This window comes from Cupressus sempervirens, chromosome 2, assembly GCF_028749045.1.
Source record: "Cupressus sempervirens isolate cs-2001-9-10 chromosome 2, ASM2874904v1, whole genome shotgun sequence".
NCBI classification, from domain to species: domain Eukaryota; kingdom Viridiplantae; phylum Streptophyta; class Pinopsida; order Cupressales; family Cupressaceae; genus Cupressus; species Cupressus sempervirens.
Window position 1 is genome coordinate 2,240,781 of NC_143119.1, and position 264,220 is coordinate 2,505,000.

Below are 264,220 nucleotides of genomic sequence, written 5' to 3' on the forward strand. Positions count from 1 at the left end.
ATGAAGAGTATCAAAAGAACTAATATTCATTTGGTGTCTACTTTCCCTATGGCAGCCATAGAATTTGATTTCATTCTCGGATGCACGCAATATTTTACTCCAAAGACAAAGACTATCAAGGACATTGATAACAAGGTTATCATTAGCCTTTATCTTGAGGTCATTGAGAAAATCTTCAAAGTTCCACATAAAGCATAATGTGAAGATTTAACCAAGGAGTCATCTTTGGCATGCTGGAATGGGAAGAAAGGTGATTATGAAAAGTATGGACAATAAAAGAAATAACTTCTCCAGATGGCCAAAGATTGTTCATCAATCTAATTTCAAACAAGAATATAAGGATCTCATCATCCTTCTCAATAGAATCTATGGCCTTAAAGATTCTATTGATTTCAAGCCATGGATGTATAAGTTCATGTTTCAAATCAAAGAGAATAAAGAACACATCTTTTGGGGAGAGCTCATTAGCACTGTGCTTTTCCAGTAGATACTCAATGTGGGAACTTTGATACCCTTCTACGTGAACTCTTACCTTGCTTACATTGTTGCTGCTATGGGATCTTTCTCTAGTCTTTCAACCAAGGGAGATTGTCTTCAAGTTTCTATTTGGGATTGCTATGACCAAATCACTTTGGCAAATAGTAAATTCCATTACAGAAGACTCCAAGATGCCTTCTTTGGACATTTTTGATGCTTGTTCACTAAATAGTTATCTATCAAAAGAGTATTTGATGCAGCATGGGAGAAGATGAGCCAATATAATCATATTTTCATTTTTTTTCTAACTTTCACATACTTGAGAGTTGGATATTTCAAAAGCAAGCCATATACCTTACCTAGATATGTTATATATTGAATCATCTTGATGGAGTTAGCTAGATAACCTTTGGATGTGCAAAGTGATCAGCATGCTATGCATAAGCCTGGTTTTAGTATTACCTTAGCTAAACCCTTATCTATTGGTAACTATTCAATAATTTCTATACCTAAAGCAAAGAACATGGAAGGAGAGTTGTAGTTGATCACCTTGAAGAACTTCAAAGCCAAATTTGACTTTGATTACCAAGAGATAAATTCTCAAATGAAAATAGCTTACACTCATGGTCATTGCATCAAAGACATCTAGATTGATATGTGGACAGAGCTTGACATCATGAATATGGACTACTATAGATTAACCCTATAGAAGATAATCAATCTTAACATATTGGAGATCCCTTCAGATTTCTAAGTTGAAGATGATGGCAACATCCTTGATCCAAAGTTTCATCAAGCCAGCTTGGATAAGAAGTGCCCTTTTCCTATCCAGTGGCAACAAAAAGAAGGTATGTCTATCATGGATAGATTTCAATCCATCTTGGTAAACACTAACAAATGGTTGAAAAATAAAGGCCTTAAAATAGTAAATCCTAAGATGGGCTTGGATTGTGGAAGTTTTGGTCCTCCTAGCAGAAAGTCACAATTGAAAATCATAGGGAAAGATGGTGCCTCATCTTCTAATGCTAGGGGTTCTTTTAAATTCAAATTTAAGGGCAGAAAGGGAGCTAAATCATCTCAAATCTCTAAACTAATTCAAGAATCAGAGGAAGAATCAGAAGAAGAATTGGAAACAAAATCTAATAAAGAAGATTCAAATGAAGAAGGTAAAACCATGATCATATCTCCCCCAAAGCCTACACAAGCTTGGGCACCTTCTATGCATAAAGAGCCTCTTCTACATGAAGTAGATGATGATGTGGATTCATTCTCCATTTTTTTACTCCTTCCATTCTAGTCTCGGAAGTCAACATAATGGCTCTTCCTTTCTTCTTTTTTTCTCCTTGGATCCCTACAAATGAAAATTTTGAACATTTATCAAATGTGTTTGAGGATTTTCCAAGTCTTACAAGTGGTCACTTCCCAACTTAATACATCTTTGACAAGGTTTCAGCTTTTCATGACAGAGTCTTCTCAGCATGTTCCTATGTCTTTAGCTGTGCAAACTGAATCTTGTTCTATTACAACAGAAATACAATCTGGATCAATTTCAATGGTCTCTACTATATCTACTTCTATGGATGAAGGTTTCATCCTATCTACATGGTTAAGAAAAATAACAATGAAGAGGAGAAAAGTGGTTGTTACTCTGGACAATCTCCCTATTAAGAAGACCAAATCCAAATCCTTGAAAGACAAGATTGTTTCAAGGATTTTGGTTGATTCGGGTAAAACCAAATTTGTTGAAGTTGTTGAGCCCCTAGTGGACAAACCTATTAAGGAACTTACTCATTCTAATTTCAAGTTTACTAAGGTTGAAATTGGAAAGCAATCACATTTGATTTATTTGCAAGATGCTCAAGATGCGTTGGCTAATGTATCAAAGAGAAATCATGAGCTATGAGAAAATAAAAATCAATTGAAATAGGAGGTCTCTTGTCTAAAAAAATTCATTTAGAAATAATCTTCTCAGTGTTGTTTTTATGTCTCAAACATTTAAGGAGAGAAAGTTGATTGAAGCCACAAAGTCTTGGATGAAGGAGTTCGAGCCATCACGGAGACATTTGCAGTTCTTAGGTGTGTCAAAGAGATGAATGAAATGGAGCAAAATTCAATTTCTTCTTTGACTTATGAAGTAGATGATTTGAAATAAATCCTTGATGACTAGGATGAAAATCAATTGAAACAGGAGGTCTCTTGTCTGAACGAGGTCACTTAGAAAAAATCTTCTCAGAGTGTTGTTGTTATGTCTCAAACATCTAAGGAGAGAAAGTTGATTGAAGCCACCAAGTCTTGGATGAAGGAGTTCAAGCCATCATGGAGACATTTTTAATTCTTAGGTGTGTCAAAGACATGAATGAAATGGAAAAAAATTCAATTTCTTCTTTGACTTATGAAGCGGATGATTTGAAATAAATCCTTGATGACTAGGATGAAAATCAATTGAAATAGGTTTCTTGTCTAAATGAAGTTATTTAGAAATAATCTTCTCATAGTGTTGTTGATATGTCTCAAACATCTAAGGAGAGAAAGTTGATTGAAGCCACAAAGTCTTGGATGAAGGAGTTCAATCCATCACAGAGACATTTGCAGTTCTTAGGTGTGTCAAAGAGATGAATGAAATGGAGAAAAATTCAATTTCTTCTTTGAATTATGAAGCAGATGATTTGAAATAAATCCTTGATGACTGGGATGAAATAGTAAGATTTGATCAGGATTTCTTAGTTTCATGTGAGATTCTTCCATCATGTGAAATGTTCTTTAGATATCAAGGTCTCATTGGTTACAAAGAGGAAACATTGAGGAAGTTTATCACAAAGTTGCAGGCAGCCTTTGGAGATTTTCAAACAGTTGAAGAAAGTGTTACTTGTGATTTGAAATAGATGAAATTCCATGTTCTTGATGAATCTAGTAATCTCATTGCAGTAGAAAGAGTAAATTTAGAATATACAATTAGGATCAATGTTGATGTAGATTCCAAAGATTTTGGTTCACACATAATGAACAAGTTTGTCTTGTACAAATCCTCGATGAAACACTTGTTGGATACTATGCCAACAAATTACAAAGTTGTACAATCAGTATATGCAAATGCAATGAGAGTGGAAGCCATATCAAAGATCATGGAAATTTCTAATCTTCCCACAATGTATGACATCAATGTCAAATTCAAGGCACTAAGAAAAAATATTTGAGATTGTTGTTTTTGTTTTTATTTCATGTTAGTAGTTTTAAAATGATGAATTACATGAAAAAGTTTAATTAAATGTAATGTGAGTTACATGTATGTAAAAGGATGTAATGTGAGTTACATGTGCAGTTGCATGTAACCCTTTATTTTCTCTCATAGTTAAACTAGGTCAAAGTTTGTTGAGGACCTCCCACTTTTTCCTCCACCTTTTTCTCAACTCCTATGCCTATATAAAGGAGTTCCCCCTCATTGTAAAACCATCATTATCTTTATACAAGAGATCTCTAGAGAAATTATGCCAGCAAAACTTTGCTTGTGTAGCATTATTTTGAGACAAAGTGAATACAAAGGAGCATTTGAGACTTAACTTTGTTTAAGTAAGATTGTTGCTTGTATGAGTTGTAAGATTTGTCTATAATTTATTCAAGTTATCTTTGATTCATTTCATCTTGGCTTTTGGGTAATTTTATCTAATGAATTAAATAGAAAAGAGTTAAGAAGAAATTAGAGCTAGAGCTTTGACCAGGAGCAATTGTGGAAGTGTATACCTAGAAGCTTTGTCTATAGCTTATATTTCTTTCTTAATTCACAAAATAGTTTAGTTATTCTTACTTTTGGGAGTCTTTGTGCCCTAATTGTAAAGTTTTTCCATATAGAAGTACAATTGGACTTAGAGCCAAATCAGTACATTTTTAGCTAGCCTTTGAGCTAGTAGAGGTTTATTGGTATCACTATTTCTAGCCCTTGATAGAAGTATAGTTAGAGATTCACACTACCCATTCTAGCCCTTGATAGAAGTATAGTTAGAGATTCACACTACCCATTACTCACTCCACAAGTAAGTGGATTCTTTCTTGAAAGATAAGAAGAAAGGATATTGGTAACACCCATTTTATAAAATATCTTGACTTCTTGCTTACCTTCAGTTGATCCAAGGAACAGTGAGAAAGGGGAGCCTTCCTTTAAAGGTAGGAGAGACTCTATCTCACACGTTGTGGTTGGTCATCCTATTTTTTGACTGGATTTTTACCCAAATCTGTCAGTTGCAAAATATCCATCCAACTATGTTTACAGTATTAAGAGGAACACCCTTTTGGTATCTCTAACTATTGTTGTTTATTAGTATCAAACACTTATTCATATACACTACGACTGAGCTACTCTATATAGGTTGAGTCATGTGATAGAGTTATATATAAACATGTATATACCTAGCTTTATAGGAGCTGAGAAAGTATATGGACATCGAGTATTTTTAGTGTAAGTTGAGTCTAATATTGACCAAGAAGTTTGAGTACATTGAAATGGAGTTACAAAAAAGGTGTCAAGCATAATAGAGACTGAGTGTTAGCAATATATACAGTGAGTGTTGAGTATTAGAAATCGTAAGTGCTATGAAATGCAGAATTAACATTCAAGTCAAGAATCATACAAACTTTGAGGTAAACCATTCTAGGCCAACATGGGCACAATATTTAATACTTGTAGAGTTTTTAACAGATTGTTTTACACATTTTATGACATGGATCATAGATACCTATGTTTTTTTATGAATGAATAAGATGGAGAGGAAGAATATGGAAGCATCTAGAAAACTCTTCATGAAATCTTTAAATAGGGAAGAACTTGACCTAGTTTTATATGGTGAAGTGTATGGCGATATGAAGGAGCAAACAAGTTATTCATACGATTCAAGTATGAGTGTGCTAACATAGCAAAAAAGGAAAAGAGTTATGTTATTTCATAACAGAGCAAGCAATATAGTCAAGCAGTGAAGGAAAAAAAAACTATATTAGATCAAAGATCATATCTGATTGGAAAGAGGAGATTCAACATCATCTTATTAGAGTAAACTGAGGATCACGTACTAAATCAATTTTAATAGATTGAGACAAGGTAAATCTCTTAACAAAGTGGTCTTAACATATCTTTTTAAATATCCTAACAAATTATTTACTTTGTTGTAAGTGTAAAATCCTCTAACAAGGTGAGATCTAACAGCTTCAAAAGATTTTAATAGGGCAGACCCCTCACAACATAGATCATTAGATTTGGTCAAACATTATAACCCTAATAGGTTAACTTTATTACTTTAGTAGTGAAGACTTATGGGTGTCATCCCCACCCTAGTTTTCCTTCATCTTTGAATTATTTCTAGGTAACCAAAATCTTTGTGTCATGTGATTACCTTCCATGTATGTGAATGATAGCTTAGATCTATAGGTTATTACAGCTTGATTTTATAAGTTATGCATGCATAAGTAATTGGATATGAGATGGTAAATATGGTGAATGCATTATACAATTGTTAAAAGGCTAAATTATTATAGATCCTAATTCACCCCCCACCCTCTCAGTATCTTGGTTTCCAATTAAGAATTTCAACACACCCTTCATCACAAACAATGAGAAAAAGATTATTAGTACTACTCGTGATGGATCATAAGTGTTATAAGCATATAAGTACATAAGAAAGTTGTTAATCTCAAATTTATTTTGACATATGAGTGAAAATATACTTAATTCATTTACTTAGTTTATGTTGAACAAGTAATACATACAGAGCACAAGTTGTTAGATAGTATATGTTTAGTAACAAATATTTAACTATCCAAGTAACTAGTAAGTGTTGAGTTACTCAAGTGCCAAGCAAATAGTATGTACCAAGCTATTCATATGTCTTGAGTGATCAATGGATTTCAATTCATTCAAGGGCTGAGTTACAACATTGAAGTTGCAGTTGATATTGAGCATCAACGACTTCAAGTGTCAAGTTACACAGTATTGACATAGTTATTTGTAATGGTACAAACTTCTTTGTAAATAGTTTTTGGGCTGACTTAAGGATTGTTTTACAATCTTTTGATGATAAGAATGAATCTTAGTTGTGAATCCCTATGCATTACATGCATCCAATCAAAAAAAGGGAAGGACTAAACGGCAATATGGGTGAATCATAATCATTGATTCATACCTAACCTTAAGTCACCTAGGTCTTCTTAAAGAGGACAAACCTAAACTTGCAATGAATGCTTAAAGAGAATTGAAGGGAGTTTGCATGCACAAACAAGAGCATTCATTGTCATTAAGGTTTTAGAAGACATCAAAGATACAGTTGATCAGGAAGGATCAAGTACACATCAATATAGAGGTGATCTGACATCAAGCAATAGAGTGCTAACTAAAGGATCATTGCTAAGACATTTTAAAATGTGAATTAGTTAAATCTCTTAACATATTAGTCTTGACAGGTTGTTGTAAATCCTTTAATAGGATTCTTACTTTATTGTAAGTTAAAGTTCTTTTACTAGGCACACTTTTAATAGGGTAAGATCTAACAATCTTGTAAGCCTTTAACAAGGTAGACCTTTCACAGGGTAGATCATGTCTCATGATCAAAACATTGTAACCTTCATTAGATACACTTTATTACTGTAGTAGTGAAGATTTTTGGGTATCATACCCACCCCATTTTTACCTTCTCCTTGGAAGGTTTCTAGGTAATCAAATATCTTGTGTCATACATGTGTTGAATATATTACTTTCATGCTATGGGTGTATATGCTTAATTTGGCATTTCAGTTTATATGCATAGATTGTGAGATGGATGTGTGGTGAATGATTTTAAGGTTGAAATTTTTAAGTTTTGAGTCACCTTCCCCCCCCCCCCCCCCCTACCCTCTTAGATTTTACTTCCCTATTGTATTTCCAACAAAATCAACATCAGCACAATCAAATTCTTCCTTTAAACATGTGAAAAAGCTCAAGAATAAACTATGTGATACCTTCTAAAACTATCATGTGAGTTTTTTCTCGATAATGTATCATACATTACTTTTTACTATACATGTGTGATACTATCCTATAGTGCAATAATTTCTATAGTGTCATGCAATAATTGGGTACTCCTGATATGACACTTTCTTCTATAACAGGGCGATACAATCTCATTAATAGCAGTGTTGTGCAATAATTTCTCATATTTTCATGCAATACTTTCAAAGTATTGCACAATACTTTGCACAAAAAAATTAAAAATTCCAAAAAGTGCCAAAATGAGCAATAAATGACCAAAAAAGTTCAAAATTTTGTTGACTTACCACGGTGCCATATTGTGGAGGCTAGTTGTGCAATTGAATTCGCTCAAATTAGTAATAGTGGGTTAGAATACCATCCTAAGTCATTGATATCTCTCTCAAATATTTCAAAGATCTCAAATTTACAAAAGAAAAAATGAGTTGAAGATGACCTAGGCCCTTTTCCCTTTGACCCAATTTTCAAACTCCTCATATTTGCATGCAAAATTGCACCCTTGGCTGATTTCATTGTCCTAGACCCATTTTTTGGATCAAAATTGAAATCTGAGTTCACCTTGATAGTCAAAATTGTAGTTTAAAATTTTTCCTTCATTTATGAAATGAGCTAATTGTTTCAAGTCTAATCTTTGAATCTTTGCTGGGGCATCCCTATTGGTTCACATTTTCATCACTCCCACCCTCTTTGATCACTTCATTTAATTGTGTTTCATCTTTCTTCTTGCCTTGACCTAATTCTAATGATCTATCTTTCTTGGTCAAGATTAGTCAAACTGGGGCATTTCTTACCAGTCTCAATCTCTTATCTAACATCATCAACTATGATTTCTCTCAATTTGATCACATCTTGCTCTGCACTCCCTCTATCTCATTTTGATTTTGATCCCAAGGGGACGGGAACATTATATCATTGCTTGCTATTGTTATCTAATCATTTTATCTAAATCTATCTATCTAATTGGCATATTAGTCCTCCTCTTGAGTTTTGATATTGTTCAAAACTATTGCTACTAGGCTGATCATTTGGGACTTACTATCTCTCTCTACACTTTGTTCTTTGAAGTCAAATTTTCGTAGTTGTTTATTTTTTCTTAGCTTATTCATTCTTTGACATAATGTGTTCCTAGATCTATCACACGTTAGTCAAAGAAGGGGAAATGTAATCACCTAAAAATGGTCACTTAGACTATTAGCCCCTTTCTCATCATTTTTCTAAAATTATTAAATCATTTGTCTAGATCAAATCATTATAAATCTATTTATTTACAAATAACCTATGGTTTGACTATAATATCCTAAGTCTATATTTTATTAAAATAACATGTCCCGTTTTAATTACATAACAAACCCCTTTATTCTTACCCATTCCCACATGTCTAAGTTGCACACATAAAGTCATTTTCTTATTTTCCAATTTTAAAGAAAAGACTTTGTCTCACGTGAAAAGTCAACTCATTTCTATTGGATGAGTACATGCATGGATCATACCAAAAGTCAACCCCCATCCTTGATCATTCATCTCTTGATCTTGCTCTCAACCATCCATCCATCTTTAAAATAGAGAGCTCTCTCTTCATCTAAGGATCCCATTTTTGAGCTAATGTTATGTTGCAAGTTTTCTCATAGGAATTCTTGGAGCATTTTCTAGAGAAATTATATCTTCTCTCATCTCATTCTCTCATGATCCATGCTATTTTAGTTTCATTTTGCATTTATCTTAGTTTCATTTTGCAATAACATAGTTCACTTAGTTTAACTAGGATAGTTTGTAACACTTTCATTTCTTAGTTTATGTAATGTCCCCATTTTTCGATTAGGTTTGAAAGCTATAACATTCAACCTTTTTTCAGTACAATATTAAATATTGTATTTAAAACATATTATCCATATTAGCTTTAAGTAAATACTAATCTAAATACTACCCAGGCTACTCTTTCTAATCTTTCAAAAGAGATCCTTTCTCCAATCACCTAACCCTCTGATGAGAATTTTATCTTGATTAGGTAATTTTCATAGAAATAACTTCTCCTATAGGCCTCTTTGGGATCTTTGGTAACACTACTTGTTAGAGATCCCACCTCTACCAAGTCTCTTATCTCTGACATATGCATATGTTTGATCACTATAATATATTGTCTCTAATGGATTCTCTATAAATCCCTCTCTAGATTCCAATTTGGAATTCTGACATTCAATCAAGAGTGTTGTCTAATCTCTAAGTTCTCTTGTGAGAAACTCAACATCCATTATGGAAATCCTCTACCAAGAATCTAATTGGTCTCCATGAGAACTATAAGTTCCCCTCATTATACATAATTATCATATATCTATATAATTCATGTTTAGTTCTAACTTATAGATATCAAAGTTACATACCTCTGGTAGCCACTCCAATCTGCAGTTATATGCTCCTTTAGTTAGTTTATTCTTTGTCTAATATTTTATTTTTCTATTATAAAATATAATTCTACAATCTAGTTATCTTTAACTCTATGTCAACCTTTGTTATGTATTTTATCATTCAACTGACTGCATCTCACTAATTCTTATTTTGGTCCTCTTATCTCTTATTTATTGTCTACTCTTGATTCTTATCATTTTCTTCATAGCTTGATGGCTTAGTGCATGTTTCTATGTTTCTATTGAATAATATCCTTATTCAAATGTCATTCTTGTATTTTATCACTTCATGGATTTCTTGTGTTCACTGCTTAGTATTTAAGGTGTTGTGGAATTCTTGTCTAAGGCTTGTATGTTAAATGTTGGTTGTATAAGTAGGTCAACTATTGACTATAGAACATGACTGTCTCCTATTTATTCTGACCTATGTCTAATCATCTGGTATTAACCACAAATGAAATCATGTATAAGACTATTGTGGTAGTAATTTAACTCAATATATGAGAAGTGTTGATGTTCCCTATACTCTCATATAATATTGATCCTTAGTTCTATATTCTCAATTAACTTTATCGTATTCCTTATCATTGTCAACCCTTGGTTACAATTAGTAAAAGACCTCTTTAACACCAATGTTTGCATGTTGATTACTATGTTCCTTCATATCTTCTCACATGGTCAATTAAACCCCAAAATTAAACTCACTCCTCCATATATCAATGTATCGTACATGATGTCTTATAGTTTTATGCTCGATTATCCTTCTTGAATTGATAGCCATGGAAGTATCGTGTGACAAGTACTATGGTGGCTTATCTTCCACTATTTCTTAGACTAACTTATCTAGCTCACGTTGACTCTGTGCTCCTTCATTTGATGAATACTAGATGTCTCTTAGAAGACTATTACCTCTCCCCATGAATCTCCATGCTATCATTCTTTATTTACAGTCAATGACTAATTCATATGGTGTTCTTGGGTGTTAGAACCTAGACAGTTTGCTAACATTGGCAGTATATCCTCTGCTCATTCCACTACTAAACATGTGCTCCCTAATTCATGCATGTCGATGGCTTCCAATGTTCTTACCTCCTTGTATCATCTCCCTATAGAGTCTAGACATGCATGCTTTCCTTTTTTTCCATGTATCAGTGATAGTGATTCTAACTGCAGATGGCTTCCTTATGTATTTTCTTGATGATACTAGTAGTAATGAAGTTCTGATGACTTGGAAATGTTATTTGTGATGATTTCTTCCCTATGACCATCCCTTTCTATGTTAGATATCTTGATGGCTATATATTGCAGTGATGTTTATTGTTTCCATTTCTGCCATTTTTTTCCCAAATCTCCCTATGCCTCCATAGTTATATAGACTCTTGCTCATAGGTCGCATTGCCTCATAACTAATAGCTATTGTTAGGTTAGTATATTAAATGGTTGGAAAATGATTTTATTGATCAATATATAATCAAATTTTGTGTTTGATGTGAATACTAATTAGAATTGTTATATTGATATAGCTAAGTCATATTATATGCTTCCTAATTTCATGCTTAGAATCACTTGATATTATATTAATATCAATTATTTCTTTTATTATTATTTATATATTATTGATTATTAACGTAATACTGATATTTAATCATATTACAAATACAAATTTTATGTTATTGTATCCATTAGATTATTATATTATATTAATAAATTTTTATTTCCTTTGGTCATTTAATGATATAATTTATTTAGCAAAAAACTATTTTATAATTTATTTATATTTATTGTTATTATATTAAATTTCAAAGAGGGTGTATTACAACTTAGTTGCATTTGTGCATCTCATTATAGCTTAGATTGCATTTGCATTGCATGCTAGAGATGTCTTTGACACTAGCATTCTTTCTCTTGTCTAAAGAATCTCCCATTTCATGGCTTACTAGCAAGGGTTGCATCTCTAAGGCTCAAAATGAGAGTTACTTTCATGCTTTTGCACTCTATGACTAGGGATCTCTAAGATACAACCTAAGACTTCAAATCAATGGAAGATCTTGCATAGAAGGGTTTTAGAGGAGTGCACTTTTTTAGTGTACAATATGAAGCTCAAATATTAGGTCTATAGTCACCTCCTTCTCTGCCTAAGAAAATAGGTAGTATATTAGTACGAGTAGTTAAACAAAGGGAAGTTAAGGTTATTACAAAATAGAGGGTTGACAAAAGGAAGAAAATGGATCCAATCACGATTGGTTCACCTAAGTAGCCAGATTCATCATATCGCACCTCCATTTCGTTATCTAACTTTACACCCATTTGGTTATCCAAGGCCATTCAGCCAAGCAAGAGTACCTATACCATGATGGAGGATGTGGATATACTATATATAGGGGAAAGTGCCAGTACATTTGTAGAGGCTCGAAGAATGTCATTCATGAAAAGTGATCAACTTGGTAACTAGAGAGATAAAATTGTGGTTCCTCCCACATAAGGCAACACATCAAATATTTCCCTAGAAGATTATAGGATTGAATAAGTTTATCTTGGGTAGCCTACCAAGGAAGGTGGAAATGCACTAATAACACTTGTTCTAAGGAATTTATTCAACAAACTAAACAAAGATGAGGCTAGAATTCATACTATAAGGAAGTTGAAGGAGAATTTAAAGGAGCTTGTGAATAAGGTAGAGGGTCCCATTGACCTTGGTAATATAGATATTTCTCTAAAGGTTGCATATAAAAAGTAAGGCCTTACAACCATTCTTTCTAATTCTTTTATAGAGGCATATTGTAGATGGAGACACGGTTTTACAAAGTTAGGGGAAGAGTGTATAGAAGAAATAATGTGGCTTCTAAATTCTATTTTTTATAATGCAATGAGATCAGAAGACTTGACAAAAAGCCAAAACAACATACTAGATTAGATGCATGACTAGGAGGTTTTAAGGTCATGGCTAAGAAAAATAAGAAAGCAAAGCTATAAGAAGTTGTCATCCCTTTTTAATGGAGTAGAGCTTGATAAATTAGATGAATGGATTAAGAAAATTACCATATGAAGAAAAATGATGATGGATATATTATACCAAATATGTGATGTTCAAGAGAAGTAGCTAATAAGATTGCAAAAGTAGATTGCCTATTCAGTAGGGCAAGTCTAGATCTGTAAGGATGAGTCTAGGAATGAAAATTTTCTAGTTCAAATAGTGTTACAATAGTTTTGTGCCTCATACAAATTTATTTCCATTGAATAAAGATCTTTCAAAAGTGAAGATGCCTTGAAGAAACTTGATCAAAGGACTGAGAGTTTTGAGGTAACAAAGAAAGTCTATGAGTTCCACCATAAAGTAGAAGGAGAACTCAAAGGATTGGATATGTTGAATTCCTTCAATCTAAAGGTAGTTTTGGAGATGTTCAAGTCTAAATATCTAGGGGTTATTCCAAAATGACAAGGAAGAAACCCCAAATCATCCTTTTCTAATTTTGGACTTAGCTAGTTTTGGCACATTTTTGGTTCAAGAAAGTTCTAATCTTCACACCTCACAATTTTTGAGCTCACTTTGCAACTCCACAATTTTGAAGTTCACTCTACAGCTCCACATCTCCACCTCTTTCCAAGTCCACAACTCCACAAATATTTTGGTACTTACTTTGAAAGCCCAAAAACTCCTTTGACAATTTTGGACCCAACATGTTTACATTTTTTTACTACCTATTCTAAAATTAGAGGGTATTCATGTGTGATTTGGGAGTGGATGAGGTATTTAATAGTTAACCGCAAGTTGTAGATGGATGAATAAGTATTTTTATATTTTAAGAGGTCATATTTTAAGAGGAGTGTAGACGATAGTTTAAAGATCTACTTCAGCTAGAGAATGAACTTCTTCTTCTTCTCTTCTTTTGTTGTGGTTTTCATGCCATGTAAATGCCCATGCATGAAAATAAATAAATATAAAAGAGTGAAGTCCTAGTTTTTGATAAGGTAAACAGGTTTTAAGGGGTCCTGAAACCCATAAGTTTAACAACAAGAAAGGCTGAAAATAAGCGAAAAAATGCCCAACCAAAACATAAGCCTTACGGCTGAAAATAAGCCCAAAGGCCCAGCCCGAAACAACTGCCCACTAAAAAGGCCAGAGAACCAACCAGAAAAATAGAGACCAGACAAAAAGCCAAAGCCAGGAGAAACAAAAACCAAAGGATAGAGACCCAACCTAGCAGACTACTTCTCCATCTCGAGCATGGTCTGGGCAGCTTCGGCGCACTCTTGTTGCTCTTCTGCCTTATGATCCTGGGTGTTGGTCAAATCCTGCTCCATAGTGTTGTCCTTGGCTTTATCCACATCCAACCTATCTTTGTCTCTGTTCTGTTTATCATCTTCCTCCATCTGGTTCCTGTCTTTGAGGTTTTCCAAGAGAGAGAGGATGTTGTCGTTGATCGAAGCGAGGAGGGAGATCATTTGACTTGCCAGGTTGTGATTGTAGTTCTCAATATTTTTTACTCTCGTCTCCATCAGAGTCTCCTAGCTGTTCCGGTCGCCTTGGCTTTCTGCACCTGTCTTGCTCTTGATTTTTTCCATTTGGGAAACCCTATCTCTGACATCCTCAAGCTCATGGAAAAGCCATTTAATTGATCTGAAGTTGTCGATCATGCTATTGCGGGCATTGTTCAACAGATTCATGCCCGTTTCTCTTGCATTATCAGAAATAGCCACCATAGCCGAGTCAATTAGCTCATTGAGTCTAGGCTTCTCGAGGTCGTCCACCAGGAGTTGGGGGTTCATCGCCTCTCTGTAGATTCCCATAGTGGCCCTTCTCACATTGAAGTTCTTCCAAGCCTTCCTTCTGTTATTAACTTGCACTTCCCCCTCAATCTGTCCAGAGTTGTCATTTTCCTCCAAAGGAGGCTGAGGATGTATAGGGGAGAGGGGAATGGGCAGAGAATCCTTTCCCTGACTACTGGATCGCTCCATGCTCTCTCCCTCCCTCTTTTGTCTTTTTCTCAGTTTCTCCTCATCCAGCTCCTCCTTCGAAACCTTGTCAGAATCATCAGTATCCATTTCCTCCTCCACCTCAGCAGAGCCAGTTTTAGCTGGGGTATGACCTCTAGGGCTCTTTCTGCTGGGTAATTTGATAGAGGGGTAATCCTTCTTATGGCTTTTAGTCTTCTTACCTGAATGCTCAAAAACCTCATTAGAGCTGATGCTCTCGACATCGTCGAAATCTGAGGAAAAATTGGAGCTGCTCTTGTCAACATCCGCCCCCTGGATAGTGTTTTTGCTAATGGTTTGAGCGTGGAAATGCTCATGAATCAGAAGCAGAAGACCCTCATGCAGTGTCGGGTTGATGGTAGCTTTCTTTTTAAAACTAGAAATGGCCTTGTTCATCGAGTTAAAAAGATAATACGGGAAGGAGATCTTACTACCATGGCGAAAATGATTCAGAATCACAAAATGGTGAATCCTAACCCTATCAAACCTGGGGTCTAGGGTTATATATTCAATGACAGCGTAGAGAACATACCTCCAGAGCTTCTTTATAGTATCTGTTACAAAAAAATGTCTCTTTCTTGCCCAGCTTGTTCAGCTCTTCAATGTTTTTCACAAAATCCTTGATTGCATTAGAAGACATCTTCTTGTCTCTGAAGAATTTATGCCCCTCCATCGGAATCCCCGTGACTTCAGCAACCACATCCTCAGTAATTTGAAAGTAGACCCCGTTCACCTTAACCTTACCATTATTCCACGAATTCACCATGCTGTTAGTGATCTCAGGATCTGAGCCATGAAGTTTCTCAAAGAAATTAGTAACCCCACCCTTTTCCAGCTCTCTCCAAACTTTGGCCTTGTTCTTCCACTTCTGAACTTCCCCCACCGGCTCCTTTCTGCTCCTCTCACCCGTCATGTTTACCTGATCAACTTCCACAATTCTCATGAACTCTGAACTGTGCAAGTTATTTGCATTCGAAAAAATGGTGATGTTTCTTTTATGATACCTGTGAATATACCCCTTTCTGAAAATAATGGTATCGTCCTTTCAAACGTGTCGAAAAGTTAGAGGAAACCCCTTTTGCTGGTAAAAATCACGATGCCAATAATGGAACTTACCATTTATTAAGCAATCTTGATTATCCATAATTGCATTGGATTTGAGCCGTCCTTCCCAAGATTTTATCTTGGTCGATAAGCAACTTTGCCTCTGCCGGAAAATCTTTTCCGGCCTGCCAGGTCAGATTATTGGTGGCATTAACCCCTTTATTAGCAAACCAATCAGCGACTGGGTTTGCCTCTCTGTAAACATGAGTGACGTGGACCTTATCGAACTTTGTGAGAGTGGCGCAAGTCTCAGCAATTATGTTCGCAATCGTCCATGAGGGAGGGGAAATACCATTAATGGTATTAATAATGTTTTTGGAGTCCCCCTCAAGCCAGAGTTTAGTAATCCCAGCTTCAAAAGCCAACTTGACCACCTTACTCGCAGCTCTTGCTTCAGCCAGATGAATAGTCTGGATTCCCAGCGGGGAAGCAAAGGCAGCTATTCCCTCCCCATAGCTATTTCTTATGATTCCACCGCAACCTGAAGGGCCTGGGTTACTCTTAGAAGCCCCATCAAAGTTGGCTTTTGACCAACCATCTGGGGGGAGAAGCCAGCTAGCATCCTTCCTTTTGAGGTTCTTGTCTTTTTCTTTAGCTATCTTTCTGTCCCCTTCTTCTTCTTCTTCCTCCTTCAGCACTTGGAGATTTTCCTTTATATTCTTCGAGACCTTCCTGCCAAGGATTATAGCCGGCTCCTCTCTGTCTCTAAATATTCTATTATTCCTTTCCTTCCAAATTCCCCAGCAAAAATGGGATAAAATCCAGTCCGAGTGATCCTGCCGACCAGCAATCTTACAAAGACCTTTCCACTGATGGAAAAAATCCATGAGATTATCCGGTTTGCACCAGAGGGTTTCATTATCATGTGTGATGACATTCCACACCTCCCTGGCATAGTCACATAAGATGAAAATGTGATTTCCGGTCTCAGTCTGATTCTTACACAAGGGACATCTACTGGGCATAACATGTCCTCGCTTCATGAGATTGTCATGAGTAAGGATTTTGTTCTGAAGAGCCAGCCAGTAAAAAATGTTGATCTTTGGAGTGAGACCCGGAATCCAAGCCTCCGCCCAAGGGGCCTTCTCTTTTAAGCTCCAAAGGGAATTATAGCCTGAGGCAACAGAGTATCTTCCATTGGGATTATCCCTCCAGACCAGCTCATCCCCCAAATTGATAGGAATCATGGAATTGAGCATAAGCATTATAGGAGTCAAGTCCTCAGAGATGAGGGATAGGTCACTCCATTCCTAGCCATTCCAATAATCACACACTTTGGACCCAATTTGATCAGTACAAGCTTGCATCCATCTCTCAAAAATAGGGTTATTGATAAGTGGATCTTGGGAAAGCCATCTATCCGACCAGAACTGGATGTCCTTCCCATTTCCCAATTTCCATGATATCCTGGCCTTAGCCAGGTCCCTGGCTTTCATGATCCCATTCCAAATGTTCGATCCTTTTGGGATATCTTCATTAAAAAGGTTGAAAAGAAGAGTGGGTCTTCTAAGGTACTTGTTTACCAGGGTGTCCCTCCATTCACCGGTGCTACTGAAGATCCGCCATATTTGTTTAGCTAGGAGAGCCTTATTGAGGTGGGTGATCTTAGTTAGCTTCATGATAGGGATTATTTTTGCATATAATTAGTATAAAATGCATTTTTTTCCACTTTTTATGTGTGATAGAAACCCTACCTCCAAAAATCATAACTTTGAGGAGGGTTGTTGATATAAACAACATTGTACATTTATTATATCAACAATTGGAATTTAATCAATAAAGTTATACAACTAGCACTCCTATTATTTGTGTGGTATAACCTTCATGAAATTGTGTCTTCATGAATTTTTTTTATGAATGATGACAGAGATGATTGTTTATTGTATTTGAATGTTTGTCAATCTTAGCATTATTGGAGTTTGTCAAGAATAGCCGCAAGAAATACCTATGTCATGATGAATTTGTTGGAATTACTTTAGAATAACTGAGAGGGGGGGGTGAATCAGTTATTCAAGGTCTAGATGTATAAAATAAAACTTTCTTTCACAATTCAATTAACCCATAAAATATTCATACCCATGCATGCATTCATTGTGCATTTACTAAAACTTGTATGTTATTGTCAAATCAACTTGCTAAAATGTAAAGCATGAAACACAACACATTCATTAGCAGACTTGACAATTATTTATGTGGAAACCCAATTTGGGAAAAACCACTAGTAGCATGCTACTCCTTTTCACTCTTTTGAAGTGATGCCCTATGAAAGGCCAACCCTGTTAAAGGTTACAATACACACTATTAAATGTGACTCGGTTAAGGGATTTCAATCACCCTGTCAAAAGTGAGGCTTCTTAGGGGACTTTAGGCCATTCACTTGGAATGCCACCCTGTTAAAGGATTTTCCAATGACTGTTAGGTCAACCTTAATCCAAAGGATTTACCCTAGACTAAGACAATTGTTAGAGAGTAACGGTATAGCTTTGATTTGATACAACTTACAACTTTACTTGTAGATTACAGATCTCTATTCAGTCCTCAATTCTACTTGGCTTTCATACTTTGTAGCTCTAACAGCTTGTTCATCCTTCAAGCATTCATCTCCTTAAGCCTTCTTGCTTGGTATGCCATTGCAGACTCTTCTCTTGGGTCACTTGATGAAACAAAACCCTTAATTCCTTCTCCTCCTTAGGTTCTCACACATGACACCAACCTCTCTAACCTCTTTGCTTCATAACCAAACATTCCTATATAAAAGAAATTAGAATATTTTCCCCCTCATTGTCCATCATTCAAATTAGGGTTTTGGATGGATTAGGTAGGATACAATGTATCTACCCCATATCTTGTCTTTTCTAGAAACTTCTCCTAGAATGCATTTGAATTCACCTAAAAATGGTTTACATCAAATTTTGTGCCACCATCTCATCAACCTTATCTTCCTCCTGGTTCATAAGTTCCAAGTAAAAAAACTTGTTGACTTAGCTTTGGTGAATCCTTGATCTTTATCATAATGTAGCAACTCGGCATTATCAATCTTATGATGATCGGCACATACTGTGTTACTCAACATCAACTGTAAAATCACTTGACATCAACTAGATTTTACTGGTGCTTGGCATCAATTAAAATTTGCTCAGCATCAATGGTCTTACTTGACATCGACTAGAATTTTCTTTCACTTGGCTCCAATTGACTTTATGCTAAGCTTGCACTAACTTTTTTTAACACCTACTATCCACTCGAACAAGCTTGGTAGACAAACTTTATTTAACTTATTCTTCTAAACTTTCTAAGTGTAGCTAGTCATTTTATAACCTTAAGTAGATCATCAATAGATCATGTCATTACTATCTTAACTCATCCTTGTACTTCATTACATAATCATAACTCAACCTTTCCTCTAGGTTCTTTTGTTACATCCCATTGATCAAATCCTCTTCATCAATCAACTAAGTGATAGTACTTGAATTTTATAAGCAATTGTCTTACCAAAAAATAGCAGGTTTGACATTAGTGACAAAATAATAATTAAAAAACATAATCTTCTTCAACAATCTCCTTCTTAACAATCTCTTTTCCAATGATATTTTCAATCATATTTCAACAATCTCCCTCTTTGGCATTGATGGCAAACCAAATTGATCAACCAAGTAAATCAAATAATGAACATCTTGTTCAAACAATTTGACTAGGTTAAGATAGAAAGGCAATACCAAATAAAGAACTTGTATTCATCTATCTATCAACAACTTTTGATTAGGATACAAAACTTTTTCTTAAAACTCGCTTTGAGTTCCTTCTTGTATCTCCCTATTACTACATAGATTAAGATTTCTCCCTCTTTTCTTTTTGGCTCTCTGAACAATGTCTCCCTCTCTATTCTGACTTGATTCTTGATATTTTTCTCCCTCTCTAATCAATAGATCAGTTTAGGAATTTCTCCCACTTATCTCTTGCATTTGATTAGTAAAACTCTTTTTCTGATGATGATTAGTTTAATGTACTTTTTCCCTCTTTGACAACAATGCCAAAGACCTATACCAAAAATGTGTCATCCTTAAGATATGAAAATATAAGCTTTGTAGATTCCTCATTTTCTCCCTCTATCACCTTGTTTGTGAGTGATTTTAAGTTTTAGCTTTGTGATAACTTTAGGCAGTTCTTAAAGTAAGATCCACTGCATCAATTTGTATTATATGAACATCAGCTTGTTTGATGCAGGGCACTCCCTCCATTTCTTACATAGCCTTTGATAGGGTTATCACCCCTATTTTACCTCTTAGATACTCATAAGAATCCTTAGATAATGGTTTTGTGAAGATATCAGCAATTTTCTCCTTTGAGTTAACATATTCCATCTTCACCTCTTTGTATTGAACTAAATCTCTTACATAATGATACTTGATTGCAATGTATTTTTTCTTTATGTGTATCACTTGATTCTTTGATATATTGATAGCACTTGTATTATCACAATAAAGTATCACTGGTTCTATGATTTCTTCCTTCATTCCTTTGAGTAGTTGTTTGATCCATACAATGTTTGTGCAATTTACAGCAGTTGCAACATATTCTACTTCAGCAGTAGATTGGTAGGTGCAACTCTATTTCTTGCTTGTCCATGTAACCAGTCTCTTGCCTAAGAAAAATGCTCTTCCACTGGTGCTTTTTCTATCATCAATGTTTCCAACCAAGTCAGCATCAGTGTAGGCTCTCAAGTCAAACCTTTCATTCTTCTTGTAATATAGACCAAACTCTTATGTTCCTTTCAAATATCTCATTATCCTTTTCATAGCCATTAAGTGATTCTCCTTGGGATTAGTAGAGAATCTTGCAACTATCCCTACAGCTAATACAATATTAGGTCTACTATGTACTACATATTGTAATTTTCCAATCATAGACCTATACAGTGTTTGATTCACCTTAGCTAAATCATCACTCTTTGACAACTTGTGTCCTGTCACCATAGGTGTACTTACTAGTTTGTAATCCTCTAGTCCAAATGTCTTTAATATCTCTTTAACATACTTTGACTGAGTGGTGGATATACCATACTTCATCTGATATACTTGCATTCCCACAAAAAAAATGATTTCTCCAAACATAGACATTTCAAATTCTTGCTTCATCTAATTTGCAAAATCTTTGCATTAAGCATCTTGTCCTCCAAATATTTTATCATCAAAAAATATTTAAGATAGCAAAATACATTTTTCTTTTTCTACCTTTATGTATAGATTTTTGTTGTCATTAGTCACTTCAAATCCAATCTTCACAAGATAAGTATAAAGTCTCGCATGCCATGCTCTTGAGGCTTACTTCAATCCATATAGGGCTTTGTGAAGTCTACATACCATTTTCTTGTTTTTACCATCAACAAATCCTTCTGGTTGTTCTATGTAGACTTCCTCTTCTAGTATGCCATTGAGAAATGCAGATTTAACATCCATCTAATAAACTTTGAAACCTTTGTAAGTAGCATAAGCAAGTAGAGTTCTTACTCCCTCCATTCTTGCAATAGGGACAAATGTCTCTCCATAGTCAATTCCTTCTTCTTGTTCATATCCCCTACAAACTAATCTTGCTTTGTTTCTTGTCACTTCACCATTCTCATCTAGCTTTTTTTCTGAATACCCACTTTGTGCCAATCACATTCTTTTCTTCTGGTCTAGGAACTAGACTCCATGTTTTGTTCTTCTCTATCTACTAAATCTCTTCTTCCATGGCCTCGTAGCAGTCATCGTCTTCTAATGCATCATTTACTATTTTGGGCTCCTTCATGCTTAACAAACATGATTCACTTCTCAATCTATTTCTTGTCATTGGCCTAGCATCTTTGTTTTCAATAATTTGGTTAGCAAGATGATGCCTTTTGACATATTTAGACAATCTTGGCTTAGCTCTTGTTTCTACATTTTTTATTTTAGCTTCAGAGTCACTGTGTACATCTCTGTCAGGTATCTCAACATCTCTTTCATAAGTACTAATCTTAAAATTAGAATGTGAATTTTCTTCATTCTGCAACTTGGCATATGAATGTAGCTTGGTTCTTGAATGCAACTCGGCATTCATAGGATGTGACTTAGCAGTTACTGAAACTTTTTGTTGATTTGTAACTTTATTTTTAGCATCTTCTTCAGCAGGCATTCCTTCATAAAAGTATACAAATGATTTATATTCTTTTGGTTCTTTCATAGGCTCAGCCTCATGTACTTATGTAAATTCATCAAAATTCACATTTGCACTTTCTACAATTTTTTTAGTGTTAGTATTTAAACACTTATAGGCTTTGCTTCTTGTGGAGTATCCAAAGAATATACCTTCTTCACTTTTTGCATCAAACTTCCATTCCTAACATCTTTAAGAATATAACACTTACTTCCAAATACCTTAAAGTAATTTACATTAGGTGGATATCCATACCATAGTTCAAAAGGTGTTGAATGAGTAACTTTCTTGACTTGCACATAGTTCAAGGTATATGCAACAGTACTTATAGCTTCTCTCCAGTATTTTAGAGCAAAATTCTTCTCCATCATAAGTGATCTGGCATAGTCCATTATAGGCATATTTCTTCTTTCAGCAATTCCATTTTGTGGAGGGGTCCTAGGTTCAGATGCCTGTCTTTTGATCCCTCTACCATTACAAAACATCTCAAACTCATTTGAAGTGAATTCTCCTCCTCTGTCTAATCTCAAGCATTTCAAACTCTTACCTATTTCTTTTTCAACTCTTGCCAAGTACCACTTAAACATTTGAAAAGCATCAAATTTATATTTTAGAAACATGATTGTCACCATCCTAGAGTAATCATCAACAAATATCATTATGTACTTATCTCCTTTGTAGCTTTGTACTTCAATTGGTCCACATAAGTCAGTATGAACAATCTCTAGTATTTCTTTAGAGGTATAATCTTTACTCTTCAAGCTTGACTTTGACATTTTTCCTAGCTGAAAATGTTTGCACACTATATTATCAAGTTTCTTCAACTTAGGAAATCCTCTAGCTCTTTTCATGTTACTAATACTAACCAAATTATCAAAATTAACATGACATAATCTCTTGTGCCAAATCCATACATCATCAAGTTTTGCAATAAGACAAGTAGCATCCTCTAGATCCAAATAGAACAAATTACTTCTAGTTTGATCACTTTTTTCAATTAGTTTCTCATTAGTGGCATATATCTTGGTAGTTTTGTTTTCAAATTCAACCTTGCATCCCAAATTATTCAATTGTGACACACTTAACAAGTTATAATTTAATCCTTCTACATAGTAAGCATTGTCACAAAAAATATTGTCTGCGAATTTGGTAGAACCTTTTCCTTTTATCAAACATGGTGCATCATTACCAAATCTTACACTATTTCCATCATAACAAGCTAAGGTAATGAGCTTACTTTTGTCTCCAATCATGTGATGTGAGCATCCACTATCAATGATCAATCTATCATTCTTGTTCACACAAGTCACAAGTGCAATTGTCCCATTTTCATCAGATTCGTCCTTCATTGCAACATATACCACTTCATCATCATGTTTATCAGCAATGTAGCATGACTTCTTGGCTTTTTCTTTGTAATCTTTGTTGTCATCTTGTTTTCTATTTTTGTATTTGTTACCTTCTTTGTAGTTCTTCTTCTATGTACATTTTGCAGCAATATGACCAACTTCATTGCAATTGAAACAAATGATGGGTAACTTGCCTTTACCTCTATGAAATCTCCTTGCCAGTAGTGCTTCCAATTTTTCAATGTCTTCCTTATCTTTATTATTTTCACTAGATGCATATTTCATCTTTCTCTTCTTCTTCTTCTTCTTCTTCTTCTTCTTCTTCTGCTTTACCTCCTCAAGATCCTTCAATAACAACTTAACTTTGAAAGCAAATTCAAGACTCTCTGGTTTGTAATTATCAAAGTTAGATAGCTCAAAAGTAGTGAGTCTTCCTACCAGACCTTCAAGGGTTAGATCATTTCCTGGAATACATCTCAACTCTTGGATTTTAGAAAATCTAATAGCATAGTTGGGTAGTAATGTTCTCAAGACTTTACTTAGCACAGTATCATCATCTATATGACCAGTAGATCCTTTTATTGCACTAACAACTTCTTTTATCCTAGCAACATATTGAGCAATATTTTCACATTCTTCCATTCTCATATCATCAAACTTACCTCTGAGGCTCTCAAATTTGGCTCTTTGAACAATTTTTTTCTCCTCCATGGATGGTGGTCAGGGCATCCCACATTTTCTTTATAGTTTCATAGCCTTTGATATCATCAAATTTAGCATACCTTAGAGCAAAGGCAATCTCCAATATCACCTAATTTTGTTCATTTTTCTTCCTCGTATCTTCAATAGTTAGGTCTCATGTTGGATCAACATGTTCCACTGTAATGGTAGATTGTGCATGATCTCCAAGCCCTCCAAGGTGTAGCTTCATCAAAAAATTTCATGCAGGAAAGTTATCTCTATTGAGCTTGGGTACTTCTCTTTTAGACATCTTGATCTTTGTGCTTCTAATACCTTAAAACTAGTCCTCTTAAGCATATTGCTCTGATACCAATTGTTGGAATTACTTTAGAATAACTAAGAGAGGGGTTGAATCAGTTATTCAAGGTTTAGATGTATAAAATAAAACTTTTTTTCACAATTTAGTGAACCCATAAAATATTTATACTCGTGCATGCATTCATTGTGTATTTACTAAAACTTGTATGTCACTATCAAATCAACTTGCAGAAATGGAAAGCATGAAACACAACACATTCATCAATACACTTGACATAATGATTTATGTGGAAACCCAATTTGGGAAAAACTACCAGTAACATGCTACTCATTTTCACTCTTTTGAAGTTATACCTTGTGAAAGACCAACCCTATTAAAGGTTACAATACACACTGTTAAATGTGACCTAGTTAAGGGATTTCAATCACCCTGTTAAGAGTGAGCCTTGTTAGAGGACTTTAGGCCATTCACTTGAAATGCCACCCTATTAAAGGTTTTTCCAATGACTGTTAGGTCAACCTTAATCCAAAGGATTTACCCTAGACTGATACAATTGTTAGAGAGTAATAGTGGAGCTTTGATCTGATACAACTTACAACTTTACTTACAGATTATAGATCTCTATTTTGGTCCTCAATTCTACTTGGCTTTCATACTTTGCAGCTTTAACAACTTTTTCACCCTTCAAGTATTCATCTCCTTAAGTCTTCTTGCTTGGTATGTCATTGAAGACTCTTCTCTTGGGTCACTTGATGAAAAAAACCCTTAATTCCTTCTCCTCCTTAGGTTCTCGCACATGACACCAACATCTCTAACCTCTTTGCTTCATGACCAGACATTCCTACATAAATGAAATTATAATATTTTTCTCCTCATTATCCATTGTTAAAATTAGGGTTTTGGAGGGATTAGATAGGATATAATGTATCTACCCCATATCTTGTCTTTTGTAGAAACTTCTCTGAGAATCCATTTGAATTCACCTAAAAATGGTTTACATCAAACTCTGTGCCACCAGCTCATCAACCTTATCTTCCTCCTAGTTCACGAGATCCAAGAAAACAAACTTGTCAGCTTAGATTTGGTGAATCCTTGATCTCTATCATAATGTAGCAGCTTGGCATTATCAATCTTCTGATGCTCGGCACATACTGTGTTACTTAGCATCAACTAGATTTTACTGGTGCTCAACATCAACTAAAATTTACTTGACATCAACTATCTTGCTTGAAATCCACTAGAATGTTCTTTCACTCAGCTCCAACTGACTTTCTACTCAACTTGCACTAACTTTCCTCGGCACCTACTATCCACTTGGTCAAGCTTGGTAGACAAACTCTATTTAACTTATTCTTCTAACTTTCTAACTGTAGCCAAACATTTTGTAATCTTAAGTAGATCATCAATACATCATGTCATCACTATCTTAATTGATCCTTGTACTTAATTACATAATCATAACTCAACCTTTCCTCTTGGTACTTTTGTTACATCTCATTGATCAAATCCTCTTCATCAATCAACTAAGTGATAGTACTTGAATCTTATAAGTAATTGTCTTACCAACAAATAGCAGGTTTGACATCAGTGATAAAATAATGATTGAAACACATAATATTCTTCAACAATCTCCTTCTTAACAATCTCTTTTCCAATGATCTTTTCAATCAGATTTCAACATAATTAAATAGGGAAATTTCTATAGAACATTAGAAATTTATCTCATGTGTGCGTATGTCAAAATTACTTGCACAATTTGATGATTTCTGAAATATCAATTGGCCTTTAAAAGGATCAACTATGATGCAGGAGCATCCAGAGGTATAAGGGCAATCTTGTGTCACCCAAAAAAACATACTTAGACTTAGTTTCTATTTCATGTGTTTTCATTTTTGGATACCCATTTGGGTCAAATAAAAGTTCCAACTCTCACAGTTCCACTATCAGTGTTCATGTAAATCTTGAAAAAATAGGAGTATGTAATTGAGCCATCATTTTGGTGAACTAGGAGGTGTAAATTGGCTAGATGAATGTAATTATAATTTAGAGCATTCCAGAAAAAGAATCAGGTCAAAAGGCCCCACGGTTTGAGAGTTATTACAGTTTTTCAGGTTGTGGAGATCTCCTAAGAATGCTTCAAAGTCAAGTTAGGGGCATTAAATGACCTCAAAAAAGGCTGAAAAATGAGCGATGAGAAAAGCTGGTCCATAGGGCTATAAATCACTTCGAGAGCTTTCTAAAAATGTAAACGGTTTGTCAATCAGAGCTACGGTTCAAAAGTTATGCCTCCCAGAAGTTCAATTACCATTTTTGGATTCTTCTAGATTTGCGTCAACTTCTAATGCAGCTTTTGGAACCTTCTATTTGGTCAGTGGATGCCTACTAGCACTTTCTAGAATTTACTCCTAGTCCTTAACCCTCCGAGGTCTATTTAAGAAGATTTCTGGCATTGTAAAAGGCAGTTCAGAGTGGAGCTTGAGAGGAGGTACTGACAGGAGAAATTATCTCTAGAGTTATGCTATTGTAAGCCCTTAGGGTATGTTTTGAAGTTTATTTTCTCTGTACTATTTGTACTAGCTTATTTTCTTAGTTAATATAACTTCCCCTTTTCTATTGTGTCCATTCTATTCTTGGGTTGTGTCCCCATCAAGTGGTGTCAGAGCTGGTTTTTCTTGAGTGTGTAGACAGAGCGTCGACTATTAGGCAGTTTGCACTAGGACTGTGTGGTTATGGGTTTGAGTTAAGAAGATGCTTCCATGAAGAGAGCATGGCAGAAGGGCCAAAGATATTAATCTTGAGGAGTTTAGAGCCCTCCAAAGCTAGGTACAAGCATTGCAGGAGGAGCTTCGTAGAGGAGCAACTGTGGCCACAGGTGACAATAGTGAGGATGACAATGAAGAAGAACAAATGGGACCAGAAGGGGAATTTGACAGGGAAGTTCTGAATCATGCAGAGGAAAGGCTTTTTAGGGCCATTACTAAGTTTGGAAAAAGACCTACAATTGAAGTGGGTGTATTTTCAGGAAATCTGAAACCAGATGAGTTGATCGATTGGATCAATGAACTGGAAGAATACTTTAAGTATGAGAATATCAGGGCCCCATATAGGGTTAAGTTTGCAAAGGCCAAACTGAAAGGCCATGCCAAAATCTAGTGGCAAGAGGTCCAATTGGAAAGAAATAGAAGAGGAAAGGAGAAGATCACAAGATGGGATCGCATGGTGGAAAAATTGAAGAAGTAGTTCATTCTTGTGGACTACGAGCTTGATTTGTTTAAGAAGATGCATGGCTTAAAGCAAGCAGGAAGATCAGTCCAAGAATATAGAGAGGAATTTTATTGACTCTTGATTACAGTGGGGCATGCAGAAGCAAATAAAAAGAAGGTTTCTCGTTATATCAGTGGGTTGTGACCTAGCATCCAAGAGGAATTAAGTCTGGTAATAATGACCAGCGTTTAAGAGGCATACCAGTTTTCCCTACGAGTTGAAGAGAAGCTGAATAAAATGTTTGAAGGAAGACAAAGAGGGTGCAGTCAAGGAGGAAGGGGATGTGGTAGATCATCTGGAGGCCGCAATGAGACCCAAAAGAAAAATGAAGATGTGGGTACTAGCAGGAACCAAAGGAATGAGGGTTTCAACTGCTCCCATGATCAAGACTTTGGAAATCAGAGAGGAAGAGGTAGAGCATGTGGACAAGGAAGACGAGGCTTTTGTGGTACCTATTTCCATTGCAATGAAGAAGGTCATCATGCTTTTGAATGCCCTCAATGACAAGGAAGGATAGATAGAAGAGCTGAGGGCCAAGCTAGGGTTGCTCACGTGGATGAGGATGCACAATCATCACATTTAAAGGATACAGAAAGAGGAGAGACCTTGGTAAATGAAAGAGTCCTACTAAGTGGTGAGATTGAACTAGGACAATGGAGGAGTTTGTTCCATACCAAATGCAAGTGTGAGGATAAATGTTGTGACGTGATCATTGATGGTGGTAGCACTGATAACCTGGTATCAGAAGAGATGGTCTCTAAGCTAAAGCTCAAGAGGGAGAAACATCTCCAACCCTATCGGATTGCTTGGGTAAAAGATGATCATAAGGTCCTGGTAAGTGAACAATGTTTAGTGAAATTCAAAATTGGGAGTTACCATGATGAAGTTCTCTGTGATGTTATTCTGATGGATGTTTTCCATCTATTGTTGGGTAGACCATGGCAGTTTGATAGACATGCAGTACATGATGGGCATGCAAACACATACTCTCTGACAAAGGATGGAGTTTGCCACAAATTGAAGCCCATGAAAAAGGAAGGTGAAAAGGTATATAGCAGTGCTAGGATTTATCTTGTTGATAGAAGGATGTTTTTAGATGGCATGAAACATCAGCAAATGTGCTATGCTTTGATTCCTATGCAAGATAAAGAAGGTAGTAGTGAAATACCACTTGAAGTTTTAGATTTGCTAGGTGAGTTTGGAGATATTATCTCTGATAATGTTCTAGATGGATTGGAACCAGTAAGGAAAATCAATCATCAGATAGATCTGATTCCAGGAGCTAGTTTGCCTAACAAAGCTGCTCACAGGATGACTCCTACTGAAACAGAGGAGCTAAATAGACAGGTTCAGGAGATGTTGAGGAAGGGCTTGATTCGAGAGAGCTTGAGTCCATGTACAGTACCTGTAGTACTTGCACCAAAGAAGGATGGAGAGTGGAGGATGTGTACAGATTCTCAAGCTATAAATAGGATAACCATCAAGTACCAGTTTCCTTTGCCAAGGATGGATGATCTTATGGACTGCTTGAGTGGAGCTCAGTACTTCACAAAGATAGATCTGAAGAGTGGTTATCACCAGATACAGATTTGAGAAGGAGATGAGTGGAAAACAACCTTCAAGACCAAGGAGGGTCTTTATGAGTGGTTAGTCATGCCCTTTGGATTGACGAACGCCCCAAGAACCTTCATGCGGCTCATGAATGAGGTACTTAAGAAGTTCTTGGGAAAATTTGTTATTGTTTATTTGGATGATATTTTAATTTTCAGCAAGGCTTTGGAAGAACATTTATTGCATATTCGTAGTGTCCTTGAAAGGCTAAGGGAAGAGAAACTGTTAATTAATCTGAAGAAGTGTATCTTTGCAAAAAGGGAGTTAGTCTATTTGGGGTTTGTTATATCACCCGAAGGTCTCAAAATGGATCCAGAGAAGGTAAAAGCCATCTTGGAATGGCCTACTCCAAGGTCTACTACTGAGGTAAGATCATTTCATGGTCTGGTTAGTTTTTACAAGAAGTTTATTAAGAATTTTAGTGGCATATGTGCACCCCTAACTGATACAATAAGAGGAGATAGAAAAGAGTTCAAATGGACTGCAGCAGTTGCGAAAAGTTTCAAATTGTTAAAGAAGAAGGTGACAGAACAGCCTGTGTTGGCACTTCCAGATTTTAGAAAGGTTTTCTAGGTGGATTGTGATGCCAATGGCAGTGCTACTTGGGCATTATTAAGCCAAGAAGGTAAACCTATTGCATATTTTAGTGAAAAATTGAATGATGCAAAGAAGAAGTATTTTGTTTATGATCAAGAGTTCTATGCAATAGTTCAGGCCTTAAAGAAATGGAGGCATTATTTATTGCCAAAGGAATTTTTTTTGTATACTAATCATCAGGCATTAGAGTACCTAAATAGCCAAGGTAAATTGAATCAGAGGCATATGAAGTGGGTAGAGTTCTTGCAGAGCTATACATTTGTGTATAAGCATAGAAGTGGAAAATCTAACAGGGTTGTAGATGTACTAAGTAGGAGACAGTTGTTGCTTACAGTAATGCAGGTTGAAGTAGTTGGGTTTGATGAACTCAAGAAATTGTACCTCGAGGATCCTAATTTTGTTGAAGCATGGAAAGCTTGTAAAGAACCTGTTGATGTGGATAGAACCAAGTGGTTAGACTATTTGATTCAGGATGGCATGTTGTTCAAGGGTAGTCAATTGTGCATTCCAAGGAGTTCCATGAGGGAAAATCTGATTAAGGAGAAACACAGTGGAGGGATGGTAGGACATTTTGGTCGAGATAAGACCATTTCCATTCTTAGAGAACATTATTTTTTGCCTCAAATTTCACAAGATGTGAAGAAGTTTGTACAGAGTTGCCAGGTTTGTCAAGTTGCAAAGGGGTTTAGTCACAATACTAGCCTATATTAGCCATTGCCTATTCCATCAAGGCCATGGGAGGACATAAGTATGGATTTCATTCTTTGATTGCCAAGGACACAAAGGGGTAATGACTCAGTATTCATGGTGGTTGATAGGTTCTCCAAAATGTCACATTTCATTCCATGCCACAGAACTCATGATGCTGTCCATATTGCAGACTTATTTTTCAAAGAGGTGGTAAGACTACATGGTCTTCCAAGGAGTATAGTTTCTGACAGAGATACTAAATTTGTGGGGTATTTCTGGAGGACATTGTGGAAGAAGTTGAGAACAGACCTAAAATTTAGTTCCATGCATCACCCGCAGACTGACGGCCAAACAGAAGTGATAAATAGAAGTTTGGGCAATTTGATGAGATGTTTAGTTAGGGATAAGCCCAAGGAATGGGATTTAATTCTACCACAACCAAAGTTTGCTTACAATAACTCTATAAATAGGAGTATTGGAAAATCACCATTCCAAATTGTATATGGGAATAGCCTCAGGACTACACCAGAATTGAGGAAGATAGAGCAAGGGTTGATCAAAGGAGAAGACATAAGGAATTCCAAGTAGGGGATCTAGTCATGGTGCACTTACAAAAAGAAATATTTCCAGCCGGTACTTACAACAAGCTGAAAATGAAGAAATTTAGCCCCTGCAAAATTTTGAAGAAACATGACTCAGGAAATGCATATGAAGTGGAGCTGCCAGATGGTATTCACATTTCTCCCATTTTCAACATTGCAGATTTAACAGAGTATCATGATGATGGTGCAGATGAGAAGCTGGTGTTAGAGCCATGTCCAATTCCTACTTCTAAGGAGGAGATAGAAGACATTCTAGATCATCGTGTGGGTAGGAGTACTAGAAATAGGCAGTATGAAGAGTAATTGTTCAAATGGAAAGGACGACCGATCGAGGACTCAACTTGGATTTCAGCAACTGAGGTTTCCCATTTGGGATTTCCTCTACCATTCATAAAGTGACAGGGTCACTTTTCAATCTACCCTGGGTTTCTGATGCAGGAGCATCTAGAGGTATAAGGGAAATCTTATGTCACCCAAAAAAATATACTTAGACTTAGTTTATGTTTCATGTGTTTTCATTTTTGGATACCCATTTGGGTCAAATAAAGATTCCAACTCTAACAGTTCCACTATCAGTGTTTGTGTAAATCTTGAAAAAATAGGAGTATGTAATTGAGCCATCATTTTGGTGAAGTAGGAGGTATAAATTAGCTAGATGAATGTAATTGTAATTTAGAGCATTCCAGAAAAAGAATCAGGTCAAAAGGCCCCACGGTTTGAGAGTTATTGCAGTTTTTCGAGTTGTGGAGACCTCCTAAGAATGCTTCAAAGTTAGGTTAGGGGCATAAAATGACCTCGAAAAGGGCCAAAAAATGGGGGACAAGAAAATTTGGTCCATAAGGCTATAGAGTTCTTTGAGAGCTTTCTGAAAATCTAAACAGTTCGTCAATCGGAGCTACGGTTCAAAAGTTATGCCTCCCAGAAGTTCGGTTACCATTTTTGGATTCTTCTAGATTTGCGTCAACTTCTAATGTAGCTTCTGGAACCTTCTATTTGGTCGGTGGATGCCTACTAGCACTTTCTAGAATGTACTCCTAGTCCTTAACCCTTTGGGGTCTATTTAAGGAGATTTCTGGCACTATAAAAGGCGGTTCGGAGTGGAGCTTGAGAGGAGGTACTGACAAGAGAAATTCTCTCCAGAGTTATGCTATTGTAAGCCCTTAGGGCATGTTTTGAAGTTTATTTTCTCTGTACTATTTGTACTAGCTTATTTTCTTAGTTAATATAATTTCCTCTTTTCTATTGTGTCCATTCTATTCTTGGGTTGTGTCCCCATCAAGTGGTGTCAAAGTTGGTTTTTTCTGAGTGTGTAGACAGAGCGTCGACTGTGAGGCAGTTTGCACCAAGACTGTGTGGTTGTGGGTTTGAGTTAAGAAGATGCCTCCATGAAGAGAGCGTGGAAGGGCCAGAGCTATTAATCCTGAGGAGGTTAGAGCCCTCCAAAGGCAGGTACAAGCATTGTAGCAGGAGTTTTGTAGAGGAGCAACTATGGCCGCAGGTGACGATAGTGAGGATGAAAATGAAGAAGAAGAAATGGGACTAGAAGGGGAATTTGATGGGGAAGTTCTGAATCATGCTGAGGAAAGGCTTTTTAGGGTCATTACTAAGTTTGGGAAAAGACCTACAATTGAAGTGGGTGTATTTTCAGGAAATTCGAAACCAGATGAGTTGATCGATTGGATCAATGAACTGGAAGAATACTTTGAGTATGAGGATATCAAGGACCTGGATAGGGTTAAGTTTGCAAATGCCAAACTGAAAGGCCATGCAAAAATCTGGTGGGAAGAGGTCCAATTAGAAAGAAACAAAAGATGAAAGGAGAAGATCACAAGATGGGATCGCATGGTGGACAAATTGAAGAAGCATTTCATTCCTGTGGACTACGAGCTTGATTTGTTTAAGAAGATGCATGGGTTAAAGCAAGCAGGAAGATTTGTCCAAGAATATACAGAGAAATTTACCGACTCTTGATTACAGTGGGGCATGTAGAAGCAAATAAGGAGAAGGTTTCTCGTTATATCAGTGGGTTGCGACCTAGCATCCAGGAGGAATTAAGTCTAGTAAGAATGACCAGCATTTAAGAGGCATACCAGTTTTCCCTACGAGTTGAAGAGAAGCTGAATAAAATGTTTGAAGGAAGACAAAGAGGGTGCGGTCAAGGAGGAAGGGGACGTGGTAGATCATCTGGAGGCCGCAATAAGACCCAAAAGAAAAATGAAGATGTGGGTACTAGCAGGAACCAGAGGAATGAGGGTTTCAACTGCTCCCATGATCAAGACTTTGGAAATCAGAGAGGAAGGGTAGAGGATGTGGACAAGGAAGAGTAGGCTTCCGTGGTACCTATTTCCATTGCAATGAAGAAGGTCATCGTGCTTTTGAATGCCCTCAATGACAAGGAAGGATAGATAGGAGAGCTGAGGGCCAAGCTAGGGTTGCTCATGTGGATGAGGATGCACAATCATCACATTCAGAGTATACAAAAAGAGGAGAGACCTTGGTAAATGAAAGAGTCCTACTAAGTGGTGAGATTGAACCAGGACAACGGAGGAGTTTGTTCTATACCAGATGCAAGTGTTAGGATAAATGTTGTGATGTGATCATTGATGGTGGTAGCACTGATAACCTGGTATCAGAAGAGATGGTCTCTAAGCTGAAGCTCAAGAGGGAGACACATCTCCAACCCTATCGGATTGCTTGGGTAAAAGATGATCATAAGGTCCTGGTAAGTGAAAAATGTTTAGTGAAATTCAAAATTGAGAGTTACCATGCAAAAAGAGGGGTAAAAATTTATTAAGACAGAAAGGAATACAACAAGGAGAGCTCAACAAGGAGCTCGATCCTAAGCAACAAGATCATCAAATTGTTGCACCATCTCAAAGGATAGTTGCCCCCTATCCCTAATATTCCAACCCGGATCATGACTAGAAGCCCATTTGGCTAAACAATCAGTAGGTCTATTCCATTCTCGCAGAATATACTTGAACCTAATGAACTGAAAAGAGGAAGAGAAGAAAAGAATCTGCTTAACAATAGTGGCCATCTGCCAACTAACATCCTCAAGCTCTTGCGAAGAAAGCATGTTCACCACCACCTAGGAATCAGACGCACAAATCATCTTACTCCATCCCCACAAGAAACACTGTTCCACAGCATATAAAATAGCCTGAGCTTCCATGAGATTGTTAGTATAATCACCCTTATGAATTGAGAAGAAAAATTTAACATTCCCAGAACTACAACGAGCCACTCTGCCAAAACCAGCTAGACCAGGATTCCCACGAGAAGAACCATCAGTGTTAATTTTCAAAACTCCATACGGAGGAGGAGTCAAGTGCCCATCCCAGTTAACCTGACCCTTCCTCTGATGGTGAAGCTGCTTGGACATAGAAGGAAACCTATGAGCTGCAACCCCATCCTGCAGATGAAAATTGAGGCGATTACAGATAGAAAGATCAACCGGATCCATACCTCCATCAAGCTCACACTTCACAAGAATAGTTTCCTGGAGAGAATGTGATATTTTCCACCAAAGATGCAAAACACCAAGCCAAACATCTTGGAATATGCGACGATTCCTCTCCAACCAGATATGCCAAAGCATGAAAGATGGGCCAGCAATCCAAGCAGCATGGAGAGAAGAAGACTTGGAGGGAGCACTACCCAAGCGAGCCCAGAACTCAGGCAAAGAGGAAGCATACCGACAAGAGCAACCCCAAGCGCTCCACCAAAGGTTCCATATCTGAGTAGAATAGGAGCAATGGAAGAACAGATGGGAGACAGACTCCTCTCCATTACCACACAAAACACAATAAGAGGGGCCCTGAAATCCACGTTTACAAAGATTATCCCAGGTAAGACAACAGTTGTGAGCCACTAGCCACATGAAAAAATTGCACTTGGACCAAGAAACTTTATTCCAGACTTGCTTCCACCAAGGGACCTCAGCATCCCCAAATAATTGTCTAGTTATCTCCTGATACCCAGTAGAGACATGATATTTACCAGACAAGGTACCACCCCAAGCCAATACATCTGGACCAAGCAAAGAGGAACACTCTCTAGAGGCCAGAATTTGAGAAAGCTCTTGACGATCCATGTCTGTACCTCCAGGAGGCCAATCAGAGGAATGCTTCCATCTATAACCAACAACAGGTCCCAATTGATAAGGAGTCTTGTAATGAGCCACTTTATCCCATCCAGCAGCAAGAAAAGAGTCACAAAGAGGCTGAAGATGAGGGTATATGGATAAAATGGAAGGGAATCCATCCCAAGCATCAGACCAAAACAAAGCTTGAGAACCTCCTTTACATATCCAGAACAGACCCCTCTTCACCAACACCGCACCTGTCTTCAAAGTATGCCAAACCATTGAGCCACGACCTTCAAGAGGAAGTGCAAAAACAGAGCAAGGATCAGCACCATGAAAATATTTATGAGTGATAATACGAGCCCAAAGTTGATGCTGTCCAGAGCACCATCGCCAATAAAGTTTAGCAGCCAAAGCTTGTCTACTCAATAGAGCAGAACGAAGACCAAGACCACCCTCCTTTTTAGGCCTACAAACAGTTGCCCAATTAACCAAGCTCCATTTAGTACTACGCAAATTACCACTCCAAAGGAATTGTCGAGAAAGAGCATCAAACTCCTTGAGAAAGTAAATAGGTGCAGCATGAACCATGCTTCTATAAGTAGGAAGAGCTTGGATAACAGCTTGAAGAAGAGTAACCCAGGCAGTAGTAGAAAGCCATCTATGAGTCCAATGATTTACCTTATCCTGAAGCTTGGTAATCAAATTTTGCCAGAAGAGACATGGTTGGCTAGAAACAGCAATAGGAATGCCAAGATAAGTCAAAGGAAGTGAACCTATCTGAAACCGTAGGATACCAACAATCCTGTGCTAAATAGAATTAGGAGTGTTAAAAAAGTAAATGAAAGATTTGTGCTCATTAACTTTCTGGCCTGAAGCTGCCAAATAAACATCCAAAGCATGTCGAAAGGCTTCAGCTTCCTTGATCCTAGCAAGATCGGCAAGAGCAGAATCATCAACAAATTGAAGATGGGAAAGAGAAGGTAAGCCATTACCCCACCGCTAGCCTTGAATAGAATTCTGGGACACCTGATGCTTAATGAATCTGCCCAAGCCTTCAGCCATGATGATGAATAGATATGGGGAGAGAGGGTCACCCTGGCAGAGGCCTCTAGAAGCACCAAATAGTTGTGAAGGTTGACCATTAATAAGAATAGAAAAAAAGGCAGAAGTAACGCAACTCATAATCCAACTCACCCAGTTAGAGCTAAATCCAAAAGAAAGAAGAATACTCCTTAGGAAGCTCCATTTAACTCTATCGTAGGCCTTAGCCATATCCAGCTTAACAAACATGGCTCTCTCCCTTGAAGTAGCCATAGAGTGAATAGCCTCAGTAGCAATAACCACCCCATCCAAAATTTGTCTTCCAGCAACAAAACCACCTTGTTCTTCTGAGATAATAATGGGAAGCCACCTTTTCAGTCTCTCAGCAATCAACTTAGTAATAACTTTGTAGACCACATTACATAAGGCAATTGGTCTAAAAAACTCCAATTGATTAGCACCCTCTCTCTTAGGAATAAGAGTCAAGAATGTAGAGTTCAAAGCTCGAAGCATCTGCTTGCTAGCATAGGATTCTTTAACCACCTCCAAAAAATCATGATTAATGATGTCCCAAAATTCCTGAAAGAATTCAACTAGAAAACCATCAAGACCAGGAGCCTTCCCCTTACGCATGCCAAAGACCACCGCCTCCAGCTCTTCCAAAGAGATAGGACACATAAGATAATCATTCATTTCCTGAGTGATAAGGGAAGGAATACAGGACAAAATAATATTTTCTTCATTATCAGCAGGAGGAGAGTCCTCAGAGAAGAGGGTAGAGAAGTACGAAATAGCCTCCTGGAACAAAGCTGGCAAGGAATTCAGTTGGATACCTTGAGAATTAACCAAAGAAGAGATAGTGCTCTGATTCCGACGAGATTGCACATTTTTATGGAAAAAGGTAGTGTTTCGATCACCTTCCTAGAGCCAATAAACTCGAGCCTTTTGCTTCCAAAAAATTTCCTATCGAAGTTCCCATTCTTCTAGAGCTCTAGAAGCAAGGGATTCAGCCTGGCCAAGATCCTCCGAGAAACCTCGATCTCTAATCTCCCTTGTGATGACATCAATATTTTCTTGAGCAAGCCTCTTCATAAAGTGAAGATTCCCAAAGCATTCCCTATTCCATATCTTGAGCTGCCTTTTAACATATTGAAGCCTTTTAGAAAATGAGAACATTGCAGTACCATATGCAGGGGCACCATCTTTTCACCAAAAAAAAACAAAATCATGAAGAGAGGAGTCACGAAGCCACATCAACTGGAACTTAAAAGGAGGATGCTTCGGAACATAAGCCCCTATAGCAGAAAATTTGATTGGCCAATGATCTAAACCCCTCCAATCAAGGATTTCTGAAGAGATAGTAAGGGTGCCACTAAGCCAGAAGCAAGAAACAAGAAATCTATCCAGGCGTTCTGAGATAGCAGCAACACCAGTCCTGCGATTATTCCAGGTATAGAGGCCATTAGAAGGCTTAACATCAGAGAGATGCAAAAGAGATATGTGTTGCCGAAGAAGAGCAGAAGAAGGCCCCAATCTAGCCAAACCACCATGCTTCTCTTCCAGACTTAAAACTGAATTGAAGTCCCCTGCTAACACCTAAGGATGATAAGGATGACAATTTCTAACATATTGAATATGTTCCCAAAGTTCCTCTTTTCCCACAAGATCAACAGGTGCATACACATTAGTAACCATGATTACCTCTCCTGAGTCTAGAGAAGAAGCTACCATAGAGAGAGCTGAGCAAGAAGACATCCAGCCAAGAGGAGAAATTTTTTGAGGATCCCAAAATATAGCTAAACCACCAGCACTTCTTGTTACCCCAACACACTGGCATTGGCCATGAGACCAAATACTAGAGGCATGTTGGACCATAGACTCCAAAGAGAGCTTAGTCTCTTGGATACAAAAAAATTAGGACTATGATCAACCACCAAGTTATGAATAGCCTTTTGTCTAGGAATGCTATTCAACCCCCTTACATTCCATGAGAGAATAATCATCATTGGGTAGATTTGGGAAAATGAGAATCCAAAGGTTTCACTGAACCAGACTCAATCAATATATCTCCTGTGAGTTTAATCTTCTCTTGGTCTATTTTGCACCCACTCCTTAGAGGGGGAGAAGAAGAAGCCCGCTTAAAGGTTCGAGGTAGCAACCCCAAGGGGAGAGGAGATCCCTTGCCCTTACCTGATGGTAGCACATCCTTAACCAAGTCAGCCAAAACAACATCATCATCTTCCAACACTGCAAGAGTCACCAGAGCCGCTGTCACATGAGCTACAGGAACCTCACAATTCTGATATACTACAACTTGAGATGCCCTACAAGCATCATTAGGAACAGATCTCTCATCTGGGCAAGCTAGATCAGAAGAGATAGGAGGAGGAATACCCTCCTCTAGAACCATACTATCCAGCACCTCAAAACGGTTAAAACCTGAATCAGATAATCTTTCTTTCAAAGGCCTCTTTTGACCATGTCCCTTAGCTCGAGGACGAACAGGGGTAAATCCATCCTTATCCTGCATTGGAGCCTTACCCTTACCTGTAGCATCTTGTGGATTCATCCCCTTGGTAGTATTAACCATTTGAGATTGTCCTTTCCCTGTAGTATCTGCCAAACCACCAGCATTTCCAGCTGTAGACCGATCCACTCCTTTGAAACTCGAGTTACGGGGGCACTGCCGCAGCAAATGACCATACTCATGACAAATTTGGCAACGGAAAGGGAGGGATTCATAATCTAACTACTGCACCCAAGAAGAATCCCCCAAACAAATTTCCAAAGAATCTGGTAATGGGTTATTCAAATTAATTTCAACACAAATTCTAGCAAAAGAAATAATCTTTTTATCGAGGGTTTGATGTGCGATCGCAGCTGGCTTGCCCAAAAAAGGAGCAATTTGTCGAAGGATGTCTTCACGCCAAAATTCCAAGGGAAGACAAGGCAAGCGAACCCAAACTGGCACTGTTGAAGGGAGATCCTCAGCAGAATTAAAACCTGAATGCCAAGGTTTGACAAATAACCCCACATTGTTGTAGAAATAAGGGCCTCCTTCAAAAACACGATCATGATCAGACATGCAAGAGAATACAACAAAAAAATAACTATTCCCTACCAACATAATCTCCATATCGCCTTCCACCTTCCAAGAGCGGCGGATCCATGCCTCAAGAGCGGATAGGGAAATTCGGATTCCAAGAAATTTGCATATCAAAGCATGCTTGGTCCAATAATCAATGTCCTCCATTACAGCCATTGGAGGAATAACCAGAACAGGGCGATCATGGCTACGCGGAAGACAACCATTAACTTTTTTCAGCTTGGAGCTCTCCCCTGAATAAAATGATTCAGATCGCATTGCATGCATAGTTGGAGAAGAACCATCTGTTCTCACCAACGAAGAAGAAATCCCAGGCCCTGCCATGCAAACAATAAAACCCCCAATCCAAAATTGATTGCAGAAGATCTCCAAAAACACCGACGCAAATTATGTCCAGTAGCTAACAATCCAAACAAAACAAAAAAATAGTAAAGATCAAACACCAAGAATAGGCTAGGGGAAAAACCCTAGCCCAGCCGGTAGCCAACGCTTCTCAGAGACTCCATCTAGTACCCGAACCTCTCAAAAGGGTTTGTGGTAAACCTAGTGTGAGTCAAACCAGAGTTGATGTGTAGCACCAGGATCATTAGCCTAACACTACGCCTCACGACTCACCTTCACACCAACTCGGCTACTCACTCACCCTTTGGGAGTTACCATGATGAAGTTCTCTGTGACGTTATTCTGATGGATGTTTGCCATCTATTGTTGGGTAGACCATGGCAGTTTGATAGACATGCAGTACATGATGGGCATGCACACACATACTCTCTGACAAAGGATGGAGTTCGCCACAAATTGAAGCCCATGAAAAAGGAAGGTGAAAAGGTATGTAGCAGTGCTAGGATTTGTCTTGTTGATAGAAGGATGTTTTTAGATGGCATGAAACATCAGCAAATGTGTTATGCTTTGATTCTTAGGAAAGATAAAGAAGGTAGTAGTGAAATACCACTTGAAGTTTTAGATTTTCTAGGTGAGTTTGGAGATATTATCTCTAATAATGTTCCAGATGGATTGGCACCAGTAAGGCAAATCAGTCATCAGATAGATCTGATTCCAGGAGCTAGTTTTCCTAACAAGGCTGCTCACAGGATGACTCCTACTAAAACAAAGGAGATAAATAGATAGATTCAAGAGCTATTGAGGAAGGGCTTGATTCGAGAGAGCCTGAGTCCATGTACAGTACCTGTAGTACTTGCACCAAAGAAGGATGGAGACTGGAGGATGTGTACAGATTCTCAAGCTATAAATAGGATAACCATCAAGTACCAATTTCCTTTGCCAAGGATGGATGATCTTATGGACTACTTGAGTGGAGCTCAGTACTTCACAAGGATAGATCTAAAGAGTGGTTATCACTAGATACAGATTCAAGAAGGAGATGAGTGGAAAACAACCTTCAAGACCAAGGAGGTTCTTTATGAGTGGTTAGTCATGCCCTTTGGATTGACGAACGCCCCAAGCACCTTCATGCGGCTCATGAATGAGGTACTTAAGAAGTTCTTGGTAAAATTTGTTATTGTTTATTTGGATGATATTTTAATTTTCAGCAAGGCTTTGGAAGAACATTTATTGCATATTCGTAGTGTCCTTGAAAGGCTAAGTGAAGAGAAACTATTAATTAATCTGAAGAAGTGTATCTTTGCAAAAAGGGAGTTAGTCTATTTGGGGTTTGTTATATCACCCGAAGGTCTCAAAATGGATCCAAAGAAGGTAAAAGCCATCTTGGAATGGCCTACTCCAAGGTCTGCTACTAAGGTAAGATCATTTCATGGTCTGCTTAGTTTTTACAGGAAGTTTATTAAGAATTTTAGTGGCATATGTGCACCCCTAACTGATACAATAAGAGGGGATAGAAAAGAGTTTAAATGGACTGCAGCAGTTGCCAGAACTTTTGAATTGCTAAAGAAGAAGGTGACAGAACAGCTTGTGTTGATACTTCCAGATTTTAGAAAGGTTTTCCAGGTGGATTGTGATGCCAGTGGTAGCACTATTGGAGCTGTATTAAGCCAAGAAGGTAAACCTATTGCATATTTTAGTGAAAAATCAAATGATGCAAAGAAGAAGTATTCTATTTATGATCAAGAGTTCTATGCAATAGTTCGGGCCTTAAAGAAATGGAGGCATTATTTATTGCCAAAGGAATTTTTTTTGTATACTAATCATCAGGCATTAGAGTACCTAAATAGCCAAGGTAAATTGAATCAGAGGCATATGAAGTGGGTAGAGTTCTTGCAGAGCTATACATTTGTGTTGAAGCATAGAAGTGGAAAATCTAATAGGGTTGCAGATGCACTAAGTAGGAGACAGTTGTTGCTTACAGTAATGCAGGTTGAAGTAGTTGGGTTTGATGAACTCAAGAAATTGTACCCCGAGGATCCTAATTTGGCTGAAGCATGGAAAGCTTGTAAAGAACCTGTTGATGTGGATAGAACCAAGTGGTTAGACTATTTGATTCAGGATGGCATGTTGTTCAAGGGTAGTCAATTGTGCATTCCAAGGAGTTCCATGAGGGAAAATCTGATTAAGGAGAAACACAGTGGAGGGATGGCAGGACATTTTGGTCGAGATAAGACCATTTCCATTCTTAGAGAACATTATTTTTTGCCTCAAATTTCACAGGATGTGAAGAAGTTTGTATAGAGTTGCCAGGTTTGTCAAGTTGCAAAGGGGTTTAGTCACAATACTGGCCTATATCAGCCATTGCCTATTCCATCAAGGCCATGGGAGGACATAAGTATGGATTTTTTTCTTGGATCGCCAAGGACACAAACGGGTAATGACTCAGTATTCGTGGTGGTTGATAGGTTCTCCAAAATGGCACATTTCATTCCATGCCATAGAACTCATGATGTTGTCCATATTGCAGACTTGTTTTTCAAAGAGGTGGTAAGACTACATGGTCTTCCAAGGAGTATAGTTTTTGACAGAGATACTAAATTTGTGGGGTATTTCTGGAGGACATTGTGGAAGAAGTTGAGAACAGACCTAAAATTCAGTTCCACGCATCACCCGCAGACTAACGGCCAAACAGAAGTGGTAAATAGAAGTCTGGGCAATTTGCTGAGATGTTTAGTTGGGGATAAGCCCAAGGGATGGGATTTGATTCTACCACAAGCAGAGTTTTCTTACAATAACTCTATAAATAGGAGTACTAGAAAATCACCATTCCAAATTGTATATGGGAATAGCCCAAGGACTGCACCAGAATTGAGGAAGATAGAACAAGGGGAGAGAACAAGTGCTAAAGCTGAGGAATTTGCTGAACATATCAAGCATCTACATGAGGAGGTTCAAGCACACATTACCAAGATGAATCAAGAGTATAAAGCTAGGGCTGATCAAAGGAGAAGACATAAAGAATTCCAAGTAGGGGATCTAGTCATGGTGCACTTACGAAAAGAAAGATTTCCAGCCGGTACTTACAACAAGCTAAAAATGAAGATATTTGGCCCCCTGCAAAATTTTGAAGAAACATGACTCAGGAAATGCATATGAAGTGGAGCTTCCATATGGTATTCACATTTCTCCCATTTTCAACATTGTAGATTTAACAGAGTATCATGATGATGATGCAGATGAGGAGTTGGTGTTAGAGCCATGTCCAATTCCTGCTTCTAAGAAGGAGGAGATAGAAGACATTCTAGATCATCGTGTGGGTAGGAGTACCAGAAACAGGCAGTATGAAGAGTATTTAGTCAAATGGAAAGGACGACTGATCGAGGACTCAACTTGAATTTTAGCAACTGAGGTTTCCCATTTGGGATTTCCTCTACCATTCATAAAGTGACAGGGTCACTTTTTAATCTACCCTGGGTGTCTAATGCAGGAGCATCCAGAGGTATAAGGGCAATCTTGTGTCACCCAAAAAAATATACTTAGACTTAGTTTTTGTTTCATGTGTTTTCATTTTTGGATACCCATTTGGGTCAAATAAAGGTTCCAACTCTCACAGTTCCACTATCAGTGTTCGTGTAAATCTCAAAAAAATAGGAGTATTTAATTGAGCCATCATTTTGGTGAACTAGGAGGTGTAAATTGGCTAGATGAATTTAATTGTAATTTAGAGCATTCCAGAAAAAAAATCAGGTCAAAAGGCCCCACGGTTTGAGATTTATTGCAATTTTTCGGGTTGTGGAGACCTCCTAAGAATGCTTCAAAGTCAAGTTAGGGGCATTAAATGACCTCAAAAAGGGTTGAAAAATGGGGTACAAGCGAAGTTGGTCCATATGGCTATAGAGCGCTTCGAGAGCTTTTCAAAAATGTAAACGGTTCGTCAATCGGAGCTACGGTTCAAAAGTTATGCCTCCCAGAAGTTCGATTACCGTTTCTAGATTCTTCTAGATTTGCGTCGACTTCTAACGTAGCTTTTGGAACCTTCTATTTGGTTGGTGGATGTCTACTAGCACTTTCTAGAATGTACTCCTAGTCCTTAACCCTCTGGGGTCTATTTAAGGAGATTTTTGGCATTGTAAAAGGCGGTTCAGAGTGGAGCTTGAGAGGAGGTACTGACAAGATAAATTATCTCCAGAGCTATGCTATTGTAAGCCCTTAGGGCATGTTTTGAAGTTTATTTTCTCTGTACTGTTTGTACTAGATTAGTTTCTCAGTTAATATAATTTCCCCTTTTCTGTCGTGTCCATTCTATTCTTGGGTTGTGTCCCCATCAAACTAACAATTGCATCTATAATATTATGGTTGTGTTTCTCCCAATATCATGTTTTTCCTACCATTTCCCTAAAAGACTTTATTTGCAGACGCTTTGCCACTATGGCTTATGTCTATTAGGTTATTTTGAATTAGCATATTTTTCTTAAAATTCTCATTACCTTATTCTTATTTTTTATTTATTTCTTGAAATCTAGTAAATTAAGAAATCATATTTAGTTGCACAATTAAAATTGCATTGATTAGAAACCAAAAATTTTACTTTTCATTTTATTTTCATAGTTTTGTGGGATTACAAATTACATCATATACAAATTGCCAAAAGCCTCCTTGTGAACAATCACATTAGTCTTTAATTTGAGCTATCTAGGTGATTGAAAAATAATCTTTTGAAACCTATGAATTGATACAATCAACTTTTCAAGAGAGAGATTGTTCAAAATTATTTCATTGTCAACACCTAAAATGATGTTGAATAGAATTGATGCTAGAAGTGTTGTACTTGAATGTTTGTCAATGTTAGTATTATTAAATTTTGTCACAAATAGCCACAAAATACCTTTGTGGTGATGAAATAAGTAAGGAAATGTATGTAGCATGTTCATAGAAATTTGTATCATGTGTATGTACATCTGAAGTATCTCCATGATTTGATGAGATGTGAAATATCATTCATCCTTCAAGAAAATCCATTGACAACTACATATGTGAGTTATGGTTGTAGTGCTTCTAATTTGAGGGTTTCCTACCATTTCCCTAGAAAATTTAATTAGCAAATGCATTGTCCTTTGGCTTGTAATTGTTAGGTTATTTTGAATTCATGCAATTTTCTTAAAATTATCATTACCCTATTCTTATTTCTCATTTATTCCTTGAAATATAGCTAAATTAAGAAGACATATTTAAATTCATAATTAAAATTGCATTCATTAAAAATTAGAAAATACAAAACGATATTGCTTTGCCTGTTATTTCCACAATTTTGCAAGATTAAAAATTACATCAAATATAACTCGGCAAAGGCCTCCTCATGAACAATCACATCAATCTTAAATTGAGCTATCCAAATGGTTGAAAAATATCTTTCCAAAACCTTGTAGTTAATATCAATTGATTTTTACGCAAGAGCCTACAACACAATGGTAAATTGTGAGCCTCTTATCAAAGAGGTCTTGGGTTTGAATCTACCCAAGCTTAATAAAATAACAATTAATAATAATAAATAATAATTAATCTTGGCTTTGGCCTCTTACCAATCAATATATATGTATGTATGTATGTATGTATTAATTGAATTTTCAAGAGAGAGATTCATTCAAATTTATATTGTTGTCATCATACAAAAATGATGCTTAACAAATATTGGATCGACACACATCCTCCTTTTGGTTGTGCTAATCAAGTTTTAGTAAATGTTTTTTTCTAGATTTAATTATCTATAAGATTTTACATCAATGTTTCGAATCACACTTTGTGGTCCATCATCAAGATGAGAAGAGCTAAAGACATAATGTCATCTGAAACATTGATATAAAACTTGCAAATAATTGAATCTAGATATAACATTAACTATAATTGATGGATTGTGGAAATCTCTTAATGTTGACTAATAAGATTCATTTTGTGGAATGTTTTGTATTCCAATGTATATGATAGGGATTGGTGAGTGATTTACATTTTAGTATTTCTCTCCATTTCTTATTATAAAAAGAGTGTTTTATTTGATAGAAAAACATGTATCTATCTATACCCAACAATCCAACTAATGAAAAAACATTGTTGAAAATAATAGAAATCTGCTTCATTGTTCTTGATAAAGACATTATTTTTGTACATATCACACTATCTTAAATATCTTAGTTTTGGTTGTAAAGTAGCATACATTTTATGTCATGTAACCTAACTAGCATAGTATTACTAGCTATGTATCTAAAAGACCTGTAAATGTGATTTGTACATTAATACATTAAAACCAAGAAGTATACTATGATAAATAACACAAGAAGTCGATATAATAAAGATTTCACCTTTCAATCAACTGGTTGATTGATTACATTAAATCGAGACCTCTACTTATAGCATTATGAAGAAATTAAATTTTGCAAACTTCCTGCCAAAAGTTTCTTAAAATTATATGATAATGCGTAGGCATGCCTTTTAAAAGAAGTTCAACCTTTTTTAATAAATAATTATACTGCAATAACATTTTTAATTTGACATAAGGACAAGTTAAATTATAATTATTTAATAAATTAATAAGTCATGCAATTTGTAGAAAACACAAAAATGAAATCAATATGAATCTTTTTCCATTTTTATTTTTTTTAAGACTTAAAAGATGGTTAATTGACTTTGCATCTATCGAAAGAGAGCATGTTGATCCCATCACATTCTCAAAGCATCATAAATCTTGCTCAAAGACCATTTAAACTAATTGTCATAAACATAACAATTACTTCATCAATCCTATGCTCTTGAAGAATGTTGGAGTTTTTCCTTGTCCAAATAGCCACATGAAAACACAAAACATAAAGTACAATCTCTCAAACAAATTATGTTTAATAATGATACCTGAGAGAGAGAGAAAGAGAGAGAGAGAGGAGAGAGAGAGAGAGAGAGAGAGAGAGTTATTCCATTCAATATAAGATTGTATGATTTATATAGACTCTAAGAGGCATAAAAAAATCAAAATCCTAATGTAAATCAACCACCTAACTATTTAATTAAAATCATGCTGCCTCCAAGAAAAACCTAATAGCACATGCATTCTTCATTTATATGTGTAACTTTATAGTGGTATCAATCTTACTTATCCATGTATGAAAAAATAAAACCAAACAACAAGTCTTCCATTTTTTATTTTTTTTTTGAAGATTTGGAAGTATTTAAACTAAAAAGTGTAGTGCAAAAGAATTATTTTTAAAATTATTTAATAAACATTTTTACTATTTTGCTAATTGTTTAGAAGTTGGATTTCCTATTTTACTTTGTTAGGCTTTTCTTGTGTTGTGATCTTTATCTTTTTTTTATAAAGAAATAGAGAAAATGGTTGCACTAGATAAAGATTACTCAAATATAGTTTGCCTAGTTGTTCAAACCCTCTTTAAGGTGTGAACTTTGTTAGCATAGACAATCTTTGGTTCTTTGGCAATCTTGCTTCAGCCAAAAATACTTCAAGTTTATTGTCTTGTCTATTGCTCATGGAATGGCCCTTGTTCTTCATGTTAAGTTTTTTGTGTAATTTTTTTTTTTGACTTGGACCTATTGTGGATCACTCTGATATGTTCATGGAACTTCATTTGATCTCACTAAAGAGATATACTTTCTCTTTTCTCATATCATGTTCAGTTCCTAACACGTCAAGTTACATGTGGTGTTTTTCTTATGTGATATTTTTGTGATATCAAGGCTTTCTACAACCTTGGGGATCTCTTCTTGGATCACGTGTGGACCTATTTTTGATCCTGCATATTTTATTTTGCTTAATTGTGTGGTCACTAATTTTCCCTTTGGAGTAGAACCTATATTTTGTAATAATTGTATTTGTTAGGCTGACTTCCAATTTTGATAGCTTTATATTTGAGATCTAGGATTAGAGTAGGTAACATCAAGATAGTAGAGAAAAATATTAAATAGAGTAGGTAACATGAAGATAGTAGAGAAAAATATTAAATATTGTGGCTATGTAATCTTGAGATTCTAAGCTCACTGATAATAATTGAGTTATAATTGGTTGCAACTAGGTAGGCCTTATGCCTAGTGCATTGTAAGGAAGATTGTCTTAGCACACCTCATTGGATTCAATATAAATTGGTGTTTCTTTCATATTTGTGTTGGCTTCTATGTGTTATTCTAGAAGAGTGGTCAGTGAATTCATTCCTTGGGTCTATTATCCCATGAACCCTTGAGTCAGGTGGTTATCAAAGAGAATATTTCTTTCCTCGTGGAGTCTTGGGATAATGGAGAACCCTATTTGAATTGGTTGTAGGGTGGTAGATCTAGTATTCTAATCTATAACTTGCAAAAGGTTATGATTCTTGTAGGAAATATTGTCAAAATGGTTTGAATTAGAGAAAATGTAGATACTACCACTATGGACATGTTGGGACAAATTAAAACTAGACTTGAAGTTGTTTAGATAGCCCAAAAAAGAGTGCAACTTGATGATGTTAATGATGAAGAAGAAGTAGTTGTGCCTGATTCCAAAAATGAAGTCAAAAAGATGAAGAAAGACTCCTGGGAGCCTAGAGTAGAGTGAACTTAAGACCTTATTTTAAACTTTCAAGTTTTTTTGGGAAGCTTCATATAAATGCCTTCTCATATTGGATCTTTGAGATAGATAAGTATTTTGATTATGAAATTATCCCTGAAGATAGGAAAGCAAGGGTAAAAGCTACTAAATTGAGAGGACATGCTTCTCTTTGGTGGGAACACTTGAAAATAGATAGACAAAGAAGAGGAAAGTAAAATATCAAGACTTAGGTGAAAATGGTTAGTAAGTCAAGTTAATTTGTTAAGAAGAATACAAAATTTGAGACAAAATGATATGACTATGAAAGATTACACTAAATAATTATGCAAGTTGGACATCATACATGGACATGTTGATGATGAGGTTGAAAAGGTTTCTAGGTACCTAAATAGTTTGAGAACTTCAACACAAATTAAGATCAGTTTTGTAAAGATGGAAAGTGTGGAAGAAGCATATTTGTGTACCTTGAGAGTTAAAGAAATATTGAGAAACAAACAAGAACATAGATAGTGGACAAGAGGTGGAAGATTTCAATAAATTAGAGGTAGATCTTATGGAAAAAGTAATAGATTTGGTAATACATCTCATGAAAAAGGAAAATAAACATGGAAAGAGGATAATGTTGGCAGAGGAAGATGTAACTACACTAGAGGTGACTCTTCTGCTTACCCTAGGAGTAAATGTATTGGAAAAAGGGAAGATAAATCTTGGTTCAAGGATGTTTTAAATGTGGAGAAGGACATAGAGCCTTTGAATATACCTTTTCTGGAAAGAAAACAACAATTAGTAGTAGAAATGCTTTGATTCAAGAAGAATCTATTGATCCTCCTAATGAACCTAAAAATGGAGAGAACCTAATGATCAAAATAACTCTTTGGAATGAATATTCGGTTGGAGAACCTATTTTAAGGAAGATACTTTTCCAAACTAGATGTAAGATTGAAGGAAAATGTCACAGAGTGATCATTGACAATGGTAGTTCAGATAATTTGGCATCTGAGGAGTTAGTATCTAAGTTGTAATTGAAAATATTGAAACATCCTATTCCATATCACATTGATTGGATCAAGAATGAGCATCAGTTACTAGTAAGTGAAAAATGCATGTGAAATTCAAGATAAGGTATTATTGTGATTATTGTCATATTCTTTTTGGGAAGACCTTGGCAGAATGATAGACAAGTTTTGCATGATGGTAGATTGAATCAGTATATTATTTGGGCTAATGGAAATAAATAATTAGTGTTGTCTTTGATAAATAAACCTAAAGAGAATCATTGTACCATAGTTAGAGTTTGTTTGGTTTAAGGAAAGTAGTTTGTTAAGAATATGAAGAAATAAAATGTATGTTTTGCTTTAATCCCTAGAAAGATTGAGAAACAATATGAAATTGAGTATGCATTTGAGGTTAGATCTTTGTTGAGAGAATTTCAATAAATTATTTGAGATAATGTACCTGATGGTTTACCTCCTATAAGAAGTATTAGTGACTTAATGAATTTAATACCTGGAGCTAGTTTTCCTAATAAAGCACCACATAGATTAGCACCTGTAGAGAATGAAGAATTGAATAGACAAGTGTGAGAGCTTTGAAAGAAAGGTTTGATCCAAAAAAAATTGATTCCTTTCACAATACTTGTTGTATTGGAACCTAAGAAGAATGGATAATTTTCAATGATTCCAGAGCTATAAATAGAATAACAGTTAAGCATAGGCTCCCTTTTCCTAGAATGAGTGATATTATTAATCATTTAAGTGTAGAAAATGGTTTTACTAAATTTATTTGAAGAGTGGTTATCATCATATTAGAATCAAAGAAGAAGATGAATGGAAGACTACTTTTAAGACTAATAAGGATTTGTATGGGTGGTTGGTTATGCCTTTTGGTTTAACTAATGCACCTAGTACTTTTAGGAGATTGATGAATGGAGTTTTGAAGAAATTATTGGATAAATTTATGATTGTATATTTTGATCACATGCTAATCTAAAATAAGAATAAATTAAAACACCTAATGAATATCAAACAAGCATCACAGAGGTTGAAGGAGAAAAAGTTGTTGATATACCTAAAGAAATATATTTTTATGAAGGATATTATGTACCTTAGTTTTGTGATCTTTTTTGATGGGCTTAAGATGGATCCTAAGAAATTAAAAGCTATTCTTGAGTGACCTACATCTAGAAGTGTTGGAGAAGTTAGGTCATTTCATGGACTAGAAAGGTTCTATAGAAAATTTATCAAAAATTTGAGTTCAATATGTAATGATATGACAAAGACAATAAAAGGTGATGAAAAATAATTCAAATGGACACATGGAGCAAAAAAAAATTGATAATTTGAAACAAAAGATAGAATAATTACATGTTCTTTCTTTACCCGATTTTACTAAAGTTTTTCAAGTTGATTGTGATGTTAGTGGGAACAATATTGGGGTTGTTCTAAGTAAAGAAGCTAGGCCTATAGCTTTCTATAGAGATAAATTTAATGATGTTAAGAAGAAATATTCAGTCCATGATCAAATCTTTGAAGAAATGGAGACATTACCTGATGCCTAAGAAATTTTTGTGGTACATTGAACAAAAAAAATTATAGTATTTGGGAAGTCAAATAATTTGAATCAAAGACATATAATGTAGGTTGAATATATGCAAAACTTCTCTTTTATGTTAAAGAAGAGGAGTGGATAGTCAAATAAGGTAGTAGATATATTGAGTAGAAGAAGAATCTTATTGAAAGAGATGAGAGTTGAAATGCTTGGGTTTGATGATTTAAAGAATACGTATGAAATTGATCATAATTTTCCATAACCTTGGAAAGCTTATAAGAATCACATAATAGATGAGCAAAATAAATGGGTTTACTATTTCATTCAGGAAGATATTTTTTTAAGGAGTTCATTTGTGTATACCAAGAGGATCTATGAGATAAAATATCATTAAGGAGAAACATAGTAGTGGACTTGGAGGACATTTTCAGATTGATACGACAATGGAGTTAATTTTTGAGATATGCATTTGGCCATAGTTCTATAAGGATATACAGAAGACGATGAAGAGTTCCAAAATTTGTCAAGTAGCTAAATGAACTAGTCACCATGTCATATTGTATACACCTTTACATGTTCCTTGTAAACCTTGGGAATGTATCAATTTGGAATTTTTTTCTGGGATTACCTAGAACTCAAAGAGATAATGATTTTATCTTTCTAGTAGCTGAAATGTTTTTTAAAGATGGCACATTTCATACCTTGTAAGAGGACATATGATGCAGTATATATAGAAGATCTATCTTTTAGAGAATGTAGTTTAAGTTTAGTTCTACATTACATTCATAGATAGATAGTAAATTTGAAGTTGTGAATAGAAGTTTGGGTAACTTGTTGAGATGCTTGATTAGGGACAAACCTACCTATTGGGACTTGATCTTGGCACAAGAAGAGTGTTCATATAACAATCCAGTGAATAGAATTACTAAGAAGACTTATTTTGATATTGTGAATAGCATGCATCCTAGAGGTACTACAAAATTAAGGAAATTGGATATTGAGTTGAAGCCTATTTCTAAAGTCGAGAAATTTTTGGACTTTTTGAAGAATTTGCATGAAGAAGTAAAAGAGTAATCTAAGTAACAATAATTAGGAATATAAATAGAGAGAAGAAAAGATTTCTAGTAGGGACATACACTAAGTTGACGATGAATAATTTTGATCCTTGTAATATCTTGAGGAATTGTGACAATGGAAATGCTTTTGAAGTTGAATTTCTTGAAGACATATATATTTAACCTAATATCAACATTTCAGACATCTACAAATATTTTTAATCTAATGAAGAAGTAGCTAATAATCTCGATTTTCCTAAGGAGAATACAGGGAGAATTGAAAGAACTTTGGAATCCAGAGTAAGAAAAAGCACGAAAGAAAAAGACAAGGAATATCTAGTTCAATAGTAGAATAAAATAGTTGAAGATAGCTCTTGGATATCTCAATTTGAGTTGAATCTTTGTGATTCTTCTCAAAACATGTTTCCTAATGTGGACATTTGTCTTTATTTACCCCAGGTATCTAATGCAAGAGCATCTTGGGTTCTTTGGAAACCTTGCATAAACCAAGAATATTTCTTTTTTATTGTTGTGTTTGTTGTTCATGGAATGGCCCTTTTTGTTTGTGTTATTCATTTCGCACAATTGGTTACTTGATGTGGACCTATCATGGATCACACTCATGTGTTCGCAAAACTTTATTTTCTCTCATTGAAGAGTTGTCCTTACTCTTTTCTTGTAGTATGTTCATTCCTAGCACATTGAGTAATGTGTGGTTATTTTCTTCTATGAGGTTTTTGTGATATCAAGGATTTCTACAGCCTTGGAGATCTCTTCTTAGATTGTGTGTGGACCTATTTTTTATCTTGCAGATGTTATTTTTCTTAACTGTGTGGTCATTGACTTTTCCTTTGGGGCTAGATCTATATTTTATAATAATTGTATCTATCAGGTCGACTTGTGTTCTTGATAGCTATATATTTGAGATCTAAGATTAGAGTAGATAGCAATAAAATAGTAGAGAAAAATATTACATAAGTTTAGCTATGTAAGCCTGAGCTTCTAAGTTCACTAATGTTAATTGAGTTGTAATTGATTGCAAACATGTATGCCTTATGTTCGACACACTATAAGGAAGACTATCTTGGCACATATGCATTAGATTCAATATAAATTGGTGTTTCTTTCATATTTGTGTTGGCTTTTGTGTGTTACTCTAACATGGTGGCTTGTGAATGCTTCCCTTGGGTCTATTTTCTCCCCATCCCTTATGTCAAGATATTAATCATAGTAAACTTCTCATAAGAAATTATCATTTTCTAAGCACATTTATGAGGAGATAATAGTGAGACTAACACAACTTTAATCATAAAAATGTATTAATAATGAGAGACACTATAAACTTAAAAATTCTAAATACTTCCAAATTTGGTATAGAGGTGGATGAAGAAGAATAAGAAATTATCTTACTTCCCATAGGTTTAAAGATAACCAATGGGACTAATCATCACACAAAATCATTTTTTGTGTTTCATCATTTTTTACTTCTGTAACTTGATGTTGAGTGCCCCCAACTGCTCAACTCTACCCCCACTAAATAAATCAAAATAATAGTTAGATGTGAAGACATTTGCAAAACTCTCAAAGTTGATCGTAAAGAAAACTCGCTCTAAAATGAATTTTTTTTTTATTTCCACTTTACTAGAAGTGCAAAAAATACTCTTTCTTCCCAAGCTCCTCCTAGTCCTTACCAATGCTCAATCTTACAACAATATTGATGAGAGTTAGTTCTTAACTAAGCAATAAGAATTTTGGCTCTCTCAGAGATATTGGTCATTGTATTCTTTTTTATGATGAGTATGTGGGATTGGACTCTTCAATATAATATTTTTTTATTTCTTCTCGACCCTTTGTCCCAAGAATACATGTGGAACTTATCTATAAAAAAAGTCAATCTCTTTACTACATGTGGACAAGTGTTCAAGAAAACATCTCACTTAGTAACTCATTTGTTGTTTTGTCACATCCAAGTCTTCTTTCATTTGCACTACATCTCTGGACAATCTTCCTTCTTCCATTTTCTCATTTTTTAAAATATGTTATTTCTCACCACAATGATTGCTTCAATAGTAGCACACCCAGCTATTGTTGTGTGGAGCCTAATTGGACTCAAAGGGTAGTTTTTCCCACTTCTTACAATGCATTTTCCACCCAAATTTTTCTATGGGGTTTAAGGGCAATGCCCCACAACATCAAAATTTAATTTATTTTTATAAAAAGTATTGGGAATTATTTTTCTATAGGATGACATATTCTAGCCCTAATTTTCTAAGCGACATAAGTTGTGTATAAAATGGCTTACAGTTAGGGATTTTATGATGTATGATAATTTAGTAGCTTCTTGCAGCAGTATTGATTTGCAAGGGATTGCATATTGTAATCAAGTTGAAATCACTAGATAATATAATTGTACTCACTGTCTAGTGGACATAGCCCAAGAATTAGGTGAACCACATTACAAAAAATTATTTTTTATTCTCTTATGTGTGTTTTATTCCTTTATGATATTAGTTATATTTGCATGTAATTGTTATCTTTGTCTATGTAATTCTATCAAATGGTGTTAAAGCAAGGTTTTTTAAGTTATCCTCAATAGAAAAGTCTCATGATTGAGTGGGAGTAATGAAAGGTTAGGGTAAGCTAAAGGTAAAAGAGTTTAATGAAGGAAACTTTTAGTTATAGAAAATGCAAATGGCAGACTACCTTTATCTTTAGGATTTACAATGGTCATTGGAAGAAAAATTTATAAAAGAAGCAAATATAGCAAATGAGGATTGGGATATTTTGGATAGAAAAGCACTCAGGAGTATTTATATATTCTTGACACAATTGGTGGCATTTAATATTACAAAAGTGAAAGAAACTAAAGAGTTGATGGAAACCCTATAAACGTTGTATGGAAAAACTTTTGCTTCAAACAAGCTATTTTTCATGGAGCGTTTATTTAATATGGAGATGGTAGAAGGTGGATTTGTTGTTGATCATTTAAATGAGTTTAAACTATTTACTAGTCATTTCTCTTCTGTAAATGTCAATTTTGATGAAAAATCCAGGGCTCTCTTGATTCATGTATTCTTTTCCTAAAAGTTGGAATGGTTGTAACCCTATTTCTAGTTCTATTACCCTAAAATTTGATGATGTTATTGGTGTTATTTTGAATGATGAAACTCATAGGAAAAGCTCAAGTGGATCTACATCGAGAAATGACTTGAACACACAAAGCAGAGGCAAAACAAATGAAAGAGAAAAAAATCCTAGAAATTCTAAGAAATCCAGAAGAAAATCAAAGGAAAGGAGTCTTAATCTAGAGGATCAAGAGATTGCTAGTACTGTGAGAAACCAAGTCAAAAAAATAAAGATTGTTGGTCTCGGAAGAACAATAAAGGAGACAAACAAGAAGTAAATAAGGAGGAAAATGTGGTAAGTATTAAATTTGAAAAGGATGTGTTGCTTCTTTCATTAGAAATTATTGATTCATGGGCTTTAGATTTAGGGGCTTCATTTCATGCTACACTCCATAGAAGTTATTTTTTTAATTATATCCAAGGAGATTTTGAGCTAGTTTATTTGGGAGAAATAAAACTTATTAAATTGTTGGAAAGGGAAGAATTAAGATTAAGTTGTAGAATGAAAATCATTGGCTACTACAAGAGGTAAGATATGTTCCAAGGCTAAGTAGAAATTTAATTTCAACAAGGCAATTAGGTGATAAAATTTGCATAGTTCCTATTAATGATAAAAATTGGAAGGTTTCAAAAGGTTCCTTAGCAATAGAAAAATGTGTGAAAGTAGACGTCTTATATCTTTATATATGACATAATGTTTCTTCTATTTTAATTGTTTCAAACAAAAAATAGTGTTCAAGAATAGTTGTTGCAATTGAGAAGGACAAAAGTCAAATATTTATTGAAGATTCTGAAACATCACTATGGCATAATAGACTTGGCACAAGTGAAAAATGTATGAATTACTTTATTCAAAGAAGTTTTACTAAGTCTAAAATGTGTCAATATGGATTTATGTGAAAGTTGTTGGTGCAGGAGCACCTAGGAAATAGGCCAAGTTGCCTTACCATTTTTGGCTTGTAGTAGTCCTGGCCAAGCCACATGAATAAGGGCTATTGATAATGCCTCAAGTGTGTTAGGTTGTCCATCATAAATAGGTAGTAGTGTGTTGAGAAGGTTTTCTTAAGATGCAAGAGCAACTTTCCATAGCTTTACTAGGGATTTGAGTTGGTCAACATCAGTCAACGATTGACTTTGACCACACTTTGGGTGGAAAAACATCAGAGAGTCTTGGAATGATCAATTGACTTGATCTTGGCCCATAGAAGTAAGGATTGAAGTCATATTGCCAACAATTGCAAAATTTGCTCATGACAACTTTGTCAACAATTGCACAAACCTTTGTAAAGAGTCGAAAACCAGTTATAAAACTGTACAAATAGTTGAGCCACGTGGGTGAGGGATATATAAGACCAATCCAAGTTGGAGAAAGGGGTTGGCACTATTGATGTACAGATCTTTGCATTGAATCAAGAAGAAATTAGTGAAACTGTCACAGATATACCTTGCAAGACCCACATCCAAGCTTTGATGGATTGGATCAAAACTTTGTACTGCATGGCTTGAAAGAACATACAAACTAATTGCTTCCATAGACATTTAGATTCTTGTTATTTAGTTTAGTATATAGTTTGTAAATTTCTTTTAAACTTGCCAGTTCATTGGCCTATACATGGTTGTTTGTAAAGGAGTATCTCTAACTTGACTTCCAATGGATGAACCTTAATGGAAACTTGAGAGCAAGTAGGGGACTTTGTAAGCTTTGTAAATATGCATTTTGGTGTTGACTAGAGCAGGTTCACTATTTTTAGCAAGGAGCCTTAGGGAGCTTTCCAAGCCCAGCTAGGAGAACAAGCATAGAGTAGTGGTGAAAGAGACATGTAAATGGATTGAATTGATAAATCCAAGTTGATAGTTTCAAAGGGCATTTAATGAAGGTTCAACTACCAAAATTTTTAGGGAAGGTGAAGTGTTTTGGGTGTTCTTTGAGTACAATCTCATACAAACAGTTGGTAACCCTTAAAACCCTTGAAAATAAGGGTTTCTTGGAACCATACTATACAAACACTTTGGGGGTGTCAAACTAAATGAATCAGAGAGTACTTGGAAAAGGGTATCTAGAACCTAAGTAAAGTTGGGGCCTTGTTTAGGAGTTTTTCAAGTTATTGCAAAAAGACCTAGTTAGGAGGCCTAATTAGGGGCAAAAGGGCTGCAAAGCCTAAAAGAGGTTTTGAAGAGATTGGTAAGGAAAGGATGCATGTGACCATTACAATGACCATGAGAACCATGGAATGCACAAGAGAAGAAGTCTTAATATGCCTACTTGAATAGGGAGAAAGCCTAGATGGTTGCTTGGGAGATTGAGCATCAAAGAACATTGATGTGTTTGAAGTTAGGAGGTTATGACTCAAGTTGATTGATGAAGATCATTGAGGGAAGGGAACAGTAAGGAGTTATCCCTTAAGCTAGGGTAAAAGAAAGAGAGACCCTAGCAAACTAGGAGAGAGAAAGAGCCTAGTTGAGTGCCTAAATAGTGCATTTAGGTCTTAAAGGAGATCTTCCCCATTAGTTTTATTTATGAAGAACAAAAGAGCAGTTTGTGAAGACTGGAAGGAAAAGAAAATGAAAAAATGAAGCTTGTACACATAGTTCTATGGGGACCAGCTCACGTATCTTCCCTTGTTGACTTTGTATTATGTTACATTCATTAATGATGCAACTAGGAAAGTATAAATTTATTTCCTTAAATAGAAATTTGTTGTGGTTGAAACTTTTAAGAAATAGAAAAGTTTGTTTGAGAATGAGACTAATAAAAGACTAAAATGTCTCAAATCTGATAATGGTGGTTAATATTGCAACAAAGAGTTTGAAGATTATTATTCTTCTAAATGTATTCATAGGCAAAAGACTATTCCAAGGGCTCCACAAGGAAATGGAGTGGATGAATGCATGAACAAGACATTAATAGAGCATGCAAGCAGTGCGACATTGCATATTAGGCTATCCTCAAACATGCATGCGAGAAAAAGTTGTTAATATTGTTGTATATTTAATCAATAAAGGTCCATCTACTCCTTTGGGTTGTGGTATTCCAAAGGAAGCATGGACAAGTGAGAAGGTGAGTTATTATTTTTCCATAACCTTTGGTTGTAAACCATTTGCACATATAGATTCCAAAAATAGAACCAAGTTGAAACCTAAATCAAAGAAATGTGTATTTGTTGGATATGCCATTAATGGATTTGGCTATAGAATTTAGAATTTTTAGAATAATAAAATTATAAGAAACAAGGATGTAATATTCAATGAGAAAGTGTTATATAAATAACTATTTGTAGCAGCATGTGAAAAAAAAAATATAACATTAGATTATACTCCAAAAGATGATGTTCCAGTGGCCCCTTGTGCAACAACAACAAATATCACAAACCTCAATGAATGTTAGATGGTCAACAAAGCCGCTAAGTACACCCCTAGAAAGATTTTTCCCCTCTTTGTACTCTATTTTATTAACAAATGTTGGTGAACCAAAAGGATATGATGAACTTGTGCACATGGATGCAAAGATTTAATGGGAGTCTGCAATGATAGAAGAAGTTGACTCCTTGCTAAAAAATCAGACTTGAGATTTATGTAAGTTGTATTCAAGTAAAAGGGTTTTACAAAATATATAGGTTTACAAGCTAAAAGAAGAGGATGGAGATAAGAAAATATTTAGAGTCGGGTTAGTTCTAAAAGGATTTTCACTTTAAAAGAACATTGATTTTGATGTGATATTTTCTCTAGATGTTAAAATGAGTTCTATTTGTATTGTTTTAAGTATTGTGGCTACAAAAGATTTTTTCATGGTGATTTGAACAAAGAAATATACTTGGAACAACCAAAGGGATTCAATGTCAAAGGTAAGGAGAACTTAGTCTACGGTTTGAAGAAAAGTTTATGTGGTTGAAGCAAGTACTTTGATATTGATATATTAAATTTGACAATTTTATAAACAAGCATGGATACACTTGATATCATTCAGATCATTGTGTTTATTTTAAGAGGTTGGATGACGAGAATTGAATTATTTTGTGTTTATATATTGATGACATGTTTGTAGCTACGTCTAACATAGATCACGTCAAGGGATTGAAATAATAGTTAGTACATTCTTTTTCTATGAAAGGTTTGGAGGCAACAAAATAAATCCTTGGTATGAAAATTTGCAAAGATGAAAAAAATAGAAAATTGACATTATCTAAGGATGATTAAATTGAAAAGGTATTTCAAAGTTTCCATATGGAGAATGTCATAGCTATCAGCACACCTTTGCCTAGTCATTTGAAATTGTCTAAGGAGATGTGCTTAAAGACATGGAAAGAGGAGGATAAAATATCTAGGGCATTTTATGTTTTAGATGTAAGTACTTTAATGTATGTCATAGTGTGTACTAGACTAGATATTCTACATATTATGAGAGTCCTTAGCAGATATATGAGTCATCATGAGATTGAGTATTATAATATAGTTAAATATATTCTCAGATACTTGAGAGGTACATCTAGTAAATGTTTACCTATTGGAGGCTCTACTACTGATTCACAAGGCTATGTTGACTCGTATTTGACAAGGGATCTAGATACTAGGTGGAGTACTACAATATATGTATTTACTGTTGGTGGGACAAAAGTGAGTTGGATTTCTCAATTATAGAAAGTGAATGTTGTATCCACTATAGAGCCTGTTAGAGTTTTAGGTGACTCAACAACACCCCCAAGATCAAATGAAAGACCAAGATAACTTCCACAAGAGATTGGCAAGACAATTGCACGAAGATGCAACAATGCTATTATTGATAATGGACTTGATTGACATCCAAATGAATTGATTTTAAATGTATATAATAGGCCTCCTTATATAGGAGAGGTGACAAGAGACAATGATAAGGAGAAAATAAGCTATCACCCACACAAGATGGAATCACATGTCCACCAAAGGTGAATCATCCTCCATTATGCAATGAAGTATGTACAATGATGAGGATGATAATGTGATAAGTACACTAAAGGTGGAATGTGATAACAACTATGACCACCTAGAGTGGAACTCTCCTACACCATGTGTTTAATTGAGGTGCAAACTCCCAAGGGTCTCAATCACAAACTACTATGCAATGCATTATCCTAAGTAAATTTAAGTAAGTGTAATTAGTGAATATTTAATTACACCAACACCTCCCCCCCTTAAGTGCAACTTAGGGGAATGCACTTAAACTCACAATGCAAGATGGATCTCAGCTACAAGGCCATTTTAGGTACCCATGTACAATATGCAAAGCAATACATGAAATCTAATCTCTCATAAAGTGGAGAAAAAGAGAGAACCTCATGGGAAAAACCCTCTTCCAAAAAGAGAGATGAAAACAAGATGCATGGATGGATGGAGTACTCAAAACCCCTCAAAAATTGCATACATCATATATATGCAAAGAATGATCCCCCCATAGGAAGGAAATAAGGAGACATGATATCCCCCCATAATGAAGAAGCTCCAATGTAGATGAAAAGTACCTACAAGCAAAATATAATCCAATGCCTACAAGAAACATGTCTCTCCTTAGGAAGAGATAAATACATCAAAAGATGAAAAAGCCACTCCATGTAAAAAGTGAGGAAGGAGGAAGAAGTTCTCCACGTATGCATCTCTAAAGACTAAATAGTTGTCTCCAAGCTCAATGATTCTGTCACACCATCAAGCTGACCTATGAGATGTGAAAAATCAAGAGAACATGAAGAGTTGGGAAATCCAATCTCCAAAGAAGGTGAAGAAGTATCTCGAAGAGAAACCCCCTTAGATGTATTGACCAAATCTGCATTATGAGACTCATCTAAAAGAGCATCTACGAATTCATCCCACACTGCAAGATCTAAAGCATAAAGATCATCCTGTTGAATAGTAGAACTCATGTCTAAAGAAGTAGAAGGTGGAGGAGTAGGAAGTTCAACACTTATCTCAGGAACAAAATGATTCAAGTGTCCAATGTTTTCACATGAATTATTCACCCTTGATAAAGGGTTAGGTACATCATGAATATCATCATCATTATCAACAAAATGTGCAAAAGAATACAAGTGTGATGTATGATCAACAACTCTCATAGCCATGACATCTCTAGTCTCCATCTCCCTAATATAGACATAATTAGGAGTGAACTCAATAATTTTACCTTGTGCCCCATGAGTAATTTGGTAAATGGAAAGGATATTAGTGGTCAAGGATGGTACACAAAGAACATCATTAAATGCATCATGTCCCATAGGAATAGAACCTTTCCCACAAACATTTATGTATGTATTATTACCCATCAATATAAGTGGAGAATTACAAGGCTCAATAGAAAAAAACATATACATAGAAGATGCCATATGATGTGATGCACCTGAATCAAGAAGCCATTTACCTTGCTCAAGATGTGTGGAAGCAATGAGTGCTTATCCTTTGCCTCTAGATGATGATGTAGATGTAGCAACTACTTGATATTGAGAAGAAGGAGAAGACACTGATGAGGACAACTTGATATTGTTCTTTTGAAAAATGTGAGTAAGCTCATCAATCTTCTTATGTAAACATTTATGCTCATCATGTCCTAACTTTTTGCAATAAGCACATTTATCTCTTGTTCTTCTAGATGATTCCTCTCTTGAAGAGGACTTGGATTAAATATTATGTTGTGAAGGAGTCATCACCTTTTTCATGTTGCTTAGGATCCTTGTGTTGTTTGTTTCCCTTTCCTTTTGAAGCCTTTGGAGAGGAGTCATTTGCAACCAATGCTTGATGCTTTGAAGGCTTCAATTGACCCATGTATATTAACTTTGCTTGTTCCCTTGTGAGCTAAGCTACAAATTCATCAAGAGAAGGCATTTTGTATGCACTACCAAGAGCATATGTAGTAGCATAGAATGTGGAAACAAAGATTGAATATTCAGAACCTAGCTTGCAAAGAATAGATAATATCAATAGCTCATCATCTTTAGTAATATTACAATTAGAAAGCTCCAATCTAATGGAATTGAACTTAGAGAAAAATTCTTGAATATTGTCAAAATCACATGAACTTAGACCTATAAGCTCATTCTCCAATTTGAATTTTTTTATTCTATCAGGTTTACCAAAGATTCCTTCCAATATTGTCCAGGCACCATGAGGATGTGTGCAAGATGCAATATGATATAACAAATCATTGGAGATGGTAGATCTAAGAGAGTCAAGTGTTTTATCCCTTCTATCAAACCACTTCCTTCTTTTTGCAACACCTGTAGTTGGTTCTTGTTCCTATCCAAAAATCATTCTAAACAATCCAATACTCATCAACTGATTAGAAATTGCTTGTTTCCATTCATGATAGTTATATGGAGTGAGTGATGGAACTTTTGAAAAATCCATAATGAATCAAAGAATGACTGAAATCAACTAATAAATCCTTCAAATTACTAACTCAATTAAGAATATTGCAATCCAAGTATTCACCAAGTGCAAATATTTCCAAAAAAGGACCTATCTTTGAAAGTGATGTGCCCACTCCAAATCACTGAAATCTGATTACAGATCTAGAAACTAGAGGAAAAATCATGCACTTTCAAAAAAATTGCACCTGAAAATGTTACTGAATGTGCCCAAAGCCTTGAAAGTTGTGAAAAACAAGATTTGTGATTCTCAAAAAAAATCAGAGAAAAAGATCCAAAATCACCTGTACTACTATGTAGATTGTGAAATTCTACCCCAAAACAAAAAAAAAATTGCTCGAAAAAATGAGTCTGTATAAGGAAGATATCATTGTTTGTAAATCGCCTCTGAAATTATTTTTTCTGAATCGCCACTGTCGCACCTTCAAAAATCAAATGGTTGTAGATTTGGCCTGAGATGTCTGATTTGGATGAAACAGAATTTAGTTTAAGGGTTTTTGGACCTCCTCTATATGATGCCAACCTCTGATTTGCACCAGCAAGCTCCAATTTTTGCCTGCAATAGAAGGTCACAAAATACGACTCCCAAAATCTCCTCCAAATTGTGATGTCCAAATTGCCAATGTTACACCAATAATAAGTCAAGCCAAGATTGCACTTCTTAAGAAGAGGTCTTCACACCACGAGAGCTCTGATACTATGTTAAGAGTTTTAGGTTACTCTACAACACCCCCAAGATCAAATGAAAGACCAAGATAACTTCCAGAAGAGATTGGCAAGACAATTACATGAAGATGCAAGACTAGTATTATTGATAATGGACTTGATTGACATCCAAATGGATTGATTCTAAATGTACATAATAGGTTTCCTTATATAGAAAAGGCAATAAGAGACAATGATAAGGAGAAGATAAGCTATCACCCACACAAGGTGGAATCACATGTCCACCAAAAGTGGATCATCCTCCATTATGCAATAAAGCATGTGTGATGATGAGGATGATAATGTGATAAGTACACTAAAGGTAGAATGAGATAACAACTATGACCACCTAGAGTGGAATTCTCCTACACCATGTGTTTAATTAAGATGCAAACTCTCAAACGTCTCAATCACAAACTACTATGCAATGCATTATCCTAAGTAAGCTTAAGTACTGAATATTTAATTACACCAACAAAGGCAAAGTATGTTGTTGCTACAGAGACAACCAAGGAGATGATATGGTTTCAATTTTTCATGGAAGAGTATGAACACCCACACACACAAAACTATTTGTGTACAAATAGTCAAAGTGTCATTCATCTTGCCAAGAATTTTGTTTTACATTCCAAGACAAAATACATACAACTGTGGTACCATTTTATATGACCATTTTTAGACGATGGGTTGTTAAAGATGGAAAAAATACATAAAAATGACAATCCAAGAGCTATGTTTACAAATGCAATGTCAAGGGAGAAGTTGAACTCCTCTTCAACTTAGGTTGGTCTTCCATGCTGAACAAAATAAAAGAATAATAGAGTTCTGGGTGGTTTTACATTCTAGTGGAAGCTACAAGTTTACTAGTGCTATGATCAATCTCCAAGTGGGAGATTATTGTTATAGAATCTGATCATACTCAAAGTGGGGGATTATCATTATATAAAACCTAATCAAACTCGGAGGTTAATTTTTTCCACTATTTTTGGCATGATTTCCCCCCAAATTTGTTTATGGGGGTTTGGGGACAATCCCCCCCCGCCCCTCCCATGATGGACTCAAAAGGCAATGCCCTACGACACTAAAAATGGATTTATTATTAAAAAAAGGTGTCATGAGTTTTTTTTCTATTAGACAACATATCCTAGGTCTTATTTTATAAGTAAAATAAGTCTTGTATAAAATAGCTTATGTTTAGAGATTTTATGATGTGTAATAATTTCGTAACTTCTTGTGGTGATATTGAGTTGCAAGGGATTGTCGATTGTAATCAAGTTGAAATCATTATATAATAATATTGAACTCGTTGTTTGGTGGATGTAGCCCAGGGATTGGGTGAACCACGTTATATCTCTACATTTATATTTTTCTTATGTGTGCTTTATTCCTTTTTATATTGATTATATTTGCATTTAATTGCCATTTTTGTCTCTCTAATGCTAATACCAACTTCATTTTACATGACGTGAGGATATGAATTTTTTTATTTTAAATGTGTTTATAATCAAGCATTTTTTAATTTTCTCAATTTCCTTCCATTATAGGTCAAAGGTACTGGTGGCCCATAACTCACAACCATAGAGTGCAACAAGAGGCAATAAAGTCCAAAAAGACTTTGGATAATTTTTCAATCTCATAGATATTTCTCTCTACATCTATTTTTGAACATCATAAAAAATGTCTTTCAACCTCCCAAAGTTCACTTTTCATTGCGACCTTCTCAACTTGAATTTTTGTTTAAGTCAATTTTAAGATATTTATAATCTACCACTTCTTCAAGGGTACTACCTTCAAAGTAAAACTTAAGCTAGTTATATTTAATTTTGTTAAAGAAACACCACTTTCATCTTGCTAATATTGATTGGCATCCCCATTGTTCTATAGAAATGCTCAAGCAAAAGTAAGCACTCTTACAAGTCAAGAGGGGATTTAGAAATTAGAAAAGACTTCTACGTTCTAGCATACTTCCAAATAACTTTGTAATGTGGTCTTATAATTGGAGTGATTGTTCAGATTGCCACTCTTTGAAAAGAGATATTGCAAGACTAGTTGTCCAACATAAAGGGAGCCCATGATGTTAAAAAAAATTGCAATGTAAGATGCAAGAATTTCATACCCCACTTTAGATGAGTTGTTTTGAAGATCAACCAATTCTTTTTTCTTTTCCAATGCCTTGGTTCTTGATAGCCATCTCAACCTCTTGTACAATGAAATGCTTAGCAATAACATTTATGAAAGTGGGGAGGGTCAACCTTATATAATCCTACTCATAAAGTTGCTTCATATAATCAAACCACTAGAAACTAAAATAGTATCCATTTACTTTTCTCTTGGTTGGAACTCTTTCCAAAATAATCTAGAGTTATTTTTCCCACAGAAGATTAGCCCTTTCCTCCTTGTGACCGTGATATTAGCATTTTAATTTCTCAAAAAAATCTGTTTGTAAGCTTTGAGGTCTTTTTTAACCCCATTTTTAATTCTTTCAAGTCTCTCTTTTTTTTTTTGCATTCCTCATCAAACCAAGCATCAACTAGAAAGAAATTTGTATCAAATCTCCTCTTTTTTGCCCTACTGAAATCAACAAGTGTACTATGAATTAAATTTGTCACATTGTGAAGGCCATGTAGCATAATTTTCTCCTTCTTGATAAGCCTCTCAAGCACTATCTTGAATATACTAGAATTGTTTTGTCAACATGACTCTGCCCCTTGAAGAAGACTGCTGAATACACTAAAATTTCGTCCCAAGCTACATCTTTTTGGTCCAAGCAATAAGTAAATTGCTTTGTGATCAGAATTTAAATCCTAGAGTTGTTCACCAATCATAACTTCATTTTCTCACACAAACCATGCCACTAAATCACATAATCCACTACACTTGCACCAGTGTAAATAATATATATGACAAGTAAAATTACCACACTTCTCCCACCTAGCCAAACCATTGCAAATAACTAAATCAAATGCCCCAAAGACAGTAAGCCACTAGTCCTAAGAAGATTGCAGCCTTTGTTGTTCTCCTGAAGCTCTTGCCAACTTGTGATTACCTCCTTCTATAAGCTAGATAAAATTGCAATTGTCCTTTCAGGAAAGAATTCTAGCTTGTTCATTAGAAATTCTAGAATTAAAACCACCAACTAGGACTTCACCCAGCTGAGACCACATTGCAATATCCTTTTTTAATGCTGCAAAGGGATCTGTGGGCAAGTCCCCTACTTTTGTAAGTTCTCCAATTTTGCAGAGCAAAATAGCATTTTATTTTCTGAGATCTCACATTTTAAAGCAAATGAATTGTTTATTTGAGTCTCCTATTCCAAGCTGAATGAAATGGCTACCTTTTCCATCACTAAGATCATAATACCCCATGTGCTTTGCCGTTCCCTGCTGCCTTGTTCCAAACTGTTATCTTTGAGTACCCTTCAAACAACGATGTCTTACAACCTTCATGCTCATGTGATCTTGAAGTACCCTTCAAATAAAGGTGTCTAACAACCTTCATGCCCATGTTTCTATGAGACAATGTTTGTCTTAAACAGAAAAATCTCCATCCATCTATACCATACAAACCAAATGATGAACAAGCATCATTGAAAATAATAGAAACCCGAGTAATTGTTCTCAATATAAACATGATTTTTGTACATATCACACTATTTTAAACATCTTAGGTTTGGCTGTAATTTAACATACATTTTACGTCATGAACCTGACAAATATAGAATGATTACAATAAACACTAATGGCCAAACTCACCAGATCCAACTCGAACTGTCCAGATCTGATTTTTTTTGGACCTGCTGAATTTGTCTGGTTTGGTCCAGACTTCCGAAATCTTCAAATAGTTTTACCCCATTTTTTATCAAACTTCCAGATTTCCAAATTTGTTTGACTTCTCAAACAAATCAAACATTCTGAACCTTGATAAATATGTTTAAATATCATTCCAGATATTATTCCTCCAAATAACTTGAGCACCATAATATATATGAGAGGTTAAATGTGTACAGTCTAGCCAGTGATATATAAAAGATTAAAAGTCATGCTTTTCCAGTTAACCAAATTCTATGGCCCAATAATATACTCAACTCTACATGTCATGTCTGCAGTGACTTGAGTCCTTTCCCATGCAACATATGTTCATTTGTGCGATATTATAGCCTTCTTCAGTAAGAGATCAGAACATTAGTCTTGAACAACATGAATAGAGTATTTAACATAACATCTATTTCTTGACATAATCATAGTACCATGTGCGATATTCCATCAGTATCACCTGGTTTGGCCAAAAGATATACTGCATTGACCAGGTATTTGCTTTGAACAAACATATTATTACCCTTGTGTGAGATCTCAATATAATGGCTATAACCATCAAGTCCCCGATAGGTGAAAAAATAAAAACCTTGTTTTGCTTAGAATGGCATATAGAGAAATATCATGGACATGCACAATGTCAAAACTGATGGTGAAACATTATTTTACAGAGATTATTTTCTAAGAGAAATTAGCATTAAATTCCAGTATCTCCCAGCCAATACTACGACCACAGTTCAAAATCAACTCAAAGGTGTGTGCATCAGGAAGATTATAATTAATCTGCATCACCAAGCCCATCACTCCCATCCCCTCTCTTATGTATTGCACTAAACTGAGAATCAGATTTCCCTCGCTGTGCAGCAATCTCAGCATTTTTTCGAAGAACGGCTCCAGGGGACGGGTAAGGACGCTGTTGAAACAGTGGTCCCTGAAATGAAATTATACAAGGCATGATATCTGGTTAGGAAGTATATTAGTGTACCAGAAATTCAAATGCACATATTAATTATAAACAATCAACAAACAAGTGGAAACATGGTTAAAATAAGACATACCGTAGCTGTAGTATCTGCAGCTCTGGGTTGCACACCTTTAAGACCAACCACCCTGAGGAACATTAATACCAATAGCTTAATCAGCCAATCTAAATCACTTCACTTATCCTGTCAAATTGGTGCTTCAGATATTTTTTTGACAAGCAATGTCATCAATAAAAAACAAATGATGAAATTGAACCCTACCAGCCACCACGTGGAGCATCTGAATAAGAACTAGGATCCATAGGGTCAAGTTCATCATTATCATTAGGAATTCGTTTCCTGATATCTCTTTTGAATCCTTTTCCTGGAGGTGGCTTTGCTGCAGACCTGCACCAGTAATAAATTGTCATTTCATGGCATGCCATTAGTCCAAAATCTTTACATTCACAAAATAATGAAACCTTGAATTTGAGAACATTTTGTCAACAATAATCTACCTTTGTTTTGGGTCCTTTTTAATTGATTCATTTTCAGTAGCAGCAGCACTGTCTGCCTTCCACTTGGGTTTGAATTCGGATCCTAGGTTTTCCTCTGCTTCAGGTATAGATGTGCTCTGCTTTGCACTATAAAGCATGTCTTTTGGCACAGGAATGTTCAGTGTCCTGCATCAAAACATGATGGATATCACTACATCCTGTCCATTCAGAACACTTGTCTGAGACACTACCAATAACAGAATCAACACTTCCATTGGGAAATTTAATGAAAAGGCTCAGCTTAACCATTAATAACAGAACAATAAGAAAACACCGGCAACAAACTTGGAAGGCGTTACAAGGTCAAAGGAAAAGTTCCAGGGGACAAGGAATATGAGTAGACTTCCTAGATATAATCAAACTACCTAATTGGGAATTTGCAGCAAATGAGTTAATTTAAGAGTTTAATCCCAACTTCCACATGTGAAGATGTTAGACTATACATTCAGAAAAAACAAAAGTTTAGGGTGTACTAGCATATCTAGTTTGCAAAACAAAAATTACATAATCAAATTACCCACATTCTAGGTCTAAGCAACAATGAGTAATGTAAGAGGCCAAAACTTGTCAAGTTGAAAATAGACAAATATCAGAATTGACATGTTGAACACTATTGGCCCCTCTCAGTGATAGTAAACCCATCCACTTGAAAAAATAGGATCACTATGCTGTCAGCATTGATTTCAATGTAGAGATTGGGATTAAATTAGCTTCTTTGAAGTCCTGAATCACTAAGAATTTGATCAATTTTATAATACCCAACTCTAGGAGCCTAGTTAAGTTCATACAAGTACTTCAGCAACCTGCAAACTGAACAATTTTTCCTGAGAACATTGGAGGCTTGCATCTAATATGGAAATCCTCTGTGAATTCCCCATTGAGGACAACAGTTATAAAAACCACGTAAAGCACCCTTGGTCAGATTAAGCAACAAGTAAAACAGCCATCCAAAAGCTTGCTTCTTTTACTTGAGCTAAATTAAGACACAACCCAAATCTTATTTTGAATCAAGGCCGCAAACTTCACCTTCACCAATGGGCTCTTTCCTTGGCGTAAATTGAGACCACACCCAATCTTATGTTGCATCAAGGCCTCAAATTTCACCTTCATTACAGCTTTCCATTTAAACTTCAATTTAACATTGTCATACGTAATCACTAACAACATATCTTAGTTTCTCACTGCCTCGCACAAGTTGTTCCCCCAATCATGTAATTTTCCATTTTTGAGCAATTTCATACACCCAAGTGTCTTTCACCATGGTATAATACCAACCTGAACATTTTTTTCTAGGAACATCGGATGCTTGCATCGAAATGGAACTCCTCTACTAATTCCCCATTTAGGAAGACACTTAAAAATCCACATGATGCACCCCTGGTCAAAATTAAGGAACAAGTATAACAGCCAGCCAAAAGCTTGCTTCTTTTCCTTGGGCTAAATTCAGATAATACCCAAATCTTATTTTGAATCGAGGCCTCAAATTTCACCTTCACCAATGGGCTCTTTTCCTTGGGGTATATTCAGACAACACCCAGATCTTATTTTACATGAAGGCCTCAAATTTCACGTCCATAGCAGCTTCCCATTCAAACTTTCCTTTGACATTGTCATATGTAATTACTAACAACATATCTTAGTTTCTTTCTGCCTCACACAAGTTGTTCCCCTACTCGTCTATAGTAATCTTCCAATGATCAAAGCAATTCATACAGCCAGGTGTATTTCACCATAGTATAATACCACATTAGGCTCCATTGCTGGTGCCACTATGTTGTCTAGGTATAGCCATTCTGATCATCAAACACTGCCCAGGAACTTAAAACTTTTGACGTTCCCAACTCTAAGCTTTGTTTGGAGCTTCATTATGTCATGTCCTCTTCTTAAAATATTATTAATTAATAAACAACAATAATTAAGTCAAAAATATTAAAGAATGATGTTACAAATAATTAAATACTAGTTAAAGTTAAACAAAAAGTCAAAAGACATGAATAGAAAAGTTGTCTCCCTCAAATGAGAGGTATAAGAGGGAGAGATGAGAACATCATTTGGCAAGAAAACAGAAAGAGGAAGATTGAGTGAAGCATAAGAATTAAGGAGGTATTGAGGGAAAGGAAAGGAAAGACAATAAGGAAGTGACTTTCAAAAGGTGAAGCATTGTGACTATTTGATAGGGTCGTTACTCTTTGAAAGGGTTTTAATTATGAAGGCTGCGACTCTTTGAAAGGGTTATGATTATTAAGGGTTGTGACTCTTCAAAAGGGTTGTAACTATGAAGGGTTGGGCTTTTGTGACTCTTTTAAAGAGGGTCAACTATGAATGATCACGACTCTTGTGTAAAAGCTCCCTCACATGGGAAGATATAAAGGAGAGGAAGGATCAAATGGAGTAGAGGAGATCTAGTACAAATTTAGAGCATGAGGGATCTGAAATAAGACTTGAGAAAGAAGAACAAAATTAAAAGAGGATATACAGATCTTAAACAGAATATGTACCGATTTGAAAAGTAGTAAAGACAGATTTGATTAGTGAGAGATAGGAGAAGATTAAATGAAAAGTGAAAGGGGCAATAATTGTTGTCAAACAGATGTATCTATTCATAACCCCAGAGTGTGACCCTTTCATAAGGGCATTAACAAATGAAAGTGTATTAAGGAGGGGAAGATTCCATTCAAAGAAGAAATTTAAAAAGGGGGAAATCAATTAGGAGAATAATATATCATTCTCAAAGGCAATAATAAGAAATAGTAGTAATACCTTGCAATATGGGTAAGACCTGTGGTGGAATAGACCATGCTGCATCATAAAAAGGTAACAGATAAGTCCTGCATTGGAATGGCCATGCTACATCATACAAAGGCAAGTCTTACAGTGGAATGGGTATGAGCTACAGCACACAAAGGCAAGGGAAAAGATCTGACGTGGAATGGGCATGAACTACACCATAAAAAGGCAAGGGAATATGGCCTGCAGTGGAATGGGCATGAGTTACATTTCAGAAAGGCACTATTTGTGAAGCATAGGTCATATGGAAGAATTATGAGAATTCATAACTATATATGCAGATTATATTACACTAACAATAATGTCAGTTTGCATAAACTTGTTCCTTATTTGGTGATTGCAAGACCTAAATCAGGGTTTACCTTGTCAAAAGGCACTTTAAGTGGTACAGTATATATCTATGACCATCTTACAATTCTTATTTTAATGGAATTTGTGATTCTAGGACAAAAGGGCAATCCTAAAAAGGGGGCATTACACAGGACTTGATTAGGAATTATTAGCTATGGTTCCCCCAAGCTTCTGGGATGGGAATGAAAGGGGACAATAGAATGAATTTCTGAGATGGAGCAGATTTAGCATGGCTGTACTAAATGTACAGAAAGATGGTAAAGCAGTGTTATGTGGATGCAAGGACATGAAGAAGCTTGCAGCTCAATCTAATCCAGGGGGCTCAAGGAGTATAATCCTTCCTTGCAGATTGGAATACTACTTTAAAGCTTTGGTCTAAAGCATTTACTACAGCATCAAAAAAAACAATTTTGAACTTTATAATATTCGTACTTTTGGTAAGTAAATACTTGGCCTCGCCTCACAACAAACATGGAATTCTGGGGTTAATATGGCATGTAGTATGGTGTTTAGAAAAGGATGAGGACTATCTACCAATCCTACAGAAGTAGTGAGGAAGGGAATATGCAAAGTTCAAACAATGTCCCATGGATGGCCAGAGTGATTCCACATTTCAAAGTGACAATAGAATGAATTTCTGAGATGGGGCAAATTTAGCATGGCTGTACTAAATGTACAGAAAGATGGTAAAGCAGTTTTATGTGGATACAAGGACATGAGGAAGCTTGCAGCTCAATCTAATCCAGGGGGGCTCAAGGAGTATAATCCTTCCTTGCAGATTGTAATACTACTTTAAAGCTTTGGTCTAAAGCATTTACTACAGCATCAAAAAAAACTATTTTGAACTTTATAACATTCGTACTTTTGGTAAGTAAATACTTGGCCTCACCTCATAACAAACATGGAATTCAGGTGCTAATATGGCATGTAGTATGGTGTTTAGAAAAGGATGATGACTATCTACCAATCCTACAGAAGTAGTGAGGAAGGGAATATGCAAAGTTCAAACAATGTCCCATGGACGGCCAGAGTGATTCCACATTTCAAAGTGACAACACAGAGGCCATTGTCCTGAATCGTATCAAATAATATTATTTTTATTTACAGAAAATATCTTTTTGATTTTTATAAAATCATAGATTAACAAAAAAAGAGGACTACAAAAGTATTGAGTAAAGTTTAAGAAAAAATTATCTTGCTCTTTTTCTGTTTTTGTTTGCTTTACAGAAGTTCAGAAATATGCAGAACCGAAGATGTCTCATGTTCAGTAAAGAACCAGTGTTTACCGTACAGGTAAAGAAATCAACGCATACAGACAATAATAGCAGAATAATATTCGCAATAGTAGATGAATGATTAATTACAATGATCCCAGACGGGCTATAAATACTACTGCCGAACCTTCCCGAAGGAGTCCGTCGGCCACAATTATTCTATCCGCTACAAACTATTTACCGACAACGTCGGCTACAGCATACAAAAACACCGCCGGACCGTCGGCTAAACACCGCCGGACTATCGGCTACAGACTAGAAATACTGCCAAAACTATCCAGTCGGCTAACACTATCCCCCCCAAAAAAAAACATAGTCGTCTCTTGACGACTAACAAAATTAGGAGACAACTTACAGACCACAGAAGAAACTAGAGAGAAGGGGGCGTCCCCGAAGTGTGTTGCTGGCGACGTAACTCATACACTGGCTCTGTCCTGATGCGGAGATCTGTCTGAATCTGAGAATTAACTTCGACGGCCTCCTTTAGAAGAAGTGCCGCGTCCATGGCCTGCGTCTTGGCTAACTGCATCTCGTGCTCAACCGCATCCTTATCTCGAACCGCTGCCTCCATACCTTGCTTAGCCACGTCCTTCTCTTGCACCGCTGCTGCCAAATCTGCCAGTAGTGCTGCCCGCTCTGTGGCCCAAGCTGCCTACTGGTGGGCCAAGTCGGCGGCTAGCTTCTGTCTAGCCTCAGTCTCTGCTGCCAATGATCTCTCTGCTGCAACCCTGTTAACCTCCGCCTACTGGTGACTATAGTAAACATCTTTGTACAGTCCCACAATCTCATGTGCCAACTTCATCATAGGGGTGTCACTGGGTCCCAACTCCGGCTTAGTGGCCCAATCCGCCAACATCTCAGTTGTCTCCGTTGCCGGCCAGCCCCTGTCTATAAAGCAAGTCTGGAATCGCCGAGGACAAATCCCACGGATATATACTCTGATAAAGTGCCACTCCCGCCGCCGAGTCAGGGCCTGAATTGCCACATCGTGGCCCTTCTTCAATGCAAACTTCATAGTCCTGAGGTAATCCCGGCACCTGTCTTCATCTGACCCATAGTCTTCCTTGGCGAAGGCCTCCAATTACCATTCTGCATCACTGTTTTCCTCCTCATCAGTGGGAGCCATGCCCACATCCAGTGCCGCCTTCTCGGCTGTCGGCGCAACCACGGCATGTGGCATTCCCTCCTCCTGAAGTTGAGGCTCTGGTACCGCTGGCCATGTTCCTGAATGCCTAGGAGAGTGAATGGACGGACCCCGCTTGGCAGGAGTGAGTCGAAACTGCTGCCTCAGAAACTCACTAGCTCTATCCATCACCTCCAGTTGGTCGACCTGCGCAAGCTCCATGCTCATCTCTGGTACTGGCTGGGCTGACTCGGCCTCTGCTAAAAAAGATGATGAAACGATGACCACGGCATCACAATCAATGACCTCCAACCGAACCTGCGGCTCAGATTGTGGCGGTGGCAACTGTGCTCTCGGTGTGACTGCGACGGTGACATCTGCTGGTGCAGCTGGAATCACCTCCGCTACAGCCGTCGGTAATGACTCGGCAACTATCCGTGGGACGGCATCCGTCACTGTCTATGGAACCACCTCCGTCACTGTCCGTGGGACATCTGCCTCCGTTGGAGGAGTCATAAGAACCGGGGCATGGCACTGACCAAAGGCCGGAATGACTGTCGAAGAGGTAGTCAAGTGCGCTGAAGTTGACAGTTGAGGCGGGGAAAAGAATGTGGGCCCACCACCTGCTGTCTCATCATCAACTTCAACCGATGTGCTCTCCTCTTCTACGGATTCAGCCCCGTCACTCATCGAAGTGCCCTCCCGTCCACTATCTGTCTCTCCGGAAGGGGCCAATTCGCGGAGTACTTTCTTGTGACCTGCTACTGACCCACCTGTATCTAAGTGTCGCCAGTAGAATATGGGAGGCTCCCCGTCTACCAACTTGCCCCTTGGAGGAGCCTCAAAGCCAACCATTGGAATCTGGCTAGCTGCAGCCTCTAGAAACAACCCAATGGCATTGTGCGGCATGAAAAATGTTCGGTGCTGAAGCGTCATGAATTCCTCCATCCTGTCGGCAAGTACTGAGGCCCAATCATATACCACTCCTTGCATGATACCATTCATAAACACAATCTGTGGCAATGCGATATCTGAGGCTCGGGTGGCACCTGTCAACCTGCTCTTGATGACGTCCATGATACAACGCCAATGACCCTCCCGAATAAAGTCTCTGCGAAGCCCTCTGCACTTTGTCCCCTGAACTGCTGTCTCCCTCTCTACGGGTGTGAGATCTCTGCACACTAGAGCTATCCAATGCTCCTTCCGTTCTTGTGATAGTTTATGATTCTTGATTTCCACTTTCCTCCTGCCGGGGCCAGGGATGCCGAAGACCCTGGTGAAATCTCTGGGTTTAAAGGACACCGTCATCCGCTGCTTTTTGTACAAGAATGTACTTGTTCTGCTCTGGGCACTATATGTCTCTATCATGGTTCGCAATACTGATTCGAACATCCGAATGGAAAAGATGGGAAGCTGAATGGCCCAATGCACCTGTGCCCGCATCAAAATCTGTTTAATCTGGTCTACCTCCGGGGTTTCCTGCCACCACTTCCGGCATTCGCTTCCACTAAGACTCAAACTGGACGGTGAGATAGGTGAGTTCCTCCTTGGTCTTCTGTTTCTTGCTACTGGAACCGAAGGGGCCTGCAACTCGAATTCCCGATGCTAAAACTCTTGAATTCTTCTCCATATTTGCTGCCAACTGACTTTTCCACGGCTTACGCTTGCCTGCTGACTCCATGCAAAAGAAAAATGGTTTATTTCTCCTATTGCATGCAGGCCGAACAAATGAAGTGCTAGCTAAATAACCATCTGCGGGAGAATTAAAAACACCCCGCGCAAAACCATCTATGGGAGAGAAAAAACTAGCCGTGGAAGAGCTTCAGAGCGTACAGTAAGTCTATCAATTCATCAATGTGAGTCATCTCTCTCACTGCCGCCACATTAACAAGAAAATTTGAACATGCCGTAGTGTGCAGCAACCAAACCTTTCGCAGACCCTTCTTAATGCATCCGTGCAACCTTGAGCCCTCCTTTTTTTTGAAGTTCCTGCAATTTAGGAATAATCTGACCAAGAAGCTGAAATACTATCTGTGCATAATTGTTATAAATTTCCTTCCCCGAATTTCTCTCTCAAGTATTTCATACTTCCACATGACCCAAATCCTCTTATTTCAAAGTATCTTCCATTTTGGTGGAATCCCAATTTTGACGGCTGAGAGATCAAGGGATAGATCAAAATGAAGGTAACTTCAAATTGCTGCGTTAAATGAGAATATCTAAATTCTGCAGTCATTGATGTGAAGCTAATTGATAATCTCTGTGTTTGAACTTGTAGAAAATAGTGCTGAAATCCTCCATCAAAGACGAGAAAAGCAAGAGAAAAGTCTGAAAGGCAGTTGCAGGTTTGGAAGGTATTACCAAGGGAACATATACCCAGCCACCCAATGCTACCCCCCGAAAATGAATCCAAAGTGCTCAACTAAACAAGGCCGCAGTCCCCTCCTTTTACCCATGGAGAAGTTTGGCTGGAGGAGGCAATTGGAGTTGCGAAAATGCTAACACCCGCGGCCCATTCTTCTCCTACCCGCGGCTGTGTGACGGGGACGTGATTGTTTTAGAGCCCGCGGGGCTTTATCTTCTTCTCCCGCGGACCGTTAGTTGCCCGCGGAAGCTCTTCCTTCTCTATCCTGCCGGAGGCACTTAAGCTAGCAATCCTTTCTTCTTTCTTCAAAGGCATGTTGCATGATGGACGTCGTTGCTTCCACGATGGGGCTTTACATTCCGCGGGGTTCTCTTGCCCACGGACCCGCGGGACTTTAAGTGCCCGCGGACAGGCAGTTGCCCGCGGGACTTTCAGTCCGTGGGCCTTCCTGTCCGCGGGGCCCGTGGAACTTTTTTTTTTTCCTTTTTTTTTCTTTTTTTTCCTTTTTTTTTTTTTAAAAAAAAATCGAATACATCAATCAACAGCAGTACCTCTGGATGACGTCGCCGCCAGGGAATGTTGTACTGACGACGATGGCGAATTCAATGACGGTGAGAACTGCCTTGCACAATATGGTTTCAACTTGGATCCGTTAACTAACTGAGTCATCTCCTGTCCGTCCAAGGTTGTCAATTTGATTGCTCTATTGTTGCCAATTTCTCGGATCTGATATGGTCCAACCCATCGCACTTTGAATTTTCCTGGCTTGATTTCATTACGGCCATCATACTTCAATACTAACTGTCCCGACTGGAATCTGCTACGTTTGAGATGCTTATCATGCCACAACTTGCATCTATTCTGTGCCACTTCAGTCGACCACTGTGCCAACAACCGTTTTTCCTCCAGTTTATTCAAATTATTCAATCGCTCCTGTAAGCTTCTGTCATCATCGAGTTTGTTTTCCAACGCTATTCAGAGACTTGGAATCATGAATTCTGCGGGGACCACTGCTTCCTGTCCAAACATTAACTGGAATGGTGTGTGCCCGGTCGTCACTTTGTATGCCGTGCGGTACGCCCAGAGGGCAGCAGGTAAGTTCTCTTCCCAATCAGCACCTTCCACCGCGCAGGATTTGTAGATGATGGCTACCAGAATTTTATTGGTGGCCTCTGCCTGCCCGTTTGCTCTTGGATAGTACGGACTCGACAGTGAATGATAAATCTTGAACTGAGTGGTGAGCAGTCGAATAACATGATTAACAAAATGACCTCCCCTATCACTTGTTAATTGTAACGGGATTCCATACCTTGTGATGATCTGTTCATAAATAAATTTTGCGGTACTGACGACCGAGTTATCTGGTAGCGCACGGGCCTCCACCCACTTGGTCAGGTACTCCGTTGCAACAATGATGTAGCGACACCTTCGAGTCTTGCTCACCCTCAGTGGTCCAATGAAATCTAGTCCCCACTGCTCAAAAAGTTCCTGCGCATGAGAGGGTTGAACTGGCATGAAATCTCTCTTCAGCGGCTTCCCAGCCCGTTGGCAAGTGTCACACCCGACGACCCATTCCCATGCATCATTGTACACCATCGGCCACCAGAGTCCTACGAGCAATATCTTCCGTGCAATGGTGTCAAGCCCCACGTGTCCTCCCGCGGGACCCTCATGTGCTTCTTTTAACACCTGCGGTATCTCTTCTTCCAACACACACCGTCGAAGAATATGATCCGGCCCCATTTTGTAGAGCAACCCATTGATTAATTGAAATGTACGACTCCTGATTATCAACTTGCGCCTATCATTTGGTGACATCCCCGTGGGAAACTGTCCTGTTGAGCGGTATTCGCCAATATTCCTGTACCATTCCGGCAGTACCCCAATCTGAAACAGCTGTGCATCAGGGAAGTCGTCATTCACACCATCCGCTGGTTCCCCTGTTTTGATCCGTGATAGGTGGTCGGCACTGACGTGTTTCTTTCCTGGCCGGACAATGATTTTGAAAGTAAATTCCTGCAACAATAGCAACCATCGGTTGATCCTCCCTTGGATGACAGGTTTGTTAATCATGTACAACAAGGCCTGGTGATCAACATAAAACACAAACGGTGTAGCAAGCAAATAATGACGAAATTTTTGCACAGCACAAACCATTCCCAAAGCTTCTCTTTCATTCGTGTTGTAGTTCTGCTCGGCCTTTGATAGCAATCGGCTGGCAAAGTATATTGGATGATCCAATCCGTGATTACCAGTCTGTGCCAGGGTTGCGCCAATCGCATAATTGGAGGCACCCACATGAACATGAAATTCTTTATTCCAATCCGGATATGCCAGGATGGGTGTCGTAGCCAGTCGTATCTTTAGCCCTTCAAATGCCTCATCCTGCTCTTTCTCCCATCTAAATGCTTCTTCCTTGCACGTTAGCTTATCTAACGGTTGGGACACCTTGGCAAAATTTTTAATAAGTCTCCGATAATAACCTATATGCTCGAGAAAAGATTTTACCTCCGTGACATTAGTAGATGGCTGCATTTCCAGAATGACCCTCACCTTGTCGGGATCCGTCTTTAATCCTTCCTTACAGACAATGTGTCCGAGCAGTCTACCGTGTGGAACCATGAATCGGCACTTCTTGGGGTTCAATGCTAGCCGGGCCCTGCGACATCTCTCCATACACTCACCAAGTGCTGCCAGGCATAGTTGGAAAACTCGCCAAATGCAAAAACTCGCCAAGCCCCCCAAAAGTTTAATCGGGAAAAACTCGGCGATTTAAAAAAAAAACTCGGGAAAAACTCGGGAACCTAAAAAACCGCTGAAATTTAATTAAAAATACATTTATTTTGCAAAATTTAATGAGAAGATGCATCTAATAAGTTAATTAAAGACAATACAAAAGAAAGAAACAAAGTCTAGATATATATAAATGCATAATGCGTACAAAATTGCATTCTCATGCAGAATGCTCATGGTAGGAAGCAAAATAGTAAATTACTAAATAGTTTCAATCTGTCAAACTAGAAGTAAATACTAAAAGTCTAAATACATCAATACAATGTGACAATGCCAATCACATCTTCCTCTTTCCACTTGCACTAGCAGGAAAGCGAGGGGGTCTAGTCCTAGAAGAAGTGCCCCGCACTGGGATAGGGCGTGAGCTGCGTGACTGTGAACTCTGTGGCTGTGCCCCCTCACTCGACGTCCCTACTGACTGGCTCGGCGTCCTGGAAGAGGATGCATCTCCTCCTAATGGTAATGTCTGATCCTCGCCTGAATCATCATCATCCTCGTCCTCATCCTCAATGTCATCCATAGTGAACTGAAAATCAGTGTCAACCTCCCCCTCCATGGCCTGCCTCTCCAAATCAGCGATCTCATTTGGTGTAAAAAATGGACTTGGCTCCTGTGCTGTCCAATCAGAATAAGGATCTATCTCATCTAGATCAAGCGGACCAGGTAGTTCTAAGAGCTGTGACTTTTTTATGCGCAACTTAAGATTATAGTGCACATAAACAAGGTCATTAAGCCGTTTTTGAGTCATTCTGTTTCTTTTCTTTGTATGGATGGACTCAAATAAGCTCCAATTGTGCTCACAATGGGATGAGCTACAAGGTTGGGATAGGACTCTGAGAGCAAATTTCCTTAAATTGGGGGTATTGCCACCCCAACTTGCCCACCAAGCATCTGCAAAACAAAATTTAAAAAGTTATAAAGCAATAAAAAACAAAATCAGAAGCACAACTTATCAATTAGCAAAAGTTTTAATGTTTGACGCTTTACCTGGTGCTTGAGTAGATCTTGCTCTCTTTGCTAGCATAGAAGAGAACAAAGGACCCCTTGATTCCACATAGATTTGTTGTTCGGTCACAATAAGGTCTCTCTCCTCTTCACTTGATATCATTCTCTCAATGCATTTAGAGAGACCTTCCATGACCTCTCCATTAGGATCTGAGTAGGAATCATCAGCCCTAAAACAAATAGAAAATGATATCAAGTCTTACTACACAACCTTAAAAAGTAAAGTAAAATAAAGACTTATTAAAATCCCAACTTCAAGGACAATCAATTATCATAGTACCTGAATTTGGGATTGAGGAAGTACCCTGCTGCATGAATAGGTTGGTGGAGCATATTGTTCCACCTCCTATCAATTATTTCCCAAATGGGGTCAAATCTGAGACTGTCCCCGTGATAGTAACTTCTAACAGCCTCTTTCGCCCTATCCATGGCCTCATAAAGACCTCCCATTGGGGATTGCTGCCCATCACATGTGCGCAAGACTAGAACCAGGGGTAGAGACATCTACATTTGAAATTTGAAAAATACAAATTAGTTAATAACATAGTAAGTTATGAATTGAAAATGAAACTTGAATAAACTAAAAGTCTAAAAATATAATGAAGTTACCTCCACAATCTCCTTAGCCTTTGCAAAAAAGCTATCATCAAAGACTATTCGTGCCACAGCTTCTCCTTCGGGCTTCTTTGAGTAAGGTGAAGCAACCCAATCAGCACACACAAACATTTGCTTCAAAGCCAATATGTGGTCAAGAATACTTTGCAACGTCAAGAAGACCGTTGCAAACCTTGTCATAGCAGGTCTCATCAAATCTTTGCCTTTAGTGGCTTTTCTCATCAAACTGAGAACCCATGGGTGATTATAGATATATTTCGTGACTCGCCTAGCATCTTCCACAACTGGACTCACCCAATCAAGTTTTCCTATGTCCTCCAAAAGAAGGTCAAGGACATGTGCTGCACAAGGTGACCAAAAAAGTGTGGGATGCCTCTCTTGGAGGATTCTACCTAAAAGATTAGCAAAAAATCAATAATCAGTAACAAACTTTCCATATTTAGTATTTACAAATTACATCAAATCTAAATTGAATAATACCATAGCATTACATTCATGATTCATATTGATTCAAATATAAAAAATTAAATCTACCTGCTGCCACATATGCTGCTGCATTATCTGTGATTATTTGCACCACATTCTCTATTCCCACCTCCATGACAACATTCTCTAACATTAAAGCCAATGTGGCTGCATTTTTCACTTTGTTGGAGGCATCGACAGATTTCCAAAACACCACATCATCTTTGCAAGCAATCAAGAAGTTAATAATGGTTCTACTTCTTCCATCTGTCCACCCATCAGATAAAATGGTGCAGCCATACTTCTTCCACTCTTTCTTTTGGTCTTCTATCAACAATCTTGCCCTACCAACCGCTTTGTCAAGCAACCTACAAAATTTAAGTGTAATATTAAATAAAGTGTAAGTGTTAGTAAAAAATTAGGAAATAAGTTATAACAATTAAGATTTAAAATATAACAATGAACTAAAGTGAATCTCAATTATTTACAATTACCAAATAGTAAAATACTAACCTTCCACTCATATCCTTGCGATTAGGCGGCTTGTACCCTTTGCCTGATATTGTCATTGCATTCACCATATTGACCCAATAGGGACTATCAGCGGCATTCATTGAGATATTGTTGAAAAACCAAAAATCAGCTGCTGCAATATCAATTTGCTCATGCACCTCCTTAAACCATGCAGTGCCCTCTAATGATGGCTGTGCTCCAGGTGTGTTCCTGGGCACAAAATAACCACCTATCCCTGATGGGGATCTGGATGGTGATGATGAAGAAGTAGGAGATGTAGAAGAAGTGGAACCGGTAAAAGAGAAATTTTGTTTGCGGATCCGTGGGCCACGAAGAGATCCTGGTATGTTCTCAAGTGCTTCTTCTTCCTCTTGCATATCAAAAGGAGCTCCTTCAGATTCAGCTATGGCTGCCCTCATAGCTATTTTTGCCCTCTCCCTATTCAATTTTTTCTCTTCAGCAGCTGCAAGTAGGGCATGGATGAATCTTTTTTCTTCATCAGTTACCTTGAGACAAGGATTTGAGTCATGTTTCTTTATGCCTACAAGGTGGTATTTGAGGCGGTTTATGCCTCCAGAAATAATTCTCTCACAGGGAATGCATATCACCTTCCCAATATCATTTGGATTTGGAGCTTCATAGGCATACCGCCATGCCTTATCTCTTGCATTTTTAGGCCGAGTGCCTATATATCCAGATGGGCATGGTGTTTGTGGCCACTCTTCTTGTGGGTTTGTCATTTTTTTAATGGTTGACCGTTGCCCTACACATAAATATATAGAGAAATGAATAAACAAAGTTAGAACTTAGAAGCTAGGGTTTCAAATGATTCAAACTTCAAACTTGAACCATATCCTTAGCAAACAACAAACTTCAACCATATCCTTAGAAGCTAGGGTTTCAAATGATTCAAAATGATTTTAAATGATTTGAAAACATTTACAAAAAACAACAAAAACAAAAGAACATTTGTTATAAAACTATAAAAAGTTTTCAAACTATGATAAGATGAACATACCTGGAAAGAAATTTGTCTTCTAAAATCGGTTAGAATCCTCTACAATCCACTCAAATCCGCCTTGAATCACTTGCAATCAGCCAAGAATGCCTCCAAACCTTCTTCTCTTCACTCCTCAAGGTTCTAAACAATGCAAATACAAGAAAGAATGAGAAAAAACACACTCACTGCCGCTTAAATCCTCACAGGCCGCGTTCACCAGTAAACCGCGAGTTTTTAGGAAAAACTCGCCGAGTTTTTACCAGTTTGCCGAGTTTTTAAACCGGCGAGTTAACTGGTTAAAAACTCGCCGAGCTAGGAAACTCGGCGAGTTTTCCATCTATGCTGCCAGGTGTCCGTACTCTGTGCTAAATATTGACCAATCATCCAAGAAGGCCTTGAAATTTCCCACAGACATCTTGTCAAAGATATGCAATATAATCCGCTGGAATGTGGCCGGTGCATTACACAACCCAAAAGGCATCCGATTGTACGCATAGACCCCATCTTCAACAACAAACGTTGTCTTCAACTTATCCTCTTCCACTATAGAAATCTGATTATATCCAGAGAACCCGTCCATAAAAGAGTAGATTTCATGTCCCGCGACCTCCTCCAAAATGCTATCTGTGAATGGAATCGGAAAAGGATCTTTGATTGTTACTGCATTCAGGCATCTGAAATCAACACATATCCGGATCTGAACAGTATCCTTCTTCAAGGAAATGACTATTGGTGACACCCATTCGTTGGTCTGTACCTTGAAGATAATGCCGACTTCCAGCATCCGGTTAATTTCCTCCGTAACCCGTGCGGCATAGTTCTTATTCATCCTGTAAGGTCGCTTCCGTACAGGTACAGCTCCGTCTACCAGCGGGATGCGGTGCACACACAATTTCGGCGGTACTCCTTTGAGGTCCTTGTATGTCCATGCAAACACATCCTTGTAGTCCATAAATATCTTGAATGCCGCAGCCTTGAGTATTGGGTCCCAATTATCTCCAACTAGTATGTTCTTCAGCTCTGCCTCGTCCCCCAAATTCATTGTTTGCAATGGAGCTTCGTTGTACTTGATTGTCTGTCCTTTACTAAATGCATGGGCGGGTGTAACATCCAACGGTGCCTCCCCCTCCTTTACTTCAGTAAACTCCTTTGGATATTCGTTCTCAATTGACAGAACATTACAGCTGTGAAATAATTCATAGTCCCCCATTTGCCAGTGATAGAGACCGTTGACGGAATCCAAGTCATCATCCGTTGTTCCTCCGTCCAATCATAGGACACCCTCCTGATCCGGTTCCATCCGTCGTCTACCTTCATCCTCCTCTCCCTTGGAATCTAACGACAGAGCCTCTTCCCCTACCATTTGGGTATGCAGATCAATGACGAATCGACGGCCTTTACTTTCTAGGGATAAAGTGTTCTTCTTCCAGTCGTGTCGAGCTCTTGCTTCGATAAGCCACCCACGGCCCAGGATGGCATCATAGCCTTTCTTTTTCAATGGAATCACTACGAAATCCATGAGGAACGGCTGGGTGCCAATGGTTACCGGCTGTGCCATGAGGATACCCAGTGGTTTAATTCCATGTTGATCGGCGGTCAGTAGCTGAAACCTTGGAGGCCACAATGTCGGCTGTCCAAGTTTCCTCCAAGTTTATTCTGGCAATACATTTACGCCGGAGCCTCCATCCACTATGGTGTCTGTGAGAACATGTCCAAGTATCCCCATCTCAACAACTGCAGGGTGTCGTCCGGATGTCAGCGCCAACAACATCTGATCTTCTCCTCCCGTAACAATTTCCTTTTCTTTTTGTCGACTCGGTTCTCCCGGTAACTTTCCCTTCTCCAGGCTTGATTCCCCTGCCATATTTGAAAGAGCAGAACAAAGTTGGGGCATGGTGAGAAGCAAATCACTTACCTTTACTTGCACCTCCGTTTGCAAAATTTGTCGTACTATGTTTTGTTCTGCGGAATTTCTTGCTGAAGTGGCGGTGGTGTCCGGAGGAGTTACTACTTGAGATACTTTTCCAACCTCCGCCCGTGCTGCCGCAAATTTCTTCTTTTCTTCGGCGGGATCCAGGTATTCTTTTGCTTGTTGCCGCGTAATTGCCAGAACTTCTTCCTCATCGGCTCCAACAGTGATCAAGTTCACTCCAGATTTTGGACATTTTGAGTCATTGTGATCGCCGGGTCCGCACCATCGGCACAATAGTTGAGGTGTATTTGCTATTGGACATTCCCGCGCAAAATGTCCCCACAAGTTACATGCTCTGCACTGAATAATTGGTTGTCCGTTCGCATCATACTGAATCCAGCTTCTGCTTGTATTGGTATTATTATTGTTGTTATTTTGTCCACGCCGATTATTCCTGTATCCTCCAGATGTAGCGCCGACGGCATTCGGGTTTCCGTTACTACCTGACGGGGAGGCCTCCTATGCGAGAAGTACCTGCGGAGATCCTCTTGTTTTCATGTTAAAGGGGCAATCTTTTGTCGAGTGTCCCATGATCTGACAGATGTCACAGAATTGGTGCTTCGGACACGATCCTTTAGTATGACCGTCGGTCTTACATTTTGTGCACCACAATTCACTACCTTTTGGCTCTTTCTACATATTTTTAAACTCCATCATTTGAACCATATCCTTCTGTAAGGCACGAACCTTTTTGTTACTACCTTGTCGTCGCTGCTATCATCTCCAGCGGATTTGTCATCATCAGAGTCAGAGGAGCTGGTTTTCTTCTTCTTTGTCTTCTGCGCACTTTCAAGGTCGAGTGCTCTGTTATAAGCATCGGCATATGATGACGGTGGCACAATTTTCATTTTCCTCCGCAACTTCGAGCGTAGGCCGTCCACAAACCACCTTTTCTACAATCCATCCACTGGCTTGCTTTCCATTTTGTTTATTAAGTCTTTCAATCTCATGGCGTAGACACGGACAGTTTCGTGCTTCCCTTGCTTGGTATTGAAAATTTCCGCTACAATTTCATTATCATCCCGCAAGAGTTTAAATTCTGCCAAGAACTCCTTTTTAATGTTATCCCATGTATCCAGCTTCTGCGGATCCATATCCGAAAACCAATCAATCGCGACACCCCGTAGGGTTGCCGGAAATTGCCTGGCCCATTCGTCGGCATCTGTGATTCCATTTGCTCGCCAGATCGTCTCACATGTCTTACAATGTCGGAGGGGGTCAGCTGTACCATCGCCTTCAAATTTCGGTAATTTTTCTTTGGGTCCCGCCATAACTCTGGAGGTCGGCACTCCCACACCGGCAGTCTGGACTCCCACACCGGCGGTCAGCACTCCCACACCGGCAGTCTGAACTCCCACAGTCTGAACTCCCACACCAGCGGTCTGCACTCCCACACCGGAGGTGTCAACAGCTGCAACCCTTGGTGAAGACGGAGGATCCTCCGAAATTGTTTCCCGCGGAAGTCTATCCTGGACGAAGAGGTCACTCCACGGTCGTGCTCCGTCGGCACTGCGAGCCGTGCGAGTTGATGCTCTCCCGTCTGAATTTTCTTCCCTCAGCGAACACAAATTCAAGAACTCCTCCCGTCTTCTTCCACCAATTCCACCCGCTGTCGAGTCTCCTCCAACAATTCCTCCGCACTTCGGTTTCCGTCGGTAATCTTCTGGAATCTCCGTCGGCGTTCGGCTTGCTGTGCCAGAATTAAATTCTCTTGCGCAGTACGGATTCTATCTTTTCCCTTCGCCTTATTTCGATCCTTGTTAAGTTGATTTGGCATTAATCTTCATTCTTCCCACCTTCCAGATTCATAAGGCAACGACGCCAAATGTTTACCGTACAGGTAAAGAAATCAACGCAGATAGACAATAATAGCAAAATAATATTCGCAATAGTAGATGAATGATTAATTACAATGATCCCAAACGGGCTATAAATACTACCGCCGAACCTTCCCGAAAGAGTTCGTCGGCCACAATTATTCTATCCGCTACAAACTATTTACCAACGACGTCGGCTACAGCATACAAAAACACCGCCGGACTGTCGGCTACAGACTAGAAATACTGCCAAAACTATCCAGTTGGCTAACAACCAGCTCAATGTTCCCTGGACATTCCCAGCTGTAGATAGGTATAAACATGATAGCGTTGGGCTGTTCTCATAGTTAAGGGACAACAAGAGAAATTCCTTGTAACTCAATTTTTCAAAGGAGTTATAATACATACTTTGTCTAGCAATTATCAAAGCAGTAAAATGGTTACATAATCACACAGATTCTCTTACAAACATTTTTATTGATAAGGAAAAGACAAATTTCTACAAATGTTACTGTGAACAAGGCTTTGGATGTAGTAGGGTCTTGTAACTGGTGATTTCAATAGTTTCTAGTGAGGGACTTATTCACATGATTTAAGTTTGCTTGGAACCTAGGTGTCCTAGAAGATTGATTAGTAGTTACATCCGGTTTAATCGTACCTCTCACATTGTCTTTATAAGCAAGGCCTCTAATGTCATTTACATGTCCATTATAGTATTCAATCAATTTGTTGAAGCAAGCTATTCTTGCCACTCTGTCTTGTGATAGTTATTTTGGTCTTGTAGGATTCCTGGTGTTTTGTGGGTTTACCAAAAACAAATTCATACTGCTTGAAACACATAGACAATGAATATTCTATAAAAGCATTGTTAAACAATTTACTCCAACGTGCTGTATAAGTATGTTACGCAGAACCCATGTACACTTCAGAATAAGAATAATATTGGGCACAATGCAAGAGACAGAAAGCAGATTGAAGTGTACATCTGATTAAGGAAATGTAACAAAATATAACTCATTTTACCTTGTGCAATGATTGCAGTAGTTCCATGCCTGAACAAGGCCCCGTCCCCAACCCCCACAGCCAGCACATTTTTTAAAGTTAGAGGAGGGTGCATTTTCATTACTAGTTTTCTCACTTCCATACAGAGTAATAGTTTTACTCTCAACATGAAATGCTGCAGAATCTGAAGCTTTTGGACGCTCCCACTGTGATATATGTGTTTTAACGTTATAATAGTATTTTTGACCTACAGTTCAACATGAACAGTAGATAATTGGAATACGTAAAATGTGTTTGCAGAATACGTAAGATGACTCTAGCTCATGGAGAATACCTGTTGCATTATCTGTAGCTTCTTCCCAATCCAGTGGCAAAGGTGGAAGGGAAGGGGGAGGAGGAGGTGGAGGAAGGAAAAATTCTTCAACAGGCCGATTCCACTGACTTTTTCCAGTACTTTCATTGTAATAATATGTACCACCACTTTCAGGATCAGTAGCCTCAGCCTAAAGAAACCAAATCATTAGTACTTTTCCTGAACCATCAGAAAGAATTGTCACTACAAACTCCATTTTCTATATTATTGCAAAATTTTCTACTGCAAAGTTAACAAAAAAAAAAAGTTTGGATTAAGTGAAACATGAAAACTTATATTTCTTACAGCTCAAAAAAATGTGATTTCTCAAAAACAAAGCAAGACAGACATTTGGCATAATTACCTAGCATAATTGACCTTCCGTTAATACTAGCAAAGGAGAATGTAATGTCCCCAAAAGATATTAGCCTAATTTCCACTTTTCCTTCTCATTTATTTTGTCAAACACTTGACATAGATGCTGATTTTAGTTTCTATAATGTAACTTTACTCAAATATGTTAATGTATAGATTAGTTAAGATGTTATTAATAACTCTTATATTCATATTTGTATTATTCTATATGTATGAGATATTTAATATATAGAAGTTGATGAAAGCCAACTTCACAGCTCGCCAAGATCACCTGCATGCAAATAACCTGTCGAAGGGAAACTAAAGAAGGAAGAGGTGGAGCTTGGAAAAACACTAAATGGACTGAGAGAGAAGATTGCAAACAATGAAAATGTATTGCTATACAATATGCCTTGAAAATGAGTTATGAAATACAATGAGAGAGCCTGAATATGAAGGCCTCAAGGAAGCTTGTAGAACAAGCTGGAAAGTGCTAGAAGATAAGGTTGACAACTAAGCATACGTCCACAAAAGGTGGAATATCCTCAATCAAGGTGAGAGGATAAGTATGATTAGATAGGAACAAACTCTCGTGTTGTCAACAACTCAACTACAACTATTAAATAAATGCATTAACCTAAGTAAACTTAAGTAAAAAAATAAATAATTATTTATTCTACAACCCCCCTTAAGTGCAACTTAGGGGAATGCCTTAAGCTCGCAAAAATTAAGATGAAATGCAGAATGGGTCCCAGCAACAAGGCCATGTTAGGTACCCATGTACAATGCAAAAAAATGCAACCTCTAAAAATAGGGAAAGAGAGAAAACCATGTGGGAAAAACCCTCCCCCAAAAAGAGGTAAGTGAAAACCTAGTGAAGGACTGAAGAAGCCTCCAACTAGTGGAATGTCTCATAAAACAGGAACAAAAAGTGATCATGAAGAGCATCACTGAAGCATGAAGAAGCCGCAAACTTTGTCATTAGAAAGAAACTGCTAATCTGAAGAACCTCCATGGAAGAAGAAGGCACGAATTGAGCATGTCTATATGGTAGATGATCCATCTCACCGAAATGCATAGGTAGCCAGCCACTACAATCGCCTAGTATATAGGATCAACCATTGAATACATAGCTCACACTATCGAAGCATTGAACCAAGGAAGCATTAGAACAACAGAATAACCCCCCTTAATGCAAACGGGGTAAGATGACAAGCAACTGAGAAAGTGGGCCAAAATCCTCTATAGAAAGAACCAAGAACGACGAGAGTTGAAGAGTTAAAAACACTTACAAAGGCACGGTCACCGACGCTCCATGGGGCAAAAAAAGGAAGAGGGCACAAAAGCGGCAAACAACTATCCCCCCATGGTGCTTTATAAAATAGTGCAAGTACAACTGTCTCAAAACAACGTTCATGAACCCGAAATGCAAGAGTGGCAGTTTATTTCAGTGCGTTTGCATAAAGATGCTTACAAATGATAGCTACAATGATCAGAAAAGGAAAAAAGCTAATACAAAAGATAGTACAGCCCAAAACAAAAAATCCCATGCCATGAAAACGATCTTCGGACCTGGAACACCCAAGATATCCACCATAGAGCAAAAACGCCAAAAATATGATAGAAAGAGCATGTGGCAGAATCTGAAGGAAATGGTAGCACTTCTGAAAATATGACAAAACCAACTTTCCAAAAATATAACGTTTTCAAAAAACGGAGATGGGACGCAAAAGATATGCTTGCTAGAGTGAAAAACAGAACTTCAGACTTTCACTGCAAAAACGGGAAACAAAACTGCATCAGAACCTAAAAATACCTGCACTAATGTCTCCATCTTGGAACCAGCTTTCTGGCGCTTCTTTCGGATCGGAAAAATACCTCCGTGTGCTCAAGTTATGGCCAAAAAACTACAAGTAGGTCAAAAAGGACCTTGCAGAGGTGCTTGCAAGGGTGTTGATGTCATGCTAATGTCAGCATTCCACTATGTTAAAATTGATGGCTTGGTAGCCGTTGCAGCAAAAAAAGAGCCACGCCACATGCCATGTGGCATCCACGTGACAAGATGATTGGGCAGCTGACGTGGCAAGGGCCACGTGGGAACTGTAGATTGTGCCAACTGTCACCAACTGTGTTGACTGTGCGGACGTGGGCAGAGCCGCAGGTGGAGGAGAACAAGCGCACCGCCGACAGTGGTGGTTGCAGAGGTGGAGGGAACGGGGGCATCACCAAGGTGGGCGGCAAGCCAGTCGGGCGGCGGTGGTTGCGGAGTAGCGACCGCGCTACAGCTGCCCCACGGCTGCACTGCCGGTGGCGGCAGTGACTGAGTGATGTGCGGGCAACGCTGTGGTGGCCGCTAGGTGGTGTCGCGGTGGCGCACTCTGCGACAGCCTTTTTTTTTTTTTTGGTCTACCCTACAATAAATGCATCTGTACAGCGTCCCGGGCAAAAAAATTTGCCTCCCAGATCAACTGTGTCCAAAATCGAAAAATTTTATATGAATTCTCACTATAACAAGCCTTCTGAACTCAATGGTAACATCCATTTAGGCCCAAAGTGCTTCGAAAAAACGCTCTTCCCCGGGATTGAAGAAAAAATCACAAACAAACTAAAGTTTGTGTCTCTGAATCGCGGTTTCAAAAAACCCTTGAACAAGAAGCAACAGGGAGGCTCTAATATCATGTAGAAGTTGACGAAAGCCAACTTCATAGCTTGCCAAGATCACCTGCATGCAAATAACCTGTCGAAGGGAAACCAAAGAAGGAAGAGGTGGAGCTTGGAAAAACACTAAACGGACTGAGAGAAGATTGCAACCAAAGAAAATGTATTGCTATACAATATGCCATGAAAATGAGTTATGAAATACAATGAGAGAGCCCGAATATAAAGGGCCTCAAGGAAGCTTGTAGAACAAGTTGGAAAGTGCTAGAAGATAAGGTTGACAACTAAGCATACATCCATAAAAAATGGAATATCCTCGATCAAGGTGAGAGGATAAATATGACTAGATAGGAACAAACTCACGTGTTGTCAATAACTCATTGTTGCTCATTTTTGCGCCCCGCCAATATTCAAATTTTAAATGCTTACTCGCCAACGGCTAGTTCCCAGAGTTAATATTATTTTAATGCCTAAGAAACATCGAAAAAATTAAAAAATCAAACTTATGATATTTTTTTGCAGGCGCGCAAGTTCCTCATCATTGGATCAATCTGGATCGACGGTTGGCGCTATGTCGCTCTTAAAAATTGCACGATGTTTTGCATTAGCGACATAGCGCCCTTCTGCCGCATGTCAGGTGGATCCCTCTTTGCCTGGTTGTTTCTTCGGCGCCGGTTTTGGATAAATCAATAGAGGGCGCTGTGGTGCTATCGAAAAATTTATGCTTCTCGCCATTAGCGACATAGCGCCCAGACGGAAAATGATACGTCAGCGACATCAGAAAGGATGGTGGGTCCCAGGTATGCCCCGTCGGATATCAGTGATGTAACTGTTTCCTCATTGGCAATTGATCAGTCTTTTCATTGGCTAAGGCATGACTGTGTGGAATGTGGGCCCTGCGAGGACTTGTTAGACAGTTTGGCATGTGGTCGGTTCTAATTAGTCGGTATACTGACAGGACAGACCCATCTTGCTCGCCAGCAGATCAAGGAACATCTACGATAGGCGCTATCACACCATTGAGAGTTGCACGATATATACCCATAGCGATATAACGCCTTAGCGACACGTGGCACAGATAACGTAATGGGCCCGCCCTTCTCCAAAGTGATAGTACAGCTCGTCCTCGGTGGCAGTTGTCAGATGGGTCATAGTACAATGGCAATTTTTCATTGGTCCATTCGGCCAGCTCGATGCGCAGTAGTACAATTTTTGTGGCTCACTGTAGATCTAAAGGAAGATCCACGGCAGGCGCTATCTCACTATGGAGAACTGCAAGGATGTTAACGTTAGCGACATAGCGCCCTTTCGCCACATGGATCAGTGGGGCCGAGTGTTATAAAGATGCAGGGATGGTACCAATTCGGGCTGAGTCAGATGCCAGACTGTGCCAGGTGTGCTGATAGTGGTCCGTGGACCCATAAGTCTTAAAGGCAAGCGCAGGAAACGGCGAGTCTTCACGATCGTCAAATTAAGGAAGATCTACAACGGGCATTATCTCGCTATAAGAAAGCGCTCGGAAGATAACCATAGCGACATAGCGCTTAAGTAACACATGTCCCGGTGAGTCCAGTGCGGGCAGTAATAGTTAAGTGCTGGCGGTTATGTTGTAAGCCATCGCGGTCAAATTTTAAAAGGTTGGCGCAGTTAGTAAAGAAAGAGAGTGGTCAACACGGGAAGACCTTGCGAGGTGGCAAAAAGAAAGGAGGTTATTGGCCCACGTGGCCCATTCTGGATGCAGAGTTCGGTTGACTTGCTGACTCTGCTGATTCATGCACCAAAAATGATAAGAGATCGGGTTTTCTGCACAATTTGATATTTATGATCGGTCCCAACCACCCAGAAGTGAATGCTGAATGAGGAAGAACACTCCACCCCTCTAATCCAACCTATCTACTTGGTCAGAGCACAGTTATGGCGTCGTTTCTGTCTTCTCAAGGCATTATTTGACACAAAGGATCAGATTTTCTTCAGATCCTCATGATTGTCCTTGGCAGAGCCTTGATGGTGGTGGTTGCAGGACAGTTTTGGAGGGAAAATCTCAGTTATGCCTGCACTATAAAGGCAAATTTTGTAGATTTTGTAAAAGTCGACCTTTCTCTGTTTTCTCTGCTATTGCTCTGCAATTCCAATGTAAATTCCCCTGTGCCTCTGAACTGTATGATTCTCTACTTTATCTCCTTCAGCCATTGGTATGAAAGTGCAAGAACTCTTTGCCTTCGCCATTGTTTTGTAGAAATCTGTAATCTGCATGATTGTATCTCTTCTGGCCTGTGAATGATATATAAGTGAATCTTCTCTTTCCTTGTGTCATTCATTCTGGTTTTCTGATCTGCATGTGATTATTAGATTAAAGCAAGTCTGAATGTGTATATCCTTAGTTTCATTTTGGTTCAATAGTGCATATATGGGTAGAGATTGGTCTGAACACTCTATTTTGGTGCATCACCTCTTTAGATTAGGTTAAGTAAATTTGCTTTCATGCTCTCCTTCTCCCTTTTCCTCTCCAAGAGTAGTTCGGTGCATCCTAATAGTAAGAGGAAGCCGGCCTTCTCCAGAGACTCAACCTCACAGTTCAAGTCCCACAGCTTGGAGATTGTTTCCATGTTTCACTAAGTTGTCCTCATGCATAGGCGTTGGACAAGGGTGCAAACCTAAGTGACAACACTCATCAACTACAACTATTAAATAAATGCATTAACCTAAGTAAACTTAAGTAAAAGAATAAATAATTATTTACTCTAACAATATACACATATATGTGCGTGTGTGCAAATATTCTAATATACAAATACGAATAAATAAGTTATGAATAAAATAATTTACATCGATATATATTAGTACCTCTTTCATCGATATTAATAAGTTGATGTCTAATCATTTTCGGGCATCAATATATTATGGGTGTCGGTATTTTAAATGGTTAATAACTTACCTATCGTTAATAATAGTTATGATAGACGTGACTCAACTATGAGTCATGGCTATTGGCCGTGACTCCTAAACTTGACGCCCACGTATAAAACACAAATCCTCTCTGCCTTTGTAAAACCAGCGAACACATATATAATCAAGTCTTCTAGTATTTACAGAGCAGAGAACACTTCTTATCAGTTTTCAATATATATATCACAAGTCCCAGGATCTTCATACCATCTTCAAGTTTATATTATATCCTGTCTTGAGCAAGTTAATATTATATCCTGTCCTGAGCAAGTTATTCTAAATAATAATAAAGTCTTCAGTCTGATACTTTAACATGGCATCAGAGCAGGTTTAAAGAAGTAATCCTGATATCAAACTACAAATCTCTAGGTTATAGAAGCAACAAATATTATTTAAAATAAAATGGTGAACAGTATAAGGCTTGAAGATAGACTAGAAGGTGATTTAGATTTTGCAAGCTGGAAGCTACATCTGAAACTTATACTTAAAGAACATGGTCTAAATAAGTTTATTGAAAAATCTAACTCATCACCTAAAGGAAATGATGAACTAGAAAAATGGGAAAGTGACAACAATAAAGCTATGAAAATTATTGTGGACGGTGTTAAAACTCATCTACTTCCTGTAATCTTAGAACTAGACACTGCACATGAGATGTACAATGCTCTTGAAAATATGTTTGAGATAAACAATACTGTTCGGATCATTACATTAAAGGACAAAATGTCAAATATTAAAATGAATAAAGAAGAGAAAAATTCCTCTTACTTCATGAGAATAATTGATCTTCGAAATCAACCCTCATCCATAGGACACATCTGTAATGGAAAGGAGTTGACAATAATGGCTCTTAAAGGACTTCCATTATCATGGGATACCTTCAAACAAAGGGTATGCTCTCGCTCAAAACTACCTAAATTTGAAAGACTTAAAGCTGATTGTATACAAGAAGAGTGTATGCAAATTGCTCGAGGTCAAAATGTTTCCTCCTCAAAAGAAGATTTTCAACTTCTCTCAACTCAAGTAAATAAGAAGAAAAGAAAATTCGAAGGAAAAAGGAAGCTACCTAACTTCTCCAAAATGCAATGTTATAGGTGTGATAAAATTGGACATCCAACATCTAGATGTCCTAATAGAACTAAGTCTCAAGCTTCATTTGCAACCACTCAAAACTCTAATGGAAATTCTGAACACAATGCTTTCTATTCAGCACTCTGTAGTGAAGCATCAACTAGATCAAGTACTCGGGTAATTGATAGTGGAGCCTCTCGACATATTACAAGTTTTAAAGGACAGTTAGACTCTCTAAAAGAAGACTATGTTGATGAAGTTACCATTGGAGATGATACAAGCTATCCTGTAATGGGAATAGGAACTTGTACTGTTCATTTCATATCAAGGAAAACAATTGAACTTACTAAGCTACTATATGTACCTGGTATAAAAAGAAACTTGCTTTCTATCTCTGCTCTTGAAGATAGACTCAGAATTACGTTTATGGAAGGAAAGGTCTTAGCTTGGCCTAAGAATTCTAACATAAAAAATACATACAAAATTGGCTCTAGGCATGGATGTCTTTATCGAATTAACTCTCTCTCACATTCAGCTCTAATTCACGATTCCTTCAAAGAAAACGAAATCTGGCACAGGAGACTAGGTCATTTTCATTTTCGAGGATTACCCTCTATAGGAAAAATGGTAATAGGTACACCTAAACTTAATCCATACCATGAAGGAACTTGTAAAGGTTGTGCTCTAGGGAAAAATATTAAAACTACATTCCAAAATAGTCAAACCAAATCCAAAGAAGTTCTAGAACTTATTCACTCAGACTTATGTGGTCATATGTTAGTTCCTTCTCTAGGAGGTTCTCTATACTATATCATATTTGTGGATGATTTCTCTATGAAGACTTGGATCTATTTTCTTAAAAGTAAAGAATCTGAAGAAATCCTGACAAAATTAAAAGAATTTAAAGCCCTTGTAGAAAACCTTTCTGAAAAGAAAATAAAAGTCTTAAGAACAGACACTAGCAAAGAGTACATTTTTGACATCTTTATAAATTATTGTAAAACTGTTGGTATCAAGAGGGAGTGTTTTGTTCCTTATAATCCTCAACAAAATGGAATAGCTGAGAGAAAGAATAGATCTATAGTTCATTCTGCTAAAGCAATGCTTCATGATCGAATCTTGAAACTTTTCTTTGGGGTGAAGCTTCAAATATTATTGTTTTCCTTCAAAATAGGTGTCCTAACTCTTAACTTGAATTCAAGACCCCTGAAGAGGTATTTACCGGGAAGAAACCTGATCTTAAATACCTAAGAATTTTTGGTTGCCCTGTCTATGTACATGTTCCTAAAGAGAAAAGAACCAAACTAGAGCCCTCATGAAAGAAAGGAATCTTTGTAGGTTATAGTGAAACTTCCAAAGCTTATCGCATCTATATCCCTGGACAAAGAAATATTGAACTAAGTCAAGATGTAATATTTGATGAAGAGTTGGCCTACAAAAGATCTAAAGAGGAAAATGAATCAAATTCAGAAGAAACTCTAGAAGAACAAAACTCTGATAATGAGAGGGAGTCTCTAATGGAGGAAGATAAATCAGTTGAACCCATGGACACTATTCATACCTCTGAGGAAAAGAAAAGACCACTATGGGCCAGAAAGCTAATTGAAGAAAACAATTCCATTCCCTTAGATTTCATTAGAGAAAGAAAACGTCCTAATATATACTCAAGTTATATCACATTAATGAGTGAAATCTCCAAATCCGAGCCATCTGATGTCAAAGAAGCTATAAAACATCAGCATTGGAAAGATACCATGACAGAAGAATATAACTCCATACTTAAAAATGATGTTTGGGATATTGTTCCTAGACCCAAAAATAAATCAATTGTCTCCTCAAAATGGCTATTAAAATTAAACATGTTGCAAATGGAAGTATTGACAAGTACAAACATAGTAACACGGGGACACGTCCCCCCCTTGTTGCCCAACGTCTCGGAGACTTCAACGCATCAGAGACTTGGGAACTCCGTCTCCCCATCCCCAGTGGCGCCACCAAATTCCACCACCTCCACCGAGGATGGGGGACATCCCAATATTCACTATTTGCAGTTTTGACTATTTATGTTTAATGTTCGATGTTCCAATTCAATGCAATGTTCAAGTATTCACTCTTTTACATCTTTATATCCTATATTGCAATACATATTTTCATAACTAGCATTTTTAAGTACCATATGCATAGATATATTCACCCCTCTTGTACCTTGCTGCCGTCCCCCACCGTACCCTCGCCATCCCCAAATTAAGGCCCCTCTGTCCCCTCGTCCCAAAAACTTGTCCCCCCATTTCGTCGTCCCCCAAGGCGGTGTAACTATGAGTACAAAGCAAGGTTTGTAGCAAGAGGATTTTCCCAAAAGGAAGGAATAGACTGAATAAACTTTTGCTCCAATAGCCAAATATACTTCAGTCAGAATTGTTTTAGCCATTGTTGCATCCAAAGGGTGGAAAATTCATCAAATGGATGTAAAGATTGCATTTTTGAATGGTGTTATAGAAGAGGAAGTTTATCTTGAACAACCAAAAGGATTTGAAGTACACAATAAACAATCTCGTGTGCAAATTAAAAAAGGTTTTATATGGATTGAAACAAGCTCCCCGAGCTTGGTATGAACAGATAGATCAGCATCTAACTAAACTTGACTTCTCTAAAAATATTGCAGATCCAAATTTATATTACAAGGTAATACAAGGGGACATGTTAATCATGGTTTTATATGTCAATGATCTTTTGATTACAGGAGAAGATCATCTAATTGAAAAATGTTGTAATGTCCCCTTTTTCTAAGACATTATAATTCTGTGTGCCAGATCACTTCACCTAGGTTTCGGGGGCAAAAAGATTCTTTACGGTGTTCAGTGCAAGGTTTGGCCTTGATCAGAGCAATTTTGGCAGGTTGTTCGGATACTTACTATTTTTAGCAAGTAAACAGAGCTCAGTATTCTTGATATCCCAGTGTTAATTTGGTAGCGTCTTGCCACGAGCTTTCCAACGAGCTATTGCACATGCTTATCCGAGTTCATTTGATCAGTTATTTTAATGTCTGATGATTATATGATTTACTGACTAAGTGACTATTAAAGTTCATTTAACTTGTCACTTTATTTTTTTAAAAGGTACTATGTTCACATAAGTGACTAATGGACAAAAAGCTTCTTTATCCCACGTTGCTTAAAAGAGAGTGCATCACATTGGGAAAAGTGATAAAGGTACATCAAACTTCACATGGGATGTTATAAAGATATAATATTTAAAACAAATATTAATCTGGGAGCTGAAAATAGTTGGTGGTTATTTCTTCGAGGACGCAAACCCTTAGAGAAGCTTTGGAGGTTGGATGCAAACCTAGCCTTCTTACAGGTTTTCTCTACATTTGCCAATCTAACTATTTTTTTTACTGTTTGTAAGATTGGATCATTTGGATATTTGCATATTATTGTATTGTTGTTGTATAATACAGTAACGCATTTGATGGTTATCTGAGTTAACTCCTGGTTTTAATATGTATTTCTAAATATTGGAGGAAATAAACACTTTTTTCTGGATTTTCTTGTATGCTTATCTGTTGGTTTTGAACGATTAATGTTCTGGAATTTAAATTTAATATTGGTTTATTGTTCGGATTTGAATCTGCACTTAAATATTAAGGGTTTGGGGAAAATATCCGTAAAGGGATATTACAGTGGTATCAGAGCCAAGAATCCTGCCATCCTGTAGAAACACACACAAGAATTTATGAAAGAAATATTGCGAGTCTTGGTTGCTTAATTTGACTAGTTAAGACTAGGAGGACAAAACCCCTCTAAGTCTGGAAACATTCAAGGAGTTGCACGCTACCCCAACTTCCTTCATTTGAAACATTGCAAAGGTCTGGGCAGGAAGAAAATCGGCAAAATGAAGTAAGTAATTTGTGTATTTTTTTGAAGCGAAAGGCATAGTTGGTATACAGTCAAAAGAAGATTGCCTAGTTTGCTATACAGGTGGACAGAACAAGAAGATGCTTATAGTCAATACTGGGCACTAAGTTTTTAAGAATGTATGAATTGTTCCCGCATACACGAATTTAGTACAGGAAGAACTTCCCAAAAGGCGCAATCTACCATTCATACATTACAAAGCTTCCTATCGGCAATTGGATATTATCGCATGAGAGGAGGAACTCAGAGTTCTCAACGTGGGAAATATAACTGGAGAATATCCCGCGTGTGCCTAACTTGTAGAGCATTACCAATCGGCATCTGAACAAGTCAACAATGGTTCAATGATCCACGACTTTGTGATATTACCATAGTGAGAGTGGACTCACAGGTTTGGACATCATACAAAATCGGGATGTTGATATTCAGTGAGTACGCATGCCAGATTTCATAGCTAGCTTAGACACATTAAATCTGTGGTTGCCGCGGGTTGTTCTTGACCCCTTTTTGGCAAGGTATTCATGATGGACAGGGTGGGCACGAGTCCGGATATTCTCAGCTTGCGTAGACACCAGTCTAACCATGAGCAGGCCGGAGTTTTTCGTAATTCAGACTTCACATAATCGGGGAATTGTTTCCAGGCAACACGGGTCACGATAAGACATCCTTCATCACTGGACGTTAATCTTTTTCTTTCTTCCCCACTCACACCGTATACTAGGAATAGTGGAATGAGGAGTTGGCCACATGACTGAAGCTAGCAGTCCAAAACTTGGCACCTGACCAGTTTAAAGGGCCACGTCAATGTACATGGGATTGGAGATGTTGGAGTTAGCCGACTAGCAATTTGTGGAAGAATGGGAGAATACGGACTCTCTACAGCATCAATCAATACCTTGACAGGCGTTGGAAATACAGTGATTTGTGGCATGGTTTGGAGAATGGCCAATGTGATGAGGAGTTTATGAGACACGACAAGTGTCTTGGAGATTCACCCAAGAGCAGTTAATAGCATCCCGAGTAAAGCACATTTAGAGATTGACACTAGAGATATTGATGAACTGCAGAAACACTATAGCCCAAAAGATTTATCAACCTTTAGAAATGGTCAAAAAAAAAACATCGGGTTACCTTGTCAGAGTTCCATATTGTAAATCAGGACCCACCAACTCATTGTTATAAATCTATAATTGAAGCATTGAAGGACACATACAAGCATCTGAATTTAAACTACAAGCTCAAGCAATTCTCAGAACAATATGAAATTTGTAAAGAGCAATTAAGTTTTCGACTCATTCAGAAAGGGAGATGATCGTCTATTCTGGAAAATAGGTCTACAGTCTTGATATACCTGGAGGCAAATATTTTCATGATCATTTTTTCTTCAGATAGACGCAACAAAATTTTGTTGCTCTCAAGCAAATAACATATCGGTATCTTCTATTATATGTTTGAGAGATTAAACTCAAGACAGTACTGATAAGTTGAAAATTCATTTCTGCATATGTATCGAGTCATTAGTTCAATTTTGTAAGAAGTTTATCAGAGTCCCCTGTGTTCAAGAAAATCTGATTTGATCACCTGAGACTGTGTACAATTTTATATCATAATAAAAGAACATTTCAGTGGGCATCCTGAAGAAAACGACCAGTTTAGAAGTTTAAATTCTTAATATAGTGATTAATTCCTGAATTCAATTGTTTAATCAGCGTTATCGTATATGTTGGGCAAGTGATTATATCAGACTTTCCCTGAGTTTGATATGCAAACCATAAGAATACTCAGATATCAAAAAACTCAAAAACTACTAAGGCTAGGTAGGACAGGGGTTACTATAGTGTTTAGCCCATAGCTACAGACACGCAGTACTTAGCGATGGGGAAGATACAGGACCTGGATAAACCAGTAAAGATATTTTGAAGCTACAACAACATTTAGCCCAAAATTTCCAATCCAATATGAGGGCTGAAATAATGGTCATATATGATAATTACCAAAAATTTCCTCCACAGATTCAAAAAGAATTACCTTTCACAGACTATGTTGACTTTCAGCTAGAGCTGCAAAACAAGACGGATATGATGAGAAACAAATACTATGAATTGGCTGGAAATCTCCTTGCAGAGGACAGTTACAGAGATTTGCATAGGGAAAATATCAATCAACCTGATAGTAGCACTAATAATGACACAAGTATACTAACAAGTAATTGGGAAATAGAAGTATCTAATGGAGTTGTTTACACCAGTCCTCCTGATGAGCGGGTTAATAGCCCATGTAGTAGAGTTGACCAAACCGCCAACGTTGGCAACACCAACATCTTATTTAGTGACAGAAATTAACTTGGATGAATTTTATGGTGATACCGGGCTGGAAATTATATCAAATTTTGAGGAGCAAATGGACAGCGATGTTGGCAAGACCAATGGTCTAGCACACATTGAGTTAGAGGATATATCTGAAAATGTTGTTTCCCAAGGTGCTGAAAAATCAGAAAATTCTATGGAGAGCACCCCACTTGTGTTTGAAGGAGATGGTCAAAAAAAAATTTCCCTCCTTGACTTATTGGATATGCTTTTGGTCAAAGAGGACAAGATTGTCCAAGTGTTGACAAGAATGGATGATTCTTCCAAATTGGTTGAGGATCTCATGCAGAAGGTTGTGATAGAAGAGAGACATGGGAATGTATGTGGCGTCACAAGTCCTCTTTTACATACTATCTGTGAAACGTTGAAAATGATAAAATATGAGTACTTGCAACTATTAATGGATAAAGATCTAGCAATAAAATTTGGAAGGGACAAGGAGAGGGAGGTAGATGACCTATGTCTTCAATTAAGCTTAACACATTATTCCATCCACAAAGCTGAAAATCAAACAAGTGGGGTAGCCACTTATGAAGAAGATGACAATGGTTCAAGGGCACAAGAAATCATGCAAATCATTGAAGGAATTCATAAAGTGGGTAGATGTGAAGCCAAGCAATGTGATTCAATCATGTATTTCCCGTTTGAGAATATTTATGGTGAGAAAAACTTTATGCATCAGCAAGTTGATAAGACTGAAAATTTTGATTTTTATGACAGCAGCTGTACATTTTCACAGGAGGACATGGTTAGTGATACAAGTGAGGATAATTCAGAGTTTTCAGTTAATGGTGAACCATCCTTTTATAAAGACTTTGACATAAGCGAGAATACTTATGGTAGAATAGGAAATTCAAATTTATTCTTAGCATGTTCTAAGGGAATCTTAAGCTTGCCCAGAGTTTTATCATCTAGCTCTTATGAGATCGCCACGGCCTACTTGTTGATTGGTGATTTTTCTTATTGGTATATTTCCCCTATCAGTGATTTGCCTGTGTATGTTGGTAATATGTTTGCTGATTCTAATTGGCCTTCCAAGGTCAACGAGTTATTTGTAGGTGAATGCAAAGATCACACATTACCCTACATTCCACATGAGGTGTCCACATTTTTTGTTCAACAAGGTAGTGAAGGCAATGTTAGCACTTATGATGTTGGTGATTCACCAACCACTCTTTCGTTTATCCAGGATCCTATTGTTTGGGAAGTCGGGGGTCCAGGTGTTAATAGTATCTTACATCTGGCAGATTATGCTGTGTTGCTACACAAACACATGATTATGATCTGTGTGTTTCAGCTTTCTGATATATGAGAGTTCCAGAGATTAGGACTACTCTTACACCAAAATGATATGGTGGTGGAGTCGGATTGGCCGGATCTATCATTGACATCGGAACAGATATTACAGGAGTGGTACAGTGGTACAGTGGTGCAGGTATTACAGGAACTGGTTAGTGGTATCTCAGACGGTGTATGAATCCTCACTTGGGATCCAAGTGGAGCATCCCTAGGTATTGCCTTTGGTCAGGGAGCTAGGAGGAGAGTTTGGTTGCTATCATCTTGGGGTGGATATGGGTATATTGTTGAGCCCCCATTTTCACTTGACAGTACAGACTCGCACGGCCACTCATGGAGTGAGGCATTCATTCTAACCGATGGTATTGGCACACAAGGCAGCAGTACGTGGCAGTTGGTGTCCCTTTATGGTTAGACTTGGGATCCTGGCATTCAGTTATTTGGCACATTGATTCCTATTGTACTGTTTCACCCTTCTGAGTTTGGGAAGATCCATGCCGGGGTACATCAGCTGAGTAAAACCTCATTCTCGAGGCGAGTATGGGATCCTAGCATTTAGTTTTTGCAAGTATGAGTGGATTGCTTGAGGGCAAGCAATCTTTAAGGAGGGAGGCTTTGTAATGTCCCTTTTTTCTGGGACATTATAATTCTGTGTGCCGGATCACTTCGCCTAGGTTTCGGGGGCAAAAAGATTCTTTACGGGGTTCAATGCGAGGTTTGGCCTAGACATTTTCAATTTCAAACCCATCAGAGCAATTTTGGCAGGTTGTTCGGATAGTTACTATTTTTAGCCAGTAAGCAAAGCTCAGTGTTCTTGATATCCTAGTGTTGATTTGGAAGCGTCTCGCCAAGAGCTATTGCACATGCTTATCCAAGTTCGTTTGATCAATTATTTTAATGTCTGATGATTATGTGGTTTACTAACTAAGTGACTATTAAAGTTCATTTAACTTGTCACTTTATTTTTAGAAAGGTACTATGTTCACATAAGTGACTAAAGGACAAAAAGCTTCTTTATTCCACATTGCTTAAAAGAGTGTACATCACATTGGAAAAAGTGATAAAGGTACATCAGAGTTCACATGGGATGTTATGAAGATATAATATTTAAAACAAATATTAATCTGGGAGCTAGAAATAGTTGTTGGTTATTTCTTCGAGGACGCAAACCCTTGAAGAAGCTTTGGAGGTTAGACACAAACCTAGCCTTCTTACAGGTTTTATCTACATTTGCCAATCTGATTGTTTTTTAACTGTTTGTAAGATTGGATCATTTGGATAGTTGCATGTTATTGTATTGCTATTGTATAATAAAGTAATGCATTTGATGGTTATCTGAGTTAACTCCTGGTTTTAATATGTAATTCTAAATATTGAAGGAAATAAATACACTTTTTTCTGAATTTTCTCATATGCTTATCTACTAGTTATGAACGATTAATGTTCTAGAATTTAGATTAAATATTGGTTTATTGTTCAGATTTGAATCTACACTTAAATATCAAGGGTTTGGGGAAAATATCCGTAAAGGGATATTAAAAATGTAAACAAGATCTCATATCTGAATTTGAAATGAAAGATCTAGGAATACTACACTACTTCTTGGGACTAGAAGTATGGCAGCATTCAAAATGAATCTTCTTAAATCAAGGAAAGTATACTCTGGATCTACTCAACAAATTTGGATGTTGGATAGCAAGGCAATGAAAACTCCTATGGAAACAAACCTCCTGAAATTAAAAGAAGCAACCGAAGATTCTAAAAGTGTTGATCCTACTCTATATCGACAGATAATTGGTTTCTTAATATATTTGATAAATACAAGACTTGACATTTGTTATGCTATAAATGTTCTCGGTCAGTTCATGTGCAAACCTAAACAAACTCATTTAGTAGCAGCAAAACACATTCTCAGGTATCTCCATGGTACAATTGGATATGGTCTCAAATACACTAAAACTAAACTAAATCTAAGAGAATATACAGATTCTGATTGGGCAAGAAATTCAAAGAATCGAAAGAGCACTTCAGTATGTTGTTTTATCTTGAGTTCAGCAATGATATCTTGGTTTAGTCGGAAGCAATCTTCAGTAGCGCAGAGTTCTACAGAAGCTGAGTACATAGCTGTATCTATGGGAGCAAGAGAAGCTGTATGGTTGAGGAAACTTCTATTTGGACTATTTGGGAAGCCACTTCCACCTACTACTATTTATCGTGATAACCAAAGCTACATCAAGCTATCTCTTAATCCTATGTTTCATAATAGATCAAAACACATCGAGATACCATACCACTATGCTTGAGACATGGTTGAGAAGGATGTAATCAAGTTGGAATATATTAGTGCAAAGGATCAAATTGCAGATACGCTTACCAAACCACTTGCTAAGACAAAAGTGGAGTATTTTCGTAAAGAACTTGGTATGGTTGTAAAATCTGAGGACATGTCTCAAAGAAATTGATTATTGTACATTTTTTTTATATATTATAAATAAAACCTATGATAATCATTAAGGAGTGACGACTTCAAGATTATTTCCCTTGTATCAGGAGAAGTTGTTGTAAAGTGATGTCCTTACAATAACTTGTAGCATGATTCATTCTTAAGAAAGTGTTTCATGTAAAGGCTTTATCTTATAAATCAACTAGGCGGTTGATATCATTAATTTGATTATCTACAAGTTGCTTGTATAGATATATTTTCGGTACTTGGTGTATATCTTGCCCTGATATTCTGATAGGCCATTACCACACTAAGTACTTGGTGATAATCATTAATTTGATGTTTCTGATAGGCCATTACTCTACAGAGCTTGGTGAATATCATGTGATTGATATTCTGATAGGCCAACTCTCATATTACATGATGTCATATATAAGTCGATTATATTAATCAACACTTATATTTGACATTGTATAAAAGAAGTCTTCTAATCAAAGACCTCTTATGTGTGTTTATCATACTAATCTAAGAGGAAGTGTTAATGTATAGATTAGTTAAGATGTTATTAATAACTCTTATATTCATGTTTGTATTATTCTATATGTATGATATATTTAATATACTCATATGTGTGTGTGTGCGCATGCGCGCAGATATTCTAATATACAAATACAAATAAATAAGTTATGAATAAAATGATTTACATCGATATATATTAGTACCTCTTTCATCGATATTAATAAGTTGATGTCTAATCATTTTCGGGCATCGATATATTCTGGGCATCGGCATTTTAAATGGTTAATAACTTACCTGTTGTTAATAACAGTTACGCCAATAGACGTGACTCAACTATGAGTCATGGCTATTGGTTGTGACCCCTGAACTTGACGCCCACGTATAAGATGCAGATCCTCTCTGCCTTTGTAAAAACAGCGAACACATATATAATCAAGTCCTCCAGTATTTTATAGAGCAGAGAACACTTCTTATCAGTTTTCAATATATATACATATCACAGGTCCCAGGATCTTCATACCATCTTCAAGTTTATATTATATCCTGTCTTGAGCAAGTTATTCTGAATAATAATAAAGTCTTCAGTCTGATACTTTAACAAAATATATTAGTTGACTGCATATTTTTGAGGTTCTCAAGTAGAAATAATCATACCCTTAAGCAGAAATGTCAAATGAATATTCTCAGTATGAATTAGAAGCATATCTTTTGGTCTTATTGTCAGATTGTATTTATTTGAGCTCAATAGCACAGTTATAGAGGAATATCGCGGTCCAATCTGATTACATACAAAGACAAATTAAAGGAATACATATCTCTCATTCCCATGCTGTGAGATTTCCAACTTTTGAAGTTGTAACTGTGAATGTCAACTAAATATCTACAAAGCTCTGCTAGGATTGAACAAGGCACTCCAATACAGTGCCTCTATTTGAAGAATTAAGAATCCCACAATAATAGCAATGATATAAGCCAAGCTATTGAATTCAGCAAATGTTGCTTATTAAATTGCAACCCTCTTACTCAAGAGAACGACACCAAACTCAATAACATTCAAATGGTCTCCTTGAAGCATGCTTGGTAAATGCCACAAGATCACAGAATTATGATTGAGGAACTCTTTGTTAATAAGCAAGATATATATTCTTCACATGCCCATTCCAGAAGTAGTGGCCACACCAATCAATCCTATTGTGCCATTCAATAAGGACAATCTGTGTGTTCAAAACTCCTGTAATATTCCCTGAGCCTCAATACATTGTATACACATTCTCCATGCTATGCTGCTGTTTAAATGATTAAATCAAGATCACATCATGAACAGTATAGATTAATGAGGCGCATCACTTCATCCAATAGAAATCTTCATTATCACTCATGACAATCCAATATTCTCAATATGTGGCTTCAGACTTTAGTGGGGATTGATATTATTAATGCTCCTCTTATTTTCTCCAGTGAGAACAATCGTGAAATATATTTGTAATGTCCCCTCTTTGGGATTTGCCCTATATTAGTCCTGAAATCATAACTTTAACGTGGGATAAGAATGGCAATATTCTTATAAATATAATAGTAAAGTCTCTGTCTGATATTCTCATAATCCACTTCTCTAAATTATTGGTGTCTTTTCTGTGATGTCCCTAACTTCCTACAATATAGTCTGCACTCAATGTTGAGGGTCGCCCGATTCTCCAAAAGGATATGCCAGTAATCGCAAGCTTTAGATCTTTTAGTTCTTTCTCTAGCAACCAAGAGTATAGTAAAGCTTCTATGCAGCTCCTGGTGCCAACTATATTCTACTGTCCAAAATCCTTCGATAGTTGTGACCATGATCTCCCAGCAGAGTAGGAAAGCACTTAATTCTTATGTTGTCAGCGATCTCAAGCAGAGAAAGGTGATGCATTCTGGTCTATATCCGGTCCGTATCAGCCCATGCCTTCAATTTGTCTTCTCATGTTTGTACCTGTTGAAAGATGACCTTTTGAAAGGTTGCGTTTGTTCATTGACCAAAATCTAGTTTATATCTTGTATAAGATAATATGAAACATATTTTTTGATGATATTTGATATTAATATTTGACTTATATTAATAATATTTGGTATATATGCTTCTGACTTTTATATGTAATATACTAATACATATTAGATTAGATTTACCTCAAATTATTAGCTGATAGGTTTTTACTACACGGGCACTCCCCACCAGATTAGTCTCACACGGCTGACGCCATCGGATTTGTGATCGCCGGCGATGGTGGCCAATTGCCCAAGAAATGTCTTCCCATGTAAGAAACCAAATCGGACAACAGTAGCCTGAACTAATCAAACTTAATGTATATAGCTAGTGTAATGACTGTGGTTCTATCCCAGCTTTAACTTTTTGCAATATGGCAGAGATCACAAAATAACTCATACAAATACTACAAAGGAACTCAGATATTACAGTATACTCTAAAAATGCATTTAGCCAAATGTTTGATTTCTTCAAGTTTTCATCCCAAACATGGTTTATGATACCAAATAATTTAGGAATGTCACACATAGATTCATGATTTGGACAACGATCTTAAAGCATATATATAAACCAAAATGCAGAACAAATAACAAAGGCACCTGATGCTGCCATGAACAGGTGACTGTCACACAGCCATAGCATGGAAGAGTGTGCCATTTGCTGCCAATGCTCATGCCGGACTCCTGACATCTTGATGCCGCCACAGATGGGGTGTCTGTTCATGTGACCATACCTGGAATATCATCCCAGTCTGCTGCCAACGTTATCGGGTTGCTATTATCACCAATCACACCCGCAACACTATGAATGCACACGTTGTATACTCGGGTTTTCCCACACGGCTGACTCAACACCTTGACTCTTCCTTGCAGCAAGGTTATGGAATGCCGGCACCTCTCACCACCACCTCACTGACTCAGAATTGTTGTCTATAGGGCTCACGTTGATGGCATGGCCTCTCTACCCACCGTTCTGTATAATGACTACAATCCTTTTATCTTGTGGCCTCTAGAAAACCCAGAGATCTTCTCCTTGTGTAATCTCGTAGGCTACTGACTTCTGGGTGCAGATTCTTGGCCACAATGGAGCTTCCAACAAACTCCACACTTGGTTATGAATATAGTCTCCACTAAGTTGTTGGGGCTACGTCCAACTCCTCAAACTGCCTCAAGGGGTTTCGTCCTCAAGAGCAACTAGTCACATTTAAGCAACCTTTCATTTACATAATATTATATTTTCATTGTGTGAATCCCAATGTAGCTCCTTGCTTTTTATAACCTTGATATGAGGAGAAATACAAACAACTAGGCAATGTGGGATAAAAGCCAATTTCGTCTTTTAGTCACTTAAGTTACTTTTGTCATAAAGTAACTTTATAAATCAACTTTATAAAATAAAGTGACTTAACTATAAGAAGCTCCACACTTCAATATCTCCCCAACGAAACCAAATAGAATCCTGTGATTGGTTGGCATCCTCAAAATAAATGTCGTTAGCCTATCCGAATGGAAAGAAGACCAACAAGGTGCCATAAGGCCTAGTGCGGAGAAGGGAACATTATAGTCCTCCCTTCCCGAGATTGCTTGCCCTCAAGCAATCTCAGTGTCAGATGCTGTAGGATTGATTTGCCCTCCTAAGAGGCATCTTCATATGGAAAATCCTTCCAGCGAATTAGATACTCCCTAATGGCCCTGTTACAAAGCTTCCTTTCTCTGATCTCAATCACCTCTGCTGGAACCAAAACTAGCTTCCCTTCCACATCAAGTGGGGGCAATCCAATGGAGGGCACTACATGCTGACCAATCGCCTTCTTGAGGCAAGAAACGTGGAAAACATTATGAATTTTGCTGCCATCTGGCAAGTCCAACTCATAAGCAACCTCTCCAACCCTCTGAGTAATGCGATAAGGACCATAAAATCTAGGTTGAAGCTTTTCAAACCCACTCTTCCTCAAGGAGCTCTACCTGTAAGGTTGGAGACGAAGGTAAACCATGTCACCTAACTCAAAACTTCGCTCTGTCCTACGGTGATCAACATACATCTTTTGTTGATTTTGAGCTTGTAGAATGTTCTCCCAAAGAGATCTGAGAATGTCTTGATGATCCTATATCCAATCTCGAGCTAGTGGTGCTCTATTATCCTGCAAAGCTAGATCTAGGTTGAAGCTTTTCAAACCCACTCTTCCTCAAGGAGCTCTACCTGTAAGGTTGGAGACGAAGGTAAACCATGTCACCTAAATCAAAACTTCGCTCTGTCCTACGGTGATCAACATACATCTTTTGTTGATTCTGAGCTTGTAGAATGTTCTCCCAAAGAGATCCAAGAATGTCTTGATGATCCTGTATCCAATCTCCAGCTAGTGGTGCTCTGCTATCCTGCAAAGCTAGATCTAGGTTGAAGCTTTTCAAACCCACTCTTCCTCAAGGAGCTCTACCTATAAGGTTGGAGACGAAGGTAAACCATGTCACCTAACTCAAAACTTCGTTCTATTCTACGGTGATCAACATACATCTTTTGTTGATTCTAAGCTTGTAGAATGTTCTCCCAAAGAGATCTGAGAATGTCTTGATGATCCTGTATCCAATCTCCAACTAGTGGTGCTCTGCTATCTTGCAAAGCCAGATCTACAAATGACAGAGGTTCACTGTCATGGAGAGCTCGAAATGATGTCATCCGGATGGACATAGGGTAGGAATTGTAGCAATACTCCCCTAGATACAACCATTTAACCCAAGTTCTCTGTTGCCCTGTTACATAGTTCCGGAGATAGCCCTCCACCCATTTGTCTATTATCTCAGTATGCCCATCCATTTGTGGGTGGTAACTCGTGTTGTGTGTTAATTCTGTACTTGCCAATCTGAATAGTTCCTACCAAAAAGTGCTGAAAAATTTGCTATCTCTATTGCTCACAATGGTTCGAGGGAGACCATGTAGGCAAAAAACCTCTCAAAAAATAACTCGACTACCTAAGAGGCCGACCAATTTGCCGCCATAACAAAAAAGTGAGCGAACTTAGTCAATCTGTCCACAACCACGAAAATAGAATCTCTGCCTTGCACTCTCGGTAATCCTGTAATTAAGTCCATAGAGATACTCTCCCATTTCTGTGCTGGAATGGGAATAGGCTGTAATAATCCAGCCGGAAACTTGTGCTCCGACTTGTTCTGCTAACAAGTCCGACATTCTCTGACATGCCGAAGGACATCATCCTTGAGGCCCTTCCATGAAAACCTTTCTCTAACCTGCCTATAGGTTTTGAAGAGACCTAGGTGTCTGGCTGATGGTGTATCATGAAGAGTCGCCATAATTTTTCCCTTGAGCTTGGACTCTGGTACGAGATAGATCTTATCCTTATAAAAAATCACATCATCAATTACCTTGTACCTTCTGTCCTAGAGCTGCCCATCCATGATTTGACAAGCTTGAGTATTCTTAGAATACTCAACCAGCAACTGGGACTTCCAATCTGCCGATATCTCGAAAATGGCACAACACTCTACAATTAAAGGTCTCCTGAAAAGTGCATCAGCAACTATATTGTTCTTACTCTTGACATACTCGATGTCAAAATCATAGGCCTGAATCTTGCTGACCCACTTTTGTTGTCTTTCATTGAGATCCTTTTATTCTAAGAAGTATCGCAAACTGTCGTGGTCTGTCTTAATCGTGAATTTGCCACACCAAGTACTATCTAAACTTGGCTAAAGCATACATAATGGCTAACATTTCCTTGTCATAGGTGGAGTACAATCTCTCACTGTCCTTGAGCTTTCAACTCTCATAAGTTATCCAAATGCCTGTCCTGCATCAGAATTGAGCCAGTTCCGCTCCCTGAAGCATCACACTCCAGGAAAAAAGGGCGCGAGAAATCGAAAAGTGTCAAAATCGAACATGTGCTCATCACCTCTTGAGCTTATCAAAGGTCACCTCTACATCATCTATCGACCTAAATGCCCCTTTCTGTGTGAGATCGGTGAGGCAAGTTGTTGTCTAGGAGAATCCTCTAGCGAACCTCCTGTAATAAGAGCAAAGATTGAGGAAGCCCCTCAAATCTGATACGTTCCTCCGAGGTGGCCAATCTAGGATCGCCTGTATCTTTTCCTGGTGTACCTTCACCCCATCTGCACCAATCACGTGTCCAAGGTAAAGAATCTCAGTCAATCCGAACTCACACTATGACTCCTTTGTAAACAATGAGTGCTCCTCTATAATGCTAAGTACGTCATCTAGTTGTTGCAAATGCTCCTCCCAAGTTCTGCTGAAAACTGGGATATCATCAAAAGATACCAACATGCTCTTATGCAACTGTTTTCTAAAAATATGGTTCATACATGACTGAAACGTGGTTGGCACATTGGTGAGCCCAAATGGCATAACCAAGAACTCAGTGCCCATAGTAACATCGAAAAGTCGTCTTATGCACATCCTCCTCATGAACCCTTATCTGATGGTATCCAGATCTAAGATCTATCTTCGAGAAATAGACTGCCCCATGTAATTCATCTAGCAACTCATCAATGTGAGGAATAGGATACATGTTCTTAATGGTCCTCTTGTTGAGAGCATGATAATCAATACAGATGCGAAGAGTGTCATCCTTCTTCACCAAAACTACCGAAGAAGCAAAGGGGTTGGAGCTAGGTCTGATGTGTCCCATGTCAAAGAGTTCCTTAATCGTCCTTTTTATTTCTTCTTTATAGTGTCTGGGATGACAATAAGGAGTGGTAATGATGGGTTAGGCACCCCCCTCCAACTCAATAATATGCTCAAACCCTCTATCTAGGGGAATGCCCAGGGGTATGTCCTCAAAAACCCTCTTGTGCTCATCCAGCACCGGTTGAATGTCAACATGAAGTTGTTGTCCTGAACCTAATGTAGCCTTAGAGGAAATGAAACAGTGTGCTGCCCAATTCATGTCATCATGCCTCATACTAGCCTCCATCCTGTGAGTTGAAATCAACTTGGGTTCACTTTCTAGCATGGCCTCAAGAATCACCTATCAGCCATCCTATAAGAATTCCAGCTGCATCTTATCATGATCAACTGTATACCTACCAATAGACTGCAACCACTGTCTCTCCAACTGTTTACCGTACTGGTAAAGAAATCAACGCATACAGACAATGGAACACGAACAGCAGAATTATATTCGCATATGCCAGACATACATTATGCTTGATAAGATTAATGATAGAAGATGCTTTACAATGATCCCAGACGGGATATAAATACTATCCGCCGAACCTTCCCGAAGAAGTCTGTCGGCCACAAACATTATGTCCGCTACAAACTATTTACCCGTTGGCTACAAAATACAAAACACTGACAACAATCATTCCGTCGGCTACAGAAACACCGATGGGACCATCTAGTCCGCTGACACCATCCCCCCCAAAAGAAAACTCGTCTCCTGACGACTAACAAAAGTAAGAGACAACTTATAGACAACAAAAGAAATACTAGAGAGAAGGGGGCATCCCAGAAGAGTGCTGTTGGCGACGTAACTCATACACCTACTCTGTCCTGATGCGGAGATCTGTCTGAATCTAAGAATTAACCTCGACGGCCTCCTTTAGAAGAAGCGCAGCATCCATAGCCTGCCTCCTAGCTAACTACATCTCGTGCTCAGCTGCATCCTTATCTCGGACAGTCGCTTTTGTACCTTGCCTAGCCACGTCCCTCTCCTGCACCACTGCTGCCATATCTACCAGTAGTGCTACCCGCTATGCTGCCCATGCTGCCTGCTGGTCGGCCAAGTCGGCGGCTAGCTTCTCTCTAGCCTCTCTCTCAGCTGCCAATGATCTCTCTACTGCAACCCTGTCCACCTCCACACGCCGACAAGCATAGTAAACATCCTTGTACAATCCCACAATCTCATGGGCCAGCTTCAGCAGAGGGGTGTCACTGGGTCCCAACTCCGGCTCAGTAGCCCAATCTTTCAACATCTCAACTGTCTCCACCGCCGGCCAACCCCTGTCTACAAAACAAGTCTGAAATCGTCGAGGACAGATCCCACGGATATATGCTCTGATCAAATGCCACTCCTTTCGCCGAGTCAGAGCCTGAATTGCCACATTGTGTCCCTTCTTCAACGCAGGCTTCATAGTCGTGAGGTAATCTCTACACCTGTCCTCATCCGACCCGTAATCCTCCTTGGTGAAGTCCTCCAACGACCATTCCGCATCACTATTCGCCTCCTCATCAGTGGGAGCGATGCCCACATCCGGTGCCGCCTCCTCCACTGTCGGCGCAACCACGGCATGTGGCATTCCCTCCTCCTGAAGCTGAGGCTCTAGTACTGTCGGTGATGTTCCTGAACGCCTAGGAGACTGAATGGACGAACCCCGCTTGGCAGGAATGAGTAGAAACTGCTGCCTCAAAAATACACTAGCTCTATCCGTCACCTCCGGTTGGTCTAACTGTGCGAGCTCCATGTTCTCCTCTTGTACTGGTTGGGCTGACTCGACCTTTGCTAATAAAGATTGTAATGACCCTTACTATAAAGGCCACTGAAACCCTCAAACTGGACTTAGGAATTTTGTCAAACAGTTGGCATGTAACCGAATAAGGCTGCAATATTACTAATTGTTGTACAATGAAACCTCAATATATGATGCCAATAATGTATGAACAACAATTCCAGATTATAACACTACCAATCTAAGAGATAGATGACAATATGAAACTCAAATATGAAGTCCAATGCAATTCTGATTTTATGACAGCAAATAGAACTGATTACAATGAGAGACTGTCACGACTATGCACTTCTAATACATCAAGCTCTTGACAATGCAATGTTATGACATGAACAATAACCCAGTTCAGATTTGGAATGCAAATGACGAAACTTTTACAACAGTTATTAATGACTGGAAATAATTATTTATGCAATGACAGTGCTGACTGTTCTAATCCAGAACATGCAATATTTTGGCAATCAAAACTTTAGTTTGTGCACCTGGAATAGCTCCAATTTTGCCGGATATGAATGCTGAATTAATGCCACACGAAGACCTCACAATCTGCCCCAAACCGACTCACAAAATTGCTGTTGCTGCCCAACTGACAGGGCTGTACAGGTACGGCCTGGTACGGCTGCTAGATAAAAATATTGCAGCGTTTTTTGTCACTCCAAAAGCAATAAATCTGGGCACCTAGGGTTGCTGAATAACCCCCTAAAATATGAAATTCATCCGTCAAGCCAATTAGGAGTTATGAGCAAAACGTGGGTCCAAACCCTGGACTGGCAGTCTGAAAATAATGCACAACTGTGTCTTCAAACCCTGTTAATCAATCCACAAATGCTAGGGCACAACTGAAACCCTTATTCCAACCCAAGTAAACCCTTATAACTGAATCTCAATGAAGTCCAAATGAGATGGCTGAATTACCAACTCCTCAAATGCAACAATTCAGGTGATATTTCACACCCTCAAAGTCGCCAATCCAAGGGAGTGATTCGTTCCCAAAGATCAAATAATAATTTGCAGACCCAAGAGACTACAAATTTGCTCCACAATGGAAGAAGTAGAAGAAATCTCAAATCCAAGCATGTCCAAAATGAGAGGCCCAGCCCTCTATTTATTCACTTTTCTAAGAAGTTGCTAGAACTTCTAGAAACATCCTTTATAAAATCTCATTATAATGCACTTTTTCTAGAACTTCTAGAAACATCCTTTATAAAATCTCATTATAATGCACTTTTTATAATAAAGTAATTTTATAAAATAAAAAGTGCAACTCAACTTAAAATTATAACATGTAGGCCCCAATAACACATAATAATAAAATATAACCTCTTAACACTTCTTCAAGAGCAAGATATGACCATCTGATCCGTAGAATTGACTCTCTCTCCACACCATTTGCCTACGAGAGTCTGGAATAGGCAAAATCCATGATCAATGTCATGTCGAACTAAAGAGGGGACATTACAGTCCGCCCCTCCTGAAATTGCTTGGCCTCAAGCAATCTCAACGCCGGGTGCTGCAAAATAGCTTCCCCCTCCCAAGTAGCATCCTCAACAGGTAGATCTTTCCACTTAACCAAGTATTCTCTGATCACTCTTCTGCGAAGCTGCTTTTCTCTGCTCTCCAGGATGGATTCTGGCACTAAAATCAATTTTCCCTCATCGTCTAAAGGAGGTAATACTGCGGAAGGTACCACATTCTGACCCAACGCCTTCTTGAGGCGGGACACATGAAACACATTGTGCACCCTGCTGTCTGCCGGAAGCTCCAACTCATAAGCCACCTCACCAATTCGCCTGATAACCCTGAATGGTCCGTAATAGCGTGGCTTGAGTTTCTCTGCACCACTCTTCTTAAGAGTAGATTGCCTGTATGGCTGCAACATGAGGTAAACCATATCATCCACCTCAAAACTACGCTCAGTCCTCTTCTGGTCTGCATACTGCTTCTGCTGGTTCTGGGCTCTCGCAATATTATCTTTGAGAGTAGCAACTATATCCTTACTCTCCTGTAATAATTCTCCTGCACTGGGTACCCGGCTGTCGCCCAACAACAAATCCAAGAAACTAGGTGCTTCATAACCGTAAAGTGCCATGAAGGGTGTCATCTGTATAGTGATGTGATATGTAGTATTGTAACAATACTCGCAGAGATATATCCATCTGACCTAGGCTCACTGCTGAGCTGCCACATAATTCCTTAAATACTCTTCCACCCATTTGTTCACAATCTCCGTCTGACCATCGGTTTGTGGGTGATAGCTAGTGCTGGGTGTAAGCTCCGTGCCACATAACCGGAATACCTCCTGCCAAAAATGACTCATGAAACGGCTATCCCTGTCACTCACAATGTTCCGAGGCAATCCGTGCAATCTGAAAACCTCCCGAAAGAAAACCTCTGCCACCTGAGCTGCTGAGTGGGTAGTGGTGATACGAAAGAAATAAGCATATTTTGTTAATCTATCTACCACCACATAAATACAATCCCGTCCTTGTACCTTGGGCAAACCTGTGATAAAGTCCATGGAGATGCACTCCCACTTCCTGTCAGGGATCGGAAGTGGCTGTAGGAACTGTTCCGGATAGGTGTGTTCTTGTTTGTTTTGCTGGCAAACAAGACACTCTCGAACGTACTGCAAAACATCAGCTTTCAGCCCCTTCCAAGTGAACCGCTCTCGAACTGACCTGTAAGTCTTGAAGTACCCGGGATGGCCTGCTGTCGGTGAGTCCTGAAATGCTCTCAAAATCAGTTGCTTAACCTTCGATCCTGGGACTAGGTAAATCCTATTCTTGTAAATGATTAAATCATCTACAAGTGTGTATCTGGTATCAATCACTGTTCCCTCCACTATATCGGAGGCCCATGTATCCCTGGCATACTCTGCTATAATCAAGTGTCGCCAATCCTCTGATATCTGAACCACAAGAGTGAGGTGTGGCCTTCGAGAAAGAGCATCTACAACAACATTCTGAGTTCCCTTGACATATGAGATGTCAAAATCATATGCTTGCAACTTACTTACCCACTTTTGTTGGCGATCATTCAGGTCCCGCTGTCCCAAGAAATGCCTCAAACTGTTATGATCAGTTTTAATACAAAACTTGCTACCCACAAGATATTGTCTGAATTTGGCCAAAGCATGCATGATGGCCAACATCTCCTTATCATATATACTGAATGAACGCTCGGGGCCTCTGAGCTTCCTGCTCTCATAAGCTATGGGGTGCTTATTCTGCATAAGTACAGCACCTACTCCCTCTCTAGATACATCACATTGAAGCTCAAATGGCTTCGTGAAATCAGGTAATGCTAGAATTGGGCACGTAGTCATTGTCTCCTTAAATCTCATAAAACAGTCCCGTGCCTTCTGAGTCCACACAAATTCCCCTTTTTTCAGTAGATCTGTCATGGGAGCTGCATGTCATGAGTAGCCACTGACAAACCTGCGATAGAAACCACATAAACCAAGGAACCCCCTCAACTGTGTAAGGTTCTCTGGTGGAGGCCAATCAACAATAGCGCGAATCTTTTCAGGATCCATCCGCACTCCATCTGCACTAATAATGTGTCCCAAATATAACAGCTCGGTCATCCCTAAGTCACATTTGGACTCTTTTGCATACAAGGACTCCTTCTGTAAAATGCTCAACACTATCTCCAAATGCTCTAGATGCTCCTACCATGATCAGCTATAGATCAAAATGTCATCAAAAAACACCAGCACGAATTTCCTCAACTGATGGTGGAAAACTCTGTTCATAGTGGACTGGAAAGTGGCAGGTGCATTGGTCAGGCCGAAAGGCATGACTACAAACTCAAAGTGCCCACAATGACATCTGAAAGCAGTTTTCTCAATATCCCATTCACGGATTCTGATCTGGTGATATCCTGATCTCAAATCAATTTTCGCGAAATAACAAGCCCCATGCAATTCATCTATCAACTCATCAATGCGAGGAATGGGATACCTGTTCTTAATGGTTCTCTTATTTAATTCCCTGTAATCAACACACATCCGAAGAGTTCCATCCTTCTTTTTTACCAAAACAACAAAAGATGCAAAAGGTGACTTACTTGGTCGGATGTGCCCCATAGCTAGCAACTCCTCGATGGTCCTTTCGATCTCATCCTTGAGTCGCTTTGGGTGTCGATATGGTGTGATCATGATAGGCTTAGCACCTTCCTCCAGCTCAATAATATGCTCAATGCCTCTGTCCGGTGGCCTGCCTGGTGGAATCTCACTGAATACCTTTTCGTACTTAATCCTCAATTTCTGAATATCAGGATGATATTCCGTCTTATGTTGCTCCTCCTGTGTAGGTGTCAAAGTACAAACAGCTGCCCACTCTATATCATTATGCCTAGTTAATCTCTCCAGCCACCTAAATGAGATAGTCCTGAAGTCTCCATTACGGATAGCCTTAAGCACATGAGTCCTACCATTCACTTCGAATTGTATCTCCATATCCTCTAGTCTCAGGGTAACCACCTTCAATGAATGTAGCCACTGCATTCCAAGTACTATATCCATGTCACCCATGTTGACCACATGATAGTCTGCCTTAAACTCAGTTGTTCAGGCGCAAAGGTAGGTCTCGTACCATCTTGTCACAACGAAGAGTGTATCCATCAGCTACCTTGACTCTTAGTCCCACGAACTCCTCAGTAATGAGTCCACGCTTCTCCACAAATCGTGCATCAATGAAATTATGTGTGGCACCTGTGTCCAATAATGTAATAACCTTCTGCCCAACCAAAACTCCTCGAAGTCTGAAAGATCCCTCTCTCTGGATACTAGACAGTCGTGCTTCCTGTAAATGTAGCTCTGTTCCCTGCTGTTGCCCTGCACTGTCTATCTCCTGCTCTCCCTCTGCTTCATCAAGATCCTCATCATGATGTTCTGAACTATCTGAATCTGAGCCTTCGTAATAAGCCCACATTGCTCAGTTGGTCTTCCCTTTTGGCCTCATAGGACAGTCATGGCCATACTCATACGGGCCTTTGCAATAGAAGCATAGCTTCTTCCTACGCAAGTCATTAAGTGTCTCCTTGTCCAACCTCTTACTTTCCTCCTTAGGTAGCTGCGCCTCTCTATGAAAGGGTTTCCTGTCCCTATCTTTTCCTGAATGGAAACTCTTTGCTTGGAATTTATTTTTAGAAGCTGAAGAGGAATCCATGTCACGAGCTTTCTTAATGGCTTCCTGCAAAGTGGGAGGGTTGAGAGCTTTAATCCACCCTCTCAACGGATCAACTAGCCCATCCATAAATAAAACCAGTAGCCTCCGTTCAGATACATCTGTTACTAACACTGCAAGTTTCTGAAATTCTGAAATGTATGTTTCCAATGATCCCCATTGTTTAAGCTGAGCTAACTCCTTGAAATGGAGTTCTGGATCCTTCTTATCAAAACGTTCAATCAGTCTCTCCGTAAACTCCACATATGAGGTAATGTGTGCATGACCCATAGTGATCATACCATGATGCCACCACTCGTGTGCTAACCCATCCAGGTGAATTGCTGCATACTTAATAGCTTCTTCCTCAGACATAGGGTTCAATTGAAAGTATGTGTCAAGTTTTTGAACCCAAGCTCTTGCTGTAGACTTCCCCGAGCCATCATAATATGGTAACTGGAGTTTCCCTACTTTCTTTCGTAGCTCATAGCTCTGAGTCTTGTCATGTCCACGGGGCATATGCTTCATCCGCACATCCATATACTCTCTAAAGGTGATTGCAGCTGTAAAATCTGGACCTCCTGCTTCCCAATCTCTCCTCAGCTGATCCTGTATGTTAGTGATCTGGGGTTCTGGTACTGGCTGCTCTGGAGCTCTAGGAAGGAACGTGGGAATCATAGGTCTCGAACTCACTATCCTAGCTTGCTGGGGTGCATGATCGAAATTGTTCCCAATTTGTTCGCCTCCATTATGTATCCCATCCTGATTATTCCCATTCTGATTATTTCCTCCACCTATGTTAGCGTTCAACCCCATTTGACGAGCCATCATCTGCATCATAAGCTCCATTCTCTGATTCTGTTCCTGTGCTCTTTGTTCGGCTAATCGCTGTCCCTGTGCCAAGGTGTCTAATAACTGTAAAAATCTTTCCTCTCGCTGATCTGGACCGGCATTCCCGCCTCTATCCATATTGTAGTCGTAGTCTTGATCAAAGAATACCTCCCCTGTGTCTGTATGACTGGATTCTATGTCCACCTGTACAGATGAGCTAGACTGTTCGCTCTGCAGGTCTGAAATCCTATCTTGTCTTGCTTTGGTATTGCGGAAATTATAAAGCCTCTGTCGCATGCTCAAACATAAATGTTCTGATTTTAGTGTTTTGACATTTCGTCAAACACTTTCCCTTCTATCCAGCTGTTCCAAATTCCCTATAAGACCTCCACAGGATGGCAGGACTTATAGCTCTGATACCACTGTAATGACCCTTACTATAAAGGCCACTGAAACCCTCAAACTAGACTTAGGAATTTTGTCAAACAGTTGGCATGTAACCGAATAAGGCTGCAATATTACTAATTGTTGTACAACGAAACCTCAATATATGATGCCAATAATGTATGAACAACAATTCCAGATTATAACACTACCAATCTAAGAGATAGATGACAATATGAGACTCAAATATGAAGTCCAATGCAATTCTGATTTTATGACAGCAAATAGAACTGATTACAATGAGAGACTGTCACGACTATGCACTTCTAATACATCAAGCTCTTGACAATGCAATGTTATGACATGAACAATAACCCAGTTCAGATTTGGAATGCAAATGACGAAACTTTTACAACAGTTATTAATGACTGGAAATAATTATTTATGCAATGACAGTGCTGACTGTTCTAATCCAGAACATGCAATATTTTGGCAATCAAAACTTCAGTTTGTGCACCTGGAATAGCTCCAATTTTGCCGGATATGAATGCCGAATTAATGCCACACGAAGACCTCACAATCTGCCCCAAACCGACTCACAAAATTGCTGCTGCTGCCCAACTGACAGGGCCGTACAGGTACGGCCTGGTACGGCTGCTAGATAAAAATATTGCAGCGTTTTTTTGTCACTCCAAAAGCAATAAATCTGGGCGCCTAGGGTTGCTGAATAACCCCCTAAAATATGAAATTCATCCGTCAAGCCAATTAGGAGTTATGAGCAAAAACGTGGGTCCAAACCCTGGACTGGCAGTCTGAAAATAATGCACAACTGTGTCTTCAAACCCTGTTAATCAATCCACAAATGCTAGGGCACAACTGAAACCCTTATTCCAACCCAAGTAAACCCTTATAACTGAATCTCAATGAAGTCCAAATGAGATGGCTGAATTACCAACTCCTCAAATGCAACAATTCAGGTGATATTTCACACCCTCAAAGTCGCCAATCCAAGGGAGTGATTCGTTCCCAAAGATCAAATAATAATTTGCAGACCCAAGAGACTACAAATTTGCTCCACAATGGAAGAAGTAGAAGAAATCTCAAATCCAAGCATGTCCAAAATGAGAGGCCCAGCCCTCTATTTATTCACTTTTCTAATAAGTTGCTAGAACTTCTAGAAACATCCTTTATAAAATCTCATTATAATGCACTTTTTCTAGAACTTCTAGAAACATCCTTTATAAAATCTCATTATAATGCACTTTTTATAATAAAGTAATTTTATAAAATAAAAAGTGCAACTCAACTTAAAATTATAACATGTAGGCCCCAATAACACATAATAATAAAATATAACCTCTTAACACTTCTTCAAGAGCAAGATATGACCATCTGATCCGCAGAATTGACTCTCTCTCCACACCATTTGCCTACGAGAGTCTGGAATAGGCAAAATCCATGATCAATGTCATGTCGAACTAAAGAGGGGACATTACAAAGATGACGAAATAGTGACAACTGCATCACAATCAATGACATCCAACTGAACCTAAGGATCAAGCTCCGACGCTGGCAACTGTGTTCTCTGTGAGATTGCGACTGTAACGATATCTACTTGTGAAACTGGCTCCGCTGGTACAATTGGAATCACCTCCGCTACAGTTGTCAGCAATATATCAATCCACGGGACAACCTCTGTCCCTGGCTGTGTCACCGGCTATGGAAGAACTTCTGTCGCTGTCCGTGGGACCATCTCCGTCATTACCCGTGGGATATCTGCCTCGGCTGGAGGAGTCATGAGGACCGAGGCATGGCGCTGGCCAAACGGCAGAATGACGGTCGCAGAGGTAGTCAAGTGCGCCGAAGTTGACAGCTGCGGAGGGGTAAAGAATGTGGACCCACTACCCGCTGCCTCACTGCCAACTTCCACCGAAGTGCTCTCCTCTTCTACAAACTCAGCCCCATCACTCACCGAAGTGTCCTCCCATTCGCTATCTATATCTTCGAAAGTGTCCAGTCCTCGGAGTACTCTCTTCTGGCCCGCTGTTGTCCCACCTGTATCCAAATGGCGCCAATAGAATATGGGAGGCTTCCCGTCCACCAACTTGCCCCTCGGAGGAGCCTCAAAATCATCCAGTGGTATCCGGCTAGCTGCAGCCTCCAGGAACAATTGAATGGCATGGTGCGGCATAAAAAATGTTCGATGCTGAATCGTGATGAATTCCTCCATCCTATCGGCAAGCACTGAGGCCCAATCATATACCATACCCTACATGATGCCATTCATGAATACCACCTGGGGCAACACTATATCTGAAGCTCGAGTGGCACCTATCAACCTGCTCTTGATGACGTCCATGATGCACCACCAGTGACCCTCTCGAATAAAGTCCCTGCGAAGCCCTCTGCACTTTGACCCCTGAACCGTTGCGTCCCTCTCCATGGACATAAGATCCCGGCATACTAAATCTATCCAATGCTCCTTCCGTTCCCGTAAGAGTTTATAGTTCTTGATTTCCACTTTCTTACCATCGGGGCCAGGGATGCCGAAAACCCTAGTGAAATCCCTAAGTTTAAAAGACACCGTCATCTGCTGCTTCTTGTACATGAATGTACTTGTTCTACTCTAAGGGCTATAGGTCTTTATCATAGTGCGCAATACTGATTCGAACAACCGAATGGAGAAGATGGGAAGCTGGATGGCCCAATGTACCTGCGCCCGGATCAGAATCTGCTTAATCTGGTCTGCCTCCAGGGTCTCCTGCTATCATCTTCGGCATTCACTCCCATCAAGACCCTCGAACTGGACGATGAGATAAGTGAGTTCTTCCCTGGTCTTCTGCTTCTTGCTACTGGAACCCGAGGGACCTGCAACACGAATCCTCGATGCCAAAAACCTTGAATTCTTTTCCATATTTGCCGCCAGCTGACTCTTCCACGGCTTCCGTTTGCCTGCTGATTCCATGCAATAAAAAAAATGGCTTATTTGTTCTTATATAAGTTTCCTCCGTTTGTTACAAGCACACTCTCCGCGGGAAAATACTATCTGCTACAATGATCACAATCAGCGAGAGATGAAAACAGCCTCCACGGATGAGGATAAGGCAAAATAAAGGATGATTACTCTTAGCGCCAAACAATCATGAATTGAAACCTGCACAAAATTTCGACCATTCCTTCTCAATTTCCACTTGTTGGTGGGATGAAAACCTGTCCTGCTATAGATCAATTCTTCCCACAGCAATGACAGCTTTCTGTGCGCTCTCAAAGAAGACTCCGCGAAAAAAAACAAGTCCCTTGATGCACCTGTATACACTTGGATGTATCTCCTTCAACCAATTACTATGAATCCATCTGGGTTGAGATTCCAGCCAATCTAATGGTAGGGGATTCGATCCCAAGACCTGTAAAAGTCTGTTCTGGCAGTCCTAGCAACGGGATTTAGGTAAAAGTCCCTTCTGGCCGTGATCGATGATGGATTCCATCCGCCGTTCAGTGTGGTGTTGAGGCTCTCCGCGGAACTAGTATACAACGGGAAGGTTTGTTATGGAGAACCCCATGGGAGAGTGGTTTATTCACAGAAAGAAAAGAAAATCACTGCCAAACAACAGTAACAACCTCCCACAGCAATTGACTTAGCGGTTAAAGTGAAGCCCACGGGGAAAAGGCCTCCGACGGTTTGCATCCCACGGATAGGGGAGTTGGCCGCGGAAAACTCCCACGAAGATGTGTCCACGGGCCATCTCCCGCGGAGAGTTACCCACGAAACAATCTCCCGCGGAGATGTGTCCGCAGGCCATCTCCCGCGGCTTTTCTTTTTCCTTTTTTTTTTCTTTTTTCAAAATACAGAGGGACCTCAATTTGGTGTCGCCGCATCGCAGTCGTTTAATGACGACAATGAAGGACTCATGCAAGCATTGGGCGACGACAACACCTTTCTAGCTTGGCATATTTTCAATTTGGATTCGTTAACCGTTTGAAGCACCTCCTGCCCGTCCAAGGTCGATAGTTTGATTGCTCCATTGTCGCCAACTTCTTGAATTTGGTATGGTCCGACCCATCATACCTTTAACTTCCCTGGTTTTATTTCATTGCGATCGTCATACTTCAATACGAACTGTCCCGGCTGGAATATGCTACGTTTCAAATGCTTATCATGCCAGACCTTGCGTCTGTTCTATGTGACTTCCGTCGCCCACTGTGCCAGCAATCGCTTCTCCTCCAGCTTATTCAGATTGTTTAACCACTCTCGTAAGCTTCTGTCATCATCCAACTTGTTTTCCAATGCTATTCGCAGACTCAGGATCATGAATTCCGCTGGGACTACCGCTTCCTATCCAAACATTAACTGGAATGGTGTGTGCCCTGTTGTCAACTTGTACGCCGTGCGGTAAGCCCACAAGGCGGCGGGTAAGTTTTCCTCCCAGTCAACACCTTCAACCGCGCAAGATTTGTAGATGATGGATACCAAGATTTTATTAGTAGCCTTCGCCTGTCCATTTGCTCTTGGATAGTACGGACTCGACAGTGAATGATAAATCTTAAACTGAGTGGTGAGCAGTTGAATAACATGATTCACAAAATGTCCTCCCCTATCACTTGTTAATTGCAACAGGATTCCATACCTGGTAATGATCTGTTCATAAATAAATTTCACAGTGCTGACGGCCGAGTTATCTAGTAACGCATGTGCCTCCGCCCACTTGGTCAAGTACTCTGTTGCAACGATGATGTACCGACACCGTCGAGTCTTGCTCACCCTCAGTGATCCAATGAAATCTAATCCCCATCGCTCAAAAAGTTCCTGCACATGGGAGGGGTTAAGTGGCATGAAATCTCTCTTCAACGGCTTCCCGGCCCGTTGGCAAGTGTCTCATCTGACGACCCATTCCCACGCATCGTTGTACACCGTCAGCCACTAGAGAACTACGAGCAATATCTTTCGTGCAATGGTGTCAGGTCCCATGTGTCCTCCTGCTAGACCCTCATGTGCTTCTTTTAACACCTTCGGTACCTCTTCTTCTAACACACACCACCGAAGAATATGATCCGGCCCCATTTTATACAATAATCCGTTGATTAATTGAAAGGTACGGCTCCTTATTATCAACTTGCGCCTTTCACTTGGTAGCATCCCAGTGGGAAACTGTCCTGTTGACAGGTACTCGCCGATACTCCTGTACCATTCTGGCAGTACCCCAATCTGAAATAGCTGCGCGTCAGGGAAGCCGTCATTCACACCATCCGTTGGTTCCCCTATTTTCATCCGCGACAGGTGGTCGACGCTGACATGTTTCTTTCCTGGCCAGACAATAATCTTGAAAGTAAATTCCTGCAACAAGAGTAGTCATCTGCTGATCCTACCTTGGATGACAGGTTTATTAATCATGTGCAACAAGGCCTGGTGATCAACATAGAACACAAATGGCGTAGCAAGCAAACAATGATAGAATTTTTGTACAGCATAGACCATCCCCAACGATTCTCTCTCAGTCGTGCTGTAGTTCTGCTCAGCCTTTGATAACAACCGGTTGGCAAAGTATATCGGGTGATCCAGTCCATGGTTACCTGTCTATGCCAGGGTCGCGCCAATCGCATAGTTGGAGGCATCCACATAAACATGAAACTCTTTATTCCAATTCGGATATGCCAAGATGGGTGTCGTAGCCAATCGTACCTTTAGCCCTTCAAATGCCTCGTCCTGCTCTTTATCCCATCTAAATGATTCTTCCTTGCAGGTTAACTTATCTAAGAAGTGGGACACCTTGGCAAAATTTTTAATAAATCTCCTGTAATAACCTATATGCCCGAGAAAAGACTTTACCTCTGTCACATTAGTAGATGGCTGCATTTCAAGAATGACTCTCACCTTGTCGAGGTTCATCTTTAACCCTTCCTTACAGACAATGTGTCCGAGCAGTCTTCTGTGCGAAACCATGAATCTACACTTCTTGGGATTCAACACTAGCCGCGCTCTGCGACATCTCTCCATGCATTCACCAAGTGCTGTCAGGTGTTCGTCCTCCGTGCTAAATATTGACCAATCGTCCAGGAAGGCTTTGAAGTTTCCCATGGACATCTTGTCGAAGATATGCAGTATAATCCGCTGGAATGTGGCCGGCGCGTTACACAACCCAAATGGCATCCGGTTGTACGCGTAGACCCCATCTTCGACAACAAACATTGTCTTCAACTTATCCTCCTCCGCTATAGAGACCTAATTGTATCCGGAGAACCCATCCATAAAGGAGTAAATTTCATGTCCTAGGACCTCCCCCAGAATGCTGTTTGTGAATGGAATCGGAAAGGGATCCTTGATCATGACTGCATTCAGACATCTGAAATCGATGCATATCCGAATTTGAGTAGTATCCTTCTTCAATGAGATGACTATTGGCGACACCCATTCGTTGGTCTGCACCTTGAAGATAATGCCAGCTTCCAGCATCCGATTGATTTCCTCCGTAACCCGTGCCGCATAGTTCTTGTTCATCCTGTAGGGTCGCTTTCGTACAAGTGCGGCTCCTATCAGCTGGATGCGGTGCACACATAATTCCAGCAGTACTCCCTTGAGGTCCTTGTATGTCCATGCAAACACATCCTTGTATTCCAAAAATATCTTGAATGCCACGGCCTTGAGTACTGGATCCCAGTTATCTCCGACTAATATGTTGTTCAGCTCTGCCTCCTCCCCCAAATTCATTGTTTGCAGTGTAGCTTCATTATACTTGATTGTCTCCCCTTCACTGAATGCATGTGCGGGTGTAACATCTAACGGTGCCTCCCCCACCTTTACTTCAGTAAACTCCTTCGAATATTCGTTCTCAATCGACAAAACATTGCAGCTGTGAAATAATTCATAGTCCTCCATTTGCTTGTGGCAGAGACCGTTGACGGAATCCAAGTCGTCATCCGTTGATCCCCCGTCCAATCGGAGGACGCCCTCCTGATCCGGTTCCATCCGTTGTCTGCCTTCATCCTCCTCTCCCTTAGAATCTAATGACAGGGCCTCTTCCCCTACCATTTGGGTATGCAGATCAATGACAAATCGGCGGCCTTTACTTTCCAGTGATAGGGTGTTCTTCCAATCGTGTCAGGCTCTTGCTTCGATAAGCCACCTGCGGCCCAGGATGGCGTCGTACCCTTTCCTCTTCAATGGAATCACCACGAAATCCATCAGGAACGGCTAAGTGCCAATTGTTACCGTCTGTGCCATGAGAATACCCAGCAGTTTAATGCCATGTTGATCAGCTGTCAGCAGCTAAAATCTCGGAGGCCACAATGTCGGCTGTCCAAGTTTCCTCTAGGTTTCTTCCAGCAATACATTTATGCCGGACCCTCCGTCAACTATTGTGTCCGTGAGAACATGTCTGAGGATCCCCATCTCGACGACTGCAGGGTGTCTTCCAGATGTTAGCGCCAGCAACATCTGATCTTCTCCACCTACAGCAATCTCTTTTTCCTTCCCTTGACTTGGTTCTTCCGGTGACTTGGGAACTGGCGTAATATTAGATCGGAGTTAAGGCATGGTGAGAAGCAAATCATTTATCCTTACTGGTACCTCCATCTGCAAAATTTGCCGTTCTATGTTTTGTTCTGCGGAATTCCTTACTGAAGTGTCAGTGGTGTCCTGAGGTGTGGCCGCTTGGGATATTTTTTCAACCTCCGCCCGTGCTTCCGCAAATTTCCTCTTTTCTTCGACGGGGTCCGGGTATTCTTTTTCTTGTTTCCACGTAATTGCCAAAACTTCTTCCTCATCCGTCCCGACAGTGATCAAGTTTACTCCAGATTTTGAACACTTTGAGTCGTCATGATCGCCCAGTCCGCACCATCGGCACAATAGTTGAGGTGTATTCGCCATTGGACACTCCCGCGCAAAATGCCCCCACAAGTTACATGCGCGGCATTGAACAATCAGCCGTCCATTTGCATCATACTGGATCCGGCTTTTACTCTTATTATTGTTATTGTTGTTGTTTATCTGTCCACGCCAATTATTCCTATATCCTCCGGATGTAGCACCGACAGTATTCGTGTTTCCGCTACTACCTGACGAGGAGGCTTCCTATGCAAGAAGCATTTGCGGAGATCCTCTGGTTTTCATGTTAAAGGGGCATTCCTTTGTCGAGTGGCCTATGTTTTGACAAATGTCACAAAATTGATTCTTTGGACACGATCCTTTAGTATGACCGTCAGTCTTGCACTCCGTGCACCACAGCTCACTACTTTTTGGTTCCTTCTACATGTTTTTAAACTCCTTCATCATGCAGATCATGTCCTTCTGCAGGGCGCAGACCATCTTGCTACTGCCTTCATCGTCGCTACTATCTTCGCCGGAAGGCTCATCGTCATCAGAATCAAAGGAACTAGTCTTCTTCTTCTTCTTCTGTCTTGTGCTCACTTTCGAGATTCAAGGCTCTGTTATAGGCTTCTGTGTATGACGACAACGACACAATTTTCATTTTCTTCCGCAGGTTAGGGCGTAGGCCTTCCATGAACCACCTTTTCTAAAGTCCGTCTGCTGGCTTATTTTCCATTTTGTTTATCAAATCTTTCAATTTCCTAGCGTAAAAGCGGACAGTTTCATTCTTCCCCTGCTTGGTATTGAAGATTTCTGCAACAATTTCATTATCATCACGCAACAGTTGAAATTCGGCCAAAAACTCCTTTTTGATGTTATTCCAACTGTCTAGCTTCTGTGGATCTGTACTAGTAAACGAATCAATTGCCATGCCCCGTAGGGTTGCCGAAAATTGTCTCATCCATTCGTCTTCATTAGTTATGCCATTTGCCCTCCAGATCGTTTCACATGTTTTGCAGTGTCGGATGGGATCGGCCATACCATCGCCATCAAACTTCGGCAATTTCTCTTTTGGTATCGCCATCACGATTGGTTTCTGTAAACAAGCGTTGCTCGGTCCTACAACACTGGCGGACTGCACTCCCACACTGGCAGACTGCACTCCCACACCGGCGGTCTACACTCCCACACCGGCGGACTAGTCTCCCACACCGGCGTACTGCACTTCTACATCGGTGGACTGATCTCCCACACCGACGAACTCAACAGCTGCGAACCTTGGTGAAGAAGGGTTTTCTGAAGTTGTCCCCTACGGAAGTATATCTCAGACGAAGAGTTCACTCCACGCTCTTGCTCCGTTGGCACTCCGAGCCGTGCGAGTTGATGCTCTTCCGTCTAGATTCTCTTCCCTCGGCGAACAGAAATTCAAAAACTTCTCCCGTGCTTCTTCCACCAATTCCACCCGTTGTCGAGTCTCCTCCAACAATGCCTCCGCACTCCTGTTTCCGTCGGCAATCTTCTGGAATCTCCGTCAGCATTCTGCCTGCTGTGCCAGAATTAAATGTTCTTGTGCAGTATGGATTCCATCTTTTCCCTTGGCCTTATTTCGATCCTTGTTAAGCTAATTTGGCATTAATCTTCATTCCTCCCACCTTCCAGATTCATATGGAAACAGCGCCAAATGTTTACCGTACTGGTAAAGAAATCAATGCATACAGACAATGGAACACGAACAGCAGAATTATATTCGCATATGCCAGACATACATTATGCTTGATAAGATGAATGATAGAAGATGCTTTACAATGATCCCAGACGGGATATAAATACTATCCGCGAACCTTCCCGAAGGAGTCCGTCGGCCACAAACATTATGTCCACTATTTACCCGTCGGCTACAAAATACAAAACACCGACAACAATCATTCCGTCGGCTACAAAAACACCGACGAGACCATCCAGTCGGCTGACACCAACATGGCATCTAATCCATCCAAATCAACAACATAAAAATCTGCCTCTAGAAGAAATTTATCAAAGTGAATCAATAGCCCTGGCACTTTCCCTGTGCACCTCAATCTATCACCTCCTACCACTCTAACTTTGAACTCGAATATGTCATTGATTTGTAACTTTCTCTTTGAAACCCAGCACATGCTTATGATGTTATGTGATGCACCCGTATCTAAAAGACGCACAATACGCTGCCCTCTAACTACACCGTTCAAGCAAAAGAGGTGACCCATGGGATCGGTAGAAAGGGAAGCTATGATAGGAGACTGTCCTGGAGGTCGCTCCTCACTTTTTTCATCATCGCTGTCTTCCTGCTGCTCATCCTCCTTTTCCGAAAGAACCTCGACATAATGTATTTTGCCTTTGCCAAGGCATCTGTGATCATTGTCCATGGCTTCCTACACATGAAACATAGCTTCTTCCTCCTGAGTTCATTCTGCATCTCAAAGTCCAATCTGGGAGGGGTTGTCTTATGTTGATTCTTATTCTTCTGGAATGAAGTAGACCCCTTATAAGGTTTCTTAGGAGGCTGTAGCATCCAAGAGGGCGAGTCTAGATCATGAGCGATCTTAAAAACATCATCCAAAGTGTTTAGTTTAAGGAACTTGACCAAACCTCTAAATCTGTCCTATAAACCCTCAGTAAACAACATTACCTTACGTTAATCTATCATGTCCGGAACCATCACCGAGATTCGTTGAAACTCATCAAATCATCTAGAGATCCACCCTGTCGCAACTGCGCCAAATCCCTATAGTAGACCTCAATGTCCTTCCTGTCAAAACGGGTCATCAGCTTAGAGCTGAAAGTCTTGGAAGATGTAATGACGCCATGATCCTAGGTGACCAGCCCATGATGCCACCAATCATATGCTGCTCCCTCTAAATGCATTGTGACGAATCTAATGGCTTCAGTCTCCAACATGGGCTTAAGTGTCAAGTAGGTGTCTAGCTTGTGAATCCAAGCTCTAGTGGATGTCTTACTGCTGCCATCAAAAATGGGGAGAGATAACTTGTTCATGGCGTGCTTCAAGTCCCTATTCTGTGCTCTAGGCCACCTATCCTGCTACGGTCTCATTGTCTCTATTTTCTGATTCATGTATTGAACAGAAGTCAAATTCTATTTAATTTGATTAGGAAATAGATCCCATTCATCATACATAGCCATAACATTATCTGGAAGTAAGCCTGGTGTCGCGAGTTGTGCTACTTCCTCCTCGACATTATTCTCAGCAAAATGGGCATCAGTGGCCTGTCAATGTTCCATGTGGGGCCCCTAGCAGCTCGAGGTGATCCTGCCACACTGCCACCTCCGTTGTGATGACTCAGTGCTCTCCTATGAGTTGGAGCTAGCTGCTGCATAGCAATTGTAAGCTGCTAAAGTGCAGTAGCAATGTTATTCTGTCCATCTCTAATAGCCCGCAAGATTTCTATCACTTCCCGTTCCTGTTCATTCCCCTCGTGTGCCATTTGAAGGATCGATACCTGTTCAACATGTTCACCCTGTTGAACCTGTAAGCTTGTCCCAAAGGTTAGCTCCTCATCAACTATATAACTATCCTCAATGTCAATCTGATCTGAAGATCCTGCCTACTCAGGTCGGATGTGACTAAATTTATAACGTTTCCTATTCATGCCTATCTGACATTTTTCCTATTTAAACCAGCTTGCAACTTAACAACTTGCCCACAAGTTGGCAGATCTTGTGGCTCTGATAGCACTGTAAGAAACCAAACTCAGGCAGCAGTAGCCTGAACTAATCAAACTTAATGTATGTAGCGAGTGTAATAGTTGTGGTTCTATCCCAGCTTTAACTTTTTGCAATATGGCAGAGATCACAAAATAACTCATACAAATACTCCAAAGGAACTCAGATATTACAGTATACTCTAAAAATGCATTTAGCCAAATGTTCGATTTTTTCAAGTTTTCATCCCAAACATGGTTTATGATACCAAATAATTTAGGAAGGTCACACACATAGACTCATCATTTGGACAACGATCTTAAAGCATATGTATAAACCAAAATGCAAAACAAATAACAAAGGTACCTAATGCTGCCTTGAATGGGTGATTGTCATACAGCCATAGCATGGAAGAGTGTGTCGTTTGCTGCCAATGCTCATGCTGGACTCCTGACGTCCTGATGTCGTCGTGGATGGGGCATCTATTCACACGACCATACCTAGCATATCGTCCCAATCTACTACCAACATCATCGGGTTGTTATTGTCACCAATCACACCTGCAAAACTATGAATGCACATGTATACTCGAGTTTTCCCATGCTGCAGACTCAACACCTTGACTCCTTGCGGCAAGGTTATGGAATGTCGGCACCTCTCACCACCACCTCACTAACTCGGGACTGTTGTTTATAAGGCTGACATTGATGGCATGGCCTCTCTACCCACTATTCTCTGTAATGACTGCAATCTTTTTATCTTGCAGCCTCTAGAAAACCCAGAGTTCTTCTCCTTGTGTAATCTCATAGGCTATTGACTTTTGGGTGAAGATTCTTGGCCACGATGGAGCTTCCTACAAACTCCACGCTTGGTTATGATTGTAGTCTCCACTAAGTTGCTGGGGCTACGTCCAACTCCTCAAACTGCCTGAAGGGGTTTCGTCCTCCAGTGCAACCAGTCACATTTAAGCAACCTTTCATTTACATAATATTATATTTTCATGGTGTGAATCCCAATGTAGCTCCTTGCTTTTATAACCTCGATATGAGGGGAAATACAAACAACTAGGCGATGTGGGATAAAAGCCAATTTCATCTTTCAGTCACTTAAGTTAGTTTTGTCATAAAGTGACTTTAAGTCATAAAGTAACTTTATAAAATAAAGTGACTTAACTATAAGAAGCTCCACACTTCAATATCTCCCCAACGAAACCAAATAGAATCTTGTGACTGGTTGGCATCCTTAATATAAATGTCGTTAGCCTACCCGGATGGAAAGATTGACCAACAAGGCGCCATAAGGCCTAGTGCGGAGAAGGGGACATTACATCTCATCAATTATCTCTTTCCTAATTGGGGGGTTGGACGTGTTAGTTTCTCGAGAACCAATTAAGTAATCAAACATTATGTCTTCCCTAATTAGGAAGTTGATCACACATTGGACTCTTGGGAACCAATAGAAGGTAATTTATTTATGCATAATCTTGGCACCTTGAGAGAGCCCACTCATAGATTGTTTTTGTGCCTTGGCCACAATAATTCTCCCATCCCATGTGGGGTTAGTAAGGGGAGACGGATTTAGGTAATTTTGGATACCAAAAGTCAAATTATAATCATTATAAAGTGATGTGCATTCGACTGAAAAATTTACTTATAATTAGAAAAGTTGATATTCAATTCATCATGAACTATGAGAGGGAAGAGATTGTTTAATCGCATACATATAATAGAATTGTACTTAACTTATGATTTCTAGGACAAATATAGAACAGTTAAAATAACGGGTCATTCACAGTTAAAATAATGGATCATTCCACTGTGTCTACTCAAATGACTCTTAATCAACCATTTAATGGTGAATAAATCCACATATACAATACCTATGATAGGATCATGTACCACTTTTTTCTGTCCTCTCTACAATGTGGTATGCAGGCACAAGAAAGGAAGAAATATATTTATATCTACAAATATAAGCAAAGTAGATAACTAGGATTAATGCAAGATAAAGTGGAGCTATGTTCTTGAATCTTAGTGGACACTGCATTTATTTTATTGATCAGGGTAGACGGACAAACAAATCGACATTGGGATAATAGCATTGGCTATATTCCAAAACTACTACACCTAAAAGATAGCGATCCCAAGTTCATTTGCCATACCCCCATGGTATCGCCCTTGATTGCAGCTTGACAAGGTCAATTAGAAATACTAAATGTTAAAAACATTTATCTGAATTGAGAGATGAACAAGCAACAATGAGAACAAACTTGAGAATGGAAAGAGTGAATTTTTTGGGTCACTCTTCATTCAATCAGAAAATGAAATGGGTGACTACATACAATGAGAGAGACAACCAACTGAATGACACCTAAAATTGAAATACAAGGTCAATCAAAATACTCTTCCTTATTTCTAACTTCTACAAAGCATAATATTATATATGTTGATGTTTGGTATATATATATATATATATATATATATATATACATATATATATATATATATATATACATATATATATATATATATATATACATATATATATATATATATATATATATCGAGAGAAATTAATATAACAATGATTCAAGGAAATTCTATATAGTCATTATAGTAAATTCATAATAAACAATGTCTTAATGAATAAACATGTCCCATTAAAGGACATGTCTCTCCTTACTTCATCCACAATATAAGTATAAGAAAGATTGTTGCCATTGAAAAACCCATAAAACACAGGCAGTGCTATTACATTTGTAGCAATCACAAAAACAAAATGGTATCAGAGCAAAGTTCACTCTGGGATCTAAAATTGAAGAATAAAATTGAAGGACACTTTTAAAAGAAAGAATGTTTCAGTTGGAAGTAGCTTCAATTAGAGGGGATCAACATTTCCAACACACTTATTCATGCTCCATGATTCAATGATCAACTGCATTGGTCAATGGACTTTAATTTCAAAATATACATAGTTGGTATTTCTACATAGAGGATTGGCATTAGAGACACAAAATTGGCATTTATACTTGCAAACTATAATTTGTCTTTAATCGGGCCCACATACCCATTTGGGTGGTCATTTGTGAAAGAGTTTCTCTCAACCTTGCCCAATAGCCTATATGATACAATCGTACCTATGTGATGACTCACAACACACCAATAATCAGAGAACTGCAATTAGGAAGAAATTCATGCACAAAAACTCTTTCGCGAAAGTACACGATAAATTCTTCCTCACATACTAAAAAGACATAACTGCTACATAGACCAAATGAGAATCATCTGAAGAGGAAACGATACATATGATACCCAATAGACAACATGTACAAACGAGAAAATGAAATAAATAAAATGATATACAAATAACGAATGCCGTTTAAAACTACCGACCTAGTTGAGTGTGCCTACACGATTCCAAGTCATTAACATAATTGAATGTTGCTGCCAAGTCATTGCATGTTATATATTTATGAGTATCCTTATGCTATCATGGCTCCTTAAATTCATTCCTATGTCATTGGAAGACAAGGAGGATAGAAGAAAATGATAAAGGCGACAGAACATATAAGAGTGAATAACAACGCATTGGAATTAGTTAAACTACAACTAATAAAAAGATATGATTTATGGAAATTCGCATACTTTTCAATGGGTTGTGTAAAGTATATAAAATGAATTAAAATATCATCTTGAAAGCAGCAGTCGTAAGTGAATGAGAAATAGTAGAGTGTTAAGAAAGGAATATATATATATATATCCTTGATCCGATATATATGAATCAAAGATTTTGAATAGAGAACTATGTAAGAGAAATTATTAGAATAAAAAGAAAATGTGATTCATGCAGTGACTATACAATAGAACAATGAAAAATAAGAAAGACAAATGAGGGCTCTGGTGAGCTTGCTCACAAACTTGAAGACCACACAGGTAATGTGATCTGCAGGAAGATTTGAAAAAAAAGACTGTGTTACAGGATAAGATACTCCGACTTTAGATGGATGTGATGAAGCTTGTACTTTGACAGTGAAAAGAAATCACACTTGGACATCATGATTTCTAGTATGCATGTATATATGTTGAGCATGATATGAACCATCCTTTTAATTGATGCATATGGACCTCCAATGGAGTAACTTGTACAAATAAGTATTTATTATCCTTTAAGTATTTTATTTATCTACTTATTGTAGTCTCTCTCCTGTATTTCTACACGTACTATAAGAGCTATTTGCCTTAATTTCTCCTTTATCTCTGGAGATGTTGCACGAAAAAGAAGATTGATATCAAATTCAAAAGGAGTGACACTTCCATAGAGGCAACCTTGGAAAGAGTGGGAGCGGATAAAGGATATGGTTCAGTGAACTTTTGATGATCTTGGTTGTATTGATTCAGAGGGAGTAGACCATATCGAAATGGCTTCTCCGATCAAGAAATTGTAAGAAGAATGTGAATTATGAATGTTATTTCATGACTATTTTGGGCCCTGTGTACCTCATGAGGAAGTGACGACTTCCAAATGATTATCACTTGTATTTGTTAAAGTTATTGGAAGGTGACAATCTTACAATAACTTAATCTTCTATATGATGGATATCTTATGATGTCTAAAGCAGGATCATGATAGAAATATATCTTGCATGGTGGATTGAGTTCCTTAGCGAAATCATGAATGTTTGTATGGAAAGCATTATTGAGGATACATATGCACATACCTTATTAACATTTTGAGTGTTTGGTGAATGTCACGCAACTTGATGTTCAGAAGACCATTACTCAAAGTACTTGGTGAATATCATTTAACTTGATGTTCAAGAGGCTATTCTTCAAAGTAATTGGTGAATATCATGCACCTTGACATTCAGGAAGCCATTACTCAAAATACTTGGTGAATATCATGCACCTTGACGTTCAGGAGGACATTACTCTTAACATCATGAGATGATATCTAAATGGTGGATATTTTCTGATCAAAGATATACTTAAAACTTGTCATTCCTGATTTTAAGTTACGGTAATATTATATTTTGTGTTTATCCTCCCTAGCTAAGAGGGAGTGTTGATGTTTGGTAGCTTCAGTCGGATAAACCTGAGTCTAAACTATTGAAGATATATATATATATATATATAGAGAGAGAGAGAGAGAGAGAGAGAGATAATGATTGATAGCAATTTTATATATATATATATATATATATATATAACTAATTATCATTATATTAAATTCATAAATAAACAATATGTTTATATGAATAGACATGTCCCATGAAGGGACACATCTCTCCTTATTTCATCCACAATATAAGTACAAGAAAGATTGCTGCTATTGGAAAACACATAAAACACAGGCAATGCTATTACATTTGCAGCAATCACAAAGACAACAATATATTATAATATTATGCATTAGATCTGTGTCTATAGAACAGATGACTGACTTCTATGACAATTACACTAATTATGGTAACATGAGCAAGTCAGCAAAGTACTGCTAACATGTGGACTTTGTACACTGAGTTCTATGCTCCCTAAATTGGAAAGTACCTAAGGCATGTCTTTATCTTGTATTGATGTACATGACAAACAGACAACTATTAATAAGTTCCAGCAAAATCAGAGATTTATAGAAAAACAAACCCACCCATCCCTGTGGTAATAATTTGGAAGTTATTCCATTGCCTGTTGAAATCAGATCTTTTTTTACCTGCAGAACCCCAAAATGAAATAAGCAAACAGGATGCTGTGATATTAAACTTTCCAGTTGCATATATACTATATTCTGGCACCCGTATAAACATCAATCAACTATAAATTTAAATGGAACACTAAAGGAGCATATACAAAGAAAATGTTTAAGAATTTTTAAATCCCATATTCAACAACAAATGTAGAGTTAGACTCAAAAAGTCAAACTTAAGGAATATAGACTACTATGACATGAAAGAAACATGAAAAAATATGAAACACTTTTTTCTTGAGTTGCCTGGCCAATTGCCTTAGTTTCCTGGAGTATCCCTCGAGCTTTGAGCCTCTGTTTCAACAGTTCAGGAAGTTCTTTCTTTTCCATCTTGCTTTCTGTGAAAGGATGTTCTTCAATTGCCAGGGAACCATTATTTGGACCTACCATAGAACCTCCATCACGTGAGGCTTCTACTGCAAAAGAATTAGATATCTGATCATCTGAAGGCCCTGTATTAGGCTCTTGTGATCTATGGTGGCTAGCTTCAGATGCAATGTTAAACATTGGAGGCCGAGGTGCTCCATAATATGCACCACCACCAGGTACTCCATAGCCATTCCCAATTTCTGTGTTTCCTGAAAGAAATGAATAGAATTTCATCATGCCTTGTTGTATAACTAGGCCAAAGAATTTCATGGAATATAATTAACACTCAAAATATCTCCAATATTCCACCATATCTAATAGTTTTGTGGCATTAACCTTGTGCCTGAGAGGACAGAGATTCAACAAACAAACATACAGATGCTAATGTCAATAAAAATTGATACGAATTATTTGAATCTCATTGTGTTGAAAGGAATGGGCAAACAGAATTTCATACAAATGGCATACTTGAACAAGAAATTTAAAGATAACCAACAAGTTCACAAATCTAGAAAGCTTCAGTCATATTGTCATCTGAGAATACATCTCCAAGCTCTACTTTCTCAAATCTTCAGCCCCTCTACAACGTCAGCTAGTTGCTCTTGCAGTGGCTCCACTAAACAAACATGTTTGTGAGCTCGGGCACTGCACTGGTAGCGCCATGCCACACATCCCAGCCATCACTCCATGAAATATGTGTAATATCAAGTGACAAATCCAGGACCAGAACAATTCTGTGAAATTTACCACAGCTGATCACCTAAGAGTGCTTATATTTGAGGATGTCTGTTGGTAAGGACTGATTAGCATTTCAAAAACAAAAGCAAGCATACAATAGAAGCCCTAACCTTCATTTTTTTTAAAGTGATTATTCTCATTTTCCACTAAAACCACAGTACATTCTCGAACAAATTACTTCCTTTTTTCCATATGACAAACTGCTTCAAAAAAGATATAAAACCATACTATCTCCTTACTAGCATAAAAGGCTACTTCATACAATATATCAAACTATGCCATCAGAACATTTTCTGCATAGCCTGGCATGCACTCAGGGAAAGCATGGATAATTGATCCTCCTTTCCACAAACCAGAGGAGTCAATAGAGAAACCAAACATACCTAATTTTGTTCCTATAGAAAATTCCTTATAAAGTAAGGGCTGTAAGGTGGTACTAAGGCTTTCACCATAAACCAAGTCAAAGGGTGGTACTAAAGCTTTCACCTCAATTCTCTCTCACAGAGAAGAATGCATTACAAGAAATTTCACTTAGAACTTCCCCTCATAGAAAAGATATCATTTACAAAGGATTGAACCTCAAAATTCTCCCTCTGAACAATAATCTTAAGAAGTCAGGTCCTCTAGTTACTCCCTTACAGTTCTCTTCGCCTAAGGATGTCTGTCGAACTCCCTCTGGATCTGATATCAATCTTTTGACTTTCTAGTGACAAGTTGTTACTTCTCATGATGTATACATGGGTAGGCCCATTTTAAAATCATGCAGTTACACCATGTATTTTAGACTCCCTCTGAGTATCAATCTTCTAAGCTCCCGTGTTGCCTTTAAAGAAGTGTCATACTCCCTCTTAATGTAAAAGGATACTCATAATCCCAATCATCAAGGATATTTGCTTCAAGAGCCTCACTTTATCCAGCCTGATCACAATGTTTTTTAAGCTACTATCATAAGCTGCCTAATGTGCCATTCTTTTTTTCCTGCAAGCTCAACTTCAGATACAAACGAAAAGATCAAGATAAATAACTCTTATAGTATGTGTAGAATTACAAATAAGAGACAGACTACAATAAGAAAGTAAATATAATACTCAAGGATACTAAATACATATCTGCACATTAATGTTCTTGATATTAATTTCTCCAGTGAAGGTTCATAAGCATTACATCAAATAGTATCTCTAGTGGGAATGAAACATTAGTTAAGGTAATTATTCCCCCCGCAATGTAAAATTCCCACATATTTCATTTTATAGAGTTTTCAATTAATTTGAACCATCAACTGAAACATCACTTCCACTTTGAGAAGAATGTTAACAAATATATTCCTATTCAGTCCTCTTGGAACGATCCTTGTATTCCTGATTTGGTTCTATACCATAATTTATATCCTTGTCATCTGATAATTCTTTTCTATTTTCATAACATTCCATAATACCAATCTTCAGTTCAAAGGTACTTAGTTAACCATCGAAATTTGACCTTATAGTAGGCCTAATTTTGGAGCTCCACCACCAACTCGCTATATTGAAAGGCTCTCATCCAACTCTTCCTCCGGCATTTCTCTCACTCTAAAAAGGATTCTCATCATGTATCTCCACACATTTATTCTCCTACTACCACATTACTTTTGACCGGCTTCACCTTCCATAGTGGACAAGTCAAATCCTTCTAAAGCCTCTGCCAGTCACTTGTAACACCTATTGGAAAATCTCCGAATAATCTACAAGACTATCTCTAATAGAATACACACACCTTCAAATATAAGGAGTGGATGTGATCTTTGTTTGTTGAGGTTAAATAGTTCTATCCTCCTTGAGAATCCTTGTTCACCTCACTCAGACTCCTATTCGACAAATTATGCTTTTAACACATAGTTTGAAAGGTTCTTATGGTTCATATTGAAGAAGGTAATTCTTTGCGTGTTCTCCGACCTCCATATTGTCATGAATTTTGCATGCATAAAGCAATGCTTTTCACACCAAAGCGTCTGTAATATCCCTTTCCAGATATTAACTAAAACCCTCGATTAAAACTTACAAATTTAATCCTAACAGTAATCCAGTATTTGATACAAATTTCAAAACTTAAACTGATATATATAGCCAGCAACTTTACAAACGAGAAAACCCAGAAAAATGTGTTTATTTCCTCCAATATCTAGAAACTTATACATAAACCAACAGATTAATGCAAATAACCCAAAATGCGTTACTGTATTATACAACAACAATAAAATAACGCACAACAATTCAAAATATCCAATCTTACAAACAGAAATAACAATCAGATTGGCAATATAGATAGAACCTGAAAGAAGGCTAGGTTTGCGTCCAACCTTCAAAGTTTCTTCAAGAGTTTGTGTCCTCAAAGAAATAACCAGCAATTGTTTCCAGCTCCTAGATTAATATTTGTTTTCAATAATATAATCTTCGTATATCCCTCATGTGAAGCTTATTGTACCTTTTATCACTTTTCCCAATGTGATGCACACTCTTGTAGGCAATGTGGGATAAAACACTTTTTTATCCTTTAGTCGCTTAAGTGACATAGTACCTTTTTAAAATAAAGTGACACATTAAATGAACTTTAATAGTCACTTAGTCAAAACCCACATAATCATCAAGCATTAAAATAACTGATCAAACGAACTCGGATAAGCACGTGCAATAGCTCGTTGGAAAGCTCTCGGCGAGATGCTTCCAAATCAACATTGGGATATCAAGAATACTTAGCTCTATTTACTTACTAAAAATAGTAAGCATCTGGACAACCTGTCAAAACTGCTCTGATGGATCTGGAACTGGAAATGTCTAGGCCAAATCTTGAGCTAAACCTCATAAAGAACCTTTTTGCCCCCAAGACCTAGGCGAAGTGAGCTGGCCACACAAAAATATAATATCCCAGGAAAAAGGAACATTACAAAGCCTCCCCTCTCAAAGATTGCTTGCCCTCAAGCAATCCGCTCATACCTGCAGAAATCAAATACCAAGATCCCATACTCGCCTTGAGAAAGCGATTCTACTCAGTCGATGTAACCCGACATGCATCATCTCAAATCCTGAATGGCGAAACAGTACAAGAGGAATCAATGTGCCAAATAATTGAATGCCAGGGTCCCAAGGCTCACCATTAAGGGTCACCAACTACCATCTACTGCTGCCCTGAGTACCAAAACCCTCAGTTAGAATGAATGTCTCACTCCATGAATGACCCTATGAGTCTCTACTGTCAAGTGAAAATGGGAGCTCGGCACTATGCCAATATCCTCCACAAGATGATAACATCCAAATTCTCCTCCTAGCTCCCCGATGAAAGGCAATACATAAGGATGCTCCCCCTGGATCCCAAGTGAGAACTCGCGTGCTGTCTGAGATACCTCTGACCAACTTCTATAATATCTGCACCATTGTACCACTGTACCACCCCTGCAATATCTGTACTGATGGTAATGATAGAACCGGCAAATCTAACTCAATCACTATACCACCTAGGTGAAAACGAAGTAATCCCGATCTCTGGATCTCTGGTATGTCAGAAGGTTGAAACACACAGATCATAATCATGTGACTGTGTAGCAACACAACATAATCCGACAAATGTAAAATACTAGTAACACCTGGATTCTCGACCACCCAATCAACATGATCCTGGGTTAATGAAAGAGTGGTTGGTGAATCACCAACATCATGAGTGCTAACACTGTCTTCAATACCCTGCTGAAATAGAAATGTAGACACCTCATGTGAAATGTAGGATAATATGTGATCTTCCCATTCACCTGCAAATAACTCGTTGACCCTGGAAGGCCAAATAGAATCAGCGAATATATTACCAACATACACAGGCAATTCTCTGATAGTGGGAATAAACCAATAAGAAATATCACCAATCAACAAGTAAGCCGTGGCCATCTCGTAAGAGCTGGGTGACCAAACTCTGAGTAAACTGAAAAATCCCTCAATGAATGTGAAGGATAAATCCGAACTTCCCACTCCACCATAAGTTCTCTCGCTCATGTCAAGGTCTTCATAAAAGGAAAGTTCATCATTACTTGAAATTTCTGCATTATCCTCACTTGTTGTATCACTAAACATATCCTCCTGTGAAAATGTACAGCTGCTGTCATAAAAATCAGAATTTTCAGTCTTATCAACTTGCTGATCCATAAAAAATTTCTCATTATAGATAGTCTCAAACGGGAAATACGTGATTGAATCACATTGCTTGCCTTCACATTTGCCCACTCTATGAATTCCTTCAATGATTTGCATGATTTCTTGTGCTCTTGAACCACTGTCATCTTCTTCATAAGTGGCTGCCCCACTTGTTTGATTTTCAGCTTTGTGGATGGAATAATGTGTTAAGGTCAATTGAAGACATAGGTCATCTACCTCGCTCTCCTTGTCCCTTCCAAATTTTATTGCTAGATCTCTATCCATTAATAGTTGCAAGTACTCATATTTTATCATTTTCAATGTTTCAAAGATAGTATGTAAAAGAGGACTTGTGATACCGCAAACATTCCCATGCCTCTCTTCTATCACAATCTTCCGCATGAGATCCTCAATCAAATTGGAAGAATCATCCAACCTTGTTAACACTTGGACAATCTTGTCCTCTTTGACCAAAAGCATATCCAATAAGTCAAGGAGTGATAATGGTTTTTGACCATCTCCTTCAAACACAAATGGGCTATTCTCCATAGAGTTTTTTGATTTTTCTTCACCCGGGGAAACAACATTTTCAGATATATCCTCTAACTCAATGTGTGCTAGATTATCTGTCCTGCCAACATCGCTGTCTATTTGCTCCTCAAAATCTGATATAATTTCTAGCCTGGTATCACCATAAAATTCATCCAAGTTAATTTCCATGTCACCAAATAAGATGTTGGAGTTGCCAACATTGGCAGTTTGGTCAACTCTACTGCATAGGCCATTAACATGCTCATCAGAAGGACTAGTGTAAACAGCTCCATTAGATACTTTTGTTTCCCAATTACTTGTTAGTATACTTGTGTCATTATCATGCAAAGGTTGCTCTTCCTTTTCAGTACTACTATCAAGTTGATTGCTATCTTCCTTGTGCAAATTTTTGTAACTATCCTCTGCAAGGAGATTTCGAGCCAATTCATAGTATTTGTTTTTAATCATATCCATCTTGTTCTGCAACTCTAGCTGAAAGTCCACATAATCAATGAAAGGAAAATCTTTCTGAAGCTTTGACAGAAATTTGATATAATCATCGTACAATCTCCTTATTTCAGTCCTCATATCGGATTGGAAATTTTGGGCTAATTGTTGTTGCAACTTATAACCAGGTATTTTCCCCATTTGCAAATTTTGTTTTAGCAGATGTAAACTACAACCCGAACACAGGAATGAACTGGATTGATAAAGGAAAGAAATAACCCTCAAACTACTTAATCTCAGTTTCAAATGGTGACCAATAATTTGGTGAACTTGAAGCTATAGTCTGACTACCAATTGTTGTTGTACCCTGAAAGTTGAAGGTATTTCATCAAACCGCTGTAATAAACTTTACAACTCTATCTAACCTGAATAGAGAGTTTAAATATATGATGTAAGAATTTGGTTAACCAGTTAGTGTACGTTCCTGATGTTTGTACAACTTGCAAGCAGAAATAAATGCCAAATTAATATGCCTGGCTGATGATCTTTAACTGGGCTCTTTTTCCCTGCCTCACGTCCTTGTACCTGGTCTTCAATGCTGACTGTAAGGTGTATTATACTGAACCCAAATGTGCTTGTCCCTTCACTTCTAGTATCAGCATCCCTTACTAAACTCTGCTGCCTTAAGGTTAAATAAATTTGCCTTTATGCCCACCTCCTAGCTGTCCAGATAACAAATTTCCACATTGATTACTAGAATCATGGGGAACAGCTTTGGTATATGTCCGATCTTCATCCTATGGGCGTGCTGACCAAAAATTCTCAAATTCATCCTTCTCCAATTTCAATATTAACAAATCTGTACTAATCTCAAGCCCGTGTTTGTGTGTGCTGTCCTGACAAGCTCGGCCTAGTACACTACCTTCTCCAAGACTACTGCCCACTGGAACTGTATATGCAATATTTGATATGGTCTCACACGTTCTCTTCTCTGCAAGCACTAGATCCAATCTATTAATTTGCACAACTGGCTCTATTTGAACATTTGAAACTGATGGAATCAATATGATCTGATATCATTAATGTAGTCAATTTACACTGCAACTTCAAAAGCCAACACGTTTGGTGAAAAATGTATATAATGACCAAGCAAAAGAAAACAAATCCAACACCCACGTTTTCTTCCTGGCCTATTCTAACTGTCAGGTAGCTATGAAGTTGGTTGGCACCCGAAAAAAAAGGGCAAGAATGGATAATCAAAATCACTGCTAGACTGTATTTGAGTGCCTGTCCGGTCACAACTTTCTGCCTACAAATCGTGTTGTAAAAAGGCACACCACTGTATGATAATACTTCCACCGTAGATGGGCTTCTCCTCACGACTCCTAACACCCGACCTGGGACCAAGGTATCTGCCGCATGATACTCAGAATGTGGACTACTGGCTGCCGGCGACACACATAATATCAGCCTCCTAGAAGTCGATAGCTCTCAGCATGAATGGCTTACTACCGTTGCAGACTGGACAACACTGATGGTCCCCTTCCTGATACGGAAATGTATTCAGTGCTTCCTATTTATGCAGCATAACCCTGGCAATGCCGGCTCCTGTCTCGTCAACTCACGTCCGAACAATGTCTTGACTCCGGCTGATGACCACACTCATATGCCGACTGTTACCCAACCAGGAGATTCGCAGTCGAGTTTCCCTACACAATTTGCCGTCCTTTCTTATGCAATGCCATTTGTCCACTATACAACCCGACGTCCTTAGTGCAAGTTTAATGCCACGGCGTTTTTACATACTACACTGCAACCCACCTACGTCAATGTGTGCTCAAACAGTGCCAAAAATGGAAAACCAACGCCTACAACCCTTCACAAGCAAACTCCTAGGTTTTCCTCACGCGCTAGAATTGCGACTTTCTAGGGTCACGATATGTGAGCTCGCGTCGGAGGTTTTCTTTGATGTTTTAATCACTGTGTTCCTCTTTCAACGCAAAACGGCCTATTTCCGATAGGTATACCTATAACACAGGAAAGGAGACAATGCACTTCGGAATGTTTATTACAGTCGCCTCTTCTCCTAATGTCGGGATTATTCAATGCTCCCCACACTGAAACGACTTAGCAGATGTCGATTTCTGACCACCTTGCCAACCCGCGTCCTGGGAATGTCTCGACCCCGCTAGTAACCACGTCTGTTATGTCGAGTTGGAGGGTAGAATAAAAACGTAGTCAATTCCCTTACATTATTTACTGCCCACACTTGTTGTATCTACCGCTAAGCCCTTCCTTGATTCTTCCTTGGTACTGAACCTACACCCAATACTTCCTACTTTCCAAAAAATGCAGAACTGGTGGGGGTGATTTCAACACTTACTAGACTGACAATTCCGCCATTTTCAAACTGATAAACTAATGGTTCTCAAAATGCCCAGCTATATTTCTTGTACCATTTGCCGATTATGCCGCTATGGAATTTCCCAGCTTGGAAAGGTTGGGGTGACATCCAATCAGTTCCAGAAATCAAACTCGTGGGGTTTTGTCCTCCGGGTTTCCAAACCAGTGACATTTAAGCAACCAAAACTCACAAATTTTCTTTTCCATAAATTCTTCTATGTATTTCCACAGGATGGCAGGATCTCAAGCTCTGATACCACTGTAATATCCCTTTCCGGATATTAACTAAAACCCTCGATTAAAACTTACAAATTTAATCCTAACAGTAATCCTGTATTTGATACAAATTTCAGAACTTAAACTGATATATATAGCCAGCAACTTTACAAACGAGAAAACCCGGAAAAATGTGTTTATTTCCTCCAATATCTAGAAACTTATACATAAACCAACAGATTAATGCAAATAACCCAAAATGCATTACTGTATTATACAACAGCAATACAATAACGCGCAACAATTCAAAATATCCAATCTTACAAACAAAAATAACAATCAGATTAGCAATATCGATAGAACTTGAAAGAAGGCTAGGTTTGCGTCCAACCTTCAAAGTTTCTTCAAGGGTTTGCGTCCTCAAAGAAATAACCAGCAATTGTTTCCAACTCCTAGATTAATATTTGTTTTCAATAATATAATCTTCGTATATCCCTCATGTGAAGCTTATTGTACCTTTTATCACTTTTCCCAATGTGATGCACACTCTTGTAGGCAATGTGGGATAAAACACTTTTTTATCCTTTAGTCACTTAAGTGACATAGTACCTTTTTAAAATAAAGTGACACATTAAATGAACTTTAATAGTCACTTAGTCAAAACCCACATAATCATCAAGCATTAAAATAACTGATCAAACGAACTCGGATAAGCACATGCAATAGCTCGTTGGAAAGCTCTCGGCGAGACGCTTCCAAATCAACATTGGGATATCAAGAATACTGAGCTCTATTTACTTACTAAAAATAGTAAGCATCTGGACAACCTATCAAAACTGCTCTAATGGATCTGGAACTGGAAATTTCTAGGCCAAATCTCGAGCTAAACCTCGTAAAGAACCTTTTCGCCCCCAAGACCTAGGCGAAGTGAGCTGGCCACAGAAATATAATGTCCCAGGAAAAAGGGACATTACAACGTCAAGTTCAAAATGCATGTTGTTGACAATGTTTTCATTTTAGCATATTTGTCTAGTACGACACGTAAAGTTGATCATACAAGCATATTGATTAGCTTTACTAAATGAATAGGTTCCATTATCATTAATTCATAATAAAGAAATCCATTATTCACTAGTTCTGCATGATCCCATATTGATGAGAGAACTTTTGAAACTTAAACTTTGTTCACTAAAAAATTTCTTAATTCCAATAATGACGCCAAGAAAATAAGGATTCTTGCAAAGATAAATTATGCATAAATGAATGGATGAATGGTTATTGCAACAGTTTGACCTTAGTTGAAATCTCTATTGGCAAATGCTTCTTCCAAACTGAAGTAATACTCATGCGTCTCCCAATAATTTTCACATACATTTGCCTGATCATTTCACACTCTTCCCTAAGTCATTCAAGAGGCATTGACCCGTTCAATATTAAAAATTTCAACTATTAATGAATCACCACAACACTTTTATCAGCATGCTTGGAGGACCCAATCCATGATACAAGTGCTCAATCCCATCTCCCTATCTCCAAATGTTACGCACATAGAAAAATGTCCAGATTTGAACCTTTCCTTATTATCGGTGCTAGTCTCTTTATAGGATAACTTTCCTTTCCAGCGTTCTCAATCCTAAATCTTCTTCTACGCGAAGCCATTATGAAATAAAAATAATCTATAATAACCTAAACCTGCACAAAGACCAGGTGTACGAGTTATGAGCCCAACTGGCATCCACACCCCTGTCAACACCTTCTTCATCAAGAATACCCTCTTAGCTCCCTACTTAGTCCTGATTTCCTTTTGTATAGTTGGTGTAGACTTCATTATCCATTTTGTTGTGCATCGTCCAGAGTGTCTTTTTTGAGGGGAGGATGATGTCAGTAAAACTAGTTAACAATTGTTAGTGTGTCTTAAGGGATATGTAGTTTGGGCAGGTAGTTTGATTGGTTGTGACGACTGGTAATAGCACCCCTTCAGCACTTATGTATGACATGTATCTATCTGAGAGAAACCGTTATTAGTCTGAATAAAGTTGTGTTAGCATTATAAGTGTGATACATATATGGTTGCAAGCATTTTCTGAGATTAATAAAGAAATCTTGGCGAGTTCTCTAATAATTGTGTTACATTGCATTACTTTTGTAGCTATTTATTCTCGTATGTATTAAACTTGTTATCCAAAGCAGTAAACAAAGTTGCAATGGTTTAAGAAAAAAATTCTCATTGCATTAATATTTTGGGCTAGTCAAATAGTTTGAAACACACTATAATGTCATATTTTATACATAAGTGCTTTAAAATCCCTATCAAAATTCATTTTCCATAATTAAATATATAAAAACCTTATGAAAATCAAATTTTCCTTATAAAAATGCACTTTGTCTCGTTGGAAATAGAATTTCCATGCCAAAAATGAACATTGTCATGATGGAAATTTAACTTCCACTCCAAAAATGCACTTAATCCCTATGGAAATAGATTTTCCCCAAATCACAAAAGCTCGTGGAGTTTTTTTCCACTCATGAAGAGATATTTACAATAAAAAAAATCTAAGAGTTGAGGCAATTTGTCCCTATGGGAGTCGTTTTTGCCATCCTGGACATGAAGAATAGGGGAAAATGTAAGGGACCCTATGCACATCAATTTTCCACTGATAATTGTTAATTGGAAAGGTTAAGTACTGAAGGGGAGGTGGGTGAATCAAAACTCATCAAATTTTAACCATTAACCATTTTCATAACATAGACTGATAGTCTGTCAAATCTTTAAACTGATAAACCTTCTCATATAACCAATAGCATTGCTGATAACTTAAAAATTCATATGCATAAAAGTAAAAAAAGTAAATAACATTCACACATCCATAACACTTAGGTTTTGGTATCACATAAAACCCTTGATCAAAGAGCAAAATTGTAGTGGGGATGATACCCACAACTTTTTCACTGGAGTAAAAACAGTTTGTCTATTAAGCTTATAATTGTGTTTCTTTCTGAGAAACTCACCCGATAAAGAGCGACTGATATAGTGTCAGTTGTCTCTTTAGCCTGTCAAGACTATTCTACTACAAGATTTCATCATGCCTGCTTGGCATTCACCTTGTTAAAGGATATACAAAAGTTCCTATACAAACTTATCAGTCCTATGAAAGACTACCTTGATTAAAGGATTTAGTAAACCTTGTAGAAAATTAATTACGTATTTATACAAGATAGCATAATCTATGACTGCTTCAGTCAAAAGCTTGTTAGAAACCTTTATACTCTTCTTCAGCCTTTTGCTCTATGCTTGTCTCTGTTGTTTCTCGCTTCTTTTCTCTATCTCTTCTCATCTCTTTGTTTCAGTCGCAACTTAGTCTTTATCCTTCATCTTGCTAACCCTACACACTATCTGGGCCTTAGATTTTAGGGTTCATCTCTTTCCTTCTTTTGTGGTCAGCTAGTCCACAAAACTTCCTTAATGCGATAATTGTTGCTGATAGTAGGCTGATAGTATACTTATTGCTATACACTGATAGTTATACCTACGATAATTGTATTCCAATAGTGCCTTTGTGTACCACTAGTGTAATTGCTTATCAGTTCGGTGAATGCTCCTTGAGTATTTGACATCAATGACAAAACTGTTGTATACTATATCTTCATCATACTCATTAAATGCCAACATCCACTCGACACTATACTAGGAATATTTTGAGTTGGGAAACTAGGAAAGTCTTTGTGAATGAAGAAACTCCACTTGTCCACATGCATATGAAATTTCCCCTAGTCCCCATTTTGGTTGAGTGAAAATGCTAAGTGTTGATATTATGGTTGTCCCTGTGTGGGTTGATTTACCCCTCACGGACAAGAAAAATGAGTAAAATAGTGTCCTCATGAGGATCGAATTTCCCCTCTGGAAATGAATTAAGAAAATATTGCAATTTGGAAGGATTTCAGCTATCCCCATGAAGATCAATTTTCCCTCATAATACATACTTGAAGACATGAAATGAAATTTAAGCAAATGAAAAAGAAATTAATTAAAATGCAACATACACAAATTTCAAGGTAATATTTTTAAATCCCACATTGGCTGTGTAGCTGTGAGTTCAACCAAAAATTTGTTTAAAAGAATCTCTGACAGCAATAAAGAAATGCAAAGTAGATGGTGGATTGCATTCAACGTTAAGGGTGCTCAAAGGAAAATGTGAGGAACCAACATATAAATCGGCCAAAGGGAAGAAAGGCTGGAATTCAAACCATACAAGGAACAAAATATCAGAAGAGGTCAAGAAAATCAGATTCCAAGAGACTCTTAGAAAAAAAATCAGAAATATTTCAAGTCCATGGCAAGCATCCAAAGGGTGAGTAATGGTTTCAGACTTAAGTCTGAAATTTTTCCTCTATGGGTCAGCTTTCATGAAAAAAATTTTAAAATATCTATCCACCAAATCACATTGGAACTTGTTTCAAGTTGTTTAAAGGACAAAACCTAGGTTTCAAGACCAACCCCAAGCAACCAAGGCAGATGAAAGTGACTATTTTAGACTTTAAGTCTGAAATTTTTCCACAAGATTCAATTTTCTCGCAAAAAATTAGAGAAAAATCCCAAGTTATCTAACATCAGATTTCATTCCTGAGCGTCAAGGGATCTTCTTGCACAATATCACTGAGTATTCAGGGCAAAATCATCAAGGAAAGATGTGTTTCAGACCAAGCCTTTGGAAAACCAGAACTACATATTATGGCAAGGAGTTTTTCTCAATTTTAACTCGCAAGATTCCTTCATACTCTTATTAAAACGCACGGTCATTGACTGATTTGCATTTGTCATGGAGACTGGACTTGTTTTAAGACATTTTCAGACATGTTACAGGGCAGTCCCCACAAAATCAGAACTAAGGCATTAATAGTGAAAATGAATGAATGCATTTTGAGGTCAAAATTTAGTCATCTAAATGATGGTTTTCATGAATTTGAAGTCTCATTATACCTAGTTGCAGACTTGTCTTCAGACTAAGTCCTCAGACTTAACTTTCAGGCTAGGTCCTCAGACATTTTAAACTTCATGGCTTCAAAATTTTGGTTTCTTTCTGTAAGTTTGGGGCAATTAAGAATCAATTTGTTCATTATTGCATTGTCCTTGGTCATTATTCTTAGCACTTAAATTCCAAGTTCCATTTGCAGCCATTAGTTATAAACTCTCTAAGACTTGGAACTAAGTTTGAGGATAAAATTAAAGGTTAGAAAGTTCTGAAAGCAGTCCCTTTAATTTAACTGATGCAAGATGCTAACTACAAGTTTTGTACCAGGAATCATGTCCGGATCAAAGGTGGGGATAGTTTCGAGGAAGTGAATAAAAAATGTAAGGCAAGTTCAAGCTGAAGAACAACAATAGAAATGGAGGACTAACCTAAAGTGATCAAGTTAACACTTCAAGATAATCTAGGAAAGACAAGGATCAAGGATAAATCCCATGAAAGAATTGAAAAACACAAGGAATTAAGGAGGAATCCATGGACAAGTTCAAATTTAAATTCAAGGACATTCATGTGTCACTGTGCAAAGTGTAATGGACTGAATTTATACCCTGGTGTAAGAGCCATTTGTGTGCTTTGTCGGCCAAGTCATCACTTCGCAAAATTCCAAGCAAGGTAGCCCAAGCGGCCACAAACATGTGTGTGGCACGGATATGTCTGTAAGGCAAGCTCGGGTCGAGAAATCTGCAGATGTGTGAGTGTTACGAAATCTGCCTACTATATCCAGCAGGCATGAGTTTTTGACTCTTGGCATCCAACTTGGTCCGTGACGAATCAGGGATCCAAACAAAAGCTAGGGAGCCAAAAACTTTTAGGTGAGTCATTCTGGGCTTGCAACCTGACCAAGCCTCTTTCGGAGTTTTACCTTTGACCGCCACTATAGGTGTCCAGTTCAACAAAAAAAATAGTAGTGTTAACCACTTCTACCTAGAACTTCTTCAAAGCATGTCTACGTTCGAGCATGGATCGAGCCATCTCGATGATTGTTTTGTCCTGATGTTTAACTACTGTTTTGTTGTGGTGTGTGGGGTGTGGTTCACTGGTGTTTGATGCCATGAGTATCCAAGAAGCTAGAGAATTCATTAGAACAAAATCCCCCCCATTATCTGACCTAAGAGTAATAATAGATTTCCTAGACTCTTTTTCAACTAAAGGTTTAAACTTTTGTGTGATGATCCTATGTCCCTCTGTGTCTTAATAGTTCAAGCTGCTTTAATCTAGACATTTGTTTCAAGTTCCAACAATGGCAAATCTGGACGAAAAAGAAAGGTTGGTGCAGACATTTTATTGCTGCAAACACAAAACAAAAATGCTTGTTCGGGAGCTGCTATAGAGGCGTGTATGAGACACGCAATTCGTAGAGAAAAAAAGTGAATTGTCCAAGGATATGAGTCATGATTTGCAAGTGAATCAAGCCTTGTAAAGGACGTGATTTGCAGGTGAAAAGCTCATGCAATTAACACTAAAAATTTTGTTCAGAAGACAAATGGGAATAGGGCGAGAAATCACATCTTGGAGAGACGAGTGTACAAAAAAAATTTGACCTAAACCCTGCTCGCGATTTTATCAGTTGAATCTCTCAAAACGGAAAACATATTTGGATTGTAGAGAGTTACAGAAAACCTTAGAAATAATTTCGAAAAAAGTTAGCAAATAATTTCGAAAGAAAATATAAATTTTTCAAAATAATTTGTTAAGGTAAATCGATGTTGTAGTTGTACAATGCTTCTAAAAGAAACAATTCTGAACTAAAGAGAGAAATAGAAACTACTAAATAAACTAAAGACTAACTAAGATGACCATTAAAGAAACATTATAATAATCTAATACCCTCCCTTAATGGTCATTGTCTAACTCTTGTCTTTTGGTCACAAATTCTTCAAAACATTTTGTTGCTGCTAAGACCCTCCTTGGATCTACAAAATGTTAATGATCAAGAAGCTAAAATCCACCCAAACACGAACAAAGAAGGGTGTCCCCTTCTTCAGAATTCTTTGCAACAATAGACAAGAGCCTGCCACTGACTCTATCATTGAGATGAGTATGCCACTAACTCTCCTAGAATCAGCAAAACACCTTACTAGAAATCATCACAAAACATCCAACCTGATGTTAGATAACAAAGTTGCTCTTCCCTGGAGACTAAGACAGACACATTGAACAACAATCACGATTTTGAGGAAAATTGTCAAACCCTCCAAACTTTGCAAATGAGCATGATGTCCCAAAACAAACTACAAAAAGCCACAATTTTTTAGGAGAAAAATAGGAAAAGCCAAACATGATTTTTGAGGTGAAAAATCAAACAAAATCCAACATGATTTCTGAGGTAAAAAATCAATCAAAACCAAACAATACAAAGCTCCATTTCTTGAGGAAAACAATTAAACCCACCACCTAATTTTTTAGGAAAAAATTATAAATCCTGTTGGTTCCCAAAACCGCAGATTGGAAATCCAAGAGCTTGCCACTTCTCCGATAAGACTTCTCAATTAGTTCTGGCCAATAAACGGGAATACTTCTCGATTCCCCTACACTTCAGGCTCCACTACACCTAGGCGGGTAGACCTCCTCCTCAAACGCTGACTGTCTGGTTCAAGTGTTTTCTATAGCAAATTTTAATTTCTAGAGTTCTCTCGCTGGCAAGGTCCTCGAACTCAAAAATGAAAATTGAAACTGGATGTTGGATAATAGTTAAATGTTTTGTTAATTTGATGCTTGTAGGAAGGAATATCTAGATTTTATGACTTCAATAATAAAGAGACCAGTGCCTCTGCTCATCCGTGCAATAGAGTTAACTTCGGTGAATTTTCACGTACAACTTTATAAAGTTCTTATGCAGTTATATTGCTAACAATAAAAATATAAATAAATGCGACACGCCAAATATTTATGCAATCTTAAATTAGTCCAGATTGAATTGTAACTCCTCTGGGAGGGAGACAAACTTGACACAGATGCGGAAACAACTAAATATTTCATACTACCTGTGATGATCAAGTTTAAATGCTAGATGACCATGTCCACTTATCCGACATTTAAATTGTATACAAATTCCAAAAAATAATTGCAAAGGACAACTCGCCTGCAATTTAAATCTCCATGCCTTTAATAATAAACAAAAGACTTCTTATATTTTTATTAAAATAAAATAATTGAATTCTTATTACAAAGTCATATTATTGCTTCTTCTCCCTTCGTAAAAGTAATATAAAATACTCCTTGAGAATGTGTCAATGTTCGAATATGTTTTTTACAAATGAATGTCTCCTTGTTTGTATCTTAAAAATATAGAGACATGACTTTTCAAAGTGAATAGTCACATTATTAAAAATAAATAATTACACCATTTTTGTAGTAAAGCTCTTTTAACTTGGATAAATACGATCATTTCCCTCAAATATTTTCCCGATATAAACATGTGCAATATATTGCCGTCTCCTTGAACTTTATAACTCCTCATCTATGTGCATGCGTTCAGGTCAGAAGCTCCCCTGTTGCTTGTGCAGTTCCATTCATACTCAAAAAAGTGTTGTTTTCTTCAATGTAAAAATACTAGACCCCATTGTGATACATGTATGTCTTTGCATACATATTGATATCCTTCGTGGTGCTAGATTCGTTTTCATTCAATTCATGAATTGTTCTTCATCACTAGTTTCTCTAGAGGCGGCAACATATCCATGTTTGTATTTCCAAAAACATATCATTTCAAAAATACATTGCTCCCGATATCATATGTGCATCCCTTCAATATATTTGACGACATCTATTTGATTTGAATATTTGATTTGCGTTGAGTAATCCAATAGTGGATTATCAGAGGACTCACGGCATAGGGAAATATCCAATCATGTGCTCAATCCGATTTATAACATGAAGTCACCATATATTAATTCTTCAAATATCGGTTCCTTGCTATCTGTAAAGTGGCATCTTTTACACATGCAGATTCAAAGCATCAACTGAAGGCAGAGGAAAGCATTTGGAAATCACTACTCCCATGACAGATAAGTCCTTTCGCTTAATGATGCTTTGGATATAAACAATGAGAAGACCCGTACCTAGAAGCATGTACCAGAAGATCCAATATTATTCACAGCTGTAGAACAAGTTGCTGACTTGCTTTCAAGATGTTGATGTAAATTGGTACTACTTGAACCTGGAATAGTGTATATCGCTGCTAAGTTTTTGATGACACATGGTCTCATTGGGCATCAATTCTGCTATTCCATATTGGCATATTGGGACAGTTTGATAAATTCCTTCAAATCTTCCAAGGGAACAAAGTGTGACAACTTCAATACAATTTGTGTCAACAGTCAAGACTCCATTTTAGCTTGGTGTCAACCTTCAACAATCGCAGAACAGCTTCTAGTGAGCTTTTGTCATTACAACTTTTGTCCATTGTCTTTCAATTCATTTACTCTTTGTGTGGATGCTCTGAGATATCCCATTCACCATCTTTAGTAGCAATACACCCAACTTTTGCATATGATTTTGATTCATTTTCTGAAGCATGCATCGTGATCTTAATGATGAAAAATCAAAGGACATCGGGCTCCAATGTATTGCATAACAATGGGTATCTATAGTTCCTTTGGAGTCTTCTAGCACTATTATGAGATAAAATATAGGATAGAAAGCTTAGAAATAATCACTTAAATGGAGGCCCAAAACCTTGGAAATTTGGGCTCCATCAAACCCAACCAAGGAATCCCACTCAACTCTGTGAATTACAGAAATAGAAATTTTTAAGGGAAAATTATGAAACCCATTGGAAATTTAGAAAGGGAAGCAAAACACGAGACTTCACATGGTAAAGCAAAAAATGCAAGCAACATGCAACAAAATGCAAGTGCATACAACAAACATGCAATTACATGCAGCCCTCAAAAATTAGACTTTTGCTACAACCAAGAAATCGCAGGATCAAAACCCTTAACCAAGGTTGTGATTTCCAACAAAAATCCTCGAAGACGAATGACAAAACTTTCATAAAATACCTCTAATGATTTTTATTTCTAAAAATCGAAAAGCAAATTTCTAGCAAAAATTCCACATCAAAAGAGGCTCAAATTTTTCTTAAAAAATTTGCCAAATTTTATGAAATCTCATTGATCCGATCTGATGCCATGTTAAGGTAAATCGATGTTGTTGTAGTTGTACTAAATGAAGTAGATGGAAACTCCTTATATAGATTTACAAAGGCGATGTTTCTAAAAGAAACAATCATGAACTAAAGACAGAAATAGAAACTACTAAATAAACTAAAGACTAACTGAGATGACCAGTAAAGAAACATTATAATAATTTAATAGTATATAACACCCAAAATGATGGGATTCCTACACAGGATTCATCTGGTACCTTTAAAAGGGATTCATTTGCATGCATTCGGGGTCTCTCTTGCATTCTTTGATATTGTTAGTCACACTCTCTTCTAAACTACATAAAGACATGTTCTACTCCCAAATTCACCATTTTCGTTGGTTTCAGCCATTGTTGAGCAGTTCCAAGCATCTACATCCAAATTCACATCACATATTGGGCCTTTTCATCTTCATTCAAGGAATTTTCTCTCTTCTCTAGTGTCTTGAGCATTTATCCTCTCTATTTCATTTCTATTTGATACCATTATTGTTATTTACTTCCATTATTGGTTATGTATCACCATTTTATCGTACCTTTTGGCCATTCGTGGAGGTAGAAACACCAAAGCAGGATTTGACTACGGCAAACCTCTTGAATGACCCAACCATTTTCCTCTTCGCATGTGTTGCTATTTTCATGGAGTCGAGATGTCTATAGGATTGCATTATCAAATGTTGAAACAAATGTTATCTCTTTCACTCTTCTCTTCCATTTCAATATATCAAGTTAATTTGTCATCTCACTACATCTCACATATTTATACTAGTTATTAGCTTGTGCGTTCACATTATGTTATTTGGTTTGTCACATTTTCATTACAAGTTATTCGGCTTAGCGTCTTTATTTGCAGTATGTACGTACCCTATCTATATGAGACACCAGTGCCCCACCTTGTCCTCCTCTAGGTTGCACACTTGTCCAAGGCAACAAGCTCATGAAGTTCGAAGTATCTCTTACGTTGCTAGTATTTTCGGTCACAAATATCAAAACACTTTTATTATCTCATTTACTTAATTCACAATTAATTAATTTACAAATCACTGGACACATTTGCACCCACGTTTCTTTAGTTAACTCACTTATACTTGGTTCTACATTAATCAACTCTGCATTCTCGTAGTCTTACTTTAATCTACCCATGTTGCTTAGTTTGATCTACTTGGCACTCCTTATCGGCATTGTGAGGTGGTTTGAAAAGAAACGTGCATCCCTTGAGACCTTAACAAGACTTTGAGGTTCGTGTATTATTTTCTTGCCAACACATAGAAACTTTCCAATTGGTTAAATGGTTGATGAATAAGGATTGTCGTATAGGGAGATCAACTTGTCCCTAATCACATCGATTTTTCCATAAAGATCAACTAGGAAACAATTCAAGGACAGGTTGTTGGGGACTCCAATTTGTGTGAGGGATTAAGGCTAAAGGATTTTGAATGAAGAGATAATGGACAAAGGTATCAAGGATGTCCCAAACAATGAGAGAGGAGAAGTTCACCACACAAGGATGATCAAATTATGCAAGGAGGAAAGGTCTACAAATGAAAAAGATTGTCAACATCAAACATCTAAGAACATAAGAATTTAGAAGACTATGATCAAAATGGAGAAATTAATCACTCCAAGGAAATCAAGATATCAAGACCAAGTTCAAAGATGGCTTTATGTAATATCCCGAACCGGATATTTACTGATTTCTCTTTTAACAATATAATCAGCAATAAAACTTTGCAAATAATTTCCAGCACAATTGAAAACTAGTAGTAATTCCAATAGGTATTTATTCAACCTTTCTCAGATATAACATTCAAACTTAGATATAGGCAAAATGGAATACAATGCTATAATAAAACCCGAGGAATTCTTCACGAGTATAACCCATTTTTTCGTAATAATATCTCAGATGTCAAACATATAAACATGTGTTACAAATCAGTAAGATAAAACTAGAAAACTCTTATAACTCCTTAAAATACGTTATTGCATTTTACAACAGCAATACAATAACCAGTACAAAAAAAAAACCCAATCTTTAATACAGATTAACAGTCAAATTGGAATGCTAGAATAAGAACTTGTAAGCGCGAATGAAACACCTGAATTGATGTTTCCTAGGACAATGGGTTTGCGTCCACTATCTGCTAGCACGAGGGGCCACGTCCTCCAACTAGCTGAAAGTTGAAGCTTTCTGAGACTCTCACAAGAAAGAAAATTGAACTAAATAATAAAATCAAGCATGCCCAACAATGAGCCTCTTTCCCACCTTAATACACAAACCAAGACTCTTCGACTCCTCTCTAATTTTCCTCCTATTCCCTTGAGGCTCTTCAACTTCCCTAAGGTATTTCCTCTTGTTCCTCCTTGACCCTTTGTCCTTTGTATAACATTAAATTGACCTTTTTAATATTTTGCATCTATATCTCAAAGTCAATTTTAATATTATATAGAATAAGACTTCAATATTTCTAATGTCCCTAAAAGGAACATTAAAAATCTCCCCTCCTTAAAATTGCTTGCCCCCAAGCAATTAGTACTAGGATCCCATACGAATCTGCAGGTAGCCCTGTGGTCCAAACTGAAAACAATTCCGGCCACACTGCGAAGCCAAATGACTCTTTGCAATCCATCTATCAATCGGATCCTTGGATCCCATATAACTCTTTGAAAAAACTCAGCACCTCTAAATTGATCAACACTGATCATCACCATATTCAACCTTAAATTGAATAGGACCACAATAAAATCCTCATTCAACCGAAGATACAATCTGTCGGCACCTGGATCCCAAACTTTGTAACGCTGCCTCACTGCTATGATGAGATAGAAATATATCCAAGGTCCATGTATAATCCAGTAGAGTGTGAAGACCTAGCCTAAGTGGATGATGTAACAAATGAACTGCTCAAAAGCTATAACCACCATCCCATGGACATAGAAGTTCATACTGTCGGCATAAACTTGGAGAATTCCCAAATCCATATGTGCTATGAGTATGAAAGATGTTGAGAATCTAACCACAAACCTCAAATAAATACTCCACTAAGAACTGTTCAGAGGCTGGTGAAGAAAATTCACCCAACTCCTGAATGGGATGAAATTGGAAAATATGTTGAGGCTGATCAAATGATAAGCAACAGAAGTTGATTCATCATTCCCATGTTGAGATCCGGATTCACTGCTAGGATCTGAGCCAAGATCCCAAAGTCTGAAATCAAATTCTTCCTCTTCGTGGCAAATAAGAGATGATCCCTCATTTAACACAAAAAGAGGATTGTCGGACGTTCAATCAGCAACAACTTCAAACAAAGGGTTGTCAACAAGCTGAAAGTGTTCTGAAGTTTTGCTACTTAACCATTTGGGGCAGCTATCCAAATCATACATTTGTTGAATATTCTCAAGTTCGTCAATGACTTCCTGGAAGAACTCCTGCCTCATTCTATTCTCATGTTCTCGAGAGTGTTCGATGAGGTTGATTTGATTTTTTGCTCTCTATAGAGAAAACTAAGTTTCACCCAATGCCTCCTAAACATACTTAAGCGTCTTGTTAAGATCCTCAATCTCATCCTTTTCTCTTTTTGACTGTGCTGCATAAATCTTAGCAACCTTAAGAATATAATCCCTATCGAATAGCAGATATAAGTAATCTAATTTCAGTCTCCAGGACTGTTTTGACCTTCTGTAAATTGGCCACATGCCAGTCACCTTCCCCTTCCCTTAGGGCCTTCCTGTAGAGCTCCTCAATCAACTCGTGGGTACTGTCATACTACACCAAGGATGCCACCACTATGCCTTTACTAGCCTTCAGTTGATTTTTAAATGCATGCATTTCCTTATCGTGTTGATACAGCTCAACATCTTGTAGTGTCATCTCGGATTGTTCTTCTGAATTTCTATCATGGGTGTAGCTAAAATATGGTCCATCACATAAAATTTCCAATCTGTTATTACCTCGTGTGCAACCATCCTCGTTCGACTGTTTGTCAACCCTGACCTCCAGTTCACCAACATAAAAAATTGTACCCTCGGTAACATTTTCTACATGTTCACTGGAAGGTTGTAAATCAATGGTAGTTGACTGCTCATTTTTAACAAGAACATCTATTGGATAAGTTTGATCTGCTAGAAATTCCTCACACACATTTTTTCCCTGGTCTTTTACAAGGAGATCCTGAGCCAAATCCAAATACTTTCTTTTTGCCACATCAGTCTTATTTTGTTGCTCTGAATGAAAATCCACGTAATCACTGAATGATAAATCATTCTGAATTCGGGTAGGAAGTCTTTTATACGCTCTATAAATGCTAAGTATTTCTACTCTTATATCAAATTCAAAATCATGGGCTCACTGCAGTTGTGGCTTCATATTAATTTTCATGATTTAATCCTAATCTTGTATTTTCTATAATAACAATTTCTCAATACTTTCTTTCTCTTCCGAGTGATGATAAGTCAGTTGATCAGGCCTGCAATATTACTTGTTATCCTCTGTGATGCCTTCACTTTGATTACTTTTTCCTCTACCTCATTGGATTTACCAGTTCCCATGTTTTTCATGGATAATGTTGTGCCATCAAAAATCTTAGTTTCTCCATTTTCCTCCCATACAGATTCCTTCTCCTTACTAGCATATTCTTAGGAGAACATCCATCCCATCAATTGTTTTTAGCCTCACTGTAAGGAACCCTGGTTGTTATGACAAAGAATACAAATTTGAACTGGCAGAATTCGTCAAAGAGTTAGCATGTGATTCCAGATGTTAAGATCTGATATTACTGTTATGATTTAATACTCCAGGAATTGATTGTATTTTTTTCCATCCACTGTTGTAAGATTTGTTTTAGTTAGGGTGCACGCTGAACTTGAAATCACTCTACTGCTATTATTTGCATAAACAATGCATGTGCTGTCCAAGTATAGACCAAATGTTTACCGCACCAGTTAATTAATAAACAGACAATGAATACGAACAGCAAACAGCAGAACTATTATTATTATTCGCATATGCCCATAGTACATTATACTTCCATGGTAAGATATCCTCATCCCCTGAATACAATGCTTCCCGAAGGGGTTATAAATACTTTCCGAAGAACTTTCCCAAAGGAGTCCGTCGGCCACATACATGTCGTTACATAAAAACCTTTCCGAAGGGATCCGTCGGCTGATACACAATTTCCTTCCCGAAGGGACCCGTCGGCTGATACACAATTTCCTTCCCGAAGGGACCCGTCGGCTGATACACAATTTCCTTTCCGAAGGGACCCATCAGCCGATACACAATTTCTACCAACGACAGAAGGCAATCAGTGGGTCAGCTCGGGCCTTGTCTATTGCTAGTCTCAAAACTGAAAACTAACAAGGTTGAAACGTTCTAACTTTTTCTATCCAACTGTGGTACCATTCATTATAGTGCACCATACTCCATTTTCTAGAATATCCAAGTGATATTGACTCACTCTATATCCCAATTAGATTGCTTCTTGTAAGCATAATACATTGAAGGAAATAACCCTTCTCAAATCCATATGTAGATACCATTTTCCCTGCCCCTCTTTAGGGCCCAGTATGTAAAAATATCGTCAACAAGTATCCAGCTTGTTCCACATTGGAAATCGTTTCCACGAACACTACTTGCTGTGATAATAGCATTTTGGGCTAAATTGACAGAAAATATTGAGTTCAGAATATTTTTAAAATTACGAAGCACTTGGACATCTTCGTAAGCAAGAAGACCTAATTTGTAAAATATTTCCAACAAAGAATTTGTTATTTTAGGATCCTGTCGAACGTCTTTATTCCTTGCCTAGTCTTCCCGCAAATACAAAATGGAAAGTCGATCTGACGTGTTAGGAATTTTCTTACAGGGTATAATGGCAATGTTTGTCTGACATTCTTTGATGGTGTTTCATCTCCAATGGCAATATTCGAAAATCTACCACCGTCGGTTACATTCTCATGAATGATAACTTCATTCACTGTGGTCCCCACTTCCCAAACTTTCACTTCTGCTAACGTTTATCCGGAAATAACTCTAATTTCTACAGCATTTTCCTCAGAACTACAACTGTTCGTGTTTGCTCTCACTAAATTTGTTATCGAGAAACTGTATTTATCGGAACGACTCTTACTACCATCGACGCTAGCTTCAAGAGATGGTGTTGTAATGTTTAAGGACTTTTGTCCCATGTGAATTTCTAGCTCCCAAATGCCACCAAAACTCACGCCAATGAAACCTTACTGAGAAAGGTTCAATTCTTTTCACACCATCATTTTGAGCATTAAACAAATTCCTTACAGTGCTTGTGTGGTCAAGAAATACCTTTGGTTTATGTAAACTCTCCTCAAGTGCCACTCCACACCTACGTGGTTGTTCCCTGTCGTCGCTACTGGAGTTTGTATTTTAAGTGCAACATTTATTGTGAAGGAGATACAAAGTGCTCCATTCCACTACGGTATGAATGAGCCCACTGCCTGTTGTCCCAGTGGTATACCTATAGAATGGCTGCCTATCTATCTGATAATCTCCCTCTTGTAACCTAACTCCCAACTTTTGGCTAACTACAGGAAATAAGAGCAAACCGAGTCTGTAGAGTCAACAGATACGAGTTTGAATTATTTTTTTTTGTCTCTCCCGTCTCGGTATGGTATACTCAATGATGTCTAACACCCTTACTAATGTGTGTGTTCTATTACAGCTATGCCGGTTGGTCCTCAATGGCTTAGAATGACAACCAAATGTGGTCAACAGTTCAAGTTGGCAACCATGTTGGTTAATGGGATGCCTAAAAACAAAAATTTGATATAGTCGATATGATGCAAAGATTACTGTGTCTTCTAGCTTTTATCGTAAATCTAAAATTCCATGCACAATGGTGATCTTCGCTTCCCGGCAACAGGAATCGACCTTGTTAAAATCTCATGCCTTCCATTATTACAACTGTTATGCTATCCCAAAAGCCACAACAAGAAACGGCTCCTCACAATTATCAACTGACATAAACTATATTCTCCTTCCAAATCGGATAGAAATTACTTCTGACGCTGCAATCTCTATTAAATCTGTTACTAGGAAATCACACAGGCTGGCAAGAAGACTAGCTCTAATACCACTATAATATCTCAAACCGGATATTTACTGATTTCTCTTTTAACAATATAATCAGCAATAAAACTTTGCAGATAATTTCCAGCACAATCGAAAACCAATAGTAATTCCAATAGGGATTTATTCAACCTTTCTCAAATATAACATTCAAACTCAGATATAGGCAAAATGGAATACAATGCTATAATAAAACCTGAGGAATTCTTCACAAGAGTATAACCCGTTATTTCGTAATAATATCTCAAATGTTGAACATATAACCATATGTTACAAATCAATAAGATAAAACCAGCAAACTCTTATAAATCCTTAAAATATGTTATTGCATTTTACAATAGCAATACAATAACCAGTACAACAAAAAAACCCAATCTTAAATACAGATTAACAGTAAGATTGGAATGCTAGAATAAGAACCTATAAGCGCGAATGAAACACCTAAACTGATGTTTCCCGGGACAATGGGTTTGCATCCACTGTTTGCGCATGAAGGGCTACATCCTCCAACTAGCTGAAAGTTGAAGCTTTCTAAGACTCTCACAAGAGAGAAAACTGAATTGAATAATAAAATCAAGCATGCCCAACAATGAGCCTCTTTCCCCCCTTAATACACAAACCAAGACTCTTCGGCTCCTCTCTGATTTTTGTCCTATTCCCTTGAGGCTCTTCAACTTCCGTAAGGTATTTCGTCTCGTTCCTCCTTGACCCTTTGTCCTTTGTATAACATTAAATTGACCTTTTTAATATTTTGTGTCTATGTCTCAGAGTCAATTTTAATATTATATAGAATAAGACTTCAATATTTCTAATGTCCCTAAAAGGAACATTACATTTTAGTGGAAGGATCCCCATGAGGATGAAGATGACTAGGAACCCTAAGCAATGAAGGGGATTTAACCAACACAAGTGGATCAAGAACAAGATTCACAAGAAAGGAAAATGAATAAGTTCCACAAATCAAGAGGATCAAGTCCGAAGATGAAGAAGACAAGGAACTCCAAAAAATAAAGGTCCAAGAGCAATGAAGAGACAAGGAACTCCAAACAATAAAGGTCCAAGACTAGGAATAGACATCTAGGAGAAAGAATCCCAAAAACAATGAAGAGTTCCTAACGGTAAGGAAGTGGATTTGAAATAACAAGAGAATGAGGCATACAATTTCTTAATGATGAGTTGTTGAATGACTAATTGCCTTCTTATTAGCTCTCCTAGTTTTGAATTTTCTCATAAGCCCACAAGGTAGTGTCTCATTGTTATTGGCTATGCATCTAACATTTGTAGCAACCCTAACTAGGGTTTTCTATGAGCTCGTCTAGGTCATTGATTTCAAATTGATCCTAGTAATTCATTGGATTTGGGGCTCCTAAATAAATCACACTCCTATCATTTGTAAATAAGAGTTGTTGAAACTATTGCTATGATACTACCAAAATGTTCTTAATTCGTTGTTAGACGTCATGGTGAATTGCTTGTATTATTTTGGAGTATTGCATGGTTCCCATATTTCCTCACTCAAAGTAGGATTTTAATTCATGTTAAGTAGACGAATGGAAGATATTGATGAATGGTGATTAATAGAGCTAGTGACCATAGCAATGCAAGGCTAGTTTGAACCTAAATTGGAAATGTTTAACTTCGATTGGAAATGTTCAATTTTTATTTGCACCTTCCTAGGGCATTTGAATGAATATTGACAATGTAAAAACCATTACCACATCCTTAGAATATAGTACCCTCCTATGCCTAGTTGGCATACCAAAGCAAGGGCTCAATAGAGGGTCACCCCGTCATCAACATTGTCTTACGTTCCTAGAAGTAGAATAGCTTTCTAAACACTTATCTCTTTGCAGTTTGTTTGGCTGGAAGAAGTTGAAGTTGTTGATAGCCATTGATTGAATACCTTTAGTCCTTTAGGCTTTTGTGATACCAAACATATCACATCATAAAATTGAGTTATGTCCACAACTATAAGAAACCTTTGGGTTGTCTCATTTGATCACACAATCCATACACATTGTTAGCATATGGACATCCTTATTCAAGAGAGAGTTGGAGATTTGGTGTTTCATCTCAGAATACTAAATATTTGATTTTGTAGTGGCATTAAACTCGAATTAACAAAACTCAAAGGGTTCAAGCTCATGAAATTTGATAAGAACAACTATTTTTTATTTCATCTAAAGATAGTACTTGGCTATCCAACCTTGTCGCACTTGTTTGCATCAGCATTTTTTTACCAATGCATAACAAAAGATCACCATTATGAGGTTCTAAATAGCAATAATATCTATAAACAAAACAATATGCTCTCAAAGGCTCTCTAGCATGACATAGTAAGTAAAAGGGAAAAGAGAAACCTTCCCCTATATTTGAGTTTTCTACGTATCGCTCCAACAATCCTATCCATTATCACAAAAAGGGTGAATGTTTAGCTCAAAAGGCTTCTATAAATCCCAATATTAGTACTCCTTGCAATTTGCCTATCAAAGCTCCCAATTATGACTTAAAAATTTACAAGAAGCCCTTGCTCAAGCATGATGCGAAAGGCAAGGACAACTAAAAGATGAAGACAAAGAAACAAAAGAGTCATGAGCACAATAAGCATCAATTTTCTCATTCATCTTCCTCCAACACTGACCAATTCTCTGAGTTGGATGACAAGTCTCAGCAAACTTGTAGCAGCAGTTGATGCTCACAGTAGTGCGCAATATGAGCGTTATGTGGCCACACATTTGTCTCAAGACTTGCTCATTTGCAAATGCTCCTAGTACTGGAACTTTTGGCAAAGCCACTAAAGTGACAAACCCAGCTAGCCAGCCTCCAAAATAATAGCTTTATTTAATATAACATAGTTTCTGGTAATAGCTATTACCAGAGGATGTGCAGATTAATGTTATGGACCAGATATGTCTACAATAGCTTCATCTACCATACGACTAGTACCAGAGGCTATGCTTATTAATGTTGTGGACTGCATATGTCTACAATAGCTTCATCTACCAAACAAAAATGGAAGCTTATCTCCCTGATTATTCACCTTCCCACAAGTCCCCTGAATATTTTTGCTGCTGAGGAAAAGAAATGGTTGCTGCCTAGAATCATCACAAACCAACTAAAAGAAAATAGTCACAGCCAAGACAAACAGACAACACTGCCCAGCAAGGGAAGACAATTGCAGAACAAACAAATCAGGAAGAGGAAATGGTCACAGTCAAGCCAAAGGTATAGTCACTGGTATTTTTCACTCTGCCCTTTCAACCGCATTTACTAATTCAAATTCCTGCTCCCAAACATTTTGCCTCCCTCAATTCAACCTAACAGCAACATTGATTATCTGACTCTTCACCTTTTGCTGCCCCTCAAGCAGCATTTGGCCATTGGACTTTCCCTTCGATTTCCATTTCACACCAATAAACATTGGTGGCATTTTAAGTAACCTGTGGCAGTTCTGTCCTCCATGTGGCTGCAGGCATTTACTCACCTGCCTCTGCTCAAAACTGCCAAACCATTTGATTATGTTCCGCTAGCCATTAGATCCTAATACAAGTGACTTCAGCTGCAGAGCATTTTAACGGCATTGAAAACAGTTAGATTACTCTGATAAAGATTGCTATATCATTTATAGCTGAACAAGATAGCCTGGTGTTGTTCACAGGGAGAGGATTGTGATCCCAGGGGTGCTTGGCTTGTGTATCATCCTATCACCCTCAATAGAGGTTGTTAATTTCTGTATATTGAACCAGGTGTTGAAATTCTGACTGCTGGATCCCTTGAAGGTCACCCAAATAGTAATGGAGTGGGAGATTGAGCATGAGGCTGGGACGATGATTTGAATGTATGACCAAAGAAAGTGAAGAGTGGCACATAAGGTGAAGAGAGTTAGTTTGTCTGTGCACCTCAATATATCCCTCAATTCACTAATCTCAAAAAAGAAAAAGAAAGATACTCTTTAGAATCTTTGAGGTAGTATGAGCTATTTTTTTTTCTATGAGTTCTTTGAATTTCAAAATTGTCAAAGAAAGTCTGCAAATTCTGTGACTTGGGTATCAGAGGACTGGCACAGATAACGAAGAAATTTATTAATGGTCAGGGATGACAAAAGTAGGGATGTGAGACACAACAGTACACTGCTGTGCAATAGTTGATCGTAAGTGTAAAAAGAACTCTTAACAACCAAACATAGTATCTGAAACTAAAACTTGGAGGCCTTGGAAGTTTAGAACCAATATAGAACAAAGGCATGACCCTGAATGGGTAAATCCCAGGTCAAAGCATATACAAAAGCCACGTAAAGATCAATAATCTACATCATAAAGATTAATAATCTACATCAAGAAATTCTTCTGCTGAGAAAAATTTCCAGCAGAACCAAGTGAAATGAACTGATGAAGAACAAGGGTTTGTCACAGGCGGGGGAAAAAAAGAAAAGTAGCTTTAAAGCTAGCATGTCATTCTCACAGTGGCAGTTTCCACCTTGATTAGGATGAGTTAACTTAGCCCGCTTGGAAGCCACCTCTGTACGATGGTCAGTTGTCATCTTCAATAGAACCTCCTGCCAAAAAAATAACATACCTAATTATCACGTCATAGAGACAACTAACCAATCTACTTCTACCACAATGGCTAATTATCACATATGTCATAGAGGCAACAAACAATTCAGAAATGAAATCAATATGCTCTTACTTTCAAAGCCTTAGAGTCATGACGCTCTGACAAAATATCTCTATCTTCCTTGTCCGCATCTTCACTCCACCTCCTCCCTTGTCTGCAGTTGAGTTTAAAAGGGCAGACAAAGCATAATAGAGCATTCAATATACAAAAACAAGCTCAATGAAGATTAAAATTTGAATGATACCACTCTAACTAGTGTAAAAATTGTCATTTGTTGAAGAAGTAGATTTTACAGGACAGAAAAATGAGAAATGATACTTTGTAACACAAGTGTGTCAATTGAAACTCACCTTTGGTGATTGATAACATATTGGGTAGCCACCTCCTGACCAAGGTCACAGATACGGATTAATCAGGATAAGCAAATAGAAAGATGAGACTTATCTTCTGTAATAATTTTACCTGTTCGCGCAGTACTGCATCCCGGACAGCATTTTCAATGTTATCTTCATTGAAGGAATGTAATCCTTTTGAAACTGCTGGAGATGCAGAAAATATTTCTGCAGCAGGTGCAGATGATCCTTGAGATATACTAATGGTAGGCTCCAGCTGCCCATTGTTTGACCATGAATTTGAACAACATGAAGACCTAACATTTTCTTCAGCACTTTGCTCTTTAGCTTGATTTTGATCTAGTACAGGATCCCACCGTGATTTGCGCTTATTTTCTCGATTGGATTTTGGCTGATCATTCTTATCAATCTGTTCAGACATGTTTCCAAGTTTTTGCTCTAATACACCTTTATGTGGCCCCAAAGGCTTATCTTGGGTAGTTTGCTGAAGATGCTGCAACTGTCCATTCTCATGAGAAGCAATACTCTCTTGTGGTGGGTTGGATAGGTTTGTTTGGTTTGATACCAGTTGCTGAAGTGATTGATTATGTGGTTCTGTGAGAGCAGGTCCACTTGGTGCATAGGGTGGATTAGAAGGAATTCGTCCTTCAAACTGCTGTTGCTGTTGAAAATGTGGCTGTCCACAATTCAACCCAGCCGTAAATGGTACATGTTGATTAGCAGATTGATTTGAAGGCCCTGAATGATAAGGCATTTGCCATGGTGCAGTGGGTACTCCTGGGCCATAATGTGCAGCATCTGCTTGAGAAGTGAACTGAGGCCGGAGAAAACCAGATGGAGTTTGCACATGTTGAAAATTTGGAGGCTGTCCTGCGCACACAGGATACCAGGGCAATGATGGCCGAAAAGTGGGATGTGACTGCTTTACTGGCTGGCTGATTTGAGACTCTGTACTTAGCTGAGGTGCAGAAAGTAGCTGGCTTGGATTAGGTTGCAAAGATGGATGAGATGACTGACTTTTCACTGTGTGCTGCTCTGCAAAAGTTGATGAGTGTCTACAGTCTACTTGAGGATTGGTTGCATACAAAGGACAATTTTGAGGGAACAGTCCTGGTATGGGCTGAGAAGAATTTTGTGGATGTGGCAGCTTTGGAGAAGCAGAAAATGTAACTCCGGGTGGGGAAGGTTGCCTACTATTTTCATCCATTGCAACATTTAGGGACGTAATATTCAATGCTCAGCTGCTGTCAATGTGTTTAACGTTCTGGTAGTATTCTGATCCAGACACCCAACTGGGCATAAAATATGTTATTAAAAGTGTCGAACAAGTAAACGGTGTTAAAGCAAAATAAACTATATCCTTATTCACTTAATGAGTTGATTATAACAACAGGAGAAAACCATTTATATACTAACCTTAATATGTAACAGCTGTCTTTGATGTAAGCCTGCATCATAGTATCAAATTCAATCAGATTTTCAACTCCCTTACTAGGATGCAAGGCCAAGAAATGGACACATTACAAACATCAAATGCAATCCCAAGCAAAATCAATTTCCCTATATGCTTATGTATTTTAAAGAGAAGAATCAAGGATACTATGTTTAAAGTAAAAAATATATTTGGTATTAACTGAAAACAACCAAACAATTGTATGCTAAAACAATGCCAATTTACAAGCTTAGAACTGGCAGAAACAATTGACAGTACAGTAGAAACATAATGCTGCGAAACATGTTGTAGTTATAAATTAGAGATGATACCAGTATAAATGTTTTAATTACAGTACAAAAGGAGTTCCAAATAACCAGAGTCAAGAATTTATAATTTTTCAAAAGAAGTAAATGTGTTGATTGAGCTTCTCAAGATAAGAAAAAGTCTTGGTATCTTACCAGTGGTGTGTCCTAGGTATGCACTGGAAACAAAAAAAAACATGTGAAGTAAAATGCAACAAGGTGAGTCTAACCAATGAACAAAGTATACGCCCAAAACTAGGGCAGTTACCTGACAGATACTGTGACAACTGACAAGAAATAACCATGCTAAAAAACTTCAAACTACACAATAATTAGTAATTTCTAAATTTTCCTGCATATAACAATAACTACTCCCATATAAAGGGCTCATTCTAAAAGTAATCATTTCCCAATTTTCCTGTAAAATATGAAATTACAACTCCCATATCCTTATTCAAGGGCAAAGGTTAACAGCAGCTAATGCTGGCAGTAAAAATGGTAAATAGAATCAACTTAATCTATGAGAAAAATCAAAATAGCCAGATTGGAAGCCTGCTCAAGAAACTTATGTGAAAATGAACTTCGACGATCCCAAGGCCACCTATGCTAGGGGGTAGCTTTGTGTTGTTCTATCAAGATCACTGCAAATGAATTTGCATTGCCTGTAAGGTATGTATTTCAAATGGCAGCGACCTCCTTTATTTATATTTGAAAATGAGCCAAGAAATAGACATCTTCCTTCATGGAAATGTCTACTCATTATTTTGTAATTAATATAATAATAATAATAATAGTTATATATATATATATATATATATATTTCTCATATAATAATAAACTTATATCTCAAATATGATAAACACATATATAAATTATATCTCATATATAATTATATGTTCATAGGTTTATCCGACTAAAGCTACCAAACATCAACTCTCCCTCTTGCTAGGGAGTGTAAAGTTTCTTACCAAATTTCAATTTGATGGCAGACTGATGCACAGTTACGTTGCATGTAGAAACACTAATGTCAATGGACTAAATCACTTCCAGAAAAGTTAGTGCAGTAATAACAAAGATAAAAAAATATTATTGAACTCAAAATTTCTGTAATGTCCCCTTTTTCTGGGACATTATAATTCTGTGCCAGATCACTTCGCCTAGGTTTCGGGGGCAAAAAGATTCTTTATGGGGTTCAGTGCGAGGTTTGGCCAAGACATTTTCAGTTTCAGACCCATCAAAGCAGTTTTGGCAAGTTGTTCGGATATTTACTATTTTTAGTAAATAAACAAAGCTCAGTATTCTTGATATCCCAATGTTGATTTGGAAGCGTCTCGCCGAGAGCTTTCCAACAAGCTATTGCACATGCTTATTCGAGTTCGTTTGATCAATTATTTTAATGTCTGATGATTATGTGGTTTACTGACTAGTCACTATTAAAGTTCATTTAACTTGTCACTTTATTTTTAAAAAGGTACTATGTTAACTTAAGTGACTAAAGGACAAAAAACTTCTTTATCCCACATTGCTTAAAAGAGCATGCATCACATTGGGAAAAGGGATAAAGGTACATCAGACTTCACTTGGGAGGACATGAAGATTATAATATTCAAAAGAAATATTAATCTGGGAGCTGGAAACAATTGTTGGTTATTTCTTCTAGGATGCAAACCCTTGAAGAAGCATTTGAAGGTTGGACACAAACCTAGCCTTCTTACAGGTTTCATCTACATTGCCAATTTGACCGTCATTTCTGTTTATAAGATTGGATTACTTAAAATTGTACACGTTATTGTATTGTTGTTGTATAATACAGTAACATTATTTGGCAACCCTTGGTTTATCTATGTATTTCTGAATATTGGAGGAAATAAATACAATTTTTGTTGGATTTTCTCGTATGCTTATCTGCTGGTTATGAACGATTAATGTTCTGGAATTTAGATTAAATATTGGTTTACTGTTCAGATTTGAATCTGCACTTAAATATCAAGGGTTTTGGGAAAAATATCCAAAAGGGATATTACAGTGGTATCAGAGCCAAGAATCCTGCCATCTTGTGGAAACACACGAGAATTTATAAAAGTTTTATTGCGAATTTGGTTGCTTAAATGTGACTGGCTTGAAACTGGAGGACAAAAAACCAAGTTTCTAAGTTTCAAGGAAGTTGGACGTCGCCCCAATCTTCCTACATTCAGTGCAAACAAGTTTTGGGCAAAGAATCGGCAAATAAGAAGTTCAGGAAATCGAAAATGAAGGTATGAGTTTTCTTAATAATGGCAAACTCCAGTTATGAGTTATTATCTTAGTTGCGATTTTACAGGAAGGTGAGTGATTTTCAGTTCAAGGATCAGAATCTCCAGTGCAGATAGTATGCAACAAGTGAATGCTAAGAACAAGGGTGAGTCGTTGTACATTGTAGAATCCCAGTAAAACTCGTCACGGGTTGAGTTTCATTTATACTTTTCAGAGTCGGGTAGGAAAAAAGTGGCTATGAACACCTGAAAAACACCATGAATTTGTGACTACGTCCATATTGATAAAGGGGTCTATGAAACAGGAAGGTAGGGTCTAGGTGAGCCGCCGTCAGCAAGCCCTAACGTTGGAACAATAGTCAGTGAATACGGGTCGGGTTGCAGTGTTTGAGAAGTGGTAACCATTCGAGTGCAAGTTTATTGCCCAATGTGAGTTACAGGATCCTTCCATACATTCGTAGGCATGGAAATTAGAGGTTAGTCACTATCATTGGCCGGTGCCAGTTATCTTCACAGAGATTCGAACCTCAACTCCCTGCAGCATTAAGGAAACATGGTGAGCATTTACACCAGTTTAGCCACGGGTTTGGAAAACACGATTGAAGGCTGCGGTTGGTATTTGCATGTGAATGACATAGTGGAACCAGTCTCGGGTAGCAGGCAGACGGGGTGGTGAGCAGTTAATAAGAGGTTCAATCAGCGTGAGAGGAGAGTGGTTGGGCAAGAAATATCAGTCTGCCACCATCTACCAACAGCGGGAGTTGGGTCAATTTCTAGCATCCACATTCGCGCTATCTGCATCCTCATTTTTCCTACAGCGTGGGTGAGTTTGGTATCAACAACATGTGAAAGGAGTTGGGTTTTCCTGAAGCCGACTGAGCTTGTGAGACAACGTGCATCTCCAATAGCAATCAGTAGTTACAAGCTCACGCAGCGTGTGGAGGTTCACAGCCTGAGAGATACCTGCTGATGGCAAAACCCATACTAGAGGGTCTCGAACCAAAGATGACTATAACATTCAGGTGCATTATTATATTTATGTGTTTTGAGATGTGTTCGTAGCTTGCCTCGGGCACCAGCACTGCTATTATATATTGTGTTTGGTTTTCAACGTGTTGAGAGGTATCCATAAAATGTTTATTTATATCTCAGATTCCGAATGTTACCTCTGTTATATAAATCTCTGCAAACTGTTTGTTTAAATGCTTCCTTTGAGATTGCTACTACTGATACATAGTTTCATCTTGGTGTGTTGGAGCAAGAACTGATTTAGTGGAAACATGTTAAACTTCTCACCAAACCGACTGTGAATAATATAGTTTAAACACCAATGGCTTGGATATGATTGTTCCAATTCTCTCAGCTCAGTTACAGTAAGCATTTTTCAGACTTGTTACAGTGACCTCCAATCATATCAGTCCCCTTGAAAACAGTTTGACAAAATTCCATCCTAAGGAAAAAATAAAAAATACAACATTTGATCCAAATATAAGTGAAGAATAGTACAGATAATATTCTGCCAATTCTGAACAATAACTCCAACCCGTACTTCAAGGTATACTGCCAAATAGTTGACATGAAATCACAGTTCCTCAACATTATACATCTTATACTCTTCAAATTACTGTATTACTGTGTTTAGATGACAGCATTTGCATACATACAAAATTTAAGATTGATATAGAGCCAACATACAGTTTTGCTACTAGAGTTTTGAAATTTGTGAAAGAAGGGTTTGTAGAAAAATTGCATTTGCTAATGCTGAAATTAGAGAAGGGACGATCTGTTTGTCTTGGCATTGAATCTGTGCATTTCCCTTGCAATCAACATCATTTCCTTGGGGATTATTTTTGGGCTGCAATTCACTTGGTCTTAGCAGTATTCAATTATATACAGCTATGTGGGTTTCCCTAGGGTCTGTGTTCTCAATAAAGAAGCCACGTTTTTGCAGCAGCCATTTTTCTAGTGGTTTGCGACAACATTTTATAGCAGAATTTGAGTTATATGGTCTGCAATTCTGATCTTGAAGCTGTGTTTAGGAATGAGAAGCATCTACAAATGGTTCAGCAACATTTCTACTCAATCTAGGTTCCTTAGTAAATTGGTTGAGGCTTGAAAAGGTGTTAATTGGAAACAGCAACATACATTATCACTGCACAAACTGAAGCATCATATCAGCAAGCTTGCAAGCTGCTTAATAGGGTTAAAATGGGAAAAATACCTGGCTATAAATTGCAAATGCAATTAGCCCAAAATTTCCAATCTGATATGAAGGTTGAAGTAATGAGCATATATGATGAGTACAACAAATTTCCTCCACAAATTCAGAAAGAATTACCCTTCATTAATTATGTGGACTTTCAGCTAGAACTGCAAAACAAGACGGATATGATGAAAAACAAATATTATGAATTGGCTCGAGATCTCCTTGTAGAGGACAGTTACAGAGAATTGCATAGGGAAGATATCAATCAACCTGACAATAGTACTAATAATGACACAAGTATACTAACGGGTAATTGGGAGACAGAAGTATCTTATGGAGTTGTTTACACTAATCCTTCTGATGAGCAGGTTAATGGTCAATGTAGTAGAGTTGACCAAACTGCCAATGTTGGCAACTCCAGCATCTTATTTGGAGACATGGAAATTAAATTGGATCAATTCTATGATGATACTAGGCTGGAAATTATGTCAAGTTTTGAGTAGAAGAAAATGGACCGCAATGTTGGCAGGATAGATGATCTAGCACACTGAGTTAGAGGATATATCTGAAAATGTTGTTCCCCCAAGTGATAAAAAATCAAAAAACTCTATGGAGAACAGCCCATTTGTATTTGAAGGAGATGGTCAAAAACTATGTTCCCTCGAGTTTTCGGGACGGGGACGGCAGGGGACAGCGGGACGGGTTTCCGGGACGGCATTTTTGTTTGCCGATTTTGGGGACGTCGGGGGACGGCAAAAGTGACATTTTTTTAGTTTTTTAAATTTTTTGTGTGTTAAAAAATTGGGGACGGATGCAAGTCCCCAATGAAGTTTCCGAGACGAGGACGTCCCCGTCCCCGAAACGCTGGTTTTTTTGGGGGGGACGCGTCCCGAGGGAACATAGGTCAAAAACCATTATCACTCCTTGACTTATTGGATATGCTTTTGGTCAAAGAGGACAAGATTGTCCAAGTGTTAATGAGGTTGGATGATTCTTCCAATTTGATTGAGAATCTGATGCGGAAGATTGTGATAGAAGAGAGGCATGGGAATGTTTGTGGTATCACAAGTCCTCTTTTACATACTATTTTTGAAACTCTGAAAATGATAAACTATGAGTATTTGCAACTATTAATGGATAAAGATCTAGCAATAAAATTTGGAAGGGACAAGGAGAGTGAGGTAGATGAGCTATGTCTTCAATTGAGCTTAACACATTATTCCATCCACAAAGCTGAAAATCAAACAAGTGGAGCAGCCAATTATGAAGAAGATGACAGTGGTTCAAGGGCACAAGAAATCACACAAATCATTGAAAGAATTCATAAAGTGGGTAGGTGTGAAGGCAAGCAATGTGATTCAATCACGTATTTCCTGTTTGAGACTATCTATAGTGAGAAAAACTTTATGGATCAGCAAGTTGATAAGACTGAAAATTCTGATTTTTATGACAGCAGATATACATTTTCACAGGAGGACATGGTTAGTGATACAACAAGTGAGGATAATTTAGAGTTTTCAGCTAATGGTGAACCATCCTTTTATAAAGACTTTGACATAAGCGAGAGTACTTATGGTGGAATAGGAAGTTCAAAATAAATCTTAGCATGCTCTGAGGGAATCTTCAACTCGCCTAGAGTTTTATCACCTAGTTCTTATGAGATGGCCACGGCCTACTTGTTGATTGGTGATTTTTCTTGTTGGTATATTTCCCCTATCAGTGATTTGCCTATGTATATTGGTAATATATTCGCTGATTCTATTTGGCCTTCTAGGGTCAACAAGTTATTTGCAGGTCAGTGGAGAGATCACACATTACCCTACATTCCACATGAGGTGTCTACATTTTTTATTCAGCAGGGTATTGAAGGCAGTGTTAACACTCATGATGTTGGTGATTCACCAACCACTCTTTCATTTACCCAAGATCCTATTGTTTGGGAAGTCGAGAATCTAGGGGTTTATAGTATCTTACATCTGGTGGATTATGTTGTGTTGCTACATAGACACATGATTATGATTTGTGTGTTTCAGCTTCCTGACATATCAGAGTTCCAGAGATTAGGACTACTCTTACACCAGAGTGATATGGCGGTGGAGTTGGATTGGCCGGATCTATCATTGACATCGGGACAGTGGTATACTGGTGCAGGTATTACAAGAATTGGTCAATGGTACCTCAGACAGCATGGTCCTCACTTGGGATCCAGGTGGAGTATCCCTAGGTATTGCCTTTGGTCAAGGAGCTATGAGGAGAGTTTGGTCGCTATCATCTTGGGGTGGATATGGGTATATTGTTGAGCCCCCATTTTCACTTGACAGTACAGACTCACAGGGTCACTCATGGAGTAAGGCATTCATTCTGACCAATGGTATTGGCACACAGGGCAGCAGTACATGGCAATTGGTGTCCCTTTACGGTGAGACTTGGGATCCTGGCATTCAGTTATTTGGCAAACTGATTCCTATTGTACTGATTCACCCTTCCGAGTTTGGGAAGATGCATGCCAGGGTACATCTGCTGAGGAGTAGAACCTCATTCTCGAGACGAGTATGGGATCCTGGCATTTGGTTTCTATAGGTATGAGCGGATTGCTTGAGGGCAAGCAATCTTTAAGGAGGGAGGCTTTGTAATGTCCCCTTTTTTCTAGGACATTATAATTCTGTGTGCCGGATCACTTCACCTAGGTTTCGAGGGCAAAAAGATTCTTTACGGGGTTCAGTGCGAGGTTTGGCCTTTACATTTCCAGTTTCAGACCCATCAAAGCAGTTTTGGCAGGTTGTTCAGATACTTACTATGTTTAGTAAGTAAACAGAGCTCAATATTCTTGATTATCCAGTGTTGATTTGGAAACATCTTGCCAAGAGCTATCCAACGAGTTATTGCACGTGCTTATCTGAGCTCGTTTGATCAGTTATTTTAATGTCTAATGATTATATGGTTTACTGACTAAGTGACTATTAAAGTTCATTTAACTTGTCACTTTATTTTTAAAAAGGTACTATGTTCACTTAAGTGACTAAAGGACAAAAAGCTTCTTTATCCCACATTGCTTGAAAGAGCGAGCATCACATTGGGAAAAGGGATAAAGGTACATCAAACTTCACTTGGGAGGACATGAAGATTATAATATTCAAAACAAATATTAATCTGGGAGCTGAAAATAGTTGCTAGTTATTTCTTCTAGGATGCAAACCCTTGAAGAAGCATTTGAAGGTTGGATGCAAACCTAGCCTTCTTACAGGATTCATCTACATTGTCAATCTGATTGTCATTTCTGTTTATAAGATTGGATTACTTGAAATTGTGCACGTTATTGTATTGTTCTTGTATAATACAATAACATTATTTGGCAACCATTGATGATTAATTACTGGTTTATCTATGTATTTCTGAATATTGGAGGAAATAAATACAATTTTTGCTGAATTTTCTCATATGCTTATCTATTGGTTATGAACGATTAATGTTCTGGAATTTAGATTAAATATTGGTTTACTGTTCGGATTTGAATCTACACTTAAATATCAAGGGTTTTGGGAAAAATATCCAGAAGAGATATTACAATGTCCTTCAATCCTTTGAAGTGCTTGCATTAATAGATTTCGATGCCTTGTTTACTTTAGGCAGATTGGATATATATCAAGTGGAAGGGGTGTGGGGATGAATGGTCATGTCTCTGAATGGAGACATGGACATTCATTCTCACACCCATTCAGAGGTAACTAATCCTCATGATTTGTTACTGACTTAAACTAAAGTAATTAAGTGTATTACCAATCATTAAACCTACGACCTGATATAAAGGATAGATCGATCATGCTCTAAATATCAAAGGTATCAAAAGTAGTTTCTATCATGCCTTAATGATCTCTAAAAATATATATATATATACATATGATCATCGGTTTCAACTGTGCATATCACAGTTATTGTCAAACCGATGCTACATGCTTTAATAGGGAGGATAAACAAGGGATAATATTACACAATTGGTAATATAAGGAATGGCAAATTTTAAAGATATCTTTGATCAGTTATATCACATTAATATCATGAGTATTGACCTCTAGAATATCAACACCTGATATTCACCAAATACTCTGAATAATGATATTAAGAGTAATGGTCTCCCGAATGTCGACTCACGTGACATTCACCAAGTATTCTCTAAGTAATGGCTTCCTGAATGTCGAGTTGCAAGATATTCATCAAGTACAGTGAGTAATGGCCTCCTGAACATCAAGTCGCATGATATTCACCAAGTACTTTGTGTAATGGCCTCCTGAACATCAATTTGCATAACATTCACCATGTAACCAATAAGTAGGACATTTTTCCATAGCAAGTCAAATTGTGATATTGCTATCAGGACTTAACTGTGTAGTTTTTGAGTCAAACTCATTGACTCATGGTTCATGAGTAGTGATTCACACGAATCCATCTCTCATGAGAACAAATGGAACACTTAGCACTCATTGGATCTAGGTGATGCTCACAGAGTTGGAGCACCGAAACTTCTCAAGAGGTCACCCATTCCAGTATTCACCATGTACTCAATAAGGTAATGGCCTACAGAATATCAACCATGATACTCACCAAAAATTTATCATTTATCTATACAAAAAACTCATAGACCGTCAAGTGAATGACATCTAACACTTAGTTAATGATTTAAAAGATATAGTCCATCATGATTTGTTTCAACATTTACATAAAATGTATATCACGACGTAAGTTATTGTAAGATTGTCACCTTCCAATAACTTCTACAAATACAAGTAATAATCATTTGAAAATTGCCACTTCCTCATGGTGTACACAGGGGGTAGGCCCATTAAATCATGCAGTCGCACACATGATACCAAAAGTTCACATGAAATCAAAACTCTCTCTTGACTCTAATATGATCAAGATCTTTAAAGATCAACTGAAACATATCCTCTATCCACTCCTTTAGACAGATATGCCAAACTCCCTTTGACCATCAATCTTCTAAGCTTCTTTACCTATAAAGTAGTGTCAAACTCCCTCTAAATCTGATCTCAATCTCCCTTTTCCTGCAATAACATACTCGAAGGAAAAGATCAAGACAAATAGCTCTTATACCATGTTGTTTTATCAAGATCATTGCAAATGTATTTGCATTGCCTATAAGGTATGAGTGTTCCAACTGCCAACGACCTCTTTTATTTATATTGAAAAATGAGCCAAGAATAGACATCTCCCTTCAGGGACATGTCTATTCACTGTTTTGTAATCAATATAATAATAATTATAGTTATAGTTATATATCATTATTATATTAATTTATCTCATATAATAATAAACTTATATCTCAAATATAATAAACACATGTAAATTATATCTCATATATAATTATATATTCATAGGTTTATCCAACTAAAGCTACCAAACATCAACACTTTGCTTTAAGGAACTTTAAAGATGATTGTATAGGGTGGATCCTTCTTATTTGGAATCATAATCAATAATGACGAAATTGTATAGCAATGAGCATCATAGCACCTTTTAAAGGTGTGGATAATCTGATTGTATAAGGCAGTTCAGTGTTGATCATAAATACTTCATTGAAAGGAAGCTATCCATATTGAAGATTTGAGGCACTAGTTGGGAGAGTCCCTAGCCCTTGAATCAAATTTCTCTAAACTTAAATCTTCATAATGCAAATGGGAGACTAATTCTGTGGCATATTTTCCCGCCAAAATTGGGATTGGTCAAGGCCCTATGACAATGACATACAGCCAAATTTTCAGCATCTTGAAGACAGATGGAACATTCTCTTAGGTTTGAACCCCCTTAAGTTTGATTAAATTTTGTTTTTACACCTTATGATCCCCTTTGTATTCAGCAGTGGATGTCAAAGTTTAAGAAAGTCTTTGGTGCTATATTATGAGCTCACGCAACACTGTATGAAATGTGTGGTACCAACAAGTAATGCCCTCAAGAAGCCTCCAGATTAACGACATGTTTTGCCATGCTCTAGTAGGGTGTAATGTCCCTTCAGTTTTTCCTATTGTCTGAGACACTACTTGTAATCTTTTACAATTCAATGAACATATAAACAATTGCTGATAATTAAGTAACTATCTGAATGATGCTTGCTTCCAAATGCATACGCTGATACAAAATAATAGTGATTGCATAACAATCAAGATAACAAATATATGCTGTTCCTGATATACCGGTAATTACATGCACAATTGAGAGGGATCTCAGTACCTGGTACCATTCACTGTGTCTTATATACAATTAATAATGTGCAAATATGCAGGCTGTCTGATATAACAATAAATAAAATGCTCTGACTATTGTGGTAAGCTGTGTCTGATGTAACAATATTAATATGCTTCAATGGTGATGCTGTCTCTGACTGAACTTTATACACCTGCACTGAGTGGTTGTCGAAAGGCGCAATGCTCTAATATAGAGCGATCCTCAATGGATACAAAATATAATATAATCTCCAAATCAATCCCTGAATTAGAGGGGTTGACTCCCTTCCTATACTATGCATGTTGAAGTGATGCCTCTAAAAGAAATGTCTGTGTCTCTTCATAACAACCTTTCTTCTTATTTGCACCCTTCATAGCAATAACTGACCAGTTCCAATTCTCATTAACAGATGTCTTATTCCATATTTGTTAGTAATTGCTGACTTTAATCTAATAAATTGTGCCTCTTAATAACATATTCAAATTAGGATCATAATAGTTGTCACATAGTGATACTGATCATCCTTCTATGAATCATTGATTAGTCACTTATGTAAACACTGAATTAATATTGATAATTGCTTAACATCGCGTCTTATAATCAATAATCATAGGATCACTTTAAAATTGATGACTATTTACTAATTGAAACCTTCTAATAATTAATCCTTATTCCAATGCTTTGTTATGAGAATTGTATATCACTCTTGTCTCTGTGTAAGTATGTATCGGCAACCGCTATTAATATATTGTTTTATACCAATTCTATGATCTTGCTGGTAGACAGTGGAGGGTGATATTAATAAGCTTCAATCTTTAATGTACTTATTAAATCTTCTATCTATTCAACTCTGAATCAGAAGCATTACAGTCTCACCCTCTTGGAAAATGCTTGCTCACAAGCATTGTTTTCCTGGATCCCAAACTTGGAAGTGTCATCTCTGCATGACATAACTGTCTTGATAAGAATGTTTATTCATTGTGATGGAATGATGACTCTCCTTTGCTATCAATCTTGAACAATCAGTTCTTGATCTTTGATTCAAAAGAAAAAATCTTTTTCTGAATTGCATCTTTTGGTACTTTGAATGGAGAGCTTTTAGTGATGGTACTATGAGAGCTTGTCATAAGATTCCAAATGGCTCACAATGCTTCCTTGATGGAAGACATATTGGGGTCCAGTTGTGAGGTTTTCACACCGTCGCCCCATTGCAAATAGGGGCCCCCTCTTTCGATTTCTGCTTAGGCTGTTGTGGTGTAGTGGCATTATAAAGCTTTGGCATTGGGCATAAGTTTGAAAAGAATGGGTTTTTGTTTGGGTTGAAACGGGGATTTAGCTAAGTTTGGAAGATGGAACAAAATTGGCTAAGTCTGGAATATGGAACAAAATTGGGAGTGATGCTAAAGAAGAGCTAAAATCGACAGAGTATAAAACTCATCTTGGGTCGAGACATGTTTCGCTACCCATGTAAAAGTTGTCTCAATTTGGCCGGGATGTGTTTTGCTATCCGAGTAAAAGTTGTCTCAACTTGGCCGGGACGTGTTTTGCTACCCAAGTAATAGTTGTCTCAACTTGGCCAAGACGTGTTTTGCTACCCAAGTAAAGTTGTCTCAGCTTGGTCAAGATGGGTTTCGCTACTCAAGTAAAAGTTGTCTCAGCTTGAGCTGGAACTGGATTTTCTACCTGTGTTAATTTTGTCTTATCTTAAAGCAATGATATCTGAACCTTGAAATGGAAGTTGAGCCTAGAAGTTTGCTACAAATGAGTGTGGTCATTTTTATATATGGCATTGCGCCCAAAATTTGAGGCAAAACAACATTAGAAATAATGTATGAGCATCAAGGATTAAATGCCTTGGATTAAATAAATTAATTTCGAAATTGAGGTAAGACCCATTTTAAAATTAAAAATTAAAATATTAAAATATTAAATATTAAAAAATTTTAAAAAATTAAAAGTTGAGAGAGAAAATGACGAAAATTAGAAATAAAATTAAAATGGGTTTTAAATTGAGACTAGATTTAAAATTATCTCGATTTTGTAAATATGGATTGATATTAAAAATAAATTAATTAATTCATCTATTTTTTGCATTGAAATTATCCAAATGGCATCGATTTTAACAAATGGAAAATAAATCATAAATGGTAATAATTAAATGTTTTCCAATCAAATTTGCATTACCCCATTAAATTATTATTTTGCTTTATTGAAAATTAGAATGGGAAAGTTTGCGAGGATTTTTTATTATTTAAAATTTGACAATTATTTGCAAGTTGTTGTTGGCCTTGCAGGATAAGGAACACATTTCCCAAAGTGATGAGGTGGCATTGTCTACAATGGGCTTTCTTCTCATGGATCCACATGTCACTCATTCTTATCCAGTTGCTATGGATTTGAATTTTCTCACTAGGCCATGGGGACATTGTAATTTTCTAATTTTCTAATTGGTCTGCATGGTGATATTTTATTGTAATTGGGTGAGCATTTAATATTTGTAGCAGGTGGTTATGAAACCCTAACTAAGGCTTATATGGATTAATCTTGGCCCTTGAATTCAAATCGATCTTGGCCATTCGTTGTATTTGAGCTCCCTATACAAGGATTGCTCCTCTCATTTGTAAAGGACTTTTTTGGAGAATTGTTGCTATTATAATACCAAATTTGCTCTAAATTTCATTGTTTTGTTTAGCATGGTGAATTGTTGTGATCAAGTTTGTATTAGTGCACAGTGATCCATATTTCCTTACTTGGCTTAGGATTTTGTTTCATATTGTCAAAAGTAGTTTAGTTGGATGGAAGTCATTGTGGATGTTCACTTGCATGACTTGAACAAATTCGGGCCACTAGCCTCTTATGGATTGTAAGGGTGCCTTGCATGGTAAGTCAATGAAAACACTTAACTCCAATTGATGTTCAATCTTTGCTTTGCATCCAGATGATGGGATTGAAGAGAGGATATTGATGTGAAAATCATTTGTGTATTCCTTAGAAGCTTGAACTAGATGGGTGGAGTCGCTGGCAAGATTACATCTAGTAGAGTCCAAGTTCATCCATGATTCCTTGAATTCATAGTAGAAGTAGAATTCGAAGATTAAGTTGGGATTAAATTGGAAAAATTGAACTATATTTTCCTTGCACATTGTAGAACCAAATCTTTAGAAGTGCAAAAATTGATATCCATAATGAATAGCATAAATCCCTTTGTGATAACCAGCATATCACATCATAAAACTGAGTGCAATGTACAATTAAGAAGGAACCTTTAAGTCGTTTCATGATCTTACTTTGCAAGCTTAGCATGAGAGATGACCTTATATCAAGAGAGGATTGAGCATTTGGTGTTTCTCCTTGAAACATTAAATATTTGATTATGCATGTTGTAGTAGAACAAAACACACATCAACAGAAATTGGCGCTAGAAGGAGGGCTGAATTGGAATTAATTCTTGGAACAACTTAGAAAATCTCCATCATCACACCGACATAAATTATCAATAGAAATTGGCACTAGAGAGAGGGCTAAATTGAAATTCATTCTTGGAACAACTTAGAAAATCAGAAGCATTACTGATATACATACCCTCCATCGTCATGCCAACAGAAATTGGCACTAGGAGGGCTAGACAACATTCATTTTTGGGGCTATCAACAAGAGTGAACTTTCAAGTTGTATTTGAGATAGATCTCTTCAAAAGTGAAAAGTTGGGGGAAAAAAATCAAAAAGAAAGGTTTCTCAATGAATAGGCAGATGGATGTTCTTCCCATTTGGTTTGATTGAACAAATAATTGCATCCACGAGATTTGTCTGAACTCGCAACACCAAGGCAGTCTAGGATACATGGCACCAATGAGCATAAGGAGATACACAATTTGATATTTCTTTTGATGGAACCCAATGCCACTTGCCTTACAGTGGACAGCACCTGAAACATTACGTCCAGTGATTATCAGATAAGTACCCCTTGTACATAGTTTTGGTTTTTGAGTTGTTAGTTTAGTTTTTGTTTTCTTTTGTTGTCTGACTCTATTGCCCAATGGAGTGGATAAAGGCACTCAGAGAACTGGATTCTATGTCACTCTTTGTTTCCAAGAACAAACGAGTAACATTCCCCAAACAAAGCCAGTTGTTGTCCTGCATTTTGTCACCACAAAATGTTGGTAACAACACGAAACTTTTTCACGCTAGTTTTGCATTTCTCTAAGCTTGAATTTGATATTTAATTGTTTAATGTTGATCGATTGATCCATTTCAATTCAAATATCAAATTGTTTTACTAAAGGCCTTCGTCAAGTCTTTTTCATTTTGCTTTCTGTCAAGCCGTTGCTTGATTTTTGAAGCCTTCATCATCCGTTCTTTGCTTTTGAGTTTGCGTTTGCTTGTTTTTAGCCCTTTGGTTTTACTCATGTCATGCCTTCGTTTTTCCCTTCGATTCGGTCAAACCAAGAGGTCAATCGGAGTTGTCAATCAAGAGTTATGCCCATTTTAGTGCCTCAAAAGTGAAAATTTTAGGTGCAACAACACGAATTAAAAATATGATGTTATATTTTCAAATTGACATTCATTTTTTTAAAAATATAACATTATATTCACTTTTTGTTATGTTTTTAAATTACTTTTACTTTAAACTTATAACTTAAAGTGACTATAGTGCACTTTATGTCATAATTTTAAGTTGAGTTACTTTTTAATTTTTCACTTAAAATAACTATATAACTATATAGTTTCATTTTAATTTTTGGTTTTAAAAATCAAATGCTTATTTAAATGTTACTTTAAAATGATGTTTATGTATTATATTTCATAATGTGATTAATAAATATTGTTTTTGACCCATTTTGTAACATTTTTATAATTTTATTTCTTAATTCTACAGCGATGAGCGGGAAAGGGAGCGGGTCTAGAGTTTTCAAACAGAGGGTTTCCTGTAGATGCGGGAGTGTTGCAGGGGTGTCTGAGATTGGTGAGGGGGAAGATAACAATGATGATGAGGATGATGAGGCGCGTGGTGGTGAGGGAGTTTGTTTTTGTGAGCTTTTGGTGGACTTTTCCCTATTGGATCTGGCTGTCTTGTTGTCCCAGTGCTCTCTATTTGTTGGTCTGAAGGCAAGGGTTTTTCAGACACATCATCCTGCTCTTGTGTGGTGCAATTCAGCTGGGAGTTTTTTCCATTGGGTTGGAACTCATGTTGGTTGTTGCCTTCATTGTTTAAGAAGGATGTGCAAAGATTGGGGTCTAGTCTTCGGTACCATTCTTGCTGGTGACAGTGTTGACGGGTTCCTCCAGGGTGTTTCTCTTTGCTGGGGGTGGCTTTCTTTTGAGGGTTGTTGTCTGATTTTTGTGAAGGTTGGATCCACCCTTCTACAACTATGGGGAGAGAGGTTTTCCCCCAATTTCGTAGCTGGTTGTGATGGTAACATGGGCAAGGGTAGGGGTATTGGATTTCAAAGCTTGTTCCAAGGCTCTAATTCTCCCTAGTTCATCTTACCTTGGAACGACATTATTTGGATCAAGTCTATTGGATGCTAAGTCTTCCCACGCTCTGGTGGGGAGTTTAGCTATCTGCATGGTACTCCTCACTTTTATGCTGGTAAAGACTGGGTTGGAATGGTTCCTCACCCCCTCCCTATGCTAGATGTCATGATGGGTAGCTACCTATGGGGCAATCATGGGTTGTGGAGGCTCATGCGACTTGTCTCCCTTGGGCACTACTGGTTTCCAGCATTAGGTTCTTGTGCCTTTATGCTGGTTGATCAAGCTTGGGTTCCCCCACTAGTGGGTGGTTGGTTCTTTGTTGAGAAGGTTGTACTTTGTCTTCTCATCATGAGTAAAATGTTGTTACAGAGGTGGTGGGCTTGGATTTTTGTCTCCGCTCCTTCTCGCATGGCTTTTATGGAGGTGAAGCTATCTCCTATTGAGGTGGAGATCTGGTGTGAGTTGCTGGTTGTGGAGGAGACTCCTATTGAGGGGGATATTTTCAAAGCTGCTGCTTTTGATAGGTTGAGGGGTTGGTGGTTCCATCTTCCTAACCTTGATGTTTGGTTCCTTGTTGGGATGGCTCTCCGTTGTCCTCTCATTATGAGTAAAATGCTGTTACAGAGGTGGTGGGCTTGGATTTTTGTCGCCACTCCTTCTTGCATGGCTTCTATGGAGGTGAAGCTATCTCCTATTGAGGTGGAGATCTGGTGTGAGTTGTTGGAGACTCCTATTGAGGGGGACATTTTCAAGGCTGTTGGGGGGTTGGTGGCTCCACCTTCCTAACCTTGATGTTTTGATCTTCTCTCCCCCTATTTCTGTTATGGGGGACCCTTTCACTATTGAGGTGGGAAAGGAGACTGCTGTGAGGTGGAAGATCTTTGAAAATGCTGGCCTAGGAAAGGGGCCAAGATGGCTATAGATCTCTGGTTCTAACAGAGAAGGAAGGATAGGCAGGTTGCTGCCTTGTTTAGTTGTTCAATTTTTATGGTGATGAAAGGACCTCATTCTTCCTGGTTCTTGTCTTCTTGTGTTTGGATGTATGCTAGAAGTTTTAAAGGGCTCATCCAAGTCCTTGGTTCTTGTTTTTGGTTATGTTTCACAGTTTGTATGGGGGCTTGTCTCAAAGTGTGTCATTCTCAGACCTTTGTCTTTGACAGAGGTAAGCCGATATTGTAGATCCTTGGTGATCCTGGATTTGGCATTAGGTGTTGTTAATTCTATTTAGCAGTATCTAATGTGAGTTGTTTGTACCATGGGCCAGCACCCTCTTGCTGCTTTTCTTAATCAAAAACATTTTTATAATTTTAAGTGAATTAAATAATTTAAAGACCTCAATAGTGAACATTTTATATGCAATAACATGTTAAATCCATCAAAAGTGGACTTTTTACATGCCATTGCATATAAAGTTTACTTCTATGGACTTTTTTGATGTCATTACATGAAAAGTTCACCATAAGTGGATCTTTTTGATGTTTTTGCATCAAAAGTGGAGTTTTCATGCTTATGCATCTAAAAGGTGAGTTGCATTTTAAAATATGCACTCTCCTCCAAAAGGTTCGATTTTGTAGGAAAGCATGTTTTAAAACATGCCATGCACCTAAAAAGGTCCGATTTTGAAAGAAAGCATGTTTTAAAATATGCTATGCATCCCAAAAAGTCTGATTTTGAAAGGAAAGCATGCATTTGGCCTCCAAGAACCCGATTTTGCTCATAACTTGTGATTTGCTTGGTGGATTTACATGAAATCTTCTCCGTTGAAGACATTTTTCCTTGGCAATGATTTTCTTTGCATCAAGAATGGATTTGACATGCTGAAAATTGTTTTTTGGAGCTCAATCCTAGGGCACGTTTTTGAAGAGAATTTCAAATACCTCTATTTTTGCTCATAACTTGAGCTTTTCTCAATGGATTTGCATGGGATTTGTTCCATTTGAAACGTTTTTGGATGGCAATGAGTTTCCTTGCTTCTAAAATGGATTCACTTACCTCAAAAGTGTTTTTGAAACTTTCATAATGAATCACATTTTTGAAGAAATTTGCCAAAAAAATCCATTTTTAATGCATGTTTTTCCTCCCAACCAAATTAATTTGGTATCTTTTGGGGATTACATTGCATTGTAGTTCATGTTTTGAGGTATAATGATCAAAACATTTTGATCTTACAACATGAGAAAAAATGTTTTTTTACCAAAAACGTCTTGCAAGCATGAACCTTCAAAAACGTTGGATCTTGGAGTGTTTTTAGGGCACGTTTTGGCACCTTCTAACAAGAAATCCTTGTTTGTGTAATATGCTAACAAATTTTTAACCAGAAGCTCAATATATATATCTAATAGCGATTTCATCAAACAGTTCTTAGACAACCAATTTATGATTCAACTCAATGTAGAAAAACCTCTACTGATTCTGATTTACTAATTAAATCTGAGCCATAAACTCATTATCACAATTCTCATGAAAAACATTAGATTGTTTCAGAAACTCATACATTCCAATTTTTTCATACTCAAAAGAAGATCAATGTTACGTGATTAACTGGAATCAATGAAATTGCTGATATTAAGAATTTAAATGCTACGTCTAGTAGTCTTACAATGCAACTTACATGCCAACTCGGAACGATAACAATCTGGTCACAACAGCAAATCGAATTAGCCCATAATGCCTCCAAAAAATGTATACAGACCATGAACTAGGAGAGCCATCTACCTAGGTACTGTTCATGCACATGTCCTAAATGTTCCCTCGTTTCTTTTACACCGCTCGAACTGTGTGTGGTGATGACTGAGTCTACCCACAAATTAATGCTGGCGACGGCTCCCTGTGAGTATTAATCGGTTGCATGTACGAATCTTTCCCGTGAGGAGTTCTGAGTGTAAATATAATGCCACCAATAATGGTCCCTGCCAACGTTTGTCTCAACACTTAGTCGCATCAACTACCCACTGTTTTCTCCTTACTACGTGACCCACTAGAAGCAGTCACGGCTTTCAGCAATCCCGTGATACTGAACTCGACCTCCTACAAATACCAACATCTACTACTATGAAGGAAAATGTAGTCTCTTACCACTTTGAATGATACCATCTGCTGCCATTTCCAACGTTTACTGCACACTGTTACTTATACGACTTCCAATATCTAGGGATTCCACCTGTAATATGAACCTTCCTTATGCACAGAAAATCGGATATACTCCCTTAGTAAAATCGAAGAAGAGCTGGGTGTATCGTCCAACTCTTGGAAAAGTAACTGGAGGGGTTTCGTCCTCACATTTCTATTCAGTCACAATAAGCAACCAGAAAATGAAGTATTTTGATTTCATAAACTTCTAGTGTGTTGTAAATCCCAATGCAACTCCCTTTTTATAACCTTGAATTTCGTCCCAAGCACTACGTACAAGGAATGTGGGATTAAACACATTTTCGTCCTGTAGTCACTTAAGTCACTTTATAAAGTAAATGACTTAATAATCATAAAGTAACTTTAATAAAATACTGGAATATATGAAATAACCCTCTGACGTGACTGGTAGACATCCTATTAATTCATACCGTTAATCTATCCGGATGTGGAGATAGATTAATCCTATTGCCAGGTACTAGAATTGAGAAGGGGACATGACAGTCCTCCCTTCCCAAGATTGCTTGCCCTCAAGCAATCTCAATGCTGGGTGCTGCAATATAGACTGACCTTCCCAAGTGGCGTCCTCATATGGCAAGTCTTTCCATCGGATCAAATATTCCTTGACGGTTCTATTACGCAACTTCCTCTCCTTGGTCTCAATCACCTCCTCTGGTACCAAAATGAGTTTACCCACTTCATCAAGCGTAGGCAAACTCTTTGAACGCACAATCCACTGACCCACTGCCTTCTTGAGGCACGAAACATGAAAGACGTTGTCGATCCAGCTATCACCAGGGAGCTCCAACTCATACGCAACCTCCCCTATCCTCTTAGTGATACAATAAGGTCCGTAAAATCTGGGCTTCAGTTTCTCAGACCCGCTTTTCTTCAAGGAGCTTTGCCTATAAGGCTGTAGACGAAGAAAAACTCTATCACCCACCTCAAAACTCCGCTCAGTGCAATGTCGATCAGCATATAACTTTTGCTGATTCTATGCCTGCTGAATATTATCCCTGAGAGCTCAGAGGATATCCTGCTGGTCCATAATCCAATCTTTGGCCAGTGGTGCCCAACTGTCCTGTAATGCCAAACCAATAAAAGAAAGGGCCTCATAACCATAAAGAGCACAGAAAAGGGTCATCCAAATGGACACATGGTAGGTGGTGTTGTAATAATACTCCCCCAAATACAAACACTTAACCCATGCTCTCTACAGCCCGACAATGTAGTTTCTCAAGTACCCTTCCACCCACTTATTCACTATTTCAGTCTGACCATCTGTCTGTGGGTGATAGTTAGTGCTGCGAGTCAATTCTGTACCCGTCAATCTAAAAATCTCCTACCAAAAGGTACTGAGAAACCTACTGTCCCTGCCACTCACAATAGTCCTGGGTAATCCATGGAGTTGGAAAACTTCTCGAAAAAATAGCTCAGCTACCTGAGAGGCTGACCAGTTTGTGGCAATCATGAAAAAATGAGCGTACTTGGTCAATTTGTCCACCACTGCAAAGATGCAGTCCCTGCCCTGGACCCTCGGCAACCCGGTAATAAAATCCATGGAGATACTCTCCCACCTCTGGGCTAGAATAGGGAGAGGCTGAAGTAATCCTACAAGAAAGCCCTGTTTAGACTTGTTCTGCAGACAAGTCTGGCACTCTCTAACATGCTACAAAACATCGTCCTTAAGCCCCTTCCAAGAGAATCTCTCTCTAATCTGCCTGTAGGTCTTAAAAAACCCTGGTGTTTCAGTTTATCAAACGTTGCCTCAAAATCCTCTGTCCAACTGAATACCCCTTTCCGTGTCAGATCAGTAAGGGGTGTTGCTACCTGGGAAAAACCCTTGGCAAACTGCCGATAATAGGAATAGAGACCAAGAAAACCCCGCAACTCCGATACATCTCTCGGTGGTGGCCAATCCAAAATTGCTTGTATCTTCTCCTAATGCACCTTAACCCCCTCGGCACCAATCATGTGCCCCAAATAGAGAACCTCAGTTAGCCCAAATTCGCACTTGACTCTTTTGCAAATAACAAATGCTCCTCCATGAAACTAAGGACCTTATCCAAATGCTGCAAATGTTCTTCCCAAGTCCTGCTGAAAATTAAAATGTCATCAAAGAAAACCAATACACTCTTCCTTAGTTGTTTCTTGAAAATATGGTTCATGCATGACTGAAAAGTGGCAGGTGCGTTAGTGAGCCCGAATGGCATCACCAAAAACTCATAGTGTCCGTAGTGGCATTTGAAAGTTGTCTTATGCACATCCTCCTCACAGACTCAAATCTAGTGGTATCCTGATCGAAGGTCTATTTTCGGGAAATAAACTGCCCCGTGAAGCTCATTCAGTAACTCATCAATGCGAGGAATCCGATACCAGTTCTTAATGGTTCTCTTGTTCAATGCACGGTAGTCTATACACATCCGAAGGGTGTCATTCTTCTTTTTAACCAACACCACTGAAGAAGCAAATGGGCTAGAGTTGGGTTTGATATGTCCCATATCTAAAAGCTCCTTGATCCTCTTCTCAATCTCTTCCTTGTAGTGCCTAGGGTGACGATACGGGGTAGTAATAATGGGTTTGGCTCCCTCCTCAAGCTCAATAATATGCTCAAACCCTCTATCTGGTGGGATTCTCAGAGGTATATCCTCAAATACTCTCCTGTGCTTATCTATAACTGTTTGAATGTCATAACGATATTGCCGTCATGTATCCTATGTCTCCTTTGAGGAGATGAAACACTGTGTCGCCCACTCTATATCATCATATCTCAAAATAGCCTCCATCCTGTGAGCTGAAATCATTCTGGGGCCACTATCTGGTATGGCTCTAAGGATCACCAATCTATCATCCTATAAGAACTTTAATTGCATAGTCTCATGGTCAAATGTATATCTACGGAGAGTCCTCAACCATTGTCTTCCCAAAATAGCATCCAACCCATCCAAATCAACCATGTAAAAAATCAGCCTCTACAAGATAACCATTGAACTGTATTTTAAGGCCGGCTACTTTCTCTGTGCACCTCAAAACTTCACCGCCAGCTACCTTAACATCAAACACGGGTATGGCAACTGTCTGCAAACCCCTCCTAGATACCATCCCTGTACTAATGAAATTATGAGAGGCTCCTGTATCGAAGAGACAAATAATACACCGTCCTCTAACAACCCCTTTCACCCTGAAAGGATGACATGTTGGATCACTAGAGAGGGTGGCTATAATAGGAGGCTGTTCCATAGGTGGTTTTTTCTTCTTATCTTTACCGGGCTGCCCCTCAACTTCTTCTTTCTTGCTGTCCTCATTGTTATTATCTCCCTATGGCTCTTCTTCCGCCTTCTCCTTCCTCTAAATGGACCTCAACAAAGTGGATTTTGCCTTTACCCAGGCATCTGTGGTCAGGAGTCCAAGGCTCCTTGCATGTAATACATAACTTCTTCCTCCTAAGTTCATTATGTGTCCCGAAATCCAATCTGGGGGTGTTTGTCTTCTGCTGGTTTTTATTCCCCTAAAAAGAAGTTGATCCTTTATAGGATTTCTTAGGAGGCTGCAGCAGTGAGGAAGGCGAATCCAAATCATGGGCAATCTTAATAGCATCATCCAAGGTGTTGGTTTAAAAACTTTAACCAAACCCCTAAATCTGTCCTGCAACCCTCCTGGGAATAACATCACCTTACGTTGTTCAGACATATCCGGCACCATCACTGAAATCCGCTGAAATTCATCTATATAGTGATCCAAGATCCCACTCTATCGTAACTAAGCCAAATCCCTATAGTAGACCTCGATGTCCTTCCTATCAAAACAAGTAATCAGCTTCGAGCTGAAAGTCTCGTATGAAGTGATCAGACCGTGATCCTGGATGACTAATCCATGATGCCACCAATCATAGGCTGCTCCCTCAAGATGAATCGTGGAAAATCTGATAGCTTCTGTTTTTGACATAGGCTTGAGTGTTAGGTAAGTATCCAGCTTATGAATCCATGCCCTGGGTGAAGTTTTATTGCTGTCATCAAAAGTGGGAAGGGTTAATTTATTCATAGCATGTTTTAGATCCCTATTTTGCACCCTAGGCCTCCTATCCTGTTCAGGTCTCTCTGCTTCCCTCTTTTGGTTGATATACTGAACAAAAGTTAAATTTTGTTTGACTAGATCAGGAAATAGATCCCATTCATCATACATTGCCTTAACATTATCAAGTAACAAAGTTGGGGCTGCAGGTTGAGCTACTTCCTCTTCAGCATTATTTCCCACAAAAACGGGCATCAAAGCTCTATCTGTATTCCAGGTAGGAGCTCTTGTTGCACGGGGTGACCCTACTATGCTACCACCTCCACTGTGGTGACTCGGTGCTCCTCTATTTATTGGAGCTAACTGCTGCATGGCACTTGTAGGCTGTTGTAATGCTGTAGCAATATTATTTTGCCTATCCCTAATAGCCTGTAAGTTCTCCATTACTTCCCTATCCAATGCTTCTGCATTTCGTGCCATTGGAGAAGTTGGTGCTTGTTCTTGAACCTGTTCAACTCTAGTAGTTTGTTCAACCTGTACTTCTGGCCCAAAACTTATTTCCTCATCTACTGAATAACTGTCTTCCACTACAAGATGGTCTGAAGATTATGTCTGTTCCGGCTGAAGATGACGGAATTTATACAGCCTTTTACTCATTCCCAACTATCATTTTGTTTAATGAAACCTGCAAATAATTATTTTTCCCACAAGCTGGTAGGATTTGTGGCTCTGATACCGCTGTAATATGCTAACAAATTTTTAACCAGAAGCTCTATATATATCTATATGATAATGATTTTGTCAAATAGTTCTTAGACAACCAATTTATGATTCAACTCACTGTAGAAAAGCCTCTACTAATTCTGATTTACTAATTAAATCTGAGCCATAAACTCATTACCATAGTTCTCATGAAAAACATTAGATTGTTTCAGAAACTCATACATTCCAATTTTTTCATACTCAAAAGAAGATCAATGTTATGTGATTAACTGGAATCAATGAAATTGCTGATATTAAGAATTTAAATGCTACATCCAGTAGTCTTACAATGCAACTTACATGCCAATTGGGAACGATAACAGTCTGGTCACAATAGCAAGTTGAATTAGCTCATAATGCCTCCAAAAAATGTATACAGACCACGAACTGGGAGAGCTATCTGCTTGGGTACTGTTCACGCACACGTCCTGAATGTTCCCTCGTTTCTTTTACACTACTCGGATTGTGTGGTGATGACTGAGTCTGCCCATGAATTAATGCTAGCGACAACTCCCTGTGAGTATTCATCGGCCGCACGTACGAATCTTTCCCGTGAAGAGCTCTGAGTGTAAATATAATGCCACCAATAATGGTCTCTACCAACGTTTGTCTCAACACTTAGTCGCATCAACTGCCCACCATTTCTCCTTACTATGTGACCCACTAGATGCAATCATGGCTTTCAGCAATCCCGCGATACTGAACTCGACCTCCTACAAATACCAACGTCTGCTACTATGAAGGAAAGTGCAGTCTCTTACCACTTTGAATGATACCATCTGCTGCCATTTCCAACGTTTACTGCATACTGTTACTTATACGGCTTCAAGAATCTAGGGATCCCACCTATAATATGAACCTTCCTTATGCACAGAAAATCAGATATGCTCCCTTAGTAAAATCAAAGAAGAGCTGGGTGTATCGTCCAACTCTTGGAAAAGTAACTGGAGGGGTTTCGTCCTCACAGTTCTGTCCAGTCACAATAAGCAACAAGAAAATGAGGTATTTTGATTTCATAAACTTCTAGTGTGTTGTAAATCCCAATGCAACTCCTGTTTTATAACCTCAAATTTTGTCCCAAGCACTATGTACAAGGAATGTGGGATTAAACACATTTTCGTCCTGTAGTCACTTAAGTCACTTTATAAAGTAAATGACTTAATAATCATAAAGTAACTTTAATAAAATACTGGAATATATGAAATAACCCTCCGATGTGACTGGTAGACATCCTATTAATTCATACCGTTAATCCATCCGGATGTGGAGATAGATTAATCCTATCGCAAGGTACTAGAATTGAGAAGGGGACATGGCAGTTTGTTGCTCTCTCCCATTCGAATTTGCAAAGTTGGAAAAGTCTTACCATTTTGGGAGAATTTTTCAACATTGGAGCATCTTTTTCCTTTATTTTTGGCACTTAATCTTCATGTAAGTGGACTTTTTCTTCCTTCCTTTTTAATTCATGCTCATCTTGCTGATTTATGCATGAAATTACTTGATGGTTGCCATTTGTGAAAATCTTTGCCATGGAAAGTGCATTTTCCTTTAAATATGAAGTTCTCATTCATTTTCATGTTTTTGGTTCTTTCCCAATTCCCAATTTCGAATTTGAGTTTTGAAATGCATTGCATCTTGGCATGTTTGAGTTATTTTCTGAAGGTATGTTGTTTCTTTTGTTTTTTTGTGTTTTGTGCTTACTTGTCGGTTTTCTCCACTTGGAGAAATTGCAAGTTCTTTCCCAAGAACTTGTTTTTGCTTCACTACATGCGAAAGCATCATCATATTCCACTTTCCATTTCCATGTCACAACACTTCATCTTTCACTCAACGAAATGCGATTACATATTTTTCATCCCATTCGTCATCCGCATATTCATGTAATCTCATTTTCCACTTCCGTTTTCACCCATCTCACTTTTCGCTTCCATTCGCACGATACAATTACACAAAATGTCATACGTGTAATTGCATCCAAAATATCTAATTTTGATTAAAGTCATATTTTGAAAAGTCAAAAAGATGTCATTTTCACTTCCCATGTACTTTGACTTCTCCTTTTGACCAAAAGTGACTATAAAACTCATTATCTCACTTCCATTTTCCATTTTCCATCCCTTCATATGCATTTGCACCTTCATGAGCAAACACATGTTTCCGAATTTTTCAATGTTTTCCATCTCATCCTTCATTCGCACTTACATGTGAAGTATTTTCTTCACCCACATTCGCATCTCATTTCACCCTCCACCTCTCATTACATGTTGCATTTACATGTACTGATGTTTCATGCAATAATGCCTTGAAAATGCTGTCACTTTTGAAATCAGCAATTTTCATTTGCACGCATTCCCATGCATTTCACCTTCATGCATTCTCATTCCATTCCATTTCATTTCATTTTCTATTTTCTCACTTTCATTTCATTCCATTCCACTTTCTATTCCATTGCATATGCATATGCTTTCTCTTTGAAGTCATTTTGACGGATTTGTGAAGTCTCCAATCTATTTTCGAATCTTGACTGCTGATCCAAAATTCACTTGTATGGAGATTCCTTCTGATGATGTATTTATGTTTTGGGATTTTTGTGTTGCAATGCAAACACAAGATATGTCCTCGACATCCAAATTTAAAGGCAAAATGAAATATCAATATGATAACAAATTGGCTCATGCAGCTCCTTCTTCAGTCATATCTGTTTTGGATAACATGTTGGACGCAAAAATTGGTCATGTGGACGTGGTTGATTTTCTACAAAAAGTTGAAAACCCTGGCTAGTCATGAAATGAAACGCATTAGGAGAAGCAACATTCACTTGGTATCCACGTTTCCTATAGCGACTATAGAACCTAACTTCGTTTATGGATGTGCACGGCGCTTTACTCCCAAGACAAAAACTATCAAAGATGTTGATGGCAAGGTTATCATTAGCCTTGATCCAGGGGATATAGAACAAATCTTCAAGGTTCCGCATAAATCAGAATGTGCTGATTTGACTAAAAGATCATCATTGGCCAGTTGGAATGACTCTGGAAGCAAATAACTTGAAAAAAATCCTTGACGATTAGGATGAAATGGTGACATTTGATTCAAACGCCTTGGTTTCATGTGACATTCTTCCGTCATGTGAAATGTTCTTCAGATTTCAAGGGCTCATTGGTTACAAAGAGGAGACATTAAGGAAGCTGATCACAAAGTTGCAAGTGGCATTTGGATATTGTCAAGCAATTGAAACAAGTGTCACTTATGATTTGGAATAGATGGGATGTCATGTTACTAATGAATCTGGTAATCTTAGTGCATCAAAGATAGTAAATTCAGAATATACCAACAGGATCAATGCTGATGTAGATACTGAAGATTTTGGTTCACATACGATGAACAAGTTTGTTTTGTATAAATCCTTAACAAAACACTTGTTAGATACTACAGCAGCAAGTTCCAAAGTTGTGCGATTAGCATATGAAAATGCAGTGAGAGTTGAAGCCATATCTCAGACCATGGAAATTATTGATCTTCCCACAGTGCGTGGCATCATTGTCAAATTCAAGGTACTGAGAAACAATCTCTAAGATTGTTGTTTTGTTTTTATTTTATGTTTGTAGTTGAAGAGAATGTGTTACATGAAAAAGCATAATTACATGTAATGCGAGTTACATGTATGTAAAAGATGTAATGCACGTTGCATGTGCAATTGCATGTAACCCTATATTTTCTGCTGTAGTTAGACTAGGTCAAAGTTGGTTGAGTTGCTCCCACTTTTTCCTTCATCTTTTCCTCAATTCTTGTGCCTATATATAGGAGTGCCCCCTCATTGTAAAATTATCATTATCTTTATGCACGAGATCTCTGGAGAAATTGTGCCAGCAAAACTTGTAAGCCTCATAGATATTCTTTCCGTCAATGATGATGGTATCGACAGTAAGTCATATATTATCTCCAGTTTTACCATTACTACATGTATTTACTTTGCGATTGATAGGCTCACTTCAGATATGCGGCATCTAGAAAAATTGGCTAAATTAACTTTTGTCTGTATGGTCGACCTCTCTTTTCTTATCAACTGCTTCTCAAATTTAAGTTTTTTTTTTTAGTATCTTTTTGAAAGTCAAGGCTGAGTCAATTTCTCATGTGCTGACAATTTCACGATCATTTTGATAGTCAGAGTGTGTTTCTTTTGAAGGCAAGAGTCACCATTTTTTTAAACATGCTTGGGGCTTCAAACATTCATTATCGATGATTTATACTTTGTGAAATCTACACAGGTTAAACTTTTGTCAATGGCTTTAACGCCAGTTCTAAGGGCATCAGTATAGGATTACTTGTTTTTTGGGCTCGTCACTGTTGATGAAATCAGAAACATCAATATGATGACAATCGATACAATGTTGATTGTTACAATTATATAGGTGATATTAACTTTCTGCATGTTTCTAGGCAAGCCTGGCTTCTACGGTTATGTTGAAGATATTAACACAAAGTTTTTATTTTCCTGTGATGCTCGGTAACCGAAGGTTCTCAGTTATTTTTTATTTCCGCTGAGTCAGGAAATCCTCCCTAGGCAGGATTCGATTCAAGAATTTGTGCTTTCCCATGGTCTTCCTTGCAAGCATTTTGATGTGTTGTTTTGCAGATTATATTTGTGAGTGGTGTTTGCAATGATTATGTTTTGCAGGTCAAATCAATAATGCAGATTATGTTTGAAGATGTGTTTCTAGACAAAACTGACGTGTATGGTTGCAAAGCTGGGTCTGATATCCGTGTGTGGTGTTGTAGTCTTTGTCTAGAAGGCATTTTTATCTCCATACTCACTGGCTCGACCAAATTTGGGAGATTGAAGGTGTTTTGTGTGTTCAATAAACAAAAAAAAGGAAATTTGTTATTATCATTGTCGTGGATGCCGTGCGACTAGAGGAATTTCATTTGTTAGACAAAGATGTCATGGGCTCCACGGTTTGGTCTTTCAAAGACTAGTCTTCATAAATATTTTTTTTCTATTATGTTTATGACAGATAGTCACATTTTGGAATATTGATTCAGTAAGTTAAAGAAGATTATGATACATCATACAAGCATATTGAGTAAAAGTCTTTTATTTTGGAAATGCATTTAAATTTATGAATTTTTAAAATTCTCTTTCTTTTTGTTGCAGGATGCAACAAGATAAGGATTATAAATCCAGAGGGAGATTTTGAGCTTGAGAGGGAGATTTTAGCTTCAAAGGGAGGCTTCATAGTTAAGAAGAAGTGCTTATGGAATTCCCATCACTCTCATAGATGCTTGTGATGCTTGTGGTATTTGAGACTTAAATGGAATCAAGTCTTAGTTTGTTATGCCTATTTCTATTCTTGTGTGAATAAATGAGATTGTAAAATCAGCTATGATAACTCTTTCACTATGCGATAGTGAACATCATATTGAGAGAGACCATGATGTCATCACGTTGAGAGATTCTGTGATGGGAGTTAATATCATGTTGAGAGATTCCATGATAGTTCACGTTGAGAGAGTCCATGAACAAAGGCTTAGTTGTGAGTCTTGCAAATTTTTCATGTTGAGTGATTCCATGAATATGATTGATTGTTACAGGTTTTCATGTTGAGTGATTCCATGAATATGATTGGTTGTTTCAAGTTTTCATGTTGAGTGATTCCATGAATATGATTGGTTGTTACAAATTTTCATGTTGAGTGATTCCATGAATATGATTGATTGTTTCATGTTTTCATCGGATATATGGGATGAGAATTTATTATTGACATTTTTTTGTTGCAGCTTTATGTGACTATCCAGCTAAAGATCTCTCTCTTGCTAAGAGGGAGTGTTAAAATTTGTAGCTTCGATAGAGATCTTTATCTCTCAAAATCTGGACATTATTACCGTTATTATTATCTTCAGCTGAAAAGGACACTTAAGTTTAATTTGTAATATTAAATGTAAATGACATGTGTCATTCTCATGCATTGAGGCATGAATATTCGAAGAGTCATTTAATTATAGAAGTTACGAGAATCTCAAGAGACCTTCGGTTATAATGTGAAGAGACTCTCCTTAAGTTATATATATATATATATATATATATATATATATATATGTATGTATGTATGTATGTATGTATGTATGTATGTATGTATGTATGTATGTATGTATGTATGTATGTATGTATGTATGTATGTATGTATGTATGTATGTATGTATGTATGTATGTATGTATGTATGTATGTATGTATGTATGTATATCGCATTAAACGATAGGTATTGTACACTTAAACTTTTATTATCAATAAAGATATATTTTATTGTGTGGTTGGGTTTTTCCCTTCATTCTCGAAGGGTTTTCCAAAGATATTTCTGGTGTTCTTTGTTTCAGTTTTTCTCTTTCTATTTGCTAGTTATTATCTTTGATTTCTGAGCTATAGTTTCAACATTACCTTGATCCACGATGGTAGTTTTATCCTCCTATCAAGGTGACATGGCATGTTTGGACATTAGATTATGAAGCTAGATTTTGCATATATTTTCTATTTTTTCTCTCTGATGATTGTAGTGATTAAATGCCAAGGTGGCGTCCTCCACAATGAAGGATTGGTGTATGATCTTTATAAATCCTTATTTGTATTCCCTTCTTAATATACTCCTCTTTGTAATATACGTTGACATGCTTCATTTATGTTATCATATCAATATGCTTTTATGTCTCCTTTTATCACAGGGCGAGTAGTCTTAATGTTGCCATAATTGCATGCACATATCAGAGGGTAAAATTATTATGGTATTCACACTTATTTCTTCACTCAAAGTTATGTTGCTTCCTTTTTCAATATTACATGTTGCCAGGTTTGATGGAAATCCAATGGTCTTCGATCCACCTCCTTCATCATTGTCTTTCATGGTCCAATGAAAGTGCATTTGTAATGTCCCCCATTTCCTCTTTCTCACGCCTCTAAATCTTATTTCTCCTCCAGCATTAGACATATTGCAAAAAGTCTTCTAATCCAGACTTTATTATGGTGTGTTCCTCTGATTCTTAGCTTCCAAGGACTCAGTAACGCTCCAAAATGTGCAAACATAGATTTAAAGAAAGCCCATCTGAGGATAAGATAGATGAGGTAGTTATTCAGTCTATTTAAACACTCTGTGGGTATAAAGAAGAACTCCTCGAGCAATCAGCCATGGGGAGAATCTTGCATGCTTTTCTAGAAGTGTTCCAGCTTAGGATGTGTTGTAATGGTAATGGCGATGATAACTAAGCTTCTGAGGGTTAGAGGATGCACACTTGCATTTCATTTTACACCACGTTTGGTTGGCATTAGGACCTTACCAATTGTTTTTTCCGACCAAAAGCGGTGGAAATATGGAAAGCATTTTTAAGCCTTTGAAATTTTATAATAATGGTACATCCATAAATTCAATCTTCGATTATGGAAATTTTCTATCACTTTCTCATTATAAACTCTACCCCATCACTGAGAAAAGCGAAGTGCATTGCGATGATTTTTATGCCACATCACTTTTTCTAGTGAACGCCAAGTCAGTGAGCTATCGATGATTTGGGCATAGAGACAACACTCTGACGTCTTCGATCATCTGACTGCACTACGTAACTCTTTCTCAAACTATCTATTGGCGCAGAATGCAATATCAAGGAAAAACCAGCATAACATTTTTCTAATCAAGTGTTTGTTGTAGTACATTTCGTGGATTGCTTGAACTAGGTTAATTCAGTAAACTTCTTTCAATGTGCAATGTAGAGCTCAATGAAATTGAAATTGTGATTATTAAGAGAGCGTTTGATTTATTTTTTCTATCTTTATTTTAAAGGATAGCACGATTGCTACTTTGATACCGTTGTAATGTCCCCAACTAGGACATTAAATTATTTAATATAGATTTTGCAATTTTCCTTCACAAATCACATATCTCATTTTTTCCTTCTGCACTTCTCCACCATTCACTGATTTGATTGTCGATTGATCCCTTTCATTTTCCTTTATATTTCTCCCTCCCCCTGAATGCATAATCTACTCCTGGTATTTTTTTAACCCATGAGTCATGACTCTTCATGATTTAATTAATATCTTTAACACTATACTTATTATCAATTAAGTTTATTTACTATATTAATAAAGATTATTTAAATATTATTACCATTCAATAATGGTAATCTTTACTATATTTTATCTTTATTTACTATAAATTATCAACCTTAGTATATTATTTATTAGATCATATTATTTATATATTATTCTTTATATGATCTATTGGAATAATCATATTCATTGACAATGAAACTATAATATGATTTATGTATAGTTATTTGTTCCTACTAAAATTTAGTATATAATAATTATTATAAGATATAGAATCTCTTTATATATTCATTAAAAATGATTGTTATAAGTATTTTACCTCATATATCAATTTATCTATATAGCCATAATTTGGGGACATGACAACATGACTCAAACAAATCCGGGCCACTATCCTCTTATGGATTGTAAGAGTGCCTTGAGTGGTGAACCAATGAAATTACTTAACTTCAATTGATGTTCAATCTTTGGTTTGCATCCAAATGATGGGATTGGAGAAGGGATATTGATGGGAAAATCACTTGTGCATTCCTTAGAAGCTTGCACTAGGTGGGTAGAGCCACTAGCAAAATTACATCTAGTAGAGCCAAGTTCATCCATGATTCATTGCATTCATAGTAGAGGTTAGAAGTTTAAGGTGAAGTGGAGAATTGGGAAGTCAGAACTATATTTTCATTGCACATTGTAGAGCCAAATCTTTATAAGCGCAGCAGTTGATATTCATTTAATGAATAGCATAAGTCCCTTTGTGATAACCAGCATATCGCATCATAAAACTGAGTGAAGCCCACAATTAAGAAGGAACCTTGAAGTCATTTCATGATCTTACTTTGCAAGCTTTGCATGAGAGATGACCTTATATCAAGAGAGGATTAAGTATTTGGTGTTTCTCCTTGAAACATTAAGTATTTGATTCTGCATGTTGTAGTGGAAGAAAACACACATCAACAAGTGCCAAAACTTATTTTCATGTTTTACTTTATGTGATTTCCTAACTACCCTCTTCATTCACTTTAAGGAGTGGATTGTCATAACTTATGTCTACTTGCTTTTGTATTTTATCTTCCCATACTTTTGATGCTATACATTCATATTTGTTCATCTCAAGATGATTACGACAAATACAAGTGGTGCTTTCAGATTTTCTTTCACTAGATGCATTAAACCTCTCAAATATGGATGATAAGCCTCCTTTGGAAGATGGAAGAGAGTTTTGATTAAAAAGCAATGCCACAAAATTCAAATTATGGTTCCAAGATTTGACCTCTATGTTGTCATTTCCTATGCATGATCCTTGAAAAGATGTGAAGTTATCCTCTTCGTATTCATGAATCAATGTACTTGCCTTATTGATGATACATGAGAGGTCAATAACTTATTTTTCCTCTTCATATATTTGTGGAATTTGAAACATCCTCATGATGCTTGATGATCACTTCTTGCTACATCCTTCCTTCAAGTTTCAATTTTACTTTTCTCTTTGGTGTAACCATTTTGAGTCGATGATATGTGGATGTGAGAGACTTGTGGTGCAATTATCGTGTTTCAATCACTTGTCTCATATTCCTTAGAGCACTCATCCCTTCCACTTTCCCTTCCCAAGTCTAAGTGATAACTACTCTACTTCCTAGGTAGGTACTTTATTCAATCTTGTCAACATTGATCTTGAAGACTTTCTTTCTTTAGAAGAAAAGAAAGAAATGTTGGTCTATTTTTTAGGGTATGATGTTTTAAACATTCATCATTTCCTCTTTCATCTCCCAATTTGTTGTGACCATTATTGATCACAGTTTCTGTTAGTAATCCAACAATTGATCCAATTTCCTCTATGTGTTTCTTGACCATCCATTGATGCATGCATTTCTAGAGCTCTCATCCTTTGCGTATTTGAAGCCTTTGTTGTTGTCTTTTCTTGAATTCCGATACTAATTCTTTAATCGTTTTCATCTCCACAAGCTGGCAGGTTCATTAGCTCTGATATCAATTTGTGACGTCCCTTTTTTCTATAATCTAAGACACTACTTGTAACTTTTGCAGTTCTTTACAGTTCAATGAATATATAATTTGAGAAACTACTTATAATCTTTTACGGTTCAATGAATGTATAAACAATTGCTAATTATAACGTAACCATTTGAACTATGCTTAATTCCAGATGCATATGCTAATATAGAGTAATAATGATTGAATAAAAATCAAGATAAAAACTATATGTTGTTTCTGATATACAGGTAATTACATGCATGATTGAGAGGGATCTCGGTACCTGGTACTGCTCCCAGTGTCTGCATACAATTAATAATGTTCAAATATGCAGGCCATTGATATAACAATAAAAATATACTCTAAATCAAAGTAACGAGAATCAGAATCGGATCGGAATTGGCAAAGCTGAATCGAATCGTGAATCGGCGATGAATCAGCAAATTTGAAAAAACCCTTTAAATTTAGAGATTTCAACAATTTAAAACTTATTTCATGCACCCTTTATTGAATATAACTTAAACACACTATAACATCATCAAATAGAAGTTAAAACTTAACATACATAAACGTGGAACATAAAATCCATCACATACGTAACTATGTTATGTAAAATGTCAATTGTAGGCTAGCTGAAGTAAATAGAAATCAAATGATCATAATAATTCAAATCATAGAATGTATGTAAGACGAAGATCCATAAGACATCAAATCATAAATGTATGTAAGAATCTAAGATGAAGATCCATGAAAGTTTGAAACGTATGTCTATCGGTGATTCAGTACCAATATCTGTAAACAAATTGTTTTTTAAAAATCAGATTTTTAGAGCAGATTCGGGTGAAGGAATCAAAGCATCCCAAAAGATCCTACCAAAGAAGATAAAATTTTCAAGTTTAAACCAGACTTCTTTTATTAAACATTACCCTTCCCATATTTATGAAACCAATATACTGTGCTGCACAAAAGACTTAACAAAATGTAACTTCCAGGTTTGCTAAAGACGAAATATGGCATTTATTAACAATCAAATTTTCATCATTATAGTAGTAGTATTAAAAACACCCAGTAATCTTGCCAAGGCAATGTATTTGTTGTGGGTTACATTAAAGAAAGCCTTTAGATTGTCCCTATATATACCCATGATGACTATTTATATCTTAAATTGTCATCTCCATCAGTGTTTGATGTTACATATGCTCAGTGGCTGAAAGACCTCATTCAGTCAGTCCCGTTATTTTATGAAGACCTTGGATGTTTGGATGGTTGAAGTGTCTTATTCTTGGGTATCATCAGTTATCATAATGGCATGTGCATGTGTGGCTGTCTTATGCCAAGAGTATTATGTCTGCATTACTTTTCGTCATCAGAAAGGCAACAATATTGTAACAGCTGTGTACGTGACTAAAACAATGAAGTGTCACCGCTATGTAATAGACGAGACTTCTTGTAGCGAAGTTTTGATATCTCAGTGGTGTTTACCGTACTGTGTGAAGAAAACAATGCATACAGATAACAGAACAAAATAGAAGATAAGAATAGCAGAACTCCTTATTATATTCGCATACACCAAGATATTACATTATGCTTCTAATGCTGATGCTTAATGATCCCGAAGGGGGATATAAATACTATCCGAGGAACCTTCCTGAAGGTATCCATCGACCACATACAGCATGTCGACTACAATAATAGAACCTTCCAGATACATCGCGATACATGTCGGCCTGACGGCATACATCTCGATATACTGACGGAAACCTCTCAATACCCCATCAGGAACCTCCTGATACCCCATCGAGAACATCCCGATACACTGTTTCCTGACAACATCATCCCCCCCAAAAAGTAAAGTCATCTCCCGATGACGAGACAACAAAAAACATACAACTAACTACATTATTCATAAAACAAAAGAACATGGACTGATACATCATGAGCCTAAAGGCTGAGTCTTCGACTATGAAGACCGGCTACGTCGAAGCTAATACACCTAATCTGTCCGGATCTGCAAATCAGCTCTAATTTGAGAGTTCTCCTCCACCATTTCCTTCAACATCAACGCAACCTCCTGGCACTCAGCTTCCTTCTGATCATGAGCCTGTTGCGCCGAGTCCTTCTCTTGAAGTGTTGCTACCAACCACTACTCAGCTGCTGCTAGTTACTGCTCCACCGAGGCTAACTGCTGTTCTGCTTGCTACTTCCCTCGAGCATTCTCCTCGAGCTATGCTAACAGGGCTGTCCGCTCTGCTTCCCATGCAAGCTGTTGGGTGGTAAGTCAGTCAGCCATCTCCTCCTGAGCCTTCTCTGCTGTCTCCCGAGCTTTCTGCCCTTCTTCGCTCTGTCAACACCAACTCCACTATGGACTTGCTCTATTTTACGATGACAGCCAGTTGAAAACGAATATCCATGTCCTCCTCCTCTGATAGCAGAGGGTCTAACACCTGGGTTCCTCCATCCACTTTTTCAACTGCCGCTGCACTCTGATCCTCCATCTCTGGTGATGTTGGTATCTCGACTATCTCACTGTTCAACCAATTGGCCTCCAAGTGTGTGTGCTCTCTCAGGGGAGACTGAATGGAGGGACTTCTGGTGACTGAGGCAAGTAACTGTCGCCTCAAGTACTCACTCGCCCAACTTGCTACACTTGTTGGTACTACTGATGGCTCCTGAGGTGCCACTTCAGGAATACTGGAACGCGTACCCTGACCCTCATCCAACAATGTCCGCTATGGTGACTACTGCATCTGACCCAATCACTTCCAACTGAACCTGCTCCTGCGTGCCTCCCTGACTAACTCCTTCCTCTGTTACTGGCTCCGCCACCGGAAGTGGCTGAGGCAAACTCTCTACTACAGGTATGGGAGCCGGTTCCTGAACTACTGGCTGCGTACCCATAGTCGTGGTTGCTAGTGATGTTGTTTGCTAGTGCACTGATGGTTGCACAGGTGCTACTGTTGTTTGTGATGTAGGATGTAGAGTGACCGTGGTCATCACCACTAGACGCTGAAACTGACCGAACTGATGGGGACACAACCCAAGAACTGAATGGACACAACAGAAAAGGGGAATTGTATTAACTGAAAAATAAGCTAGTACATTCAGTACAAAGAAAATAAACTTCAAAACATGCCCTAAGGGCTTACAATAGCATAAATGTGGAGATAATTTCTCCTTTCAGTACCTCCTCTCAAACTCCACTCCAAACTACCTTTTACAATGAGACGAAACTCCTTAAATAGACCTCGGAGGGTTAAGTACTAGGAATACATTCTAGAAGGTGCTAGTAGGCATCCACCAACCAAATAGAAGGCTCCAGAAGTTGCGTTAGAAATCGGCGCAAATCTAGAAGAATCCAGAAACAGTAACCGAACTTCCGAGAGGCATAACTTTTGAACCGTAGCTCTGATTGATGAACCGTTTACATTTCCAGAAAGCTCTCGAAGCACTCTATAGCCCTATGGACAGCTTCGCTCGTCCCCCATTTTTTGGCCCTTTTCGAGGTCATTTAATGCCCCTAACTTGACTTTGAAGCATTCTTAGGAGGTCTATAAAACCCGAAAAACTGCAATAACTTTCAAACCGTGGGGCCTTTTGACCTGATTCTTTTTCTGGAATGCTCTAAATCACAATTAAATTCATCTGGCCAATTCACACCTTCTAGTTTACCAAAATGATGGCCCAATTACATGCTCCTATTTTTTCGAGATTTTCTAGCACACTGATAGTGGAACTGTGAGAGTTGGAACCTTTATTTGACCCAAATGGGTGTCCAAAAATGAAAACACATGAAACAGAAACTAAGTCTAAGTACATTTTTTTGGGTGACGCAGAATTGCCTTTATACCTTTGGATGCTCCTGCATCAAACACCCAGGGTAGATTGAAAAGTGACCCTGTCACTTTATGAACGATAGAGGAAATCCCAAATGGGAAACCTCAGCTGCTGAAATCCAAGTTGAGTCCTCGATCGGTCATCCTTTCCATTTGACAAAATACTCTTCATACTGCCTGTTTCTAGTACTCCTACCCACACGATGATCTAGAATGACTTCTATCTCCTCCTTCTTACAAGCAGGAATTGGACATGGCTCTAACACCAGCTCCTCATCTGCACCATCATCATGATACTCTGTTAAATCTGCAATGTTGAAAATGGGAGAAATGTGAATACCATCTGGCAGCTTCACCTCATATGCATTTCCTAAGTCATGTTTCTTCAAAATTTTGCAAGGGTCAAATTTCTTCATTTTCAGCTTGTTGTAAGTACCGGCTGGAAATCTTTCTTTTTGTAAGTGCACCATGACTAGATCCCCTACTTGGAATTCCTTGTCTTCTCCTTTGATCAGCCCTAGCTTTATACTCTTGATTCATCTTGGTAATGTGTGCCTGAACCTCCTCATGTAGACGCTTGATATGTTCAGCAAATTCTTCTGCTTCAGCACTTGTCCTCTCCCCTTGCTCTATCTTCCTCAATTCTGGTGCAGTCCTTGGGCTATTCCCATATACAATTTGGAATGGTGATTTTCCAGTACTCCTATTTATAGAGTTATTGTAAGCAAACTCTGCTTGTGGTAGAATCAAATCCCATCCCTTGGGCTTATCCCCAACTAAACATCTCAGCAAATTCCCCAGACTTCTATTTACCACTTCTGTTTGGCCGTCAATCTGCGGGTGATGCGTGGAACTAAATTTTAGGTCTGTTCTCAACTTCTTCCACAATGTCCTCCAGAAATACCCCACAAATTTAGTATCTCTGTCAGAAACTATACTCCTTGGAAGACCATGTAGTCTTAACACCTCTTTGAAGAACAAGTCTACAATATGGACAGCATCATGAGTTTTGTGGCATGGAATGAAATGTGTCATTTTGGAGAACCTATCAACCACCATGAATACTGAGTCATTACCCCTTTGTGTCCTTGGCAATCCAAGAACAAAATCCATACTTATGTCCTCCCATGGCCTTGATGGAACAGGTAATGGCTAATATACGCCAGTATTGTGACTAAACCCCTTGGCAACTTGACAAACCTGGCAACTCTGTACAAACTTCTTCACATCTTGTGAAATTTGAGGGCAAAACTAATGTTCTCTAAGAATGGCAATGGTCTTATCTCGACCAAAATGTCCTGCCATCCCTCCACTGTGTTTCTCCTTAATCAGATTTTCCCTCATGGAACTCCTTGGAATGCACAATTGACTACCCTTGAACAACATGCCATCCTGAATCAAATAGTCTAACCACTTGGTTCTATCTACAACAACAGGTTCTTTACAAGCTTTCCATGCTTCAGCAAAATCAGGATCCTCGGGGTACAATTTCTTGAGTTCATCAAACCCAACTATTTCAACCTGCATTACTGTAAGCAACAACTGTCTCCTACTTAGTGCATCTGCAACCCTGTTAGATTTTCCACTTCTAAGCTTCAACACAAATGTATAGCTTTGCAAGAACTCTACCCACTTCATATGCCTCTGATTCAATTTACCTTGGCTATTTAGGTACTGTAATGCTTGATGATCAGTATACAAAACAAATTCCTTTGGCAATAAATAATGCTTCCATTTCTTTAAGACCTGAACTATTGCATAGAACTCTTGATCATAAACAGAATACTTCTTCTTTGCATCATTCAATTTTTCACTAAAATATGCAATAGGCTTACCTTCTTGGCTTAATACAGCCCCAATAGCGCTGCCACTGGCATCACAATCCACCTAGAAAACCTTTCTAAAATCTGGAAGTGCCAACATAGGCTGTTCTGTCACCTTCTTCAGCAATTCAAACCTTCTCGCAGCTGCTGCAGTCCATTTGAACTCTTTTCTATCCCCTCTTATTGTATCAATTAGGGGTGCACATATGCCACTGAAATTCTTAATAAACTTCTTGTAAAAACTAACCAGACCATGAAATGATCTTACCTCAGTAGCAGACCTTGGAGTAGGCCATTCCAAGATGGCTTTTACCTTCTCTGGATCCATTTTGAGACCTTCGAGTGATATAACAAACCCCAAATAGACTAACTCCCTTTTTGCAACGATACACTTCTTCAGATTAATTAACAATTTCTCTTCCCTTAGCCTTTCAAGGACACTACGAATATGCAGTAAATGTTCTTCCAAAGTTTTGCTGAAAATGAAAATATCATCCAAATAAACAATAACAAATTTTCCCAAGAACTTCTTAAGTACCTCATTCATGAGCCGCATGAAAGTGCTTGGGGCGTTCGTCAATCCAAAGGGCATGACTAACCACTCATAAAGACCCTCCTTGGTCTTGAAGGCTGTTTTCCACTAATCTCCTTCTCGAATCCATATCTGATGATAGCCACTCTTGAGATCTATCTTTGTGAAGTACTGAGCTCCACTCAAGCAGTCCATAAGATCATCCATCCTTGGCAAAGGAAACTGGTACTTGATGGTTATCCTATTTATAGCTCGAGAATCTGTACACATCCTCCACTCTCCATCCTTCTTTGGTGCGAGTACTGCAGGTACTGCACATGGACTCAGGCTCTCTCGAATCAAGCCCTTCCTCAACAGCTCCTGAACCTGTCTATTTAGCTCCTCTGTTTCAGCGGAGTCATCTTGTGAGCAGCCTTGTTAGGCAAACTAGCTCCTGGAATTAGATCTATCTGATGACTGATTTGCCTTACTGGTGGCAATCCATCTCGAACATTATCAGAGATAATATCTCCAAATTCCCCTAGTAAATTTGAAACTTCAAGTGGTATTTCACTACTACCTTCTTTATCTTTCCTAGGAATCAAAGCATAGCACATATGCTGATGTTTCATGCCATCTAAAAACTTTCTTTCATCAAAAAGACAAATCCTAGCACTGCTACATATCTTTTCACCTTCCTTTTTGATGGGCTTCAATTTGTGGCGAACTCCATCCTTTGTCAGAGAGTATGTGTTTGCATGTCCATCATGTACTGCATGTCTATCAAACTGCCATGGTCTACCCAACAATAGATGGCAAACATCCATTGGAATAACATCACAGAGAACTTCATCACGGTAACTCCCAATTTTGAATTTCACTAAACATTGTTCACTTACCAGGACCTTATGATCATCTTTTACCCATGCAATCCTATAGGGCTGGGGATGTTTCTCCCTCTTGAGCTTCAGCTTAGAGACCATCTCTTCTGATACCAAGTTATTAGTGCTACCACCATCAATGATCACATCACAACATTTATCCTCACACTTGCATCTGGTACGGAACAAACTCCTCCGTTGTCCTGGTTCAATTTCACCACTTAGTAGGACTCTTTCATTTACCAAGGTCTCTCCTCTTTCTGCATCCTCTGAATGTGATGATTGTGCATCTTCATCCACATGAGCAACCCTAGCTTGGCCCTCAGCTCTCCTATCTCTCCTTCCTTGTCGTTGAGGGCATTCAAAGGCACGATCACCTTCTTCATTGCAATGGAAACAGGTATCACGGAAGCCTCATCTTCCTTGTCCACGTCCTCTACCTCTTCCTCTCTGATTTCCAAAGTCTTGATCATGGGAGCGGTTGAAACCCTCATTCCTTTGGTTCCTGCTAGTACCCACATCTTCATTTTTCTTTTGAGTTTCATTGCGGCCTCCAGATGATCTACCGCTTCCCCTTCCTCCTTGACCGCGCCCTCTTTGTCTTCCTTCAAACCTTTTATTCAGCTTCTCTTCAACTCGTAGGGCAAACTGGTATGCCTCTTCAATGCTGGTCATTCTTACCAGATTTAATTCCTCCTCGATGCTAGGTTGCAACCCACTGATATAACGAGCAACCTTCTCCTTATTTGCTTCTGCATGCCCCGCTCTAATCAAGAGTCGGTAAAATTCCTCTGTATATTCTTGGACTAATCTTCTTGCTTGCTTTAACCCATGCATCTTCTTAAACAAATCAAGCTCGTAGTCCACAGGAATGAACTGCTTCTTCAATTTGTCCACCATGCGATCCCATCTTGTGATCTTCTCCTTTCCTCTTCTATTTCTTTCCAATTGAACCTCTTGCCACCAGATTTTGGCATGGCCTTTCAGTTTGGCCTTTGCAAACTTATCCCTATCTGGGTCCCTGATATCCTCATATTCAAAGTATTTTTCCAGTTCATTGATCTAATCGATCAGCTCATCTGGTTTCAGATTTCCTAAAAATACACCCACTTCAATTGTGGGTCTTTTCCCAAACTTAGTAATGGCCCTAAAAAGCCTTTCCTCTACATGATTCAGAACTTCCCCGTCAAACTCCCCTTCTGGTCCAATTTCATCTTCTTCATTGTCATCCTCACTGTCGTCACCTGCGGCAACATTTTCTCCTCTACGGAGCTCCTCTTGCAATGCCTGTACCTGCCTTTAGAGGGCTCTAACCTCCTTAGGATTAATAGCTCTGGCCCTTCCGCCACGCTCTCTTCGTGGAAGCATGTTCTAACTCAAACCCACAACCACACAGTCCTGGTGCAAACTGCCTCACAGTCGGCGCTCTGTCTACACACTCAGGAAAACCAACTCTGATACCACTTGATGGGGACACAACCCAAGAACCGAATGGACACAACAAAAAAGGGGAATTGTATTAACTGAAAAATAAGCTAGTACATTCAGTACAGAGAAAATAAACTTCAAAACATGCCCTAAGGGCTTACAATAGCATAAATGTGGAGATAATTTCTCCTTTCAGTACCTCCTCTCAAACTCCACTCCGAACTACCTTTTACAATGCCACGAATCTCCTTAAATAGACCCCGGAGGGTTAAGGACTAGGAATACATTCTAGAAGGTGCTAGTAAGCATCCACCGACCAAATAGAAGGCTCCAGAAGCTACGTTAGAAGTCGGCGCAAATCTAGAAGAATCCAGAAACGATAACCGAACTTCCGGGAGGCATAACTTTTGAACCGTAGCTCTGATTGATGAGCCGTTTACATTTCCGGAAAGCTCTCGAAGCACTCTATAGCCCTATGGACAGCTTCGCTCGTCCCCCATTTTTTGGCCCTTTTCGAGGTCATTTAATGCCCCTAACTTGACTTTGAAGCATTCTTAGAGGTCTCCAAAACCCGAAAAACTGCAATAACTTTCAAACCGTGGGGCCTTTTGACCTGATTCTTTTTCTGGAATGCTCTAAATCACAATTAAATTCATCTGGCCAATTCACACCTTCTAGTTTACCAAAATGATGGCCCAATTACATGCTCCTATTTTTTCAGGATTTTCTAGCACACTGATAGTGGAACTGTGAGAGTTGGAACCTATATTTGACCCAAATGGGTGTCCAAAAATGAAAACACATGAAACAGAAACTAAGTCTAAGTACATTTTTTTGGGTGATACAGAATTGCCCTTATACCTCTGGATGCTCCTGCATCACGAACTCTGGAATGTGAACATCCGCCATGGTGTGTATGTGTGGTGCTAGAATTACCGGAGCTGAAGTAGTAGTCACCGGTGCATCTATCAACTGTCGTGGAAAGCGAAGTGGGACTGCTGAAATTACTCTAAAAATATGCCCCTCCTCATAGTGTCAAACTTCAGGGGGTAAAACCATCCTGCCCGGTCCTTACGGCCACACCAAGGCATAACAACACCTTGTTGGTGGCCCTATGCCCACCGGGCGGGAGGGCACTACCATATCATGAGCTAGTATGGACCCTTTTAAACTTGGGTCCCCGACAACGACACCAAATGTTTACCGTACTGTGTGAAGAAAACAATGCATACAAATAACATAACAGAATAGCAGATAAGAATAGCAAAACTCCTTATTATATTCGCATATGCCAAGATATTACATTATGCTTTTGATGTTGATGCTTACAATGATCCCGAAGGGGGATATAAATACTATCCGAGGAACCTTCCCGAAGGTATCCGTCGGCCACATACAACATGTCGACAACAATAATAGAACCTTCCAAATACATCGCGATACATGTCGGCTTGACGGCATACATCTCGATATACTGACGGAAACCTCTCAATACCCCATCGAGAACCTCCCAATACTCCGTCGGGAACATCCCGATACACTGTTTCCTAACAACAAGTGGGATGTATTTTCTTTGGTGAGGAATTTGAACTGCTGGTGGCTAGCTTTGATACTGTAGCAGAGCGTTGTTAATGTTATGGTGATACTGATAACTATTAGCAGAGGGTCATTTTGTGTATCATTATTGTGTATATCTGATCGTGTGGTTTATCACAGCTGTAGTACAGAGGTTTTTGATTGTAAATACCCTTGCTACTCTCTTCTTCTAACACGAAAAACAAATCACTGACAAGCAGATAATAAACTCGAAATTTACTAATTTATAGCCGATTTTTAGGGAAGATTCCGGCAATTTTTGGCATGAATTGCCTAAATCGGCGATTCAGGCGATTCATGCCAAAAAAATCGCCGATTCTGATTCAAGAGGTAAAAAGAATCGGCTTGGTTGAATCGGCAATCTCGGCGATTTTTGGGTGATTTTTGGAACTATGCTCTAAATATTGTGATGAGTTGTGTCTGATGTGACAATATTAATATGCTTCAATCGTGATGTTGTCTCTAAATGATCTCTATATGCTTGCACCAAGTGGTTGCTGGCACTATGCTCTAATATAGAGCGGTCCTCAAAGGATACAAAATGTAACATATTCTCTAAATCATATCCCTCAATGTGAGGAATTGACTCCCTTCTTATACTTTGCACATTCATGTGATGCCTATTGTTCCCCTGGTTTTAGACTCGTCCATTTGACCAAAATTCAGTTTTATTCATTTTGAGGAGATCAAAGTGTGTTGAAATTTGAAGTTTAAAAGATCCCGCAAATTATCAACTTTTAAGTGATTTTGTGATCTAAATGTTTCCGGCTTGTCTCCAGCTCCACTCAGCATTTTGTTGAAATTTGAAATTTAAAAGATCCCGCAAATTATCAACTTTTAAGTAATTTTGTGATCTAAATGTTTCCGGCTTGTCTCCAACTGCACTCAGCATTTTGAATTTCCAAATTCTGCCATCTGAGTCTCAAATTGTGACAGGTTAATGGAGAGCGCCAAAACACATGTTTTCAATGGCAATATTAACCTTTAATCTTTCATAGGTTAAGGTTCGAGGTTCAGAACACATGTTTCGATCCAAAATCTTAACCTCTCATCTCAAAAAGAGTTGAGAAAAATATCTCAAACGCACATTCCGAACCCTGAACCTTAACCTCCAAGAGTTAGGCAGGAAATTCAAAATGCATGTTTTAGAGAAAACTCTTTAACCTCTCTTTTCCCAAATGATAGAGGTTAAAAATTTTGAGGTTAATGAACCTCTATAAAAGTTAGTTATGCTTCCTGTTTGTGCCCCAAGGCAGAAAACTACTGAACTTCCATTACTAAGGAGAAAAAAAGAATTTGAGAGTGAAGGAAGCAACACGTGAACTGGTCTCAAGAGATGATTATCTTAAGAGGGGTGATGCATTTTCTCACCTGGTATATCAAAATTTGCCCTTCTTTGTTTCATCAGAGCCCGACCTTCTTTCTCGCAGTGCACTTTATTGGTAATGAGAGGCATAAGTATGATGGGAAAACGTATATAATGCAGGAGAACTGCCCGATCAAATCCTTCGAGTTTCTCAAAGAACTGTGCTTAGTATTGGAAGGAATGTACCTTGTTTGTCAGAATGTCATAGGATTGAATGATTGTGTGAACAACGTTTCATTGGTGATGGTTGACGAATGAAACAGAGAAATCCCCTGATAAAATTTGGATCATCCTGCAACCTTTTTCTTTCAACGGACTGGAAGCAGAGACTCATACTTGTCTTTGTGGTCAGTTGCAAGCCCACGGTTCCCTAGTTACCGCTGTCCACATTGATTATGGTGAAACCAATAGTTTATTGAATTGTAAAGATATCCCATGAAATGTTTGATAAAATGTAAAATATTGGCAGAATGTGGAAAAGCCCAAGGTCCACTACATACCCATGGCCATCGTTAACTAGTGGAGATTCATCAGAATGCCTCAAAAGGGATTCTGAACATGTATTGGTGAATTGTCAGACAGGTTATTATAATTATAAATGTTCACAATCTACTGGATACAAGCCAAATTCCACCGCTTTTCTTAGCTTGGGTAAGCGCAAAGTTAGCTAGGGGTGCGTAGAAACTCAAGATGGCAGGCGGTTTATAATCTCTCACAGCCTGTGCACTTATATGAAGTGACTAAATATTAATGAGCTTGAGAAATATCAAAGATCTCAGTTTGACAGGCACAAGCAGAGAGAGCATGTAAGTTGCTTGACATAATGTTTGAAGATGTAATTGCAGAATATGGAAGCATAGACAAGCACATGAACCATTTGACATAAAGCCTCAATCGATGTCACTCTCCATGTACATGCACCAAATGGTTTTGTCGAAACTGTTCAGAAATTTTCAAGTAAATGTGCTTGCAGCTGTGAGAGCCAGAGCAGTCAAGTGAAACACAAGGGGATTAGTATGAGAGCATAGACAGAGCATATGAACTATTCGACAATTTGTCTACAGATAAAGGTGGTCTCAGAGCATGCCATGATGACAAGAAGGTGTCAAGCATGAAAAGGTGATGGGGGTGACTTGAAAAAAGATTGAACGGCGTGCACAGCACAGGGAGATTTACAAGCGAATGAAAGTGGTGAATGTCAATTGTTATAGAAGCTGTGTGAATGAATTCACTGCCTCCGCACTCGCCATTAAACTTCATGACCGCAGGCCAAAATGGGGCGTTTTGATATAGTGTAACACAGTTGCAAGATAAATGTTTGTTTAATGGCTAGCTTATCTGTAATCTTATAGGCTTGAATAGTCTTATACAACTCCAAAATGGTTGGTGGACAATAGAATGGATCCAATTTGCATAAAGCAATGTCAGCCTTGGTGGACATTGGTGGAATTGAGAATGTCACCTTATAAGGGATAAATGCAAGTGGCAGATGTAAAACCCGTCTTCCATGAACAGAGACATATCAGCTTGGTCATGGTTCTGCTCATATCATGTTGGCCGTGGTGAACTAGCATGCACTCTGATTAAATTTAGATGTAGATATAAATCATTTTGACCCATATAGCTTCCAAGGATGATTCTAATTGGTAACGATGAACGGAAAGCCAATATTGAGATATGTTGTGCGTGTTTTTGATGGTGGAGAGATAGTGGTAAACTATTTTATGAAATGATTCAATAAAATTTCATTTCAAGGAATAATACATCAAGAACCAATGCATACCATGGAGTGGAAAGAGCTTCACACTATCAAGTGGACAAAGACATGGAAAAAGGATCTACTAAACATCTTTTTGATGATTCGGCCAGTGAAGAGATGTAATTTGAGCATGGTGCCTAATCTTTGTATATCACCAATACCTGTGTGTTTTATAAGCTCGTGTGCTAGTTCATGGAAATATATTTCTCCAATCTAGGTCTTAATGCCTTTTTCTTACTTTGGGTTAATTTTGTTGAGGTTTATTTACCTCACCAGGAACATTTAATTGGGAGGTAGTTATTAACCACGGAGGAGTAGTTCTTAACCTCAATGTCTATATAACGGATCATTTCTCTCTATAAAGGGACATATAAGGGATCGTTTCTCTTTGTAAAGGGACTTTTTGGAAACTTGAAGAATTGAGAGGACAACTTTCCTATTGAAGTAGTATTACTTCATGTACTGAGAACCAAGTTAATTTGAAAGTAGTTTCAATACCTTTGGCTGTTCAAACTCTTATCAGTTATGTTCATCATATGAGGATATAACATTTCATGCTCTCACTCTGGTAAAGGCATATAGTCAATTAATAATCCATTGACTGTGATCGAGTACTTTTTCTTGGTATCCTGAAACTGTGCCTATGATATAGAAAGTTGGAGTTGCTTCACTTGATACCCATATGCATAGTTTGTCGGTATTCGTGGTGGAGTTTAAACTCTTATCAGTGTGAGTTCTTGTTAGAAGAATGTCTATTCTTTGAGCAAAGAACAAAGTGCTGCAAATCTTAAAAATTAATACTTGTTTTTCCCGTTAATCTTTTTAAAACTCAAAATTGACATCATACGAGGGAGCTGCCCCACTAAACGCAGAGGAATGCTGCATATCAAGGGCCTATCCAACTGTTGGGAATAGTTTGTCACTCACATTCAATTGAGCTAAATTACATCATTTTTCCAAGTGAAAAATCTGTTTACCAAAACCTATAAAGGACATTCCTTGTCTCTCCACTGCAACCTTTCTTCATATTCGCACCCTTCGTAACACTAACCGACCAGTTCCATTTCTCATTAATGGATGTCTTATTACATTATTTTTAGTAATTGCTGCCTTTAATCTTCTAAATTGTGCCTCTTAATAACATATTCAAATTAGGATCACAATCGCTGTCACATTGTGATATGGATCATCCTTGTTTGAATCATCGATTAGTCAGTTGTATAAACGCTGCCTTAATATTGATAATTGTTTTACCCAATAACAACATCATGTACTATAATTGATAATAATAGGATCACTTTATAATCGATTAGTATTTATTTGTTTGATAATCATAGGATCACTTTATAATCGATTAGTATTTATTTGTTGAACCCTTCTAATGATTAATCCTTATTTCAATCCTTTGTTATGAGAATTGTATCATCCCATGATTCCAATGCATCAGTAATCAAGTTGCCTTCAGATATTATTGCACCCATAGAAGGTTGATGGTAAAGGCAGTATTTTAGGTCCAAGGGCTTTAAGAGGCATATCAGGTCCCCCAGTATGAAAACAAATCCCCTGAGTTTGTTTCAATGAGGTTCTCAGCCTCGCAGCATTTGAAATTGGTCCTTTTTCCTGATTATAACCCATCTCAACAGTCAGCCAGCTGAAAAAGTGAACTTTAATATCGTTAGGTTTTCACTTTTCACAGTTTATAATAGTGGTTAGCAAAGTTTTCGAAAAAAAAAGGTTTAGCTATTTTTAACATCTAGGTTTCGCATCACAAGATCATAAATAAGAGAATGTGAAATACATGTTAAGGATCGACAAAAAGGCAACGGATTCAAAAGATTCCAAAGCTAAATTCCTTGAACTGGATAGCCATGTCTAGGATAAGTTTCAGGCGTCGGATTTGTTGCTGAAGAATCCAGCGTAAAACCTATGGCCAAAGAGATAGAGAACACCAGGAAACAAAAGAAATAAATTAACAGATACCAACTAAAAGCTTCTTCACAGGTCCACGTTTAAGCCTTTATTTTGGGCGGAGGTGGTAGAAATCGGGACGGCGAAGGTGGGGAAACTTTGGGTAAATGGATGGTTACAGCTATCCCCTGGGTTTTATAGTTGTTAAGGCGCTACTAGCTTGTCTCCAACCTGTATCCCAACAATATGCAAACCAAATGCCTACCATGATATTAGCCCTGGGAGCGGGAACGCTCCTTACATGGTGTGAACCACATCTAAAAGACTCAACATAAAAAGATGCTCCTCAAACACGCGTGTCCACAAAAAGGTGTTTTAACCTTGAGCTGGGATCCTAGATGTTTAATTATTTGGGCGCAGTGAATTCAAACAGTTCAGCATAATTCTAACAGGGAACAGAATGGTTCAATCAATCAAGTACATAATTGATATAGAAGGAATTTGTTCGCTCAATTCAATACAAAATGTGTAGCAATGCATTTAGACTCACCTTAAAGCGAAGTGTCCGAAGCCTATGTTGCGGAGCGACTACTGTAATTAAAATCCTCAATTGTGAGTTCAGAGGCTCCTCTGCTCCCGCACTGCATAACTATTCAACGCACATATCTTCCTCTGCGATCCTGGTAATCTACAGACATCTGAAATCAGTAACGTAGTAATGCAAGAAATTGCACTCCCACGCTGTTAAGTCCTGGCCCATTGAAAATAGAGGACTTATGGTGTGCATAGTTTGGGTTTACGATATCACGTTGTCGTTTTATTTGTAGCACATTTATATTTTAAAAGACACAATATCATCTAGATAGATAGATAGATAAAAATTTAACGTTCACGAGGCTAAAAATAGCCTATAGGACAGCAAGACAACTCAAGCAGACTTAAGTAACAATATTCGTTGCTTGTGTAGGATGATGATGAGTCCACCCAATTGCTCAATGTACTCTTCGTTGAATAGGTTATGCTAAGAACTGTCACATATAGTGTCCGCAAATTTATCTCTACTACTCTTGTAGGCTTCACATTCTAAAATAAAGTGTTGTTCAGTTTCCACTTTCCCAGAATTGTAGAATCTGCAAATTCTTTCTTCCCAAACCTCCTTTGGCCTCTTCCAACGTCCGGTCTCACAACGAAGTTGGTGAGAGTTGGTTCTCAGCTGAGCAATAAGAATTTTAGCCCTCTAAGAAATGTTGGCTCCTATGTATGCTTTTTGGAGTTGATCACAAGCGGGGTTGAACTCATTTATATAATATAATTTCTTCCTTCCGATCTCGCTTCTCCAATTTCACTTGTAGAATTTCGCCATGACAAAGACCTTTATTTCTTTATTATTTGTGGGGCACATATTGAATTGAATATTTCATTTACTCATCCATTTGATGTTTTGTTGCATCCATGTCCTTTTTCACTGACATAGTGTGTCACTAAAGACCACTTTAGGCCATCTATCCTCTTCCATTTTTTCGATTCTTTTTAGATAACTTAGAAGGCGAACCATAGCAAGTGCCTCAATAGGAGCAGCCCCCATTTCACTTAGCATGATATCATATGGAACAGTGCTTTTGATTTTAAACTTGCTTGTGATCAAGCACTTTTGGATTCCTTCGATTTGTTTCCATTGTGCTATAGTAGTGTTGTTGGCCCATAATTCACACCCGTAAAGAACAACTGGCAGCACAAGAAGACCGAACAAGGTTTGAATAGTTTTCCAATCCCACAACTCTGCTTCACGGCACCTATTCTGAAGAGCATAAAAAGCCTTCCACCCACCTAATATCCTTTTATACCTGCAGCTAGACCAGCTTAGTTTTTTGTTGAAATCGATGCCAAGGTATTTATACTCCGCAACTTCTTCAAAAACACTTCCATTGTAATAAAATTCATGTTGGTGTTGTTTTTTATTATTAGAGAAAATCATAACCTTAGTCTTGCTGATATTGACCTGCATCCCCACCATTCCCCAAAAGCGCTCAAGAGAAGATAGATGATCTTGCAAACCATAGGCAGATTTCGCAATTAAAATAAGATCGTCCGCATATAGGAGCAGCTTTATAACAAATTCACCTAGCTGAATGCCTTCACCCTTTTGCATGTTTAACCACTCTTCCAGTTTGTCAATATATAAACCAAACGAAGTAGGAGATAAAGGGCAGCCCTGTTTGACCCCGATATCGCTCCTAAAACATTCTGAAATGCCATCTGAAGTTCTGATTTTAACTTTCACCTCTTCGTACATCCTATGAATAGCAGCTCTGAGATGCATAGGAATCCCCAATTCTTCCATCCTAAACCAAAGCTTGTCTCTCGGGACGGTGTCAAAAGCCTTTTTAAAGTCAACAAAGCAACAAAATACCTCTTCTTTTTTCTTCCATTCTTTTTCAATAATGTGTCTCAAAGTGACATAGTGATCCATTGTCGAGTGCTTTGGCCTAAAACCAGCTTGCCCTTTAACACGTTTATGATTTTCTTCTGCCCATTTGTTGATCCTAGTTTCTATCATGCTACCAAAAAGTTTAGCAAAGAGGGGATTGATCATTATAGTCCTGTAGTTGGAGGGATTGTTAACATCACCACTCTTAAAAAGTGGTATTGCAAGGCTGATTGTCCAATCTTTCGGAAACCCTTCTTGGCAAATTTTGTTAAAAATTTCAGTGATGTGAGGTGCAAGAGTTTTCATACCCCACTTCAGATATTCTGCTTGGAGCGCAACAAGGTCTTTTGCTTTACCTCCACCTAACTTCTTAATCCCTGCCTCTATCTCTTGCACAGTGAAAAGATTTGTATCATCATTGACCAAAGGTGGCTATCCCACTCCACCCTCTTGTTCATAAAGTTTCTTAGCATATTCAAACCATTGGGTGGCAGTAATATTATTATTTTCACTTTGTTTTCTCCTTGGTTGGAGTTCTTTCCAAAAACGTTTGGGGTTATTTCTGCCCAAGAAAATTAACTCCTCTCTCCTTGTGAACATAAAATCAGTTTTTTTCTTCTTTAAGATCTGTTTGTAGGCCTTAATGTCAAGGTTAGTTTTATTTGACTCCCTTAGGTTTCTTCTAGCCCTCTTGCATTCCTTATCAAACCAAGCATTGGCTGGAAAACAATTAGTTTCAGATTTTATATTTTTTGCTCTCTTGCATTTTGAAAGAGCCTCATGAATCAAATTTGATAAATCATAACTGTTAACACCATGTTTATACATAGGGTGTCCCATACAAAGTTCCTCAAGAGTAGTTCTGAAAGTGTTACTGTTTTCTGAAGTTAACAAAATTCTACCCTGAGAAGGGGGGTATTGAGGGCCTTGGGTTTTTGCTCCAATCCACCTATCCTTTACCCAATACAAATTTACGTACAGCGGTCTATGATCTGATTTGAGATCCTAAATGTGTTCTCCAATTGCAACTTCTTCAATATTCTCATACAAATTCTGCAAACAAATTACATAATCTACCACACTTGCTCTGTTGTATGTGTTACAAGTGAAAGTGCCTGACTTAGCCCATCTAGCCAAACCATTACAAATTATGAGATCAAATGTGCCACATAGAGTGATCAATTCTTCCTCAAAATGATTGCAGCCTTTAGCATCTTCAGATATTCTTTCCCATTGATGATTTCTTTCTTTTGTGAGCCAAATTGGGTTATCATTTACTTTGGAGCTGAAAATACTTGCTTGCCAATTTGTTGTCCTAGCATTGAAATCTCCAACAAGAAGAACATCCCCATGCTATGAAAAAATAGCAACATCTTTCTTTAACGCAGCATAGGGGTCATTGTGATCTAAGCCACACTTTTTATAAGTTTTAGATACTTGTGGAGCAAAGTAACAGGCTGCAATCCTGATAAGAGTGTTATTTTCCACAATTTTGAGCCATATGAATTGTTTATTAGAATTAGTCTTTTCCAACTGAATGGCACGACCTTCCCTTTCTTTTACTAGAACCATTATACCTCAATAACCTTTACCATTTCCCACTGCCTCATTCCACACTGCCATCTTCCAGTAGCCTTCAAACAATGGGGTCTTACATCCCTCATGCTCATGTGTCTCTATGAGACAAATAATGTCTTTGCCTTCCGCAATAGGTCCTAACCCAGGCCCACGTCTCCATGGATAACCTCTACAATTCCAACAAACTAAACTTAAGGATGTCTGGATAAAGTTTGATTGCTATTTGTTTTGATGTGAAAGACTCAAAATTGAGTTATTATCGCTAAGTGTGATTGCTGATCTTGTTGTATCGCTCAATGCTAATGTGTTTGTTGTCACACCTTTGTTGCCTTCTTGCTGCCCTTCATTGGAGTGGTAGCCAAAATGAGCAATAATTGATTTTCCCTTGAACATCCAAGCTCTTTTGCTTTCATTTCTAGTTGTTCTAATTTTTTCCATTTCCATTCTTCTTTCTACTTGCTGTCTCATGGTTAAATCCTCCTCTATAACAAAGCGAGAACCCCTCAAGAGTTGTTTTTTGTTAAGTAAATTTTGTTTGTCGCTAATGATGGGCATGACTACCTTGATTGGCCTATTTCTCTCAGCTTGTGGTTTGCCAACCCTCCAAGCTTGACAAATTTGTCCTTGCCACAACAACACATCTTGTAGGAAATCCCTCGTTAAGTGGAGGGTGTGTTCGCCTTCCCCATAATCTTTTATCCCTTTGATAATTATATTGGATGCCCTACACTGCCTTTCCTTGACCTCTCAATCTTGTGTGTTCACACGAATCTTTGCCTCTTCTCTTGCCCTATCAAGGTGTTTGTTGTTTTTGTCCCAAGTTTTGGTGACTTCTAAAAAACTTCTCCTCTCCTCTTCAACCCCTGCCTTTCCCAACGAATTAGTGTGAAAAATCAGTCTCTCCTTATAATGAGATGAGTCGATATTTGTTGTGACCTTGTTTGTTTCTAATCTAGCATTCAAATTTCTCCATTCATCCATGTTCTGCCACTCAAGCTCCCCTGCTAAAAGTGTTTCTTGCAGTGTTGAGATTTGAGCTTTCAAAATGTTGTTATTATCTGCAAGAGTTTTATTTGCTGCAATTAACACCTGCATATTACGATAACTTTCTTGTTCCTTAGCCTCTAGGAGTTCCAACCTCCTCTTGGCCCTCAATAGTTCTTGCACATAAAGATCTGGGCACCATGCGAGAGGTGTGGAGGTAGGGCTGTAAGTGACAGAATCGACAAAGTTGCTGCTACCACGCAAATGACTGTCACCATCTAATGAGATCTAATGAGTGTTAAGTGTAATGACAAGTTAAACAAAACTCGCACTTGGATTAGTTCTGCTCCTACTTTGGGGTTATCATGTGGGTCCCATTGACTACTTTAGCCTCATGGATGTCATTAAAACCTATCATATCATATCATATCATATCATATCATGATAACAATATCACAATTTGAATTGTTGTGGAAATTATCTCTTACTTATCAATTGACGAGCTTAAGGGGCTTTCTAATGAATGGTTCATAAGGCACACACTTGGTGAAGTTTTTACAAATGGGGTTGGAAGAAGAGTGGGTTTAACCATGGAGGAAACTTTGTAGTTAAGTGAGTTCCAGTTGGAGTTGTACTAGGATGGGTGACCTTCCGGGAAATCCTGATACTTTACCTCTGTGAGCATCATCTAGATCCAATGAGTGCTAAGTGTTCCATTTATTCTCGTGAGAGATGGATTCGTGTCGAACCACTACTCATGAAATATGGGTCAATGAGTTTGACTCAAAAATTACACAATTAAATCTTGATAGCAATATAAAAATTTGAATTGTTGTGGAAACTATCTCCTAACAATATTTATTTATTAAATTATTATTTTCTAATCAAATATATTTAGTATTATATAATATAATGTATAATTTTAAATAATATTTATAATATTTGTAATGTTTAATAAGATATTAAATTCAGTATTTTGTATAATAATTCATTTCAAGTAATCTCGACTTAATTAAGGGTATAGATGTTTGGCCTCTTTATTCTCATTACACTAATTCTCCTAAACCATGAGTTACTATAATTTGCCCCAGTTGAAAGGAAGTTTTTGGAAGCGAGAACCATAGAAGATAAGATGATATGCATGTTTGGCTAGGGTTTTGAACCAAGCCCATTCAGGTTCTTTGGCACTCACAGTGAGGACCATACAAAGCAAGAATTGAGTACTAGAACCACATAAGTGGCCCTTTTATCTTGATTTTTCTTGATTTTGTCAAATTTCCATTTTTTGGTTGGGTTGTTGTGTGGCTTAGTGGTTGCAACCTAGCACATTTTGTGTTCTTCCTATAGTTTATTGTTTACATCCTTACCGCTTGAGTGGATGTGATGGACAACATCAATGACTCTTTTACTAATCACTCTAGTTTAGACTCTCTGGTCAACTCTGTCATTCCCAATTTTTGAATAGACACTCTAGCAAATGACAAGGTAAGTTGCCTTACATCTACTTCATTTTTACTAGGATTTCACCTAGTGATTTTTACAATGCACAAAAAGATGTTAAGTGCATGCATCTATGCCCTAAAACACTCTCCATTTTTCAAAATAATGAATTGCTTGAATTTAATTGTCAAGAAGAATAAACAAGATCCTTGTCAAGAAGTTCTTGGTCAACTAGCTCATGAGTGTCTAGCTTAATAAACTAGGGATTCATATCTCTTTATGTAGATAAGTACAAAAAGAGGTTCTTTATTATGTTCTTTAAATTTGCTAAAATGCAAAATGATGGGGTCAATAAGGAATATTGCAACAATTTTTGTATTCCCTAAAATGGTCTCCTGACTCAGCAAATGACTTGAGCCCTTTCTAGATCATCATTAAAAATGTGTCCCCTATCCTTTGATTGTTTGTCCCATGAGTCTTGGCATCTTTTGGGGGCAATCTCACATTAGACAACCCGAGAGTTATCATATCACATCTTGGCGTGAAACTACTTGTCTCCATCCTACGATGGGTTGAAATTCTCTAAATGATTGGAATCTATCTCCATAAATGTACTTTTATATGTAAGTTGGAGATTATGGGGTGGTTGAATGCTTGTTTCATTTGTCATCATGAAGGGTGTCATAAGAAAGAGTACCCTATCATTATCAATAGAAGCCTATTCCAAACCACAATGTCCATTTTCCCTTCCTACATTCGTTTGGCCCTAAGGTTTCTCCTATTTTTTTAAAGAAAAACAATGATACACCTCATAAGAAGAATCTTAAATATATTGTTTTGGAGGGACTTAGAAAGAACATGGACTACAAGAAATGGAATAATCCACTAGCAAATAAGCTGATCTTTTTTATGTTTAAAACACCTACTCAAGCCAAACAATTAATTTATGTTCCCTCTGTGGCGAAGTCTATAGTTAAGGAACTAGAAAAAGAGTGGGATAGGAAATATAGATTGTTAAGGATCCTCTATTATACCCCTTATTTGCAACTATACTAAATAAATTAGGTTCCAACACCATTTTTGTTGCCCCCACTAATGAGAATAATGATGAGATCCATATTATAGATCAATATATGTATGATTTGGTTGATAGATTGTATTTAGTTCCCATGCATATGAACATGGTTGAAGGGTCCAATGAAGGACTCTTGGATTCTACTCACTCACTATTGGAGGTGGATAGGCCTTGATCTTGAGTATGACACTCCTCCTAGTCTAGGATCAATATTGGATGACCAAGATGTATCCATTATTGTTATCCCCGCCAAACCCACACATATTCATCCTATGTGTTTGTTGCCCCACATTTTGATCGCTAACCAATTATCAAAGTGGATTTGTGGTCTTGTGAGGTCCTAGGCATGTTATAGTTTAGGTCTGAGCCCCTTTAGAGAAAGGGAGTCTTCATCGGATTTTTCATTTTCCCATTCTCCGCATTCCATAGCTGGCTGGTTTTCTCCCTTTGAGTTGAAGGATTTTTGTGGGTAGATTAGTACCCAATCTAATGAAGATTCACGAAACATGCAGAGATCATTTTTAGGAGTTATATTTTACTTGCGGCCCATCATTTTCTTATGAGAATAACAACTTGCAGAAATCTAGACTTGATCTTCATTCTGGCAGGTTTTCAACCCATGAAGGTGATTTCCCACGAAGAGCACCAAATGATGTGTATGGGTCCATGTAAGAAGATAATGAGACACCTTATGGTAAATTCCTATTTTCACTAGGATATGCTACCTTGGGAAACATTCAGGATTCATCACAATGCTCAAAGTCATGTCAAGCAGAAAACTCAAAACTGATTTCTCCTCGGAGGGTTTTCAACCCATGAAGTTTGTTTTTTGCCAAAGCCAATTGTAAAGGAAAAGAAACAAGGAGTGGGTCCCTTTGTAATGTCCCCATTTTAGCAGTTGACCAAGTGTGTGCGCGTTAGCCTTGTTCTACATGGTCCCGAGGGCTAACGAAGGGTTTAATGGGATCTTGGAGTGTTTTGGCCTAGTCATTTCCAGTTTGGGCCAAAACGAAGTTGATTTACTCAGTTTCAGGCATACTTACTATTTTTAGTAAGTCGGCAGGACACAGTGCAGGTCAATTTTGGAGATTGGATTCGATACTCCTCGGTGAGAGCTTTTCGATGAGCTACCACTCGCATTATTCGGAGTCCGATTGCTAATACATTTTAATGCCTGAAGTTTTATTAAAGTAACGTCTAATTTAATTGTAAAATATTAAAGTGTTACTTTAATATTTATTTTATGGTGATGTGTACCCAAGGGAGACATAAGGGGTTTTTTAATATATGTTTTATATATTACATATCTTTTATCCCACATTGCCCATATGAGTTGAGCGGACCCTTGGAAATAGAATAAAAGGAAGCATTTGTGGCTTCATTAGGCAGGTTGAATATGAGAAGAAATTAGTGTGTGAGTTGCAGCTTTGTTCTTGGCATTTGAGGACGTCTATCCTCTCTTGTAACATTCTAGACGTCATTCCCTTGGGGTTTGGCCTTTGGAATTCTTTCTTATTGGCTTCATTATCAGGCAGTTTAGTTGCATTTCCGGCTACAGGCAGATTTGATATTTTGCTCATATCTTCTTCACTACTTGTCCGTCGCTTATGCCGCTTGGAGGGAATGGTATTATGAAGGTAGTGGACTGATTGGAGGACAAAGTATTGTAGCAGCAAGTTCGTAAGCATGGGCTGGAGTATTATGACAATATTGCTGAAGTAATTAGTGAGTTGATAAATCTGCCATGTATTTGGTTTTATGAATTTCTGAAAATAACATTTTATTAGCAGCAATTCACTTCCACTTTTCATATTGTTGTAGTTTCTTTCTTGTTTATGTTGTATGATACCAATTCCATGCACGAAACACAACAAACAAATAAACGTTTGATTTTCGGAGTTATAAGGGGTTTTTAAGAAGTTGAATGCAAACTGTTTGACATAATTCCTTTCAGCAATTTGGTTTAGTTTTTTTGGGACATCCAAGGGTGTCCATTATAGTGGTATCAGAGCTATAAGTCCTGCCATCCTGTGGAGGTCTTATAGGGAATTTGGAACAGCCGGATAGAGGGAAAAAGTAAGTAAAAAAAACATAGGCTAAGCATTTATGTTTGAACATGCGACAGGGGTCTTATAATTTCCGCGATACTAGAGCAAGACAAAATAGGATTTCAGACTTGCAAAGCAAACAGTCTAGTACATCCGTGCAGGGGGACATTGAATTCAACCATACAGACACATAGGAGATATTCTGTGATCAGGACAATAATATGGGTGATCGAGATGACAGGAATACAGGATTAGGCGGAGGCAGAAATGCTGGTCCAGATCAAGGGGAGGTACTGTTCCGACAGTTACTGGATACATTAGAGCAGGGGCAGCATGAGCAGAATAGGCGAATGGACATGATGTTGCAGCTCATGGCTAGACAGATGGGTGTCAATATTAATCCAGGTGATGCCAACAACAGAAACAATAACAACGAGGGAAACAATAACAATGGGGGAAACAATAACCATGAAGGCCAAGGCAACAACAATGGTCCTGAGAATAACATTAATGGTAATAATGGACACGAAAACAATGGGAATGAGGCTGATAACTTTAGACATGTTGCACGCCCAGCACGAACTGTGAGCTCGAGACCTCTTCTACCCACTTTTCCACCCAGAGATTCGGTTCATCCAGTAAACGAACCGCAGATTACTGAGTTACAAGATCAGTTCAGGAGGGACTGGGAGGCTAGTGGACCAGAGTTTCAGGCAGATATTTCTCTTAGAGATTATATGGACTTGAGGATGAGACACATGCCTAAAGCAGGAGGGAGGAATCAAAACTTTGAACTGAGGAAGAAAGTTGGAAAACTTTCTTTACCTTATTATGATGCTTCAGGGAAGATGACTGCACGAGCTTGGGTGCAGAAGGTAGATACATACTTGCAGCTTAATCCTATGCCTGAGGAGGAGGCTATCAAGTATGCGGCTATGCACTTGGATGGCGTTGCACATGAATGGTGGCATCATGGCATGGTGACTTTGGGGCATAATCAGATTACATCCTATGAGGAATTCACCGAAACATTGATTGGGAGATTTGACACTAAGGATCCCGAGTTACATTTCAAGGAGCTAGCACAGTTAAAACAGTCAGGTTCTGTGGATGCTTACATTGCCGAGTTTCAGCGCTTGTCTGTACTTGTTACTGATATCTCTCCTAGGAGATTGGTGGTGTTATTTTGTGATGGTCTTGCTGATCCATTACGAGGTTGGGTGAAGGGACATGATCCACTCACGTTAGCTGAAGCAACTAAAAAGGCACGAGATTTAGCCCCTTCGGTATACAAAGGAAAAAACCATTCAACAGATTCTTCCTACTGCAAGGACAAAGACAAAAAATCATTTCAGAAAGAGTATAGCAAACCCAAAGAAGGATCAAAAGGACTAGACAATGAAACCTTGAATGAACTTCGAAAGAAGAAGCTGTGCTTCCATTGTAGAGAGCCTTGGGACTTATCTCATAAATGCTCTCTCAAGGCTAAGGCAAATCAAATGGAGTATTTTTCAGCAGAAGAGTCAGAGTCAGAAGGGGAGGATCAGCACTCCGATTCAGATGAGGGTAACACTATAGAGGAGAGCAATATTCCTAAGGATGATAGATCGTTGGCATGCTTGACAGGGGCCCAAAAGGCAATCACATTTAAGGTCAGGGGTACTATCCAAGGGCAGAAAGTGATATCTCTTATTGACACTGGGGCTACACATAACTTCATAGATGCACAGTTGGTAGCCAGGAGAGGGTTACAGACAGAGGAGCATGATGGGTTTAGAGTCATGGTGGCTAACGGTGATAAGTTATTATGCACTCGGAAGATATCTAATCTTCGCATCAGGTTTGGAGATGGCTACGAGTTGGAAGATGAGTTCTATGTTGTGGACATGGGAGATTATGATGTCATCCTCAGCATGACATGGATGGCTTCACTAGTTGAGTTCACACTCAATCTAGCGAAATTGGAGATGAGATTCCAGCATGAGGGGAGAATTGTGGTACTTAGAGGGCTTTCAGATGGAGGTTGCAGAATAGTTTCCTTGAGGAGAATGCAGAGACTTTTTCGTCATGATGACATAGAGTGGGCAGTAGAGTGCCACATTATGCCAACTTCACCAGAGCCACAAGAAAAGAGTCATCCACTAGATGTCCAGAAGATACTTGATAGACACGCTAAAGTATTTAGCGATATTCCTCATGGGGTTCCTCCTGACAGAGGGATGGAACATGTTATTGAGCTCGAGGAGGGAGCCAAACCAGTTATGATTACTCCCTATCGTCATCCTAAGAAACACAAGGATGAGATAGAGAAGGCGATTAAGGATTTGTTGGAGATGGGGCATATCAGGCCCAGTAAGAGCCCTTTTGCTTCAGCAGTAGTATTGGTAAAGAAGAAGGATGGGACAATGCGCATGTGCATCGATTACAGGGCACTAAATAAGAAAACAATTAAAACAGGTATCCCATTCCTAGGATTGATGAGCTGATTGATGAGTTGCATGGGGCATGCTTCTTCACCAAAATTGATTTGCGATCCAGATACCATCAGATCAGGATGAGAGCAAAGGACATTGAGAAAACAGCCTTTCGATGTCACTATGGCCACTTTGAGTTCATGGTTATGCCATTTGGTCTAACCAATGCACCTGCTACATTTCAAAGTTGTATGAACCAGGTATTCAGGAAGCAGCTGAGGAGATTTGTCTTGATCTTCTTTGATGACATCTTGGTCTTCAGTAAGACCTGGGAGGAGCACTTATATCATCTGGAGGAGGTGTTATCTATTCTGGAGAGAGAGTCATTGTATGCCAAGGAATCTAAATGTGAGTTTGGCATGACTGAGCTCCTTTACCTGGGGCATATCATTAGTGCAGATGGCGTTCGGGTTGATCCTGAAAAGATTAGAGCTATTGTAGAGTGGCCTACTCCCACAAACCTTACACAGCTTAAGGGATTCTTTGGTTTATGTGGTTTTTATAGAAGGTTTGTTAAGGGATTCTCACAAATTGCTACACCCTTGACAGATCTTACCAGGAAAGGAGCCTTTGTGTGGACAGGGGCAGCACAGAGGTGTTTTGAGCATTTCAAGCAGGTAATGTCTTCATGTCCAGTTCTAGCTCTACCGGATTTCACAAAGCCTTTTGAGCTTCATTGTGATGCATCAGGTGATGGGATTGGAGCAGTATTGATGCAGGAGAAGCATCCCATTGCATTCGAGAGTAGGAAGCTCCGAGGAGTTGAGAAAAGTTATTCTGTCTATGACCGGGAGATGTTGGCCATAATGCATGCATTGGCCAAATTTCGATCATATTTGGTAGGTGGACATTTTGTGATCAAGACTGATCACAACAGTATTAAATACTTCATGAGCCAGCGTGATCTTAATGACCGGCAACAAAAATGGGTGACTAAATTGCAGGCTTATGACTTTGACATAGAGTTTGTCAAAGGTAAGAAAAATGTGGTGGCTGATGCCTTATCTCGGAGACCTCACTTATGTGCTCTGGCAGAGATTTCAGGAGATTGGAGAGATCGGATTATAGCAGAGTATGTCGGAGATGCTTGGGCTTCTGGATTGATTTCAGGTACCATATAGGATGATCGCTATGAGGTGATAGATGGATTGATCAGAGTTCAGGACAGGGTTTATTTGATTCCGTCATCACATTTGAGAGAGGCGATATTGAAGGCATTTCATGATGCACCCACAGCTGGACATCCGGGGGTCTTCAAGACCTACAGGCATATCCGAGAGCGGTTTTCATGGAAAGGGCTCAAGGATGATGTTCAGAGGTATGTCAGGGAGTGTATGGTTTGTCAACAGAATAAGGGAGAACACACATTTCCTGCAGGTTTATTACAGCCCTTGCCCATTCCTGATAGGAAATGGGAAAATATTTCGATGGACTTCATCACTGGTTTACCACGAGTGCAGGGAAGGGATTGCATCTATGTGGTGGTGGACCGCTTGACGAAGTTTGCTCACTTCTTTGCTATTCAGTCCACTTACACAGCAGCATAGGTGGCAGATCTTTTCTTTAAAGAGATATTCAGGTTACATGGGCTGCCCAGATTCATTGTCAGCGACCGGGATAGTAAGTTTATGAGTGTTTTTTGGCAAGAGTTGTTTAGGTTGTGTGGTACAGATCTTACACCTAGCACTAGTTATCATCCGCAAATAGATGGGAAAACAGAGATTGTGAATAAATGGGCGGAAGGATATTTGAGGAACTATGTAACTACACAACAAAAGGCTTGGATCAGATGGTTGCATATGGGAGAGTATTGTTATAACACCACTTATCATATGTCCATCAAGATGACTCCTTTCATGGCACTCTATGGTTATGAAGCACCTAGCTTCATGGATTTAGTTTTGGGGGACAGTAGAGTGCCCAAAGCCAAAAACTTATTGCAGGATAGTCAGGACATCTTGAAAGTGCTCAAAGAGAATATACAACAGGCCCAGAATCAACAGAAATTGTATGCTGATCAGCACCGAATAGAGCGTAGCTTCGAGGTAGGGGATATGGTTTACTTGAGGCTACAACCATATAGACAGTCATCGCTCAAGAAGAGCGGAGCTGAAAAGTTGAAACCTAGATTTTATGGTCCCTACAGGGTGATTCGCAAAGTGGGCAAAGTCGCCTATGAGCTTGAGCTTCCAGAGGGCAATCGAGTGCACAATGTGTTTCATGTGTCTAGGCTTAAGGAAGCCATTGGTCAGAGTGTAGTGCCTTCTATAGATTTACCCCCTTTGGATGAGGAGGGGAAGCTTGTGTTAGTACCTGAGGCTATTGTGGATACCAGAGAGAGGAAGCTTAGAAACAGGATAGTGAAGGAGTATTTGGTCAAATGGAAAGACCTGCCGGAGGAAGATTCTACATGGGAGAGTGAGCAGGTTATTCAGCAGGCTGGACTGAGATTGCTTGAGGACAAGCAATTTCAAGGGGGGCGGACTGTAATGTCCCCATTTTAGCAGTTGACCAAGTGTGTGCGCGTTAGCCTTGTTCTACATGGTCCCGAGGGCTAACGAAGGGTTTAATGGGATCTTGGAGTGTTTTGGCCTAGTCATTTCCAGTTTGGGCCAAAACGAAGTTGATTTACTCAGTTTCAGGCATACTTACTATTTTTAGTAAGTCGGCAGGACACAGTGCAGGTCAATTTTGGAGATTGGATTCGATACTCCTCGGTGAGAGCTTTCCGATGAGCTATCACTCGCATTATTCGGAGTCCGATTGCTAATACATTTTAATGCTTGAAGTTTTATTAAAGTAACGTCTAATTTAATTGTAAAATATTAAAGTGTTACTTTAATATTTATTTTATGGTGATGTGTACCCAAGGGAGACATAAGGGGTTTTTTAATATATGTTTTATATATTACATATCTTTTATCCCACATTGCCCATATGAGTTGAGCGGACCCTTGGAAATAGAATAAAAGGAAGCATTTGTGGCTTCATTAGGCAGGTTGAATATGAGAAGAAATTGGTGTGTGAGTTGCAGCTTTGTTCTTGGCATTTGAGGACGTCTATCCTCTCTTGTAACATTCTAGACGTCATTCCCTTGGGGTTTGGCCTTTGGAATTCTTTCTTATTGGCTTCATTATCAGGCAGTTTAGTTGCATTTTCGGCTACAGGCAGATTTGATATTTTGCTCATATCTTCTTCACTACTTGTCCGTCGCTTATGCCGCTTGGAGGGAATGGTCTTATGAAGGTAGTGGACTGATTGGAGGACAAAGTATTGTAGCAGCAAGTTCGTAAGCATGGGCTGGAGTATTATGACAATATTGCTGAAGTAATTAGTGAGTTGATAAATCTGCCATGTATTTGGTTTTATGAATTTCTGAAAATAACATTTTATTAGCAGCAATTCATTTCCACTTTGCATATTGTTGTAGTTTCTTTCTTGTTTATGTTGTATGATACCAATTCCATGCACGAAACACAACAAACAAATAAACGTTTGATTTCCGGAGTTATAAGGGGTTTTTAAGAAGTTGAATGCAAACTGTTTGACATAATTCCTTTCAGCAATTTGGTTTAGTTTTTTTGGGACATCCAAGGGTGTCCATTACACCCTTTCGACTTTTGCATTCCTTTTGAACTTCTCTAAACCCAAAGGAAGTATTAACTCAAAAGATAAAGTTAAAAGAAAGACGAGGCAAATAAATGAAAATTGTCTTCTCCTTAGTGGGTTTTCAACCCATGAGGACAATTTTCCGCATTTTAAATAAAATCAACTTTGTAAGTGGGTTGCACCCATGAACTGTACAGAAAACATCTTAAGATGATAATGGAAACAATCTAACCATTGCAGGAAAGATATACCAAGCATAATTCAATTTGGCAGATATTTTCTTACTGAGTACTCTGTTCATAACTTCCCGAAACTTAATGGGAAACAGGAAAATCAATATGAAAGAATAGAAAGTTACCGTTGGGCCAAAAAAGATAGTGAAAAGACACCAAAATATCCTTTAGAGCCTCTGCATTTGTTGTTTCAATGGATTTATCCTTTAATTCATTCGTGTGGTGTGAATCTTGAAGATTAACGGGTGAATTGAAACTCCTATCTAGATGGAAACATAAATAGTTATACAAACTATCGAATTTTCTTGAATTGTTATTTTGTTAATTAGCACAACTTTTTCAAATAACTTGTGTTTGTGCATTCGCTATTCTTTTCCTCGACTAGATTCAAAATTCAATTCATTCTCAGACAAAATGGCAACTAGATTTGTGGGCTTTGACAAGTTGAATGGAATTAAGTCTGCACTACAAATTTTCACTAATACCTCTCTCCCCTTCTATGATATGCAACACTTTCAGAAGAGAGTGAAATTGGAGCCAATTCATCCCATAACTGAGAAGCTTTGAAGATGTGGACTAGTTGAGGCAGTTGGTTTCCTAGTGGCAGTCCAAGCTCTGAAATTGATCTACAAATGCATAAATCATTACAACCCTAACACCAAACAGATTGCATTACCAGATGATATAGTGTCGATCTCCATTGATTGGAAACCTGTGGTGAATTGCCTTTGAGTCCTAGAATGGGAGGAGCAATTTCTGAGTTCTCAACTAAGGAGATGGTATGGAGGAAGTAGATTATGTAGTCTAGGTTTCAAAAGCCACATAACACCAAGAGTAAGGTCCCCAAAATGCTATTTGGTACTAATCTCAAACATGAGATTGTTGACATCTTGGTCCTATTGCACAGAGCGAGAGGTGAAGTAGAGGCTTTAAACTTTATTGAGCAATATTCTTGTTTAGTGCAAGTTATATGCTTTGATACTCAGTATATTGATTGGGCTCATGAGGTAAGTGAGACTCTGTCCAATGCTCTTTGTGCTGTGAAATTCTACAACACCTTCTATATGTCCTCCTTTCTCATTTATATGTTAGCTTCTCTACAATAATGGTCAAGACTCCCAAGAGTAGAAGAGTTTCCTGATGATGTGAAGTCTTATGAGTTCCACCCTTGTTTACAATTGCAAAATAGTTATATAGAGTATGTTAAAGTTAATGATGCATTCACTATGAGAATTTGCAGGGAGCTTCAAGGATGCCCAGAGAGGAGATTTAGCCCAAAATTAATGGCGGCTATTAGCTAGTTCAGAAGCTATCTTATCCAGTTCTCATCTTTCTCATATTTGCACCTTGCAACTTTCAATCGATTCTCCTTGAAGCTACCCAGATATTTGAGTGACATGATTGTACTAATCGAGATTGTGAGGCAAGCAATCCAAGTGAATGTGCTAAGTGGGAGCTTGAAGAAGAAGGGATATGATTTCCCTATGAAAGTAGGAGCTTTCAATTGTGAGTCCCGATCTGATGCAAAAAATATGCTTAAGGTGTTTGAGATAAAGTGTAAATTGAAGATGTATGAGGCCTTGAGACCTATGTTTGATCCAAACAAATCTGCTAGGGAGGTGTTGCAGATTAGGAGTGTGATCAAATACATTACCACTGTTGAAGATTATTGGGCAGATTGTAAAGATGAATTTGAAAGTCGAGATTGTGCTTTCGCCAGGCTCAAAATAGAGCAAATAAAAACATATAAGATCAATCTTGATGTTGAAGGATTAGAGGATGATGGCAAACATATGTATAGTAATACATATCTGACTAAGTTAAGAGGCACTCCTATCAAAACAAAGCCTTACGAGGATGCTAAGGAAGACCTAGATATCATGATGGCTTGAATCATTAAAAGAACTAGAAAGTGGGTCAAGTGGACTACTACGAGGAGTAGAAGTAAAAGCACGTCAACTCAAGCTTCGCTAGTAGCAATAGCTCCTTCCTCCTCTCAAGGTGGAACAACAGGTGTAACCTTGGTCATCACTCAGGACCAGCTCAACCATCAGGGGGAGGTGATCAACCTTTAAACAAGAATATCCCTATGGCTAAGACTTCTCAAGATGGCTCCCTCCCAATTATTAGAACCCAAACTGATGTTGAGAAAGAGAAGATAGAGAAGCCAAAAGATAGTGCTATTACCCCAGTCTCCTCTCCTCATGTCACCCCAGTTCCCTCTCCTCGTGTCACCCGTGTTCCCTCACCTCATAATAGCCTAGTTCCACAAGTAAGTGCTACACTTCTGCAACCATGTAGCCCTCCAATGTAGATAGTAGATTTGGGAGATGGAGGGAGTAGTAGTAGTGAATCTACTAAATTTGATGAGGCAGATAAGGAAACCTCAGAGGTGGAGAAAGGCTAGAGATCTTCCAAGCTCATTTCTTAAACCACAAAGAAGCCCTTCTCCTCAACTGTGATGGCAATCTCTCCAGTCAAGAAGAAGATGTTTAGCACTCACTTGGGATGACCTCCAAGGTGATAGGCATAGATTTTTGGTTGGAGGAAACTTTGGAGAAGAAGAGAAAGAGGAAGGATGAAGGCACTCCCAACAAGGATAATGTTACCTATTTTTGTCTCCCACCAAAAATTTGAATTTGAATGCCAGCCCACCCAACGGTCTTTAACCATCTTTAATATTATTTAAATGCCTTGGAAATACAAGAGATAAATAAATAAAGATTTTATGGTAGTTCCTATTTTCCTAAATTTGTTTCCCCTAGCCCACAACTTTTCGCACCATCAAATCTTGCATAGATCTACGGTGGACACTTTCCCGCTTTCCCAAAACAAGTGATCTTTACATAATGCAAGGAAGTGTCGTCGTGATGCAAGGCAAGTGGGTCCACGTTCTTCTTGTGGGCTACAAGTTGGGAAGCTACTGGGTGAGCTAGCAATTTGATTGGCGGGTGCTTTCCCGCATTCTGTGTTGTGTCAGACTTCCTGACAATGCGGGCAAGCGCTAAATCACCACGTGTCCTCACGGGCCCAAATGAATAAAAGTTACAGTTAGGCATTGAAGCCGCCACATGTTCTTAGTTTGTACCTTCCATCATCTGATGCAAATAGATCTATGGTGGGCGCTTCCCCGCATTATGAAGATGAAAGGATGTTAAGGAATGTGGGCAAGCGCCTCGCTACCGTGTGTCTTTGTGAGGTCATGTTAATTTCATAAGCCGCAAGGTGATGCCAGGTGGGGCCAGGTTGTGTTGAGGTGTATGCTGAGTAGTTCGTGGGCCCAAAAGTATTAAGGGCAGGCGCAATATAATGAAGATCTTTCATGATCGTTGATCTTACGAAGATCAACGATCAGCACTTCCCCGCATTATGAAGATGCAAGATAATTAAACAATGCGGGAAAGCACCTGAAGGACATGTGTCCTTATGGACCCGGCTAAGTCATTAACACTTAAGGCTGATGATGATGTGACATCATGGTTAAGTTGGGAAGGTGGCTCAGTTAATTGAGAAGATGTGGTCAACTGCGTGGAGACTTTACGAGGTGGCAAAATGAAATGAAATTATTGGCCCGCGTGGCCCATTTTGGTTGTAGGATTCAGTTGACTTTTGAATTTTCTGACAGATGAGCTAGAAACGACAGAAATTGAGTTTTCTTGCATGATTTGATCCTCACAATCAATTCCAACTTCTCTTGAATGAATGCTAAACCCAGTAAACAGCAAGAGAACACTCCACCACCCTAGTTTATCCATCTACTTGGTCAGAATGGTTTAATGGCGTCATTTCTGTCAGGGCCCTATTTCAACAAAATATCATATTTCATTGTATCTGAATCTATGCCCAAATTATATTTTCTCCAAATCTTTAAAGAGACTTAATGGCAGTGGTTGTGGAGTAACTTTAGTTAGAGAACATCTCAGTTATGCCTAAGCTATAAAGGCAATTTTTGTAGATTTTGTTGAGGTCGACCCTTCTCTGTTTTCTCTAATATTGCTTTGCAATTTCACTATAAATCCCCTTTGCCTCTAAATTGTATGAAATTCTTATCTCCTTCAACCATTGATGTGAAGTGCAAGAACTATTTGCCTCTCATTGGTGTATTGTAGATATCTGCAATCTTTCATGACAGTATCTCTTTTGGCCTATGAATGGTATATAAGTGAATCCTCTCTTTCCTTGTGTCATTCATTTGGGTTTTTCTGATCTGCACGTGATTGTTAGATTAAAGCAAGTCTAGATGTGTATATCTTTTGGTGTCATGATGGTTCAATAGTGCATGTATGGGAAAAGATTGGTTTGAACGCTCTATTTTTGGTGCATCACCCCCCTTAGGTTAGAATAGGTAGATTTGCTTCTATGCATTCCTTCTCCCTTTTCCTCTCCAAGAGTAGTTAGGTGCACCCTGATAGTAAAGGAAGCCAACCTTCTCCGGAGAGTCAACCTCAGAGTTCAAGTCCCACATCTTTGAGGTTGTTTCCATGTTTCACAAGGTTGTCCTTAGGTAAAAACTTTGGACAAGGGTGCAAACTTTTGTGACAACGGATACCTTATCTCTTGTAGTTTGTTCTAGATCTGCATTGAGTAAGCTTACGAAGCAGCAGACCTTGTCTATTCTAGGACAAGATCTAGAAACAAGGCACCTGACAATAGAAATTGCAAAACCCACCAAGGATGGACAGATTGAAGATATGTCCACAGATGATTTCACTCTACACTCGGTGGATCTTGGAGAGGCCAGACATGACACCAAGGTTGGCTTGTGGAAGTCAACCAACGAAGTAATTAAAGGACAATTGGAGAGCCTCAAGTTGTCAAAGGTTAGGATGAAGGAAAATATTCAAGAATTGAATGGATTTATCAGACAATTGGTTACCCCGTTGGCGAGCATCTATGGGAGATCTACGACTACTAATCCTTCTGCTGTAGATGTTCAAGCACTTATATCTCAGCTCCAAGAAGATAAGCACTTTGGCCAAATTGGTAAGGACTAGACTGGGAAGGTCAAATTGGAGGGAATCTCTATTATAGAACAAATTGATAATGTCATCTTAAGATTAGAAGTAGAGAAGGATAACATCTCACCAAATAGAAATACTTTGGCCAGAGAAAGAGTGAAGAGTGATGATTGTATCTCTCTTTTAGAGATGATTATTCAAATGAAGGCAAAGGAAGTTGTCAAACCAAAGATCTTTCCCAAGGGAGATGAAACTTTATTCAAATGGCTTCAGAGCATGCAGTTCAAATTAGAAATGATCTTGTTAGTAGAGAAAGGACTTAAGGAGACAAAGGATAAAGTAAAGAAGGACCAAGATAGAGATTTTGAGCTCTAGATGGAACTACATACAAATTCGCAAACTAGCGGCCAAGGGAAAGGAATCATTGGAATAACCGCCATGTAGGATAATTTCTCCAAATTCATAGATAGTTTGACCAATGTATCCTCCAGTAATCAAAACAGAGCTGTGGAACTCCAAAAACTCAGCAGATAGATACATGTGGCCATAGAGGAATTGCAAGATCGATTGAATGTTGTGAAGTATTTGGCTAGGGAACATTCTAAGTGGCTCTTGAGATACACCAACATACACGTGCCTAGGCATGAAGAGCTAATCCCAATCATTGTTGTTGCTAAGGCCTATATGGAAAAAGAAATAAAGGGAAAGAAGGTGAAGTGATTCATATTCCGCTCCTTTCACTTTTTGATGCAATCATTGTAATATGATAAACTAGTTTCTTGCCATTTGTCATTCTTTTAAGGAGATGAACCGATTGAACTTCTATTGTAACGGTCATCTTAAAATCCTATATGTATGAAATTGAAAGATTAATAAAAGGTCAGCTAATTTTTGGTGTGAAGTAATTGATGTTGCATAGTTAATTGAATGGTATTTTGTATCAATTATTTTATGTTCCATTTCTATTAGTTGTTCATTACATGTTTTCTGTTTTATCTAAATTGAAGCAAGGAACGAACAAAGTTTCATTCCCCTGTTTCAAAGTAGTAACATATGTGATAAGTAGTGTCATTGCATGTTCAAAGAGAAATCCCTTAGATGTTTTCCCTTCAGTTAATTTTTCTTTCTGAGTAGCTTAGATTCTAGCAGAATCAGTTTAGTATTAGTTGTTATGCCATTTCTAGTCATTAAGTTTTGTGAGTTCATAAGATATGTGGGTTCATAAACTTAATCAATTCTTCATAAATCACTTCTTGCCTAAGTTAGACCCTATTTAGGCCTGGTAAGGTTTTACCTCTCATGTTCTTAGGTCAAGAACACACCCCATATAAGTTTTAGGAATAAAACATAATTCATTGCAAATCTATGATAGGGAGTTGTACCTATTAATTCAGAGAAAAGTTAGCCTTTTTAGAAGCAAATTTTCAACTGTTTGTAGTCATATATTGTTCATAGTTTGGGCATTTAAGAGTCAAAATCAGAAAGAACAATCTATTTACCAACAGATTTTTGGCGACTCTGTTGGGGAATATGAACAGTCACTTGACTAATAAGCCTATATCATGAGGGAAGATGGTACTACCTCATGAGAACATTTTTCCAGTGCTCCAACCTAATCTTGGATTTCAAGACAATCAAGAAGATTTAATCTTGTCACTTAATACATTTGTTTGGAGACATAGGAGGAATACAGAACATTACAGAAATGCTAACAAAATTTTGAAAGAAGAAGAATCTAGGGCCGAAGCTTTGGAAAGAGCTATCCAAAGAAGAGAAATCTGAAAAGTAGAAAGACAGTTGAGACATGAAGTTCAAAGACAAAACTAACCTAGCACCCTGGAACAAACAAGGTTCCTCAGAAGTACCAAAGAACGGGGTGGACAAGACCCTATTTTTGATAAACTTACAGAACTTGGTTTTCCCATCTTAAATATTCCTAAATAGAAAGGTGAAAAGAAAGTCAAAGTAGACCACCTTCCCCCGTTAGGAATCAAAGCACTTCACATACTATCTACCAGGTATTGGCCTTGCACGAAATCACTACTCCCCCAGTTGTCAATTTTCCACCATACCTTGCAAGAACAATTATGGCTGCTCCTTGGGCTACAACAACAAGTCTATTAGCACTCATAGTCTATCACTCGCTTCCAGCCGGTTTGAGGAAGAATTTTCTTAAATTTTTGGGTGAAGGGAAGGTTGCCAATGATGAACACATTAAGCCCTTCTTTGTAGCTACTCACATCTTATGAGTTACACATGAGGATGTTGTAAGATTATTTGTGGAAACCTTGACAGAAAGTGCATCAAACTGGTTCTATCATCTGGATGATGGCTCAATCACTAACTAGGATACAATGAGAACAACCTTCGAGACAAGATTTAAAACTATGGAACATAAACATGTCTTGTTAACATAGATGACATCTATTAAGAAACAACCCAGCATGAGTATGAGGGATTTCGTTGCTACTTTCAATAAGATCACTAGTAGAATCCCAATTGCTGACAGACCTACTGCTGGTAATCTGAAAATATTTTTCATAAGTGCGATGCCACCAAATATCAATTATGATTTAAGGAGAGCACATACCACAGATTTGGCAGATGCACAAAAGAAGGCAATTGAATTTGAAGATGATTTAATTTAATTGGAAAAATGGAAATGATAACTTCAAACCAAGGGAACTTCCAGTAATACCATGTCATCTAATGAAATGATTCAGAAATTATCAAATGAGTTGGTAGCAGTAAAAAGGAAATTACCTAGATTCAATAATTCTTACCAGCAAAATTATCAAAATCTGCCAAGAAGGAATAATGATGGAAAATTTCTGCAGCTCATAGGTTCACAACCCAGGTTGGCAATTAAAGCAGCACCAAAGAAAGGAAATATGTGTGTGTTTCATTTGACAACAGATCATAATAGTGAGAGTTGTCTGAAAACTACTAGTATGATGCAGTTGTTATCCACCAATGAGTTGAACATTGCAACTCCTTGTTCTGAGTCAAATTCATACTCAAATGAAAACTCTAGAAATTTATTTTTGGAGTATGAGTCAGATTCTAAACCCAAGGGTGAATGCTATGCAACTATCGATGGAGCTTCATACACAATATTAACCAAGGGTCAAAAGCTTAAGAATCAATCTCCCCATCATGCTTCAGGAAATGATCCCACCTCTTCATCAAATAACACTCACGTCAATCAAGGAACATCGACCTCTCAATCAGGTAAGGATAAGAGCCCTTTTAATTTTATTCAATTCTGCAAAGAGTCAGAGGTCCAAATTTCCCCTATAGACTATTTGAAGTCCCACCCTTCTAAGCTGAAAAGATTAGTAGATCATTGTGAAGGAGGTATTCCAGATTTAAATCATAATGTCATAACAAAAGAAGAAGATGAACCTTTGACATCTAATATATTTAAGCAAGATGACTCTACTATATTGGCAACATGACTTGAGCAAAAACCTAATCCTTTCTACATCTCACTGTATATTAATAGATGTATGTTGAGTAATTGCATAATAGATTCAGGTACATCTGACAATGTGATGCCCTTTTCTGTGGCTAAAGCCTTAGGCCTCACCCTTACTAAGGTTCATGGAGGATGTTATTCAATGGATGCTAAGAAAGTCCCATTACTTGGGCAAATTAAAGATTCTCAGGTAGCTCTAGCCTCTCATCTGGAAAAGAAACTATTATAGTTGCAGATATTCTGGCAAACTATGGACTTGTGATATTGATATCAGGATTTAATTGTGTGATTTTGAGTCAAACTCATTGACCCATGTTTCATGAGTAGTGATTCAACATGAATCCATCTCTCATGAGAATAAATGGAACACTTAGCACTCACTGGATCTAGGTGATGCTCATAGGGGTGAAGCACCGAGACTTCGTGAAAGGTCACCCATCCCAGTACTACTCCAGCCTAAGCACGCTTAACTATGGAGTTTCCTCCATGGTTAAACCCAAAGCTTGCAACCCCATTTGCAAAACCTTCACCAAGTGTTGTGCCTTATGAACCATTCATTTAGAAAGCCCCTTAAGCTCATCAATTGATAAGTAGAAGATAATTTCCACAGCAAGTCAAATTGTGATATTGATATCAAGATTTAATTGTGTGATTTTGAGTCAAACTCATTGACCCATGTTTCATGAGTAGTGATTCAACATGAATCCATCTCTCATGAGAATAAATAGAACACTTAACACTCATTGGATCTAGGTGATGCTCACAAGGGTGAACCATTGAGACTTCTCGGGAGGTCACCCATCCCAGTACTACTCCAGCCTGAGCACGCTTAACTACAGAGTTTCCTCCATGGTTAAACCCAAAGCTTGCAACCCCATTTGCAAAACCTTCACCAAGTGTTGTGTCTTATGAACCATTCATTTAGAAAGCCCCTTAAGCTCATCAATTAATAAGTAGAAGATAATTTCCACAGCAAGTCAAATTGTGATATTGATATCAGGATTTAATCATGTGATTTTGAGTCAAACTCATTGACCAATGTTTCATGAGTAGTGATTCAACATGAATCCATCTCTTAGAGAATAAATGGAACACTTAGCACTCATTGGATCTAGGTGATGCTCACAGGGGTGAAGCACCGAGACTTTCTGGGAGGTCACCCATCCCAATACTACTCCAGCCTGAGCGCACTTAACTACGGAGTTTCCTCCATGGTTAAACCCAAAGCTTGCAAATCGGGTTGCAAGCGAGTTTGACTCAAAATCACACAATTAAATCCTGATATCAATATCACAATTTGACTTGTTGTGGAAATTATCTCCTACTTATCAATTGATGAGCTTAAGGGGCTTTCTAAATGAATGGTTCATAAGGCACAACACTTGGTGAAGGTTTTGCAAATGGGGTTGCAAGCTTTGGGTTTAATCATGGAGGAAACTCCATAGTTAAGCGTGCTCAGGTTGGAGTAGTACTGGGATGGGTGACCTCTTGGGAAGTCCTGGTGCTTCACCCCTATGAGCATCACCTAGATCCAATGAGTATTAAGTGTTCCATTTATTCTCATGAGAGATGGATTCATGTTGAATCACTACTCATGAAACATGGGTCAATGAGTTTGATCAAAATCACACAATTAAATCCTGATATCAATATCACAATTTGACTTGTTGTGGAAATTATCTCCTACTTATCAATTGATGAGCTTAAGGGGCTTTCTAAACGAATGGTTCATAAGGCTGTCATGTCCCCTATTTTTAAATAAACTTTAATAATATAATGAATCAAATAAATAATAAAATTTTAAAAAATAGAACATAATATTATAATAATTATGTTGATAATAATCATATAATATGATAGTAGCCAAGAAGGAATAACTAACAAGTAAACATAATAATAATATCATAATATTATTATAGCATTATAATAATATTATAATATCAAGAAAGAATATCATAATAAAGATGATTATAATAAAATATTATTAACAATTATAAATTGCATATTATCTTGTAATCAAAATTATGACAATATGATATGAGTATAACATAATTAACATGATGAATAAGATGATAAATAAATAATAATTATTCAAAATCAGTAATGAAACCTACATGATTATAATTTAATCTATATTTTAGTTTAATAAATAAATCAATTATAAATAATTGAGCTCATATTAATATACGTGCTAACTATTATATAAGAAACACCAAATTAGGGAAAACATATTAGCATTGTATAAGAAGGATCAATTAAGGGTTGGTTAAGGATGATTATGTTAACAACAATTGGAAGAAGTAGTGCTTAATCATTAATTATGAAAAGTGATTTGCATTATAGTCTTAATGGTATCATAAAGAGATGCAATTTATATAACAAACAAATCTTCTTATGTCGGGAAGAGATACGATTAGGAAGAGATATGTCTCTTAAACATTCAAAACCATGCAACTCTTCAATCTTGCAAGATACATAGTGGAGATCGATCCCATTCTCACATCATAATCAATTAATTCTTCTTCTTTTCATATACATCCTTATTGAATCACTCTATTAAGCGTTGGCCTCTTCGCAAATCAGTTGCATATAATTAAAGAAAAAAATCAGGAAGAGCACCCACGTTGCATATTTCCCAGGATTTTTGGAAACAAGTCTTTGCAATTGGATTTTGTGACTTAATTGTCCCTATTTTCTAAATATTATCAAAGAAAATATGGCAGAAAGATACAAATTAAAGAAAAAGTTTCACATAAACGAATGACCCCAAAAAGGGTTCATTACAAAGGCACAACACTTGGTGAAGGTTTTGCAAATGGGGTTGCAAGCTTTGGGTTTAACCATGGAGGAAACTTTGTAGTTAAGCGCGCTTAAGCTAGAGTAGTACTAGGATGGGTGACCTCCCGAGAAGTCCCAGTGCTTCACCCCTGTGAGCATCACCTAGATCCAATGAGTGTTAAGTGTTCCATTTATTCTCATGAGAGATGGATTCATGTTGAATCACTAGTCATGAAACATGGGTCAATGAGTTTGACTCAAAATCACACAATTAAATCTTGAATTCAATATCACAATTTGACTTGCTGTGGAAACTTTCTCCTATTTATCAAACTATGGACTACTCTTAAGTAGAAGTTTTTGTAGAGATCTAGGTGGTGAGATAAAACTAGATTGGTCTCAAGCAATCATACCTATAGGGAGTAAGAAATTCAAGTTGGAGCTTGAGGAAAAGGAAAAATTTACTATCTTGAAGTTAGATGACCCTAAGGCTCAAATTCTCTATCAAGAACTAGTGTTTGGCAATTACATGTTATTTATTGAAGACATTCTAAATGAGCAAGAAACTGAGGACTCGAAAATGAAAGCCCTAAGTGAAGAGAAAGAGTATGGACATTGGAGTTTGATGGAAGTTGTTCCTCATCAAGATCAGGCGTAGGTGTAGTGTTAATACCCCCTGAAGGACAACCTGAACCCATGGCTTTCAAATTGGAGTTTGGAAATACAAATAACACTATGGAGTACAAAGCCCTACTATTAGGGACAATGGTTGTAAAAGAAAAAGGAATAAAGATCCTAAAAGCTCGAGGTGATGTAGAGCTTATTGTAAGACAAATTAAGGGGCAATACTCTATGAAGAATCACAAGTTGAAGAATTACAAAAACAAAGTTTGGGATGAAACAGAAGGTCTTGATTCTTTTTCTATCGAATCAATACTGAGAGAGATGAATACTAAAGTAGATTCATTAGCTGTTTTCGCTTCCTTGTTACTTCCCCATCCAAAATTCAAAGACAAGAAGTATCATGTAGAAATCATATATCGAGCCTCTGTCCCTAACAATGCAGAATCTTGGCAAGTCTTTGAAGATGATAGAATTTTGTAGTTGTTCCTTGAAAATGACAAACCTAGTTCTAGACACGAATCCAATGACAATAATCATGAAAATTTTGATGTCAAGTAGAAAGAGAATTGAAATGATAAAATCCAATTGTGAGGTAATATCATTCCCCCATACTTTGTATCTTTAGAAAAAGCATTCAATAGGCATGATGCTTACATAAAAGAAAAGAGGACAGAAAAGGGTCCTACTACTATTGAGTATGAAGAGGTGAATATTGGAGATACCCATGATCTTGAAATGATCAATATTGGAAAATGTTGTTCGCCTGAAGACAAAGAAGCTGCAAAACAACTCTTCATAGAATATCGAGATTTTTTTGCAGGGAGTTACAAAGACTTGAAAAGGTATAGAGGCAAGAAAATAAAACATCAAATTCTCCTAAAACCTGATGCGGTCCCTTTCTGACAGAAATAGAGGAATTACAATTCTAAGGTAGAAAATGCTATATTTCGGGAAGTAGACAAGATGTTGAAGGCAAGAATCATCTATCCCATCCACCACTCCACCTGGGTAGCTAATATAGTACTAGTCAGAAAGAAGAACAAAGAAATAAGGATTTGCATTGATTTCCAAAATTTGAACCAAGCATCCTTGAAGGATAATTTTGCTCTCCTCAATATGGATTGCTTACTACAAACAATGGTTGGAGCCGAAATGATGTCCATGCTCGACGGGTTCTCAGGTTACAATCAAGTTAAAATGGGAGAAAAGGATCAACATAAAATAGTGTTCACCACTCCTTGGGATAGGTTTGTATATCATAGAATGCTCTTCAGGTTCATTAATGTCGGCACTACATTTCAAATGTGTATGAGTAAAACATTTGCTGATCTAAAGGACTGGATTATCATTATATATCTAGATAACCTCACTGTGTTTTCAAACAAGAGAAAAAACCACATAGAAGATTTGAAGAAGGTATTGCAAAGCTGTCGGGAACATGGAATCTCACTTAATCCAAAAAAATCCATTTTTTGTGTGATAGAGGGAAAGCTCCTTGGTCATATAGTTTCTTAAGAAGGTATTAGAATTGATCCCAAACAAGTCAAAGTCATTCAAAGATTGAGCCTATCATCAAATAAAACAGGAGTTGAATCATTCTCTAGGCAGGTGAATTTCCTCAAAAGATTTGTACCGAATTTTGCAGAAACCACTAAGTGTATTGTGGACATGATGAACAAAAATTCAAATTTTAAATGGAATCAGGTGGGAAAGCAGGCCTTTCAAGATATAAAGACTGCTATTGCTAATGCTCCAATGCTATGTCATCCAGATTATAAATTAGATTTCATCATCTATTGTTATGGTTCTGAACACACCTTATCAGCTATCCTCATGCAAGATAATAAAGAAGTAATACAAGCCCCTATTGCCTTCATGAGTGTACCTCTGAACAGTCATGAATTGAAATATTCCCAAATTGAAAAATATGCCTTTGCATTAGTTAAAGCACTAAAGAATTTTAGGTTTTATATCTTGCACTCGCATTCTATAGTTTATGTACCTAACATAGCAATGGAAAGTGTGTTGACACAATAGGATGGAGGGTGTAATGCTAGAGGGATGTGGATAGAAAGAATACAAGAGTATGACATTGAAATCAAGCCTACTAAGCTAGTAAGGGGTAATTCCTTGTACAAAGTGATTACAGAAAATAAGATCACCGAAGAATCAGAAGACTTGGGAGAAAAGCAATTAGTTTTGGCTATAGGTCTACATGATCATTGGTTTGAGAATATTACTTATTTGCTAACATATGGAGAATGCCTAGAAGGTAATGAAGACCAAACAAAGAAGAGACCTCAAGTTGAAAGTATCCAAATATGTAATATGGGAGGACAAATTGTTCAAGAAAGCTATAGATGGCACCTTTCTTAGATGCATAGACAAACAACAAGAAAAGTTGTTGAAAATCTTTCACGATAAAGCGTGCGGTGGACATTTCTCCTCTTCAGTCACAACGTTCAAAATATTAAGATAGTGTTATTACTAGCTTAGAATGTTTAAGGATGCCTACTCTTCAGTAGAAAAATGTGAAAAATGTAAGATGTTCACCGAGAGACCTTAGCTGGCCGCTCTACCTCTCAAGTCTGTCATCATTGAAGGTCCATTCCAACAATGGTGCCTCGACTTTTTTGGTCCGATTAACCTAACATCCAGTGCTAATCACAATATGTTATAACAACAATTGATTATTTTACCAAGTGGGTGGAGGCCAAAGCAACTAAGAAAACTACTTCCAAAGTAGTATGTGAATTCATTAAGGAAAACATATTGATTAAGTTTGGAGTCCCCATCAAATTGGTGATGGATAATGTGGCATATTTCTCTTCTGCGGAGATCACCAAGTTTTGTTTTGAGCATGGCATCACAGTTAGTCATTCATTTGACTATTTCCCACAAGGAAATAGTCAAGCAGAATCCAATAACAAAAATTTGATGAATATTGTCAAGAAATTGGTGTTCGATAATCAGAAAACTTGGCACAAGAAAATTCATGAGGCATTGTGGGCAGATAGGATGACACCTAAGAGGGCAATTGGTATATCTCCTTTTGAGTTAGTCTATGGAACTGAGGCTAATCTCCCATTATCCCTGGAACTAGCTACAAACAATCCGAGGATAGTAATTAAAGATGATATCTATAAATATGGCTTAGAAAAGAGAAATTTTTACTTGAGTAAGCGAAAATTCATGGCAGGAGATAGTGTATTGCTGTGGGATAAGCGAAGAGCACCCAAAGGTATGCGTAAGAAGTTTGATACCTTATGGAAGGGTCCATTCACTATTCATCAACCATTTGAGAACAACTCATTTAAACTGGCATAATTAGATGGCGAAGTGCTACCCGTAACATACAATGGTCAAGATTTGAAACTCTATCGAATTTCAAATTGAAAACAAGTAACCCCTGTATTATATTATAGTTACATTTAGTTCCTTTCTATTTTTTCCTAGTTAGCTTTCCTTTCTTGCCTTTGCTTCCTTGTTTTTCCCTGCTTTAGTTTTGTTGTGTAGCCACCTTTTTTTTTTGTGAAACCAGAGATTTTGGATTCCTTGCTTGGGTATGGCTTACCCAAGTCCCAAGGCAGAGCCAATTTTTGCCCCACTTTTCGACCGCTAACCAATTATCAAAGTGGATTTGTGGTTTTGTGAGGTCCTAGGCATGTTATAGTTTAGATCTAAGCCCTTTTACAAAAAGGGAGTTTGCATCGAATTTTCCATTTTCCCATTCTCTGCATTCCATAGCCAGGTGGTTTTCTCCCTTTGAGTTGAAGGATTTTTGCAGGTAGATTAGTACCCAATCCGATGAAGATTCACTGTTAGAATTGGTAATCTTTCCTTGGTGTATTTATTAAATGGGATAAACCAAGGTATCCCTTATGTTGTTTGTCCTCTAGTCCACATGTGAGGACAAGTCTATTTTGTAATTCCTTTATTAAGGAAAATAGTTATTCCTCCTTAAGAGGATTATGACACTTGTTATGCACACACTTATGAATGTGGCAATCATTCACATGGGAGTTACAAATAACTCCTCCTCTCATCTCTTTATAAGAGATGCTTCTCTCTCATTCTCATACACAAATCACTATGTAGTTCTTGTAATGAGCCTATGGCTCCATTTTTCTCTCTGCTCTCTTTTTCTTTCATTCTTTAGGCATTTGCCTCATTCATATTATTCACAAGGGGTTTTCTTTGCTTTCCCCTTTCAAAATCCTTGTCTCCTCCTTTGTGTTGATCTTGGAAAGCTCTTATAAAGTATGGTAATTATGTTCATCACAAACTCTTTTGGATTTAATTATAATTCTTTATTTTTAGTTCATTTTGATTTTATTATTTCTAACATTCACGAAACATGTAAAGATTATTTTCAAGAGTTAAATTCTAATTGTGGCCCATCATTTTATCTATGAGAATAACAACTTGTTGAAATCTGGACTTCGTATTCTCCTCGGTGGGTTTTCAACCCATGAAGGTGATTTCCCACGAAGAGCACCAAATGACGCGTACAAGTCCATGTAACAAGACAACGAGACACCTTATGGTAAATTCCTATTTTCACTATGATATACTACCTTGGGAAACATTAGGATTTATCACAATGCTCTGAATCATCTCAAGTAGAAAACTCAAAACTGACTTCTCCTTAGAGAGTTTTCAACCCATGAAGTTCATTTTCCGCCAAAGGCAATTGTAAAGGAAAAGAAACAAGGAGTGGGTCCCTTTTGACTTTCATGTTATTTTTGAACTTCTTCGAACCCAAAGGAAGTATTAACTCAAAAGATAAAGTTAAAAGAAAGACAAGGCAAATAAATGAAAATTGTCTTCTCCTCAGTGGGTTTTCAACCCATGAGGATAATTTTCTGTATTTTGAAGAAAATCAACTTTGTAAGCGAGTTGGACCCATGAATTGTACACAAAACATATTAAGATGATAATGGAAACAATCTAACCATTGCAGTAAAGATATACTAAGCAGAATTCAATTTGGCAGATATTTTCTTACAAAGTACTCTATTCATAATTTCCCGAAACTTAATGGGAAACAGGAAAGTAAGTATGAAAGAATAGAAAGTTACCGTTGGGCCAACAAAGATAGTAAAAAGACACCAAAATATCCTTTAGAGCCTCCGCATTTACTGTTTCAATGGATTTATCCTTTAATTCATTCACGTGGTGTGAATCTTGAATTTTTATTTTGTTAATTAGCACAACTTTTTCAAATAACCCGTGTTTGTGCATTCGCTATTCTTTTCTTTAGCTAGATTCAAAATTCAATTCATTCTAAATAGAATGGCAACTAGATTTGTGGGCTTCGACGAGTTGAATGGAATTAAGTATGCATTGCATAATTTCACCGATACCTCTCTCCACTTCTATGATATGCAAGACTTTCAAAAGAGAGTGAAATTGAAGCCAATTCATCCCATAACTGAGAAGCTCTGAGAATGTGGGCTAGTTGAGGCAACTAGTTTCCTAGTGGCAGTCCAAGCTCCGGAATTGATCTATGAATGCATAAATCATTACAACCTGGACACCAGATAGATTGTGTTACCAAATGATATAGTTTTGATCTCCATTGATTGGTAAATTGTGGTGAATTGCCTTCGAGTCCCAAAATGGAAGGATTTCTTAGATTTGACAGTAAGAGGAGCAATTTATGAGTTCTCCACTAAGAAGATGGTCTGGAGGAAGGAGATTATACAGTCCTGGTTTCAAAAGCCGCAGAGTGCCAAGAGTAAGGTCCCCAAAATCTGAGATTTGGTACTAATCTCAAATCTGAGATTGTTGACATCCTAGTCCTATTGCACAGAGTGAGTGGTGAAGTAGAGGCTTTAAACTTTATTGAGCAATATTTCTTTTTAGTGCAAGCTATATGCTCTGATATTCAATATATTGATTGGGCCCATGAGGTAAGTGAGACTCTGTCCAATGCTCTCTGTGGTGTGAAATTCTACAACACCTTCTATATGTCCTCCTTTCTCATTTATATGTTAGCTTCTCTACAATTATGGCCAGGACTCCCAAGGGTAGAAGAGTTTCCTGATGATGTGAAGTCTTGTGAGTTCTATCCTTGTTTACAACTGCAAAATAGTTATGTAGAGTATGTCAAAATTAATGATGCATTCACTATGAGAATTTGTAGTGAGCTCCAAGGATTCCCAGAGAGGAGACTTAGCCTAGAAGTAATGGTGGCTATTAGCTAGTTCAGAAGCTATTATATCCAATTCTCATCTTTCTCATATTTGTGCCTTGCAGCTTTCAATGGATTCCCCTTGAAGCTGCCCAAATATCTGAGCAACATGATTGTGTTGATTGAGATTATGAGGCAAAAAATCCGAGTGAACATGCTGAGTGGGAGCTTGAAGAAGAAGAAGGGATATGAGTTCCCTATGAAAGTAGGAGCTTTTAGTTGTGAGTCCCGATCTGATGCAAAGAATATGCTTAAGGTATTCGAGATAAAGTACAAACTGGAGATGTATGAGGTGCTGCGACCTATGTTTGATCTGAACGGATATGCTAGGGAGGTGTTGCAGATTGGGAGTGTGATCAAACATATTATCACTGTTGAAGATTATTAAGTAGATTGTAAAGATGAATTTGAAAGTCGAGATCGTGCTTTAACCAGGCTCACAGTGGAGCAGATAAAAACATATAAGATCAATCTTGATGTTGAAGGATTAGAGGATGATGGGCAATATATGTATAGTAATACATATCTAACTAAGTTAAGAGGCACTCCTACCAGTTTGGAGCCTTACGAGGATGCTGAGGAAGACCTAGATATCATGATGGCCCGAATCATCAAAAGAACTAGAAAGTGGATCGAATGGACTAATGTGAGGAGGAGTAGAAGTAAAAGCACATCAGCTTAAGCTTCTTCAACAGCTGCAACTCCTTCTTCCTCTCAAGGTGGCATAATAGGTGTAACCTTGGCTATCACTCAAGGACTAGCTCAACTATTAGGAGGAGATGATTAACCTCCAGACAAGAATATCCCTATGGCTAAGACTTGTCAAGATGGCTCCCTCCCAATCATTGGAACCTAAATTGATGCTGAGAAGGAGAAGATGGAGAAGCCATAAGATAGTGTTATTACTCTAGTCTCCTCTCCTCATGTCACCACAATTCCCTCTCCTTATGTCACCCCAGTCCCCTCACCTCATAATAGCCCAGTTCCACAAGTAAGTGCTACACTTCTGTAACCAACTAGGTCTCCAATGCAGATAGTGGAATTGGGAGATGGAGGAAGTAGTAGCAATGAATCTACTAAATCTGATGAGGCATGTAAGAAAACCTCAAAGACAGAGAAAGGCCAGAGCTCTTCCAAGCTCATATCTCAAACCCCAAAGAACCCCTTCTCCTCAACTGCAATGGTAATCACTCTAGTCAAGAAGAAGATGTTTAGCATGGACTCACTTGGGATGACCTCCAAGGTGATAGGCATAGATTCCTAGTTGGAGGAAGGAACAGAAAGAGGAAGGATGAAGGTGCTCCTAGTAAGGATACCTTATCTCTTGCAGTTTGTTCTAGATCTGCATTAAGTAAGGTCAAGAAGTAGACCTTGTCTATTCTGGGACAAGATCCAAAAACAAGGTACTTCACAATGGAAATTGCAAAACCCACCAAGGATGGACGGATTGAAGATATGTCCACAAATGATTTCACTTTGCACTCGATGGATCTTGGAGAGGTCAGACATGACATCAAGGTTGGCTTGTCGAAGTCAACCAATGAAGTAATTGAAGGACAACTAGAGAGTCTCAGTTTGTCAAAGGTTAGGATGAAGATAGAGATTCAAGAATTGAATGGATTTATTAGACAATTGGTTACTCTGTTGGTGAGCATCTCTGGGAGATCTATGACTACTAATCCTTCTATTATGGATGTTCAAGCACTTATATCTCAACTCCAAGAAGATAAGCACTTTGGTCAAATTGGTAAGGACTGGACTGGGAAGCTCAAATTGGAGGGAATCTCTATTATAGAACAAATTGATAATGTCATCTTAAGATTAGAAGTGGAGAAGGATAACATCTCGACAAATAGAAATACTTTGGCCGGAGAAAGAGTGAAGAGTGACGATTGTATCTCTCTTTTGAAGATGATTATTCAAATGAAGGCAAAGGAAGTTGTCAAAGCAAAGATCTTGCCCAAGGGAGATGAACCTTTGTTCAAATGGCTTCAAAGCATGCAGTTCAAATAAAAAATGATCTTGTTAGCAGAGAAAGGACTTAAGGAGATAGAGGATAAAGTAAAGAGGGACCAAGATAGAGATTTTGGGCTTACGAGGGGACTGCATATAGATTCATAAATTAGCAGCCAAGGGAAAGGAATCATTGGAATAACCATCATGTAGGAGAATTTCTCCAAATTCATAGATAGTCTGACCGATGTATCCTCCAGTAATCAAAATAAAGTTGCGAAACTCCATAAACTCAGCAGATGCATACATGTGGCCATAGAGGAATTGCAAGATCGATTGAATGCTATGAAGGATTTGGCTAGGGAACATTCTAAGTGGCTCTATAGATACACCAACATACACGTGCCTAGGCATGAAGAGCTAATCCCAATCATTGTTGCTGCTAAGGCCTATAGGGCAAAAGTAGAAAAGGGAAAGAAGGTGAAGTGATTCATATTCCACCCCTTTCATTTTCTGATGTAATCATTGTAATATGAAAAATTGGTTTCTTGCCATTTGTCATTCTTTTGAGGAGATGAACCGATTGAACTTCTATTGTAATGGTCATCTCAAAATCTTATATGTATGAAATTGAAAGATTAATAAAAGGTCAGCTAATTTTTGGTGTGAAGCACTTAATGTTGCATAGTCAATTGAATGGTATTTTGTATCAAATATTTTATGTTCCATTTCTGTTAGTTGTTAATTACATGTTTTCTCTTTTATCTAAATTGAAGCAAGGGACAAACAAAGTTTCATTCCCCTGTTTCAAAGTAGTGAATGGATGTGATAAGTAGTGTCATTGCATGTTCAAAGAGAAATCCCTTAGATGTTTTCCCTTTAGTTAATCTTTCTTTCTTAGTAGCTTAGATTTTAGCTAAATCAGTTTAGTGTTAGTTGTTATGCCATTTTGATTCATTAAGCTTTGTGAGTTCATAAGATGTGTGGGTTCATTAACTTAATCAATTCTTTAGAAATCACTTCTTGCCTGAGTTAAATCTTGTTTAGGCCTGGCTCAAATTTACCTCTCATGTTCTTCGGTCAAGAACACAACCCATATAAGTTTTAGGAATAAAACATAATTCATTGCAAATCTGCAATAGGGAGTTGTACATATTAATTTAGAGATAAGTTAGCCATTTTAGAAGCAACTTTTCAACTATTTGTAGTTAGACATTGTTCATTGTTTGGGCATTTAAGAGTTAGAATCAGAAAGAACAATCTATTTACCAACAGTGTTGAACACCTCAAGTAATATTGTCAACATTCTCACTAAGGATCCTTATAATGGTGTGTATCCTTCCAAAACTAACCCTCTTGTTGGGGATAACAAATCAGACTTTGAGATTCAAAATTTTATGATTCACAAAAGGCAAAACCAAAGTATGTATCCACTCAGGCCAAATTCTAAGAGGAAGGATATATATTTTAGTTTTTTCAAAGGCTTTAAATGATTTAGGGTAACTATGGACTCTCTCAAGTGATGTTGACAATGGGTTTTCGGAGCATGTAATGGAATGATTAAAATCCCCATACAAGAAGCATGTTGTGAAAATAATGATGAATTCATTTTAAAATAAGAAGATTTTTTAACAATAGATAAAAGAAACACAATTTATGTTTAACATTGGCCATAAGTGCATATGGTGTAAGGTCACTACTTAAGGCAAACATGGAAAAACCATTCTTCTTAAAAACAAATTGATTTTGAAACTCAACTTAGGGTAGTGTGGATCATAGTAGATGTAAAGGCAACAAAAATTAATTGTTGCTTGATATATGTGTGAGACAATTATAAAAAAATTATTCATCCTTAGAAATACTTTACTTGTGTGTGTTTGACTATTGTACCTAAAAATTTAATACAACACTTCAATAAGACATTATCTTGTTAGTCCATCATGAAACAAATAAACAATTCAAATTGTAATGGACATAACAAAAGAGTCTTATTGCTCTCTATCTAAGAAGAGTGGGATCGAGATCTTTGAAATGCTCCGTGAATGCAGATCCTAACTACTGACTTGTTGGTAAACAGATTTGTCATTGTAAAAATCACCCAACGGAGTGTATGTGGCAAGCTATTTGTAATAGTTGGATAGGCCCTTGATATGCAGCCTTTCTCTACGTTTAGAGGGGCAACTTCCTTGTATGATATAAATTTTGAAGTTTTCCAAAAATAAATGAAATCAAACTTTAAAAGATAAATAGAAATTCATTGATGACGAATGCACCACATGAATCCAAAGCTTTTTTGGACTAGCTAGTAACAACAATCAAGATCTACGCTTGAGAACTATTACTAGCACAATGCTGATCCAAAGATTCACAAATAGCTGCACAATACTGTGAGAATGCTCACTGCAAAGACAATTAACATTTCTAACAATTTAGATTCAAAATAAGAGAACTCAAATTATGCATTCCTTTATTTTCTTGCACCAAGAACCTAAGAGGAATTTCTGATTACAAAGACAAAATTTGTACACACTTTCCAAATATTATCTTGTGATCAAAATTTTAGCATAGTGTTCCCTTATTCTAAAGTCCAAAAGTCGCTTACAAAGCTAAAAATGACTCCTTGTATAGACATGGAGGTTAAGAACTACCCCTTCATGGTTAATAACTACCTCTAAAATACGTGTTTTGGGAGAGGTTAATTAACCTTACAAAAATTAACCTAGAAGTGACTCTAGAGACAAACATTTTGAAAATAACGTTGAATGGCTAATCTTGATGGTAGCCATCGGATCTTCTCCTTTTGATCTTGGAAGTTAAAAAAAATCAAATTGAGCATGTTCTTCTGTTCTCAAATTTAACATTTCGCTTTATATGACTGTATCCTTACAGAATTCCCTTATGCTTTAATTGTATACTGATATCTCACTCTAGACTTCCCTCTAAACTTTGATGATTTCCATGACACACTCTACATAGAAATTTGATAAAATAGATCAACATAGTCAATCACATTTCCCCACTCTAATCAACATTACAAGCATATCCAAGAGGCACCATTAAATTTCTCTTTGTTTTGGGAAAGACATCTCCTTTGTATTTGACCAACACTTTTTCCAAGTACCTGTGAACTACTTCTAACAAGCTCCTGTACAATATGAATAGCGAGGCAAGTAATCTCGACATGTTTTTTCAAGCATCATAAGCTAAGATACATTGCCTCATTTCTTCTCTTCTCTTTGATTCTTGGAATCTAAATCTTCACATATTATCATCAAGGACCTTTCACTTGATTACCAAATAGATCAAAGTTGATTTTCCCTTTATTTCTAAATGCATAAGTATTGTGGCTTACACCAAGCTCAGTTACGAGTTCAACGCATCATACATCTTATTTGTGACTATCCCATTTCATGGAATACGACCGCTCACACACCTTCTCTCTTGTTTCACATTAAACATATAGACTTGTGAGCTATATTGTTCATCAACAACATTTATCCATCACTATATTTTGACTATGGTGTACCCAAGGGGCATTCAATCAAACAGTTATACTGCAGTCTATGTTCCCACATTCGATGTAACTATCTATTAGTAGTGTCTTCCGTATAAAGACATCAACATGGCTCAGAATGATTGGTTGAATAATTTGAGGGGCAATTTATATTGTGCAACAAAAATATTGGCAACCATTACTCAAAAATGCTTCACTTCACATCCATTGATATTTGCAGTGGTTATGGCTGCAAGTGTTGCCACCATCCCTACAACAGATATTGCCGTGTGTAGTTGAGCATTGTGTAGCCTTATCTATTCCTTTCTCATGGTGTCGCATATCTGCCTGTGGGATAGAACGTGGATAGAAGCTTATTGAAGTTGGTCTACACCTTGACTACAACTTCTTCTCATACACCTTTACTGCTACCCATTCTATGAATTCTCCCACATGTTCCAAAATCACACTCTTTCCATGATGCAAGGAAAATGCCATAGTGTTTTCATCTACTGGTTCCACACCAATTATATGTACATCAGGGCAAACTTTCTTTATATAAGAAGCAATGCCAACAATTAAGCCACCTCCCCAAACTAGCACAAATAAAACATGTAATGGACCCTGATGTTGATGTATAATTTCCATTCCAACAGTTCCCTGGCCTGTAATGACATCTAGATGATCAAAGAGTGGTATAAATGTGTGTCCCTCCTCCTCATAGCATTTCTTGGCATAATGATGAGCATCGTCATACGAATCTCCAACAAGAACAACTGTTGCACCAAGATGCTCAATTGATTTACACTTGATTTCAGTTGTCGTCAAAGGTATCACAATCACTGCATCATAGTTGAGTCTCTATGCAGCCAATGCAACTCATTGAGCATGATTACCGGTTGATGAGAAAATAACTCCTCTCTCTGGCTACTCCTGAGGTAACTTGGTCATCATGTTGTAAGCTCCATGCAACTTGTGTAACATTTTGTCAAATATTTGATGCAAGATATCACATGCCACTCTTTCAACATCATCTTTGCAACTGAACTCTACAACTTTGACTCGCAACTACATAAAGCATCGATATTTGTACTCATTCCTCAATATGCTTCCTGCATTCACACTATCATAGTGTGCTTTCTCTTCAACAAAGGTAGAGACCTACAAATTTCATTATTTCATTGCTTCCATACTTTGGTATGCATAAGAAATGAGATGCTCAATTCTATAGAAATATCTCCCTGCTCACATATACACGAGTTTTCAGTATGACTGATGATGAACCACTCACATGCATAATCCTTCCCCAAGAAGTCTAAGAGGTTAATCACCATCTAAAAAATACGTGTTTTGAACCCCTAACCTTAACCTTTTTGGACAAGAGGTTAAGGTTAATCATTCGGTATATGTGTTTTGGAAATTTTATTTTAACCTCTTTTTTGATGGACAGGTCAAGATTTCAAACTAAAACATGTGTTTTGGACCCCAAATGTAGTGTCTGCCCCTGGTTCGCATTTTGTTATCATTGCTGAACTCTTTTAGAGCTAGTTTCATGTTGATGGTTAGTAACATTATTATGAGATTATCAGATATTGTGCTATGGATTCAGTTGATATGTGATGAGATTACTTAGACTCTACATTTCATGTATGATATGTGGTTTCATTTACTTTTAATTGCATCATGGATTAATATAGGATGATGTACCTTATTTCACATATGTATATTCTTTTAAGCCTTCATACCTTGTGACATGTATAGTGGATGATTGAACATTTGGAAATGTAATGTATGAACATTGGACTTATCATTATTATTCATGTGGATGTTGTACTAGATGGATTCATGTATGTTAGTTAGTTTAGATGTAACTCAACATTAAAGGATTCTTAAAGAATGAAATCAGTTATGTATGTTATGTTTACTTTTAGATGGACATTGCTATTGCTTTCGTTATTATGTACAAGTTATATGTGGTATTTACTTTCATGTTATAAAAAAAAAAATTGTTTGGTAAACTTAGTGAAATTCTTTGAATCCCTTGGCGGGGCATTACATTTGGTATCAGAGTGCGAGTTTCAACATTGGGAGCTCTGGGTATATTGGAATGTCACTAGTTGTTAACTAGTTAAACAAAATGAAAACTTTGAACTATCATGTGTATCTCTTTCAAACTAAAAACTTGAAACTAGGTGAATTGAAATAGAACTTAAAATTGTTACTTGCATATTTTTCATACTTCAACACTTAGCTTTCAAAATTGAAAATTCTACTGAAAACTTAAACGAAGGCAAAACTGAAAATTGAAAACTTATTTTAGTTGCAAAACATGTATCTTTTATCTAAGTTTCAAGGTAGTATACCTTTGTTTATTTTTGCAAGCATTAAGTTGCTCTTGTTTAGAATGTATTAAGGGATATATTTCAGTAGTTGTTAAAGGAATGATGTTGGATTGATATGGTTTTCGGTTTACTATTAAACTAGAATCATATTGCTCTAAGTGTGTTGTAAAATTCTCAGTGGAATCATATTCCCCTGTAGGGAGGAAAAGGGTTCAATGGGACCCGCATAGTGAGTATCTTAGCTTTTCATTCTTGTAGGCTTCAAGGAGTAAGCCTAATCCCAGGGGGGGTGGATGTAGTGCCTGCCCCTGGTTCACATTTTGTTATCATTGCTAAACTCTTTTAGAGCTAGTTTCATGTTGATGGTTAGTAACATTATTATGAGATTATCAGATATTGTGCTATGGATTCAGTTGATATGTGATGAGATTACTTAGACTCTACATTTCCTGTATGATATGTGGTTTCATTTACTTTTAATTGCATCATGGATTAATATAGGATGATGTGCCTTATTTCACATATGTATATTCTTTTAAGCCTTCATACCTTGTGACATGTATAGTAGATGATTGAGCATTTGGAAATGTAATGTATGAACATTGGACTTATCATTATTATTCATGTGGATGATGTACTAGATGGATTCATGTATGTTAGTTAGTTTAGATATAACTCAACGTTAAGGGATTCTTAAAGAATGAAATCGGTTATGTATGTTATGTTTACTTTTAGATGGGCATTGCTATTGCTTCCGTTATTATGTACAAGTTATATGTGGTATTTACTTTCATGTTATAAAAAAAAAAATTGTTTGGTAAACTTAGTGAAATTCTTTGGATCCCTTGGCGGGGCATTACACCAAACCTTAACCTTTTTAAAGGTTAATGGTTTGGAATACGTGTTTGGCCCCCGAACCTTAACCTTTTAAAAGGTTAATGGTTAATGATCAAGTGGAAAACACGTATTTTGGTTCCTTCCATTAACCTACGAAAACTTTTGACTCGGCAACCAGATTTCAAAAATTAAAAGTGCTGGATGGAAGCGGGGACAAAATTAGTTCATCAAGATGAGAAAATAATTAAAAATGCAATTGCCAATCAGCCCTTTAAAAGCTTGAAGTTTGACACATTTGAACTTGTTTTGTCTCAAAACATAGATGCAATTTTCGCAATTTAGTAGGTACAAGAACCATGGCAACATGACTACTTTACAATTCTAGAATGAGAGATTCAATTCTATTATTATGTAATTAATGCAACTAAGATGACTAAAACTAAGCTATTATGATCAAATTCTATTATGCAATATTATGCAATATAGAAACTAACTTGAGTGATTGTACACATCAATTTAAATGAGCAATAATTTCTACATTTAAGTACAAATGCAAGTGAATGAATATTTTGAGCTTGAAATTCATTCCTTTTATAGAAATGGAGATCAATTGAGTAGTTTACATTAACTCAACCTGAGTGATTAGGATTGATTGTAGTTCGATCCATGTGTGTTAATACATGTGTGTAGCTCCAACTGGTTCATCTACAAATCACTTGTCCTTTAGTGATGAATTGGAATTAGGAACATTTATTGATTTGTTTTAATTAATTACTGTGGACATTGATTTAAGTGGGATTGAAATTAATTGTGCTAAGGTAAATAATAGAGGATTTTGATTAATCAATGATATTTGGTACTTGATTTAGGGATTTTAATTATTTTGATGAATTATGCAAGTAAATGGATAATCAAACTAGCACAATCAAGGAGTTGGTTCTAATTTAGGGAAAATATGCCTTAGGTTACACTTAGCCCATTTTAGAGTGATTGCATTCCCCCCTCTTTGAATTGATGTGTGAGAAACATGTTGATTCAAAGAGATGATGATGTTGACTCAAAGAACAATTTGATATGGAGAAACAAAACTATTTTTGATTTGATAGTTGAAAAGTTTGAGGTTGATTGAACAAAATTCAACTAATTGAAGACATAGAGCCACCAATTCTAAACTTGATTGAATAGGAATTGACCGTATCGACTTTGAGCTTGTTTGGATGAATATCGATAAGAACTAACCAGAATATTTAGTTTGATGTGGTGCAATGAAATTGAATCATGGTGAGGACAAATAACCAATTTGATATGGATTTTGATGAAATTGATCAATGCCAAAAAGATATAAGAGGAAGGATGCTTGATATGATAGAACAACTAGTTTGATTTGGTGTGATAAAAATAATTAACATCCATAAGATAATTTGACTAGGCACATATAATTAACTTGAGATGGATCTCAATGAAGTCAATTATCTAACAACCCCAACTTGATGGAAGGAAATTGACATTCCCCTGTTTGATTGATAAGACCAAGAACTTTTATATGGATTTTGATGAAATCACTTGTTTCAAGATTAACAATATTGATCGATAAGAAAGCCTCAACTTGATATGGTTCTTAATGAAGTTGATGTAACCACTTCATGGTGATGCATCTAAGGTTGTCAAACCTCAAGTAGATATACCTAAGGACTACACACTTGATGTGCCTCATGTTCTATACATTGGTAGTATATTCCAATTTTCTATCTTAGAGATGGGTCAATTGCAATATGCTACTAGTAGATCTCGAGAGGGTGTGTACAAAAATATATGCAACACTATATTGAGGAGTCTTAAGGAGTTGGTTGCATGTATGAGTTCTCATTGATATTTTTCACCATGGGTTATAGAGTGTAATTTTTGAGAATTGAGAGTTGAGGT

The 264,220-nt window shown here is 38.0% G+C and overlaps 2 protein-coding genes across 7 annotated transcripts; both read right to left on the reverse strand.

Moving 5' to 3' along the window:
- Positions 1-67,408: 67,408 nt before the first annotated feature.
- On the reverse strand, positions 67,409-220,576 carry LOC149570790 (WW domain-containing protein). 6 transcript variants are annotated; one of them, XM_089812352.1, is made up of 14 exons: positions 220,320-220,576; positions 170,196-170,227; positions 168,889-170,054; positions 168,777-168,811; positions 168,499-168,580; positions 168,286-168,364; positions 137,933-138,252; positions 137,579-137,641; positions 87,969-88,137; positions 87,656-87,881; positions 68,514-68,678; positions 68,278-68,403; positions 68,092-68,143; positions 67,409-67,964 (listed from the first exon to the last, which is right to left on the reverse strand). In XM_089812352.1, the coding sequence occupies exons 3-14, from the start codon at positions 169,984-169,986 to the stop codon at positions 67,812-67,814; spliced, it is 2,568 nt and encodes an 855-aa protein (XP_089668478.1). In that variant the 5' UTR covers positions 169,987-170,054; positions 170,196-170,227; positions 220,320-220,576; the 3' UTR covers positions 67,409-67,811. The 6 variants fall into 6 exon arrangements, with proteins under 6 accessions (XP_089668478.1, XP_089668476.1, XP_089668477.1 ...); XM_089812350.1 differs by having other exon boundaries at positions 137,921-138,252; XM_089812351.1 differs by having other exon boundaries at positions 168,889-170,071.
- On the reverse strand, positions 79,372-83,346 carry LOC149570791 (uncharacterized). Its single transcript, XM_089812355.1, has 6 exons — positions 81,844-83,346; positions 81,400-81,698; positions 80,860-81,257; positions 80,531-80,754; positions 80,233-80,420; positions 79,372-80,136 (listed from the first exon to the last, which is right to left on the reverse strand). Exons 1-6 carry the CDS (start codon positions 82,581-82,583, stop codon positions 79,523-79,525), a joined length of 2,463 nt encoding a protein of 820 aa, XP_089668481.1. The 5' UTR covers positions 82,584-83,346; the 3' UTR covers positions 79,372-79,522.
- Positions 220,577-264,220: the final 43,644 nt, after the last annotated feature.

What these genes read in the sequence shown, in the direction of transcription:
- LOC149570791 (XM_089812355.1), bottom strand. Translation starts at nt 82,583, where the DNA reads ATGACAAACCCACAAGAAGAGTGGCCACAAACACCATGCCCATCTGGA. An exon ending in CGCAAGGATATGAGTGGAAG is followed by an intron (nt 81,699 to 81,843) that starts GTTAGTATTTTA and finishes TAAATTTTGTAG; the next exon opens with GTTGCTTGACAAAGCGGTTG. An exon ending in AGCAGCATATGTGGCAGCAG is followed by an intron (nt 81,258 to 81,399) that starts GTAGATTTAATT and finishes CTAATCTTTTAG; the next exon opens with GTAGAATCCTCCAAGAGAGG.
- LOC149570790 (XM_089812350.1), bottom strand. Translation starts at nt 169,986, where the DNA reads ATGGATGAAAATAGTAGGCAACCTTCCCCACCCGGAGTTACATTTTCT. An exon ending in ATGACTCTAAGGCTTTGAAA is followed by an intron (nt 168,365 to 168,498) that starts GTAAGAGCATAT and finishes TTTTTTTGGCAG; the next exon opens with GAGGTTCTATTGAAGATGAC. An exon ending in AAACTAAGGCAATTGGCCAG is followed by an intron (nt 137,642 to 137,920) that starts GCAACTCAAGAA and finishes GGGGTTCTGCAG; the next exon opens with GTAAAAAAAGATCTGATTTC.